Source organism: Ursus americanus, chromosome 17 (assembly GCF_024610735.1).
Source record: "Ursus americanus isolate L20-20 chromosome 17, mUrsAme1.1.p, whole genome shotgun sequence".
In the NCBI taxonomy this organism is placed as follows: Eukaryota; Metazoa; Chordata; class Mammalia; order Carnivora; family Ursidae; genus Ursus; species Ursus americanus.
The window spans coordinates 24,177,043-24,428,822 of record NC_142143.1 but is presented as its reverse complement, the minus strand read 5'-3'; the positions used below and the strand labels follow the sequence as shown (position 1 = coordinate 24,428,822).

The window sequence follows — 251,780 nt, the reverse complement described above, 5'->3', positions numbered from 1 at the left end:
TTTTCTACATTTAGTGATTTCTTAAAATATTATTTGGTAACATGATTTTAAAGCTTAATCAAATGAACATACCACAGTTTAATAAAATTACTACTGTTGGACATTTAGATTGGCCTCAATTTTTCCTTTTTATAGTAAGATCTAGCAGAATACCATTGAACATAAATTTTTAGATGTATCTTATTTCCTAGGCTAAATTCCTAAATCTAAGATTAATGAGTTCAAAGTTATAGTCACCTCAATTTTAATGGGTGAAATAATGAAAAAGTTGTTATTTTCAAGTCAGTAGTTTTTTTCAGGTTCTCTGTGTGAGAAATGAATTCTCTAATAGAACAGTTTTGTTTTTTTAAGATGGGAAAGATACTTGTGGCTTGTCCAACAAGTGAAACTTTATCAGTTTCATGTAATTGTGATTTTGTAAGCATTGTGAATATATTTGGGGAACAAATTGGCATGGAGTCCTCTCCTGCTGCCATGAACGCACCATTGCTCCATTCACAGCTATCCACTTGCAGCTATAGACCTGATATTATCACTCATGTCATTTGTGTAGGGCTTTAGAGTGTGGAGAAAGAGACAAAGACTAGTGACCAAAGATAGATTAGGAATTAATACCAAGTCAGGCAAGAAAGATGTAAGTAAAGGGTGATAATTGAGGTTGGTCTAGAGGGGGTCTGAGAAACAAAGTAGATACTTTAATCTATTTTAATGAATGTTAATCAGCTGGTTTAGTGAAAATCTCCTCTCGATATGCCAAAACACAGTGGCTTATGCAAACATTTGATAAACCATTCTCAAGTGTGGATAGAGTTTAGTGGACCCTGGAAAGAGATTGCATGGTTGTATTTTTCCTCAATCATTTATAATGTGCATGCACACACACACACACACACACACACACACACATGCATGCACACATATCCAAAAATGTAGCTCTGCGAATCAAATTAATTATTATTAGTTTGTTTGTTTGCTTTGTTTTTTGTTTTAAAGATTTTATTTATTTGTTTGACAGAGAGAGAGCACAAGAAGGGGGAAGAGGAGTGGGAGAAGCAGGCTCCCTGCTCAAGGGAGCCCCACATGGGGCTTGATCCCAGGATGCTGGGATCATTACCTGAACCAAAGGCAGACGCTTAACTGACTGAGCCATCCAGGTGCCCCAATCAAATTAATTATTAAAAACATTTATTTTAGGGGCGCCCGGGTGTCTCAGTTGGTTAAACGTCTGCCTTTGGCTCAGGTCATGATCCCAGGGTTCTGGGATCGAGCCCCACATGGGGCTCCCTGCTCAGTGGGGAGCCTGCTGCTGCTTTTCCCTCTGCCCCTCCCCCCACTCATACTCTCTCTTTCTTTTTCCTCTCTCTCTCTCTCTCTCTCTCTCACAACTAAATAAATAAAGTCTTAAAAGAAACCATTTGTTTTAGAACATTTTATTCTAATATTTTGAGCACAAATTTAACCCAAAGGTAGTGGACAAGAAATAATTAAAGGCATTCTGCATTGAGCCTAGCCAGATGGTCTAAAAGCTATTTTGTGCTTGCATTGCTACTTTGGGAAGAATGGAGAGCTTTCTTTTCTTTTCTTTTCTTTTTTTTTTTAAGATTTTATTTATTTGACAGAGAGAGACACGGTGAGAGAGGGAACACAAGCGGGGGGGGGGGGGAGGGAGAAGCAGGTTTCCCCACTGAGCAGGGAGCCCGATGTGGGGCTTGATCCCAGGACTCTGGAATCATGACCTGAGCCGAAGGTAGATGCCTAACGACTGAGCCACCCAGGCGCCCCAATGGAGAGCTTTCTTTTAAGGGATAGAGGACCAGCCCACCCAGGCAAGTTGTCTGTTGTTACCTAGGACAGTCTCCTTAGTGGGAAAAATCCCTTGGAAACCATTCTTTTCCATCTAAAAACCAAAGAGTAGGCATAAGTAATTTCTCCTCTCTAATTAAAACAGAGATCAGAAGGATAATTGAAATCTTATGAGTCAGAGTTTATCAGAGAGAGGAGATGATCAGGGAGGGAGAGGTTATAATATTAGGACCAGACAGATGTAATCACTGTTGTCACTGACCCTTGGTCCTCTGGCTGGGGCTTAGGTCTCTTAGTGCAGTGGCTTCCACATCTAAGCATCAGTCACAGCTGGGGTGTTCACATGTTCTATGTTGGAATTTAGGGGAATGGGGCTTGAGATTCTATCTTTTAAAAAATTTTTCAACTCAGGCAGGTTAGGAGCTGCTGTCTTGGAGCTTTATAACTTTTAAACTGTGAGATTGCTGGCTCTGGTCATCAGACTTAGTGATCACTGAGTTTCTCACAGTGATAGTCTCCAAAGTGGGGTGTCAGAAGAAAATATTAGAAATATTTATATCTTTATATTTTAAAAATCTCATTTAAAAATGTTCTACTTGTAGGCCACTTGGGTGGCTCAGTTGGTTAGCGTCTGACTCTTGATCTCAGCTCGGGTCTTGATCTTAGGGTTGTGAGGCCCAGTGTGGAGCCTACTTAGAAAAAAAAGTTTCATGTTTTATGAAATACATAGTATATGAGTATAGATGAGTACATATTATATAATTTATAATTAAATACTTGTATGGTGGGACTTCTCAAAATGTTTTACTGATAAGGTTGAGCAGTCAAAATAAAATTTAGAAACCACTGCCTTAGAAGGCTGGGAAAATTAAAACTCAGCCTTAAGAGGCAGGCTATCCAAAAACAATGTTTGGTCTTCAGAAGCAGATATAACAGATAATACACTTCTAGAGTCACTGGTATTTTAGAAAATAACCAATCTAGACAGGACGAGGTTAAAATCCCAGGAAAAGGAGAAAATGGATAGGAATTGGGGTTCTGGCCACTGGTAGCTTGTGAGGCAGTATGATGTAGCCAAAAGAGAATAGGCTTAGGAGTCAGCAGATCTGACCCAAACTTTGAGTTCTGCCATGTTACAGCTGTGTGACCCCATCTCTCAGTCCATTCGTTTCCCCATCTATAAAACAGGGATAGAAATACTTAAGTGGCAGGAATGCCTTGAGGATTAAATGAGATTATGTATTTAACAGAGTTTAGCACATAGTAGGTGCACTATAAAATGATAGCTATTGTTATTAACAGTTATAATTGAGATTATACCATTTATTGAGGCAGTATAAGACAGCAGTTGATGGTTCGGGCTCTGAAGTTAATTTGCATAAGTTGGAATCCTGGCGTTGCCACCCATTAACTGTGTTATATTGGGCCAGCTGATGGCAATAATAATAATAATAATAGTAATACCTGTTTTCTGGGGTTATTGTGAGGTTTTAAAGAGATTATATACGTAGAGCACATAGCTTGATGTCTGGCTAATAATATATGCTAAATCAATATTAGCTATCATTGTCATGGTCATCACCATCATCATCATCATCATCATCATCATCACCACCACCATGGTTGCACCAGGTTTTTTTTTAAGTGAGAAGGTACATGATAATTAAACAATTGTAACCATGTAGTTACAATTCTGTAATTAATAACTAAGTAAAATGACCAGTAAATCTGCTGGTATGGTTCATATAACAGTGATTCTTAGATGTTTGTATACACTAAAATGATCAGTGGGGCTTATGAAGAATATAGTTGAGACCCACTTTATTTTATTTTATTTTTTTAAAGATTTTATTTATTTATTTTACAGAGAGAGAGGCAGAGTGGCAGGCAGAAGGAGAGGGAGAAACAGACTCCCCGCTGAGCAGGGAGCCTGATGCAGGCCTCAATACCAGGACCCTGAGATCATAACCTGAGCCGAAGGCAGATGCTTAACCAACTGAGCCACCCAGGAGCCCCTGAGTCCCATTTTAGAATTCCTGAATCAGAATTTTTACGATGGAGCCGAGGCAGCTGTAATAATCCACAGGATACATGAGGCATCCTGATACATATGAAAGTTTGAGAACCACTGATTATAGTGTTCTCCTCTCAACAGTTCTCCTCAATTACTTCAGTTTTCCTCAAATCCCAAGGAAATCATTCAGGTAGTATTAAATTAGAAATGCCTCTATGATCCAATTGACCATCTGATTATTACTTGTTGCCTAGCAAATTGTACTCTGGATTTAGACGATTAGGCCACTGGTTGGGAGTTTTAAAATGCTTGCCTTTCATTTGGAGGTTACGTTTTGCTTTTTGTTTTGGTAAACCACCATCTTACTTTACTGTTCAAGATAAATGAAAATATTCTTAATCAGGACTGAAAGAGAATTTAGGGACTAACTAATCTGATCTCCAAACTTTATTAAGAGGTTATACTTTACCCTATGTCTAATTAGTAGCAAAATCAGCCTTAAAATTCAGTTTCTTGATTTCTGGCTTTGTGATCATTTTGTTACAACATGCTGCTTCCAATATTTTGAGTTCCCAGGCATAGGAGTGGGGAAGCTGGCTGCAATCAGCGAGCCCAGGAGTGGGTCTTCTGCTTGGTGTTGCCATAAACCTGGAACCACTCCACGGTTGGGCGACCACTCTCTGAGCAGAGGCCCAGCAAGAGGTAAAACCTCGCAGAGACTCCCCTCCCTCCCCCGGGAACAGTGGTGTGGGTGTGAGCTGCAGGAGTCTATAAAGTTTGGAGACTCAGAAGGGGCTTGCATGCCTGAGATAAAAATGCTTAGTCACAGGCTGGGTGAACACGGAGTGTGGATGGAAACCTGGGAGACAAGAGTGATTGACTTCTTTTCTGTAAGGGCTCATTGAAGAGTGGGGTGCATGAACTTTCAGCTCCAGGGCTGGAGATCAGGGCGCTGCTATTTTCATTTTCATCCCCCAAAGTGGAGCTGAAAGCCTTCAGGGAACAAAAGCCACGTAGAGCAATCCGGAGCCACATACAGTGAGCCCAGCCCCCTGGAAAGGGGGAAGTGGAGTACCTCCTGGGCAAAGACACCTGAGAATCAGTACTACAGGCCCCTCCCCTCAAAGATCAGCAGGGACATCTGGCTAATACCAAGTTTACTAATCGATCATACAGAACTGCAAAACTCCAGCGCCAGAGGAAACTAGAATACAGGATTTATGTTTTTTTCTCATGATTCTATAGTCTCTCAGTTAAATTTTTTTTCCTTTTCAACTAATTTCTCATTTTATCAACTCTTTTTTAAGTCTTTTTTAATTTTCATTTTTACATTTGCATTATATATATATATTTCATTTTTGGCTTCATTGTATTCAATTTTATTTTTGTATATGTGTAAGTTTTTCTTCACAATTTTGGGATCTAGTTTCTTCTAAAAAACAGACCAAAATACACGCAGGATCTAGTTTATTGTTCCGTTCTGCTCACCTGTTTGATTTTGTTCTCTTTTTTTCTTTTTCTTTTTTTTTTTTTCCTTTTTGGTTTCTGATCTCTTCTGATTTGTTTAGTATATATTTTCCTGGGGTCATTGTTGCAATTTTTATATTTTGTTGTCTCTTTCATCTCTTCTCCTCTGGGCATAATGACAAGATGAAAGAACTCACCCCAAAAAAGAAAAAAAGCAGCAGTACTCATTGCCAGGGACTTAACCAATATGAATACAAGTAAGATGTCAGAACTAGAATTCAGAATAATGATTATAAAGATACTAGCTGGGCTTGAAAAAAACACAGAAGACACTAGAGAATCCCTTTCTGGAGAAATAAAAGAACTAAAATCTAATCTGGTTGAAATAAAAAAAAAGGCTATTAATGAGATGCAATAAAAAATGGAGGCTGTAACTGCTAGGGTAAATGAGGCAGAAGAGAGAGTCAGTGATGTAGAAGACAAAATGATGAAGAATAAAGAAAATGAGAAAAAGAGAGATAACTACTGGATCATGAGGGGAGAATCTGAGAGATAAGTGATATCATAAAGCAAAACAATATTAGAATAATTGGGGTCCCAGAGGAAGAAGCAAGAGAGAGAAAGGGGCAGAAGGTTTATTTGAACAAATTATAGCTGAGAACTTCCCTAATCTGGGGAAGGAAACAGGCATTCACATCCAGGAGGCACAGAGACCCCCCCCCCCCAATCAAAATCAATAAAAATAGGTCGACAAGAGGTCCTTAACCTACAAGGGTAGAAACATAAGGCTGGCAGCAGACCTGTCCACAGAGACCTGGCAGGCAAGAAAGGACTGGCATGATATATTCAGGGTGCTAAATGAGAAAAATACAGTCACCAAAAATACTTTATTCAACAAGAATGAAATTCAGAATAGAAGGAGAGGTAAAGAGCTTCCAGGACAAACAGAAACTAAAAGAATTTGTGTTCACTAAACCAGCCCTACAAGAAATATTAAAGGGGATCCTTTAAGTGAAGAGAGAGCCCAAAAGTAACATAGACCAGAAAGGAACAGAGACAATATACAGAAACAGTGACTTCACAGGTAATACAATGGCCCTAAAGTCATATCTTTCAATAGTTACCCTAAATATAAATGGATTAAATGCTCCAATCAAAAGACACAGGGTATCAGATTGTATAAAAAAGTAAGACTCATCAATATGCTGTCTGCAAGACACTCATTTTAGACCTACAGACACCTCCAGATTGAAAGTGAGGGGGTGGAAAACCATTTATCATGCTAATGGACCTCAAAAGAAAACTGAAGTGGCAATCCTTATATCAGACAAATTAGATTTTAAACCAAAGGCTGTAATAAGAGATGAGGAAGGACACTATATCATAATTAAAGGGTCTATCCAACAAGAAGATCTAATGATTGTAAATATTTATGCCCCTAACATGAGAGCAGCCAATTATATAAACTAACAATTAATAACAAAATTAAAGAAACACTTCAATAATAATACAGTAATAGTAGGGGACTTTAACACCCCCCCTCACTGCAATGGACAGATTATCTAAGCAGATGATCAACAAGAAAATAAGGACTTTGAATGACACACTGGACCAGATGGACTTCACAGATATATTCAGAACATTCCATCCTAAAGCAACAGAATACACATTCTTCTCAAGTGCACATGGAACATTTTCCAGAATAGATCACATACTGGGTCACAAATCAGGTCTCAACTGATACCCAAAGATTGGGATCATTCCCTGCATAGTTTCAGACCACAGTACTTTGAAACTGGAATTCAGTCACAAGAGGACATTTGCAAAGAACTCAAATATATGGAGGTTAAAGAGCATCCTACTAAAGAATGAATGGGTCAACCAGGAAATTAAAGAAGAGTTTTAAAAATTCATAGAAACAAATGAAAATGAAAACACAACTGTTCAAAACCTTTGGGATGCAGCAAAGGCAGTCCTAAGAGGGAAGTACATAGCAATACAAGCCTTTCTCAAGAAACTAGAAAAGTCTCAAATACACAAGCTATCCTTACATTAAAGGAGCTGGAGGAAGAATAGCAAATAGAGCCTAAACCAAGCAGGAGAAGAGAAATAATAAAGATTAGAGCAGAAATCAATGAAACAGAACCAAAAGAAAAGTAGAACAGACCAATGAAACTAGAAGCTGGTTCTTTTAAAGAATTAGTAAGATTGATAAACCCCTGGCCAGACTTAGCAAAAAGAAAAGAGAAAGGATCCAAATAAATAAAATCATAAATGAAAGAGGAGAGATCACGACCAACACCAAAGAAATACGAACAATTTTAAGATCATACTATGAGTATCTATATGCCAACAAAGTAGACAGTCTGGAAGAAATATATGCTTTCCTAGAAACATATAAACATCTGCAAATCAATCAATGTGATACACTACATTAATAAAAGAAAGGACAAGAACCATATGATCTTCTCAATAAATGCAGAAAAAACATTTAACGAAATACAGCATCCATTCTTGATTAAAACTCTTCACAGTGAAGGGATAGAGGGAACATACCTCAATATCATAAAAGCCATATATGAAAAGCCCACAGCAAATATCATTCTCAATGGCGAAAAACTGAGAGCTTTTCCCCTAAGGTCAGGAACACAGCAGGGATGTCCACTGTCACCACTGTTGTTCAACATAGTACTAGAAATCCTAGCCTCAGCAATCAGACAAAAAAAAAAAAAAAGGCATCCTAATTGACAAAGAAGAAGTCAAACTCTCACTCTTTGCAGATGACTTGATACTCTTGTGTGAAAAACCCAGAAGACTCCACCCCAAAGTTGCTAGACCTCGTATAGGAATTCAGCAAAGTGGCAGGACAGAAAATCAGTGCACAGAGGGGTGCCTGGGTGGCTCAGTCATTAAGTGTCTGCCTTCGGCTCAGGGCGTGATCCCAGAATCCTGGGATCGAGCCCCGCATCGGGCTCCTCTGCTAGGAGCCTGCTTCTTCCTCTCCCACTCCCCCTGCTTGTGTTCCCTCTTTTGCTGGCCGTCTCTCTCTCTGTCAAATAAATAAATAAAATCTTAAAAAAAAAAAAAAGAAAATCAATGCACAGAAGAGAGAGAAATTAAGGAATTGACCCCATTTATAATTACACCAAAAACCGTAAGATACCTAGGAATAAACCTAACCAAAGAAGCAAAAGCGAACTGACAGAATACTTAGGTAGAGTGGTAAAGTTTTGTTTTTCATATTTTGATCTTTATACTTCCTAGAGCTGATGTGTGTGTGTGTGTGTGTGTGTGTACGCATGTGCCCACCTGTATGCATGGTGTATTTTTTCTAAATGTAAACTACTTATACATGTTCCCTGTGTTAAGAAATAGATCCTTTATAATGCATGTAGAGTTGTATCTTTGCACTGCCCTACCTTTTACATTTTAATGATTCTGAAATTGCCAACTGTCCTTCAGAGCTGTGCATCAAAACCATTTTTTACATAGTTACTTAATGGAAGCTCAAGCCATGCGTAGAAATTTTTATAATCTGATTGTCACTTTGGTTGAGTTCTTTGCATAATACTGTAAATATTTAAATTTAAATTTGGATCTCTTATCGTCACTTAAAATAATTTCAAAAAGATTACATTTTGGGGCACCTGGGTGGTTCAGTCAGTTAAGCATCTGCTTTAGGCTCAGGTCATGATCCCAGGGTCCTGGGATTGAGCCCTGTGTCAGGCTCCCTGCTCAGTGGGGAGCCTTCTTCTCCCTCTGCCCCCTGATGTGCTCTGTCTCTTTCTCTGTCAAGTAAATACATAAAATCTTAAAAAAAAAAAAAAAGATTACACTTTCACATAGCAATGTAAAGTTACCGTGTATTTGAAGGGCATGAAAATAGATCTATAGGATATACATTTTTCTTCAGGGAACAAAAGTTTGTCATTCTAAGATTGATTTGCTGTCCATTTTTTCTTGGTTAGCAAAAACCACAGGGAGCCACCCACAAATACTTTGTTTCATTTTGTTAGTGATGTGGGCAAAAGAATTATGTCTCATGGGCCTGGCAATGCAATTAAAGGCAATGAAAATTGCTAAATATAGGAAAAATTGGTATGACTGATTCAGACATCATGGAAGACTCAGGCAGTAAATATGTCACAATTTTCTGGATAATATTCAAGGAAAGCTGTCTGACTTTCAGTCATATGCAATTCAACTAAGAAAATAAAAACAAATGTAGAGTGCAGAATACATCCTGGTATTCTTTATTTAATCTGCTTTGAAATTTTTCTGTTAATCCTAAAGGTGGTAAAGAGGATCGGCAAGTATGCCAAATCAAGGTTGCTGATGCCACATATCATGCTGTCTGTAAAAAGTGATTTGGAGGTTTATGAATGAGAAAAGTCTTTAACTTTGATTGTAATACTGCATAATACAGTGTAATGTTATTTTATGGTAGGTATATGCTGTTTAGTAAAACATTTTTGTATACATTTAATATATATATTTTTAAACTGCATTGTATTAATGGTCTCTCTGACAATTGATGCCATTTTAGAATCAAAGAATTTGAAATCTTCTTTTCCAGGTATAGATCAAGATCCCTCTGTCTGCTACCTCGTGCTTTTTTCTTTGCGGAGAGCTGTTATATTCTACTTAAGCAAGATTCACTATATAGTCTGAGTTAGGACCAAGAGAACTACAGGAAAGAGGATATAGGCCTTATCTTTATCTTAGAACAGAGGAGAGACTATAAAAAGAACTGGACTGGACTTGGTGAAGCTGAGTTTGGACTGTTAATGCTTGAGCTGTGAGGTTATTTGGGAAAGGAATGGCCCACACTTTTGAAAATATATTGAAGTGATTATCCTTGAGACTCTCAGAGCAAGATTATACCTTTGTGAGTGGGGGGTAGTGGTTTCCATGATGACAATGGGAATTCCGTTGTCACTCATCTCAGAAGAGGCAGTTCCTGGGACTGGAAATAAGGCAGGACTTGGGTGAGACTTAGACTGAAGGCAAGGGAGAGAACTCTTCTCTTACTGGACTTTTTGGCATTTTGCTTGGGCTATGCTGCATGGATCTGCCAGTACACTACCCATGGCGGGGGTGAGTCAGGCTTGCCACATGAAGGCAGGTTGAAATCTAAGCATGGAGGTACCTTGAGGTTTCCTGAATGTTGACTTCTTGTCCTGTAGGCTCTGGGAGAAGCCATATCTTATAGTAGTTGTAAATTACTTCCCATGCCAGTGATTCAAATATTGGTGTGCATATATCTCTTAGGGAGCTTTTATTGATGCAGATATCTGTGAAGTGGGGCCCTTAACTTTGTTTATAGCAAACACTGCAGACAATTCTAATGCATTTAGTTCACATTTTAGGAGATAAGCTTAGGCTCTCTTCCAGTGGACTACTTTTGAACCTTGGTTGAAGTCTCATTAGAGGTGGTAGTCTGCTGCGATGAAATACTGCAAGGCCCTGTTACATGCTTAAAAAGATGTGGCAAAGGGGAGGGTGATGCCTTATCCCCAAGTCCAGAGCAGTAGGAGTAGTGGTGGTGTTCAAGATAATGAAAGCCATGCTTAGTAGAATGGCTGTCTCATAAGGGACATCATGAGAGGCAGTGGACTTAGGCTCCTGAAGAGGTGGCAAGGTTGAGGTCTGCAAAGATTTATCAGGGGAAAAAAATAACAGGAAATAATTTTGGAGTCAAGGATCCACCTGGTTTAGGATAAAATGGCTTGAAAGTATAGAGTGTTTCCCAAAAGAAGAAAAGACCGTCTTTTCCCTCCCTACTCCACACCCAGATGTTAAATAGCCAGTAAAGCCTGACTTCAATTTCTCTTCGAGACATTGTGACGCTGCTGCTCTTGGGAATCATTCCTATGAGCCAGGACTTCCCTGGCAGCTCCTAGTGGTGCTGCTGGTCTTGGGGACTTTCTCAGGTTTTAATGTTTGGTAACCAGCCCTGAGCCCCCTTCCCAAACCTCCTCAAGCAACACAGTGACTAGAAATGTCAGTCACCTCCGGAGAGTACTTGGGTCTCTACCAAAGCCCTGAATGGCCTCACCAGTTTGGGACTCCACTTGGCTTCCAAGAGATTCCTTTTTTAAGATTACACAAGAGGAGCAGGACTGTGGAGTCCTAATCAGTGTCCTGTGTTCTCTGTCTTCTTCGATACCAGGCTCAAGGCCAGCTTCCATTTCTCTCCCTTGGCTTAGGAAACATTCTTGAATTTTCCATGGGTACCCCCTTCCCAGTGTTCCTCCTGCACTGTAGGGTGTTGATAGTAGAACCTGTCTCTTTCCCCCTATTCTCAGGGGTCTAATGGTCTTGGCAACGGCTCCAGTTAGCTCTTTCTGTGTTGCCCGAAGTACAGGACCATAGAGTCAGACTGGGCGCAGGTACTACTGTAGGGATGGATCTCAGAGAACCTGAAGGTAGATTTACAAACTAACCCTTGAAAATCATCCCCAGGAAGCACCAATAATATCAATTTCTAGGAAAGAATAAGTGGAAAGAAGTTTTTCTATGTTAATGTCAAAGAAAGGCGGTTTTGACCTTTTGTTCTCAATAGATTGTTTGCTTGAGTTAAGAAATGTTCACATGGAATAGTTGTCATTAATATGGGTGACCTAAAAGTTAATATAGCTTAGGAAATGCTTTTCATTGTTCTGTATTGTTTGTTTCCCTTTTGTGAAATTCTGTGGCCAGGGAACTGCATAGTTCCAGTATGCGGTCCAGTAGCACATTACTAATTGCATTCTTTAAGATACAGATTTATGTTGGTTTGTTTGGCCATACCAGGAGGGAAACCAGTGTAGGGGGTTATAAAACGTCAAGGTTATAAACTTCATGGGGGTTTCAGGCAAACGAGGAATTTTTATTAATTCTTTAAATGCAAATGTCCAGTAATATCTCCACTTGTCACACCCCCTGCAGCGCTCCAGGTAGGAAAGGATTTCAGCCTGCTCAGTTGGGGGCCAAGTAGAGAAGAAAAAAAAAAAAACTCTGATTATTCACAGGCTCTTTGTTGTCAAATAGTATAGCTAAATATAAAAGATCCCCCTCTTCCCTTGACTATATGAAAGATCCCCCTCTTCCTCCTACTCCATCCTTAAAAGAAAGTGTATCAAATACAGATGCAAAACAGAGGAATCGCTGTCATTTTGTACCCCCTGGAAGGACACATTTTAGAATGAAATCAGCAAGTACCTTGGCAGGTACCCAAGATGTCAGGTAAATTGTTAACTATCTGACTATTCTTTTACGAGAGCAAAATTGAGTGTGATATTAAAACAAAACCTCTTTATTTTAAACTAGTGGTTCATAGTCCCATTTTAGATGCTCCTAAATACTCCTTCCGAAGAACTTTTAAAAGTGTGCTTTTCTTTTTTTCCTTTTTTTGTACAATAGGAGCAAAAGTCCAAACCTAGAATGACAAATCAACACGTATCAATCACCTTCCTATTCTGGTCAAGGGCATATTGGGTTACGTGAAAAAGGTCCTAAGTCTGTCTTCTTGTGATCAAGTCAGCATGGGATGAACTTTTCATACTTTATCATATTATCTGTAGCCAAATATTATTCCTGACCTGGGTTTTTGTTTATAATCACACAGTTGAGGTTAAAGGTTAAAGAAGGAGGAGATTGCTTTATACCAGTAGTTTTCAACCTGTTGGCTCAGGACTCCTGAGAAACTGGAGAATTAGAGACAGGGTTCTCTCTAATTGGCATGTGAAACAACATTGTGTGTAGATCAATAAATATCAAGTCTTACATATATATATGCTTTATGAGGTTGGATACCACAATGGTTTTTATTATTTTTGTATCATCAGTGCCTTCCTCAGTGCCTAGGACACATTAGGCATTCTGTAAATAAATAAAGGAATAAAGGAAATAATTAATATTATTTTTCTAGGATATGTGAATGCTGTTATAATAAAAAAAATGAAAATTTATTTAAAAAGCACTACTAAATTAATATTTTGTCATCATAGTTTCTTGTTTTTCTATTATGGTAAGCTTTAAACACAAATTTTAGTATTTTAATGATTTTTAAATGGACAGGTCTGTAGCATTAGTCATCATGGTTTCTTAACAGATACTAAGGGCACAAATACTAACCTGGGGTTCCTAACTAAACATCATAGTGGTCTTCATAGGCCTACAAAGGTTGGAAACCACTCAAGTTCAGTTTTCCTGACAGGAAGTTATCTCTTCTTGACAATTTTCAGTGTCATATATCTTACCTCTTCAAAGAGTGTCATGATTAGTTTGATAAAACCATTAAAAAGGGGCACCTGGGTGGCTTAGTCCATTAAGTGTCTGCCTTCAGCTCGGGTCAAGAACCCAGGTTCCTGGGATCGAGCCCCACATTGGGCTCCCTGCTCAGGGGGGAGCCTGCTTCTCCCTCTGTTGCTCCTCCTGCTTGTGCTCTCTCTCTCTCTCTCTCATTTAAATAAATAAATTCTTTAAAAAACACATTAAAAAAAGTGTTCTTGCAAGCAAGTCCTGAGATGAAATCCGTCTTTCTGTATTTTTCCATTGGTCTTAGTGATTCTAGTTTGAAGAAACAGAATCAATACATTATGCCTTCTTCCAAGGAACAACCCTTATCAGTTGCCAGGTTTTCAGGTTTGTTTTTTTTTTCAAAGCAACTTATTATAGAATCTTGGTCACATCTAACCAAAATTCCTCCTATTGAGATTTGAAATTGAAGGATTAAAAATTGCACTGCTTTCTATCAATTCTAGGCCTTAACAAACATGAATAGCTATAAAAGGCATTTGTAGGTTGAATGGATAGGGCTTGTCTTGTCCACACCCCAAAGACCAAGCCCAGTGGAACAGGTCAGCCTTGTGCTTATGTGGGAAAGGCCTGATCCAAAACAGAGCCTCTTTCACTCCTCCTGTAAGTACTGATGAAGTACATTCTGGGCTACCCTCTGCCTCTCCCCACTTTCCTATAATCAGCCCAGCATGTAGGAAACTTGAAATTCCGCCCCCCGGCCCCACAGTCTTACATGTGCCAACTTTTAAAAGAGAGAGAGAGCATGAGTGCATGCGCTAGTGGGGGGGAGGAGCAGAGAGAGAAAATCCTTAAGCAGATTCTCCACTGAGCATGGAGGCCGATGTGGGACTCCATCCCATGACCTATGAGATCATGACCTGAGCCAAAACCAAGAGCTGGACGCTCAACTGACTGAGCCACCCAGGTGCCCCTCATGTGCCAACTTTTATTTTTATTTATTTAAAGATTTATTTATTTTGAAGAAAGAGAGAGTGTGTGAGAAGCAGGGGGGGCGGGGCAGAGGGAGAGAGGGAATCTCTAGCAGACTTCCAGCTGATGCAGAGCCCAAAGCAGGGCTCTATTTGGGCTCGACCCCACTACCCTGAGATCATGACCTGAGCCGAAATCAAGAGTTGGATGCTCAACCAACTGAGTCACCCAGGTGCCCCATCATGTGCCAACTTTTAAAGACATCTTTGAACCTACAGCGATCACTATAATTTCTTCCCTTTCTTCTATTTTCACTTTTCATCAGATATTTGGTATACTTAAAAACAAAGCAAAACAAAAATGTTCCTTCTTTCTCCTGTGTATTTTCTTCTCCTGTGTCTCTTTTCTCTCCACCATCCTGCCTTGTGTCCCATAGACCGCCGATTTCCTTTTGTGGTTTGTTTGGCAACAATAACATCTTTCTGAATTATCCATCTTAATTAAAAATAAATGTCACTGTTAAAGTAGACTCCTGGCCTCACATTTTGATGAAGAATTATTATACTAAGAACACAGTGGACCGAGTGCTAGGTCACACTCTAATGAATGCCCAAGGAAGGTTGATTATTGAGTGAAAGACAAAATGACAAAACAAGCTAGTTGGGGTTGCCAGTCCATACTTGGCTGTCTCTTGTGTTTCCCTGATTACCAGAGCCAGAATTAGCTATGAGTGGGAGACCATGGTTTCTTTTTCCAGCTCCCACCCCATGTTGACTCACATGGACATTTCAAAAGAATCCCCAAGTCCAAAATAATTTGTAATGAATACAAACACTTCATTTATAATTTTGGCCTTTTATTAAGGTCTATAAAGGAATGTTGTATTTGATGGTTAAATAATGTGTATGGGAACCAATATCTAAATTTAAGTTTTGACTTGCTTTCAGAAGTCAATTCTTGGTCAAGATCTTGAATGTTTCTTTCCTTGGTAGTTACTTTTGCAAGTGATCATTTGACAAAACCTATTCAGACCATGATATAGAATCAACAGTGGCTGCATTTATCTTGTTTTTTCCCTCTTAGTTCAAAAAATCTCTGCTCATTCAGAATTTATCAATATCCCTTTAATTCTTTTGGGTATTTTTCTATTGAATTGCCTGAAAGAATTGATGAGAGCCAACTCGCTCTAGTTAGGACTCCAGCCTTGAATTTATCTCAACTAGTGCAATTGGGCCATCAGTTTTAAGGGCAGTATAGGATTTCATAGTAATAACTGACCTGTCCCCTTTCAGTAGGACAAAAAATATTCTTGTAATTTCTTATCAACAAAAAAGAATTTCTGATTACTTTTTACCAGAAAACAGGAAATTCTGTTGGTCATTATCCCAAGGTGATCATCTAAATACACATCTGATGATAGAATTCTAGGACTGGAAGAAAGCCATTAGATCTTATGGTCTATTTCACGACAGTCCTTTATGTCCATCTTAAAGAGTCTAAGGCCAGCTCCTTATCATATTAAGTGGTACTTTCTCTACAAGAGTTGATAGTGTTAACTTCCTCTCTTGGAAGCAGAAAACGTTCCCCTTACTCCTCTCTGAAAGCACTTGGAGTGTGTCTGTAGTGTAATATATAGGTTTAATGTCCTTTGCCTGTGGAGGGAACATTACTGATCTGTCATTAGTAGGGCATATCCTTCAAACGACAATTTCTTTCAAAACAGAAGTCATGGGAGAAAAAAAAAGAAGGAGGAACTGTCACAGATGAAAGGGGACTTGATAGCCATATCAGCCATGTGCAATCTATGGGCTTGGTTTCCATCCTGATTTGAGCGAAACAACCGTAAAAGGGTATTTTTGAGACAGCTGAAAAATTTGACAATAGACTGCATACTAGATGATATTAAGAAATGATTGTTAGTTTTGTTAGATATGTTCATTGTATTGGGTTATGTTAAAAACATTCTTTTCTGTTAAGGATACAAACTGAAGTATTTATAGTTGAAATGATAATATATTTGGGATTTGCTTGAACATATTCCAGAAAAGATAAGATGAAATAAGATTGGATAAATGCTCATTATTGAAACTGCGTACATGGGTCTCGTTTGAGTACTTGCTTTAATTTTGTATATCTTTGAAAATTTCCAAAAATACAAAGTTTTTTTTTAAAGCGAAAGAGTACTTCCTTTATTTTCCCCACGATTAATTTGTTATTGTTATTATTCTAGAAGAAGAGAAGAAATATTATCCAGTCCAGGTCTTGCCTTTATTATTTTTAATAATGATAAAATAGTTCAATAATTAATCACTAAATTAAATAAAATGGTTGGTTATTTTTATTTTTTAGTGCTAATAAAATACAGTAATATTTCAGGTGCTTCATACATATGTCATTTAATTAATAACTGTAGAGCAGGTTATATTATTCCCCTTTTGCTGTTGAGGAAACTGAGTTTCAAAAGAGGTTGTATAACTAGTACAAAGTTAGTAGAACAAGCTCGTGATGGAGCCTGAGGTCTGGACACAGATCTAATTCCAAAGCCCATGTTCTTTGCACTGTTGTCCTACCACTCATTCTGTTTGTAGTTTGGGGCCTTGATGCCTAGAGGCATCCAAGTCAGCTGGCTAATTATCAGTAGAACTCTTAAAACATAAACCATAAACATAAACCAGTATGTCACTGTGCTGAAAACCTCCTAAGGACTTCCCATCTCACATAGAGTAAAACCCAACATGTTTATAGGAATCAAAGGACCTTTCATGGTTGTCTCCCTTCTTGCCATCCATTCCACCTCATCTCTTTTAACTGCCCTTTGTTTACTCTGCTGCAGCCATGTTGGCATCTTCAGTGCTTTTCCCTAAATGAACAGAGCTTAGGTCCTTCACTTGGGGACCTTCACTCTGCCTGAAATGCTCTTTCCCCAGATAGGGCATGGTTCACTTTCTTCTTCCTCCCTCATTTGCTCAAATGTCTTCTTACCAGAGAGCGCTTCCCTGATCATCTAAGTAGATGAGAACTGTCAGTGAAGTTTTCTCTTTTCTTCTTCTTCTTCTTTTTCTTCACAGTGCTTATCACTACCTGACGTTGTACTTATTTGTTTCCCCCCAGTAGAATGTAAACTCAGTGAAGGAAAGGGATTTTGTCTGTTTATTTACTGCTATATCTCTAGCACCTAGAACATTGCCTGACACATAGTAGTTGCTCAATAATATTTGCTGAATCATTAAATGACTCTCAGCCTTATCAGACCAGTGGTCTGAGTCACCTGGTCACATACATCACTCCCAGGCTGGGCGACCAGCTGAGATGGAACCACTGACAAAACCAGCGTTCTTCTGATGTCCTGCATTGATGTGGACATTGTAGAAGGATTAGCACATGCAGATCCATCATTTCCTAGCTGCCTGACTATGAACAAGTTTTTTAACTCTTTTTAGTTTTAGTTTCCTTACATGTAAAATGAGATAATTATTAGACAATTACATGATTATTTGATATGTATGTAGACTACTAAACAATGTGTCCAGTTCAAATCTTTTTATGATAAATCAGAAGTTCCTCCTTAAGCTCTAAAAACTTTCTTTGCTTTCATAATTCCAGACATCTGATCAGGCAGCCAAGAACTCTGAAAGGCCTTTGGCTGGAAACTGAGGATTTATTAAAGCCAATGTGCTCTCCCTCTTGTTTGAGCATGTAGATGACATGGAATAACCCTTCTGATTTATTGAATTCATTTTTCCAGCATTATTTAGGCTGCCACATGATCACTTCCCAGTTTGATAAGAATCACTTCATAATGGGGATTAGATGGTGCAGAAATGACAGTGGTCTCTGGTAGATCTATCACATTCTTTTTTTTTTTTTTTTAACCAAGAATCTCCAGCATGCCAACTTTGCACAAAGACTTATTGTTGTTATAATTTTCCAGGACTTAATAAATTAGCCATTGTTATGAGATAACTTCAAAACATTGAGAGATCCTGGCTGGTAAAAAAAAATTTTTTTAAATGAATCAAAAGTATGGATACATTGGTAAAAAAAATTTTTAATACCATGTAGTATTTTTTTAACGTTTGAGTGGAAAGTGGTAGAACCACAGGAATGTACATTAACAAAAGCAATAAGCTAATTAAATAACACACAAATGTTGTATTGTCTGGGTACTAATGATTGAAGGTCATGTCTTAGTTTATAATAGTGAAGGGAATCTATTAAGGGAGGATTATTTGACAGGAATCTCTCTGTTCTACAAGTTATGTATAGGTTAAGATAATCAACAATTCTAGGGGCGCCTGGGTGGCACAGCGGTTAAGCGTCTGCCTTCGGCTCAGGGCGTGATCCCAGCGTTCTGGGATCAAGCCCCACGTCAGGCTCTTCCACTGTGAGCCTGCTTCTTCCTCTCCCGCTCCCCCTGTTTGTGTTCCCTCTCTCTCTGGCTGTCTCTATCGCTGTCGAATAAATAAATAAAATCTTTAAAAAAAAAAAAGATAATCAACAATTCTTTTTTTTTTTCCATATGAGTAGAACTATGAAGGAGAGAAATCTCAGCATTATACATTTCTTGCTTATTATATGATGGCATTTAGCTCACAGGATCTTGGGAAGAAAAGAGAAGAAGAAGAGAGGAAGAGAGCACTGTGCTCATGGGGCATTAAGCTGGGGGTTAGTGTTCTAGTTAGTTAGCTATAGTGAGGGAGACTGAGCCTTGGGCAGGTTGCTGGAGTTTAATACCTAACAGAGCAGGAAGCAAAGGAGCACTGAGCCATGTGGCACTTTTCCCCTGCCATCTCTACACAAACAGCAACAGTCCAAAAGCACAAAGGTAGGTCTGGCACCTGGAGCTGGGTTTCCTGGTGACTTTATCTGTGTCTTGGCATTCGGTCTGTGTTTACAGTCTAAGCAACAGATAGGAGGTAATGAAGCAAAGGAGGGAAGCACAAAATAATGACCATAGCATAAGGTACTGTTTACTCTGAGCTTTTTGGAGGATTCAGGAGGGATGGTGGAGTTAGCCTTACTGCATCTGCTTTTGGTTCATCTGTGGCTCAGGCTTGCTCCATTCAACAGTCCACAGTTACCCAGTGTTGCTCCTTAATTACTAGAGGGCAGTAAGGGTTGTGAAAAGCATGTGATATGATCATGCTTTCAGGGAAAACTGTTGGGACTAGTGATAATAGCTGGGTGCCAAGATCTCCTTGATATGGGCGTAAAGAAGGTGCTCAATAAATATTTCAAGCAATTTGACTCTGACACAGGCTCTGGTCATGGACTCTATTCCTTTACCAATGTAACCCCCAGGGTGTTATAGGTCTATGTTGGAGAAACTAAGAGATACTCAGGGCTGGTTTTCTCACGTGTTCCTGTTTCATCGGGGGTAGTAATATGGACAGGTGGAAGTCATGGAGGAAAGGCCAAAAACACATTTTAAGACATAAGGCTAAAAAAGGGTCAGTGAGCCCATGTCCTGGCTCAGAGACCCAAATGACAGAGTCAAGTGTCAGCTTTGAGTGTGACTGTGGTGTGTTCCTTTAAGCTAGCTTCCCTACTATGGTATTTTAGGGCCTTATGCAAGTTAAATTCAAAAAGGTTGTTTGGAAAAGCTATGAGATACGATCTATGCAAGCAATATGGATCCTTAGTGGAGTAAGTGCAATGGGCCACTTTTGACAAAGGTAGTGCAGAGCCATTCTAAGAAGTATAACTAACTCCTGAGGCAACTAAGGACATAGAATTTACGAGACTTTTGCCACTAGATGGATGTGTGGATGAAAGGAATAGCGTGGAGCATCAGACAAGAGTGATTCAGTCTAGGTATCACAAACTCTGGAGTCAATCACATAATGAAACAGTCTGAGAGCAGAGCCCAGAGTTAAAGGTGCTTCTGAAGATGCCTAATGTAATGTGGGAACAAGGCAGCTCTGGGTTGCTCTGTCATCAGGTGGGCATCACAGTTATTCTTTGCCATATTTCCAGAGCAAAGACTGAAGGAAGAGGCAGAGACCACAGATTCTGTGACCAGGAAATGCAGCTAGAACCCAGGAGTGGTACAATCTGAGAGAGCTCATGTATCACTGCCAATTTCCCGGTGAGCGCTATAGCCAAATGAAGTACCTATGAGGTTGGGGAAACAAATTTTTACTAAATGGTAGTGACTGAGAAGAGTTAGCAATTTCTAATTTTACCGACTCCAGTTTTTTGTTAACAGTGTAAATCAGGGTTAAAGCAGGATATTGTTTCCACCTTGTCTTTTGTGATTTGAATACTGTTGTCATTACTTCCTAATTTCCAGTTTTATGATTTTCTCCACTTCCTGCTAGCACCAGTCAGCTAAAGAATATTTGGCTAGTAGACAACAGGAAAATACCATGCATAGCAATTGAAGATGTATGTGTTAGAGAAAAACATCATGGCCCTATAAAATTAGCAAGAGGAATCCTGGCACATATTCAATAATGACTTCTCATTTTAAACCATAGCTCATTTCAAGTGATCCTTATGTTCTAGAAACAGCACCTGTTCATCTTTCTGTAGATTTGTTGGAAGTCCAGGCATGAGAATGTACGAAAAATTTTCCAAGCCAAATTACTCTGTAATACCAATGGTAATATTTCACTATGTGAGACATTTGTTGATGTATTTGCCTTTAAGGCTTCTTGGAAAATGATGCAGATTGAGCCACATAGTAGACAAAGTGGTTGCTTTTTAGGATCATTGCTTGTTCATACCCTATCCCTGATAAGAGTCACTTAGGGGCCAAATGGGACTTCAAGTAGAAAGAACATTTGCACAGGGTAGATATCCCTCAAAGCTCAAGCTTGAGATGAGGAGGACTAGAGAAGGAATAGAGCCTGTGGTAGTAAGTTAGAGGCTGCCACCATGTTCTGAACTCTGTGAACTTTCAGTGTGCTCTGGGAGAATGGACAGGGATAGGCTGGGGGAAGGACAGCAGCAGGGACTGGGGGGGGGGGACAGGTCTGAATAGCAGCAGCCTGGAATTGTGAACAAGCCAGGCTGTGGTTTCATGCTGCCATCTGAAGCCCACCGGCAGAGGAGTTTCCTACATGGACACAAAAGGAAAGGTGATACGTCCAAATGAGTGAGTGCTGAGATGGAAGGTGGAGACAGAGGGTCAGGACCCAGATTTTGATTAGAAAGTTATCATAAGTCAACTAAGGTCAGCCAGGCAAGGAAGAAGCAGGCAAGAAGGATTTTTAATAGTAACAAGCATCAGGAACTTGATCTAGGGAATCTAGGTCTAAGAGGTCAGGATCTGGGCAAGAGGTCTGAGTAAAAGAACTAGGATAACTCGCTTCTTTGCCACAAGTCTCCCCTCTCTCAAATCCATCTTACACAGCATTTAGATCCCGAACTTGACATTTATCACTCCTCTGCTCAAAAAGCTTTGAATGACTCCCTGTTGTTTAAAGGACCAAGTTCTAACTCCCTAGTGGGGTATTGAAGAACTTCAACAATCTGGTCTTAACCTAATAAGCACTCACCTTCCTAATTCCACCATTCCTGGCAGAGTGGTGTGTTTTTGTTTTGTTTTGTTTATTGTCCAGACATAATTTGCTTTCCTGCTGTCTGAGCACCCAGGATGAGACAGCAGGGTCTTACCCCTTCACCTGTCCTGGTGTCCTGCTATAGAATACTTGATTGGTGGACCATGTTGCCAGTTACCACAGTCCTCTCTCTGTTCATATCTTATTTGACGTCACAGCAACATCTGACAATCTCCTAAATTCTTGTTGGTTTTTCCTCTTCTAGTTGACTGGTAAATGCTGAAGTACCTTGGGAATTTGTCCAAGCCTGGCTCTTTTGACTCTTTAAAAGAAATTTTTTTTTTAAGATTTTATTTATTTATTCGACAGAGATAGAGACAGCCAGTGAGAGAGGGAACACAAGCAGGGGGAGTGGGAGAGGAAGAAGCAGGCTCATAGCAGAGGAGCCTGATGTGGGGCTTGATCCCACAATGCCGGGATCACGCCCTGAGCCGAAGGCAGATGCTTAACCGCTGTGCCACCCAGGCGCCCCTCTTTTTAAAATTTTTTTAAAAAGATTTTATTTATTTGACACAGAGAGAGAGACAGAGAGGGAACACAAGCAGGGGGAGTGGGAGAAGGAGAAGCAAGCTTCCTCCTGAGCAGGGAGCCTGACGTGGGGCTCAATCCCAGGACCCTGGGATCATGACCTGAGCCGAAGGCAGACGCTCAACAGCTGAGCCACCCAGGCACCCCTCTTTTTAGTCTTTTCATTCTTACCCTGGCTGCTCTCATCTGTGGTGGACTAAATTATGGACCCCAATTTCACTCCCCCGCCCACCAGTTCCTGCATCCAGGGTGTCATCATAGGCTGAGTCCGGGACACGTAACTTGCTTTGGGTAAGGATATACTGGTGAAAGTAAAGGTGTATCATGAGCCCAGCACTTTTTAAAAAATTGAGATATAATTGACATGTAACATTATATAAGTTTATGGTATATGATGTATTGATTTGATACATTTATATATTGCAATATGGTTACTACTGTGGATCTAGCTAACAGCTCTCTCACTTCATGTGATTATCTTTTTCGTGTGTTAAGAACATTTAATATCTCGTCTCTTAGCAACTTTGAAGTATATAATACAGTATTTTGGACAATAATCAGTATTCTGTGCATTAGATCTCTAGAATTTGTTCATCTTTTAGGTGCAAGTTTCTACCCTTTAACAACATCTCTCTGACTCCCCCACACCCTGGCCCCTGGTAACCACCATTCTATTCTGTTTTTATGAGTTTGAATTTGGCTTTTGTATGTATGTATGTATGTATGTATGTATGTATGTATGTATGTATGTATTTATTTATTTATTTAAGATTTTTATTTATTTACTTGACAGAGAGAGAGAGACAGCCAGCAAGAGAGGGAACACAAGCAGGGGGAGTGGGAGAGGAAGAAGCAGGCTCCCAGCGGAGGAGCCTGATGTGGGGCTCGATCCCAGAATGCTGGGATCACGCCCTGAGCCGAAGGCAGATGCTTAACGACTGAGCCACCCAGGCATCCCTGAATTTGGCTTTTTTAGATTCTACAAATAAGTGAGATCATACAGTGTTTGTGTTTCTCTGTCTGACTTACTAAGCATAATGCCCTCAAGTTCCATCCATGTTGTCACATATGGCAGGATGTTCTTCTTTCTCGTGGCTGAATAATGTTCCCGTGTGTATATATATTCACCACATCTTCTTTTATCTATTGATGGATACTTAGGTTGTTTCCCTATCTTGGCTATTGTGAATAATGCTGCAGTGAACCTGAGAGCACAGATATCTCTTTGATACCTGTTTTCATTTTCTAAGACTTTCTCAAAACCTTGCATGTTTCCTCTCCCTCACTTGAGCCTCTGCCATTGCCTATCTGGCCTGCTGGTCCCAGGAGGATGAGGCATACAGAGTACAGCCCCTCACCTCGCCCTACAGATAGAAGCAGAGATGCCTCGATTGAACCCCAGTCAATCTGCAGGTGTGAACAAAAATAAATTATTGTTGGGGCACCTGGGTGGCCCAATTGGTTAAACATCTGACTCTTGATCTCAGCTCAGGTTTGATCTTAGGGTTATGAGTTCAAGACCCATGTTGTGCTCCATGCTGGGCATGGAGTCTACTTAAAAAAAATTATTGTTGCTTTATGCCACTGAATGGTAGTAATGGTTATGTAGCAGTAGCAAACCAACATATCATCTATTTGTCTGTTGTTTCCAAATACAAATTTTAGCCTTTCACCTCTCTTCTGTGCTCCAGACTTCTGTATCCAGCTGACTACTTGGCATCTCTACTTGATGTTTAATAGGTATCTCAAATGAAAAAAATCTAAGATGGGATTCTGTATTCATCCCTAAATTTGCCTTTTCCTCTCTCAGTCTATACCATCATCCTTCTATGACTAGGAGTCATTTTTGATCCTCCCTTCTCTCACTTTCCACATTTAATCCATTAGCAAGCCCTGTATGAGTTTTTTCCTACAGAGTTCTGCATGTAAATACATCCACTTTTCTAATCTTCATCAATATACCATCTCTTGTCTAGAAAAGTTCAGTGAACTTTTAGTTGGTCTTTCTGCCTTCACTTTTCTCCTTCCTTCCACCCATTCCTCACATAACATCCAGAGTGATGTTTTAAAAGAGTAAATCAGGGGCGCCTGGGTGACGCAGTCGTTAAGCGTCTGCCTTCGGCTCAGGGAGTGATCCCAGCGTTCTGGGATCCAGTCTCACATCAGGCTCCTCCGCTAGGAGCCTGCTTCTTCCTCTCCCACTCCCCCTGCTTGTGTTCCCTCTCTCGTTGGCTGTCTCTCTCTGTCAAATAAATAAATAAAATCTTTAAAAAAAAAATAAAAGAGTAAATCAGATCCTTCCACTTCCCTCTAATTGCTGCTCATCAATACTGAGAATAAAATCCAAACTCCTGAACGTTCTCATGTTTTGGCCCCTACCTGCCTCTTCAGACCTCACTCTATACCACTCTGTGGCCTTCTCACTGCTCTTTCTTTTTGCACATCAGACTGTTAGTGTATTCTGACCTAGGGGACATGGTACTGGCTATTTCCTTTAATAAGAATGCTCTTGCCCCTCTATTTATATGGCTGTTGCCTCCTTGCAATATAGTTCTATCAGCTTAAATATTACCTCCTCAGAGAGGCCTTCCCTGACGTTTTTATTTTAGATGGCCACTCATGCTTACCGTCGTGTCTGCTGGGTGGAATGCCTACTGTTGGCTGCCCTAGCCTCCGCAGTGGAGGCTCTGCTGCCCCAACTGCTGTGAGCGCTGTTGGCAGACAGTCTTCAGCTGTCAGCCCTTTTAGGGATTGCTTCAGCTGCAGAGAGCAAGGCCACGCCCACACCCAGTGAGGGTATAATAGTCAGGACAACTGTGAAGGGTCATTCCACTTTACCGTTCCCTAAGGGGTGGGCTGAGGCTGTGGTTGGGCCTGCCTTGCCACCAGCTTCTCTCTCTGCCCACTTCTAGTTCCTTCTCCTCTCTCCCACAGGTACTGATTTTAAGGACCCTCCTTAGTAAACAGTTTGCATTCTAAACTCCACCTCAGTGTCTGTTTCTCAACACCAGGGAAGCCTTATTTTCTTCATAGCGTTTAAAATGATTTGTAATTATCTTCCCAAATCGTTGGTAGGTTGTTTTTCCTACTAGAATGTAAGTTACAACCACGCAGAGACCTAACTTCTTCACTGTTGTATCCCCAGTGTCCTGAAGCCTGGAACATTATCATCACCATAAAAGCAAACATCTAGTATTTAGTATATGCCAGGTGCTGTTCTAAATACTTTACCTATATTAATTTACTTCATCCTTACAACAACCCTGCGAGTTAGGTGCTGTTATTTCCTGGGTTGGCTAGCCCAGGGTCACACGGATAGTGACAGAACCAGTATTTGAATCCAGGCAATCAGAATCTGGATTCGATGTACTTAACCAATCTATTATGCTATTTTTTTTTTTTGCAGCATCTGTTCAATAAATGTGAATGATTGAATAAATAAAGAAAAGGGGGTGGGGTGCCTGGATGGCTCAGTCAGTTAAGCATGGACTCTTGATCTCAGTTCAGGTCTTGATCTTAGGGATCGTGAGGTCAAGCCCCACGTTGGGCTCCATGTTGCATGTGGAGCTTACTTTAAAAAAAAAGGAAAGGAAAAAAGAGAACGAAGTAGGTGGATATGCTTTTCTAATTTGGGGATATCACCTATTTATTCATTTGACAAATATTTTTCTGAGCACTGACTTTATGCCAGGAATTATGGTGTGCACAGGGGATACAATGTGAATAAAACAGATGGGATCCTGGACCTCAGAAAGTTTGTACAATCTAATGAAAGAGAATAGATTAACAAAATGTGAAAATGAGCAAATATATTATTGTGAACTCTTACTTCCCCCTTTTTTTTTAAAAGATTTTAGATTTTTTAAGATTTTTAAGATTTTTTATTTAGAGAGACTGCGCATGCGTATGAGTGGGAGAGGGGCAGAGGGAGAGACAGAATCTCCAGCAGACTTCCCTGAGCGAGGAGTGCAGGCAAGGCTCAATCTCACAACCCCAAGATCATGACCTCAGCCTGGATCAAGAGTCGGATGCTCAACCGACTGACCCAGCCAGATGCCCCTCCTTCTAAAGTGGTGGTCTAGAAGTATAACCAGTATCATGGCTACCCAAAATGTTTGGTTTCCTTTTCAATTGGATGTATCCTTTCAGGCCATCGGAGTACCACCTATACCTGTTCTATAGGGTATACTATTAGGTAATGGAGCTGTGATAACATTTCCTACACAGTGACTTTTTATTTTTATTTTTCAAATTTAAATTCAATTAATTAACGTATAGTGTATTATTAGTTTCAGAGGTAGAGTTCAGTGATTCATCAGTTGCATATAACACCCAGTGCTCATTACATCACATGCCCTCCTTAATGCCCATCACCTAGTTACCCCGTCCCCCCACCCACCGCCCCTCCAGCAACCCTCAGTTTGTTTCCTATAGTTAAGAGTCTCTTATCATTTGTTTCCCTTCTGATTTCATCTTGTTTTATTTTTCCCTCCTTTCCTCTATGATCTTCTGTTTTCTTATATTCCACATGAGTGAAATCATATGATAACTGTCTTTCTCTGGTTGACTTATTTCGCTCAGCATAATACCCTCTAGTTCCATCCATGTTGTTACAAATGGTAAGATTTCATTTTTTTGATGGCCAAGTAATATTCCATAGCCTCTGTGACTTTTTCATAGGGAGAAGAGATTGGAGATGCTGAACCTCCTCTTGAAGGTGGAGCCTCAAGGAAGAGTTACCCAGTCATTGTCTCAGTACTCAATTCCTGAGTCTTTTCAACAACTAATCAGAGAACCAGAAGGAAGAGAGAGATGCAGGGAGAGCCAGAGCGGTTGGCCACCTCTGCAGACTGAAAAGGCACCCATGAAGGAAGAAGCGCTGTAGTATGATGACTAGGAGCACAGAGTCTGGGACTCAGACCCGGGCTTCTACTCCCACTCGCTCACTTACTGCCTGGATTACAGTGACCTAGTTGTCTACTTGAGCTTCCTTTTCCTTACAGGTTTAAATGGCAGTAATAATCGCACCTGCCTCAGAGCTTAGCATCAGGTTGTTGTGAAGATAATGCATATAAAGCAGATCTCAGTGACAGCAGTATTTGGATTTCAGGGTCTGAGTCATCACAGTTGTTCTAAAACCACAATGTAGAGTCTGTCCCCTCTGCCTAGTTGAAATTCAAAAGCTGAGAGATTGCTGATAGATCCATTGAAAGCCGTCTTCTCTGTTATGTGTTCAACAATCTCTCATCCAGGGCCTCCTCAGCTCTGCTGCTTTGTAGTTCATTAATAGCACTCCTCCCAGGCTGACACACGATTGCTTCTCTCTATTATTTCCCCAACTGACCTCTATTTGTTAGTGTTTGAATTGTACTAGTCTTTTCCCTCTTCTACCCCTCAATTATTGGAATGAGGGCATGTGCATTCTCTATTGAAGGAAATACATACTGAGTCTGTAGCAGGGTGAAGAAAGGATTTCTCTTGCAGAGTATAATAATTATTTCTACCATGTTATCAGGGTCAGTGTTTTGGACTCCTGGTAACACTAGCCAAATTTGTATCAGTTTAAGTTCCAAAGGGACACTTCCTAATGATGGGAGAATTTTTTTTTCTTTGCCTTAATAATAATTGGAGCAACTTCTTTTGTTTTTCTGCTTATTTTTCTTCCTTACTTTGTAGAGGAGGAAAAAGGCAAAGAAGAGTTAGAAGGTAAGCAAGAAGTAAGATGTCTTCTAAACAGAATCACAAATGAGAATGAAATTTGCAAGGGATATTCAAACAGGAGTGATCCAGGGGAATCAGTTGGGCCTAGAAAAAAACACAAGAGCATTTGGGTTTTTGGACCTTGAAAGGAGTGAACAGTTGTAAGTCATCATGGATGTGGATTTCCAAAGCTTAAGGAATAAAATATTTTGCAAAATTTCCAGGTCACAAACAATTGGCTCAGTACTCTGAAATAGCAATGCTTTATGTTGAGAATCTTCAAACTTCTGAAATCTGTCATTGCCTAAGGATTATCAAAGCTTGAGGATAATTTACCAAATCCCAGGTTGACCTCCTATAGAATTAGCTTGTGGTTCATGATTTAAAAAAAGGCAAGGAGAGAATTTGTAGTTAATTACTAGGCCCTGGTCTAGTAAATGTACAAAGCACACAAGGATGGTGCTGGAGTTTTGACATGAGTGGAGGGACTTGAATTCTTTTACAACTGGAATGTGCTGGAACTTCGCAACGGCTTGAAAGAATGCCTAGAATTTCTTTTTCTATTATGGTCACTGTTATTTCTCACAGAAGCAAGTGAATCTTCTCGAGCCACCCTGGTTCCAGGAGATGAGTGCCCAGCAGGCTTTTGGGGAGAAAAGCTGGCCATGCACTATGGTTTGGGCACTTGGGGATCCCTGTGTTTCTCAAGCATAGGTGTTAGAACTGTTGTAAATCTTTAAAGCCAACAGGAAAATTAAGGAGCATGGCACAGAGCAGGACCTTGTCAGCTCTATAATGGGCGGAAGAATTCTGCTACTTTCCTCCAGGCGCTTAGTGTAACTCAAAAAAAACGCCTGCTTTCTGGTCATTATCCAATTATAACAGCTTTTCACTTGGAAGAATTTAGTCCTTTATAGCTTTCAGTTCATCTGGGGGTAAACAGCGTTCAGTACAATCAGGATGAGGGGATCTATGGCACTGAATTTTCCCTCAGTGATGGAAGAAGAGTATTTCTCTTAAATCAGGGCAGTGCGTACTTGATAAATAAGCCCTAGAATGTGGATAGAGAGTAGGAATTATTATAGCTATCTTCTGGAGGTCATCCCCCACTAGAATGTGAGCTCTAAGAGAGTAAGGATTTTGTTTTGTTCACTGCTATATTCCCAGGGCCCAGAACAGTGCACACTGCATAGGAAGGTCATAAGAAATATCTAAATTTAATTATTAAATTAATAAATGAAGATCTACAGTCGAACAAATGCTGGGAAAGAAAATGAGAACTTTAAAGCAGTATTGTGTGGTTGAAGGGGACATAGCATTTGGAATAAGATATCTGTTTTGACTACTTGGCTCTGCTAGTTACTGGCTAGTTACTGGCCCTGGGCAAGTTACTTTACTCTTCTTTTTTTTTTTTTTTTAAGATTTTATTTATTTATTCATTCAGCAGAGATAGAGACAGCCAGCGAGAGAGGGAACACAAGCAGGGGGAGTGGGAGAGGAAGAAGCAGGCTCATAGCAGAGGAGCCTGATGTGGGGCTTGATCCCATAATGCCTGGATCACGCCCTGAGCTGAAAGCAGATGCTTAACCGCTGTGCCACCCAGGCGCCCCCTACTTTACTCTTCTTAACCTCATGTTCCTTACCTGTAAAATAAGATAACAACACCTACTTCAAAAGGTTCTGAGGATTAATTGAGATGAAGATTGTGATGCTTCTACCCCTATCCTTCCATAAATCATGTTGCTCCAATAAGGCATTCACATAAGGGACTGCCTACTCAATGGGAGAATAACATAGGCATGCTTCTACTTATTGCCATAAAAATAGATTATAAGGAACTCTTCATGTTGTAGGGCATTTATCGTTGTTGTTGTTTTTTACACATGTGTTATTTTATTTTCTGTTTAAAAAGGGAAAACACATTTCATAAAGATATTGAATTGGAACCGTGAAAAATCAGCTATGGCCAATATGAGGCTTTAAACATCACTTCTCAAATAGCTTTTACCTAATCCTACTAGATAACATTTGGGGGCAAGTGAAAACTTGGAGCAGTGTTTTCTAAACTTAGTCTTCTTTCCTGAGATATTCAATGAAACCTGTACAATTTTGGAGGTTGCTAATTAAGTGTTCTTATAGATACTGCATTAAAAAATGTATTCATTGTGTTTTTGCTTCAAACTGCTTAGTATAACATTTATCAAAGGCAGAGCACATGCTGATAAAAATATCCAGTTGTGTATTCTCAAATGTTATAAAAAGCTCTCTAGGTTGCTGAAGGTCACTGCTGGGCAAGTCTCCATGCGTAAGAGGGCAGAGTGCATATGTAACGTGAGTGTTTCTGAGGTTAAGGAATTTTATTTGTTGTGATACAAGTTGTGTATATTTCTTTGATTTTCTCTCCATACCTATCAAGGAAAGAATAATCCTAGCTTTTATTTCTTGTTTACAGGAATGGGAAAGAAAAATGTTAAGTCTTTGTGGTTTATTATTTTATTTGTGGGTTGAATCCTCATTTCTGAGAGAGGGTAAGTTAGGCAGTCCCCCATGTTTTCCTTTCCCAATGTCACTGCTTTTTCACCTTTCTCCTTACTTCTTAAGTCTTTGACTGGGGTACAATTGAGTGTGTCAGCAGGACTGCCACTGCCTAAGTGGAAATTAGGAAGCTGCCTAAGCAGTCTGATTTATGAGGCATTGAAAGGCACATCTGACCAAAAATAACTTTTCCACCCTCCTGCCATCGGTGCCTGAAATTCCCATGATAAGAATCAACCATTAAAAATTTTCTGCAGACACGCATGGTTTATTTGGGTCAATAATGCATTGCATTAGGGAAAAAGAGGAAAGTGGGAAAATGGGAAAGTATCTCATTCGAAAGATTTTATCTTCTGCATCTCTCAGTCTCTTGGTCAGGGGTAGCATCTTGACAAATCAATATACTATTTAAGGCTGGAGGGAAATTGGGAATTAGAGTCTTGTATTGGATCTTCTTGTAGACTGAGAGCAGTATGAAGCCAATGAGCCCTGGGGAGGAGATTGCCCAAAGTAGACTGAGAAGCTAAGATATCAAAGACACATTTATATGTTTCACAATTCTGTTTAAGGCCAGGTTAGGAGGTAGGGTACACAATAGCTGGAGGGATCTCCTTTCAATTCTCCTTTTCTACCATCTTAGTTCTTGGGTAACCATAACAAGACTAATGATTTCCTTATTCATAAAATAACATTGTGATGAAGGCCAAGTAGATTTATGACCAGAGGGAGATACATTTGTAGAAACAGAACTAATGATTATGACTTTGTTGAGACTATTCTGAAAAGTGTAGAGAGCAGTGTTTCTGGTACTTATTAAATTGTCCATCCCTGGTCCCCAACCAGACCTTCTTAAACAGATATTCTGAGGTAGGGACCTGGGACTCTACTTTCTAACAAACATGTCTGCTGATTTTTATGAACATTATTTGAGAATCACCCGTTGAGAAGCATTAATAGATCGTAGAAGAGGATAATTAAGGTGCAAATGCTAGCTTTGCTGCTTACCTATTTCGTGATGTTGGGCAAGCTATTCGACCCTCTGGTTCTCAGTTTCCCCATAATGATAGTAGTGACTCTGCAAGGTTATTGAGTGAGGTCTGAGGAGATAAGTCATGTGAAGTTTAGCACAGCACCTGGCATCTAATAAGGGCAAAAGTGATAACCATTATTATGATGAGTATGTATGTTGAAAAAGACCCCTAGGCAATGCTTACTGACATTAAATACTTTGTTTACTATTTACTTTGTTAAGGATACATTTGAAATTCTGTTTCAATATGTGGTAAATTTCCTAATTACAATTACCTAATGTTTCTGTGTTGCTTTATCATCTTTTGCTTTTCTGTCTCCTCAAACATAACTAACAGCAAGAGACTTGGATGGAAAAATTTTGTAATAAATATTCAGAACTATCTCACATAAATCATGGTATCTAGCAATAGAAGAATTGGTTAACTGAGTATGTTCTACTTTGAAATATTTTGCATATCTTTACTAGAACAGACCCCCTGGTTCCTATCCCAGCTGTTGCTTTTCTTTATTCATATATATATATATATATATATATATATATGTATATATATTTTAAGATTTTATTTATTTATTTGACAGAGATAGAGACAGCCAGTGAGAGAGGGAACACAAGCAGGGGGAATGGGAGAGGAAGAAGCAGGCTCATAGCAGAGGAGCCTGATGTGGGGCTTGATCCCAGAATGCCGGGATCACGCCCTGAGCCGAAGGCAGACGCTTAACCGCTGTGCCACCCAGGCGCCCCTCATATATATATTTTTAATACATTTTAAAAATATCTTATTTTTAAGTAATCTCTACACCCAACATGGGATTTGAACCCACAACCCCAAGATCAAGTGTCACACGCTCCACCAACTAATCCAGTCACATGCCCCTATTCTCTTATATCTTTATCCCTTGTGTCCTGCCCCTTGATCTCGCTCCTTGGTTGACCAAGTGCCTAATTCTCTATTTTTTCTGTTTTCTTGTCTCTTTCTGGTGTAATTTCTTCTCATTCATCTTGTAAGCAGAATTACTCCATACAGCAAAAGTCAGAGCTGAGAAAATTGACTTGGAATGCTGTCGAATTTCACAGCAGCTTATTCAGGGTTGGTGTTGATAAATACACATGCAGACTTTATGCCTAAATAGATCTCAGAATGCCAGACCAAGAGGAGAACAGCAAAGGTAAAAAATGGACTCTTACTAGTTCATATTGGTATAAATGATGGTAAACAGTATTATCCTAATGGCAATGTAAAAATGAAAGTCAGTAGAAAATTATGTAATTGCAGGGTGGAATAATGGGATACATTATAATCTGGAGTATGGAGGAGAACTGGGAGAAATGCTGACTTTCAGTGTTCTTCCTTCAACTGCGATCTAAAAGAAACAGCTGATGAGGAAAATGGTGCAGTTGGTATCACTTCCCATGAATTCCTTTCTAAGGGCCAGAATCCCTTTTTAGTGGTGGAAATATGAACTCTGGGAAGTAGAATTTTTGGGTTCAAATCCAGGCTCCACAATTGTAAGCTGAGTGTCCTTGGACAATTTAGTTAGTCTCCCTGTGCCTCAGTTTCCTTATTTGGGAAATAGAGATAATAATAGCACACACTTCAGGGGTGCTTAGGAAGATCAAATGGCAATAACACACAGAAAGCACTTAGAAATGTACATACCTTGAAGTAAACTTTCAATTATCAATTGCTATCGACGTTTTAATCTATGGTATTTTTTATTTGCTAAGCTTGAAATCCTTGGTGGTATCCTAACGGGGAAGAAGGTATCCAGGGAATTTCTGGCCAGACCAATTTGCTCATACTGTGAGAATTTGTACGGTAGTTATTTTTCTTTCTGGGAAGCAAGGTTCCCTGCCTGGCTTCTGTTCACCCCTTTATTCAGTTAAGTGCACTATGATTTGATCATTTCTAGTAAATCTTGGGATATTTTTGGATTTATAAATCAATTCATTGCTAATCCACCTGTGAGTACATATTAAGAAACCAGAGATGTAGTCAGCATGTTCTAAAACCCTCCCTTAACAGGACGTGCGGCTCAATTCTGGAAATATCTATTTGGTCCAGTGCATCTTTCTTTCTCATGACTAACATTCTGCTTTTTGTTGTTGTTGTTGTTGTTGTTATTCAGCATATGTGAATTGACTAATAGTAAATCTGGGAATTTGTCATTTAAAATATTATGGGTCTCAAACACAGCCAGTAATGCTCAAAAAAGTAGAGAAATGTTTAAATCCCTTTGGCAAAAGTGTAGGAAAGCAAGGTAAAGGGCATCATTCTTCAAAAAAGTGTTCTCAGACAAATCATTCTCCGAGAGACTTAAAATAACATCAGTCATGCAAGGCACACCCCTTTACTTCTATTCCATTTTTATCATATCAATCTCCCTTGCAAAATTGAGGTTGTTCATAAATATTTTCCTTCCAAACTGTGGGAAATAAGTCATGAGTAACTTTGGCTCTTTGATAAAGTTAGGTTAGGGGACTGCTTATCATTGAAACAATGAACACAAAAGCAATTCAGTCCTGGGGCCTCTGACAAAACTCCTCAATACCCAGGCGGTGCTCACGCTCCTTGTTCTCAGGCATTCCAGGGGAGTGGCCACAGGACAGCCCACACAAGGAATTTTCAAGGTCCCTTTTCCCACCCTTCAGAATTGATAAGTCTCTGATCCTTTAGAAAAGGATTTGTTCTGCAAGAAACCAAAGTATCCCAAAGAACTATGTTTACCCGTAATGAGCCTTGCTCTCTGTTTAATATAGCCAGAAGGACACTGCTTTTTGGACTCGTGGTCACATCCCCACAGATTTGACCTCATTTGGTGGACACTATTAAAAGATTATCCTATTATTGAGAATTTCCATTGCATCACATACTAAATATTAGTAACATTCCTCTATGGGGAAAGTGATGTAATAAGAGGACATAGACTGAGTTGACCTCAGGCAAATTATACAGATAGGTATGTGGACATTATGCAACTGATCTGCTGAATAATAAAGCCCAATGGTACTGGGAGTAATGCTCTGGGGGCAGAGACTTTCCTAGTATCTCTTGAAGGAGGTGAAGCCATAGATGGAAGTTTTATTTGACTCTGTTGCCTCGGTACTGTGATGGTTATTTTGAAAGACGCCAAGGAGGAGAAAGTGTAGATAGAAAGTGTGACAGAACGATGAAATAACAGAATGGGGATGGAGCCTTGAGGTGGCTTGCTCACACTTTGAAGGGTAGGGAACATGGGGGTTCTTTTTTTTTCTACTTTGGAAGCCAAATGATGCTTATAAGGAATTAAAACTGCAGTTGAAGGGCTGCAGGTGATTTAAGAATGAAGATGTTAAACAGTTATAACAATGAGTTTTTTTTTTAATGTTGCCAGAGAAGGTGTTGAAAGAGCACCTAAGGAAGAAGATTCCAGTTAAAAAGGGATGGGAAGACATACAGGAGCCCCAGAATTTAGCAAACTCATAAAAATTAAACTTTTAGTTATAACTTCACTTGAACAGACTTTACACACAATTGATTAAATTTTAATTGTTAAAAAAATAAATTACAAAAGTAGTACATGATCAATAAAAGACTGTCAAGCAAAATAAAAAGTGAACATTTCCCCCCCATCTTTCCCTTACAGGGGTAAATACTGCTGTGATCTAACTTTCAGGCCTTGTAGATCACTGTTTATATTATAAATGTGTTCTGGGGTAGGTGTTATTACTATATGTATTGTTCTGTAATTTTTTTTGACAATATGTACCTTTTTCTACTCTTAAAAAACTGACATTTGTATTCTTTTTAATGGGCAACAGTTATTTTAAATAAAGTGAAATGGAAAACAAGGCTCCTTGGCAATTCTGAAACTTAAGAAAATCCTATATTTGATATGTTTAAAATATTTTTCTTGATGTGATATACTTACCAACATGTTTGATAAGTTGCTTGTAAATGATACCCTACTAGATGGCATTCCACCTACCAGAGTAAGATAGGAAAAGATAAGACATGCTACAGGTTATAAAAGCAGATTTCATGAGTATGTATAGAATAATTCCAATTCTATAAAAGGTATGTACATGCATAGAAAGCAATCTAGCAGCCTAGGCACTAAAATGCTAACAGCTGTCATCACAGGATAGTTTAAATATGGGTTTTTTTTTTCCTGATTTTTCTGTATTTTCTTTTCTTTTCCTTTTTAAGACTTATTTACTTATTTATTTTAGATAGAGCAAACAGGAGCGGGAGGGGGAGAGAGAATCTCAAGCAGACTCCCCACTAAACGTGGAGTCTGACATGGGGCTCAATCTTACGACCCCAGATCATGACCTAGCCGAAACCAGGAGTCAGATGCCTAACCAACTCTGCCACCCAGGCGCCCCAGTTTTCTGTATTTTCAACAGTGAACTTGCTTTTAAAAAAGTAAATATAGTATAAAAATACACTGCATCTGATTAAAGTTCATGTCCAAAGGCTACAGAAACTAATCCTATCTGAATTAGCTTCCACTCTATCCCCACACCCCAGAGTAAAAGAGTAGAAATACCAAGCCCTTCTTTGATTTTCTTAATTTAAGGAATTAGGTTTGAGTTCCCTCATTAAGACAAAGTAATCTTTAGCAGAGTTGATCAGGAAATGAGACAAAAATCAGGAAATCATATTCCTTTATTACATATATGAAATATAAAAAAATTAACAGCAATATATATATATATATTTTTTGCAAGTCCACAGGACCTCAGGAAAAAAAAATATGTTCTGTATGTGAAGTTTATCTTATGGCACTGTGGTTTATGTTTTGTATATTCAAGTACAGGAGAAACTATTGTGTTGTGCATGGGTACAGAAGATAAGTAATAAGGAAAACTGTAGTTTGGTGAACTATCACATACATTGTGTCAAAAAAAAATGAGTAGATATAATGGCCATATACTGTTAATAAAGATAAGGAGGAAACTGTTTCAACATTCAGGTTTAAATACTAAACACAAAAATAAAACAAATTCTGTGTCTACAATAATTTTTGCCGTGTATACAAGTGCATTGCAAATAAATGAGCTTTTAAAAATTTAAAGTCCATTTCCTCTTCATCCAAGCATATTTCTACATTTAAGATTTCTTCTTCCTCTTATTTTAAAGTCTCATCTTGTTTAGTTTTTTAAGAAACTTTCCATCATGGCTGGTATCTGCGTAATCTAACCTCTAGCCTGAAGCTGAGACTTCATATGCAAATGTGTTCTCCTTTTAGGTTTTTTCCAAGTGTTCAGAGCTAAAATGTACAACTTCCTTTTGTCCACACATAGTGGCAGTGCTTCTGTTTCAGTAGGTTTTCTTACACGCGCTTTATTTTTCTGTCAACCATGGTCTTCAAACTTTCCCAACACAAGTGGTAGGTAGTAAAGTGCTTTATCCAAGGAAATACTATATACACGTGGAGAGGTTGCATTTAACACTCCACAGACCAAAGTTCACACACATCACACAAAGGAAGGCTCTTTTTTAAGAAAAACCTTTTTTTTGATAGTAGGGCTGGGGAGTCCTTAAAATCTCCTTAATTACTTTAAGTAGCACAAATATAAGTAACATATCTGAAGCTGGAAGGAGTCCTTGTTAGATGTACTGCTCTTAATGGATTACTGCTAAATATCATATGGCTATTAAAAATACTCTTAATAGTTACGAATTACAGGATCAGCGCCATAGAAGGCAGGTACCAGTGTAGGATTTTTCATTTGTCTTTACGAAACAAACCGTATTTAAACATGGCCCCCAAAGAGACAGGTTAGACTAGGCCCATGCATTGGAATATTTCTATATAGTTTGGCACTTAAAAAATTCCAGTTTTGTTTTTGAGGTCTCCTTTCCATTAAGTTTGTGTTTCGTACATAGAGAAGTGCCATTATGTGCTATATACCTTTGTTGCTACTTGCACTCTCTTTTTAAAATATCCATGACTTTTCTTCCAAGGGATGGCTTCCAGGGCTGGACAAAACTTTTCATATTCACGACGAGTTTGCCTGTTCTGACATCTTCATGTCCTGCCACAAGGTACTCCAAACCTAAAAGAGAACAAAGTTAGGGGCTATATAGTATCATAATTTTTTGAAGTGGGGGAGGAGATGTGACTTTGGTGATTTTATATGCATAGTTCACAGTTTTATATATTCATAGTTGAAATTGGGAGTCCCAGGCAGTGACAGCTGGCACTTAATAAGCATTTACTATGTGTTAAGTGGCTTACGTGTATTATTTCATTTAATCTTGAAAATAACCCTGTGAAATAGGTATTATTTTTTGTTTGTTTGTTTTACAAATAAGGCTCAGCAAGATTACAAAACTTGTTCCGTGTCTCCCAGTGAATAGCAGCACTCTGACTTAAGCTCAGGTCTGTCTGGCTGTAGAACTTTTACTTTGTACTATACCACCCTCTATGGTAAAGAAGTGAGGATTCTGTGGGTACTTAGCATTCGGCTATAAATTAGTATTTCTTAAAGACTCACCATGTATGGTAGTGCATATTAAGGAGGATTTTATAAAAGTGAAACAAACATGTGGAAAACATACTGTAAGAGAGTTATGAATTATACAAAGTGACATATATTTCCTATAGAAAGTCAATGTGTTTTTAGAATATAGGATGTTTGTTTGTGATATTAAAAGAAAAAAAAAAAGATGAGACTTCACCAGACCTTTGTAATTCAAAATTCTTTTCAGGCTTCAAATAAAAATTTTTGGCTAACGTACAGAAAAATGACAGGACAGTCTCATTACCTATACATCGAAAAAAGGAAATATGTTAATCTCCTTCAGTAGGTGTTTGTAATAATATCAATACTGGTATTTTGAAACAATTTTCTTTAATATTATAGGACAGAGCAAATAAGTAATTATGTTTATAAAAGAAAACTTTCCAAGATAAAGAGACATATACTTTAAAACTTAAGAGAAAATAGTAGTTGTTAAAATTAAACTGAGAATATCAAGTTAAACCCATGTTTTATATGTATATATGTAAATTAATATATATTAATAAAAACTATAAAAATAAAACATATTAATATCATATATATATATATTTTGTTCATTCACTGAAATGACCTAAAAAAAAGATACCCCAGTAGCAGTAAACACCTGTAATAGACATACTGTGGTCTCTAATTAAACAGATCTCACTAAAAAACAAAACAAAACAAAGCTTCTTGCAGAAATGCTATTGCAGGTCCAGGACAGGAAGATGCAAGGTAGTATGGGACATCGTATTGTGCTAAAAATCGAGGAAGCTCTCAAAAATTAATAGGGATCATTGTAAAAGGACATGGGAGCTAGTAAGAAAGGGTTACAACTTGTTAGAGTTGTGATGATTTGAGCACCAAGGAACATAATGATTGTATCTATTGAAACATACTGAATCAGCAAAAAACTGTAATTCCAAAATGATACTCAAAAAAGAAAAATCCAGAGAAAAACTAGTTTGTCATCTTTTGAAGCAGCTATTAAAACCATTACTTATTTTGAAAGGCAAGCAGCCTGGGAATTATAAGGAAAGAATTTAGCATTTATCCTGCCTTTACAATGAGAACTATATTGAATGGTAACCTATAGCCCAGCTTGAAAGAGAAAGTCCCCTTACAGAAGAATGTCAACTGGTAAATGAGGGGAATCAGAAAAACATCATTTCTCAAGCTCTAATGAAATTATTGATTCAGGAAGGATTACCAGTTGGTGGTAACATCATTAAATCAATGGTCAATGGGAAACTGGGTATTTGTGTCATGACTAAGTAACAGCACACTAATTACTTTCTAGTCTCAAAAGCGAAAACAAAACTGCCCAATGGAGTGATCAGACTGTCATCACTCTAACCTAAGGGTCAAGTTTAGCAACCTTGATAGTGGGTTATCCAGGTGCTGTGTGTCTTCTGATATGATTTAACATGAAGTACATACCCAGCAATATCTCTAGTGGATTCTAGTCAAAATGTTTATCTTGAATCTATCAAGATTTTCTTTAGAGATTACAAGAAACATAGGAGGTAGCGAGATAAGCTAAAGCACACCACAAGGAACCAACCAGACAAAAATAGAGGGTAACATAATTACAAGACTACTTGGCCTGGAGGTTTCAACACTATTTCTTCAACAACAATTAAAAAAGGAACTGTGCTTGAATAAAAGAGATTTGAAAGACTTAAAAACCAGATACAATGTATGATCCTGGACTGAACACTGACAAGGACAAACCAGTTCTAAAGGACATTTTGGGACCAGTCAGGAAATTAGAATATGGTCTGAGTATTAGAGAATATGAAAATAAACTATAATTGAAGGCAATGATCACTAACTAAACAAAGTAGGTTGCAGAACGGAGCATACTATGATTTTATTTTGGTTAAAAAATATAATACATACATGCATAGAGAAAGACCTTGAAGGATTTGCACTAAGCTGTTAATAAAGAGACTCTCTGGAGGTAAGAAATGTAAAATTTTAAATTTTCCTCTAGATTTTTGTTTTTTTTGTTTTTTTTTTTGTTTTTTAAAGATTTTATTTACATATTCGACAGAGATAGAGACAGCCAGTGAGAGAGGGAACACAAGCAGGGGGAGTGGGAGAGGAAGAAGCAGGCTCATAGCGGAAGATCCTGATGTGGGGCTCGATCCCATAACGCCGGGATCATGCCCTGAGCCGAAGGCAGATGCCCAACCGCTGTGCCACCCAGGCGGCCCTCCTCTAGATTTTTGTAATGTACACATGTATAGTTTCTATAATAAGCAGGTTATTTAAAATATTATTAAAAGAAATAAGCCCTAAACTTAAACATAGCTATGATGGTGTTTTCAGGAAAAAAAAAAATGGGAAAATAATGGTGGAGATTTTAACACTGGAGAGCACAAATGTAAGATGGATTATAAGGTATTTAAATTATTTAAAGAGTAACCACCTTAGCCTCTGCATGAAAAAGAATCCCAATATTTAATTACTAGACTAATTAAAATATAATGGTCTTGATATTGTTTGTATCATACCTGAAGTAATAAAATTCTCATATAAAATACAATAAATAATTTTTAGGACACTTCATTGCTAAGTTTAGTATTTGAAATGAATTTACTTTGAAACTATAAAGAGAACAAATACTATAGGAGTTTGCCATTAATTTAGAGTATGAATATACATTAAACTGAATAAATCCATTAATTATTGAGCAGCATTATGCCAAAAATGAGCATGGAAAACAATATTATCTGTTGTATCACTTACTGGCATTTACTTTTTACTTTTCTATTTTTTTGCTTTCGATGTCTACTTTACTACGTGTTTGAGGGCACAAAGTTTATTTTGTTTCCATAGACAGAGTATACTACTTTAGTGCTAGTCTTGATATCCTAAATTGACTGATGAATGAGTAAATGCATGTATGAAGGTAGGAATGAATGAATTTGCAGGGTTGCCAATTAGATTGTTCCTTTCAAAAAGTAGCAGAGGAAGCTAGTTGGCGTGTAAGGTTTCCGAATTTCTTATCAGCTTTCTTTGGCCTTAGCTATTGAACTTGTAAAAATGGAAAAACAAAGTGAAATGAAAGAGTGTCTGGTTTTGCTTTGGCAGGTTCCAGTCTTTTCTTCAAAGCGAGTAAACATGTTTTTAAGAATTCTTTGAATAATTGCACTTATGTTTTCAATTGTGATGAACTCAGTTGATTCTTTGACTCTGGCAGAAACCTGATGAGGAAGTATATTTCACTTCCTGGAGGGTGGCTCAGATGCTCAAAGCATTTTTTTTTTTTAATGTCTTACTAAAAAACTGGGCAGATTATTTTTTCTTTTGCCAAGATAGTAGAAAGTGCTTATAGGAAGAGTCTCTACACACAGATTATTGGGAAATAGAACTTAAATTAAGGACTCTTCATTTCCTGTGTTCAGAATCTAAGATTCTGATTACTTCATTTGTTCTTCGGAAACATATTTATTTATTATTTAAAATGTCTTCTTTTCCTTTTCCTTATGAAAATTTAAATGAATTTAAATAAAATATTAAAGGGTATAAAAGGATGTAAGATTAGTCAACCGTCAAAAAGTCAAGAGTTTTATATTTTAGATTGGTTAGACTGGGGGGAATATTTCATTGGTAGTTTCTCTTTTTCTTTGTCACTCAGTTATCTGTTTCTCTCAGTTATTAATCAAAGACTACAGGGACTTCTTATGAACATAACTGGGGTTTCCTGGACTTTAATGTGAAAGGAATTCGATCCAGAACATAAAATTATGCACCTGTTTTAGCAGTGCTATTAAGACACAGATGGCAACTACATAAAGTGGGAAGCACAGAGGATTTAAAAAAATAGATTTTTTTAAGGATCTTTTTAGATTTATTTATCAGAGAGAGAGAGAGAGAACACAAGCAGGGGAAGTGGCAGGCAGAAGGAGAAGCAGGCTTTCACTGAGCAGGGAGCCTGATGCAGGGCTCAATCCCGGGACCCTGGGAACATGACCCCAGCCAAACGCATATGCTTAACCAACTGAGCCACCTAGGCATCCCCCAAATATGTTTGTTTTAAGAGAACTTACTATCTGGGTACTCTGTTATTATTTAGGTACGAATGGTAGGACTAGAGATGCTATGATCAAAAATCTAAATCCCATCCTCAAATTCAACGGAGACAGAGAAATAAGCAACTTATGACACAGTATGAAAGTGAACTTGTAGAGTGTAAAGGTAAGAATCCCATGCTTACTCCCTTGGCTCTCCCACTGTAATTACATTTGAAGATGCAAATTTCCCTTAATTTCAAGTTTCTCTAAGATTCTACAGTGGTTTGTTGTTGTTTTTGTTGTTGTTTTTGTTGTTTTAATTTCTGCTGTTTCTAATTTGAAACCAGAATAATCATTTAATGAAAAACAAGATGATGAGAGTTTGAGAGTTGTTTTCCATCCACAGATACTTCTCATGCAATTGTAAATATGAATTCAATATTATTTGCACAGATGGAATTTTGCATTTGAATTTCCTTTGGGAGCAAGTTCTACCCAGGGCACCGTAATAGGACCTAGCTTTCAGATGCAGGGTTAGTGGCATCTAAATTTATGAAAGTGTTTTCTATGCTACTCGCACTTAGAACCAAGCTGAGACTTCTCTTTTAGGACAGAAAATATTATGTTGCTGGATTTAAAAATATTTTACTTTTATAGAACATGAGGAAGAGAAATAATTTTTTGATGTCAGTTCAAAGAATTCCATTTGGATTTTCCCCAGAATTCAGATGGTGAAAAGGAGAGATACTCTTGGTGAGTTCAGTTGTGATTTGGAGAATGTTAAGACAAGGTGCAAATCAGCAGAGACAAAGTAGTTATTAAGCTAGAAAAGTCTAATGCTTACCAGGATTGAGGATTGGACAAGTGCAACCTCTGTTCGTCCACGATTCTGGATATAATGTTCGTTTTCCTCGTAAAATTTTCAATTTGGTAGATTTTAAGACCTTTTTTATCTTCACATTGACCTCAGCATGAGATCCTTTGTCATGAGCTGATAAAATCTTTATTTTTAGCACTGAAACAACACAATTCCAAAAGTCAAAATGCATAGAATTTCATACTGCCTTTTGAACTTGAAATAACTTAAATATGCATTTCAGAGTATAATGGAAAAGTTAACTAATGATGATGCAAATGTGGAAATTTGCTTGAAAAATCATTAGGCTTATCTTCATGAGCACTGAGTAATATGCAGAATTGTTGAATCACTGTATTATACACCTGAAACTAATATAATAACTATACTGGAGTTAAAAAAAAAAACCTCAAATAAAAAAATCATTAGGCTCACTGACTTTTATGTTGGTTTCACCTTATTCATCTATATTAACTATAGACATTTTCAACTGCTGTTTCCCATATCATTATGCTAAGAGACTATCAGCCATTTGCCTACCACAAACAGAGTTTTAAACACATTTAGCTATCAAATCCAAATTGAAAGAAGGTGTATAGGAAGTAGAATGTTTTATATCTAGATTCTGACTATATTTTACTCTGTGGTTCACTGTGTATTAAAGTTACAACAAAGAACAAACAAAATGTTACTGCCAGAATGTATTTTACATATTCTAAAGAGATTGAATAATTAAATATTGATTATTTAATCTTCCCTGGATGTAAAATGCAAGCTGAGTGGGGTTAGGCTGGCTGTCTTTCCACATGATGGCAGCGCTTCAGTATTCTCTGGAACTCACGATTCTATTGTGCTGTGCTCTTCTATCTATGAATTGGATGTGGTTGGGATTAAGCTGTGGAATAATTTGGGGTGGGGAAGAAAGTATACCTAAGGAACACTGGATGTAGTGTTCTATGTTGTTAGAAGAGTTCTTATGTGCTTGTTTGTATCTTGATGGAAAATTCTGTGTAATGAGGGAACCCTATACTGGCTGGTCCCAATTCCTGAGAATATCGTTGTCAGCAGTTTTTATAGAATCACCAAATTTTAGACTTTTAAAGGTCTTAAGAGTTCATCTTGCTTTGTTTTATGTTTGAGGGACCAAGTTTTAAGAAATTAAGTGAACTTCCCAAATTTGCACGACCAGTAAGTTAGAGGTTTGGGCTGAAATCCCAATAAAGTAAATGCATGAAGGGTATGCAGCACAGTGCCCCTGCTCATGGCTACTGCTCAACAAATGTCCACTATTATTTTTCTACTAGATTGTATGTTCGAAGAGAACAGGGACCTCATCTCTTCACTATTATAGCTTAATAAATATTTGCCAAAGGAACGAACAAGTGAATCAAGTTTTTTTCCCCCATTAATAGAATGGGGAGGGGGAAACCACTTTTTCTGAGTCTGTAAGTGTATTGCACCTAATAAGAACAAGGTATTTAATTACATCATTAAGAGTGAACAAGTTTTCTTAAGAGAAAATAATACAGTTGTATGAAAAGATGCCAGAGTAGTTGTTTGAAAATTTAGAGAGCTACTAAATATATGTAATATTGAAAACCAGTTGATATTTCCATGAAACTGACTACCTTTGGACTAAATTGTCATGTTTTTTGCTTTTGATAGTAAATACCATTTTCTCTAAACTTTTCTTTATTGAACACTAAACATTTCAAAAGTTTTCTTCTGTTATTTAGCCAAGTTGTCAGGTGAAAGGAGGGAAATATGTATGTAATTTTAGATAAGATTTATGTGAGGTTTTCAACATTTACTTTTTTATCTTTTATGAGATTAAATATAGTGTTATCAAGAACCTAAACACTTGGTTTCAGAAATCGTGACTTAAAATTTTCTCTTCACTGTAATGTGTATTTTGGGCAGTATGAATTATGGAACAATGAAAAACCTTGGATACTAGTCAAGAATATGTTATCAAGATAAGGCATCTAATTTGCTTTAATAGTAAACATGAAGCCAATTAGAATTTGAAGATAGTAACAGCCTTTACTTAGGGCAGTGACGTTTTCCTTTATCTATATTTTCCTGGTACTTGAAAGATACAGGAGTCTAGAATATACAGAGAGGGCAGGGAAGAGGCCTGGATGGACAGCTAATCTCAGTGCTTCCCAAATATATATCCTCTTCCTCCTCCCTGCCAGTTACTGAGCATATAGTGTGTGCTAGATATTGTACTGTGTGCTTTTCAAAAGTCCCATTTTGTGGGATAGGTGGCATCATCCTTGTTTTACAGATGATGAAGTCTGGAGAGGTCAATAGAGCAGAAGTCAAACCCATGTATGTCTGAATTCAAAGCTCGAGCTCTTAATCACTGTGAAATAGTGTTTGAACTGATTTCTGCTTAGTATTACTACATGATAACTGGCACCAATTATTACTCAAAACTGGTATTACTATATGAAACTGGCACAGGAATCATTTTAGTGGCTAGAGGCTTCCCTTTTAGATTATGAAGACAAGAAGCATCCATAAGAAAAGATTATGTGTCATGTTTTTTTTCTTTTTGTTATTGGCCTCTTTTCCTCATAGTAGGATGGCCTTGCCTTTACTCTACCAGCCTCCTGCCCTCACCAGAACATTCAACACCATCTTTATTAGGAATTATTATATAAGACTAGTGCTTTGATATATTGAGAATGTCATAGACTAAGCTTCCCAATTCCTTAAAAAACTCTTTGTATTTGGTCTGAATAGTTTCTTGGAAGCATTCAAGGACTTTGAACTTACCATACGAATATTTCATTCTACAGAATGCCTTGGAGTTTCCTAACACCTGTTCTTTACATTCACATTTACCTATACAGAGTAAATGAAAAATAGTGTTAGTTATTTAGAAACAAAGAAGAGGGGAAAAAAAAAAAACCGAGCAAGTAAATCCAGGTAGCATAGCTCATTTTTAAAAATTGAAGTGTAATTAACAGTGTTATATTAGTTTCAGGTATCAGGTGGTAGAACTCTTTAAGGCTTGAGTGATTCATACAACGTAATCCATAAATACTAAGAAACCATAAAAAGTCATTCAAACAAAGTAGAGTCACTTTCTGAATTGAATTAGTTATCATTCAATAAAGTATTGACTTAGGAGAAATAGAGGTAGAAACAATGATGTATTTTAATGCTTATAATTGATGTTACAATAGATATAGTCCAGTATTAAGATTCCATGCTAATGGAAAGGAACAACTGAATGGATAAACTATAGGAAGGACAACAGTCTTTTTACAATTAATGTTCACCACAGCAAAAGTCAAATATAGTAAAACAGTTGAGCAGTCCTTTGTAGGTAGTGCCATCCAATTTAAAAGTTTTTATTGAGTACCTATTATGTGCAGGACATGATGCTATATGCTTCAGAGTGTATAAAGATGAGAAATACATAATTCTTGCCTGAAGGCTTATAATTCAGTAAGGTGAATAAAACAAGTGTACACACAGTGATAAGTGTTCTAAGACAGATACAATATGCTTGGGTGGGAGCGCTACATGTTTGGGAAGATGGAAAAAGGCTACATGGCTGAAGAAGGATTTGAAACGGACTCTGATGAATAAGTAGGATGTTTTTTCCCGACAGTTTAAATGATATATGACAGTTATTGTGTGTCAGACATTTGCCAGGCCCTGTGGAAGACTTTCAAAATGTCTTTGATATAGTCTATACATAGCATTCTCATTGACTTATCTGCTTCCTCTCTAAACTGTGATCCTTGAGGACAACAGTTAATTCTTACTTATCTTCATGTTCCTAGAACCCAGAAGGGGTAGGATTCCCATTCTTACTTACTTGACAGTTAGATATAATTTTATTATCCCTCCCCTTCTCATGCATTGCATTTCGTAGGCATTGAGTGTCGTGAAAGTAGGTAACATTTACTGAGGAGCAGTTACTGTGCGCCAGAAACTATTTTAAGTGTTTTGTATTTGTTTACTCATCTAAGATTCTAGCAGGTAGAAATTTGACAAGAATATAGAGATAAAAGAGTGAGGAAAGCAATGTAAGAGAGAAGGGCAGAGAGTGTTCACAGAAGAGTCAGTGGTTCTGTTTTTCCTGGGTACAGAGTGAGTTGTGAATAGTAGAAGATATCATGACAGACCTTGACTGATAGGCAGTTAGGGCCTGAGTTTAATTTGTTAGACAAAGGGGATTTTTTTTTTAAATTTGAGTATAGTTCATACACAATGTTACATTAGTTTCAGGCGATTCAACAAGTTATATGTTATGCTATGTCACCACAAGTGTAGCTATCAACTGTCACCGTGCAATGCTATTATAATACCATTGACTATATTCCCTATGCTGTGCCTTTATTTCCATGACTTATTAATTTCATAAATGGAAGCTTGTATCTCTCATTCCCCTTCACCCATTTTGACAATTGATAAAGGGGAATTTTCAAAGCCTATCAGATTAAAGAAATTACATGAATTAATATATATATTATATATTAATATATAATATATATATTAACCTGGCATTACTGTATCAAAAGTATTGGGATGGAGAGAAAATGGAAGTAGGAACCAGTTAGAAGCTGATGAAACTGATGACAGCAACAGTAACTGAATTGAGTGCCAACCACAAGCCAAAACTATATAAGGAACTTTATCCATATAATCTTGTTTAATATTTATAATAACATTTTGAGATAGGAATTATTAACAAATGAAAAAATAAAAGCTCAGAGAAGTTAATTAGCTTGTCCAAGGCAGCATAACTAACAAGTAGAACAGCCAGATTTTTAGCCTGGGTCTGGGAAAACCTGAAGCCCCTGATCTTCCCAATGTACTAAGTCAGATGAAATGTGGGTCTGAACTAAAGAGGTGGCTGTAGGTCTAGAAAGGAAGAAATATTAAGGGAGGCTGCAGAGTTAGGGTCTACAAATCTTGTCAATGGATTGGAAGAGGAAGCCTAAGAATTAACTTGGAGTTTTCAGCCAAGGTGACAGGAGGAGAGCACTTCAGGGGTGTATAATTTAAGGGTTTTTGTAGCAGTCAGTGGTTTAACTTATATTGTTGAAAGGATATGGAATAACTCACAGACAGGAGAAAAAGCTGAAGCACCAGAACTCAGAAAAGACAAGAATCAGGAGAGCAGCAGAGACCTAGGTAGCAGAAACTGTTGTGCAGTCCCTTTTATAGATTTGCTGTCAGAATCATGAACTGGGATCACTTTCAGACCTTGTCACTTTCAGCTCAAGATTTAAATTCCGGGGAGAGCACATCTGATTGGCCTGGACAAGACTGTACTAAATGGGGTGGGGGGAAGGGTGGCTCCCCAGAGAAAAACTGGGTTGAGCTACCACAGAAATAGCAGGAATAAAGGGGAAATGGATCTGGTTAGGCAAAAACAACAGAGGTCTAGTATGAGGAGAACATAATGAATTAGAGTTGCTGACAAAACATCCACGTGAAAATGAGAGTATGATTCTGGTGAGACGAGGTTGGGTAGACATGGTGATGTGGCAAATAGTGACATATTGGCTCTAACTAAAGCTACTCTAGAAACCAGAGAATGAGATGTGCAAGTGGAAAATCACAGTGGAATTAAATAGTGGGAATGAGAAATCTAAGGTGTTTAAAATGAGCTGTTGTGATTTGTCAAACAATATTGCATATAATCTAAACATAGCAGAGATGGTTACTCATTCAGAAATTGGAGTAACCTAAGTAGATAGCCTGCGGCCCTTGCTAATTCCACCAAAGCTGGAGAGTGTGGTAACTACTGTGCTAAAAAACCTAATGGAACTCCAAATGGCATATATTATTACTCAACTGATGTTCTTCTTTGTAGTCCTTCAGCCAACGGGAACATACAAAGTTCTGTTATTTGAAGATCTTTCTGTGGTTGCTTTCCAATACTCCCTTTTCATATGTTAAGAAATCAAACATTAAAATTTTTTTTCGTAAAGATTACCATTGTAATCATTTTTTAAAAAAGATTTTATTTATTTATCTGAGACGGAGGGGCAGGGAGGGGCAGAAGAGGAGGGAGAAGGAAAAGCAGGACTCTCCTAAGCACAGACCCCTTTGCGGGGCTCAATTTCATGATCCTGAGATCATGACCTGAGCTGAAACCAAAAGTCTAACGCTTAACCAACTGAGCCACACAGGCACCCCTAAAATTTGCTTTTGAATGAATCTTTGTCGATCAGGCTTTAACCCAGATGTGTTGTCTTTTTTTTTTTAATTTTATTTATTTATTTGACAGAGAGACAGCCAGCGAGAGAGGGAATACAAGCAGGGGGAGTGGGAAAGGAAGAAGCAGGCTCCTAGCGGAGAAGCCTGATGTGGGGCTCGATCCCAGGACTCTGGGATCATGCCCTGAGCCAAAGGCAGACGCTTAATGACTGAGCCACCCAGGCGCACCCCCAGATGTGTTGTCTTAAAGGAAATCTGGAAGGGGAGAAAAACCTAGTTAGTTAATATTAGGCTATTAGAACACTATTTACAGTTCTGTGGTACTGGTTAAAACTAGTTTTCTTGTACAAATTCTGTAGTACTACTTAAAGCCAGTTTTGTTGTACAAGTTCTATGGTACTAATTAAAGCCATATATGTTGTACAGGAGGTAAAATTTTATATCTAATGTTCTCTATCTCCTAAGAAGTGGTAGAAATTAAGAGTATCTTTGTATAGTGCATTATATTTCTAGTTTGGGAAACTTATGGTAGGTAAATTGGTAGGTAGGCACATATATTTGAGAATGAACTATGGTGCTTAGAAAACTGATTACCGTTTGTTTGTTTGTTTGTTTGTTTGTTTGTTTGTTTGTTTAAAAAAGGTGCCACGAGCACAGCACTATTCTATACCCAATGGGAATACGGCTATTTAGCAGGAAACCGAACAATGGCTTCCTCAATCTGGAGCTCCTCCAGATGAATTTCAGAGACTCTCTAGGGGTATCACAGACCTAACAGCTGTTGTGGATGTGAGTCTGGAGTGATTCTGATGCCAGCACGTTATGTGCTGAATTGGTGTGTCGCCAGCTCCCTAGTAACATGATTGATTGGCTTAATGAATGTCTTATGGTCCTAAAGAATTGATTTTTACAGATTTGGCTTAGCAGGCAAAGTTGAATAATTACGAAAATCATTGTGTTAGAAAAACAGAACAAAAGTTTCAAAAGTGTTTAAAGTTAAAATTATAGAATTCAGACTATTTAGCATTGAGGCAAAAAATTAATGGGAAAGATTTTCTCTTTTTCAAATGCTAAAAAAGATAAATATGACTACTTTGTATTCCTTTATCTTTCCCACCTTCTTTCTTGTTGTGAACTAAAATGAAACCATTAGGAAAATGATCACAAGATTATGTTAAGTGAAAAAAACCATGATATAGAATTGCAAATACCAGTGTTTCTCAAATTTGGGTTCTTAATTCTTGAAGAGTCCATAAGTTCTCTATGAAAATGTATTAAAATTGTGGTTTCTTACTTTGCTCCAGTCACCGTGGTCTCCTTGCTGACCTCAGGCTTTTGCACCTGCTGTTTCTTCTGCCTAAATTCTCCTCTCTCTTTTATCTGTATAGCTCATTCTCTTACCTTTTTCAGTTTTTTTTTCCTTCAAATGTCACCTTTCACGGACTTTCCTTGATCTTCCTATTTAAAAGTATGCCCCTCCCGACCACTTATTATCTCCCTCCCTGCTTTATTTCTCTATTATATTAAACAACATGACACTAAATATTTTACTTATTTATTAGCTGTCTTCCTCTACAAGAATGTAAGCTCCTTGGAGGCTGGACTTTTTATCTGTTCTATTACTATATTTACAGTACTGGCATATATTATAGGTATTCAATAAATATTTGCTGGGTAGATGAATGAATTTATAAGGAATTACTAATTAGTGAGAAAACAACAAATTGGGAATACACAGAAAAAGAGACCTGAATGTCCAAGAAAGCATGAAAAGTTACTAAAACTGTTAGTGATCAGGAAAATACAATTTAAAATGGCGGGGTCCCAGACCATACTCATCAAATTGGCGAAAGTTGAGAGATTTGATAATGTTAACTTTAGAAGTCCAAAAATATTAAATGAGTTGAACTGTGTCTGACTTAGTGAGGTAGAAGAGTGCTTGGCCTCTTGTATGTGTTTTATAAAAATCTGTTAAATAAATATGAAGTATCAGTGAGGATGTGAAGCAACAGGATGTCATACTTTGCTGGTGAAATGCAAATCTATATAACCACTTGGAGAGCTATTTGGCAATATGTGGTAAATTTGATAAAAAAGCATACTTGTGACCCAAGAGTGGCTAGGTTGTACCCTAAGAGAAGGATCAGCAAACATTTTCTATAAAGGGATAGATAATAAATGTGTTAAGATTTATAGGCTAAGAGACAAAATTAAAGATAATATGCAGGTACTTATATAACTTTTTAAATTATAACTATAAACCTTAGAGCAGCTAGCTTGTGGGCTGTAGAAAAACAGTTGGCAGGCCAGATTTGGTCTGAGGGCCAGTTTGCCAGCCCCTGCTCCAGTGAAACTCCTTCTTAAGTGCACAAAGTCACATTTAAGAGAACATTCGTTGTAGCATTACATATAACAGTGGAAAATTGGAAATTGGAAATACCCTAAATGGCAAATAATGAGAACACAGAAACCATATATTCATATCAATATCACAGCATGCTTATCAAACAAAGGAACAGATAAGCATCATAAGAAAACCGAGTCAGGGGAGATAGTAGTATAGACCTGGTAGACTCAGAGAACCATATTTATGTAAGAAAGAGTATGTGGGCTTCAGTAAAAATCATCTTTTCATATTCAATTAATGGTGTTCATTAGAATTTTATGAGTTTTGTTATTTGGCTTATAATTAGTTTGTAAAATTAGTTTTGTTTTCTAGTTGTAAAAAAGATATAAGGAGTTCACACTTAGCTTTGTGTATATTAAGTTACACTAGGTCTGTAAGAATATTTTTCCTTTAAATGGATCTCTGCATTTCCAAACCTGATATATTCAATTAACTCTCACCCATGTTAAACAGTATGTTTTAGAGAGAGAGAAACACACCAAAACACTAATAGTTTGGGTAATGAGATTTGTGTATTTTTTTACTGTGATGTTTTACATTTTCCAAATTTTCTATATTAATTAGGTATGTTACTCTAATAATCAGAAAATAACAAATAAAATAAACAAAAGCTTGTTAAAATACTCTTTGGCTATCTTTAATAGTTTTACACTTATGGGCAGGGGTGTCACTACTTTATTAACCTCCGAGCTGAAGAGTTCCCCTCCTAGGATCTAAGAGTTGTTTTCTGGGTTGTCATGAATCACTGTTAATTGAGACCAGACCTGGAAATATGATAACTGGTTATATCCATTGTCTCACCTGAGTGTCGAAGCGCAGAAAATCCTTGCTCATCCTCCCACTCCCAGGTTGGTTCGCTTTTATTGTGCATGGAATGGAAGTCAGGAATTCCATGATACCAGTCTATGTCTGTGCTGCTAATAAAATAGAAAATGATGAATTTAAGGACCTTCTTAGAACTTGAATGAAATGAACATATGTATGGAGACTTAAACCTAATCTGGTACCTTCCCATCCTTTTAGTTTTCAGAAATAGTGTTTTAAGGCCCTATTGTTAAGAATAACTTATTCTGCAAAATGAACCAGACCATCTCTAGAATCTTGCAAGAACAAATGATTCTGTAATTTGACAAAGATTCTTTAAAGAGCTGTGCAAATACATCTTTGCTCCACTGCTGGCATGCAAGATTTTCCAAATCACTACCAGATCTTCAAAAGAATCTGAAGGACACACGGACAGAGCAAGAGCCATGAGCATTCACCTGCTGATGCAGTCTCCTGTGAGCGGGTCACAGCTGCCTGCGCAGTCACAGGGCCTGCAGCCGTAGTCTCCAAAGCCCCAATACCCCACCATACACCTGTCACAATGTGGCCCTGCCACCCCAGGCTTGCAAGGGCAGTCACCATTGCTGGGGTCACAGAAGGTCACTGAGCTGAAAGGAAGGACAGCTGATCCAACTGGATGACAGGAACACACTACAACAGAGAGGACACACAAGGATCAATGAGTAACTTGGTTATCTGTGATTTGGTTTCCCTTCACCACCCAGCGTACCTCTAAGGCTCTTCCTCTAGCCAGTTGGTATATGCTCAGAGAATGAAAACTAATTAAATTACAGATGAGAAGATAAAATCAGGGAAACACATTTGCTGCAAAACAAACTACATTATTTATTCTAAGTTAGAGGGCATTAAATATGAATGGATTTTGCTTGGGGTGTTGAGAATGAATCAGCAAAGAAGACAAAGAAGGAGCAGTTAGCCAGAAAGGAAATCAAATCATGAGAGTGTGGTGTTCTGGAAGCTAAACAAAGTTTCAGCATCAGGTAGACAACATCAACTGTGTTAAATGCTGATAGTCCCGAGAAGATGGGGATTGGGAATATATTTTGGCATCTGACAAAATGAAGACCATTGTGTCCTTGATAGGAACAGTTTCACTCTAATGATGAGTGGTGAACCTATTTGAAGAAGACTCAGGAGATGGGAGTAGAGGAATTTGAGCATGAGAACAGACAGCTCTTTTGAGGAACTTTTCTGTATGGGCACAGAAATACAGTGGTAGCTAATACTGGAGGGGGATATGAATGTAAGTTAAAGTTTGAGTTTTTGTTTTGTTTATTTTAAGATGAGAGAAATTGAGGCAGATTTGATGTTGATGGTAATGATCCAATAGAAAGGGAAAAATTGATGACCAAAAGAAAGCTGGGAGCATTGTTGGAGGGATATTTAAGCATACTGGAGTAAGGAAGACAGACAAGATCTGGTGCAGAAGAGAAGGTGTTGGCCTTGCGTAGGAACGTGATCAGTTCATAGTAACAGGATGCAGAGCAGAGCATATGGACTCAGATACAGGAAGGTGGATAAATGCAGTAGTGGGAGCTGGTAGAACTTTTCTTCTGATTGCTTGTATTTTTCTGGATAAAATAGGCAGCAAAGTCATCAGGTGAGAGAGATGAAGAGTGGCACTAGGAGAGTGAATGAGAGACATAGAAAGTGAAGTATAATTTCCAGGCACATAAAGGCCATACTTGAGGATAGTAGTCATGAATTTATAGTGATACAGCCGAGAGGGTTCAGGTTTGAGACGGGAAGAAAGCTGCATTTAATTTGCATGGTGTTATGGACTGACTGTATACCCCCCAGATTCATATGTTGAAGCCTAAGCTCCAGTGTGATGGTATCTGGAGGTGGGATCTTTGGGAGGTTTGGACGCGGTCTTGAGGGTGATGAGATTGGTGCCCTTATAAGAGGATGAAAAGCTCAGCGCCCTCTTCTTTAGGAAGTATGTGAGGCTGCAATGAGAAGTTGGCAGTCTACAACCCAGAAGAGAGCTCTCACCAGCACCCAGCTGTTCTTGGTTTCTTTGGTGGGTATCTAGGTCTCATAGAGATTTCATGAGGATGAAATGATTTTAAATGAAATTACTTCGGCAAGATACATAGCACAGTCTGACACCTACTAGGCCAATTCTTCCTGCTAAGTCTTCTCAACTGATAAAACTCTAGATCCCACCCCATCCTTTATTCCCTCGGAAACATCTTCTATTGATTCATTTCTTTGTCATTAAAATCACAGTTTGGCTTCGGTCTGGCTTCAAATCTCAACTACTGACTGTGTGACTTTTGGCAAGGTACTTAGCTTCTCATTATCCCAGTTTTCTTGTCTTTAAAATGGAAATGAGAATCATATCTCTCCTTATACGGTGGTTGTGTGGATAAAAGGAGATCATGCATGTAGTATATGGCTACAATTGTGTGGTGTCTGGCACGTGGTTAATTAATAGTGAACTAACAATTTAATTCAGTAAATAATTCTTGTAGAGCTGTGGGATCTATGCTTGTGTAAGTAATGGTGCCAGCCCTCAAGGAACTCATGGTTTTGTTGGGGAAACAGAGGAGTAAATAAAAATTTTCCATACACTGTGATAGGTACTCTAATAGAGGCCTGTGCGTGCTATGGGAGCACAGAAAAGGGAACACAGGCTGAGGGAATCACATGGGGATACTTTTAAAAAAAAATTTAATTTAATTTAATTTAAATTCAATTAATTAACATATAGTGTATTATTAGTTTCAGAGGTAGAGTTCAGTGATTTCATCAGTTGTATATAACACCCATTACTTATTACATCACATGCCCTCCTTAATGCCCATCACCCAGTTACACCATCCCCACCCCCCCAACAACCCTCAGTTTTTTTCCTATGGTTAAGAGTCTCTCATGCTTTGTCTCCCTCTATGATTTCATCTTGTTTTATTTTTCCCTCCCTTCCCCTATGCTCCTCTGTTTTGTTTCTTAAATTCAACATATGAGTGAAATCATATGATAATTGTCTTTCTCTAACTGACTTATTTCACTTAGCATAATACCCTCTAGTTCCATCTATGTTGCTGCAAATGGCAAGATTTCAATTTTTTGATGGCTGAATAATATTCTATTATATATATATATATATATGTACTTCCTCTTTATCCATTCATCTGTTGATGGGCATCTGAGCTCTTTCCATAGTTTAGCTATTGTGGACATTGCTGCTATAAACATTGGGATGCATGTGTCCCTTCAAATCACTGTGTTTATATCCTTTGGATAAATACCTAGTAGTGTAATTGCTGGGTCATAGGGTAGCTCTATTTTTAACTTTTGGAGGAACCTCCATACTGTTTTTCAGAATGGCTGCACCAGCTTCATTCCCACCAAGAGTGTAAGAGTGTTCCCCTTTCTCTGCATCCTTGAAACATTTGTTGTTTCCTGACTTGTTAATTTTAGCCATTCTGACTGGTGTGAGGTGGTATCTCATTTTTTGATTTGTATTTCTCTGATGCCGAGTGATGTTGAGCACTTTTTTCATGTGTCTGTTGGCCATTTATATGTCTTCTTTGGAGAAATGTCTGTTCGTGTCTTCAGCCCGTTTCATGACTGGATTATTTGTTCTTTGGGTGTTGAGTTTGATAAGTTCTTTATAGATTTTGGATACTAGCCCTTAATCTGATAAAGCATTTGCAAATATCTTCTCCCATTCTGTAGGTTGTCTTTTGGTTTTGTCGACTGTTTCCTCTGCTGTGCAAAAGCTTTTTATCTTGATGAAGTCCCAATAGTTCATTTTTGCCTTTGTTTCCCTTGACTTTGGAGACGTGTCTAGCAAGATGTTGCTGCGGCCAAGATCAAAGAAGTTGCTGCCTCTGTTCTCCTCTAGGATTTTGATAGATTAATGTCTCATATTTAGCTCTTTCATCCATTTTGAGTTTATTTTTCACATGGGGATTCTAAAGGAGGGGTCATTTAGATACCTGAACTGATCCTAAAAGGTGAATAGGAGTTTGCAAACTGAAAAGGAGGGAGAAGATAGGCAGTTCTGTATCCCAGTCTTTAGATACTCTCCCCATTGCATCTATTTTAAACAATTAAAACAAAATTTAATTGTGGTTAAAAAAAAAAACACATAACACAAAATGTAGCATCTTCACCATTTTTAACTGAATAGTTGATCGCCACTGAATTTTATGTGTCTGCATTATATGTGGAAGCTCTTACTGCTCTCTGAAAATGTGAAGCTCTTTCCTGCCCTGGTACCCCTTGTCACTCCTGTGTTGCCTTTCCCAGCTTATCCATCTGTACCCTGACATGCTTCTTTGTCCCACTCCCTCTGGACAGTTTAGCACTCTCTCCTCTGTGCTGCCTCTGCTTTTAGTGTATATCTCTATTTTGTGTGCATCATAGTACATCATTATTATTTGTTTGTATGCCTGTTGCCCTTACTACTAGGCTCCGGACTCATTGACAGAAGGATCTTTATCTTCTGGTTTTTATTTTTCAGTCCCCAGAACAGTGTCTGGTATATTGTAGATGCCCTCATCATCATTTGTGAAATTGACCCGAAGGACATTCTAGGCTTGGGGATCATATGTGAAAGGGCATGGCCTCTTTGGGGAGTGTAGAATTTTAGAATGTACATTGAGTGGAAAGCAGTTGAAGTTGATGAGGCAGAAGAAAAAAGCCACAGAGTTAGGGTCGGAGCCAGATTGTAGAAGGGCCGAACCCAAGAAGTTGAATTTTGTCCTGTGGGTATAAAAGAACCATGGGAAATAACACTTTGAAAAAGCAGAATTATGACATGGCTATAATTTAATTTTGAAGATACTTCGGTGGCATTGAATGAAACAGACTAGAGTAGGGAGAGACTGATGTCAGGGAAACGAAAGGAATGAGAGAGAACAAGGAACTGGACTAAGAGAATAGACGCCAGGACAGGAGGAAAGGTTGGATGTGAAACGCTGTTTATGTGTAGATTGAAATGACAGGATTTTGGAGGTCATCTGGATGAGGAGGAAGAAGGCACTGTTGAGAGACAAACAGAAATTGAGGAAGATTTTCACATTTCTAGCTTATAAAACTGAATGACTAATATTTCTCTAAGTCAGCAAGGCATTATTGATTTGTTATTTGTTTTTATTTAATTAACTAGGAAATAATTTGGAGGGTTATTTAATTTATAACACAAAATGTATCAAAGTGCTATGTGAAGACATGAAATGAAATCACATAATCCAATATAAACATTTCATTGTTTTGAGATGACTAAACCCATAGTTACTGCAATATTCAGTTTTGAGTCAGCTTGGTTCTGGACAGCAGATAGGGGAGCCAGACAAAAGATGTCTTGGACTTCCATCTATTGTAATATATCATCTCCCATTGCCACCATTATCTTTTACTCTAATAGAAAATTCAAGCCTTTCTAGGATTTGACCTCTCTGTACTACCATATACTTTAAAACCTACACATATTTCAGGAATGGCCAGAGAAGAATGTGATTCTATCACATGTGCTAGCGGACTTCTGTCAATGTGACTTTTTACATAATTACAAGATAAAAATACCATTTGGAAACTATGCAGAACTAGCTCCAGGCAGACAGCACTGACACTTTTCATGACATACTTTTCAAAATGCACACCAAGGCTTGCCTTGCATACCTCTCTCCTGAAGTTTGTGGAACAATCAATATTTGACACACACAATCTACATTTCTTATTTTCTTCCAAAATGCAAATATATTTTCTTCTTGCTTGGGGAAAAAAGAAAAGGTCTGCCTAGATTCTGGTTCAGGTTCTGGTTCTCCAACATGTTTCTTACTGATTGTTGATTCTAAAGTGCAACCCAAGCACTTCGCTTTTTACATATTTATTACAATGAATGCTGAAGTTGCAACCCAGTGGCATGACATAAATCCTTGACATAAGTTTTATCTTTTCATTGGAAGATAATAGTAAAGATTGAACTATTATATACTATCATTCTGAACTTAATTATTTTTTTCATTATAATTTTTGGTAAAGCTATGGTGAGTTATCTTTAAAAGCCAAAATGCTGCTTTGAGTGACAGCCAGATATATTTAAAAGCTATATGGCATGTCTAGGTATTAAATGATTCATTACTAGAATAATTATCACCCCTCCCAAGCCTCTCCCCCAAACCATTTGCCCATTGCTGCTCTCTCAACCAAATTAGCAGAATAAAATTGTTGAAAATGTCATTTTAAATTCCTAAATATTGTCACAAGATTTCTTTAATAATGCAAAAGACTAATTTTAAATAGTACATTCTGTACTGATGTGTCCTGTTATAAGAAACCCTGAAATAATAATACAAAATATTCAAAACAGGTGAGATAGAGGAAAGGAAATGGGTACTTCTACAAATGATTTCACAACAGGTTCCCTTCAAATAATGAATATGTAATTGCTAAATATTATTCAAATTTTATTTATAGATATATGTTTGCAGCAATACATCTACTGTGTGAAACACTGTCCCTCTATGAGCATTTACAGAAAAGAGTTAAGACATGGGGATGTTCTGGAGTGTCTTCTACCAGGAACCATACTGTTCGTGAAACAGTGGTTGAACACATTTTTAAATAACCTGTTTATCTACATGGCACTGAAATTAATAATTATTTCAGTCACAATACAGCTTGTTTGGAAATTGCCTGTAAGATCTTTTAGGAAGACAGAAAATAAAACAAAGGCAACATAAGAGAATTCATAAGGGCACCAATTTAAAAGTCAGACTAGATGAGTTCAAATTCTAGTTATGAGGCTTATTCTCATTTAAATTTTCTTATTGATGGAATAAGAGTAATAATACCTATGTCATAGGGTTCCTGTGGAGGAATAAGATACTGTATATAATTAGCAATGTATCAGGAATTAGTAGCATCAGATGCTCAGAGAGTAACTGTTGTTATTATCTGGCCAAACCATATTAATTAAAACAATTTTTTCAATTAAGTAATCTCTGTGCCCAACATGGGGGCTTGAACTCATGACCCCGAGATCAAGAGTTGCATACTCTACTGACTGAGCCAGCCAAACACCCCAACATATTAGTTTTTAAAAGTCCACCATTCATTCATTCATTCACTCACACCTTCGCCAAAGAGTTCTTGAACTTTAGTGTTAACATGAACTATGCCATAGGCTAAAGATATAAAGAGGAATACAGAGTCATAACTAACTCTTCAGTGAATCAAGAGAGAGATGCAAATACATAATTACAGGCAGTATATGTTATAACAGAGGTAGCCCAGGGTGCATGGGAACACAGAGGAAAGAGCAATAATTGCCTTATTGCAGATATGAGTGGGTTTTTTTTTTAAATCAATTTTGACAATTTGATTTCCAAAGTAGGCTGAAATTCTTCACTTTGCCCCTGGGAGGATTCTAGTGGCAAAACAGCTTTCTTGACTACTTTGTTTTATAGACTTAGGTTACTCTCCTACTACATGTTCTTTTCTTTGGATAAAATACATTCGTCTGCTCTTACTCTCCCTTTGTGGATGAGAGTATATTGGAAAAAAGTAGGGTGTGATCTATGATCCTGTTGCTTATAGGGAGATATCCCACCATGTAATCTAGGACAAGAGTCACAGCTGTCAACCTATGTGAACATAATAAGTATGTAAACAAGAATACAAAATGGCCAGGGACATAATGGGAGAATTGTGGCTTCCTTTATTCTGATGGAATTGCTAAAGCTTTTGGTGGTGTAGTCAAAGGAAACCATTGCTGCCTTTTCTCTTTATTCCCACCTTCACAGGAACTCTAGGAGTCGTTTGCACACCTTTCATTCAGAGTGATCCGTGATACCGAGTTTACTGTTCAGACAACCATTTGGGTTCAGCATCTTATCCCTTTTTAAAAATCACTAGGACTCCTTAGTATTACCTGATGGCTGTAGCTTTTGCTATTCTGTTAGTAAAAGCAACACTGGGAGCAAAACACCCTGAAAGTATGTGCTCCTGATTTAGCGTTTCTAAAAACAGAACTCAAAGTTCAAGGCCCTCAGCTGGGAAAGAAGCAGCTTGTCAAGGGCTTTCACGCTGCCCGGTGGCCACTCCCTCACCAGAGCCTCCCAGCCTCCCAACAACTATCTTCCCCTGAAAAGGCCAAGGCCCTACATAATTTCTGATGGTGAATTTTAAATATCAAAACCATTTCAAGAGCTGCCTCCCTGCCCCCTGAGGTTCTTAGAATTGGAGTTAAGGGCAATGACTGAGATGCAGCTCTAAACAGAAAAGAGACAGTATGATCTGTTATTAATGTATCAAGCATGAAGTTAAATGTTAGATAAAATGAAGTCTTCCACCTTTTTTGGTACTACTTTCTCCTTTCCTTCTACTATCAATTATTTTTGCTAGTGGATGAACAACTACGGAAAAATAAAGTAAAAGTTGTAAACAAAGGCAATTGTCAAAGGCAATATGCTTTACCCCTTTGCTCTCCTAGGGAACATTTTTTTATTCATCCTTTAAATATAATACACATTGTGTTCAAAGATAGGTAGTGCCACAGTATTGAAGATGAATGTTAATGTCAAATAAAATTATGCGAGAATAAATCTAATAAGAAAATAAGCTAAATTAAGACTTGCCTTTCACTTATTGAAATGCAATGTCTCCTGAGTTACTGTATATCCCACACCGAAGGAGATCCATGTATGCATAAATTAGTCATTTGTGCCCCTACTAAATGCTTTAAAAAATAAATGTAAGGTATTTAAGTATATTTCCTGTGTTTTCTATAAACTGTAAATGAGTAATGCAAATAAATACAAAAGTCATACCCTTTATTTTGAATGCTTTACTATGTGACCACTGCTGGGCCCTCAATTTGATTTCTGTATCTTTCCTTTCCTGTTTACTAGTTGTAACTGAGCCAGTTACTATTTATTCCAGGGTATATCTAAAAGATCTTAGACAGCTAAATAGCCAATTTTATATTCCTGGGTTGCTACTTCAGTTAAAATTGAGGAAGAATTTGTCTGTACTTTTGAACGTACAGACAAATTTCATCACAGGAAAACTTTTAAGTATAATTTTAGACACTGTATTTGGGATTTGGTTATACCAAACACCATTATCTTTTTGTTGAAGAAAGCCTCCTGTATTCCCATCTCAAGGCACCATCTACACAGGTGCCTAGTCAGGAACCTGCGTCATCCCTAACTCCTTTTTCCTTTTGATAAAGAATCCCCATTGACCCCATCTATCTTCTCCTTTGAATTGATGTGGTTCATCCTTGCTATACTCCATCATGGTACCCTTTTTTCCGTAATGTATTGCAGTTTTGTTTTTAAAGATTTTATTTTCAGGTTATCTCTACACCCAATGTGGGGCTCAAACTCACAACCCTGAGATCAAGAGTCACATGCTCCACGGGCTGAGCCAGGAGCCCCTGAAATTTTTAATTACATATTTACGTGGATATATTCATTTATAGTCTGTTTCCATGGAATTAAGAACTCTGTTTTGTTGTATATACACTGAATAGGATAGGCCTGCCACAAGGTAAGCAGTGAGTAAATCTGTGTTGAGTTTTAAAAAATTGGTGAATTATAGTCACTTAATAAATATTTCTTAATGATAGATGTTCTTCTGGCCTCCAGTGTAATCTCTTTATGATTTTTCACTTCCCTGCTGTCTCTATAGTACACTTTGAAGGCCTAGAAGGTAGAAACCAACATCTTTCATCTCTGTATCCCCAAAACCTAGGGCCATGCTGACCCATTTTAGGGACTCACTCAATCTTTGTTGAACGAATGTTCCTCTGAATGAGTGACAACCATGAAATACGTGTTGATGAAACTCCTGAAAGGCTCATATTATTTCTTTTATAGGTTTTTACCATTTTAGCACCACAGCATTGTGGTGCATTGCAATCCCAAGTCACTAGAAACAGAGCAAAGAAACAAACACACAGAACCACAGAAACAGCACAGAAACAAGAGCAGAAAACTGAAGTGGTTAAACAGAACAGATTATCCAGAGCCTTCCCAGTGCAAGACTATTCCCTACATTTAATGCTTCACTCAGTCGAGTTTTATTATTTATTATTTTTTGATAAAAGTTCTTTATTCTAACTCTGTAGGAGACATTCCCCACCCACAAATGCCTTTCACTGGTGGCGAAATTTTTTTTCATGTTAATCAATCTTTTTTCCTCACTTTCATCCAATTACATCTAATTACGACTCTTTGTTCTAGGGAAGTAAATTATGTTTTGCCACTCCCTATGTCCCCTTACACCTTTTGAGTGTGTGAAGAAAGTTGTATTTTCTTCCTGAGCAGTTTCCTAGTTAAGTTGAGAATATTCAGCCTCTTTCTTATTTATTCATTAGTATCTCTCTTTTCTTGATTGTTTTGTTGGCCTATGAGGAACATTCCTCAGTTGTCTCCATCTTTCTTATATCAAGATTCCTTAAGATAAATGCAGCTCTTTAGGTTCAAGCTTCACATGGCTATTCATCAGGAAGCAGGGTCTCATTCAAAACCCAGTACCACACGTTTCTTCAAAAGTCTAGGCTCCTTTAAAAATTATTTTTGGTTCTAATATATATGTCTGATTATTTCTGCATTTTAAAACTCATTTTGTTTTTATCAACCAGGACACAGTGTAGAATCAAAAACATCACTTAACTCCTAAAAATTGCTAAATGAGATAGTTTATGTAAATTGCCCAGCATGGTGTCTGGCCCATAGTATACATTCAACAAGTGCTACTTCTCTTCTTTATAGCCCATCTAATTTTGTCCAGGCTTTCTGAGAGTTTTGATATATCATAATTATTTGTTTGATTATTTATTGCTTGTTCTCATCAAATGCAGAATGGCATATTATTTATGTATTCAGTGAATTATACTTTCTGTTTTGGAGACATGTTAAGTAATTTTGTGACCCCTCCCACTTCTCTTCCCAAATGTGACTGACTTTTATTATTCATCAGTTCATTAAATTTCTCCTTTTGGGGGGGTAGTTTTAATTTATGTCATTTGACCTTTTTAAAGGATAGTTCTAGTATGATTACTACGTTATGATATATGAATTTTTTCTATCTCTTTCACTTCTTAACCCTCTGGTTTTACATCTTGTATTTTTTAAAAGCTGAGATTAAAGGTTCCCAACTATTATTGCCAAGTGACTGGTTCTATTTAAAGTTTGCTTTTCAAAAAGTTACTTCATATTGATTCTATGCTGAAATCATTGCTTTCAGCATACAACAAGGATGTCTATGTTGTTTATTTGACATAAAATGGATTCGTGTGGCTTTGTTGAAACTATAATTTGAACGAAAAAGCCCACTAAGCTGCTGTAAGGAAGATACTTTAATGACCTTTGGGAAACAATCCTTTTCTGATACGGACTGGAACATAGGTACAACAGTGAAAAGTGGGAAGCGTCACTGTGGTAAGGTAATTTGGATTTAATTAATTTCAGAATTTTACTTCTGGGACAATTTAAAGGTAAAGAATAACCACCCTAAAGGTAGAATGAAATAATTATTAAGTAGAGGTACAAACAAGCAGAGAAACACAGAGATTCTCCTTGGGAGCGTGATGAGAAGATGATATTTGAGTAGACTGTGAAGGATGGAAAGACAGTCTGCAGCAAGATAGTCACCTACTCTAGGCACTGTGTTTCCATCAGTTGAGCTGAGGGCTTCACCTAAGGTAGAAAGAAGAAAAGAAGAAGAAAAAAAGCAAGAAGGAAAAAAAAGAGATAGATTTGGATGGATGAGAGAGCTCTTTACAAAGATAGCCGCCTGGCAGGGTAACGGTAACCAAGTAACAAAACGATATCTTGGTAAACACTTGGTTTGGGTTTTAGGGCAGAAGGACCAAGTTTATTTTTATTCACTCTCTGCTGAAAGGCAATCGACTACATTTATTTTGGCCCACCAGGGAGGAAGGAAGGGCATGTCAGTTTTTCAAGAAGTTGTTTACTTTGACAAGGAATAAATCCTGCTTTCTTTTCCATTTGCTGATTTTTCTTTAAATATGGAGAGAGACTATGCAATACTTAAAAATACGTTACAACATAAAAGTCAATAAATTTATTGTAAAGGAACTAACTGGCTGTTTCCTAAAAAAAAAAAAAAAAAGAGCTAATTCTATCCTATAAAGCGTTTCTTCAAACATCTATTTCAAACCATGTGTTCTATTAAAGCATGAGAAATTTTCTGTAGATAAATGTCATAGAATAGCTGTCAATGTTCCACACCCAATTTCCCATGCATCTAACATTTAAGATATTCTTTGGTGTCAAAATGGGGTGGGGGGGGAGAATGGAGCTTCATGAAGAACTACAGTCAATGATTATTTAGTCCAACACAATAACATACCTATAGTAGTTTAGTGCTATGTTCTGAAGTATGTGAATGCAGAAGTAAAAATAAATTGTCAGTGTAATGGTAGGCTAATTTTATTATAAATTCCAGTCTCATTACACAACAATGCACTTTAAAATATGAGGTATTTATGGTATATCAATTTATATACCATGAATAAGAGGGAGTTCTCTGAATGGAATTGCTAGGTATTTATTTTGAAACTGTTACATGAAAAACAGACATCTTAGAATCCTGCCAGATTTTTTTTTTTTTGAGAAAAGCAGAGGTTCTAAGTTGGACATTCTTCAGTGCGAAAGATAAGTGATATGAATGCTTATGAGCATTTATATCTATCATTGAGTCAGGAAAAGTGTCTAGCCAGAGTTTTAAGTAATCCTTCAGGATTTTCTGTTGTAGATATGGCTAATTCAGTGAGTAGATTAAGTTATAGATGATTATTAGCTTAAAATCTTTCGTCCAAGGATGGGAATGAATAAAGCTCACATTAGAAACAATGGTGTACATAATGGTTCTCAAATTCTGGTCAGTGGACTGAAGGGCTGAGTCAGAATCACCAATGATGCTTTTTAGAAAAGAAAAATACAGATTTCTGCCCTTGGTTCCTGTTTGGAGATTCTGATTCAGAAGATCTAGGGAAGGGCTCTGAGAGTTCATATTTTCAATAAGTGCTCCAAGTGATTTTGATCCATTGACAGGTTTGGGAACCAATGACTAGATTGGAGCAGTGCTTGAAATCAAAGAAAGAAGCTAAGGCAAGGCTTCATTCAAAGAAGAGAAATCATTCCACTTGTGGTGGAGAGTCTGAGTCTGAGTTCCTGATTTGAAAAATGATCTGATAAGCTTGAAATTGGGTGGAATAACTTAAACCATAGAAATTGGCCAATGCTACAAGTCAGGGCATTTCCCATCCCTAGAAAACTAGCACACTACTGTTCAGCGGGGTTATTCTCACATTTTAAATATGTCTGCCAAAGGAAAATCTACTTGGGTGATAGGAAACAACAGGTACATAAGTGACATTCAAGATTTCAAATGAGTTACTCTAAAAGAGACTGCTCTTTTAAAACAGAAAGACAATATTTCTCAAAGTATCTTAGTACACAGTGATAATTATACTTTCCCTTTTACTTCTGTACCTTAGCAACCAACCAGTTTGAGCCTCCATTCTGCTCTCAGCCCTAGATCAGCTGGAAAGATTCACATTTTCCCTTGTGTTTACAGACCTTAAATGCACTGTCCTTTACATTTTTTTTTCTGAGTTGTAGAAATAAATTTAGTTTCAATGATCTCTACTAGCCTTAAAAAAACAAACATCTCTGGAATCCTCAGAAGTGCTTTCTTGGCTATGGAAATGTGTAGTTGATTGTTTGGGTCCCACAGTTGGTTCTGCTTAAGGCTGGAATCAAGAGGAAGTGAGAACAGAGTTGAATTAATTATTCACAGGAATAAATCTATTGCCTAGTAGATTTGGTTTAGGGCTCTTTATATTCAGTTTTGATGAAATTTATGACCATCAACTAGAAGTGTATACATAAGGACAATAGCATTTAGCATAGTGCTTGTCAAGAGAGTGGGAAGGGAAAAAATAGCCTAGAGCATCAATGGTGCTAATAAATCCTTAGCTTATTTGGCAAAGAGCTAACTGTGAACACAGTCCCAAGATTAATGTCACCGATATTTGTTGAACGGAATAATGTATTAAATGTATTCTATGAGGAAGAATAACATCAGTTCATTTCACTTTCTAGTTCCACTCATTAAAGTCAGCAAAGGCAATCATTGATTAGAAAATAGGACAAACACTGTGTTTGTACTTTTAGAGGAAAAAAATAAAAACAGCCCCCAAAGACGTATCAGAGGCATCTCTTTAAGGGAAGTCTTTACTTAATTGCTTTCACTCTACCGCACACTTTTCTCTGAGATACTCAATGTATCTCTTTCGTTGCATTTTGCTCATACAGTGGGAATAATAATAGTACAAACATCAAAGAGCTTTTGTGAAAATTAAGTGAGTTAATACATATACAGCCTTTTGAAGAGTAAACAGAGACTAGTAGCACTCAACAAATGTCAGCTATTATTTATTATATCATCACCATCACCACAGTGTATTGAAATAATCTGTTACTTACATTTCTCCCCATTTAGAATTAAAGATCTTGTAGGGAAGACCTTTTCATCTTTACAGACCTAGTGCTTTACCACAGTGCCTGGCATAGAGGAGGTACTCAGTAAATATTTCCTGATCTAAACTGGGGCATAATTTATACTTCTAGTAAATTTTGTCTGGGCTGCTGGTTCAGGCTTTCAATGGTGCCAAACGCCTGAAGATATCAAGTAGGAAATAAGAGATGTTTTCGTAAATCCTCCCGGGCAGTCCAATAGACTAGACTGCCGAGCCTTAGTTAATATTATGTTTGTGATTATTTCACTGATAGAAATGTTAGGTTTACTATTTCCTTGATATACAGTTGTAGGCTCTAGCACTTAGAAATGAGGAACAAATATACAGAAGGAATCTTCTAGGATATGTCTTCCCAAATGAGGTCTTCATATAGATATGTCACTATACAATAGCAGCATTTTCCAGTGTGTTCTGTAGAACACAGGTCCCATAAGATACTCTGTAAGAAAAGCATTCTCTGGTTAAATTTGAGAGACACCTCAAAGCTTTATGGGAGGTTTAGAATGAACGTTAGCATATTAAATGCTCTGAGAAATCCTGAAGACAGAAATCTTTGATTAATTCACCATTTCTTAAATTTGAAGGTCATAGAAAAAAATTTCCTTATCTGATTCCTATTGACATCTCATGGAGTTAGTGTTCCATGAATCAGACTTTGGAAAATGCTGTACTATGGAAACATATTTATTCATATATCCATTTTTTTCTCAGTAAATCTCTATGTAATTCATTTTTATAAATTCTAAATCCATATGCACACAAATAGAAATGCAAATCTTGGTTAATTTGGATGCTTAGGGAATAGTAGGATGTTCCAGCCAACTTAGCTGTGGACTAAGTGCTAAGATGCATTTACCCTTTGTTGAAAAACATTCTGGGGACGCTTGGCTGGCTCAGTTGGTAGAGCATGTGACTCTTGCTCTAGAGGTTGTGAGTTTTAGCCCCACTTTGGGTGTTGAGATCCTTAAAAATAAAATCTTTTTTTAAAAAAGGAAAAGCAGGGTGCCTGGGTGGCACAGTGGTTGGGCATCTGCCTTCGGCTCAGGGCATGATCCCGGCGTTGTGGGATCGAGCCCCACATCAGGCTCCTCTGCTATGAGCCTGCTTCTTCTTCTCCCACTCCCCCTGCTTGTGTTCCCTCTCTCGCTGGCTGTCTCTATCTCTGTCAAGTAAATAAATAAAATCTTTAAAATAAAATAAAATAAAAAAGGAAAAGCATTCTGAAGCAGTCATAACTTTAGTATGATACAGTCACCTGGGAATTCTGTGAAAGTGCATATTTGATTCAGTAGGTCTGGGATGGGATAAGAAGTTCTGCATTTTCTAATCAGCAACTGGATGATGCCAATGGGGCTGGTCTATGGACCACACACTGAGTAGCAGGTTACTTGGTAAGCACAGTAGAATAAATATAATAAATTGTTATTTTGAATAACGTTGTACATGTTGATATAAACACACACTGAGATAGTTTAAATTTTTTTAATAGCATATCATAATATTGACTTGTTTTCCTGATACTACCTTCTTCAGAAAAGAAAAGTGGGAACTAATGGGAAGAAAAGTTCTAGTTACAGCAATATTTCTATCAGTATCTATCATGAAATCTGGTACACTGAAACATTAATGTTATGTACAGGGGCCCCTGGGTGACTCAGTCAGTTAAGCATCCGACTCTTGATTTTGGCTTAGGTCATGGTCTCAGAGTCCTGGGATCAAGCCCCACACTGGGCTCCGTACTCAGCAGGGAGTCTCCTCGAGATTCTCTCCCTCTCCCTCTGCCCCGTGCTCTACTTGTGCACATTCTTTTTCTCTCTCTCTCTCATAAATAATCTTTAAAAACGTAAAATGTTATGTACATTAACTTATTTATCATAAACTTTATTATCAGAGTTAATAACACTGAAGGTGGTACATAGACACATCCATTAAGAAGGTGGTTAATGATATGAAAATATTACTAAATAAAAAGGAAAACTCTGCCAAACATATTGTCAACCAAACAATATATTACGTAGAGTATGAAGGTAGGGGAGAGGATTGAATGTACTACTAAGTGTTGGGAGCTACCCCTGGCTCAGAAAAGGGAAGAGAACAGAAGAGTAATATTCTGAAAGGTGCCAATAAGGTGCTAGGGAATTTTACACAGACAACTTGTCCCAAACATATGCTGGAATAGTCATAAAATGAATGGAGATGGGCCTTCTTCAGCTGTCTACAATCAGTGGATCAGGGTGCTGTCCAGAGAAGGAAAGAAGGAAATACAGATCTTCCCCACTAATCCATCTACCTCCTACAAATTATGCTAAAAGGACTAAATTGGTATCAGTTATTTTCATAATTTCCTTACTTGGTGCATTAAATACCATGAAGGTATTTGTTTAGGAGTGTTTAGCAATTTGACTCAGTAGTAGTAGTTTCTATCTTCAAGTCTTTCAGAATCTCATGACAACTTAAAGTGTTGAGGAAATAATTCAGAAAAATTTGTTATAATTACCTTACCGTGTTTCAGTTTTTAAAAAATATATTAATATGGTTTTGATGGGAGTTTTCACTGAAATGACTTTGGTGCTTTCGGTCTTCTAATACTTACATACTGTCTATAAATATCAACTTGATAGGCCCCAGGAAAATTATGCTGAATGATATTTATTGGCTGATTATCAACTAATAATCAGCCAATAATGGATAGTTCAATCAGCTCCAACTCACTGAGATGTCCAAGATGAGGACATCTCTAGCCTACCACCCATCTTTTCTACTGCTCTCATTTCCTTACCTTTTGTTGCCTTCGCCCCCTTTCTTGCCTCTATGGTCATTCTGCACTTTTTTTCAGTTCTCAGAATATGTCGTGTTCTTTCTTCCTCCTGTTTCTTTTTGGCTTTGGTTGTTTTCTCCAGTAGGAATACCCTTACCCATGTTATGTTGATTCTTACTAAACTTCAGGTCTCAGGTCTTACATCAAAATTCAAAACACTCAACTCATTAATTGCTCCGCCTGTGAGCTCTCCTCCACACTCTCTAACACAATACTGATCATACTTGTGTGATCTAACACACATGCACACAAATATACACCACTATTTGCCTACATAAATACATATGTACATACATATATACATTTACACACACACATACAAAAACATTGTGAAAAGACTGTGTCTCTCTTATGTGTTACTTTTAGCTACATTCTCACTTTTGGCTTATGTTTTTTATAGAACTGGTAGTTTGGGGACCAAAATTTATAAATTCTTTTTTTGTCAAGTCTCTAGAAGAGTTATAGAAGTAGTGACCATTAACAAGGAGTCACCTTTTAACTAATCTCCTTTTTCATATTCTTTTTATAAAATTCTGAAGTGGTGAGCTCTCTAGGATTTCAAAAGCTAGAGCTGGCAACTTTTTTATATTTTGTAAGAATATGAGCCATAGCTTGAACATAGCACCGTAACAAAAAGAAAACAAAACAAAAATTTAAAAGATATTTATTTTGACTTCAAGTCTGCCATTAAACCTTTTCTATTTCTGTTTTTAATGGTTAGAGAACTTTGTTTTGTTCCCTGATGTATCCCAAACATTCAGCACATCACAAGCACTCAATATATATCAGTTGAATGACTGAATGAACAAAGATATAAGTTAGATACATTGTACAACATACTGTTTCAAGTCAATGCTATTTAACAGTATCTTTGAAAATGTATTTTGAAAATGTTGCCTGTTGTCCTACAAGATCCTACCTTATCTAAGTCACTTAATGATAAATTAACTTCCTTTCTTATTTTATCTGCTTGGTAGTTAGTACATTCTCATTTTAGACATTTCCACTAGTGGTCTGAAGATATGCAATACACATATGTACATATCTATCTACCTGTTTATCTATCTCTCTATATCTTTTATTTTTTAAGAGCTCATTTTTAAGTGATCTCTACACCCAACGTGGGACTTGAACTCACAATCCTGAGATCAGGAGTCATATGTTCCACTGACTGAGCCAGCCAGGTGCCCTCTTTTTTTTTAAATCTTATTTTATTTTATTATTATTATTTTACTAGGCTCCATGCCCAACGTGGGGCTTGAACTGACAACCCTGAGATTAAGAGTCACATGCTTTACTGACTGAGCCAGCCAGGCACCCCTCTATCTATTTAAATATATCCTGTAGAAAATGGTATTAGGACTGAATATATCATGAATCTAAGCACTTTTATAAGTAGACCCTTCATTCAGCACTTGGGGTTAAGGAGCCTTTATTTTATTCCCTAAGGTTCTGTGGATTTTAAAGAAGTAGTTATCTTTGACATTATGTGTTTTTGATCAATAAAGAGTAGAGACTCTGTACTATTATTTCCTACCTTCTATCATATAGGACAATAATAGTTATTATAATAGTTTTCATTTCTTGAGGGCTTACTATAATAGGCAATGTGCTAAACAGTTTACATACTTTATCTTTTTTTAAAAAGATTTTATTTATGTATTTATTTATTTATTTATTTATTTATTTATTTGAGAGAGAGATAGCAAGAGAGTGCATGGGGGTGGGGGAAGGTGGTGGGGCGGGGGCACTGGGAGAGGGAGAGGGAGAAGCATACTCCCCGCTGAGCAGGGAGCCTGACCACTGGGGGCAGGGCTCGATCCCAGGACCCCCGGATCATGATCTGAGCCGAAGGCAGATGCTTAACTGACTGAGCCACCCAGGGGCCCCTCACATACTTGATCTTATATAGTTCTCATTACAAACCTATGGGGAGAAAAAATTTATCAAAGTCCAAACAGGTTTAATATCTGGCATAGGATCACACAGCCATAAGGAGCAGGGAAAGCTTCTATTCTAGATCTGTTCAAAACCTACTATGAAGTCTGAGTATAGACAAAGAACAAAAATAAAACAGAATTCTCAGAGAAGTATTAAGATGTAAATAAAAATTTTGAGCTCAATGTCGAAAGTGAGCTGGGCCACCTTCTGTCTTCTACAATTTGAGAGAAAGCTTGTAAAGCAAGCCCACTCAAATTTCATGTAGATATCACCTGTCTGATGTTAAAAATATGTATTTTTCAAGAGCAATAGAATTTTTTCCTTTAAATAAAAAAACCCCCCAAGATTGTAAATGATTACTTCCCATTGTATTGCTCCTTTCCTGTCACTGTTTCTGAGCTAGAACACAGATTCCTTGGTGGGGAAAGGAAGTGCATGGTCATCAATCGCCATTAACAGTCTTGAGTGGTTTTTGTCATCTAATAATTTCTGAGTTGACAGATGTATAACTACTCATGTAGTTAGATGAACTATTCATCCACGTTGGACATCTACTGAAGCTCTGACTGCACTCTTCATGGTCACATGTTTCAGATAATGTCTCCTTAATTGAGCAAATCTTAAAATTCTATTCTTTTTTCATATAAACCTCTTCTTGGAATTATGCTAACAAAAAAGCAAAATCTATTCTGTAAGAATTTAGTATTTTAGGGGAAGAGTAGGGGATGATTGTTGTTCTAAATCAGTTTATGGTACAGGGGTACATTAGGGCAGTGTCAGCCAAAGTGTATTCATAATGACACAAAAACTTGTGGTTTTTCAGGTGTTCAAAGTCACTTTAGAGATGAAAGCTAGAATGACCCAAGTGCAGATAACCACTCTTTATTTCATCAATTTGAGTCTGATTATTGCCTATGTCCTACTCATATATTTAGTCCTAAGATAATTTTACATACCTGTTTTTAAAGTAATCTCTACACCAAACGTGGGGCTTGAACTCATGACGCCAATATCAAGAGTCACATGCTTTACCAACCAAGCCAGGCACCTGCCCCTTAACATAATTTTAAATATATCTCCCTCTCCATCATCCTTTTTTTCCTCTTTTGTCATCTTGTTTTCCAAAATGTGGTGCCACAGGAAACAGTTTTACTACATGCAGAGTGATAAAAGAGATTACGTTTATGAATATTGTATTCTTTTCACCTAACAAGTTAAAATATCATGGCTCTTACCAAAGAAGAAATGAACAAATAGTGTGTGTGAGTGTACTGTCTGAGAATTTCATGACCTCTCTCCCATGGACCAGCATGTGAAGGATGGAAAGATTCATCTCCTTTGTACAAATCAGGCTTTTCCCCAGTAACCACTAGTTCACTTACTTCTGCAAGCATCTGGAGCAGAGAAAGGTCTCCGGAGGTCCCGGTAGAAGCCTGGCTTACATCGCTGGCAATGCTGACCTTCTGTGTTGTGCTGACAGTCATTGCAGACGCCACCGCTACGATTACCTGATGCCTCCCACACATTAATGTCAAAGTGACAGGCATCAGCATGTCCATTGCACTTGCAGGCTGAGGGGAAAAAGGCATGAGAGGAAAACAAATAATTTAAAACAACAGGTTCTCTAATATTCAGGCAGTTAAAAATGGGGTAAGCTGATTGCTAATTTTTTTTATTCATGTATAATTAACATACAGTGGTTTTAATTTTATTTTTAGTTTTTTAAATAGTACACATTTTCACAGTACAAGAATCAAAACAGCATATAAAAAGGCAGAGCCTTTGTTCAAAAAATTTTTTAAAATTTAAATTTAAAAAAATTTTTAGGATATCCTGAAAGTCAGCAAAGCAAAATGTGTCTTCTTAGGCAGAGATATTGTTTCCTTAGCAACTGGGGTTGACATTTATTTTGGAAAGACTATTTGAGTGGCTACCCATTTTTTCCTTCTTTAACAGTAATACTTCATCATTTCCATTCCTGCTGCTTCCCAAGGACCAATGTCATCACTGTGAGTCCCCTGACCGTGTTTAGAAAACTCTACGTTGTCAGACATTATTTGAAAATGAAAATTCATATTGCAGATACAGGCCTAAATTCATGCTCAGTAATGAGCCTGGAAGGAACCTTGTAGTGGACAGGGGTTAGTAACTTGGCAGGTAGATTGATTTGTCTTTCCACTATCCCTAAGCTATTGATGTATTGGTGAGTACAAGATAGTCTCCTATAGAAGCCTGGGTTTTTTGTGGTTTTGTTTTTTGTTTGTTTGTTTGTTTGTTTGTTGTTTTGTAGAAGAGGTCTGCATTGTTTCTGCATTTCTCAAAGGCATTTATAAGATCATCAGTAGCACCAAGTGACAAGTCTCTGTGTTCTATATGTATTTAGATACACAGTTGGTGTCTGTGGAAAGACCAGAATGGCACTCTAGGAATTTAGGAGAAATTCTTTAGATTCTCTTGATGAGTGATTTAGAATAAGAATCCAGACTTTTTCCTGGAGGTTGACTGTGTTTGTGCTATTGTTTTTTCATTGTTTCCTTGACATGTTATGATATTTTGACGAGATTCATAATTTTTAAAAAGCATAATATAAGATAATTTAAAATTTATGCTTAGAGGAAATCCTTTACATTTCCTAGAAACTAAAATAAATCAGTTAGGATTCCAAATTATGTATGGGAGGAGACTTCCCACAACGTTACTGACAGAACTTGCCTTTAAATCCTTGTAAAACTGTAGTTTGTGGGTATAAACACTGTTATGGGCATGTGTATTTCTCTGAACATTTTGAATTGCAAAGAAAAAAATGGTTTGTATTCCCATATTTTTTACCCTCTTATCTAATCTCCAATCTCAAACCTGAAAGTTAGTCCTAGTAATGCAGTCTCATTCTTGACTAATGGCTTAATTTCAAATCTGATTTGTCATTTCAAGTATCATAAGTGAAAAGAAAGGCATCATGGTATTATGGAAAAAACATTTAATTTGGAGTTTGAAGAACTGGGATCAAGTCCTGACTATCATTTACTAACTTTGGCAAGTTACTTAATCTTACTGAGCCTCAATTTCCTGATTTCTAAAGTGGGATTAACACCACCTGCTTGCTTGATAGGGTTGTTTTGAGAACTGAATTTGAGATAGCTATTTTCATTTTTATAATTCAATATCTCATCTATGAGAGTAATTGTATGCCATAATCCTCAGTTGCTCTTGTGTCTAGCCATGTTTTTATTATGTCAACTTCTCAAGAAGGGTGCTTGGGTCCTGCAAAGTGTCCAAGAAAATGGGCAACACATTATTGGCAAAATAGTCATATTGGCAACTTTGCAAGCAGTGATTGCTTCCAATGGTTGAGGTCATAGTGAGCAGTGATATGGGCTATATTTGTGTAGGTTACAGTGCCTGTCACCCACCACTTTATATTGTGTTTCTAGAGACGACAAGGAGTCCACAGATAAGTTTACTTTACAAAGAAGGCTTTTAGTCTTGTTGGCTGGCTACTCACTTCTGCACTCTTTAGGAGATCCTGTTTTGCCATCAGCTGCCTCCCAGGGGCGGTCGTTGTATAATGGTGCACAGTGTTGGCAGTGGGTACCTGCTGTGTTGTGCTTACACATACATTTTCCATGGACCTACAAACAAAAATAAATAAGAGCTGTGAGGCACAAACAATGCTGGGAAGGAATATTCTTCCTACAATCTTATCTCATTGGTTGGCTTTAGCCATATGATATTCATTCACTTTCCTAAAGAAGTCGTCAAGATGTGAGATTCTTTCTTTAGTTTGTCCTGTGATTAATTCAGAGGATTACATAAAAGGGGCACCTGGATAGCTCAGTCAGTTAAGCGTCTGACTCTTCAACTCAGCTTGGGTCTTAATCTCAGGATTGTGAATTCAAGCCCTGAGTTGGACTCCACGCTGGGCATGGAGCCTACTTTAAAAAAAAAAAAAAAAAGGATACATAAAATATTTTTCTTGGCTGTAGGTTATGTGACCCTAATGAGTAATTCTGAGGGACTGGCTAGATATTTACTTAAATTTTTAATACCTTAAAATTTTTTTAAATTCTTTACACAAAAGTACTACATCTTCACTATAGAAAATTTGGAAATCTGTAAATATGATCATTTCATATCATAATCAACATTTGAAGTTTACATTTCTAGTACTTTAAAAATATAATTATGTATAAATGTATTTTTTAAAGATTTTATTTATTTATTTGACAGAGAGAGAGAGCAAGAGAGTACAAGCAGGATGAGCAGCAGAGGGAGAGGGAGAAGCAGGTTCCCTGCTGAGCAGGGAGCCCCACACAGGGCTTGGTCCCAGGACCTTGGGATCATGACCTGGGCTGAAGGCAGATGCTTAACTGACTGAGCCACCCAGGTGCCCCAAAATACAATTATATTTAAAACTTTTTTTTCATATAACAATATATTGAGATCATCTTTCTATTTCGTTAAATATTCTTGTACAGCATACATTTTAATGGCTCCCTTGTATGGTGTACAGTTTATTTGACCAATCACTTATTTTTGGTTATTTAGGCTTTTAAATATTTCTACATATTATATTTTAGTTCTATAACAAATATCCTTGTAGCTATTCGTGTACATCTTTATTTATTTAGAATGTATTGCCAGAAGTAAAACTGAATAATCAAAAACACATGTATTTTTAAGGCTTTGAATATATTTTGTCATAATGACCATAATGATTTTCTTTTAATCCCACAGTTCAGAGAGGTTGAGTTTATTAAAACAGTGTTTCTCAAAGGGAGGAATACTTCAGTAGAATTCTCTAGGATCTGAGGGTTTTATGAGGATTTTAATATTTTTTGTAGAATGTTACCAAAATTAATGTTTCTAAAAATTAAGATCTTGGATCATCTCGAATACTCCCTAATAACTAAGTATTGCCATGAATTCCAGTACCAACACACACTTATTAACACGTGATCTCATGACTGTACAAATGAAAGTTTTGTAAAGTAGCTCAGAATGGTGTTTCCAAATTTGGATCTATGAGGTTTTTGTTTTTGTTTTTTGTTTTCCTTGAGAAACAGCATAATGGGTAAATAAGCATGAAAGTAATAGATAATATCAGAGTGTCAACAAATATTTAATGTATATCTACCAGGATAGGCAGTATATTAGGCAATGTTTGGTACACAAAGCATTATAAAACATAGTTTCTGTGTTTAAGAATAGTATGATGTAGCTGGATAAAAAAGACTTACATAGAAAAAAATTACAGATAAACAAGACAATAAATACCTAAGAAAACAAAAGGATGTTGGAATTTAAAAGGTTCAGGAATCACCAGAGATTGGCAGTTGTGGAGGGCTTTAGAAAGGGGGTTAGGTTTTAAGCTAGTCCTTAAAGATGGGCTTCCCTTCTGACAGGCAGAAGGGAAGACACTTCCCAGGAAGAGGAAACAAAATGAACCAAGGTATGGTGCTAGGAGGCTAGGGAGAGTCTGTGAACAAAGTTTATTTCAATACAGTCAGAATATTTTGACTGCAGTGATAAAGGAACTGCTAGAAATTACATGTACTTGGAGTGGCCATTATCAAAAGGAATCAATCCCTAGAGCTCAACAAATCTGGAAATAGCTACACCAGTACATTGATGTATTACTGCTTGACCTAATTTAACACCAGAGTAAATTGTGTTTTCTTACACCCAGGAGTCCCTTTCTCTTTTAATTCTCTTAGCATATATGTCTTTTGTTCCACTGGTAGAGGCACTCTGGATTATGCATTATCCAAGTCTGTGATATGACTACTAAGGACCTTATGCTCACAAAATGTTCAAGTGCAGGAATTATATAGGGCTTGGAGGACTGCAGGCTACTCGTGAATGCTCCACATGAGGCCTAAGTGTGGTAATCTGGAAAATTTCATAAATAATGGTTTTGGTGACCATCATGCTAAATTTCATTTCTGTGTATTATAATGCAAGGTTTTTGTGCTTAATGAAAATTAATCATAGCTGTGCTTTTAGTTCTTAAGGATTAATTAAAGTATAACTTTTTTTTTTTGAGAGGATAGGATTGGCTCCTTAGAGTACAATGATGTTGCAAGAATTTTTGTTATTTTTCCTTGTAGAAACTGAACTAGTGTTACAGATTCAACTTACTGATTTTGGTCTTGGAATACCCAAGTGTGAGTTGAGTTACAGTTACCTGTTTTCTTGGGCTTCTCTTTGTGACTCTCTCTCCTAGGAGCTGTTTATATGTAAAGCCCCATGGAGTTGTAAGGTAACATCTCCATTTACACATGCAGGTGAGTTCTAAATACAAATTTGCACTTCAATTTGGAGATCTGAAGGAATTTAATTTAATTTTTACTGCTCTATTAGAGTGTGGTCTTTTGGGGCACCTGGGTGGCTCAGTTGGTTGAGTGTCTACCTTACACTCAGGTCATGATCCCAGTGTCCTCGGCTCCCTGCTTCTCCCTCTCCACCCTGCTTGTGCTCTCTCTTGCTATCTCTGCCTCTCTCTCTCAAATAAATAAATAAATAAATAAATAAATAAATAAATAAAATCTTAAAAAAAAAAAAGAGTGTGGTCTTTTTATCCCAGCTCTCGGAAATCTGATTTTTCATATATTCTGGTAGAAATGCTCCAGCCCTACTGCTTTAATTAAATCTTTTAAATTCAACATTCCTTATCATGATGAAAAAATAAAAACTCTTTATCAAATATCTTTGACAAGGGAAGATTCTCTAAAGGCTCTCAGTAAAGGCTGGATACTTATTTTGAGGAAAATTGAGTCTTTGGAAAAGACTGAGTAAGAACAATCTTCCAAAGTTGAAGAGTTTAGTCAAGTGAAGATACATTTATATAGCTGGCAGAAGTTGATAGCATAATGAGAATTAGTGGGAAGAGTAGTTTTGCAATTGTCTAAATTTTATGATCTGTAAAAACAACAACAACAACAACAACAACAAACCCACATACAGAACACCTAGGATGCAAATATTTGATGGAATTAGAGTCAGAATTCCTAGAATAAGCCATCCCTAATTCACCACTGCTGTTATATGGAGTACTATCTGAGGGGGGCATTTTAGAAAATGTTAAGTCTAAAGTAAATATGATAAAGACCAAGGTCAATAAATGCTATTTGTATAAAACTTCTTAGTCCTCAAGGCTGTGTCTTAAAGAACACATAAGATTTTCCTTAGGGACAAAGACAAAAGAAGCTAAGAACCCCAAAGGAATATTCTGGGAAAAACCCATAAATTAAGAGGGGATGTGTTGGGGAGGTAGGCTCTATATAGATCATGGGACACATTAAATATCAGCTTAGGATGCTAGAATTTACCCTATAGATACCGAAGATCCATTGAAGATCTTTGAGTAAGGAAATGATTAAAACGTATATTAAAGGGGCATCTGGGTGACTCAGTCGGTTAAGCGTCTGCCTTCAGCTCAGGACATGATCCTGGGGTCCTGGGATTGAGTCCCAGCGTCGGGCTCGACCCTGCTCAGTGGGGAGCCTGCTTCTCCCTCTGACTATGCTCTCTCTCTCTCTGATAAATAAATAAAATCTTTTTAAAAAGGTATGTTAAATACACATTCTTTTCTTCTTTCTAAAAAAACCTTCTTTCTACCTCATTCCTATCCTGTCTCTTGTGTTCTTTCTTCCACTTCCTCTTTTACTATTCCTATACCATATATACAGATATATGGTAAGTAAATATACCAGCTTATAGGTTGTTTTTTTTTTTTACCCTAGCTTATGGTTTCCAACAGCCAGTGGCACTCACGTGTATTTTCTGATAATGCTCAAAATTTTAAAATGTTGTTCATCTTATTTTATTGCCTTTTAGCATCCTTTCTACTTTTAAACAACCATTTATTGAGTACTGTATAAAGACAGATGCTGTGGAGTATTGTTCATTTTCTTTAGAGGAACTAAACTATCATTATAGGTCAATTTATCAGGTTTGGTCTTGGAATGCTTAAGGCCTATAAGTAATTTCACCCAGCTCCTAGGTTAGCCCTGGCCCACAAATTCCAGGCCTTAGGAGGCCACAGACATCTAGGGAAACCTCATCAAACATTCACATGTATCACAAGATAATGGGGACAGGTCAGTTCCCTCTGGAGTAAAGATTTCAGAGCATTCCCTTGCTCCCACATGCTGAGAATTGGGATGAACCTCCCAGGGTCTGAAAAATGCCAGCCCAGCAAATTTTTCTGCACACAGAAAAATTCAAGGAGCTGTCATTTTGAGAATTACCAAAAATAGCTGTAAATCATTATCTAGACCATCTGAAACAAGAAGTCCTTCCTCAGCGATACAACTGTTACTGTTCAAGCTTGAAAGATCACCCACTATTTGATGCTCGTGAAAAATGTGCAAGTAAAACTAGGTCTTTATTGAAAAAAAAAAAAAACAACAACAGAAAAGAAACTTTAGTAACAAGTTAAACATAGCTCTTGTTTGGTACACAAACATGAATTAGATAAAGGGCAGGAAAATGGGATTATGTACTTAAGGTATAGTTGAAAAAGAGAGGTGTCTGGTTGTCTAATTGGAAAAGGAGAAATTAACTTTAACAACAAGTTTGTAACTCCTAATTATCTAAGAGGTACACCTTGGCATTTTGGTTATTCTATGCATTTCATAACCTCCTTTTTTATAGTAAGTACTTTATTCTGTCAATGTCAAAAATTTTCCTATTGTATCTAATATTATTTATTTGTTGTTAATATTAACCTATTTGCAAGTCATTTTTAGCATACTTATAGGGAAGGAATCATGCAAACTTTGAACCACTAGTTTAAGCAATTATTGCAACAGCATGGTCATTAGTAGCTATGCACTTTAATGACAAATATATATTAGAACCAAATAGATAAGGAGAGAAAATGCAATTTCTTCATATTTGAGGCTACAAACATAGGAATCTAGGGTGGGGGCAAAATGAGGAAATTATTATCTTTCAAATCCATCACTGGAAGATAGGTCTTGTTTCAAAAAGCTGCTTCATTTCATTGTTGTTCTTTTTTGGGGCAGAAGACCTTCTAGTAGTCTGCAACCATGGAGTTGAGGAGATTGGCCATGGCAAGAGGTTGTGAGAATTGGATAACTGGCAGTGTCAGGTATATGGGTTGGACAATCACTTATTGAGATGTTATAGAATACTTAAACATTAGATGGGAGATTGGCTTAGACAACATTTAGGGTCCTACCAGTCTTAGGGTTTTATGATTTTAAGGCCTGCTTCTCTGAGTTGGGGATACTCATTGGTTGTAGGCAACTACCCATAATCTTTTCTAAACTACCACAGGAGACTTATGTGGCTGGGTTCTGCTGCCAACTCACCAATGCAGAACATTTCCAGATCATCTGAAAATCAAAGGGATTTTGGGAGAGCTAGGACAGTATCTCTTCTTTCCTGCAGCGCACTTCTTGTGACACAAATGAAGGAGTAAATAAATGTTAATAGATAGTCTCTGAAGACAGACTTTCATTTGTTGATACTGACTATACCTAAACAAATTCTATTCTTTTTATTTTTCTCCTATTGTTTTCCTCCCCTGCTGCATTTTCCCCACTACTTGTGACTAAAGAAATTATAGACTAAATATCATTCTAGTTTCTGCCTTCCAAATAAAGGTATACTTCATCATCTGGTGATGCTTTCTACAGACATTCGCCATAATGGAAATTACCGAAGCAAAAAATCAATCTGGTTAATGCTTTGGAGGACTCATATTAATTGAATTCTTTTAGGAATGCCTGATAAAATTTGCTTCCCAACTGCTTTCCAGGAAAGAAAGGAACAGCTGTTGTTCGTGTCCCACTAAAAATTATAATGAAAATTAGTGGGGGGAGGGGGGGACTTTACAGCTAAGTATTCAGAAATTCTTGAATTTCATAAAGTTAGTGATTTTCTTGTGCTGTGGTGCCATTATTGTTTACATATACATGATTTTATTTTCATTTTTCCCATTCAACTTTGAATTCCAATGGCAAATGAGTCTTCTTTCATACTGTCATTGGACCTTTAAAAAATGTTTGTGAAAAGAGAATGCAAACAGTGCCTATTCTATGAACCAAAGAAAAATGCCCACTTACAGGCAGCTGCAGCAATTCACAGAACTCCATTTAGCTATGACAAATGATTTAGAAGTGGAACAATGCTACGCAGCAATTTAAGACAAAATGTGAAGGCAAAACTGATCAATTTCTAAAGAGATAGTATGTCCCTTTTAGAAGAAAAGGATTAACTTCTAAAAGAATGAACTTCTTATGCATGCAAAGAGATAAATTCTAATAACGGGCTAGCCTGTTAGAGCCCGCTCCTCTTATGTAGGACAAAAACACAGACAACAATGCTACAGGACAAACCTTTGAATAGAAAGCATTGTGAGGAAAACATGTCTTTTCACTAACAAATAAAATATTCCTTCTCCCCATTAAAGGTTAGCATGTTTTAACAGGAGATGTGGGAGTTCTGTGGTGAATATGAAGCATAATAATTGAGTTTGGTGGAAAAGGGGGCTTGAAACATACCGTCAGAATGGGGCAAAAAAGGTTGAAGGCTGAGTATTCCAAACCCTTGCCCAATAATATATATAGCAACAATGCAACCAATTGAAAAGTTTTGCAATCCATTCATTGGTCTGAACTTGGACACTAGAGAAAACAGCACTTGTAAGAAAATACGGGCTATAAAATAAAGATAGGTATAGAGCAGAAATAATTATGATTAAAGAATTTTCATTCTTGTCCAGTACTTTGAGACTTCTCTGTTCTCAGTTAGCCAGTTGCCTGAAATTCTTCCTGTAGAAATTTATTCCTTTAGCTTTTAAATGGGGTTGTAGGTCCAGGAGCTCCCTACAAGAATGCACTTATGCTCAAAAGGGGCAAATCCTTAATTATTAGCAACAAACATATCAGCTGGGATTATAATCATCTGTTCTCAATCCTAGAACTGGACTCAGAGTTGCCTAGAGGAGGAAGTGGCTTCCTGATTGAGGGGAAGGGAATGTCTTACAGGGAAAGGGTAGGAGCCAAAGACAAACTATGCCTATGTTTGCTATCTTGCCAAGAACATTGCTCTGGCTGATAGAGCTGGAAAAAGCACGAATGGAACAAATGCAAATTTCATAAGAAAACTGCATTTAATACACTGTATGGTAATCATGGGCTTATCTGCCTCTCTCCACTAGATTGTAAGCCTTATGAGGGAAGAAACAGTGGGTTAAATTTCTTTGCATCTCCAGTAACTGACATATAATAGGTTTTCAATAAATATGTGTTAATTTTTTTCATTCGGCAAATATATTTTAATGGAGCATTGATAACCTTAGTTATTTAATTTAGTTCCATTTTATAAACTTGCCAGAAGGCAGGGTACCAATTATGCTTTTGGAGTGGGAATAGGATACTTTCAATTATTTGTCACAAAGCAGGATTTTGAGTAGAATAGTATTGAAAGACATTCAGGTTTGTCCAGAGTGCTTCCTAAAAGGTGTATACTAGTTCACATCGGGGCAAGGCATGTTGGTAAATATGTTCTTATCTGTGGTAGTCACCTGTAGTTGTTCTGGCAGATCTGTAAGCTTAAGGAACATGGGTCAGTCTTGGAGGGAAATGAGAATAATAATAATAATAACGATGATGATGAATAATAACAATAGTAGAGTAGATAATATTGAGTAGCACTATGTACTGAGCACTCTTCTGGTTCATTGTATAAGTATTAACTCACTGGATTTACACAAGAACCCTATAAGGTAGGTACAATGATCACTGCCATTTCACAAAGGAGGAAACTGAAGTTCAAAGAGTTTAGATAATTTGCCTAAGGTTACACAAGCCAGTAAGTGCTGGAGTGACAATATTTGAATTCCAGCAGTCTGACTCCAGTCATCATCTTAATCCCTACCTATGCTACGATAAAACCCTAGGGAGTAGGATTTTGAGGGATCCACTTTGGCCAAGTCCCTTGAAGGTGTTACCTTAATAAAACAGATGTGTTCTGAAACAATTTGTCCTTGAAGAGCTCTTCAGGACAGAGGCTGGTTTGGACTCAAAGTGAGCCATTTCATGGAGGCTCTGGTCTTGAGGGGATTATTAGTCCTATTCCCCTGGGAGAAGCCTAGAAGTTCTGGAGATAGGAGAGTACTGGAAGTTTGGCCCCCATCTCCCACACCTGGCCTGAATAAGTTGAGGGCACGTAAAGGATCTCTCTGGTTCAACGTGAAACCAGAGTACTGAAAATTCTGATGCCTCCTAGGGGTTTTCTGGGTTACTGCAAGTTTTGCTTCTCAGAAACTCCAGTGAATAAATTTACAAATAAAGATGATAACAGAAATGTAAATGAACTCTAATTAAAGATTTGCTCTTTGTGGATAGCACTTCTTTTATGTTATTTACTCTCCCTATTAGATGTGATCTGGTAGGGATAGTAATATCATATAGTGTGGTAATTTTTATAGTCAGTATTATTTTAGGTTATTGAGAGTAGTAATAGTCAGTAGTAATTAAGGTTATGGAGAATGGTTAAGTGAGAACACTGTGCATAACCTAATGATTCAGATACATTTTAAGATTCAGGTTGCTGGGTTATTTCCATTTTTTCATGTACAAAATTTTGTATGCCCCCAAACTGTGATTTGTATATCTAAATGGCAGTTTATTTGTGCCACTGTGCATGCTCTTTATCACAAAAAAATCAGGAGTTGAAGGAGTATTCAGAAGCATGTATACACAAACACACAAAATTTTCAAATGCTACCAAATTTGTGCACTCCAAATTGTGGGCATTTATTCCAAGACTGTTTAAAGATGTGGTTCAGCAGATATTTTTTTAAAATAGTATTACAGCTAAACTGAGAACTAAAATCAAGTTTTGTGGGTTATCTTTCAACATACATCATGACCCCTTCTGAAAAAATTAGATGATTGGTCAAAACCAAAACAAAAGAAAGCAAAAACAAACTCCTCAAACCTACCTTTCTGCTTCAGGGCAGAGAAAAGCACCTTCAGATAAATTGCAAAACACTTTTGGATTTAAAAATATTGTTAATAAAGTAACCTCATTTAAAAAGCCAAGTGAAAGAAGGTCTTAAAATATTCCCATTGTTTTAAAATGTATTTTTAAATTTAATTTAATAATTGTTATTTAATTTGAGCCAATTTAATAATTGGCTCAACAGTGTATTTTTTTTTGTAAGCGAGCACTTTAGTTTAAATATGGGGTCCTTGAGTAATTTTTAGGTAGGATTCTCTCTCACCCTTCAGAGTAGTGACTTCCTAGAACAAAGAAAATCTCTTCTTTTTTGTGAGTCCAGGGGTAGGGACTACTTTTATTTATTACTAGGGGCTTAAGAGGTTTAAATGTACTGTCTTTTGAGAAAGATGCTTTGCATTCTATCTGTGGTTCTTTGAATTTTCCTTTGAATAAGTTGTAATGTCTTGCTGGTCCTTCATTAATTAATTAGTTAAATAAATTTTTTGACCTGCATGTATTTTATATCTGAACGAGAGTCATGACTTCACTCAAAATTATCCGTGGGACGCCTGGTGGCTCCGTCAGTGAAGCCTCTGCTTTCCACTCAGGTCATGATCCCAAGGTCCTGGGATAGAGCCCTGTGTTGGGCTCTCTGCTCAGTGGAGAGCCTGCTTCTCCCTCTCCCTCGGCCCCTCCCACCTACTCCTGCTCTTTCTCTCCTCTCTCTCAAATAAATAAATAAAATCTTCTTAAAAAAATGTATCCTTTAACACTGCCACTTTTTATCCTGCACATGTGCTTCCATATATCAAGGCTGCTTGAGCACGTACTTCTAAAAGTGGAATTTCAACTTACTTTATATAGTTAAATGGGTTTTGATGTCTTATATTTTCACAAGATTAATTCCACTGGCTTCCTCTTTTCAGTATCATCAGGTACTTTATCTTTCCTCTGGGGACTGTAATAAATATTTCTGCCATAAAAATACAAATAGCTTGGAACTAAAGATTATGATGTTCAGGAGGCTTATGAAGATTACATTTAGATAAGATCATTCTATTACCAATTTACGATTCCCCCCCCCCACCATTACTTCATTGCATGGAACTGTTTTCTATTTGTTGTTTCCAGTGGGTTTTAAGAATTATTTCTGACAACTGGGCTTTTAAAAATGATGTCTAGGGGCGCCTGGGTGGCACAGCGGTTAAGCGTCTGCCTTCGGCTCAGGGCGTGATCCCGGCGTTCTGGGATCGAGCCCCACAACAGGCTCCTCCGCTATGAGCCTGCTTCTTCCTCTCCCACTCCCCCTGCTTGTGTTCCCTCTCTCGCTGGCTGTCTCTATCTCTGTCGAATAAATAAATAAAAATCTTAAAAAAATAAAAAATAAAAATGATGTCTGTCCAACAGACATATTTATTTGGATAAATGCTACAAGTGAATCGAGCTAGATTATATGCATAATTTGGTTTCAGATTTGCATGTGTACAATGACAATATAGTAAGGCACTATGATTTTAAGATGTTTATTTCAGTGTATCTAAGGCTTTCTTGCCTTATAATATCAAATTAGCTTCTCTCTCCATAATAGCCACAATTTCTTCAGCTGTAAGATACAGAACGAGAGAAGATTGGCAAATATCATTAGATTCTTGCTGTAGTTCTTGTCCTTAGGCAAAATTTGAGTTTTCTATAAAATTGTATAAGAAACTATGTTGATATATAACTAAGTAATTTGAAATTTCTGGTCACTGTGTCCAGTTACTAGGACAGTTGTTATATAGCTATTCCACCTGCTCCCATCTCTGTTCTTCATTTGATCTCAGTTAAGTCTTGTTTTCATAATTTCACTTTGTACTTGTCTTTATACACTGAAACTTTTCCAAGGTCATAAGGCAAATCAGTGACAGAACTGGGAACAGAACTCCCAAGAGAGTCCCAAAATATTAGAGGCCCCATCTTAGAACAGTGATGTAATCAGGAGGATTTTTTCCCTTCCCACCAACACCTAAAATAACTTCTCACGATAAAGTCTCTTTGAGGAGAAAAGAGATCATATCACTTTCAATTTCTTAGTACCTATTTAATTTTAATAATTTTAGGGGAAAAAAAGCAAAAGTGGAATTAACAATATATAACTGCTAATACGCTGTTAAAACTATTAACACGATAACTGTGAGACAAGAACATGGGAAATTGAGTGAAGGCAAAAACTAGAACTCACTTTGTACGCAACTTATCTGTCAAGCAGCATTTGACACGAGAATGGAGGAAGGATTTGTGGGGTTTTATTCAATGTCTTTTGGATTTAGATGGTTTTTATAATGAGTTGGGGGCCAGGTAAATTCTATTAGAAGTGCTGTGGGGGATGAATAAGTACTTTTCATCCTACTGACATTCACTTGCTCAATGTGTTCACATAGCTTCTGGTTATTTTAAAGGAAAATTCAGAGACTATTTTGCATTCTCTTACAAAGTTTTTTTTTTAATTTAATTCATTCCAGTTCACATTTCCCACTGTTTTCCTTTTTTCTTGACAGCTCTGTTTGATTGTCACTCAGTATTCTATACAGTACAGAGGGTATTACAAAAGTTGACTTGTTTAAGATAAATGAGCCCCTGATTGTGGTACAAGAAGCCAGTTGCTAGAGCATGTTTTCTTCCATAGTCTTTTGTTGTTGAATTAATTAATTCATTCAGATGCTTCTTTTCATATCGGAAAATTGCTTGTTTTAGGTGAATCTTATAAAACGTAGTCTTCATGATTGAGTATGCTCATATTTAAAAAAAAACATATGCTTGTTTGGCAACTCTATCAGAATGCAGAGTCATAAAGAAATCTGTGATCATCTGTATATGGCGAGAAACAACAGCCACAGCTTTTAGAAGAATTAGTTTTCTTCAATACCCATCCATTCAAAGCTATTGCTTTTAAAAACAGCTTAATGACCAGGACTTAAAAAGAAATATATTCATTCTACAAAATTCCTCTATAACCAGCTATGGGTTTTTTGTTCATTTATTTATTGATTTTTCTTATTGCAATTATATTAATGTAACATAAAATTTATCATTTTAACCATGTTTAAAGTGTACAATTCAGCAGTCTTTAGTCTACCAAAATGTTGTGCAATAATTACCGCCATCTAATTCCAGAGCATTTTCATCACCCCCAAAAGAAACTTCATGCTCATTAAGCAGTCATTCTCCATTTCTCCGCAACTCCTGGCAACCACTACTGTCTTTATGGATTTGCCTATTCTGGACATTTGATGTAAAAGGCATAATACAATATGTGGTCTTTTGTGTCTGGCTTCTTTCACTTAGCATAATGTTTTCAAGGTTCATTCATGTTGTGGCCTGCATCAGTACTTTATTCTTCTTTATGGCTGGATAATATTCCTCCTTAAAAAAAATACATAGCTTTCTTTTGTGTCCTTTATTTTTCCTTTTTTTTAATGTTTCAAGTTTTTATTTAAATTCTAGTTAGTTAACGTATAGTTGCAATATTAGTTTCAGGAGTAGAATTTAGTGATTCATCACTTACATATAACACCCAGTGCTCATCACATCAAGAGTCCTCCGTAATGCCCATCACCCATTTAGCCCAATCCCCATTCCCACCAGCAACCCTCAGTTTGTTCTCTATAGTTAAAGAGTCTCTTTTATGGTTTGTCTCTCTCCCCCCTCCTCATGTTCATCAGTTTTGTTTCTTAAATTCCACCTATGTAGACATTGCTGCTATAAACATTGGGGTGCAGGTTCCCCTGCAGATCGCTACATTTGTATCTTTGGGGTAAATATCTATTAGTGCAATGCTGGGTTATTAGGTAGCTCTATTTTTAACTTCTTGAGGAACCTCCATACTGCACCAGCTTGCATTCCCACCAAGTGTAAGAGGGTTCTCCTTTCTCTGCATCCTTGCCAACATTTGTTGTTTCCTGACTTGTTAATTTTAACCATTCTGACTGGTGTGAAGTGGTATCTCATTGTGCTTTTGATTTATATTTCCCTGATGCTGAGTGATGTTGAGCATTTTTTCATATGTCTGTTGGCCATTTGTATGTCTTCTTGGGGGAAATGTCTGTTCATGTCTTCTGCCCATTTCTTGACTGTGTTATTTGTTTTTTGGGTGTTGAGTTGGATAAGTTCTTTATAGATCTTGGATACTAGCTTTTTATCTGCTTTGTCATTTGCGAACATCTTCTCCCATTCTGTAGGTTGTCTTTTAGTTTTGTTGACTGTTATCTTTGCTGTGCGGAAGCTTTTTATCTTGATGAATGCCAATAGTTCATTTTTGCCTTTGTTTCCCTTGCCTTTGAAGACATGCCTAGCAAGAAATTGCTTAGGCTGAGGTTGAAGAGCTTGCTGCCTCTGTTCTCCTCTAGGATTTTGATGGATTCCCACCTCACATATTGATCTTTCATCCATTTTGAGTTTGTTCTTGTGTATGGTGTAAGAAAATGGTCCAGTTTCATTCTTCTACATGTGACTGTCCAATTTTCCCAACACCATTTGTTGAAGGGACTGTCTTTTTCCCATTAGATATTCTTTCCTGCTTTGTCAAAGATTAGTTGACCATAGAGTTGAGGGTCCATTTCTGGGTTCTCTATTCAGTTCCTTTTGTGCCAGTGCCACAGTGTCTTGATGACCACAGCTTTGTAATATAGCTTGAAGTCCAGCATTGTGATGCCTTCAGCTTTGGTTTTCTTTTTCAACATTCCTGAGGCTATTCAGGCTCTTTTCTGGTACCATACAAATTTTAGGATTATTTGTTCCAGCTCTGTGAAAAATGTCGATGGTTTTTTGATAGGGATTGCATTGAATGTGTAGAATGCTGTGGGTAGCATAGACATTTTAACATTATTTGTTCTTCTAATCCATGAGCATGAAATGTTTTTCCATTACTTTGTGTCTTCTTCAATTTCCCTCATAAGTGTTCTATAGTTTCTAGAGTACAGATCCTTTACCTTCAGTTAGGTTTATTCCTAAGTATCTTATGGTTTTTGGTGCAGTTGTAAATGGGCTTGTTTTCTTAATTTCTCTTTCTGCAGCTTCATTATTGGTTATAGAAATGCAACAGATTTCTGTACATTGATTTTGTATCCTGCAACTTTACTGAATTCGTTTATTAGTTCTAGCAGTTTTTTGGTGGAATCCTTTGGATTTTCTATATAGAGTATCATGTCATCTGAAAATATGAAAGTTTTACTTTTTATTTGCTGATTTGGATGCCTTTTATTTCTTTTTGTTGTCTGATTGCTATGGCTAGGACTTCCAGTACTTTGTTGAATAAAAGTGGTAAGAGTGGACATCCTTGTCTTATTCTTGACCTTAGGGGAAAAGCTCACAGTTTTTCCCCATTAAGGATGATGTTAGCTATTGGTTTTTCATATATGGCCTAAATTATGTTGAGGTGTGTCTCTCTAAACCTACTTTGTTGATGGTTTTTTATTATGAATGGATGCTGTACTTTGTCAAATGCTTTTTCTGCATCTATTGAAATGATCTTATGGTTCTTTTTTTTATAATAATTTTTTATTATGTTATGTTAGTCACCCTACAGTATATCCTTAGTTTTTGATGTAATGTTCCATGAGATCTTATGGTTCTTATCCTTTCTTTTATTGATGTGATGTATCTCATTGATTGATTTGTGGATATTGAACACTTGCTACCCAGGAAAAAATCCCATTTGATTGTGGTAAATTATTTTTTTAATGTATTGTTGGATTCAGTTTGCTAGTATTTTGTTGAAGATTTTTGCATCTATGTTTATCAGGGATATTGGCCTGTGGTTCTCTTTTTTGTGGTATCTTTATCTGGTTTTGGTATCAGGATAATGCTGGCTTCATAGAATGAATTTGAAAGTTTTCCTTCTTTTTCTATTTTTTGGAATAGTTTGAAAAGAATAGGTATTAACTCTTCTTTAAATGTTTGGTAGAATTTGCCCATGAAGCCATCTGGTCCTGGATTTTTGTTTGTTGAGAGCTTTTCAATTACTGATTCAATTTCTTTGCTGGTAATTAGTCTGTTCAAATTTTCTATTTCTTCCTGTTTCAGCTTTGGTAGGTTATATGTTTCTAGGAATTTATCCATTTCTTCTAGATTGTCTAATTTTTTGGCATATAGTTTTTCATAATATTCTCTTATAATTATTAGTATTTCTGTGGTTTTGGTTGTTATCCCTCCTCTCTCATTTGTAATTTTATTTATTCAAGTCTTTTCTCTTTTCTCGATATATCTGGCTATAGGTTTATCAATTTTCTTGATTTTTTTCAAAGAACCATCTCCTGATCTGTTCTATTGTTTTTCTAGTTTCTATATCATTTATTTCTGCTCTAACGGGAATTTTTTCCTTCCGTATGCTAGTTTTAGGTTTTGTTTGTTGTTCTTTTTCTAGCTCCTTTGGGTTTAAAAGTTAGGTTGCTTATTTGAAATTTTTCTTATTTCTTGAGGTAGGCCTGTATTGCTATAAACTTCCCTATTAGAACCACTTTTAATGCAACCTAAAAGTTTTAAACCATTGTGTCTTCATTTTCATTTGGTTCCATGTACTTTTTTATTTCTTCTTTTGTTTCCTGATTGACCCTTTCATTATTTAGTAGCATGTTATTTAACCCCCATTTATTTGTGGGCTTTCCAGCTTTTTTCTTGTGGTTGACTTCTAATTTTATAACATTGTGGTCAGAAAAGTTGCATTTTATGACTTTGATTTTCTTGAATTTGTTGATTTTTTTTTGTGACCTAATATGCTATTTATTCTGGAGGATTTTCCATGTGCACTTGAAAATAATGTGTATTCTGCTGTTTTAGAATGGAATGTTCTGAATATATCTGTTAAATCCATCTGGTCCCATGTGTCATTCAAAGCCATTGTTTCCTTGTTGATTTTCTGTTTAGATGGTTTGTCCATTGACTAAGTGGGGTGTTAAAGTTCCCTACTACTATTGTATTATTATCTGTTAGTTCTTTTATATTTGTTATTGTCTGTTTTGTGTATTTGGGTGCTCTCATGTTGCGTGCATAAATACTTACAAGTGTTATATCTTCTTGTTGTATTGTCCCTTTATGATTATATAATGTTCTTCTCTATTACAGTCTTTGTTTTAAAGTCTATTTTGTCTGGGGCGCCTGGGTGGCACAGTCGTTAAGCGTCTGCCTTTGGCTCAGGGCACGATCCCAGTGTTCTGGGATCTAGCCCCACATCAGGCTCCTCTGCTAGGAGCCTGCTTCTTCCTCTCCCACTCCCCTTGCTTGTGTTCCCTCTCTCGTTGGCTGTCTATCAAATAAATAAATAAAATCTTTAAAAAAATAATAAAGTCTATTTTGTCTGATATAAGTACTGCTACTCCTACTTTCTTTTGACATTCATTTGCATGATAAATGTTTTTCCATCCCCTCGCTTTCAATCTGCAGCTGTCTTTTGGTCTAAAATGAGTCTCTGGTAGGCAGTGTATAGATAGGCCTTGTTTTTTTAATCCATTCTGTCACCCTGTCTTTTGATTGGAGTATTTAGTCATTTATATTCAAAGTAATTATTGATAGATATGTATTTATTTATATATTTATTGCTATTTTATTACTTGTTTTGTGGTCATTTCTGAAGATTTTTTCTGATCCTTTCTTGTCTTTCTTTCATAGTTTGTTGGTTTTCTTTACTGACATATTTGGATTTCTTTCTTTTTATTCTTCACATATTTATTAGTGTTTTTTGATTTGTGGTTATCAATAGGTTTGTATATAACATTTTCTGCATACAGCAGTCTATATTAAGTTGATGGTCATTTAATTTTGAACCCATTTTTTACTCCTCTACTCCCCATTTTTAAGGTATATGTTGTTATATTTTACATCCTTTTATTCTGTGAGTTCTTTGACTGACTTTTTATAGAAATATTCATATTTACTTCTTTTGTGTTTCCTAGCTTCATACTGTCACTTTTGGTCTTTCCTTTCCACTCAGAGTCCCTTTTAATATTTCTTGCAGGGTTGGCTTAGTGGTCATGCACTCCTTCAGTTTTTGTTTATTTGAGAAACTTGTTATCTCTCCTTCTATTCTGAATGATAGCCTTGCTGGATAGAGTATTCTTGGCTGCAGATTTTTCCCATTCAGCACTTTGAATATATCATGCCAGTCCCTTCTGGCTTGGAAAGTTTCTGCCAGAAAATCCACTGATAGCCTTATAAGGTTTCCCTTGTATGTAACTGTCTTTTGTCTTGCTGTTTTAGGATTTTTTTCTTTATCACTATACTTTGCCATTTTAATTACAGTATGTCTTGGTGTGGAACTGCTTTTGTTGATTTTGCTGGGGGTTCTCTGTGCCTCCTGGATCTGGATATCTGTGTCCTTCCCCAGATTAGGGAAGTTTTCAGCTATTATTTCTTCAAAAAATTTTTCTCCCACCCTTTCACTCTCTTCTTTTTCTGGGACTCCTATAATATGAATGTTACTACATTTGATAGAGTCACTGAGTTCTCTAAGTCTATTCTCATTTTGCATAATTCTTTTTGCTCTCTTTTGTTCAGCCTGATTACTTTCCATTACTCTGTCTTCTCACTCATTAATTCATTCCTCTGCTTCTTCCAGCCTGCTGGTCATTCCATCAAGTGTGTTTCTGATGTTGTTTATTGAGCCCTTTATCTCTGCTATGTTATTCCTTATCTCTGTGCTAAGGGTCTCACTGATGCCTTCCACTCTTTTCTCAAGTCCAGCAAGTATCTTTATGATCATTACTGTAAATTCTGGGGGTGTCTGGGTGGCTCAGTCAGTTAAGCATCTGCCTTCAGCTCAAGTCATAATCCTACGGTCCTGGGATCGAGCCCCATGTAGGGCTCCTTGCTCAGTCTGCTTCTCCCTCTCCCTCTGTGGAAACTGAGGCACTGCAAAATTCCCACATCTTGAGACACAGTGTGAGCAGGAGTTTGGAGTGGTCTTCTCAGGGAGAGGATCTGCCATGCTGGTCCTGAGGCAAGTATGACTGGGAAGAGTAGTTCCACCAGAGAATGGGGGGGGGGGGCAGGGCTGGGTGTAAGCAAGTTAGGTAGTGAGTGTTGGTACTGCACTGATTCCCAAAGATGGCCCTGTGCTTATGCTGAGGGGTTGGGGGGTGGGGGTGGGAAATGGCACCTGCTAGTTCCTTTGTTCCCAGAGTCTCTTTGTCAACACTACCTCTCTGGGACATGCTCAGAGATGAGTAAATAATCTCCCCACTGTGTGCCCAGGAGCTCTTTAGATCACTGCTTCCACACTGTTTGCCCTGCCTTCTCTCTGAGAGCAGCCTCAGTGCCCTAGGGCTCTCCCTGAGACAAGCCAGCTGATTTTTAAAACTCCAGACTTTAAAACTCTGGGCTTTGAGCCCCACCGGTTGCAAGAACTCATGAAATTCATCCCCTCTCCTTTCCAAGCCAATTGCTATGGGGCTTCCTCTTCCCTGTGCACTCCCTTGTGTGCTAGTCTCTTGTCCTTCTTAACCAAGGCTCCCTCCCCACCGCAGTGGCTATCATCTGTTTCTCGCTCAAACCGAGTATCCACACTTCCTACCTTCTTCTGTGTGGCTTCTTCTCTACTTTTAGTTGTGGAGTTTGTTCTGCCAGTCTTCAGGTTGATTTCTGGAGTACTTAGGATGATTTGAAAGTTATCTAGTTAAGTTCCTTTTTCTTTACACATGAGAATTGGATTAAATTGCAAATAAGAATTACAAGATAAATGTGTTACAACTACAATTTTTTGGCCTCTTTTCAGCATACTATGCCATGGAAATACCATGATTCCACCTTCTCTTTAATTTTAATGCCTACCAGGGCCTTATCTGGGAAACAAAGAAACCTCTACCCTTCAGGAATTCTGAGAGCTGACTGAGCCAGCTAAATTGCATGCCTGGTAGGGGTGCCCTTAGAGATGCAAAACTAAAAGGCAAAGGACTCCTGATCAGTGTTTACTCTTATAAACTTTGTAATTGTTCATATTATATATAAAACATTTAATAGTGGAACAAATGTAATCATTTTTCCATTTCTAATACGTGAGCCCTTTTAAAGCTAAAACTGTATTTTCATATTTTTGAAATGATAATTTTCTCTTCTTTATATCTATCTAAAGAGCTAAAAAGATATCAGAATTCCATATGTCTAAAAAAATCTTATTATGAATTAATAAATACTATAGTCCTTCCATCTCCCCACACATGTATTATTTTATTCCACTAAGATATTTATATTGCTAAGATATAACAGTAGTTTCAATTATAGTTTCAAGGTTTTGAATGCCAAAATTAACAGAACTTGTTTTCCTCACTATTTGAAATACATGTGAATTTTCTCTCTCTTGTGGAATGATTATGACATTGTGTGTGTGTGTGTGTGTGTGTGTGTGTGTTTACCCTTATGTGTCTGGTGACTAAAAATTCTTGTAAGAAGGAGTAAGGACTTAAAATTACAGTTTATCTTCTACTGAATGTAATTGTTTTAGGACAAATTGAAGTACATTTCCAGCTCTTATAAAATTGGCAAGACACAAATGAAATACCACAGAGATATGAGTCCTGGGGTTGTGACCCAGAAGTGAGATATCTATCTGTAACCTCAGCTTTTCTCTTTCCATGTAGCTCCCCCCCACCTCCCCACCATTATATTAGCCGTGAAACTGCAAGACTAGGCCTTGCAGACCCAGAGATCTCCCAGCTATCTGTGGGATGGATCCAAAAATGCTACACTGAAAAGGAAATATTCATAAGAAAAATTTTCAAAGTGGGTTATGCCTTGGATATTTGAAGAGTACTTCATAGCAAAAAAAAAAAAAAAAAAAGTCAAATTTGTTTCTTCCCAGATTTATACTAGCAGCTCAAACTTGTTAAAGAAACTCATTTTGGTATCTTTTCAATGCTCTAATTTTGACCTAAATATAGAATATATTTCACTTTCTGCAAAGCATGTTCATGAAAAGTTGAATGAACAATTATGATATTTTTGAGAACCAACTTTACTTTTCTACTGGCTTTATGTTTCACTTTCAGAAATGTCAGCTCTGACACCCAACAATTTAGCTTTCAGTTGTTTCATTTAACTTTTCTGTGAAATAGTCAAAGTCCTACAAATGATATGTAAATGTTCTGGGGGAATCTTTGAAAGGAACCCCATACATAATTCTTTTATGAGTGCAAAAATTGTTTTGTAATATCTCTTGTTCTGAAGTCTTCTGGTTTCCTGATCATCAAATAAAAAGAATAATCTCAGGCAACTTTTGCCACTAAGAGTATATCTTACTGTCTCAATAGAAAAATACGGCTAGATTCATTGGGAAGTTTTACAGTCAAAACACTGACAATTTCAGCCATGAACGTATTTTACTGGCTTGCCATTCTACTAGAAAACACAAGGTAGTAAATGAAGTATAATCAACATTCTGTACACCTTCTATGGCATCTGTAGTTACTCATTGCCAAGGGACTAATGGCAAAGCTATAGCATAGTAGGACACAGGAACATTGAAATAAGAAAGTCAAGACCTTGAAATGCATTGAGGATAATCTCGCACTAACTGTAACAAATGGACAGGCTTAATAGTTTGTTAATATTTGGAATAAAACACTGTGCACCATTTTGGTGATGGGATTACCCTTTCTTCCAGATCTTTATATGACAAATGAAATAATTGGGAGTGCTGCTGTCTTTATTGTTTTTAAGCCCTTGTTCTTTTCCTTAATACCCTGAAGAGTTAAGAGCTTTCTAATTATTACTTTTGGCTTATTTCACAGCACATTAAAATTTTTTTTTAAAGAAGATGAAAAATGTGGTGTTAAGTCTGTTCTGACTATATAAAACTTGATATATGAGATGTGCAAACATAAGTATATGATTAAATGTATTTGGATGAGAAAAACTTTTGTAATGAAACATATGAATCATTCTAAAACCTGCCGTTCTCAGCTAGGTAGCTAAGTAGGATTTTCCTTAAACCCCACTGTCTGGTTCTACATATGGTTTCAATGTTTACTCTTAGATTTAGACGATGCCAGTTAAAATACTGATACTCTTTTATAATGAGTTTCTGATTAGAAAAGAAAAATCCACCTTAACAAGTACAGCACCAGCATCTAAACAATTCTTCACGGTATTCTAAGGCTTCCATGTTATCCAATGCATGATTTGTTAGTAAAACAATGAAGCATTCCGTGTTCCTTCTTATTACCATCCATCAATCCAACAGCTGTAAAATCACCAGCTGCTAGGAAAAAGTGAACTACATCAGTCCTCTCCAGCTGCAAAGAGAAAAAGCTTAAGATCTCCTTTTCACATAATGTCTGGGATCCCAGCAGGCTGGAGCCAAAGTACTGTTTTCCTTGTCACAAAACCCTTACCTTTGTAAACATGTCAAACAGCATATAAGCTACAATTTATTTTTGTTGTTATTGGGGAAGAAGTGTATGTAGGAGAAGTTGTAGATGTGGCTGAGGTAATATAATAGAGTAACAGCAACGTCAGTAGTGGCTACTATATACCAGGCACTGGCTATCATAATTCTAATCCTCACAATAACTATAGAAGGTAGATCTTATTTTCTTGGGAAACCGAGGTTCAGTGAGACTGAGTAACTTAGCAAATGTTGTGGTGAATCAAATCCAGATCAGATTCCAAAGCTAGGCTTTTAATCACTGCACTGGTCTGCCTTCCAGTAAAATGAACAGATGAGGAAAAACTGAACTGGTAAAGAATAAATAGAATGTACTGGGAAGAAGGGGAAGCATGAAGAAGACACAGGAGGAGTGTTTCAAGATAAATGAGGATGCCAGCTTGCATCCCACTTTGTGCCTTTTTCTGCTCCCCTCTCCCACAGAAAGAAAATGATCCTAAAATCTTAAAGAGCTTGAGAACAGACTAAGCATCATTTCCATTAACTTAATTGTCTATCATCAGCCATTAAAAATTCTAGCCCATAAAGTCAGACTTTGTTAATTAATTACTCATCCTGACAACAATATTAGCTGTAGATGAATTGGCAGAGTCTATAAAGCAGCAGAGCTCAAACTTTAGCAAGCACTGAAATCATGTGGGCCCCATCTCTAGAGTTTCTGATTTAGTAAGTCTGGGGTAGGACCTGAGAATTGGTAATTCTAACAAGTTCCCAGGTAATGGTGGCCCTGCTGGTTCAAGATCACACTGAGAATGACTACTGTAAAAAAAAAGCTGTGCTGGGGCGCCTGGGTGGCACAGCGGTTAAGCGTCTGCCTTCGGCTCAGGGCGTGATCCCGGCGTTATGGGATCGAGTCCCACATCAGGCTCCTCCGCTATGAGCCTGCTTCTTCCTCTCCCACTCCCCCTGCTTGTGTTCCCTCTCTGGCTGGCTGTCTCTATCTCTGTCGAATAAATAAATAAAATTAAAAAAAAAAAAAAAAAAGCTGTGCTAAAGACAGATTTATACACACATACCTATGACAAGCTGACTAATAAAAGAATTGCATTTCTCAAGAGGCTTCCTTCCATCATGCAGGCACAATTTACGAATCTGGTTACTTATAGCATCATATGTAAAATAGTGTTTCTACAAATGTAGGAGGACAATTGACCTTTTGTTATTAATTAGGCAAAAGACTATGCTTTTGATGTGCAATTTGCTCACCTAAGCAGTTATAGGAATACGAATATCACATTTAGAAGAGACAACCATACCCGAATTTAATACCAGCCCTTTATAATCCAGAAAAAAAAATACATAAAAATAAAATGCACTTAGGGATGGAAAAGTCTGAAATCAGAACTATTCCCATTTCTGCCCATAAACTCTGCTGGTCCAATTGCTTATGGCTTAAAAAACAAACAAATAAACAAACAAACATTTTAAGAGAGTAGAGACAATAATATTCATAGAACTGGATTCCTGGAAGCCATCATACCCTTGGCCACTTAGCTTGTTTCTTATCCCTTACCCTGCCCTGGCTCTAAGTTTGACTTCGTCTTGCCTGGTTTTGGCACATGCCATAGTTATAATACTAGGGGGCTACCACCACTGCTGCTGGAATCAATATGAAAATTGGGGATCAGGATGTCACAAAACTAGTATTATTTTAAAAGGCAGTTCCTTCCAGTTTCACAGCGACCTGACATTAGTAAGGAAGTGTGGCTTCTATCCCATAGGCTCTTCTAGGATAGAGACTTCTCATTCCCACATCCTTTTAAAATAAAAAACACTAAATAATCCCCTTTACTTGGTTATCCAGATCCTTTCTATAGCCTAACAGTTTTCTTTTAGTGGGCAGGGGGTGGGGCCCTACAGTAACTTTTTTATAACAGAGAGCCCAGGCTGCAATATGTCTACATGATTAGAGCAGATGGTTGTTATCTTTCCAAAGGGTAAAGCCTGAGCCCAGCTGGCAGCACACTAAGGTTAAAGCCAAGGTCCAGAATATCCTGTTTCCTGGTATTACCCTGTATTGCCCCACTCATGATGCGAGATGAGAGACTGCACAACCACACTGAACGGAAGGATGAGGTCCCACTGGGCAGAGACAACAACCCAACAGGGGAAAATTAAACAATCACTGAAAAGGATGCTGAAATAAGGTGCAGTTGCCTACCCTCGCTATTCTTTGCTAAGAAAGATGAGGTTATGGGATGGATAGCAAATTATGTCCTTCATTCTTCAAATAAATAAGTTCCAAGAAGATGGGGTTGATGGTCAATCAACCAGTAGAACAGGATGAAAATCTAGGCTAGTTATAGATCTTTGTGTCTCAGGAAAAGGACAGCAGGGATAAGGGATAAGCATTAAAATGCCCGGAAGCATTAAAAAGGAGAAACTTCTTTCTTTTTTTCTTAAACAAGACAGGAACAGTATCTTTTATTTTCCTTGCTTCAGTGGCAACAGACCCTGGTTTTCATAAAACATGATTTCAGTTAATATGGTCTGTTGATAAGATTGTTCAATCACGGGAAGACAAGCAGGCTGACCACTAATGTTTGGACTGGGTCTTCTCACAAAGCCTCTAAGAAGGGCTATGTCTCATGCTGGGTCCACTGAGGACCTCTCAACACCATAAGGTGCTTTAGTTAAAGCTTCTGCAATATTGCAATGGCATGATTATGGGTTTTTTAAGGATAGGACTTTCTTGTACATGTTAACTATTTCAGAAAAGTTGTGGATAAAAAGATGGGGGAGAGTTTGGTTTCAAGCCCCACAGTTCCAGACACCAGCTATGGATGCCTCTGTCCCGTTTAACTACATGTATTTTTCTGAGAAACACATTCAATCACTGTGGTTGAAAGAAACGATCCACTCATCACCTCCACCCTTCCTTAATCCTGTGAATCTCACATGTGCAGAGGCTGAAGGTAGTTGTCTCTGTTCCCTCTCATCAGGGAAATCACTTGGTGACCTGGTAAATGTCATGAGCAAGGTAGCCCAGTTGTCCAGTGACCCTTGCCACAGAGATGTGGCTGACCTCTCTCATGTACATGGAGAACTCCTCGATCAGCTGCTCCATCTGTTCAGGCTTTAGCCCTGTGAAACAGAACATGCCAGCCTGGTCGGGGATATGCTGCCCATTGTTGGGAGAAGCCCTCCTTCTTGAGGTTGGAGACCAGCTGAATCCGGATACTAATGATGCAGTTGGCCATGACTTGCTCTTCCTGCAGCTATTGTTTTTGAAAATCAGGGCTGGTCAGAATGGTCAAGGCAACCTGAGCTCCATTGAGAGGAGGGCTGGAATACATGAGATGGATCAAGGCCTTCAATTGTGACTCTACCCCTCTGACTTCATCAGCATCTTTGCAGAGCACAGTGAAGTCTCCCACACGCTTACCATAGAAGCCCGTGTTCTTGGTATAGGATTGGCAGAGACAAATGTTAATGCCTTCTTTGATGAAGTGGTGCACAGCCCAGGCATCCTTGTTACCATCACTATTGGCAAAGCCTTGGTAGGCCATGTCAAAGAACGTAGAGAGATTCTCTTTTTCACTGCTATTGATGTTGCCTTCTATTGCTCAGGATGAGGGTCCACTCCCATGGGATTGTGGGCAGGAGTGTGCAGTTTGCTCTGACATTTTTGAAATGTCCTCCCTAGTGCCTGTGAAGTCAAAGCCACAAGTCTTGGGGTCATAGTATTGATAACTTTGTAGGTGCATGCCCGTATGTCTGATGGTTTGGGCAGAAAGACATCTTGGCTGAACTTAAAAATATCTTTGCAGAAAATTAATCCCTAAGGCCTGATCCCTAAGGCCTCAGTTCCAGAAATGGTTTGCACAGTGACACACTGGCCAGTTTTCAACATTTTGCTGTTCTCACCCAAGGTTAGTTCTATAGATGCCTTGCAAAATTCAGCCAGTCTTGCAATGGCAGATTTTCTTTATTCAAATTTTTTGCAGCAATCTGGGCCTCTGTCTTCCAGACACTAGGAGGACATAAGGCTTTCCATGATACTGGTAGGCACCACCTACCAGATTCTTCTTTTTACTGTCAGTGTCTCTCTTATAGGCTTTTGTGACTCCCAGGATTGGATCTGGGGGCCCCATCTCCACATGGGCTCACCAGGAGCTGACTCTTGCAGAGGCCAGCTGGTGAGGTTGGGGCGGAAAGTGGCAGTGATTTGGTTTGGATAGGACACTGCTGGAATGCAGCAATGCCATGGTGGAAGCAAGAGGTTCGGTGGGTAGTGGCCGAATGCAGTGTAGGGCCAGCAGTGCACACATGGAGGCTCAGGCTCATAGGCCGACAGCTTTCTTGCTGGCAGAAGACTGTATAGAATAGTTATGTTTTAAGACTTTTGCAAAAGTTTCCATAACTCTGTGTATTTATCTCTTTTTGAATTTAGCAGAATTAATAGAATTCTTTTTTTAAAAAAAGTCAGAAAACCATTTTTAAAAAAATTTCTAAAACTCTGGCTTATATTTCTAGGAGGTATTGATGGTCACCTGTCATACCTGTAACGAGGTTGTCTGTGTAGCCAGCAGAGTCTGGCCATCAGCAGACCAGGCCAGGAAGGTACAATGGGACGGCTCTGACTTGCTGCTGGTACTGATAACTTCTTATTTCCATTCATCTGCAATGATCTTGCCCTTCAAGTCCCAGATCTTGATGCTGTGGCCTGTGGCAGCCCAGAGCCAGTAGTGGTAGGGGCTGGATCACAGGGCATTGACGATGTGTCTGCCATCTAGTGTATGAAAGTACTTGCCTTTGTGGAAGTCCCACAGCATGGCCTGGCCACCCTTGACTCTGGAAGCACAGAGAAATCCATCCGGAGAGACAGTTACAGTGTTCAGGTAGCCCATGTGGCCAGTGTGGTTGGTCTTCAGCTTGCAGTTTTCCAGGCTTTATACCTTGACTGGCTTGTGGCTTATGAACAAAAGAAATTTATTTCTCACAGTTCTAGAGACTGGAAGTCTAAGATCGGGGTGCTAGCAGGGTCGGGTTCTCGTAAAGACCTTCTTCTGGGTGACAGACTGCTACCTGCTCATTGTATCCTCACATAGCAGAAAGAGAGCTAGCTAGCTCTCTGGTCTCTTAAGGCCACTAATCCCATTCATGAGGTCTCTACTCTCATGACCTAATTACCTTCCAAAGGCCCCACCTCCTCATCCCATCACATTGTGATTAGGTTTTCAACATGTGAATTTTGGAGGGACACAAACACTCAGCCCATTGCAGCCTGCATGCTCTCCTTTCACTCATTCACTGAAATATAATGGCAGAAATTTATTGGCATTCTACTTCGCACCAACTTTCTAGTTTATAGTCTAGTAGATTGATGTGTCTCTAGCATATCTGGGCTATTTTCTATTTGAATCATACCTGAACCCCATTAACTTAGGTATTACAAATTATTCCATGCTTTATTTGAAGCAATGTTAGTTCAAAGATCCATTAGTGTCTGCAAACTAGTAGGTGTTTGGGTGAGTGCTGCATTTTCTCCAACTTGGGAGCCCCAGCTTCATTTCTAGAGTAATAGCATTTTTTCTGTTTTTGCAACTCTGGTTGGTGCCCTAGTCATTTTCATTACCCCAATGCTGTCTTGCACTCCAGGGACTTAGCCCAAGAAACAAACTGTCCGGCTGGCTAACTGGGTCATGGTCCCTAATGGCCCTGTCATCTATCAGGGCTGGGGAAAAGAAGACAAATATGGAAGTCTCCTCTCTAGGAAATGAAGGAAGGATACTTTGAGGTCTTTACATTTTTATTTGTTTTTTGCTTTGGTCAGAAGTATCAGAGCACGGGGCACCTGGGTGGCACAGCGGTTAAGCGTCTGCCTTCGGCTCAGGGCGTGATCCCGGTGTTGTGGGATCGAGCCCCACATCAGGCTCCTCTGCTATGAGCCTGCTTCTTCCTCTCCCACTCCCCCTGTTTGTGTTCCCTCTCTCTCTCGCTGGCTGTCTCTATCTCTGTCGAATGAATAAATAAAATCTTTAAAAAAAAAAAGAAGTATCAGAGCACAATATAAAACTTCAAAAATTGGAGCGCTCTCCTATTTGCCTTCTCTTTGTCTAATCCCCAACCATAGCTCTGGGTGCATCCCAACAAGGGGCTTGCTGTCTGAACCACTTTGTGTCTTTTTTTTTTTTTTGGAAGAAGGTGATGTGAGGACAATGACAGTAATTTCTCATCATTTTTCTATTCCTATGTTATTATCATTCAGTCAAACACCTACCAAACACCTAATTCTGGCTCAGGTAACTCACTGTCCAGAGGATACAAAGATCACGCAGGCCCTGTCCTCAGGAGTTTGTGATCTCCCAGGAGATGCAGACAAGTAAAAGTGCAGAGGAAAACACAAGGGGATGTGTGACCATAGAGGAAAGAGGGTTTAACTCTGGCTTAGGGTGACAGAGGGTCAGGCCAATCTTCACAGAGGAGAATTATTATTCATCCTATTGGCTGGACAGCAAAAGATACCAGACATTAAACTGAGGTTCTTGTTTTTTCCACTTTAAAATCGACTCAACAATGGTCCCCATTTACTGTCAAAGCTGGCTCCTGTGTGATAATACCACTAATATGATTATGCCAACCTCTCCTGCTGCTCACCTTACACTTTGTATCTGAAGGTCATGGTACTAAAAACTGGCATGGATGTGTTCCAAGGAATCTGGTTATCATGCCTGACTATTTATAATTCTAAAATTGAAGAGTAAAAAACAAGTTAATAGGCACTTTATAGGATGGGTATGCAGTCGGAGGAGTCAATCAGCAGAGGGAGAAACAGGAAGCACTGTGTGAGCACAGACCAACTCTGAGGGAACTTAGATTACCAATGCCCAAACTGAAGGTAACTCACAGTTTGTTTTTCGTAGGGGAGGAATTGTTTTACATACCACGTGGAAAGTTCCTGGGGCCTTGACCGGTCTGAAGCCATCAACAGGTATGCATTGATCAGCATGGCCATTACAGAAGCAGCTGCCCTTGACAATGAAATCATAGATTGCATAATGTGTAAAATGTTGAGGCTTTGCGGTCAGGTCATTTCTCTGACAGGGACAAGACTGCCGTTTTAGCAGCTGCACGCGGAGGTTGGTGATCTTCAGCTGCTCCTGCACTTTGGCACTGTAAGGGTTCTCTGCATCGTATGGTGGTGACAAAGCTCGGAAAATAACCTGTAAAGAAAAAAAAATTACCATGAATATATAGGACTGTGTGCAAACCCCAGATCATTTGCCTCATACAGTTTTATGTGATTTATACCTTTTGTCATCTGCAAGTGATAAGAGGCTTCTAGACCTTGATCACACAGGTGTGCTGCCTATTCGGATGCAGAATAAGTCTAACCTGAGTAGCCAGCCAGGGACCTGACTCTCGAGATGAAGGCAGCCGTGCAGAGACTGGGAAGAGCATTTTGGGCAGAAGGAACAGCAAGTTTGAAGGCCTGGAAGCTGAAGCAAGCCTGGCTTATTAAAGGAAGAACAACAAGTCCAGGGTGACTGAGGTCCAGGAAACAAGGGGACAGTTTTCAGAGAAGAGGATGGAGCCAGTACATGACAGATCATGAATAGAGAGTCTTTTAAAGGCCATGGTAGTTATTCTGACTGTAGTGGGAAGCCACTGGAAGGTCATACGCAGAGAAGTGATATGATCTGATTTACGTTTTTGAAAAAGATAACTCTTGCTGCTGTGAGGAGAATGGATTATAAAGGGTGAAGAATAGAAGCAGGAGGACCAGTTAAGGAGTGATTGCGAAATCAAGATCCAGACACTCCTATTTCCAAATAAGGTGTGACCCTTTCAGAGACTAATCAGTTATTAATTGGGGCCACGGTTTCTACAAATACTTTTGGTTCTCCTTTTCTGGATCTGCCTTCCAAGCTTATGGCACATTCTTGGAATATTCTTACTAGTAGTAAATATACAGTCCTTTCAGGTGGATTTGATTTCTGAAATCAGTTAAAAGTCCCTTAAATCCAAATATAGAGAGGAAAATGGCTGATCAAGTTAGTTAACAGTACTTTGGCTAAATGCAAGGTAGAAGTAATAAAACTGTTTTTATTGTGTATGTTATAGATAGACTCGAAAGGCAATTTAAAACTTTAGTTCTGAGGAGGAAACCAGAGGGAGGAAGATTCAGAAGGGATGGACTTTGGGCATGTGTGTGTGTCTATACATTATATGGGGGTAATAAAAGTGGACCTGGGGTGGAGTGGTACAAACTTCTCTAATGGGTCTATTAACTTTGGGGGAGTAGAGGCTGGTGGAAGAGGAAATTATTGCCAGTGGAAACCACTGAATATAAAAAAGGAATTCCAAGCTATCTCATAACATAAGCCAGTATTATAAGGAGGCCAACACTAAATTATACCTTATTGTGGAGGTTAAAAAAAAAAAACAGGGGGCACCTGGGTGGCGCAGTCGTTAAAGCGTCTGCCTTCCGCTCAGGGCGTGATCCTGGCGATCTGGGATCGAGTCCCACATCAGGCTCTTCCGCTATGAGCCTGCTTCTTCCTCTCCCACTCCCCCTGCTGTGTTCCCTCTCTCGCTGGCTGTCTCTCTGGCACATAAATAAATAAAATCTTTAAAAAAAAAAAAAACAGAACGAAACCTCAAACAATCTTGTTAATTTATATAGTAACAGACAAAGCTCCCCCCCAAAATTCTTAGGTATCTCTTGATTTTTTAAAAATATGTTAGGGTGCCTGGGTGGCTCAGTCAGTTAAGCATCTGCCTTCAGCTCAGGTCATGGTCCCAGGGTCCTGGGATCAAGCCCCCAGTCGGGTTCCCTACTCAGCGAGGAGCCTGCTTCTCCCCCTGCGACTTCCCCTGCTTGTGCTCTCTCTCTCTCTCTCTCAAATAAATAAATAAATAAATGTTAAAAAAGGTATGTTAAAACTCTATTCAGAAATATTTTGATAACCAAGTAGTTTGAAAGTAAAGTAATTATTAAAAAGTAGGCTTTGGATAAACTCTCATTTAGAGAGAATGTATCTAAAAGTAGTTTTCCAGGAAAAAATTTCTTTAAGGAATTCTTTGGGTATAAAAATTCCATTTTAGAAATGGATTTTGCACTGAAAGTATGAAAAGGCAAGAATCAATTGTGCAGGACCATATCTCCAGGCCCACTGGTGCAGAACTGTTTTAAATGAAATATAACTTTGGGGGAGGGGGTGATAATTTAATGGATATTCTCTGTCCAGCAGCCAGAGTGATTTTCTATAAACAGAAGTTGGATCATGTCACTCTGCTTAAATCTACCCCCACCCAAAGACCTCCCATTTCTCTCAGAATAAAATACAAAGTCCTTATAGCAGCCTTGCCTCATTTTTGTTCTTAGTGCTTATTACCAACGGACACACTGTAGTGGTAGTTGTGTAATGATTTACCGTCTTCCTAGTCTAGAAAGTAAACTTCTTGAGGGTAATCGCTGATCCCAGGACAGTGCCTGGTACAGAGTCAATATTCAATAAATTTTTGGTAAATGAATTGGTTGATTATAACATTGTTCTTGGCTTTCAAGTAATAGGGGAGGATTTTAAATAACTTCCTCTTATAAGGTCTTAAATGGATTCACACACTGAATTCATGTTACAGCACTAGAAGGGAAGAGGTAGGAACTTGTATTATAAAAACAGTTATAAATAACAGAATCATTAACCAGTTTCTGCATTTCTAGCTATTTTTGAACTTGCAAAACTTGAAAAAAGTTGTATCCTAAACTTTAACGATATTCCACCCCATTTATTCACATGTAAAGTGGTGGAAAACAACATATGGAAGAAAATTTTCTAACAAATAATATATCACCTACTTGGAAGTCAGTATAGAACGAATGTCTCTTTTTAATTTTTAAAAATTTTATTTTATTTAAATTCAGTTAATTAACATATAGTATTTTATTAGTGTCAGAGGTAGAGTTCAGTGATTCATCAGTTGCATAGAACACCCAGTGCTCTAGAAGTAATGTCTCTTTTAATGATAGCCTATATCATAGCATAATTTTACATTTGAATTATTAAAAAAATTTTAAAAAAACACTGAATCCACGCTCAGTTTTATGTGGGGCTTATTTTTTGTGTAATATCCCAAATACTGGCATTCTGTTAGACATGTGTGAGGAACTCTAAATAAAACCAATAATGTGGCTACCTCCTGGTTTTTCAACCACAGTAATGCAAGGACATGGAAAAGGTCACAGTGCCAACCAAGTTAAGTATTCCACTGAAAAGTCTATAAGCATGCTTCTCTAAATTGTGGCCCACCCTTCCTTTTCCTCAACATTGGTGGCACCTGTTTGTTCTCTCGGTTCCTATCTCATATTTACCCTTGACATTTACCTTTGTTCCCTCTCCCTCGTCCGTATAACCCCTTCTCCCCTGAGAATTGCTTTGCACATGCAAGGCTAGAGGAAGATCTGTCAAGGTTTATAGGAACTTAGAAGCTCTTTGGCTTCCTGAACCCAGACTGTGGAAGCTGAATGGCGGCTCTGTGCTCAGTGTGCATGACACCACAGTTGGCACACTGATATCAGTGGGGAAGGGACATCATGACCCCTGAGGCTGCATGCTGGAACGGAGACAGCAAAGTGCCACAGACACAAAAGTCAACGGGAATTTAAACCATGAAATCTTTTTTCCAGAAAGGAGACGCCTTAATCTGATACTCTGGGAAATGTATCTATCCTGCGTCAGGAAACAAAGAGTTTGCCAATCCAGATGCTTCAAGCTTCTGGCAGGTCGCCCTTTGGGTCCCACCCAGTTTTTCTTCAAACATCTCCAGAAGAAGCCTGCGTGGCACTACTAAAATGAAGTAAGAAGAAGGGTAGAAACCCTCCTATAACATCAGCCTCTTCTGGTTTTGTCCCCATCAGGAACAGGATGTATCTCTGAGCCCATCACTACTCCTCTATGACTGCTTCTGAAGATATGCTCCTGACAAGACATAGTTAGAAAGCCAGAGGGGAACTAACACCAAGCCTGTTTTGATGTTTCCAGCTTATAAGTGCTATTGGCCAGGACTTCCAGATCTAGTTTTTCATATTAAGAAAGTTGATTATGTTTTAGTGGCTAATACTCTCATTACAGAGAAATCTGTCACTCAGAATGTAGGAGACATTAAGAAGCTACAAAGAGATCCCAAAGACAACCAGGAATAACACCAACTCCACAATATTTTCCCATCTACACTTCTGTATATATATACATATAGAATATAATGTAAACAGCTTTGTTTCAACTTAACAATACCTTGTGAATTTTTTCCGACTCAATGAAAATAACTCTCCATCAGTTCTCAAAATGTGGCCCCCAGACCAACAACATTGGTATCAAACCTGGGAACTAGTTAGAAATGCAAATACTATCTATCTATCTATCTATCTATCTATCTATCTATCTATCTACCTACCTGCCTATCTATCTACCTACCTACCTATTATTCTATCTATCTATCCATCAACTTGAGAGAAAGAGTGAGCAAGAGCAGGAGGGAGAGGACGGGGGAGAGAGAATCTGGAGCAGATTCTGTGCTGAGCACAGAGCCTGATGCAGGGCTCGATCACAACCACAAGATCATGACCTGGAGTCAAAACCACAAGTCAGACACTCAACTGACTGAGCCACCTGGGTGCCCTGGACATGCAAATTCTTGATCCCTATACCAGGCTGACTGATCAGAAACACTGGAGGTGGGGCCCAGAAATCTGGGTTTCAACAAGCCTTCCAGATGACTCTGATTCACAATAAAATTTGAGAAACACCGCTACATAATTTAAACAACTGGTTGGAAATACATTGTGTGGATATGACATAATTTATTCAACCAGGCTGCTATTATTAGGCATCTAGATTGTTTCCAACTTTTCAGTATAACCAAATATGTTGAACAATCATATAGCTAAAATGCAGAAGTTTATAATAATATCCTGAAGATACATTTCCAAATGTGAAATCAATGGTTTAAGTGAAATGCATAATTTAGAAACATCTCTGAGCTTCCGAATGAATCACAGACCCTTTCCTACCTAATCTTTGGAATCTTCACATTTCTCTGGTCTTGCCTCACTTTCTAAGCCTGGAATCCCTCAAACTTTGCTTAAGGATCTGGATTTTTGGCTTAGGTTCTCCCATTTCTTATGCCCAAGTATAACAAAGAGATCCTTAAAAAGTTCTGAAAAGGTTAGAATTACCTATATGTTTTCTAACTCTCAATAATACTGAGAATTAGTTAAAATACATTTCATATGTCTTACTTTTACTCTGATATGAAACTTTCAACAGAGTATTAACACAATATGAACAGAATAAGTAGAGTAAATATTAGGTACATAGTAGTCACGGGATTCTTTTAGTATCAAACTCATACCTTACATATTGCTCCTAAAATGTTATCGCCTATGTTATTAGATCATAATAACTCAAGAAACTTCGTTATCACATTTTAAAAAATTCTTTTTAGCTACTAGCTTGAGGAATATTTCAGGTCCAAGTTGATTACCCATCTTGTGGACTCTGTCGGTTGGCACTTGTCTTTCCGTGATAGCACTTTCACACTAGTGCATGTTACTGCCTATTTACTTGTCTGCATCACATAATAGACTGCTCAGTGGGCAGGGATCTTGTTTGTCTGGTTAACAGCTGTGTCCCCCAGCATGTCCCACAGTCTCTGGCATATTATAGCATTTCATAATTACATTGAATGAATTAATGAACTATTTTTCCAAACAGTATTTAAAAAAAGAAGCCAAATAGGGAATAGAATTTAGAAGAGTAAAAAAAGCAAAATGTTCTTACCATAAGTTCTGCACTCTTGATGAAAATTGTATGAACACACACATATATGTATATATACCTATGTAAAAATATGTAATACATTTTAAATGGTTTTATGGATTCCTTCTCTTCATTAGCACACAAGATCTTTCATAGTCTTAAGAAAATAGATCAGGCAGGCATGATCAAGCCCCCAAACACATAGAAATATTAGATCTTTTCCATGGTTTCTGGTCTAGTTTTCTTATTTACTAAAAATGGAAGTTTTAGGATCATAATTGCAATGATTCTTTAATGGGTTTTTAAATTCTTGAATCTTCATCTTCTCAAAAAAAGCAGCTACACTTTCAATGATTTTTCTCTTGTGCTTTTCTGTTTCACTTTTGCTTTTATCTTTATTATTTTCTTTTACTTACTTTGGGTTTAATTTTCTCTTTTTTTAGTTTCTTTTTTTATTTTAATTTTTTTATTATATTATGTTAGTCACCATACAGTACATCCCTGGTTTCTGATGTAAAGTTCGATGATTCATTAGTTGCATATAACACCCAGTGCACCATGCAATACGTGCCCTCCTTACTACCCATCACCAGTCTATCCCATTCCCCCACCCCCCTCCCCTCTGAAGCCCTCAGTTTGTTTCTCAGAATCCCTAGTCTCTCATGCTTCATTCCCCCTTCTGATTACCCCCTTTTCTTTATCCCTTTCTTCCCCTACCGATCTTCCTAGTTCTTATGTTCCATAGATGAGAGAAATCATATAATTGTCTTTCTCTGCTTGACTTATTTCACTTAGCATTATCTCCTCCAGTGCCATCCACGTTGCAGCAAATGTTGAGAACTCGTTCTTTCTGATAGCTGAGTAATATTCCATTGTATATATGGACCACAACTTCTCAATCCAATCATCTGTTGAAGGGCATCTCGGTTCCTTCCACGATTTAGCTATTGTGGACAATGCTGCTGTGAACATTGGGGTGCATATGGCCTTTCTCTTCACTACGTCTGTATCTTTGGGGTAAACACCCAGTAGTGCAATGGCTGGGTCATAGGGTAGGTCAATTTTTAACTTTTTAAGGGACCTCCACACTGTTTTCCAGAGTGGCTGTACCAACTTGCATTCCCACCAACAATGTAGGATGGATCCCCTTTCTCCACATCCTCTCCAGCAATTGCTGTTTCTTGCCTTGTCAATTTTTGCCATTCTAACTGCGTAAGGTGGTATCTTAGTGTGGTTTTTTTTTTTTTAATGATTTTTTATTATATTATGTTAGTCACCATACAGTACATCCCCGGTTTCCGATGTAAGGCTCAATGATTCATTAGTTCTGTATAACACCCAGTGCACCATGCAATACGTGCCCTCTTTACTACCCATCACCGGTCTATCCCATTCCCCCACCCCCCTCCCCTCTGAAGTCCTCAGTTTGTTTCTCATAGTCCATAGTCTCTCATGTTTCATTCCCCCTTCTGATTACCCCCCCTTTCTTTATCCCTTTCTTCCCCTACTGATCATCCTAGTTCTTATGTTCCATAGATGAGAGAAATCATATGATAGTTGTCTTTCTCTGCTTGACTTATTTCACTTAGCATTATCTCCTCCAGTGCTGTCCATGTTGTAGCAAATGTTGAGAACTCGTTCTTTCTGATAGCTGAGTAATATTCCATCGTATATATGGACCACAACTTCTTAATCCAGTCATCTGTTGAAGGGCATCTCGGCTCCTTCCACGATTTAGCTATTGTGGACATTGCTGCTATGAACATTGGGGCGCATATGGCCCTTCTCTTCACTACGTCTGTATCTTTGGGGTAAATACCCAGTAGTGCAATTCCTGGATCATAGGGTAGCTCAATTTTTAACTTTTTAAGGGACCTCCACACTGTTTTCCAGAGTGGCTGTACCAACTTGCATTCCCACCAACAATGTAGGAGGGATCCCCTTTCTCCACATCCTCTCCAACAATTGTTGTTTCTTGCCTTGTCTATTTTTGCCATTCTAACTGGCGTAAGGTGGTATCTCAGTGTGGTTTTGATTTGAATTTCCTTGATGGCTAATGATTTTGAACATTTTTTCATGTGTCTGTTAGCCAATTGTATGTCATCATTGGAAAAGTGTCTGTTCATATCTTCTGCCCATTTTTTGATTTATTTGTTTCTCACGTATTGAGTTTGAGAAGTTCTTTGTAGATCTTGGATACCAGTCCTTTATCTGTAGTGTCATTTGCAAATATATTCTCCCATTCCGTGGGCTGCCTCTTAGTTTTTTTGACTGTTTCCTTGGCTGTGCAGAAGCTTTTTATCTTGATGAAGTCCCACAAGTTCATTTGATCTTTTGTTTCTCTTGCCTTTGGAGATGTGTCATGAAAAAGGTTGCTTTGGCCAATGTCGTAGAGGTTGCTGCCTATGTTCTCCTCTGGGATTTTGATGGATTCCTGTCTCACATCGAGGTCTTTCATCCATTTGGAGTTTATCTTTGTGTATGGTGTGAGAGAGTGGTCAAGTTTCATTCTTTTGCATGTAGCTGTCCAATTTTCCCAGCACCATTTATTGAAGAGACTGTCTTTTTTCCACCGGATGTTTTTTCCTTCTTTTTTTTTTTTTAATTAATAATGATTTTTTATTATATTATGTTAGTCACCATACAGTACATCCCCGGTTTTCGATGTAAGGCTCGATGATTCATTAGTTGTGTATAACACCCAGTGCACCATGCAATATGTGCCCTCCTTACTACCCATCACCGGTCTATCCCATTCCCCCACCCCCCTCCCCTCTGTAGCCCTCAGTTTGTTTCTCATAGTCCATAGTCTCTCATGTTTCATTCCCCCTTCTGATTACCCCCCCTTTCTTTATCCCTTTCTTCCCCTACTGATCATTCTAGTTCTTATGTTCCATAGATGAGAGAAATCATATGATAGTTGTCTTTCTCTGCTTGACTTATTTCACTAAGCATTATCTCCTCCAGTGCCGTCCATGTTGTAGCAAATGTTGAGAACTCATTCTTTCTGATTGCTGAGTAATATTCCATTGTATATATGGACCACAACTTCTTAATCCAGTCATCTGTTGCAGGGCATCTCGGCTCCTTCCACGATTTAGCTATTGTGGACATTGCTGCTATGAACATTGGGGTGCATATGGCCCTTCTCTTCACTACGTCTGTATCTTTGGGGTAAACACCCAGTAGTGCAATGGCTGGATCATAGGGTAGCTCAATTTTTAACTTTTTAAGGGACCTCCACACAGTTTTCCAGAGTGGCTGTACCAACTTGCATTCCCACCAACAATGTAGGAGGGATCCCCTTTCTCCACATCCTCTCCAACAATTGTTGTTTCTTGCCTTGTCTATTTTTGCCATTCTAACTGGCGTAAGGTGGTATCTCAGTGTGGTTTTGATTTGAATTTCCTTGATGGCTAATGATTTTGAACATTTTTTCATGTGTCTGTTAGCCAATTGTATGTCTTCATTGGAAAAGTGTCTGTTCATATCTTCTGCCCATTTTTTGATTTGTTTATTTGTTTCTCACGTATTGAGTTTGAGAAGTTCTTTGTAGATCTTGGATACCAGTCCTTTATCTGTAGTGTCATTTGCAAATATATTCTCCCATTCCGTGGGCTGCCTCTTAGTTTTTTTGACTGTTTCCTTGGCTGTGCAGAAGCTTTTTATCTTGATGAAGTCCCACAAGTTCATTTGATCTTTTGTTTCTCTTGCCTTTGGAGATGTGTCATGAAAAAGGTTGCTTTGGCCAATGTCGTAGAGGTTGCTGCCTATGTTCTCCTCTGGGATTTTGATGGATTCCTGTCTCACATCGAGGTCTTTCATCCATTTGGAGTTTATCTTTGTGTATGGTGTGAGAGAGTGGTCAAGTTTCATTCTTTTGCATGTAGCTGTCCAATTTTCCCAGCACCATTTATTGAAGAGACTGTCTTTTTTCCACCGGATGTTTTTTCCTTCTTTATCAAAGATTAGTTGCCCAAAGAGCCTTCTTTTAGTTTCTTAAAATAGAACTGTAGATCATTGATTTGAGGCCTTCCCTTCCCCACCAAATACTTCTTTAGTTGCATCCCATAAATTTTGATATGCTGTGTTTTCAGTTCAAAATCTTTTCTAATTTCCCTTTTTATTTCTTCTTTGACCCATAAGTTATTCAAAAGTACGTTACTTAATTTCCAAATATTTGTGGATTTCCCTGATACCTCCTGTTATTGATTTCTAATTTAATTCCTTTGTGGTCAAAGAACATACTTTGTATGATTTGGCTCTTTTACATTTATCTGTATTTGTTTTATGGTCTATCTTGATAAATGGTCCTTATGCCCTTGAAAAGATTGTGTATACTACTGTTTTTGGTGAAGTGTTATATAAAAGTTAATTAATTAGGTCAAGGTGGTTGACAGTGTTAATCAAGTCTTCTGTATCTGTACTGATTTTCTCTACTTGTTTTATCAATTTTTCCAGAAAAAAAGATCTGGAAAACTCCAACTATATTTATCAACTCATCTGTTCCTTTTTTGCAGTTTTTGCTTCATGTATTTTGAAGCCTCGTTATTAGGTGCATAAACATTTAGGACTGTTAGATCCTCTTGATGAATTAGCTCTTTAATCAATATGAAATCTCCCTCTTTATCTCTGGTAATATTCTTTGATCTGAAATCTGCTTTGTCTAACAATAATATAGCCACTACCAAAAGCTTTCCTTCGGTTAGTGTTAGCATAGTATGTCTTTTTCCATTCTTTTACTTTTAATGTAGTTATGTCTTTGTATTTAAAGATTTTATTTATTTATTTAGTTAGTTAGTTATAGTGGTGGGAGGGGGCAGAGGGAGGAGGAGAGAATCTCAAGCAGACTTCTCGCTGAGTGCGGAGCCTGACACAGGGCTTGATCTCACAACCCTGAGATCAAGACCTGAGCTGAAATCCAGATTTGTCTTTATATTTAAAGTGAATTTCTTGGGGCACCTAGATGGCTCAGTCGGTTAAACATCTAACTCTTGATTTCAACTCAGGTCTTGATCTCAGGGTCCTAGGTTCAAGCCCCACAATGGGCTCCATGCTGGGTGTGGAGCTTACTTTAAAAAAACAAAGTGAATTTCTTACAGTTACACGTTTTAAAAAATTTTATCCAATCTGATAACCTATGCCTTTAATTGGAGTGCTTAGATTTTTTACATTTAATGTGATTGTTGATACGGTTGTGTTTAAATCTGCCATCTTGGTTTTTGTTATATATTCTACTCCTCTTTTTTTTTTCTACTTCTGTTGGATTGACTATTTTAGGGTCCTTTTTATTTCCTTTTTTGTTTATTAGTTGTAACTTTTTTAAAAAACAGTGGTAGCTTTAGAGTTTATAGTATACATCTTTAACTTAACACAGTCTATCCTTAGGTAATATTTATTACTTCACATATAGCATAAGAAACAGAACAGTAGACTCCCTTTTCCTCCTCTCAGCCACTGCTCCATTGTTGTCATGCATTTGACTTCTTTATATAATTTAAACTTCATAACACATTGTTAATATTTTTGCTTTAAAAAGTCAATTATCTTTTATTTTTATCTTATTTTTTTTTAAGTAAACTCTGTCCCCAGTGTGGGGCTCAAACTCATGACCCCAAGATCAAGAGTCACATGCGCTACTGATTGAACCAGGCAGGTGCCCCTCAATTATCTTTTAAAGAGATTTTAAAAATAAGAAAAAAAGTATCTCACATGTATCCTCCTATTTTCCCTTTTTGATGATCTTCACTCCTTTGTGTAGATCCAGATATCCATCTGGCATCATTTTTCTTCAGTCTGAAGGATTTCCTTCAATATTTCCTGCAATTCAAGTCTGCTGCTAATGAACTTTTTTTTTTTTTTTGGCTTTTCTATGTCTGAAAAAGTCTTTATTTCATCTTAATTTTTGAAAGACATTTTTACCGGGTATAGAATTATAGGTTGACAATTTTTTTTTCTATCAGTACTTTTAGGATCCTGACCCACTGTCTTTTGCCCTGCATTGGTTTTTTTTTTTTTTAAGATTTTATTTATTAATTTTACAGAGAGAGAGAGAGAGGCAGCGAGAGAGGGAACACAAGCAGGGGGAGTGGGAGAGGGAGAAGCAGGCTTCTTGCTGAGCAGGGAGCCCAATGTGGAGCTCGATCCCAGCATTCTGGGATCGTGACCCGAGCTGAAGGCAGACGCTTAATGACTGAGTCATCCAGGCACCTCATTTGCCTTGCATTGTTTTGGTCAAAGAGGTTTCATCCTTACATTTGTTCTTCTGTTCATCATGAGTTATTTTTTTCTCAGGCTGCTCTAAGATTTTTCTCTTTATTATTCTTTGTTAAACAAATTGATTGTGATGTGCCTTGGGGGTAGTTTTCTTCTTGTTTCTCTGTTTAAGTTTTGTTGTATTTCTTGAATCTGTGGATTTATAGTTACAGTCAAATTTAGAAACATTACAGCCATTCTTTCTTTTTCTTTCTTTCTTTTTTTTTTTCCTGTTCCCTTCCTTTCTCCTCTCTCCTTTGCGGACTCCAACTACACATATATTAGACTGCCTGAAATTGTTCTTCAGCTCACTGATTTGTTTATTTATTTTTCTGTCTTTTTCTCCCCATGTTCCATCTTGAATCATTTCTATTTCTGTGTATTGAACTTCACAATCTTCTCTTCTACTAATCCCATTCAATAGATTTTTCATCTCAGACATTTTATTTTTCAACAGTGGAAGTTCAGTTTAGATTTTTGCTTTATTTTTCATGCTCTGCTTAACATGGTCAATATTTCTTCTACACTCTTGAACATAAGGAACAGAGTTATAATAACTGCTGTAATATTCTTGACTACTAATTCCATCATTTACACAATTTTTGGATCTGTTTCTATTAACGTTTGTATTTATTATGTGTTGTAGTGTCCTGCTTTTTTGCATGGCGTGGTTGGCTGTAAGACACTGAATTTTATCTTGTTGAGTGCTGAATATCTTTGTATTCTTGAACTTCTTTCTGAGATGCAGTTAGATTACATGAAAATAGCTCAATCCTTTTGAGGCTTGCTTTTAAGTTTTGTTAGGTGGGACCAAAATATCCTTTAGTATAGGGCTAATTTTGCCCTTTTATTGAAGCAACACCCTTCTAATTACTGATGCATTACAAGGTTGAATTACAAGATTTTCCACTCTGGCTGACTACTCCTGGTCCTACATGACCTCTGAGGATTTGCTCCTTCTGTCTTTTAGCGGAGTTCTTTCTCTGGCCTCAGGTAGTTTTCTTACACAAATGTGTTGATCAGTACTCATCTCAAGCCTTGAGAGGGAACATCTGTAGATCTCTGGAAGTCTCTTCCCGTGCACTGCTCTCCTCTCTGGTACTCTGCCCTGCAAACTCTAGCTATCATCTCTTTCCAGACTCTCAGCTCTTTAATTAAAAAAATCCATTAGGCTCCCCTTAGGTTCCTGCTCTCTGTACCCAGCCTGGAAGCTCTCTCTAGATAATAAACTGGGACAATCATAGGGCTCACCTCATTTGCTTCTGCTTTTTCAGGGATCACTGTTCTCTGCTGCCTGATGTCCAAAACCTGAAAACAGTTTTTTCGTATACTTTGTCCATTTTTTTAGTTGTTTCAGGCAGAGGAGTTAGTCTGGTTCTTATTACTGCATGTTGGCTAAGAGCTAAAGTCTAAAACACCAAGGCAGCTTAACTTTTCTGAAGTATAATTTATAAAACTGTAACTGGATTAAGCCCTTATTTTTTTTTTAAAGATCTGTTTATTTATTTGAGAGAGAGAGAGACAGCATGAGCGGGAGGGGCAGAGAGAGAGAGAGAGAGAATCTGAAGCAAACTCTGTGCTGAGCGTGGAGTCTGATGTGAGGCCTGATCCCAGGACCCTGAGATCCAGACTTGAGCAGAAACCAAGAGTCGGTCATTTAACCAACTGCACCACCTAGGCATCCCAAGCCCTTATTTATTTCTTTTTAAGATTTTATTTATTTATTTGACAGAAAGAGCGAGAGAGCACAAGCAGGGGGAAAGGAGAGGGAGAGGGAGAAGCAGGATCCCCGCTGAGCAGGGAGCCCCATGCAGGGCTCAATCCCACGACCCTGGGATCGTGACCTGAGCCGATGGCAGCCGCTTAACTGACTGAGCCACCCAGGCATCCCTCAAGCCCTTATTTTTATATAAAAATTTCATAGAAATCACATATTAGAAGGTTTTTTTTAGAAGATTTTGTTATTTGAGAGAGAGAGAGAGACAGAGAGAGAGAGCATGTGGGGGGGAGGGGCAGATGGAGAGCGAGAAGCAGGCTCCCTGCTGAGCAGGAAACCCAAGGGGGACAGAGGACTCTGGGACCATGATCTGAGCTGAAGGCAGACACTTAACCGACTGAGTGACCCAGGTGCCCCTGGAAGTTTGTTAATAAAGCTTAGAAGTATGGTTAGATTTAGTAGATTAAAAATCCTGGAAAAACAAATTAGTTTTCTTATTGGCAACTCGAACTAAGGCATGTGAAAAATAATTTAAAATATAAGCATCTAAACTTTGTAACTTTATTCAAAGCTCTATTTTAGTAATTTGTACCTTTTAGTAAATGGGTAAATCCTCACTATAACTTTCTTTATAATTTATGATACCTATATATGTATTTGTCTATCTTATATTTTTTATGTTTATGCTGTGCTTTGATTCATCTTTGTATTCTCATGTCTTATAGATGGTCAATAATATGTATAGGGGCACCTGGGTGGCACAGTTGATTAAGCATCCAACTCCTGGTTTCCGCTCAGGTTGTGATCTCAGGGGTGTGAGATTGAGCCCTGCCTTGGGCTCTGTGCTTGGCGTGGAGTCTGCTTGAGATTCTCTCTCCCTTTCCCTCTGCCCCTCCTGCTTGTGCTCTTTCTCTCACTCTCAAATAAATAAATAAATCTTTAAAAAAATGTATTGAAGGAATGAGTCATTATAGAATTATGTTAAGATAGGTTAATTTTAATTTTGTGATAGAAGAATAATAATATAAATATAATAACATTTATTCATGTAATGTGCATTTTATTTATAAGAGAATATACTAGATACATAGTACTTCACAAAAAACTTATTATCTTACAAAATATCTTACTGTGTACTACTCTTATACCATGTCCAACATGACTAGTAAAATTTTACTTTATAGAAAAAATGAATTTAATATTAATAAATATTAAAATGCTTTTTGAGTGACAGATTTGAATAATGTATTTTCAGGAATAAACTTACACCAACTCCAAGAATGACAGCAACACATTTAAAGAGGAATCCTGGAATTCTGGCCTAATATGATCTAATAAAAAGACAAATCATCTCAACAGAAAAATGATTTCTATACAAGAAAAATAATCACAGTTCTTCCTAACTCTATTTAAGCCCAGTAGAATAACATGTATATTGAGAAACATTTCCAATTGTATTCATTTATCTTATGTGGTTGTTTACTAGTTGTTTACAAATAACATCTGGTTAATTCAGGTGAATCTTGTTACACATTGACAACTGTTTTGTTTATTGTTAGGTGGATGGTATACCTAAGACCTAAGCATGGAAACTGATATATTTGTCTCCATTTCCACTGTTTATCAAGCTCTGTTATTTAGTGTTTAGTATCAGACTTGATATTAAATATCAAGTTCCTGAAATTTATTAGGATTCACTCATTCCAGTTTTGTATTGTCACCCCACTAACAAGGACGGTTTTATATTAGTTGACTTCTGAAGCCAGTTGTTGGCACCATCTAAGTTGAAGTTGTAGGTATTTAATAAGATGAAAGAGCATAGACTTTTGAGTTAGTACACATACCCTAATATGTTCTTGAAACAGTCTTCCTGCTTTTGTGGATAGGCACCTTTGGGAAAGTATGTGACATTTTAGCTTTTAAAGGGTTGCAGTGAGTGGGAGTTTGAGTTTCATGGAGAGAGAAGGCTGGACAAGGAGAAGATAGCATAATTGACAGGTGGGCGTCTGCATCTGAGCAGCTGGTTGGTTTAATTTTAGAACATTCGTCCTTGACTGTGCCACTTTAAGTGGAGCACCTACTTGTCTTAAGAAGTGTGTCTGTTTTTTGGGCAGGACCAAAATCCTTTTTGCTTACACTCTGGAGCATTAGGCACCCTGTTTCATCAGATAGCCCACCTTTTAAAGTGGGAGAGTCTTATCTACTCAACTAGTCCTTCTAAGATAGGACAATATAATCTAATAATGCTTTCAATGGAGCAAGCTAAGGAATGCAGTGCACTCAAGTGACTTACTTGTACGATAATAACCTCAATTTGGAAGTACACAAAAGCCTCTTTGCATGTTTCAAGGGCATATTTACAGTTCTAAAGTGATGAAAGGCAGCTTCTTAAATATCTTCAGGGGCAAGGGAAGTGACAGGACTGCAAGGAGGGACAAGAAACTAGACAGAAGACCAAAATAAAAATAAAGATTGGGGCTAAAAATAAAATATAAAAATTCTCCAATACATTTGGAATTTTAGCCTTTCCTTTTCTCTTAGTACTTGGAGTTATAGGATTTGAGTGTCAGAAAAGTCCTTGTCAATCAATGATCTAGTCCAACTAGAGGAAACCGAGGCACAGGGTATTTTAAGTGACTTGCCAAAGGTCAGCTGACAGGTTTGTGACAGAGCTATGACTAGAACCCAGTTGCCTGACTTCCAATCTAATGATTTTTCTGCTATATCCCACTCTATGGTTGTTTGGTAACTAGCCATTCCTGGATTAAAGTTAAATTAAAAATGTAGGATTAAAGAAAATATAACATATGATTTATCACACCTCCACTCAACCTAATAATGGATAGGACTAAAGGGCCTTCTTTTATTCTAGTAATGGATGTGACTAACTATGTCCTTGATAAAAGTAATGATACCTGCTTCCAAGTAATGATACCTTGGCTCACAGGGATGCAATGAAGATTTTTTAAAAGGCATCAGATGTAGAAATGCCTTGAAAAATCACCACTCTCTATAAATACAATGGATTAATAGCTTTTTACCGGGGACCTGCCTTGATTTTGCGAATCTGCCTTCTTTGAACCCTATCAGTGAATGCAGCCAGTGGCTAGGATTCACTGATGGACCTCTCAGATGCTGATTGTCTGTCTACCTGGGTAACACCCAATATTGATCACCTGTGTTTCTTATCAACAGGCTTGCTTGGCCCACAGTTCAGAACACCCTCTACTTCATCCTGGATCACCAATACCTTCTGTTTGCCTGACCTATGCTGGAAATTGCATGCATAATCTCTCTGCTTTCACTGCCCATCACTTCCAGCTCTTGCTCCCTCTCTTTGTACTCAACTTTATACTCCAATCATACTGAGCTCCTTTCTGTTCCTAGAAAGCTCCTTGGTCTCTCTCCCTTCCTGGCCTTTGCCCATGCTATTCTCCCTGTCAGGAATACTTTTCACACCTCTTTGTCATTGACACGCACTCCTCCCCTCCCTTACTTGGCCCACTCTTACGTATCTTTTAGGTGTCATCTTAAATGTCACTTTATTGAGGAAGCTTTCTTCACCATTCTTCTCCACTGCAAGCCTAGATGAGATGTTCTTCCCATGGGCTACTTCAAGCACCTGTTATTTCTTTCAGACTTAGAACTTACCATGTCTATTTTAATTGCTTGTATTCCTTTCTAGACTGTCAGCTCCGTGTGCAGAGGGCCTTGTCTGCTTGCCCACTGCTGTGTAGCCAATGCTGGGCACATATGAGGTTAACATGTTCGTCAAAAGCTCATACTCATGCTTAATAATGACTTACATATGAACCACCTGTATTTTTATTTATCTTATTTCATCCTTACAGTAAAACTATAGCATAGTGTTATTCATTCCTATTTTTCAGATACAGAAACTCTGAGACATTCATTGACTTGTCCAGTCACCTAGTTAGTAAGCGGCAGAGCTAGTATTTGAACACAGATTCTTGGAATCCAAGTTCAGGATTATTACCATTATATCACAGCTAACTTGGTTTGGTTATAGAATGATTGAAGGTCTTAATCAGGTGATCAGAGCTTCGCTTCAGGAGAAAAAAAATCTCACAAAGAGAAGAGCCTGAACCATGGTGGAAGAGTGAGGGCAGGGTGGGCAGAACAGTCACATGTGAGAGGCAAATAAATGAGTATCAGAACAAACACTAAGAACTAAAGGCTAAGCCTTAGGGGCCACTCATAGTTAGAGGTCAGAAGGGAAGAGACAAGCCAGAAATAATACCTAAAAAATGATCAGTGCGAAATGTAGGAAAATAATGAAAATTCATTGTTATAGGAGCCAAAGGAAGTGAGAATGCAAAGAAAGAAAATGTAATTAATAATGGCAAATGCCATTGAGGAGGCAAGAAAGAAGACAAAAAATTTGGGGGTTTGGCTGGCTCACAGAAGACTTTTGAGAGCCTAGTTGGAATAAAGGACAGTTTGTAGAGTTTTCAAGAAAGAATAGGGGACAAGGAAATGGAAGCAAGAAAGAAGTGATTGAAGAATTTTGGCAGTTTGTTTATTCATTCATCAGTTGCTTGACATTTGGGTTATTTGCAGATTTGGGCTATTACGAATGAAAGTGCTATGGACATTCACACAGAAGTCATTGTGAGAACATGAGTTATTTCTCATGGGTACTTAGGAGAGGAATTGCCAGGTGGTATGGTAAGAGCATGTTTAACTTTATAAGCAACTGCAAGACTGTTTTCTAAAGTAATTGCACTATATTGCATCTCTACTAGCCATGTATGATGAAAGTGTTAGTTGTTGTACATCCTCATCAACACTTGGTTTTGTCAGTCTTCTTAATTTTAGGCTTCATAGTGAACGTAAGCAGTATCTCATTGTGGTTTTAATGTGCACTTCCCTGTTGATTACTGGTGTTGAACATCTTTTATCTGCTTATTTGACATACATCTTTGGTGAGGTGTCTGTTTAAATCTTTTGCCCATATTATTTTCTTGCTGTTTTTCTTCTTGTTCAGTTATGAGTTCTTTATAAATTCTGATAAGTAAATATATATTTAGAGATATGATTTGCAAATATTTTTTCCCCAGTCTGTGGCTTGTCTTTTCATTTTCTTAATAGTGTCTTAAAAGCAAGAGTTTTAAATTTTATGAAATTCGGTTTATCAATATTTTCCTTTTACGGTATGTGCTTTTTGTGTGCCATCTAAGAAATGTTTGCTTTGCTCAAGGTCAAAAATATTTTCTTCTATGTTTTCCTCTAGAAATTTTATAGTTTCAACTCTTACATTTAGGTCTATAGTCCACTTCAAGTTAATTTTTCTGTATGATGTGAACTGAGTGTTGAGGTCCCTTTTGTTTTTCTTTTTTGCAAATGTGTGTCCAACTATTCCAGTATCATTTGTTGAAAAGACTATCTTTTCTTCATTGAATCACCTTGACAACTCCGTTTGATATGGTTTTCTTTATGATTCTTTGGGATTTATGGAGCTTCTTAGATCTGTAGATTTATCATTTCTATCAAGTTTGGAAAAATTTTGCCTACTATCTTTTAAAATATTTTTTGGTCTTTTGTTTCTCCTTTTAGACTCTAGTTACATGAATGTTAGACCACTCAATATGGTCCCACAGTTTACCAATGCTCTTTTATTTCAATTCTCTTTTCTCTGTGTGCTTCATTAATTTATAGTTTCTATTACTCTGCCCTCAGATTCACCATTCTTTTCTTCTGTACTATCTCATCTTCTATTAATCCCATGTAGTACATTTTCATTTCAGATATTGCATTTTTCATTTGGGTCTTTTCATATATCCTTTATTTCTGTCTTCAACATGTTTGTAGAACATGTGAAATATATTTATAATAGCTGCTTTAAAGCCTTTATCTGCTTATTCTACCAGTTATGTTATTTCTGGGTGTGTTTCTATTAATTGATTTTTCTTCTAGTCAGGAGAGATATTTTCAGGCCTGTTAATTTTTTATTGAACATCAGACATTTTGAATTTTATGTTGTTGCTTGGTGGATTTTGATGCATTTCTCTGAAAAGGATTAGACTTTGTTATGACATGCAGTTAATTTACTTGGGGTCAGTTTAATATTTTTGAGGTTGATTGAAATTTTTGTTAGGGTGAATCCAGTCTAGCTTTTATTCTAGGGCTAATTTAATCCCACTACTAAGGCCCTCCGAGGACTTTGCACAGCGCCTGTGAATTATGAGGACTTCTCACTTCGGATGGTAGGAACATGAGCTATTATTCCCTGCCCTGTGGGAATACTAGGAATTGTTCACCTAGCTATTACTTTCTGGAGGTTCTTTCCCCACTCTCAGAGTTTTAGCTCACGCATATGCACCTCAGTATTCTGCCAACGATTTGAGGAGATCTTTGTACAGATCTCCGGATTTCTCTCTTTTTATGCTGCACCCTCTACTCCAGTATTCTGCCCCACAAATCCTAGCTGCTTTGGCCTCTTTCAGCACTCATCTCTTATCTCCTTGACTCCATGAGACCACTGGACTCTGGTTCCCCTTCCTGTGCTGTGGCTTGGAGATGCCCCGTTAGTAAGCTGGGCAATCACAGGGCTTACCATGTTTGTTTTTCGTCTCTCAGAAATCAGTCTTACGCTGCCTGTTGTCCAATGTCTGAAACAATTGTATCAGATGTTTTTTTCTGGTTTTCTAGGTTTTTTTTTAATGTCGGAAGGCAATTGTCATAGCAATTTATCCTTCATGAGCAGAAGCAGAAATCTCATTTCAAACTGATAACTTCTAAGATGTTGCAACCTCTGAAGTGTCAGAATGAGAGAAAAGGAAAAACTTTTCTGATTTTAAGGAGATCAGTCTGAATACTTAAATATAATTACACTTTCTTTCTTATTCCTTCTCTACTTATGTCCCCTTCCTTCCTAAAGGGTAGAGGATCCTACTTGAGATTTTTCGCTTGAGCAAGTGAAACTTGAAAATGAAATTGCTTCTGATATAATTTGTTGCATTTGGAGGTGTACTTAGTATTTAAGTAGCAAAAACTATAGTGTTGCACATATCCTTTTTTGTCCAAAATAGATGAAATTACAACAGCTCTGGGTGGCTGTTTCACTTACTGAATTAAAAGGTCCTAGAATTTCACTTTGTCCCTGCTATCATTCAACATGATCAGAACAAAGCTACTACACTCTTCTATGCTTCAGTCACTTAACTGTAATATCAAGGTAATTTAATGCATAATGTGAAATTATGCATGTAGTAAAAGTGAATTTTCCTACAGCAGGACAATAGAGATATTCCTTTAAATGAAGTGTACTAACAAGTCATCCTTGGATCTCCAGTTTACCTATAAAAATCTAGTCAAATTAGAAAAAAAGATAAATTGTTAATATCCAATTGTTGTTAATATCCAGAAATTCTCTGGGTCTGCCTAACTATATCTACATTTCTATAAACACGTAGTTCTTTTCTTTTATCCCCTCCTTCAAGAGTAAGACAACTCTTAAACCCTAACAAGACCAAATGCGAATGAAATTACCCATTGGGGCAAAAGTTTCAGCCATTTTCTTTTCACATTGAAGGCCTTAAAATGTTTTTATCCTCTTCTGTTTATTCCCTCAATTAATTTTCCTTATTAAAATGCATGTATATATGTATTAAAAATAAACACTTTGTTAAAAATATTATAATAATGTTTAAAAAAACCACTTTTCCTAGGTGAATGCCACAGAAAACCACAGTTGGCAATTAGTTTGACTTTAAAACTAGCTTTCTTGTTGAACATGTGTGTGCCTATTGGGGGATTTCCATAATGCAAACCTACACTAGAATGTGCTTTCAACTTTTTATTCAAGACAACCAAAATGTCCTGATTAAGGCTTAAAAAAAAGTATCAAACTTTAAACACTGTTACCCTGGTGGGGAGATCCTGGCTACCAAACAAATAGACTTCAAAGGGACCTCCCAACTTTCTATAAACCACAGACAAATGTTTGCTATTACTGTAGTACTTGGGTAGCCTAGTGCCACTTTGTCCTTCACTTGTCTGGAGACCTTGAAGATAGGATTAATCACTACCATGAAAGGTTTTTTTCCAGTTGAGATGAATTTCATATACCTTTTCCCATTAAGTTCTAGTTTGACACATAAAGATTAGTTTTAAGAGTTAAATTAAGGAAGAGAACTGAAAGCTGGATGAGAAAGAGAAGCTTGCAGAAATAAAGACCAGTAACTGGCTTAAAAAGCAAAACACCCCATATATTATTTTCTCTACATTGACCTATATGAAGTGAATTACAATCAGTTCAACTAAAAGACTGGTGGCCTAATTTATATAATTCATTAAATAGAAAACAATAAATTCTTTAAAATTAGTCTATGTTTCCTTCTGCTCCAGAGTAGAGGTTATTTAGAGAAAAGCTAGAAATACAGAATTTTTCAGAATGTTTAAATCACTGGGCTTTCAGAGCAAAAAGCTCACTATAGAAATTCCGACATCTAAGGAAAAACAGGCCAACGAATTCAATCTCATTTCAGTTACTGAGAATTTCTTTCTTATTTGTTAGAGAAGAAAAAGGCATTTTCAACCTGATAATTGCAAGCTTGCTAATATAAATTCTGATTGTGTCTCTTATCATCAGTGTCATTTTTGTTTCTAAAATCCCGGGTCTCTGTTACATTAAGCCTTTTAATAAATGAATCATTTATTAATTCAACCATTACTTATCCGAGGAAACACTGTGTCAGGCATTGTGCTAGGTACTCTGGACACAAAACTGAATAAGAAAATCAAAAATGCATAGGATGTCAATTGTCCCCTAATTCTTGAAAACTGAGCTCTGTCAGAAGTGATGCTAAAAGACACCTCAAAATATTTTTAGAAATCAGAAGAGAACATAAGGCCATTTAACCCAAATTTCTCCTTGCAGGACATTTCCTCTGGAAGAGCTGATAACCCATCCATTCTCTGCTAGTTCCCACACCCTCATGGGGCAGCATGTTTCATTTTTTTAAATGGTTCTAATTATTAAAAAGTTCCTCTGTGTTAAGCTAGGATCTGTCCTCTGTAATTTCTAATATTGGTCTTGGACCTATACAAAAATAATCCTATTTTATCTTCAATAAGGAAGTCCTTCAAATATTTAAGGCCAGCCACCAACTTAACTTTCATTCTCCAGGTAAGATATTTACAGTGTCTCATATCACATAGTTTCTAAATTATGGCTGAGTAGCAAATGACCTCAGTTTTATATATATGTGTAAGCTACTGATGACAATATTTTCCAGACATTTTCCTTCCACATGATGTCAAACAAACTCTTAATTTCTGAGCATTCCTTTTTCTAATTTTATTTTATTTAATCCAAACGTATTTCAAAGTCTTTTCTGTAACCTAAGCATATTCAGATTTTTAAAAATTTATAATACGTAAGTATTATATGGAAGTATATTGTAAAATACAGCAGTCTGGGAAGAAATGGGGTTGACAAGTGGAGACAATGGTATGAGAGGCAATAAATGAATTCTGTGTAAGAATATCATTCATGTAACTTCTTGAGCACCCATCTCCAATCATGGTTAAACAGGGAGGCAAGATTGCAGTTCCAATGTCACTGTTTTTGGAGGTGGTCCGGAAGGGGAAGAAAGAATCACTTTTACATCTGAACAGAATGTCATGATATCTGCATTTTCCATAGCATCTGTCATTGTATTATTTAGTTCATGAAAAAAAATAATATTTCCAGTTACACACCAACTAAACTAACAGGCAAACTAACAGGTAAGGCTAAGGTTACAAAGGGGCCTGGGAGAGGCTGCAGCAGTCTAAAGATTCAGTAGTTCCTAACAAAGGAGAATCCATTCTCCTCATCATCAGAGAGAGAGGAAGAGGGAGAAGCAATTGAAATGATGCAGGTGACTGGCTGGAAACTGACCAGGGGATTAAAATGGCCTTTAAGAACAGTACCAGGGGCCAGCTCCATAGGTAATATATCCTCTCAATTACACTCACATTACCTCTAGACCATCTAGAAGTAGCTAAATGCTTTATCAAGTGGACTTTTTAAAAAGGAGAATTAAAAAGGAGCAGAAATAATTTATCACTGAACTCTTGACCGTGAATTTCCATGTGCACCTGGGGCATGTTTTATAAAGTTCTAGGAAAACAGGTGTGTGAGTTCTGCTTACAGCATTGCAAATTGATAATCTTTTAAATATAACTCCTTAACTTGCGCAGGACCTCAAGAGAGATTTTTTTACAAGCATATTATTTTAAGGTCATTAACAACAAATCTGCCACACAAAATCACAGAGAGTATATGTTCTTAACAAAAGAATGAAGGCAAGTCCAAATAGGGAATCCAGACAAGAGCCAGGAACCTAACTGCTTGCTTACTCTGAGTTTGCTACTGAGCAACCTCTTACTAGGATCACTTGGAAATTCCTCCGTGAGTCTGAAATACCAACAAGGTGTAGGTGGATACATATTTTTTCAGTTTGGTAAGAAATTTTACTTTAAACTCATACTTGTGTCTTACTGTAATATTGCCATCTAAAAATATCTTTAAAAACTTAGTTCCTTATCTTGTACTTGACATAATATAGTTTAAAAAGAATCTGTAGAGTCACGGTAGATAGGTAGGACTAAATATGGAATGGAGAGACATGAAGTGCCCTTCCTACATCTGATTTGTTCATTTTTCTCTAATTCCTTCCAGTCTCTTTTTGCCTATGAAGATGACTCGGCTACTGCTTTAATAACAAGTATATAATTCTTTATATTCATTTTATCTACTATTAAATGACCAAGGTTGATGTTCTCTATCTGTCCAAAAGCACTAAACAAAAATACAGACCTTCAGTGCTCTTGGAAACACTGACAGTTGGCCAGGGTTAATATGCGAAGTTCCTAACTCACAAATGCTCTGTGCTCTACATGTTTTGGTAAGTCATTCCCTCTGCTTTAGAATGCATTTTGTCTATTTTTGCTTACTACTCTATCCCCAGAGCTTGGTATAGTGCTAGACACATAGTAGGAACCCGCTTATTTGGCTGAATGACTAGATAAACTGGCCCCAAAGCCCACTTCGCTAATAATGTAATTGAATTATAGTATTACTAATAATTAGTATTAATATAGTACTTAGCCACTTATAAAACACATCTTACTCTTTCTCACATTGATTCAATTTACAAATGAAGAATCTGAGACCCCTAACTAAAAGAGAGAGGCTATTGTGAGGTTCAAGTGCGAGATAAGGGATCTTGAGCTGAAGTGGTGACAGTGCAGGTGAGAGCTAACTTAGAGACAGAACCATCAGAGCCTGGTGAGGGGCCAGACGTGGAACTCCAACTCCTGTACTTGTGCTGCCCCATTTCATCTGGTGATATTATAAACTACACATAAAATGTCATCTCTGAGTACAAAATAAAGACTCAGGGAATAGGGACTCATTTCTTTTCCCCACTGCCTCCCTTTTCTTTAACAGTTAAGTGACTTCCTTTTGCTCAGTGATTAAGAAGAAGGACCACTCACTTTGCCAAAAATGAGATCTCCCCCAAAAAGATTACACAAAAACTGGGGGCTCCTGCCCAGCTAGTTGGAAGACTGATGTGACTAGCTAAGCAGTGCTCATTCCAGGATCTGTGCTATTGGAGTAGTTTGGAGGGAAAGGACTTTCTTAGTCATTGACTCACTCGATGGCATAATCTGTGTGTTCAGAGGTGGGTGAGACACTAGAGTCATGAAACAAACCTTTAAATCTGTACACGATCACTCAGACTTTGCTGACCCATTTCATGGGATGAGAAACTCAAGGGAACTCTCTTTGTCTCTTGGATACATCCAGTTTTTAAGAAAGTCTTTCTTTGGTCATGTTCTTGCCTTCTGAAAGCATCAGAGTCCATTTAATCCCTCTTCAAACATCTGAAGAATGCTAGCAATTCCTGAACATCCATAAATCCTCTCTCATAAGCAAAATATCCTAAGTTAATTGTACATTATATAATGGGATTTCTAATTGCTCTCACCAGTTCTGCTTGGCTTTCTCTAAACAGGAATATCTTGACCTGAACATAATATTCTAGCTATGCTTTGATGACAGAACACAGTAGAAGGACTAGTCTCTCCTTTGTTTGAAACATTATTCTATAAATGTAGCCTAAGGTTGCATTAGCTTTTATGGCAGTCATGATATATTGTTGACTCACACTGAGATTACAGTCAACTGAAACCCTGAGGTCTTTTTCACATGAACGGTTGATAAGTTACACCTCTCTGGTGGTAGTACAGTTGATTTTTTGAAAACAGAAATTTACATTTATCACTATTAAGTTTAATCATAAATTTTGCCCAAGAATTTTTCACACTGCTCCCTGACTTTTCTTTCATAAACAGTTCTGATTAGGCTATCCCTACCCAGAAGAGCTATTGATTGGTTTCCACTTACCTACAGGGTCAAGTCCAAAATATACTCTAGATCATGTATAGTCTGACCTGATCCTCCAGAGCCAGCCTCATCTTTCCCCCATCCCTCACCCTTCCTCACTCCCCACCATACCATAGACTCTAATGATTCTGAGGGTTGACTTTCCTTATACATGTGCACTTTTCCATGGAATTCCCGTCTCCATCTTTCTATTATTATTCATCCTTTAAAAGAAAGCAATTCAGAAGTCTCAGTTGGGGGCACCTGGATGGGTCAATGGGTTAAGTATCAGCCTTCCGCTCAGGTCATGATCCTAGCGTCCTGGGATTGAGTCCTGCATTGGGCTCCCTGCTCCTCAGGGAGCCTGTTTCTCCCTCTACCCCTCCCCGCTGCTCATGCTCTCTCTCTCTTCTGCTCCTTCTCAAATAAATAAATAAGATCTTTTAAAAAAAAAAGATGATTTATTTATTTGAAAGAGAAATAGTGAGAGAGTATGAGTGGGACGGGGGGTGGGGGGGTGTCTGCAGGGGGAGAAGCAGGCTCCCTGCTGAGCAAGAAGCCTATGCTATGTGAGACCCAATCCCAGGACCCCGGGATCATGATCTGAGCCAAAGGCAGACACCCAACCAACTGAGCCACCCAGGCATCCCAAATAAATAAAATCTTAAAAAAAAAGAAGAAGAAGTCTTAATTGGACTGTAAACTCCTTAAGGCAGGAATATACTACAATGAATTTCAGGCAACTGGAAAGAGACGTAGCTTCCAAATTTTATTTTTAAAAGTATTTTTGTCTGTTTTGTCAAAGGAAATAATACTTAAACTTCTGTCTTCAAAGCTAGTTTCTCCTCCCAACTCTAGAAATGCAGGTTACTTGAAAGCAATTCTTAGGGAGAGGGAGTAACAAGCTTTTCAGTTTTTCTAAGTGAACCAAGTAGCTACATAAGTTTGTCCAGAGGCAGTGCCGTGATGTGACTGTTTCCTTGAATCATGAAACAACCACCCCTGTCCCCAACATAGCATTGTGAGAAGAAGCCCAGCTGGAAGCACTGCAGATGCATAATCAGGAGGCCCTCTGGGCAATCATTTCCAATGATACTGATGAAAAATTAAACAAAATCCCCCAGTTAACCTTCCATGCACCCTTCACTGTCTTTTGAGAGGTGGTGATAGATTCGTACCTTTCCATTTATGCCAGGCCTTCACAGATTAGGAACAGAGCCTGTGTTTTGGGTTTGCAAAGACACGGAACCTATGACATTGTCCTTGCTGAGAAACTGTACTGATCAACTGCCTTAGGATCTGTCATCCTAAATGGTAACTTAGGGCACATGGAGCAAGTCATCTCCCAGACTGTTTAGTGTATCTGCATACCAGAGAATCTGCATACAAACACTGCAAGCCACAAAAAACAATAAGTAGTTATTATCGATAATATTAACAACAATAATGGCTCGGGGTTCATTTATTTAAAAATATCTATTTAATATGTCAGGCAACATTTTAGATGCTAAGACAGTATGTCTCAAAGGGCGGTCTGAACTACTTTAAGGGGCTCACAGAACAATGTGATAAGTGCTACGACAGAGGTGAGCATGTGCTATGGGTGCACCTAACCCAGAATCTTAGGAAGAGGTGAAGTTTAAGCAGCCCTTAAGGATGAATAATCTATCCATCAATCCACCCATCCAAAAAATATTTGACTGACAACTCAGCTAAGTAAATGAAGTAGGACTGGGGGAAGGGAACAGAAGAGAAGAGCACCCAGCATTCTGGGTTAGCCTGTGATGCCATCCACACAAGTTTTTATTTTCTCAGTGAGGTAGGACGCAAGCTCTTTAGCTGAAAGCAAGAGGAAGTGGGGTGGTGGTGAGGAGGGGTCTCAGGGAGAGGAGAGACGTTCTGAAAGTCTCACTACAGGAATGAAAGAGGGCTGAAGAACAAAGGATTTCCAGGGAAGTTTGAAGGCCAGATTAGACTGGAAAACATAAATTCGTAGTGGCGTCTCTCAGCAAAATTGTGTTTTTAATTTTTCCCAGCAGAGTTCAGCTGTCTAGCTGAAGGAGCAAGAAGGTGGACAGTAGAAATAGAATGTGATGGGAACACAAGGGGGCAATGGAGTTGAGAAAAGCGATAGAAGATTCCAGAGAGGAAAATAATGGGGGCAGGCTCGGTGTCATGTTCATTTTCACAGACAGGTTCGTACTTTGAGCCAGAGAAGAGATAAAACAAGTGGTCTGATGTGACAGAATTAGATGCTTTGGGGAAAGAAATGAAAATTTGAAAGAAAAATGGCCATAAATAACATACAGGAATTAATAGCGCACGTGGGGAGAAAAGGAGTTGGAGAGAGGAAGTTGACAGTCACCTTGCGATTTTTTGGTTTTTTGTTTTTGCAAACTATACCTCCTCACTACACTCCACACAAAGGAACTCCAGTGGGCTTACATTCTCCTGAACTTTGATAATCATCATGGAGGAAGCTACTGTTACAAAGGGGTGAGTTGCACCCCTTTGGTGGGAAACAACAAAGATGAGCGTTCTTGGGGAGTGAGGTGCCTGATTCTTCTAATAGATCATTGGTTTGAAATGTCCTCCACTGACCTTTGCTTTCATATGGAGATAGGGCCAGAAATCATATGAGAGAAATATAGCATTGATTACAAGAGGGTTTGATGGAAAACCTCAAAGACCTTCAAAGAGTCAGATTGGCTGGAATAAAAGGAAACAATCATCCTTAACGGAGATTAAACAGTGTAAGAGAGTGACTACATTTTCTCCAATCTAATTTTAAATGTAGAAGCCCTTTTCAGTGGCAGCCAAAAGATACAGTGTTAGCACAAATGAACATGATGTCACGTAGAAAGCATGTGAATATTTTTCACAATTATTTTATTGTTTTAGGAACTGTAATTATAAAGTGTAAAGTAACATCAGCAAACACAGCTGATGCCTGAAAGGGCTTCTGTTTCTCTATCATTTGCAGGAAGGTTAAGAAGAGAAGAGAAATATGATGTAGAAAGAGGGTCAGTGTTTTGTTTTTGTTTGTTCCTTAACAAGGCAAACCATCCAGGAAAAGAGCTTGTTCCTTAGAGATATAGAAAGATGTATCCAAAAAGCCTGGCATAGAAACTGGCACATTCTGCCATAATCTCCAAATGTTGGCTTTCTCTTTTCCTCCTTGGCAAAATAATTAAGCATTAATACAGTGATCATTAATTAAAATATTAATAACACATTTTAAAAATTGTGACAGTGTAAACACATGTACTTAAATGGGATTTACTGTATAGCTCTTGTGCCTTAGGTAGTTGCCCTCCATCACATTCTTTTTTTTTTTTTCAAGATTTTATTTATTCATTCAACAGAGAGAAAGACAGCCAACGAGAGAGGGAACACAAGCAGGGGGAGTGGAAGAGGAAGAAGCAGGCTCCCAGCGGAGGAGCCTGATGTGGGGCTCGATCCCAGAACGCCGGGATCACACCCTGAGCCGAAGGCAGACACTTAACGACTGAGCCACCCAGGCACCCCCCTCCATCACATTCTGCAAATCAAATTTCACAACACACAAAGCAGGAAAAAATGTGTACAATGCTACATTTTAATTTCCAATATTGTGAAGGTCCAGGGGCATTCAAAAAATAATTTTTTATAATCATTCCCCAAAATTTCTCCTCCAGCTGCAATTTTGAGTCAGAAGAGGGTGAAGAGTAGGATAGGTCAAGATGAAATGGAACACAAAGCCCTTAAAATCTGAAGGTCACTAAAATCAACTTTTCCCTTCATTACTCTTCCCTCTCCCTTTTCCATCCTCATTCAGTATCCAGTCAGCACTTTCCCTTCTCCCTATGCATTCTAGTCTTTTGATAATCTAGAGTTGCAGCTCCTGTGCCTTCCCTCACACTTGTCATCTTATTATTTTTTTAAATTATTATCTAATTTATTAATTTGCCTTTTTGTTATTTGAATTATAAATTCATTGACTCTGAAACAGTATGAAGTTCTTCCTAAAGTTGTCTAGCAAAGACACATTTCTCCTAATATTTTTATTGTTGTCTTATTAACAAATTTTAAACTATTGATACCTACAACTTAAATGCACTGTTTATGTGACATTTGTCATTTTAAAGATTTTATTTATTTGTCAGAGAGAGCATGAGCGCACAAGCAGGGGGAGCAGCAGGCAGAGGGAGAGGGAGAAGCAGGCTCCCTGCCAAGCAGCGAGCCCAACGCAGGGCTCAATCCCAGGACCCTGGGATCATGACCTGAGTTTAGGGCAGCCGCTTAACCGACTGAGCCATCCAGGCGTCCCACACTTGTCGTTTTAGAATTTGCACTGGCCATCTGACTGTGGAAAGTCAATGTTATTTGATGCATGCTGTTTCTTAATTAAACAAACATTGGACCCCCAGACTGGCAAGACTGGTTTTCATATAAGCCTTGGGATTTGCAAGAGTGTTTTTTTAGTAATGGCAGCATGACTGGACTGAGTTTGATCCTCCCTGGACTCAGTTCTTGGACTTTCCTCTTTTCCATCCACATCCACTCCCTGATAATCTCATCCAGTTTCATGGTTTTCAGTATCACCTCTACACTGATGACTCCCAAATTTATATCTGCAGTCCACACCTCTCCTCTGAACTCTAAACTCACAGATCCAGCTGCCTACTCAGTATCTCCACTTGGATGTCTCATAGGTAACTCATACTTAACATGTCCAGAAATGAGCTCCTGGCATTCCTCTCCGAATCTGCATCCTAGAGTCTTCTCCACCTCAGTAAATGGCCGTTTTATTTTTCAGGTGATCAGACTAAAAGCATCCTTACTTCTCTCTTTCTCTCACACACTACATCCCACCTGTCAGCAGATGCTGATGGCTCTATCCACAGAATTGATCTAGAACTTAAATACCTCTCACATTTCCATTGCCCCCCTTGGTCCATGCACTGCCAGATCTAGCTGGAATTATCACAGTAGCATTCTAGCCAGTCTCCCAGCTTCCCTCTTTGGTCTTTTCTTAACACAAAAGTGATCTTATGAAAAAGAAATTGATCATTTCTTCCCTCTGCTTAAAACCTCCAATGGCTTCCAATCTCATCCAGAGTAAAAACCTATGATCTTATCATAACAACTTATAATACTTTATAGTCCAAATTGGGACTACTTGGAGAATGAAAGGGATGCTAAAAATAATTAACAGGCTTTCACTGATCTAGGTGTAAATTTGGGCCATCCCGACACCTACTCTGAGGCCCCACACTCTAAATATGTCTCTGACCTCTGACCTCATGTACTATGCTGTACCTCCACCCCTCTGCTTCATCGCTGGCCTCCTCACTGTCCTGGCGGCGTCAGGCACACTTCCTTGGGGCCCTTGCTCTTTCCCTATATGTCCACTGCTCACTTCTGCTTTCCTTCAAGTCCTTATTCAAAAGCCTCAGTGAGGCTTTCCCTGGGAGTTCCTTCTAAACCTTAAAAACCTCCTCCCCACTTTCTAGCCCCTTCCCCTGCTTTATTTTCTTCCTTTACACTTATCACTGTCTAGCATTCTATATATTTTACCTTGTTTAGCACCTTACATTTAGAATGTAAGCTCAAGGGCAGGATTTTTGACTTTTTGCTTTGTATCTCCAACTCCTAAAATAGTGGCTGGCATATAGGAGACACTTTATAAATATTTATAGAACTAATGAATGAATCATGACTACTTTGAAAAGATCAGCACTTAGTAGTTGATGTGAACATCCAACACAAGTAATAAACAGTATTATTATTTTATATGTAGTTATTTTCATATGATTCAATTCAATAAATGAATTTTGGACAGTTATGCTTTACAGAGACCTGTGCCTAGTACAGAGGTTGGGGGGCTGGGGGCCACAGGGCATATACTAGGATAGATGGGACGAAGTTCGTCAAGAAGTGAACACTATAAGAGTAGAAGAGATAGGGGACATGATATGGTTATGTGTGAATGACACAGAACACATGGGGGTGCAGAGGAGGGAGAGGTTATATTTACTGAGTTTTCAGACACTTCTGATTACTAATCGAAAGCAATAACTTCTGTATTCTCTGTCATGATGCATTTTCCTTATCTTCCAGAGCCCCCACTACCACCACCATTCTGGTTTCTAGGGTTCTCCATGCCTTGGTGGGAAGCGCCTCTTGTATGCCCAGATATACCTGACCTCCAGGTGCCTGCTCCTCGTCTTCTCTTCATTGTCTGGCCTTAGTTTTTCAATGTGAATCATTCATTGCTACCTCAGCATTTTATAATCTGATTTCTCAAAATTTCCAGAATATTTTAACTAAATATTGGCAAAGTTAAACCATCTAATTGAACAAATGCAAAGCAAGCAGATGCTAACAGACTTTTTTTTTTTTTAATAGCTAGAAAGGAGGTATTTTTGGAGGAAGAGTCTACTCTTTGAAATCAATAAATAAAAGTTTATTGATTTAATCTCTGGGTTGGTTCTAATTTTTATGTAGCTTCTTTAAATAATTTTAATTAACAACTACCCTGTGGATTTTCTTTAAACTGAAGGCATTTTTTTTTTAAACACTGTTATAAATCTCTAGCCCCGCCCCTACAGGAAGGGAGTATTCCCAGGGTGTGGATAATCGAAACACTCTTAACAAATATATACAACATTTTATTGTCAAGGAAGTTCAATAAAATTATAGCTAAGAATATGCTTCAAAGCAAAACATTAATACACTAGATCAATAACTTTGTTAGTAAAGTTAGTTAGTAAAGCAGTTACTAGCTAATTTACTTTTTAAAAAATTTTTTTAGTTATAATAAAACCTAATCATATAAATAATTTTAAGGCAAGCCAATAATCCCAGCTCTGGCACGGGTTGGCTCATTGCTTATTTGAGCCTGACCAAGTTACTCTGACTCACTAAGTCTCAATTTCTTTTTCTGTAAGAATGGGGTTAATACTGGACCCAACTACCAGGGTTCTTGTGAGATTAAGGGGTATGGTGCACTCTCCAGAATGCCTGGCACATGGATATTAGCTGCTCCCATGACTCATGGCTGGTGCTACTGCAAAAACAGGCACAAGGAGATTTCAGTGATTGAAGAACACAAGGAGCTAACCAAAGAGTAGTGTTTAGAAAGCATTCCAACTCATGTATTACTTTTTCTTTTCAGCTAAAAGTCTAAATATTGCTTAGCATGTTGTGAATATAAATACCTGCAAAAACCTGATTAAGTAATTTATTATTTTCTGCACACTTGTGCCAGTGACTTTACCACGAGGTATTGAAATGTAATCTTTTCTATGGCCAAAGAGACATCCTTCAAAGAGACAAATGAATACTCAGATTTTGAAAGCCATATTATTTGCACAACGTATCTGGGAATTAATCATGCCCTACCTCATATTATTTAATGAATCAGCCCCCCAGTGATCATGTTTAAGCTCTTACCCAGTGAATTGTAAGGACAGCGAAAGAAAGAAATATATATTGTTTTTGTGTCTTTCACACCACCTGACTTGGGACAAAGTAATTTCAAACAAGTATAGTGGAAATAGCACTGGGCTAAAAGTCAGGAAACACGGATTTCAGCTGAGTAATTATAGACAAGTCATTTAGCTCCCTTAGGCTTCAGATTACTCATCAGTCATGTGTTTTTCCATCGATGACATTTAGGTTCCTTTTCAAATGCTCTCATTCTAAGAAACCCTAGCAAGAAGGATTTTTAACAATGTTTGTCATTATAATACACAACTTCATTTTTCCATAACTACAGATTAAAAGACATGGGACCCTTACATATAGATTTTGCTCACTCAGGAAAACTTGCCAGGAACTCAGAGTTCTTGACTATTCCATCAAACACGAATCCTTCAATCTATTTCAGAAACAGCAAGCCCTCCCTGCCAGCACTCCCCATCCTCTACCTTTTTTTATTTTTTCCTTGGTACTTAACCATACTCTGACATACTGTATATTTTACTTAAGTATTTGATCTCTGTCCTCCCTCCATCCCCCTTCCTCAGTACCTAAGCTTCACGGGGACAGGAACGTATATCTTTTTGGTTCACCACCATATCCCCAGCACCTGGAATGGCATCAGACACCTAACATCCCCCAAATTATTTGATGAACAAATGAATGAATAAACATAATTTAAGGTCCTTCATTAATTGCCTTTCCCCACCACAACTTGTCTCATATTTTTACCAGTTCAACTTCTCCATGTTAACCAGGGTTTCTGAATCTTATGCCCTCTACCCAAGGCTTATATTCATTCCACCTCTGTGTCATGGAAGGATATTCTCCTACTTGTCATCTCTCTCATCTGTCCATGCTCATTTATTCAGTTACAGATTTGCTGCATGCCAACTGTGATCCCAGCAATGTGCTTACATGCTGGGGATACAGAGGCAAATAAGGCCGACACAACCATTCCCTAGTGCTTCATTTGAGACCAGACTTCTTCTGTTCTTGGCTTCTCTGTGCCACTGCCTCCCTTTGAATGTTTTATATTCATAATGCCCTGGAGGAAAAAAAAAATCTGTGTGGTTTGGTTGGTTGCTATCCAGTTTTGAATAGAGCTCTTCTAGCAGTGAGTTAATAAAGCAAGGGGCAGCAGTGCTCGCTTCTAAGGAGATGGTGACTCCATCACCCTAGAGGTACTGTGGGGTCACTGGAACATTGCTGTCTCCTGAACAGTGACAACTGAAACTCCTGTGGCATGAGGCCTCACAGTGCAGAGCCTAAAATGACTCTCTGAATCTCCTCATTTCCCTCTGTACCTAGAGGGGATCCAAAGGTGCTTCTCTGAATTCCCAAAAAAGCTGAATTAACCTCTCATCTTTAGCTTCCAAGTTATTATTACCTACTGCTCCAACTAAGTAGGAGATTAAGCCCCCAATAGGCATAGAGCCTTGTGTCAAACCACGTCAAGCACCAGGCCTCTCTGTGCCTTTTTAAAAATTATTGAGGTATATGTGGAAATTGAGAAGTATATATACTTAAGGAGGATGATCTGATGATTTGATGTACACATGCATTGTGAAATAATCACCATGTCAAACTAATCAATATACCCATCACCTCAGAGTTACCACTTTTTTGCCTATGTATGGTGAGAATACTTGATATGCCCTCTTAGCAAATTACAAACGCACAACAAAGTATTGTTAACTAGAATCACATTGCTGTACACTAGACCTCCAGAATGTATTCATTTTGCATAACTGAAACTTTGTACCCCTTGAACAACATCTCCCCCATCTGTCCTTTTACCAGGATTTTGGGAGCCTTAGTACCTCCATCCCAGCATTTCCCAACTTGCACTCTGTGGATCTCTGTGGTTCTGAAAGCTAGTAATTGGAGTTCTGCAAAAATAGGGTCCTTTGGGCAAATAAGTTTGGGAATGTCACATCCTGTATTTCCCACTTGGGGACACAGGACGCATAATGAGAACATTTATGTATTTATAGATGTTAATTTTGTTAAACCCAGTCAGCCTCAGAGAACATTCCTGCTTAGGAGAAAGCTGTTTGGCACTACCTTTTTCACCTTCATGCCACATCCGAATGAATAACAAATGGTTGTGAGAGAGTAAGAAGAGAGATACGCAGACATCTCTCTGCGAGCAGTTCTTGGGGGTCAATAATGAAGAGAAAACATAGTTTTGTGGAACAAACACTAGACTTACAGTCAGAAGACATGATTTGGTCCTGCCTCTGCCGTATAATTAACTAATGCAATATTCTTGGGTAAATTGCTTCACCTCCGAGCCTTAGTTTCCTCTCCTGCAAAGGAGACACATTGTAGGAGAACCATTCCTTGTAACTGCTGACCAGTTTAAGAACTTGTGTAGCAGATTTAACTTGATTTAAAAAGTATTCTTCTGAGTGGCTTTGGGGGCCCATATTTTTTTAAAGATCTTATTTATTTATTTATTTATTTATTTGAGAGAGGGCATGTGCATCAGTGGGGAAGAGAGGGAGAAGCAGACTCCCCATGAGCAGGGAGACTGAGGAGGGCCTCGATCCCAGGACCCTGGGATCATGACTTGAGCCAAAGGCAGACACTTAACCGACTGAGCCACCCAGGCATCCCTTTGGGGCCCATATTTTTAAAAGTCCTCTTTCAGATGACTGGTGCCTTCAACTCCAAAGATGAACGTATCTGATTTCTTAGACATGAAGCTGCAAGTCTCTCTAAGGCCCTAAAATCCCAAAGAAGTATTTTGGAATGAATAATGGAAACAAATTAAGTCTGGGGTATATTTATGTTAGCCTAAGTAGTATGATAATACCTAGAGAAGTCCTAAGAAGTCTCACATTGAATGGAGGGAGATACAGGTCTATAATACTTATAAATAAGCAAGAAATGAAATTTGAGACCACTTATTAGACCCTAGGGTAATTGGCTTATTTTTCTGATCAATTTCCAAAGATGGAGATTGGGGATAGAGAGTTGTACTACAAAATTAATTTGTAGCTCAGCACTAACTTATATTCCAAAGTAACACAGAAGATATAGGTAGTAATCACCTCCAGAGAGGTGTCCTCTGGTTCTTATCGTTGAGGAAGACTCTTCTACTCTCCAACTCAGGCGGGAAAGATTCATTTCCAAACCTGTGCTCTGAAGGGAAGAAATTCTATGACGGTTTGCTATATTCTTGCAAAAATACTCTAGAGGGAACCAGATGTCTCTTGATTTTTTTTCTTACCATTGAATTATAAGTCTACAAAAATAACAGTTACAATGAAAAAATTTTTTAATTGGATATAGAAGTGACTAAAACTGGATATAAAAGGCAAAATATCTAACATAAATTTTAGTCTCTCTTTGCTTGAAATTTGATGTAATAAGCATTGATGACAATAAGTAGTTTGGCTTGAAAGAAGATAAGATTTTGCTTCCACTCTAAGTTAAATAAATGTTACTTTAGTTATCTCTAAGTGATTGCTGGGCCATTGTAACACATTCAATGTGATATTTGCTAAGCAAGCATGCCCGCCATCTGGTTACTGAAAGACTGTATTTTTGCTACTTCATAGATACACATGGCCCAATAGCACTGCGATGTAGGGAACCGATATGAGCATGTGGATCAATTCCAAAGCAATTTGAGAGTTCAAGCCATTCATTTGTTTGCAACACCAAGTGTTCTCCACATACAAAACAATGAGTCTAACTTCTCCGTCTCTTTCCTGTCCTGGTATCTTTAAAAATGTCCATCATGACAGGGTGCACACGGGTTTACAATATGAAGCCAACTTTATTTTTTTTTAATTTTTTAAAAGATTTATTTATTTGAGAGAGAGCGAGAGAGCATGAGCAGGAGGGGCAGAGGGGGAGAGAGAGAGAATCTCAAGCAGACTCAGCACTGAGCCCAGTGCCTGACACAGGGCTCCGTCACATGACCCTGAGATCATGACCTGAGCCAAAACCAAGAATCAGATGCTTCACTGACTGAGCCACCAGGCACCTAGGAAGCCAACTTTAGAGACCAAGAAGAAGAATGAAAAATCATCTGGGTGCTCTTTGTGTCACATCCCACTTGGTTCCCACGCCAGCAGCACTGTGCCTGGTCCGCAGAGAGCACACAGAAGTAGTAGCTGGATAATATGGCTAAAGTCTATATGTGTCTTTGGTAGGAGGGGGGAGAAGTTCCCAAACCAGCTTTTTCATTAGACTGCTCGCAAGCACTCCTCTCCCCAAACCAAAGACAGAATTAGTGGCACGGACTACAGTGCCTAACACACAGTAGGGGCTCAATAAATGTTTACTAAGTACAATCATCTGGGAAGCTGGTGAATAACAATACAAAGGACTACTAGAAGACAGCTCATCTTAGTGTTTGTAGCTATTGTACTACATGCATTGGACATAAGCCTCACACATAGTCTGGGCTTTCTCAGTCTCAGTACTATTAACATGTGGGGCTAAGAATTCTTTGTTGGGAGTGGGAGTGGTGCTGTCTTGTGCACTGTGGAGGTTTAGCTGCATCCCCGGTGTCCACCTACCAGATGCCAGGAGTGTCCCTTCCCCCAGCAAAAATGTCTTCACGCATTGCTAAATGTCCCCTGGGAGGGTCCAGAGGGGTGGCAAAACCATCCCTACTTGAGAACCACTTATTTAGTCTGTGTGTTCTTGATATGTACCAGAATTAGAAAGACTATATTCTCTCTTCTCTTTTTTTTCTGAATCAATAGTTTTTAAACATGATTTTATTTTATTTTATTTCATTTATTTTTTAAGTAAGCTTAGTGCCCAACATGGGGCTTGAACTCATGACTTTGAGTGAGTTCTGCTGACTGAGCCAGCCAGGCCCCTGTCTGAATCCATATTTCTTGATCTACATGATGGTATTTTATTCTCTTAATCTGATTTCACTTAACATAGTTTTCTCTAAATGTCTTCATAATAGTGGGGGTGAGGGGGAACTTTCCAGGTATATCCATATAAGTTAAAAAGGGAAGGGGAAATATGAAACTAGGGGAAAACATTCCATACAGGAATTGGACTAGTAGCTAAGGAGGCTGTTTTGCAAAATGAGGTTGGGATGGTTTTGGGCCCAGGGAAGACAGAAGTACCTAAGCCGCAAATATGAGTCCAAAAAGAACTTTTGTATCTTAAAAGACACTACCCTCATTTGTTTGCTATGCATTCTTGTAATCTTAACAATAAAACTCCACTCTTATACAGAAGTATCCTTCTGACAAACAGATTTTTTTTCTCCCTTGGCTTTAGTTTTATTTACTTCCTATTTATGTTACCAGTTTCAGGAAGATACCAGCATGCATGAACTCCAGGAACAGGCTGTCTCAGTAACTCCTGTTCCTTGGGAATTACAGTAAGTAGTCCCGCTAACTGAAGAAATCATTTGCTTTTTAAACCTCGAAAATAGAGCGATGATGCCATGCGTCTACCCTTCCTTAAAATTATTAAAATTAAAACCTTAGAATTCCAACTCAAACCCAGCCAGTGGACAACCTGCTTGAAAATGACTACACGTCCATATCTAAGGGTGAGAAATAATTTATGACAAATAAAGCTCATGAAAAATTCTAATTTCATTCATGTTGCTACAAGTACACCTTCATGCTTTAAAAAAATGTGGGCAGGTAACATTTTTCTACCTTACTTCCAGTGTAGAGTTAACCGTGTGCTCTTACCTCTCCTCCAGTGCATGGAAAAGGATTGGAGTATCTCGAAGTGCAAATAGCTCCCTTCTTGACGACATCATCTTCCAGGCCAAATGTAGCTGAGCAGTTCGTTGCAAAGTACTTGTAAGGCTTCCATGTCTTCCCAAAATCCTGGGACCGGTCCAGCACCATGGCTGCTGGCCTCGGGGACTTGAACACCATAATTAGATGAGTGAAGTAGAATTCAGCTTCCAGGTCTAACTGGATCTTTTCTCTGTGTACATCCTCAGCAGACTGCCACCACGTGCGAGGAAACCTGAAGGATGAGTCTGCCATGGCAGCTGGCAGGTGAGCCAGGTGAGGCTGCGCGGCATTGCATTTGTCACATTTGGGCTGCCGACAAGTCAGATCAGCGTTCTCACTATAGGAGCAGTACAGTTCAGTGGCGTTCTGACCACAGGTGGTGTCTGCCCACAGTTTTCTCCCTAAAGCCAAGTTTCCCATCCGAGGGTTGCAGGCTTTTTCACAGCGGGAACTCACTCCAGCTACTCCACTCAGTCCTAGGAAAGGGAAAGCATATGTTATTCAAGACAAACCCATCTGGAAAGCTCTTCTGTCTTCAACAGTCAAGTTATCCCCAAAGAGCTTAAGGCTTTCACTAAAGAGGAAATTCTATCAAATTTGAGCATGAATACTGTTCTACATTTATAGTGCATTTGTCTATACCAGTGTGTGAGCGTGCATGTGTGTGCGTACATTTCGTGTTCAGATATACAATTCACATAAAGGGGAAAAAAATCACTTCAGATAAAGGGTGAGAGGAAGGAAAATGGAAACATTGGGGGAAAGATAATGGGCCTAAACCTTTAAAGTCCTTTCCTTTCTAAACGTTCCCTATATTTGAAAAATACATATTTGTTTTGATGTCATGACTTAAATAATCCCCAAAAACAATAATGTTTTTAAGATCACCCAATTTAGTCTTTCAAATATACTATGAGTCCTTAGCATTATCTAACATGCTTATTAGAATGCATTAAGGAGGAAATGTTGAATTCTATTATATTTTTAATCCAAAAATGTGAAGGGACAAATTCCCTAGGAAAAGCAATATGAAATATTTAATCAATATACAGTGAGATCTCACTTTGGGAGGCAAAACTAGAGACCACTGGAGCTCAGATGCATAATATCTATTTTTAATATTGAGTAAATATAACTAAGAAAAAAACTCTCTAAACTGCCAAATGGCAGAAAAGCTTATTTGACATGCTCTCTGCCTCTTGAGTGCTCCTACCTATGACAGATTATATAGTAGTTGCCTGTTTGGTTAACAGGAGAATGTTTACAGTCTGGCAGCCACTAACAGCACCTTTAAACATTATCTGTGAACTAAAACACCTTCTTAAAGAAACATGTGCTTCCACCCAAACAAAGGTCCAACAGACTTTAATGTTTCAAAATTACTTAAAATGATAAACATTATCCACTTATTAACATCCTGACTACATATTTTAATCCTTTAATTTGGATTTGTCATTTTAATTATGAATACCTTAAGCAAAACCATCTATTTTAAAAGTTAAAACAGAGAAGGAAAGAAGGAAAAGGAAGTCAAACCCCAAATTCTGGCTAATTGAATGTTTCTGCTTCTTAAGAGAGAGCACCTCTGGACTGTTATCACCATGCTATTGGAGAAGCCAAATGACAGCTTAGACTAAAACAGAGACATTTCACACACCGACTGACAATCATCAGCCCCACATAGCCTCTGCAACCAAAAGGCATATTATTTTTAAATGTCAAATTCAAATGTGCATTATGCCTGGACTCTGTTCGCCACTGTTCTGATTAGCTGGAGCAACAGTTGCTCGTGGCCAGGATCACCCAAACACACAGTGTGCTATGACTCACCTGCAAAGCATTTCGGGGAAAATCATATACTGCCCGTACAAGTATTTTTGACTTGAAACACTTGCCTTGTGATATTTATTTACAACCTCTTGATTGCTTACATGTTTTTTGCCATAACATGGTTTGAAAAGGGAAAGGTTTAATAAAGTTCACTTTGAGGTTGGGGGAGCATGCATAAATGCAGGCAGGGGTACATCCCTAAGAAGAATTAAAGTAAAATCTTAGACCTCTAATGGCTCCTTGGGGGAAAGTAAGGAATCATTTTAAATGCCTCCAAAGTAGTAAGTACAGAAGAGATTGGAGCCAGATAAATAATTGGTGGACAAAATACTTGGACATCCCTAAAGAAGTGACTATCCAAGTGTAGCAAGGATGCTCCTGAGTCTGACTGATTTGGGTTGAAGATTCTAAAACTTTGCTTTACTGTGTGCCAGCGTCTCTGGGGGCAGAGTGGAAGAAGCCGAAGGGAAGGTACAGTGCGCCAGCGCTTTCTGTCCACCAGTCCGTCCCTCCAGCCCACACTCCCCTTTCTAGAGCAAACGAGAAACGTTTGCGAGATCGGATGGCTGAAGAGTCCCTCACTTTCTTTCCCCCTCACACACTGAGCTGCTCTTACCCCTAACTGGAAACCAGGTGACCCTCAAGGGGGAGGGAGAGGAACAGAAAGGGGGCTCCCGAATTTAGAAACGGCGCGCTAGGAACGGGTGGCCAAGAGCAGCCCAGGAAAGCTGGGAAAGGAGTAGGAGGAAGAGAGCCTCTGACGAAGCCTCTGCTGGTAGTCCAGTTACCGAGACAGGGAGCAGACCCGCCTCCGACCTCCCACGGAGCCTCAGCCAGGGTACCAATTCCCTAGGGGCGGCCAGCCAGCTCGTGCAACCCAGGGTGATCACCACCTATCGCCCCAGCCCCGGGTCTCACTGCATTCCAGCCACTGCCGCGATGAAGGGGCACACACCCCGCCCAGGTGTCCCTACCTGGTTCCCTAGTGCCCAGCATGAGGTCGGGGACTAGGGCGGTCGCTCTCCACGAGAGAGCAGCCGCGGCCCACGCGCGGCCAGGGTCGCTGGGCCATCCCTCCCCATCATTCCTCAGGCCATGAAGTGCCGGGGGATGGCGAGCTCGGTCCTTTGTTCCCTCACAAAGTGGAAAGGCAGTTTTTTACAAGCCCAAACAGAGAAAGAAACCAAGGTCGTGGTATCTCCGGCAGGGCGCACCCAGGATATCGGATTATCCAAGGGAAGTGTATCGCAGTTGCAAAAAAAATCAATAGTATTTTAAACTGTAGAGACCCGGGGAGAAGAGGCGGAACATGGCCACTCATTTCATCCTCGGGAGCTGAGCTTGGCGCTCCCAGCCCGCACTCCCCTGCACCCCCGAGTCCCGAGGTGGGGAACAGAAAGGGCGAGGGAAAGGGGGTGGGGGCCCAGCAGCGTCACCACCCACCTGCGGCCACCGCGGAGCAGCCCCAGAGCAGCAGCAGCCGCGCGCAGCTCCCCATGGCCGGGAGGAGCCGGGAGGACCCGGGCCGGGCGGGTGCGGGAGGGAGCCGAGACCTCTCGGTTGTGGGATGAAGCGCCAACAGTCCTCAGGAAGAACTGGGGCTCTTTATTTCTTCCCCCTCCTGGGGCGCCAGGCTCGGTCAGTGGGCGCCGGCTGCTGGGAGCCGCGGGCCGGAGCCGCGCCGGGCGGTGGGGTGACCCTCGCGCACCGGCCTGGAGGGGTCCGGGCACCTCGGGGACGACGGGAGCCCCCGGACCATAGCCGGCCTGGCCGCGCAGCCCCTGGGGAGCGGTCCCGCGGGCTCCTCCGCCGCTAGCCCGGGGCTCAGCGCCCGCAGCAGCCGCTGAACTTTGCGAGACCTTTCACTTCCCGGCCGCCGCCGCCGCCGCTGCCTCCTGGGCGTCCTCCTCCGCTTTTACCACCTCCTCTCGCTGCCACGGCTCGGTCCCGTCTTTCTCCATGGGCAGTTCCATGGGATGCATTTTTATTGCACCGACTCCGCGGCGCTCCGGTGCCAGCCCTCCTCCCCTTGCACCTCCACCCCTTCCTCCTGCCCGCCCCCCGCGCTCGCTTGACAGCCGGGGCGGTGCAGCCTGCGCTGCCTGGTCGCCGCCGCCGCCGCCGCCGCCGCCGCGCCCGGGGAGGGGTCTCCTGGCCCGACAGGCCGCCCCCGAAGCCTTGTTACCAGCTCGTTCCGCGCTCCTTAGCCCCCGCGTGCACGGGTCATCTCGGCCCCCAGCTTCCCTCGTGTCCCTCCTGGTGTTTGCCCTGCATCTCCCTGCGTGACCACCCTGGTGCCCTCCAGCACCCACAGGCCTCTTCTGGGAAGCAGTCTCCCACCTTCTCCCGGAACATTCCAGAGAGCAGTTGACTCCCTCTTGATCAGGTCAGGGCATGCCAAGGGGCTTAAAAAACCGCGAAACAGGCTAGCTCCTACTTCCCACATCCCCCAGCAAAACAAACCCTCCCTTCCACTCCCCATCTCTCCACCCTTTCTCCCGGAGTCTCACGGTCCAGAAAAGGAACCCCCCAACCCAGCCAGCTCCGGGTCTTGGGCTTTGGACTAACTGCTAAGTGGCCTTCGCTGCTTCTCCGCTGCTGGGGGGAGGAGGGGCGGGAGAGGGCATCTGGGCTAAACAATCAATGCTTAGTTTATCCGAGGTGTATCCATTTTGATGTAAAAGGTGTTCCCTAATTCAAACTCAAGGTGCTAAAAGAAAAGGGTCACAGGATTGGCTAATGGGCAGTGTAAAACATCCTTGTCTAGAGGCAGGGTCTTGGCAAAGAAAAATTGGTCTTTCCAAGCACTCTCACGCCACATAGAATGTGTTGTGCTGTGAAAGAGTAATGTTGTGAAATAAGTTAAGGGGGGCAATTTAGTAGCAACCAGAAGCAGCTAATTGAGGATAGGATTGTTCAGGACTGCTGCTATGGAAGGGGATTAAATAGCACTTGAGTCTGGGACATTTGCAAGTTCTATGAAAATATAATTCTATGCACACATCCAGGAGGATAGGCAAAAGTTAAGTAGGAAGCCGTGTTTTAGCGCCACGTTCATTTTGTGCCTTTGAATAATTCCCAGAAAATTAACTATGTTAAAGATACTATTCGGTTGTGTGTTACTGATGATGACAATTCAGAGTTTTGGGTCTTAAGTACATATTTTTCATGACTCACCTGGAGATATATAAGAAGTTTGTATCTCCCAGGAAGAACTGGGATGAGGTCAGCTTTATCCATTTGGGAGACATTAAAATTATTCCTCTGGCCAATACTGGGGAGTGGCAAAAGTTATGGGACAGCAATTTGTATAACACTTTAGAAAATAATCCCTCTGAGTTTTCAAATATTGGCAGTGTTGGGGCTTTTTTCATATCTTATGGATATGCTCCCATTTGAGTCACTGAAACACCTCTCCAAATTATTCTTTTTACCAAATAAATGATAGGAAATATAATAGCCAAAGGCTTGTGGCTACCAATGTTAACCTAAAGGCCAAAGCAAATTAAAGAAAGAGCACATTTATTATTAACCTCTGAGTCTGCTCTGTTGAAGCAGAACTACTCCATTTCTCATTACAGATTTCAGAAACATTTACTATCTGCACCAATCCCACCTGGATAAGATACTTCCTTGATTGCTCTATAACTGGTTCTTGTTTCTTTAAGAAGGCATTAAGTTCCTTAACGGCAAAGCAGTCTTTCATACTTAGTTTATATAAAACATTATTATGCTCTTTTTTTTTTTTAAGATTTTATTTATTTGACAGAGAGATAGAACAAGCAGGCAGACTGACAGGCAGAGGGAGAGGCAGAAGCAGGCTCTCTGCTGAGCAGGGAGCCTGACAACAACAAGGGGCTCTGGGCTCTATCCCAGGCTCCTGGGATCATGACCTGAGCCGAAGGCAGCCCCTTTAACCGACTGAACCACCCAGGGGCCCCTATTATGTTTTGTTGTTTTTTTAAATATAGTCTTCATTATTCTTAACTGAGAGCACCTGCTAGGTATATAATAAGTTTTCATTAAATATTTTTGAGTTATGTGTAAACTATTGCTATATATATAAGTACAGGATTAAAAAGAAAACCAATAAAATCAGAATGTATCCCCATATTCTAAAGGAATCGACACCTTTCCATATGAAGCAGCTCAGGAGAGAAAAGTAATTAGTATCCTAATCAATTTCATTTGGTTATATAGTTTGGTTATAAATTCTATTTCCATTCTGAAGAAGCTGTCCGGGGGAAGTTTATCTACATAAGGAAAATCTTGCTCAGTGATGAGTATATCACTGCTTATGACTATTTTGGAAAAATCCAGTAATGGATTCAGAATTTTCTTTTTTAATTTTATGAATTAGTAGGAAGCTTAACAAACTTATGGAATTTCAATAACAAGTTTCCAGAAGCCACATACTTGACAAATTAAATCTAGCATACCCCCAAGAACTTGGAAGAAAGCTAAAAGGGCCTTTAAGAACTAAAATAGATGGCAAAAAATCCATGCACCAAAGACCTTATTCATGGGAGAGCTCTTCAGACGTTCATTTAAATTATTCATGCAATGTTAATACGTTTGGTTATGGTGTTTTCCTAGACCACAACATATTAGAAGTAACAAATTAGAATGAAACGGGATGACATTAAAACAAGGAATGAATTGAGGCCACCTGGTAGTAAGGAGGATGACAGAAATATAAAAAGTAGCCGTTAAGGACAAAAAAAAAAAACACATAGCAGTCTGAGTGAGGCCTTTCAGTGCAGAGACAAAGCACCAAAAGGCTGAAAAGGTGTCACTCTGTTATAACTTATCACAGTGAGTGAGGTTCCTTATAATACAGGATATTCAACATCAAGAGGGAACCTTAGGGATCCCTCAGCCCAACTTCTCACCCCATAAGAAACTTCTCCACAAAATCTCTGTCCAATAGTCACCCAGTTTCTGTTCTAGAAATCTCAGTAAACAAAAGCCTCAGAAGCAGTCCTTTTCATTTTTGGTGGTGTTTTGTTTAACTGTGACATCTCTCTTCCTTAAAATTCTACCTATGTTTATAGTTTATTTTTCTGTGACTACGCAGAATAGGTCCAATTTATTTTCTGGTAGGTATTCAGAGATTTGAAGTCATGTTTTATTGCTCCACTTAACTATTCTCTTCTCCAAATGTTTGTTTAATTGTCCATATGGCATGATTTCCGAAACTTTCATCTTCTTAGTCACCCTCTTTCAGATACACTGTGATTTATCAATGTTTTCTTATACTGTGCATCTAGGACTCAAGTCCTGGTTTATCTGGATTGGTGTAGAATAAAACAGAAACAGTAGTACCCCTAACTTAGGTCTAGGGCTTATATTTCTGCAGCTTAAAAATGCATTAGCAGCTTTGTGGTGTTGGCTGGTATTATCCTTGAAGCAAATTAAAATCCCCTTGTCATATATTAATGAAGGGTCATTGATAAAAGATAAAATATTTTGTTTAATCAGAAGGGAAGAGTTCTATTAAAGTACATTGTAGGTAATAAGCATTCAATAAATATTAATTTAAAGAAAAAAATCAACAAGTTCAAATTGGAAAATTGGAAAAATGATTAAAAATTTAAAAAGAAACTGTTAGTGCTGAATGGGATAAATACGTATTTTCTGAAAAAAATAATCACTTCTATGGAAAAATCTGACTCTTCAACAACACTGTATACATGTGGTATTACTATACATTTCCAAGGAAAGGAAGAACTTTGCAATAGTGATATTTTTAGTATACCTAATATCTTTCCTCATTGAACTATAGACAAGATCTCATTTATCCTTGAAGCATCAATGTGTGGGAGGGAACAGGAATAGCTGCATGCATTTACAGAGAGAGAAAGTGATGTGAAAGATGTAAGTGCCAAATTTAGATCATCCAAGAAATATACACTGGAGATCGGACATGGGTTTCAGATTTTTTTTTTTAAAGAAATCATTGTTTATCCATCAACTTTCCATGAATACGATCTTATCTCTCTTGGACCTAGAAGACTATTGGGAGAAAATTAAATAGAGAATGATTTCCATTGAAATAATCCTATATTTTGTTTCCTACCTAGGTCTATGCCCTTTAAAAACATCATCTTGGGAATTTCCTTAAGCTTTAATCTAAGCCTCCTGCCACTGGCACTGTTTCTCATTTCGTGTGCTTCCTGGCTACAGCTGCTCATTCCTAGGATGGGAGTGAGAGCCTTTGAAACTACACGTGCTCTTCCAGGAAGGTAAGCAGTAGTTTTCTTTAAAAAAAGAAAAAAATGCACGCATGCTCTCTCATGTTTAAATTAATTATATGGAGCCTAAAAAGTTCAAACAAACAAGAACAGTGTTGTTACAGAGATAGCTAATCTGGACAGTACTGTATTGACACAAATTTTAAACACTTTTTCCTCTAAATAGCTCTTAACTAAAACTTTCCATACATATTGCTATTCCTGACAGTGATGAAAAGATGCTTAGAGACAAACTACTACTCTTTTAAAGGTAAGAAAATAGACAAAGTGACAATGACTAAAGGCTGCATGAGTAAACAATATGGGTGATTCCTTTTATTTATTCATGTCTTTTATGTAATAGTGTAGTGGTTAGGAGCATGGACTGGCCTGGCTCCCCAGGTGTGAGCCTGGCTCCACCACCGACTAGCTGTGTGACTATGGGCAATGATAAATAAATAACCTGTCTGTACAACCAGTTCCTCATCTGCCATATGGGAATAATAATAGCACCTAATTAATAAGGTTGTTATTAATATTAAATGAATTAATATTTATGAAGTAGTAGACAAGAGCAAGACCCAGGAGGCACTTTAAGCTTCGTTAAATACATACAATGGTAAAATACAAATCCATCATGTACATACGATCTCTTTTGACCTGCCCTGGAATTTCATCTTCAAGTTATGTAGAGATGTTTAATAGGCAGAAGCTAAGTCGTTGCCCTGGCTTAATTTTAAATGTTGCATCACGTCTATGAAAGCATCACACAGGAAATGAAAGTATGAGGCAACAGATCTTCCCCAGCTAGAGGCAGAGGGACATGAGCACTGACGGAGCAGCTACAACCTCCAGGCAGTGTTGAGTATGTTACAATTCTCACAAGGACTCACTAAGGTTAAGTTGTTAAGTCTTTGATGGGGAAACTGAAGGTCAGAGAAGTTAGATGCCTGAGCCAGGTCACAGAGCTAAGTCAGCAGACCACTAGGATTTGAAGTCCGGTGTGTCTAATTTTAAGTGGAGTCTTCTTCATTTCCTTCTTTGAGAGAGGTGGCATAGCTAGGCAGTTAAAGGAAAGGATCAAAACTAGACCGTCAATTTCTTCATCAGTTAAAAACGCTCCTAGAATGATTTCTACTTTGACAATCACAGTTTATTAACCACCATCTACCTGCTGATTTCCAAATCTCACTTATGAGATTCGGGGCTGTATATCCAACTGTCAGTGGACAGCTCTACTGAGACACCTCAAATTCAACACGTTCAAAACTAAGTTTATCGTCTTTCTCCCCTATGTTATTCCTCCCATATTCCCTATCCCGTAGAACGTCACGACTATCCATCTACTAGATCAACACAAAAAGGGGAGCATTTTTCAGGCTTCCGCACTCATGTACGGTGAGATGTACTAAGTATTATGAGGAAAAAGAGTGCTGTAGTCAAATAATCTTAACAGTAAGTTAAGTTAAATAGGACTTCTCAGAATCTTTAAGAGGCTAAGTTCATTTCAAATCTCCAAGAAATGGAGCCTGGGTGGCTCAGTCATTTAAGCAGCTGCCTTTGGCTCAGGTCATGATCCTGGGGTCCTGGAATTGCCCCACATTAGGCTCCCTGCTCAGCGGGAAGCCTACTTCTCCCTCTCCCTCTGTCCCTCCCCTCCCCCACTCGTGCTCTTTCTTTCTCTCTCTCTCTCAAATAAATAAATAAAATCTTCTAAAAAATTTCCAAGAAATAGATATGATATTATATTAGATAGGATTACATTCAGTTGCATGAACCCAACTTGTAGCTTAACCAGACTAAGATTGATTTTCCGCTCATGATGGAAGGTATGCAGGAGGCATACAGCCCAGTATAAGCGCAGCTGCTCAGGAAAGTCATCAGAACTTGGACAGTTTTCTTCTTCATTGTTGAAAGATGGCTGCTGTACTTCTAGGACTTGTGTCTGCATTCTAGGCAAGAGAGATGGAGAAAAAGAGAAGGAAAAAAGATATATTCTAGCTAAGTCTTAAAGAGCTTTCCCAGCAACCTTGCATACGTGCTTATATCAAATTGTGCAGAACTGAGTTATGTGGCTTCTCCAGACCATAAGGAAGTCTGGGGAGGCGAGTATTTTAATTTGGCTTATTGCCACCCTTAAGAAAATCAGGCTCCTATTAGAAAAGGAGGTTGACTGTTGAGGAGACAATCAGCTGTGTGTGTCATCAAAAGTTAGCAATTTCACCAATATATTTGGCCCAAGCACTTACTAACATATCCGTGGCTACCCATCATTGACAGATGGAATTCATGCTGCTTGCTTGGCGCCCAAACCTTCTGTGATGTATCAGCTTCCTGCCACAGGCTCTCTACCGCCACTCACAGTGAGCTACCTGCAATCTCTGAGATGAACAACAGTGCTCCAGGCCTCTACTGCACACTCTCTGCCTTTGCCTCTTCTTCTCACCTCCTTCTGGCTAACTCTGGTGGGACCTCAGAAATTCAGTTAAGCTGCTGTCACACCTCCTTTTTTACTCTTTCCCCTTCCAACTGGGTTAGTTGTCCCCTATCCTCCCCTGCATTACTATATTATCCTCAACTATAGTTTTTCCCCTTACAGATTGAGTGAAAAAAAAATAAAACCAGGAGGCACAATTGTATTTATGCTTTAATTATAACTATAGGAAATATACACATGAAAAGGGCATAGACTAGATCAAAATGTTAGAGATGATTGATTCTCTGCCTTCTAAACTTTCAGCAAAATCTTATAATAGTTGTGATTACATTTTTATTTCAAAAATAGAACAACTTAAGACAGAATATGATAAGGCAGAACATGAAAAGTGGCTTATAAAGTAGGCAATTAGCAGCAGGTGGAACACTGTGGGCTCAGGAGGTGAGAAGAGCTACATGGAGGATGCGGACTAAGCTGGGTCCAACAACTGGATAGGCTTAGATGGATGTGGTAGCAGGTGTGGGCAAGCCTTGTTGGTAATCGTCACGTAAATGCTCAGGCCACACCTGTATATTCACAATATACGAAGTGCCTCCTGGACAGTGAGTAGCATCCATTAAGAGAAGGGATTCATGGGGATCAGTGGAAGATGGGGAGGAAAGAGTAGATTAAGACCAAACAGGTAAAGGCTTTGGTGAGTTAGGCTGTTTTGTGTTGGGAAATTACATGATAGTCGTCATTATCTGGAAATGGCATATAATAGATTAGAAAAGAGAGGGCCTGGAAGAGGAGTGAAGAGCTACTGTATGACAAGAGCTGGGTTGAAACCAAGGTGGTGATAGGGAAAATGGAAAGAGAGAGAGATTGAAGAAAAAACAAAATATGAAGAATTGATGGGACTTTGTAACCGTTTGATGGTGGAATTGGCAGAAGTCAAGAATGCCTTGGTGGCTGTGAATCTGGTTAGTTGAAAAAAAAATGGTAGTTTCTTTTTCAGAAATAGGACAATCAGAAAATGTAGCTAGTCTGGGAGTTGGTACGATAGGAGATGGCCGGCTGCATTGTGAAAAGGTTGATGTAGAGAGAATGGCAGGCCAGTTACTTCCAGCAGACAGTTAACCTGGCATTGGAGCTTAGCTTGAACAAGTCAAGTCTCCAGATACAGGTGTCGGAATCATTTACATAAAGATACAGTTGAAATAATAAGCAGAAAATAAATCCCCAAGAGAAGCAGACTATTTTAAGAATGTTTACCATCCGTATTATAACTTTAGATAATTTGTAATTATCATGATAAAACATTAGTGTAGGAAAGACCTTGGAAGTTATTGAGGCCAATCTCCTTTTTCAACATGAAAACACTGAGGACCATTGAGATTATACATTTAAAACCTAAAGCCTATTTACTGTAGACTCCAGGGTATTCAAAGTTATACAGCTAGTTAGGATTAGTGACTGAATTGGGATTGAGCTTTCTCTTTGCCCGGTGACTCTTATACCAGCAGTCAAGAACACAAAGTTTCTGCTAAATTTTTCTGGCTCAAAGAAATTATTGTCCAAAAATTAGAAAACAATTTTTTAAAAGCCCACGATTTCCTGCATATGAGACTCCTGACTTTGGGAAACAAACTGAGGGTTGCTGGAGGGGAAGTGGGTGGGAGAATGGGGTAACTGGGTGATGGGTATTTTTTTTTAAAAGATTTTATTTATCTATTCGACAGAGATAGAGACAGCCAGCGAGAGAGGGAACACAAGCAGGGGGAGGGGAGAGGAAGAAGCAGGCTCATAGCAGAGGAGCCTGATGTGGGGCTCGATCCCACAATGCCGGGATCACGCCCTGAGCTGAAGGCAGATGCTTAACCGCTGTGCCACCCAGGCGCCCCTGGGTGATGGGTATTAAGGAGGGCACATGATGTGATGAGCACTGGGTGTTATACTGAACCTATGAATCGCTGAACATTATATCAAAAACCAACGATGTACTGTACCTTGGCTAATTGAATTTCAATTAAAAAAAAAGCCCACAATTTCCTAAAACAGCAATTTGATTAAAAAAACCCAAAACCTTTGTCTATAGGTGGGATTTCAAAATAAATAATATAGGACAATGTATTCAAGCTGCTATTTAAGCTAGCTATGCTCTGGTTTGACTTTAACTATAGGTCTTAATTTCCCCGGATATTTATTTCCCTTAATTTCCCTGAATTACACCGCAATTTCAAACATAAGCATGTTTCTGAAAATTTTGATTTCAAATCTCACAAGATTACAATGCAATTTAGAGGGCAAATCTATGACACTATCTGCTTAAACCCTAAATTCAGTATAACGTAGCTTACCTTAGAAGAGAGATTCAGTTACAAGGAAAATAAAAAGAACTTCGTTATGCAATGTCTAATCATAACAGCATCTTCAGAGCTCAAGGTAATAGTTTCTGGGTATTAATGCCTTTTTTTTAAAAAAAAGATTTTATATATTTATTTATTTGAGAAAAAGCACAGAGTAAGAGAGAGAGAGCATGATCGGGGAGAGGGACAGAGGGAAAGAGGCAGGGGGCAGAGGGAGAGGGAGAAGCAGACTCCCTACTGAGCAGGGATCCTGACTTGGGGCTCAGTCCCAGGACCCTGAGATCATGACCTGAGCCGAAGGCAGATGCTTAACCAACTGAGCCACCCAGGGACTCCGGTATTAATGCCTTTTAAAAACCTGCAAATAAAAAAAATTTTTTTAATTAAAAAAAATAAAAACCTGCAAATAAGTGGTAAAAGACATTGCAAGCCAATAGACACCCAAAGTTAAAATAAAAAGTTCACTTATGTTCCTACAAAATCCAAAATAACATTTCCAATGTTCTACCTTAAACCTTCCCTACTTATAAATGCTATTTTACTCACAGAAATATTCCCTATTAAATTTGAGAAATTAGAACCTTAAAGTCAAAGTTAATACAAAAGTAATACAAAAATATTCATTACTCTGGTGAAGTCCAAGCACTTTTTCATGCATGCAGTTAATCTCTATAACATAACTATAGAAGATTTCTTCATCATGAAGGGACAGTACATCATTTTTCCACTTTCTTCCCTCCTTTATGAATGTTTGAGTTAATGCAAGTTTTATTGCAAGTAGAGGAGAGGGAATCTTCTTTTAAAATTATTAGTTATTGTTAGGATATATGATATTCTTGTTAAGGACAGAATTCTGTTTTTGGTAATAAAAACATAGAGAAGGGCCCCCTAGGTGGCTCAGTGGGTTGAGTGGCTGACTCTTGATTTCGGCTCAGTCATGATCTCAGGATCCTGGGATTGAGCCCCACATCCGTCTCTACACTCATTGGGGGATGGGGATCTGCTTGAGGATTCTCTCTCTCTCCCTCTCTCTGTGCGCCCCTACTCTCTCTCTCTCAAATAAATAAATAAATCTTTAAAAAAAAACACACACACACAGAACTGTATTTTTAAAAATTTTTTATTATGTTATGTTAGTCACCATACAGTACATCATTAGTTTTTGATGTAGTGTTCCATGATTCATTGTTTGCGTATAACACCCAGTACTCCATGCAATACATACCCTCCTTAATACCCATCACCGGCGTATCCCAATACCCCAACCCCCATCCCCTCTGAAGCCCTCAGTTTGTTTCCCAGAGTCCATAGTCTCTTGTGGTTCATTTCCCCTTCTGTTTAACCCCCCTTCATTCTTCCCTTCCTTCTCCTACCGATCTCCCTGCTATTTCTTATGTTCCATAGATGAGTGAAACCATATGATAATTGTCTTTCTCTGCTTGACTTATTTCACTTAGCATAATCTCCTCCAGTCCCATCCATGTTGCTGCATATGTTGGGTAATCGTTCTTTCTGATGGCTCAGTAATATTCCATTGTATATATGGACCACATCTTCTTTATCGATTCGTCTGTTGAAGGGCATCTCGGCTCCTTCCAGTTTGTGGACAATGCTGCTGTGAACATTGGGGTGCATATGGCCCTTCTCTTCACTACATCTGTATCTTTGGGGTAAATACCCAGTAGTGCAATTGCTGGGTCATAGGGTAGCTCTATTTTTAACTTTTTGGGGGACCTCCACACTGTTTTCCAAAGTGGCTGTACCATCTTGTATTCCCACCAGCTGTGTAAAAGGGTTCAATTTTCTCCATATTCTCTCCAACATTTGTTGTTTCTTGCCTTGTCAATTTTTGCCATTCTAACTGGCGTAAGGTGGTATCTCAATGTGGTTTTGATTTGAATTTCCCTGATGGCAAATGATGTTGAACATTTTTTCATGTGTCTGTTAGCCATTTGTATGTCTTCATTGGAAAAGTGTCTGTTCATATCTTCTGCCCATTTTTTGATTTGATTATTTGTTTCTCGTGTATTGAGTTTGAGAAGTTCTTTATAGATCTTGGATACCAGCCTTTTATCTGTAGTTTCATTTGAAAATATCTTCTCTCATCACACAGAACTGTATTAACCCCATTTAAACAACACTGAAATTTATATTAACAAGAATCCTGAAGCATCGGGGGATTTCTGGGTTAGTTGACCCTACAGGAAATTTGTTCTGTGGAACTATTATATTCTCTAGCCTCCCATCCAGCCAGCAGGGGAAAAGGAGGAAGTACTGATTTCTATCTCCTACTCTGAAAAACAAAACAAAACAAAACAAAACCTGCAGACGTAAGGTAATAAGTAGCTAAAGCCAGTAGCTTCAAATTCTTTTCTCAATCTCACTGGTGTGGTCCTGGGTATACCACTTTTAAATATACAGAGTCAAATATACTTAAGGTTTCCTAGTGTATATTTTCTTTCTTTTGTTTTCCTTTTTTTTTTTTTTTTTTGGTACACAAAAGGATATTCAGTTGCCCCTTTATGGACTCAAAATATCCTGCAATCAGTAAATAAATGTCTTGAATATGTATATTATCCAAAGGGATGAGTAAATAGAGTTGTATATAGAAGTAAACCACCCCCCCACACACACACACAGGTGTGGATGAACTTGAAATCTTGATAGGACTTTTCCTCCCTTTTCTAACCAATAGCGATAGCTAGCATTTACTGGGGACTTAATGTATGGCAGGCATTGTGCTAAACACTCTACATACATTCTCTTCAATCCTCACAGTCACCCAGGAAGAGACCTTGAATCATCATCCTCACTTTACAAATGAGAATTGAGACTCAGGGCAGAGCCAAGACCATAACCCAAGTCACAGATCTCCAAAACTCATGAGCAAACCACCATATCCTTCAGGGGTCTTTGGGAAATATAGAAAAGAAGTAAGAAGGGCAAACTCATCATCCCATGAAACTAGTTTCATTTTGGCACATTTCATTCTGATCTTATTTCTATCCATACAATTTTTGTTCCATATTCTTTTTCGCTTACTGTTGTTAAGTTATTAGAAATTCTCCCAAAACATCAATTTTCATGACCACATATTGTTCCCATGAGTGCATATACCTTGTTCTACTTAATGCTGCATTTATTTGGACACTTGGGTTATTTTCAAATTTTTGCTATTTTAAATAATACTTTTATAAATATCTTTGTGAATTAAATATTTTCTTAATCTGGGATTATTTCTTTATAATCACTAAAATGGAAATACCAGGGCAAGGAAGAGGTATGTTGAAAGCCACATTGCCAAATTTCTTTTTCAAAAGGGTTGCACTAGGGGCACCTGGGAGGCTCAGTCCGTTAAGTGTCCAACTCTTAGTTATGACTCAAGTCATGATTTCAGAGTCCTGAGATTGACCTCCGAGTTGGGCTCCGCTCTCAGCTCAGAGTCTGCTTGTCCCTTTCCTCTGCTCCTCCCCCTGCTCTCTCTCTCATATAAATAAAAATTTTTTAAAAAGCTTGCACTAATATATGCTGCTTGTTTCACCTCGCCCATATCAGACCTGAATATTATATTTTAGAAATACAAATTTCCTAATTCAGTATCTGAAAAGGGATATTTTAAAGTTTGCATTCCTTTGATTTTTGGATTGTATGTAAAATTGAAAATGTTTTCTGTGCTTGCTAATCAGTTTTATTTCACTAGTTTCCTAAGGTAGAAGCTTAGGTTTTGATTTTAGATCTTTCTTCTTGTCTAATATATGCTTTTAATGCTGTAAACTTCCCTCTAAGGAGATTGATGTTGCTCCGTCCCACAAATTTTGATAAACTGTACTTTTATTTTTCCTTAATTCAAAATATTTTAAATTTCTCTTGAGATTTCTTCATTGGCTCATGGGTTATTCAGAGGTATGTTATTTAATTTCCAGGTATTTAGGGATTTTCTAAATATCCTTCTGTTACTTATTTCTAGCTTAATTCCATTGTGGTACAAGAATGCACTTTGTATGATTTCTGTTCTTTTAAATTTGTTAAGATATATTTTATGACCCAGATGTGGTCTATCTTGGTGAGTTTGAGTACATGTGTATCCTGCTATGGTTGGATGGAGTAGTCTATAGATGTCAACTCAATTAAACTGATCTGTTCAAGTCATCTATATTCTTACTGTTTTCACCCTTTTCAAATTATACTCATTTTTAGTGACCAGTGAACAAGACAACAGAAGAGAAAAATAAATAAAAAGTTAAATTATACTTAAAGCTTATATTGTAGGAAACAGCTTTCCATATATGCTTTCCATGAAGTTTTTAGTTTTTGTCTATTACCTCTTTCTAACAATGAAAAGGATGTATGAGAGGAAAAGCTGGTTGAGAGAGTGAGCCAGAAACACAGAAGAAAATGTTGAAAGGAAACACCAGTCACGTCACTAGTCTGAGATTTTTCCATATTCTGAATGTTCTCATGCCTATTGAAAAAAAAAAAGCTTATTGCCAAGGATTTTACCTTTTTTTTTAAAAAAAAGGTTTTATTTATTCATTTGAGAGAGAGTGTGTGTGCACATGCATGGGGAAGGGAGGTGGGAAGCCGAGAGGGAAGGAGAGGGGAAGGGAGAGGGACAAGCAGACTCCACACCAAACACAGGGCCCCATGTGGGACTTGATCCCAGGGCCCTGAGATCACAACCTGAGCTGAAACCAAGAATCAGACTCCCAACTAACTGAGCCACCACCAAATCCAGGTGCCCCACCAAGGATTTTATCTTTATCAGTCTTCTTGAGAATTCATAGTTTTTAATGAAAAAAGTAACAATGTAAAACTTAAAAAAGACCATCTGTAATCTTGTGTTTTAAATTGAACCTGTTTTCACTGTAAAATATCACCAACTCATGGCTATAGAGTTGGAAAGGTTCTGTAGTACAGAAAATTCAGCTGATTACATAGTATTATAGCTTTAAGAGCTGCTTCAAAAGCAATTGGACTATTTGGAAAATCTTTTTCATAACAAATGTGTTCTTCCTTTAAAATGTAAACACTGAGCCAATCTTAGAAGCAAACATTGACTGCATACTTATGTCAAGTCAGTTGTTGTAAGTATTTTAGTTACAACAATGCAAAAACGTGAAGCATAGGTTTACTTTTTAACTCCAGCCCTGTTCAAAGATCACTTATTGGCCTCTGAAGGAACAGGTGGCATGTCTGTTATAGTTTAACAAGTGGCCCTTCAGTGAGGTATAGTCATTCAGATACCTCTGGATGCTTTGGATGCTCTCATGTGTGGCAGGGTGCACTTGCTAAAAAGATTCTCCTCTCTAGATCTGGACACCTAAATTCTATATCTTAGGCATGGGGCATGTATTCCAGACTTCCCTTTTGAGTCATAAATGAAAAATGCCATCTTGCAACTAAGATAATAATTGCTTTGCCAAGAGATCACATTCTTAATTTCTTAATATTGACATAAATATTCCAGTTCTTGGTGAATCAGATAGCTTTCTGTTTGCAGTATATATCTGAGCATTTTATCCTTTTGATAACAGAGTTTACATGGATTTTTTTTTCTATCAGAGGTACTGTCAATGATACTAAGCTTCCCAAAGAATTTCAGATTCACCTCAAATAACAGCAACTCAATTCTGTTCTATGACTCAAATTTGTTACATTGGATTGAATTGGAATTATCTTATGTTTATAGCTAATTTTAGGAATGTTTACGTCTTTAGGAAATTGAATTCACATTTTTATGAACATGGTATAATTTTCCATGTATTTAGGTCCTCTTTTAGAATTTCAATAGAGTTTTATAATTTTCTTCATAAAAATCTTGCCGATTTTTTATTCAACTCACTCCTAGACACTATTTTTGGTTGTTTTTATAACTGATATGTTTTTTAAATGATATTTTTTAAGTCTCTGTTGTTGGTATACTGGAATGTAATTTTTTTTGTATATTGATCTTACATCTAGCAACCTTATTAGATTCTTGGGTCTAATAATTTGTAGGTTTTGGAGTCTTCTGTATAAACAACCATATCATATGTGTGTTCATTCAGTTTGTTTCTTCTTTTCCAATCCTTTTAACTTTTTGTTTGTTTGTTTGTGGGTTTTTTTTGCTAATTATATCGGCTAGAACATTTAGTGCATTTTGAATAGTCACAATATTGGAAGGCTGGTGATCTTCCTTATTATGTGAGGTAAACAGTGTGTTTAAAAGATGTTTTTCTTCTTTTTCACCCTGCACTTGGTGTTTTGTACCTAGAGAATTAAAGTTTTCTAATGTTCATTATTGCCAGACTCATATCTTATCTTTAATCATTTCCCATATCTTTATCTCTTCTACCAGTTGAATTGCTCTTTATACACTTTCTAAGTCCATGTTCTAAATTAAATTTTCTCATTTCCAATGGTGTATTTTTGTGAAACTGAATATTGATTGTGAAATCAATTCCCTACTGAGAAATTGTCTTTCTCTTTTTATTCAAATTACTTCTTAACACTCATCGCTTCCAGGAAAAACTTAATTTATAAAGAAAATTTCTTTCAAAGACAATGAGATGACTATAGGCCTACATAACACTTTTAGTGAAGTGTTCTTTATTTCTTCCTATAATGTTTCCAGTACTTCCAAACATGCAGATTGCTTGGTTGTACAACATCAGAGGCACCACTCATATCCTTGTCTATGTGAATGGCATGCCCTGGAATTATGCGGTGCACAATCTGCAAGACTGATGTGGTAACTTTGCCCAAGTATTTTACTTTTCTGTCTAATTAGGACTGTGAGGTCTGTCCCAAGCAAGTAGTGATAATCTACAGATATCTGACTCAAAAAATAACCCTAAATGTGTTTCAAAAAGATTGTTTGGCTGTAAGCAGAAAAATATTATGTTTGGGAGACATGTTTCCATAATAGAGCTTTAGCATGGCAATCTCCTTCTTCTACCCCAAATCAGTAATGATTCAGTGTTCTTTACTTTAGTATTATATAAGTAAGTAAATCATCACTCTGTTTGTATAAATACAATTAGGTTGAGAAAAAAATGGGAAGAGTGGGGAGGAACTCCTTGGGGGAAAGAATCAACATAAAACTAACACAATTATAAATCTCATTGGTAGTAATAATATTTGTGATGAGATAATGATAATGGTAAGATGGTGATAATAATGAATTCTAGTTGTTTGGCTTAGTTCCAGATTTAAGCTACACTGGGGCTTAGATTCTGACATTAAAAACATTGTAAAAAGAGAAAGGATTACATAGCATAGCTTCTAGTTTCTCACTGAGAACTGTATGCCAAACATACAGTGACACCAGATTTTCAATTGTAACCTTTTGAACTCTTACCTCACGCCCAAGCAAGGTCAAAATTAATTTTATCTGATTGAAACTATAGTTCTCTTTAAAAAGGCAGGTCTTTAGTTATAGACTAAAAAGGGCAAGGACTATAGCCAATTCATCTTTGTAACTGCCCATCTAGAGTTTTTTTTTTTTTTCCACTCACTCATTCATTCAGTATTGGATAGCACAGGCCTAGACCTCTCAGAAGGGTAATGTCACAAAGGAAATAACACGTGCTAGGTACTTTGGTAAGCACATGCACTAACTTTCACTATCAAAAAAAAGCACCTGTCAGATGGAGCCAAAGTGTGAATCAATCATGACCTTGCTAGAAAAGGATAAATTTGGATGCTCTGACCAATTTGCAAATAATGATGCTAGCATAGGAGCTAAACAGAAGGCAAAAATCTAGATTACAGGTCATAAGGAAAAAGTTATGAATAGTCAAGAGTTGGAAAAGGAACTTACGTTTAAAAATAAAAAAGTCTGCCCTGGCCATGTACAAGGCATATTAGGCTTGTTGCTCCTAGGAGGTGACCAGGGAGCAGCAGCTGTGATTAATTCATCTGTGCCAGTGCGGGTGACAAATGAGTTTTCAATAAATATCTGTTGAAAATGGAGGGAAAATGATCAATTAGATAGCTATGTGACCTAGTTAGAAATATTCCAATTTGCCAATGTCATGTGGTTAAAGCAAATCTGTTTCTGAGTTGTTTCTGTGGGTGTGGTTCTCAGCCCAGGATTGGTGACACATCAGGAAAGATGGCAAACAGACTGAGAACAAGTGCCGCAAAAAGTGATCTCACTGTAACAGCATGGGTGGGCCTGGTAGGTCAGTTCTCATAAAAGCACATTCGCTCTAGAAAGTTCTCAGATGACTAAGAAGAAGCTGACAGCAATTGAACAGATTTCATCATTAAACAAGTAGAAAACATCAAATAGGTAATGGGAAATGTTGAATGATGGTAGGAGGAAACATTTTTAGGTACTTTCATAACCTCCTGCCTCTTTCATTCCCTTTCACAACTCAGTTTTCTCCTCCCATCCCCCACATCCCTCCCAACCCTCTCCTACAAGGCTGAGATGCTTTAATCAATTCAAGAGCACTGTCTTTGGAGGTTAAGTAACTTGCCCAAAATCACCTGAGAAGAGACAGAGCCAGGGTTTTGAAAAGTTGGCCAGGGCTCCTGGCCATTACCATCCTACAACACTAGATCATGCAGTAGTTACACAGCAGGCAGAAAACAAAATACCTTAAAGGCTGGGTTGTGTTTTTTTTTTTTTCTATTCTGTCATTAAGCAGCAATTATCCTTCCACCCAAAGATTCCAATCTTCCTCACCAGAAAAAGCCATCTAAAAGTTTCTAAATCACCCGCCAGTATAAAACAAGAAAACACCAAAGATCCAGAAATCTCCAGTAATAAAGAATAGAGGTGGGAGAGGACAGGGTGAGCATGGGAATAATAATAATATGTATCTTATAGGTTTTGATAGGATTAAATAAGTTAATAAAAGAACTTAGAAAAATGCTTGACACATAGTAAGCATTTAATAAAAGTTAACTATTATTGGGGTCCCTGGGTGGCTCAGTTGGTTAAGCGTCCAACTCTTGATTTTGGCTCAGGTCATGATCTCAGGGTCCTGCGATGGAGCCCCACCTTCGCTCAGAGGAGAGTCCACTTCAGGATTCTCTTTCCCTTTGCCCCTCCTACTGCTCTCTCTCTAACACTCTCAAATAAACAAATAAATCTTTTTTAAAAAGTTAACTATTATTTATCTGTTTCCTATCAGGTACCACAGATTTTTTTTTCCTAATTAGTGTAAAGAAAATTTCAATATCCCTCTGTGTCTTCAGTTTCCGTCACCTAAGAATGTGGTTTCTAGCACCTACCCATGTGTTTAAAAACTCTTTGTAACGTATTTGGATATTCCGTGTTGCAATGGAATACAACATACCCTAACTTACTGTTTGAACCAGATACTCACTGCTGTAACACAGGTGAATTAACAGATTATTGATCATGCTGCAAAAGCAGAACAGTAAAATGGCGAAGAGCCCCGGCCCCGGCATTCTCATTGTAGTTTAGAACCCCAGATCTTCCTCTCACTAGCAGATGTACTTTGAGTGAATTATCCCTCCTCTGTATGCCTCAGTTTCCTCATCTGTAAATTGGGATAGTAATAGTATCTACTTCATAGATTTGTTATGGGATTAAATGAATCATTACATGTAAAGTTCTAGGAATAGTGCCTTGCACATACTATGCACTCTTTTGAGTTATTATTTCTTTTATACCTTTCCCATTTACTTGAAAAATTATATTTTCCCAATGGATTTTTAAAAAAATTTGTCAGTAAAATGTTCATAGAGAAACATTCAATTTTCCCCACTCTAAATGCCTAAACATATTTAATATGTGGTTGAAATTCAAGCCTTTCTACCTCTCTGCCTAATTTTAGTATATTGAAATCATTGCTTTAATCTTATTTTAATCCTCAAGTAGTTAGCTGGAAGTTGTTGTCTTTTATTATCTCAGCCTGTGACTTTCCCCAAAATCCAATCATACATTTAAACTACAATATTTATATAATTTCCTAACGATTCCCTAACAAAGCAAACTGTTAGAATATAGTAAATACAACAAATACTTAGAATATTTTATATATATATTTTTAAAGATTTTATTTATTTATTTGACAGAGATAGAGACAGCCAGCGAGAGAGGGAACACAAGCAGGGGGAGTGGGAGAGGAAGAAGCAGGCTCATAGAGGAGGAGCCTAACGTGGGGCTCGATCCTGGAACGCCGGGATCACGCCCTGAGCTGAAGGCAGAGGCTTTAACCGCTGTGCCACCCAGGCGCCCCAGAATATTTTATATTTTTATATAGACACTGCTGAACATCGTAAGTCTGAGGGCTCAAAGATAAAACAAAATACATGTACATATTTTTAGTCTTTATGCTTAACTACTGTTCATGAAGTATTGAAATGAACAACAGGCTCACATCAAGCAGGGAAATATGCTAGTGACTCATCACATTTTAATGCTGCTTAATTTTCAGGCTTCCTGTGTGAATTAGCTAAGAGTTACAGCAATTTAAAGAATAATGACTAAAACCTTTTCTATTTCCTGCTTAATTTCCTTCTCAAGGAAAAGTGTTCGTTTTTAAATATTATTCGGACATTCTCTATTTAAAGAAAACCAGGGAATTAAAATTCTCTTAATAAGCATATCTTTTAGAACTAAAGATTCAGGTGAAGGAACAAGTGAATAGAATAAAAGTATTTTTATGAGTTCAGAAAGAATGGGTCTGTGTAGATCTAGATAAAAAATTCAATCAAATATCGTCTGTGTCTCATTTAAATTATTTGTATCATTGCTAGTCTGTGAATCTTCCGGTCTTGTCCCAATGTCGCATCATTCACATACCTGCACACCAGATATTAAGTGGCATTAGGGCAGCCCAACAGAGATAACCTCCTCTAGGAAAAAAGAATGAATAAAGAAGTTTTGCCATTTGGATCACGCCTTGGAAAATGTCAGAGGTATAGCAGAAAAAATAACTGAAATTAAAAAGACATTAAAAAATTAACTTATAAGAAAATCAAAGTGATCAGCTTTCTTATATGTAGTTATGAAAAAACAATACACTCACATTACTAAGGGTGTAGATAGGATTTTAACTAGAGCAAAGTCCTCTCGGTGGACTGGATATTTTTAAATATTATATACAGAATTTTTAAACTCTATTTGAAATCAGTGGCTACCCCAAAATTTTGTGTCTTCCTCTGCTTCCATTTCATGATTTATAAGGAATTAGCTTAGCACTCTTTTTAGAGCATAGGTTGAAAAGGCATTTTAATTTCCACCTCAGAGTAATTTTAAAACCACATCAATTATTTTTCATGTGCAGCTGTTTTTTATCCACAAATTATTGCTCTAGGCATTTTTACTTTACCACACATTTCAGAAGAGAAGGAATGAAGGGGAACCAGCTAATCTACAAATGTTTTACCAACAGTAGATCAGATCCAAAAAAAAGTGTGGGGGGGCATTATGAACCAAAACTTTAGAAATAAGAACTGCTCATTAATAGTCTAAGCATTGTATATATGATCCACTTAACTTTCATTCAGTGACCACCAAAATGTCGATTCCAAATTTACTGTTCCCCCTACCACTTATTCATCAAAAAATATTTACTTTTGTGCTGGGAAACGTAAGTGAGGCATAAGGCTATTCTCAAGAGACCTTACAATCTGATTGGGAAGACAATAATTGCATATTAAACAATGAGAGAATAATATAAAGCAATAAAACACACTAAGAGACTGGGATGCCCAGAAGAAGAGCAGTGAGATGGAGAGGGTGATAGGATTTGGATAAACTAAAGCAGAGCAGGGAGGTCATTCTCCAAAGGCTCGAGTGAAGGTTTAAAGTGAATAGAGAATGTTTGGGATACACTGGATAGACATGTCTTAGAGAAGCGTGGTACACAGAGGTGAGTAGAATAACAGAATTTAGCACTGGAAGGGAGTTTAGAGGTCATCTTTCCGAACATGCAAAAATCTCTTTTATAAATCTCTGGATGAAAGCCATTTAACATCTACTATTATGCATTTCTTCTTTGTATGTTTGTTTAGCAGAACACCTAGGTTCCAGTTACTCTTCTAAAGATTTCACAAACATGAATTCAGGTGGTCTCATAACAACCCTATGAGAGAGCTATGATTGCCATCCCCACTTTACAGATGAGGAAAAGAGGCAAGGAGAGGATAGGTCATTTGCCTCGGGTCATAAAACTGGTGAGAGACTGGTCCAAGATCCTCTCACAGATGGTCTGGCTGCAGAGTTCATGCTCTGACCAGGTATTCACCCTTTCCCAGGGTAGATGGCCCTTCCACTGTTGGCCAGCTCAAATGATGAGACATGAGGATGGAAAGCTGCTAAAAATTTCCAGCATTATCTGTGATGTAGATTTGCCTCATAAAAATCCAGATATCAAGCAAAGAACACTTTGGAACTCTAAGGATTTGAGTATAAGTGGGCTAAAACAGTCACAAAGTATAGTTACCTTGTACTTGTTTAATACTAAAACCAGCAAAGTCTATGATTTTTTAAAAATTCTCTTAGAATATATAAAGTGAATCTAATTTGACAAATTTCATGATTTTGTATGTAAAAATACGTGTAGCTGATGTATTCACTTGTGAAAGTCTTTAAACAACTTAGTGGCTCAGGATAGTATAAAATATATAAAGACTATGGTATCACTTCAGAGGTAGAATTTTCTCTGTGAATTCGAAGAATGTTTATAATTAAGAACCTCGATGCTACTTGGGGACTTAGGTTCCTATTCTAAAGCCAGATTCACATAATCCTAAATATTGGATTCACTCACTCATTCATTCAATCAATTCTGACTGAGTTACCTCTCTGTGCCAGGCATTGGTTCAGGCACTGAGGATTCTATAGGAAATAAAACAGACCAGGTTCCTGGTCTTATGACACTTAACACTCTTTTGGTGTGAGGGGTACAGATGTGATTTAATCAGGAGTGTAACATATTTTCTGTTTTGCCAAAATTATTGGTATTGGATTCCCATCTACCCCCAATTACTCCTATTGTGTTATCTAAGAAGGAGAAAAGACTGTAAGACCTTGAGATACATAACTCAATAAAAGGAAGACATAACTTGAGCCGGAAAGCAAGTCTGTTTTTTCCAAGGAGCAGCATTAAGGAAGTGGAGCCTAAGGTCTAAGGCTCTCTCCAGCAGTCCTCACTGAACTTCTCTCCAAGCTGAGAAATTCTGTACTTTAAAAAAAGCTAATAACTTTTAAATTGTCAAGAATGATGATAAACACTTAAATTCAGCAAATGGTATTAGCACAAAATATTTTATTGTAGAACCAGAAATTGACTGAGTGATCACATGTTATTATTGGATTGAAACTTGGATCTTGGCTGTAGACCTGGAAATATGAGTCTATTGATTAAACCTCCTGTGATTCATGGACGATAATTTCCTCCACGGAAAAGGTTGATCATTCAGTTGAGCACTTATGACAATAGTTTTCATAAAGAGAAGTCAGATGTTTCTAAGTTCTAAGGCCAGCGAGAGAGAGTTAAATCAATAACTGAAAATCTACAGATTTTATTGGATAAATGGTTAAATATTTAGTTGTGAAAATATAAGTTTTTCTCCATGGAGTTAAAATGTTTATACTGACCACTTTCTTTAAGAAAACATCCTAGGGGCGTTATCAATTATAAACAAAGAAGGATCAGCACTCAAGCTCTTTGTTTTAAGGAAGCAGAACTCTGAATTTTTGTTTAACTGCCTAAATTAAACTGCTGCTCAGAGCCCTTTCTACCTCAGATAAAAGCCACATGTTCTTCTCTATCTGTTAGAAAGGGTTGTGGAAGTTTTTGGTGGTCAAGTGGCTAGAACCCAAGGTAGATTCTGTTTTTATAGAGCAGCTTCCCTTTTCCACATGTAATTTCACAATGGGTGCTGTAACCGGTTGTTAGGTCACTGCACCAAATCAGGTGTCCAAAGTACTCTTGTCTGACTCTACCAAGGCCTAAAACATAAAGTAGAATTTCACAGTAGGAGAAAAAGAAACTCTTGGTACCATTTAATACTCTTTTTATGGCATTAACATAATCTCTATAGGGTAAAACCACAATTTTTAAAAAGTGGTCCATTTCACCTATTGTAACTGTGACCTAAGTAGTTCAGATAAAAGGGTTGTCGTGATAAAGAAGAATCCTGTTTGTTATTGAACACCTGATAATGGTAGATTGATAATGTGACTTAACAGAGGAGGCCTTTGGAATAAGGAAAAGGTCTGGAACTAAGAAGATAAAAAGGTTTCAAGCTTACTTGATTTTGAGTGTCTTTACACTGTGTAGTGAAATGTCATTAACTTGTATTCATAAGATCAATTACTAGCACCTAGTTTTGGCTAAAGATTACTTTAGAAATATTTATGATGCAAGAAAATCAATAATAAAATTTTTAAAAATAATTCTTTCCAGTTAGGATGTATACAATGAAAACAGTTGGACAAACAGGCACAAGGAAATATTTTTTAATTCGTGGAGCAATTCTGGGAACTTAGTTTGGTCCCCAGGGATTATCGAGCTTCCAAATAAATACTATAGCAAATAAATGTTATATTTTGTTCTTTTCTTAAATATCCTTATAGAAAAGAATATATATAAGTAGTTTGGAGTCTATAAGACAGATATTTCCAAAGTAGATATTGCCCATGTTTGGTTAATACCTGAATTTACAGGGTTAGTGACCATACATTTATTCACACAATTAAATTGTGTAGCCACATCATGTGTACAGGCCTCAACCACACATTCTCAGTTGTGATTTCCAGTCTCAGTTATTGCCAGAGTGAACACAGAGTTTAAGAAACTTGAGGGAAGGGGCGCCTGGGTGGCACAGCGGTTAAGCGTCTGCCTTCGGCTCAGGGCGTGATCCCGGTGATCTTGGATCTAGCCCCACATCAGGCTCTTCTGCTGTGAGCCTGCTTCTTCCTCTCCCACTCCCCCTGCTTGTGTTCCCTCTCTCGTTGGCTGTCTCTATCTCTGTCGAATAAATAAATAAAAAATCTTTAAAAAAAAAAAAAAAAGAAACTTGAGGGAAGTACCTGGGCAAGTGCTTTTTTGCCTGTCTCTGGGGTTCCAATCTGGGGTCCATGCATGAGCCTTAAGCACCTCTGCAAATCCGCAGAAATGGCGTGAAACAATTTTTATGTGTTTATATAGAAATGTTCAGAAAGCCCATGTTTTTCATGATTATCAAAGTCTTTATCCCCCTAAAAGGGTAAAAATTAGTGATTTAAGGAGTCCTTGTTTGTGGAAAATGCAGCGCTCCAATGAACTGCAATATAACTTTGAATTAAAAGATCTGAAATGATGTCCAAACCTCCCCCCATTGACCACAAATTGTCTTTGAGATTAGAGCCCCCACATTTCCCTGGCAAGTCTCTCATACCTACCTGCCATTTGAAAGAAAAACTGTTCCAAATGTAACTTTCGTAATTTTGTAAATTTGGTGATAGGAAAAATTTCTTCTGTTAAAGTTTCTTGTACCTTTCGTCTGTTGAGCTAACAAACAGTATTTCTATAATCCTATTATGTGCAGTAGATGTTGAGAATAAAACTGAACTAAACAGACGTGTCTCTTGCCTTCCCAAATGGTTATATAGCGAAAGCACTCTTAGTTTTCCTCATTCTCTATATCAACTGGAGGAAAACAATTACAAACTGTATTCAAGTTCATCTAATTTCACTAGAAAGCACGCATATTAAATTAAATGCATGAAGTAAAGTGACATCTAGTGTTGGTTAAGTAGCAGTGAACTATGTGTCAGGACACCGGGTAGTTTTAACTTATTCTTTGGAAATCATGTTAAACTTGGCTTGATTAATTTTTTTTAGAAGATTTTACTTATTTATTTGACAGAGAGAGAGAGAGCCAGTGAGAGAGGGAACACAGCAGGGGGAGTGGGAGAGGGAGAAGCAGACTTCCCGCTGAGCAGGGAGCCTGATGCGGGGCTCCATCCCAGGACCCTGGGATCACGCCCTGAGCCAAAGGCAGACGCTTAACAATGACTGAGACACCAAGGCGCCCCAGGCTTGATCAATTCTTAAAAAGAGTTTTGTTTCTTTTTTTATATTTAGAGTAATATGGAAATAATCTGAACTTAAATGTTAATAATATTGTCTTTTCTTTCTTAAAAAAATAGAATACTCAAAGTGTAGAGAAAAGTATAGAGAACCAAATAATGCTCATGTTCCTATCACCCAATTTTGGCCAATCTTAACATTTTGCTATAGTTGCTTTAGATGGTTTAAAAGTAAGACATAGAAGACATATTTGATGCCCTATGAACTCCTTCCTGATTTTATTTCTGTCCTTTTCTCCTCAGAGGTAACCACTCTCTGGTTTATTATCTCTGACTGTTTTCCTACTTTCATTATGTATTTGTATACCTATAAAGTTTATAATACTGCATTTTTTTTACATTTGATGTAAACAATAACATACTGTATAAATCCTGTTGCAACTTGTTTTTTCTAGTTCTGTAGAATGCTTTTCAGATTTGTTCCTATTGGTAATTAGCTCTACTCATTTATTTTAATAAATTGGCTGGATTATACCACAGTTTATTTTATCATTGATGGACATTTGAGTTGTTTCCAGTCTCTTGCACTTATAAACCATGTTGCAATGAATAGCCTTGTATGCGATCACTGGTGTGCACGTTTGAGAGTTTCTTTAGTCTGTATGCCTAAAATGTGGTGCTCGGGTATATACTTTTAAAACATCTGTAGATAGTGAGAGTTTGCTCTCCTAAAGAGTTATATCAGTTTACACCCTCACAAGCAACGTAAGAGAATTTCTCTTGCTTCTCACCAACACTTAGTATTCTCAGGCCTTTTAATTTCTGACAATCTGCTTGGTGCAAAATGTTATTTCATTGTTATTCTATTTGTGTTTTTCTGATTCACAGTAAAACTGAACTCCCTAAAAAATATGTTTTTTTCCCACATAGGTTTCTTCTATAAATTGTTTATTCCTCTCATGTGTCTGTTGTATTGCTGATATTTTCCTTACTGAATTGTTAGGGTCGTTAACATACTCTTGATATAAGTACTTTGTAGGTTTGATGTGTTGAAAATGTTGTTCCCCAGTTTATGGCTTGTCTTTCACTCTGTTCATGGGATCTTTTCACTTTAACGTAAACAACTTTATCAATCTTTCCCTTTTAATATCTTATTTAAAGAGCCCTTCATTAAGCTTTTCTCCTTTATTTCCTTCTAAAATGTTTAAAGTTGTGATTTCCATATTTCGACTTCTGTGTTGTTAATTTTTGTGTATTGTATGAGGTAAGGAATTGTTCCATCCCTTGTGGATAATAATTTTGCCAGCATTACTCCTAAAGAGACTATTCTTTCCTTATCGTTCACTTTTTTTTTTTTGAGAAAGAGAGGGGGGAGGGGCAGAGAGAAAGGGAGAGAGAATCCCAAGCAGTCTCCACGTCCAGCATGGAGCCTGACGTGGGGCTTGATCTCAGACCTTATGATCATGACCTGAGATGAAATCAAGAGTCGGACGCTTAACAACTGAGCCACCCAGGCGCCCCCATATTGTTCACTTTTGTCTCACCACCACAGTCACTCAACAAATTAGTTGTGTACTATTTCTCTTGTATAGTGCTACTTGTACAGCATCGTGAGTTTCCCTCAATTGGGTCAAGTCTTTCTATTGACCGTGAGTTTCCCTCAATTGGGTCAAGTCTTTCTATTGACCTCCACCTGTGGCTTTATCCCTACTCACACTCCAAGCCTGGTTTGCCTGAGAAATATGGTCAATCTCAGGAGCATTCTTCCTAATGTTCCCAGACTCTGTGTCTCTGTTCTGACCACTAGTTTTTTTCCTAGTTGTTTGCACTTCTATTCTGGGTTATTCTATTCTATTTTGAGTTAGCATGATCAACCACCCCACTTTTCCCAGAACTGAGGAGTTTCCCTAATGCAGGACTGTAAGTGGTAAAACAGGGATGGTTGCTGGCAAAGTGGGATGGGATTGGTCACTTTAATTCTTACGTCCAGTTTCGGCTTCCTTCTGTGTTGACCCCTTGGCTCTTTAGTCAAGGTGTTATCTCTGTGCTCACCAAGCATCTTCACATTGAACTTATATTTGTTGCCGTCCTACTATATATCTGACGCTATGTGTGATGTGTTTCACATCATATAATATCTCACCGAACAGTTACAACAGCTCTATATGTCTTCCTTTTACACCTGAGGAGAATTGCATTTAATTGGCAAGGATCACAAAATTAGTGACATAAAAGAATGAACCCAAGCCTTTTGACCAAAAACATTCTATTTCTATAAAACTTGCTGTCTTCCTAAGCTGAGGAAGACACAGCTGTAATTGCGTGAATGGATCTACACCGATACTAACCGAACTTCTGGGTGGAACCCTGTCATGCCTAGTCTCACTGCCTCTATATTTGTGGTCTAATAGGATTCCTGCCACATTTGACAGTACATGAAATCAACTTCGTATGTTATAAAGCACAAGTCGTAATTTCATTTGTTATGCAACAGTACAAACATCTCAAATGCTGCATTAAGATAAAAAACTAAGAAGGAAGATAACATGAATAGTATCCCATAGCAGCTCACATTGCCACATCAGAGTGTATCCCTCCAGTCAAAATGTCACTGCATGGAGATGGGATCTTTTTATTCTAATGCATCTACTTTACCAATCTTTTCCTTTTTATAGCTTATTGAAGAAATTGTACAGTATGTTTTTCTCCTTTAATTACTCCAAACCCCAGATGTTTTTGTAGATTAATACAAAATCATATACAAAATACAAAATACTGTTATTTGTATAATATTAGTTCCCCAAATATAAGCAGGAGTTAGGGAGGGGAGAAAATGGTCCAGTTAGTTTGGGAAACAAATTTATTATAGAACTTCTCAAATTTTTTTTGTTAATTTGCAATGTGATTTCCTTATACAAAGGTAGTGTAGCATTTTCCAAATAATTTGACCATGAAACCTTTTTGTTTTGTTCCATGAGTTCTCACTAGCTTTGAAATACACATAGGGAGATGGTGTTTTCATCTGTAACAGCACAATACCCTGCAGAGGGCAGCATATTCCCTTGGCATATGGCCATCACCTGTTCGTTGAACAGACTGACAAAGGTTTTGGAACATGGTCTATTGTATTTCTGGTAATGGATGTAAAATTTCTAGCTCCTGTAGTAGAAATAGGCATTGAAATTTAACTAAAGGCTGATAATAAAATAAATGAATGGCACTGAGATATAATACTAAAAAATAAACCGATTGGGTCTCTGATTGGTCACAATTACATCACTGGACTGTAAAGTTCAGATCACAAGTCCAATCTTTCCCTTCTTATCTTTCTTCTTATCTTCAGACAACGAATGTTAATTGAATGTTTCATAAGCAATAAAATGAAGTATTAAAATCAGTTCCTTTCCCAAGTAACTTACTGAGAGATCAGGGAGATATTAAGATAGCACATTAACCCATTCACTTTCTCACCCAGCTTCAAATTAGAATCACCTGGGGGACTTTTAATCAATAACAATGCCCAGGTCTCACCTCAGAACAATTAAATTGGCATCTCTGTGTTTGGTTTTAGGCATGGCATAAAAAAAAAAGTTCTCTGATGATTTAATGAGTAGTCAGGATTGAGAACCACTGTATTAAGATGATAAAACAGTGTTTTAAGTAAGAGGTTTCTGACATTTTCAAAGAGGAGGAGAAATTTAGGCTCCCCCCCCAGGGCAGAATGTTTTAAATGTGGAAGAGTACAAAAAGAAAATGGTCTTTCTTACATCCTCTGCCCAGTTAACCTTTGTCAACATCTTTATTCTTTCTTAGCCATCTGGATTGCATACAACAAAACCAAACAAAAATCCCACATTTTATAGTTCCTAAACTTAACTTTAGAAAACATTTCCTAGGGGTGCCTGGGTGGCACAGCGGTTAAAGCGTCTGCCTTCGGCTCAGGGCATGATCGAGCCCCACATCAGGCTCCTCCGCTATGAGCCTGCTTCTTCCTCTCCCACTCCCCCTGCTTGTGTTCCCTCTCTCGCTGGCTGTCTCTATCTCTGTCGAATAAATAAATAAAATCTTAAAAAAAAATAAGAAAACATTTCCTAGTCTTAGAGCAAGACATCATCTTTTTTTTTTTTTGCCTTCAAAAATTCATTATATTCACCTTAGTTAACAAATAGCCTAGTGCAGACCAAATAGATCCATTGGACCCATGGACCTCATCGGCCAATAATAAATTCTGTTCACTTGCTCCTTGAATTGAGCTAAGAAGCTTATTTTTGCAAAGACTAACTGGGGAGGCAGAGGAGGAGAATGTGAGAATCAAGAAAATATTAATGAATATATACCTTCCAACTGCAAAAAGATATGGAAGAAACACCTGCTTAGGTGGTTAGAATGAGTATAGGCTCTGGTTATGGATTAGAGGTTTTCTTTATGCAACATTAACTGGCTTATAGTGGGAAGTGAATTCAGCAAGATGAAGATACTAATGGCATCTCATGGAGTTATCATGAGGATTAAATGTAATAATTCATTTAAGAGATAGCACAATGTTTGGCACATTGATAAATGTCTTCTACTATTAGATGACACCCTTTCCCACACAGGTTTTTTTTCTTTTTGATAGTCTTCCTTTGGGGTACCTGGCTGGCTCAGTTGGTAGAGCATGCAAGTCTATTGCATGTGGTCTAGTAAAAGATTCAAAGTAGGTAATCCAGAAATATTTGTTGAATCAAATTGGACTGCATATCTCTTCTTTCAAATTTGCTGAGTTGGAAAACTGCAAAGAGCCTTCTCCCAGTTTTTTTTTATCAAAAAAAATTTTTTTTAAGATTTTTTCTTTTAGCAATCTCTACACCCAACGTGGGGCTCACACTTACAACCCTGAGATCAAGCGTTGCATGCTCTACTGATTGACCCAGCCAGGCACCTTACCCAGACAGTTTTTTAAAAAATAGTCTTCCTTTGGGGCACCTGGCTGGCTCAGTTAGAACATGTGATTCTTGTTCTAGGGGTTGCGAGTTTGAGCCCCACATTGGGCATAGACATTACTTAAAAAAGTAGTTTTCCTCCAATAAAAATAAAAATATTTCTCAAAAAATAGTTTTCCTTTAAAAAATCTTATTATAGAATCACAGGATATTTAAAAATATCAAAAATATATCTTCCACCTTCCGTTTACACAAATATTTCACTCATTGCCATATGTATTATCCTCACACATTAAGTTGTTCTTTATCACTATAGTAATTACTTTTATCATCAACTATAATGCTGAATTGCCAAAAAATTCAGTTTATGACATAAAGTGAGTTAGGCCTCCAAAATAAATTCTTAGTGATCTTTTACCCAACTCTAACAATTGTCACCTTTATGTAAGATGAAAACAAGAGAGGAAGTGAAATGGTGTAGTGGCTCAGTTTCTTCCTTCCTCCCTCTCCTCTTTCTTTCTTTCTTTCTTTCTTTCTTTCTTTCTTTCTTTCTTTCTTTCTTTCTTTCCAGATTTTATTTATTTGAGAGAGAGAGAGGGAGAAGCAGACTCGCAGCTGAGCAGAGAGCCCAACATGGAGCTCAATCCCAGGACCCTGAGATCATGATCTGAGCCGAAGGCAGATACTTAAGCAACTGAGCCACCCAGGCATCCCTACATTTCTTTATATCAGAACTAGAGAAAGCCCGGTGCTTTTGTGGCTCTTACCTCACAGCAAAAAGTGGCTGGTCCAGTACGGATTTCCCGGTTCTAGTCTAAGGTCATGATCTGTCTATGTAATGTTCCTAGCCTCAGTTTCCTTGTTTGGAAATAAAGGAACTGAAAGAGATTTTTTTCTTTAAGTATTTTTTTGTGACTATGTAAGAATATATGCACTGATTTCTGAACTTTTGGGAAAAAAAACCCAGAAAAATATAAAAATAACCCATAATCTTATCACACTGAGAGAGCCACTATTAACATTTTGATCTATTTCTTTCGATAAAGAGGAAAAGAGAAAAGACAGGAGAGCACACATATATACAAGTTAGGAATAGGACATAACCAGATGTATAGATAAAATCAATCAATAGGAGAATACTTACTAGTGCTTTATGAAAATAAAACAAGATATGAATGGTTCTTAAGAAAATATAACTTACATTAATTGACTAAAGAATAGGTAGCAGAAAACCTGAATAGATCTATAACTATGAAGAAAACTGGAAACATTTGCAGAAACTTACTTCCACAAGATAAGTATCATTACAATCCCCATTTTACAGAATGGGAAACTTGAAAGGCTACACATCAAGAAATTAGCAGAATTGGGACTTGTCAATAGTTTCCATTATTGCAACCACTGTACTCTGAGAAGGTCTGGACCCCAACAAGGAAAAATTCATACTATGGTAGTGAAGTCATTTAATAATCTGGAACCCAGACCCTGTTCTGTGCTAGTCACTGATCTGGGTGCAGGCGATGCAAAGATGAATAAGCTTGCTATGGTCCCTGTGTTCGAAGTTTCTAGTTGAATCCAGACAGACAAATAATTACACAGAATACACTGCAACATGCTAATTATTATAATAGAGATAGAAAAAAAGTGTTGTCAGAGCTCAGAAGGAGTGAGGCCGTGGGAGACAGGGAAGAGCTCATACGGAAAGTTCCACTTGGGCTGGCTCTGGAAAGGTGGGGAGAGGAAGGAGAGAGAGAAGGCATTCCATACAGAGGGAATAGTATGTGCAGAGGTAAAATGCTTTTGATAGTCTATACGTTGACTTCTTCATAAAATAATTTAAAAAAAAAACAATGCAAAGAGACAGTATGTGTTTTTGACAGAAGGCAATAGTGCTCTGCAGCATCTTTTCCTTATTCCATCTTGACAAAAACCTGCTGTTACTCATGTTAAAATGGTCGTGATACTTGGCAAAACTCTACTGTATTCTTCCTTAATGAGTTGTCAGAGATTCTGCCATGCCATTTGTCCTCTAAGCAAGTCATTATGAAGGCTGTCAGTAAAGAGTGAAGATGAGGATAAACAATACATTCAGCTGTCAGCAGGGGGCTGAGAATCTGTTCATTCAGAATCAGCAGGGGGCCATGGGAAAATGTCTATTCTTTAAGCAAGCCTATGAAGGACTACCATTCAAAAGAGAGGGTAGGCTTGTGAGAAGTTAAGAAAGTCTTCCTCTAATTTAATCTTCTAGGAGCTTTCTGTGGACCTTCTGCTTACAGACAGAGAATGAATAAAGCATAGCAGACATTTCGATGTAAGAGTGATCTTAATTTTGACGAGTCACCAAAACCTAATTCAGAGACCGACAGATAGAATCTGATACTATAACAGAAGGTCACGTGTATGGGTAATTAAGTTGACAGTCACAAATGTCAAAATAATTCACGCTCAGTCTGCAGTACAGGAATTTCACTGTCTTAGTGAGGCTATTATTAAGTATGTGGGTAATTAAGAATTAAAATTGCTTGTTTGTCTTCCCCAAAGTTCTTACAGTTTGGATTAGAAGAGCAAAGGAACAAAGTTTAGAGAAAGACAGAACTGGGTTGTGAGGCTTATTCCTTGAGGGACTTTGAACAGGTTACTCAGCAACTCTAGCTAATAATGTCTACTTCACAGACTTGCCGTAATGATTAAATGAGATAATATATGTAAAGTGTTGGCACATGAATATTTAAAAATTGGCAATCATAACGATGCTGCTGCTGGCTTAAATAATATTATTATATAGATTCAAGGACAATCTAGACTTTTCTCTGAACATAATGTGTTCTTATAGGACGAAGAAAACGTTTATTAAACCTAAGTATCTGTGGATAAATTAATTATATTATGAATAAAAGTATATTCTGCTGATAAATTTTATGTCTTGTATTGTCACTATCACAGTCTAACTTGTTATCTATAATCAGGCAGAAACAGAACCAGTTTTAGTTCCCCTTCTTAATTTATCACTGGTCTAATTGTTCTACTATGAGAATCTGGGTATAAGTATTCATAGCATCATTGAAAGATCTCATCTTTCAGTGTATGGTTTTAAAATAATTATATTTTATTGCTGAATGCCCTCAACATTGATGGTAAACTGAAAAGTCTGAAAAGTTAAAGTGGTACTCAAAATACCTCATTTTAGGTGTTGGAAAGATAGCGATGGATGCAGAATATTTGCTTTGGGAACTTTTACACATTTCCTGGCATACAATTAATATCTTTCTCAAATAATTGTCTATATTGTCTTGTTCACTGTAACTACATTATATATTGGCCAACAAGATCAAATAAAATTTTTTTTGACACATACACTCTTTTGGTCTAAGAATAACACAGAATAGGTTTTTCCTGCAAGCCAGTTGATGTCACGCTATAAAATTTGGAGTAATTATGGTAAAAAAACTAAAATAGAGTTTTTAACCCTATACATCAACAGTTTTCCACCCGTACACATTCAGTCATGCATGTAAAGCTGTCGTTTCCAATCTAGACTTTTTCTGGTTAGTCTTAGCTATTCTGAAGCAATGCCAATCAGAGTGATTATGTTATCACTGTTGTGGCAATTAAATGCTCTATTTGTTTACTACTGAAAGCACAGCTGATCTGACACACAGTCAAGTTACAAATAGTTCTGTGTCTGATATTAATGAATGCCCATAATGCATTTTTCCAAAGTGGAGGCCAGGGATGCTGCTAAACATCCTACAACATACAGGTCAGGACACCCCCGACCCCCCAAAACCACCCCAATGAAAAATTATCTGATCCAAAATATCAATAGTTTAAAAGTTGTAGGGAGAATCAACATTGCCAGTTTGTAGGTGGTGCCAGGATGATGGTGATGGTTGTGCAAAAATGTGACTGTACTTCATGCCGATTAACTGTACACTTCAAAATAGTTAACATGGTAAATTTTATATTATGTATATTTTGCCACAGTAAAAAAGAAAATCAGTAGTGCTGAAACTGAGAGCAAACAGGAGGAGGGATTTCTAGATGGAGAGAATATCATGTGTAAGTACCTGGAGTTGTAAAGGAGCACGACCCATGATTCAAAGGCAGGCATTGTGGTTTGTGGGACAGAATGGAGAGAGATAAAGTTGGAGAGAAACTTCGCAAGGAGTTTGTTTCAGGCTGCTAGTGTTTGGGAACCGTCCAAGGTTAGCGAGCAACAGAATCCAGATTTTCGTTTTGTTTTGGACGAGGGGAGTTCAGGGACACCGCTGGTAAGAGGTGGGTAACAGCTGAAGAAGTAGGATACCAAGGTTTATTTTTTTAAAACTTCAATTCAGTGTAAACATTTGACAGATGAGGAAAGGGGGGGGGAGATTGTATAAAACAGGCAACTGTGGGAGAAATTCCAAGAGCTTTTGTTTTTTTTTTTCTACTGTGTTGTGCGAACAGTGAAGTCCCCATTTGTACAGATTAACTTGTAAATGCCTATGTGTCAATTAGAAATTTTACTCAGAACTCACCAATGCCACCCCATGGAAGTAGGGCAAAGAACTGCAATATGTTTAAAGTCAATATTTAATGTTGATTCTCTATTTGAGGGATTCCTAGCTTTTTTACCCCCAAAGGCTTCTTCTATTATCTACCCTCTACCCCAAGTTGAATCGATGATTTATGAAACTAAAAAATATCATTTATTGACAATTTGCTTTCCTATTTTTATAAATCAGATACATATGTAAATGTCAATCAGAGCTCCTGATGCATCATAGTCAACTAGTATTTATATTTTGAGTTGATTTCATTCTAATAAAAGCAAAGAAGCATGTTTTATACAGTACATTAGATAAATGTACAATTGTTCAACTATACTTTGTTTTTTTAGTTGTTTTGTTTTTTAAATAAAAATAGCTTGCAAAACCCCAGTACTACCTACAAAATGATCCAAGTCTTTAAAAAGAGAGCAAAAACAAAAACAAAGTGATCCAAGTCTGGGGGGCATGTGTTTATAAACCATCGATCTAATCCACTGATCTTCGACAGGGGGCAATTATGCCCCCCTGGAGGACATTGGGCAATGTCTTGAGACATTTTTGGTTGTCACAGCTTGAGGGGGGTTTGCAACTGGCATCTAGCTGGTAGAGGCCAGGGATGCTGCTACAATACATACATCCTACAATACAGGGACAGGCCTCACAACAAGAAGAGTCTGGCCCAAAATGTCAATAGTACCAAAGGTTGAAAACCCGGGTCTAGTCTAATCCCTTCATTATACAATGAGGAAAATGAGACCCAGAATTGTTAAATGACTCTTCCTTTTATTTCTAAAATTTTAGTTTAATTTTTAATTAGGCAATACATTCAAGGATTCCAAAAATAGAACATACATAAAGGTATCCAGGACTCAAACAGACATTTCTCCAAAGATATATAAGTGGCCAGTAATGACATGAAAAGATGCTCAACATCATTAGTCATTAGGGAAATCCAAATCAAAACTACAATGAGAAGGTTTTTTTAAATTATTATTAGGTTTACTAGAACAGCTACAGTAATAATTTTTTTAAAGATTTTTATTTATTTCTTTGACAGAGAGAGAGACAGCCAGAGAGAGAGGGAACACAAACAGGGGGAGTGGGAGAGGAAGAAGCAGGCTCCCGGCAGAGCAGGGAGCCCAATGCAGGGCTCGATGTGGGGCTCGATCCCAGGACCCTGGGATCATGCCCTAGCGGAAGGCAGACGCTTAAAGACTGAGCCACCCAGGCGCCCCTACTAATAATTTTTTTAAATGGAAAATAACAAATGTTTGTGAGAATGTAGAGAAATTTGGACTGTTTTACATTGCTAGTGGTAATGTAAAATGGTGCAAGCATTGAAAAACAGTTGAGTAGCTCTTAAAAAGTTACCATATGACCCAACAATTCTACTTGTATGCATATATCCAAAAGAACTTGAAAATAAGTACTCAAATTAACACTTGCACATGGATGTTCATGCAGCATTTTCCACAAGAGCCAAAAAGTGGAAATAATTCAAATGTCCATCAGCAGATGCACGGATAAATAAAACGAGTTATGTATAGACACACACACACATACACACACAATATTACTCAGCTGTTAAAAGGAATCAACTACTGCTACACGCTACAGTGTGCATGAACCTTGAAAGTATTACATGAAGTGAAATAAGCCAGAGACAAAAAATTGCATGCTGTATTATTCCATTTATATGAAACATCCAAACTAGGTAAATGCATAGAGACAGAAAGCAGATTGGTGGTTGTCAGCGCCTGGGGGGAGGGGGAAATTGGAGGTGACTGCTTAAAAGGTACAGGATTTTCTTTTGAGATAATAAAAATGTTTTGGAATGAGACAGAGATGTGGTTGCAACAATATTGTGAATATACTAAATTCCATTGAACTGTATACTTTAATAATTTCATACTACGTGAATTTCATAATAAAAGGAAGTTTTAAAAAATGCATATAGTGAAAAGCTTATCTTTGGTCTACTTTCAGCCCAGTTCCTACCACACCCACACATAGGTAACCAGTGTTCCTAGTATCTGAGGAATCCACCAATATATTGATGCATAAAGAAACAAATGGGTAGATTGCTAGCTCCCTCTCTTTTTTCACACAGGGGTAGCATGTTATATAAGTTATTCTGTGCCAGGCTTTTCTCAGTAATTTACCTCAGAGATCTGTGACATGGACACTCTTGAACATCACAGGCCAGTTAATTAGTGACATGTTCCTCAATCTGGTTCATCTGATATTTCCTGATTATTAGATTCTGATTATGTGTCTTTGGTAAGAATACCACAGAAGTATGTCTTCTCAATTGCATCTTAGCAAGTGGCACACTATTTTGATTTGTCCCATTGCTAACAATGGTCATTCAGTCATTGGATTAATGTGGTACCTGCCAGGCTTTTTCACTATAAAGTTATTTTTCCCACTGTGTAATTAGTTAGCAAATTAGTTAGCAAATAATCACATAACATGTGCTATTAAATCTACTATAACAATGTTTTCAATGACAACTTCTGCTATCTTATATACTGCCCTTTTAAATATAACCTCATGTATATGAATAAATTTTATGTGTCAACTCAGATTTCCTCAGTCTCATCTGTCTCAGGGGTCCTGCCTCTACAATGACTCCTTCATGAGGCCCTAGGTTCCTCCACCTGAGGCTGACACCCGAGGTTCCTCCCACCACACTGAGCTGTAAAGACTGGGAGCTGACATCCTCAGCTATGCTCAGCTGGGAGACTGGATGGAACCCATAGGTAAATTCCCTCTCAGTGCCTAAGCAACCTTTGCTGGACTTCAATGCATAATATTTCAATAAATCTGTCCAGAGACATCCCATGGATGACCAACTGACCGTTTCTGTGAAGGAGCTGTGACCAGCTCAATAATATAAAACCTAGTATTTGCTTCTCATTCTTCCCTGTTTTACCTTTTTGCTTCACGCTTACTGCCCTGGGATTGTGCCTGCCATTAAAACATTCACACTTAAATTTTGCCTTGGTGTCCATTTACAGGGATCATGGGCTTGACACTATGGGAGAAATTTCTCTTCTATCAGAGTAAAAGAAACAACTGTGTTTTTCCTGCGTGACTTAAAAAAAAAATCTTATGGAAATTGGATCATGTAACCAATCATTTCTTTTTGCCAGGACTCCAAAAGTTTAGAGACAAATGTGAAGCCCATCTCTAACCAGTGCATAAGGCAGTATGGTGTAGATATCTGTATTCTAATCTTATATCTGCTTATACTTTTCTTCATCCTTCATTACTTCATTATATCTTTTTTGTGTTTTTTTTTAAATAAGAAACTTAAAATCATTTGTTGATTATCCAGAAGATAAAGAATGTAGCTTAGAATAATGACAAAAGCACAAAATGAGAGAGTCTATTCCGGGGCTCTCTCTAAATCATGGTATGACCATGTTTTCATCATCTACAAAATGACAGGTTTAGCTAGGTATCTCTAGGGTTCTGTCCTAAGTTCAAAATAAAATGATTCGGGACACCTGGGTGGCTCGCGTCTGCCTCTGGCTCAGGTCATGATCCCAGGGTCCTGGAATGGGGCCCCACTACTCAGTGGGGAGCCTGCTTCTACCATGCCTCTGCTCCTGCCCCTGCTTGTGCTCTCTCTCTCTTTCTCTCTCAAATAAATAAATAAAATCTTTTAAAAAATAAACTTAAAATTCAATGACTCATCAATGCCAACTTAAGAATTGGAACACACTTGACCCCTAACCACAATACCAGGTTTCCCTTGAAGTATGATTCTCTCTCTATGATAGTAGAAAGAATATGGGCTTTGCACCACCAAAAAGGCTTGGATTCTAATCTAGGTTTATTAGTTATGTGATCGAGGAAGTAAATATATTTTGAGTTTTAATTTCTTTTCTAGACAAAACACATCTTTCAAATTTGACATAGTATGTGTGAAGCTTCTACCAGACAGAGGCACTCAGATCTTGCCTCCCTCCCCTCACTCCCACCCTTTTCCCCCTTGCCCCTTTAAATCTACTTTGGCCATAACTGATTCTGACCATAATCATGGGAAAATGAAATGTTGAGATTATGGGAATAAAGAAAATAAAAGGAAGAGCTCATCGATTTCAAAAGTAACTTTCTAAACTATCCCACTTTGCCTTGCGTTTATGTTTATATTTTTATGTTTTCTACATATTTTATATGTATATTTCTACGTATTTTATATAAATTGTATATATCTATGTATTTATTTGTACTCTACTCAAACACATTTTAGCGACGGGCAGCATTGTGTGAAGGAAAAATCTTAGGCTTTGTAGACATTTCACCTTCTACATGGCCTTTAGCAAAATACATAACCTTCCTGAATCTGTCTCCTCATCTCTAAAATGGGGCTAATGATACCTACCTGGAAGTGTTGTATTAAATAAATTATATGAAATATCCTAGCATAACATAGCAGGCACTAAATATGTATTGGTTCCCTTCTCAAAGAGGTTTTCTTTCTTTTTTTTTTTTTTAAGATTTTTTTTTTTTTTATTCATTTGACAGAGAGACAGCAAGCGAAAGAGGGAACACAAGCAGGGGGAGTGGGAGAGGAAGAAGCAGGCTCCCAGCGGAGGAGCCTGATGTGGGCCTCGATCCCAGAACGCCGGGATCACGCCCTGAGCCGAAGGCAGATGCTTAACGACTGCGCTACCCAGGCACCCCTCAAAGAGGTTTTCAAGTTCCATGAGGGCAGAGATCACATGTTCATTTTATTCACCTTAATAAATATTTCTTGGTCATTTAACAAATTACTTTTTAGATGTTTGTTCACACTGGAATTTCTGGGTTATATGCTGAGCAGTAGAACCCAGACCTTACTAAACTATTCACCCTAATTAATAATTAGGGACTGTTTGCTCAGAATGTGCTCAAATGTATTCTATCTCATCTTCAAAAAATATAAACCCCATGTTTCCACCATATTAGAGCCAATTATTCTGATGGGTATTCTGTTGAGCCTTATGCTAACCTGGCAATATATACTTTTAAAATAATTATGCCTTTTAGCCCAGAAATTTTACTTCTAAGGATTTACTGTAAAGAATCAGAGATATACTCAAAGACTCATGTTCAAAAGTATGTTCAAAACACATTGTTTATAATGGGGGAAATGGGAACAATAGAATGATGAATAAATGAGCACATATACATAATACCAATTATGCATAATAGACGTTACACTACATTTTAGAATATTTAATTATATGAGAATTTGCTCAATATAAAGTGAAGAAAACAAGAACTATATGTAGATATCTTTTTTTTTTAAGTGCATATGTTACAATAAATAGTACACCAAAAAAGTAAAGCTGTTTTCTTTGGTGATACTAGTAATTTTTGTTTGTTTTAGCACTTCCTGTATTTCCAGATTCTCAGAGTGTACATATGGTTTTTAAAATTCAAAAAATACCAATGACCTTATGACCACTTTATTTTCAAAAAGGTAAGATTAATATTTAACACAAGGATAAAAACCAACTTTAGGGACGCCTAGGTGGCTCGGGCAGTTAAGCATCCAATGCTTGATCTTGGCTCAGGTCATGATCTCAGGGTTGTGAGTTCAAGCCCTTAACTGTGGTGGAGACTACTTAAAACCACCGCCACAACAACAACATACTTCAAACACAGCTATATTTACGAAGATTATGGTAATACTGTGTTTCACTTCACTGAGAAAAGTTTTTTAAAAAATCAGACTTTTAAAGAATATATTGACCTTTTGAAAGTTAGCTTTATGAAGTAGAAAAAGCAAAGAGTTTTCAGAGTGAAAGCCAGCTGTGTAGCCCTGGTCAAGTTACCTGCAGAGCCATTTTCCTCATCTCTAAAATGGGAGCATACCAACCAAATCACAGGCTGTATAGTAAGATTTCCATTATAGCAGTTGTGAAGGAGCCTGGCACAAAGTAGGAACTCAGAGGCTAAATGTTCATTAAACGATGGTCAAACTAAGGGAAAATTCATTGAACGTTGGGGATAAATAATTCCAACTGTTCCGCATAAACTACACTAAAAATTACTGTAATTTGACAGTATTCTCCACCATTTTCATGGGCATTAAGATAACAGTAAACATTCGCCGAGCCCTTAAGTTCCATCCTCTTTCACATTATTTAATCCTCGCAAACCCCAACGATAGTACTGTTTTTAATGCCATCTATAGCTGAGTAAACAAAGGTCTTAAGTAGGAGACAAACGCCTTAGGGGGTTAAGAAACTACCCAGCACCATCCCTAAGTGATGGACAGAGGTTCTGAACTCAAGCTGCCTCCAAAGTCTTACCCACTACCCCGTAATGCCTCCATATGCAACATTCAAACTTGAATTCCAAATCCATTTTCTTAGGGCAGCAAAAACAAAACGGAAACAAAAACAGAACCCAGCACTTCTCAAAGTGCTTATTTTCCAAGAACTGCATTTAGCATTTCAGATCAGAGAGAGCTGAAAGTCTGCCCCTCCCCCCCCAGCCCCCCGCGGGGAGACGCGGAAATAAGTGACATTCTGATCAATACCGTTACATCAGAAGGGTTAAAGACTGCGCCGGGTCTCTGGTGGCAATGCAAAAGAAACAGATCTACAGGGAGACCACCACACTGTATTCGAGAATCAATTTGATCTCATCTGAACTATATTCTGTACTTGACTTTCTTTGGTGGGTTTCACCTCTCTTAGTCTAGTCCTGCTTCTCCCACTTCCTTTAAAGTGGGTTGAAATAAGCGATACAGAATAGAGAAAGCGACTGTGGTATAGGAGCCTCCAAATCACAGAATCTGTGGGAAAGTGAGCAAGAAACTTAAGAGCCAAGAATCGGTCCTCACAGGTGTAAGAGGACAAGAAACCCCCATTAGCCATGCTGGAGAGAAATCCTGTCCGCTCTATAGGGTACACAGCCGAACCGTGGAGGCAGGTGAGTAGACGAGAAACCCGGACCCACCTCCCCGCCTTTCCAACCTCTCCGGGACCCTCTCTCGCGAGCTGTGCTACTGAAGTTTCCCACAGGGCTGTGCGCCGCGCGGAAGGCTCGTTAGCTCGCGCTATCACTGGTTGCCAGGAGACACTGGCAAGCCACCTCCTCCAATCAGGACGCGTCTTTCTCTGCCCAATCACAGAAGCTGAGAGAGCTGTAGTCGAAGGTGAAAGGTCACGCTGCTGTTTGGCGGCCATTTCTCTGGAAGCTCCGCGTTTCCCGCCGGCCCGGAGTACTCCAGTCACGAGGGACAGACTACACCTGGGTCGGCGGCGAGTTGCCTGCAGCATTTGCTTGTAGTCGCGATGGTAAGGAGGAAGAAGGGAGAGCAAGGGAGAGCGGTGACCAGCCTCGCTGGGCCTGGTGGTTGATTCGCGCGTTTCCCATTCATCCGCGTGAGGAGCCGCGCACCCGGTCGCCAGCTCCTTTCTCCCTACTCTGGGGATCTTGGGAGCGCGCTCTCCTTCCGATGCCCTTCCTTCCCCAGAAGTGTCCCGATCCCTTCCCCTCTTCGTTTGAATGTGAGCCTGAGGTATCCTTGCTGGCTGGGACCACATGGTCGGGGTGAAGATGAAGTGGTTTTATGTCTCAGTTACCACGCCCAGAATCGGCTTTCTTTCATTTCATCACGTTGGGATTCTTAGCCCCTCAGCCCTCTGGAATACAGAACCCAGGCTTTGGAGCATTCATTGGTTCGTTGGCCAAATATTTTTTGAGCTCATGCTGCCTACCAGATGCTGTGCTAGGCGCCAGAATAGAAGGTGAAAAGTACTGACGCGAACCCTACTCGAGATTTACTCAGTCGGGTATGAGAGGCAGATTATATCAAATAATAACATCAACATGTAATTGCAAATAACGTGAAGTGGTAAGAAGAGAGCAAACAGGATGCTGTGAGGATGCGCGATGGTACATTAGAAGAATGGTCAGGGATGGCATCCCTGGTAGGAGGATTTAACCAGAAACCTAAATGATATGAAATATGAAAGCCAGCCCCTTAAAGAGCAAGAGGAAGAGTGTACAAAGCACAGGGAACATGAGTATAGGCCCCACTGCCGGAAAGAAAGCTTGACCAGTTGGAGGAATTGACAGAAAGCCACACAGCTTGCAAGAACAGTGGTTATGAGGTAGGGTCGGGAAGATCTCTTAGGTCATGTTAGGGGGTCTGGATTTTACTTAAAGCGCAGTTGAAAGCCATCGAGGCATTTTAAGCAGAGATATCCCATGATAAAAATACTTGCTGGTGTGCATAAGTTGGAGGAAGACAAGAGTAAAAACTGGAGACCCATTAGGAGGTTATTGCAGTAGCCCCCAAGTTCTTTGACATCACTCTGAATATGCTTATCTTAGAGAGCTTTAGTAGTCAAGTTTCTTGGTTCTTTTCTTTCTTTGGGCTGATGGATGAGCAGGTGAGGGAAGGAAAAGTCTGAATTCACTGGAGGAAACTACTGAATAAGCAAACATTAAGTGATTCCCCATATGTATTGGCAGGTTTGCTAAGTCAAATAAGATCCACCAGACCTAGCTCCTGGAATTCAAGTGAAAGACTGTCAAAAGCCATCTGCCCCCTCGTTCCCTCTGTAGCCCCATATTTGGGACTCTGACATCCATGAATTGTTTGTGTGTCCCTGAGATCTCCTTGTTGCTTTACTCTTCCCTCCTTTTACATAGATAGTCTCTTCTACCTAGAACAGCCCCCTTTCCCTCTGGAAATACCTCTCCTCCTTTAAAATGGAGGCATTACTTATTTTGGGCAACCTTTCCTTTTGACTCTGGATTGATCTGGTACCCTTATACATAGTATATCTCCTCTTACTATGTCAAAGTGTAATGTCTATTTTTATGTGTTTTGCCTCTCTTCCTCCTACTGTGAACATGAGGACAAGGAGTGTAATCTGCATTTTTTTTTCACTGCTTTTACCTTTGTTTCTTTATAGCCTGGAACAATGAGTAATGTATAGTAGGTATTCATTGTTTAAGTGAATACTGAATGAAATTGCCTAACTGGTATTTAAATTTCTCTTATGCTTTTCAACAAATAGAAGTGAGAATTATGTAGTAAAGTAAGAGTGAGTCAAGAGCATGCTTTATTTGGATACCATAAAATATTGGTGATTTGGTAGAGGGGAGTAGGTAATAGAAACTGAGCTAAGGAAAAATAATTGATTGAGTTCTGTTTTTGTTCTTTGTGTAGAGTTTGCCTCTCAATCCCAAACCTTTCCTGAATGGATTAACAGGAAAGCCAGTAATGGTGAAACTTAAGTGGGGAATGGAGTACAAAGGCTACCTGGTATCTGTAGATGGCTATATGAACATGCAGGTAAGCTAAAGGGATAAGAATCATTAAATTGAATTTACTTTGCTTTACCTTAACTCCTCAAAGGTTTACTGTGATTTATAAGAATGCAATCAACGAAACTGACAAACCTAAAACAAAATTCAGAAATAAAGTCAAGGTCTGGGAGGATGTTATAACTGTGATAAACTGTGTACAAGACCTATAAAACCAAAATTCAGCCACAGAATTGACTTCTAGTGGTTAAAATAAAAAGAACTCTGATATTTGAGTCATGCTGGCATAGGGGAAACAAATGAGGTTTTTGTTTTTTGTTTTTTGTTTTGTTTTTTTTTTTTTTGCAGAAAAGCAAAACTCTCCCAATATTTAGCTCTGAAAGAAATTTTTCTTTTTTTCCTGAAATAAATTTTTCAAGTGAATTTCTTAAGTTTTTTAATGAATGCTAAATAAATAAAATAAAAAGAATAAAATAAAATAAAAATGGAAGCATTTCTTGAGAGACAAGACAGGCCAAACCAAAGGAATTGATGAACTGTGACTGAATGTCTGTTAAGCTAGCTTCTGTAAATGTTTAGGCCTGGGTGTTTTGTTTTGTCTTTAAAGATTTAGTTATTTTAGAGAGAGAATGCAGGGGAAGGTTGGGGGGTTTGTGGATGGGAGAGAGAATCTCAAGCAGACTCCCTCTGAGCTTGGAGCCCAATGCACAGCTCCATCTCATGACCCTGAGATCATGACCTGAGCTGAAATCAAGAGTCAGATGTTTAATTGACTGAGCCACCCAGGCACCCCTTGTTTTGTTTTTGTAATTGTGGTAAAAATATATCTAACATAAAATTTACCACTTTTACCATTTTCAAGTGTAGAACTCAGTGGTATTAAGTGGCATTCACGTTAATGTGCATCTATCACCATTACGCATTTCTGAAACTCTTCACTTGTCCCCAACTGAAACTATACCCGTTAAAAAATAAAACTCCCCTTTCCCGTCCCCTGGTAAATGTTATTCTTTCTGTCTCTGTTCTAGCTCATATAAGTGGAATCCTACAGTATTTGTCCTTTTGTGTCTGGCTCATTTCATTTAGCATAATGTTTTTAAGGTTCATCCATGTTGTAGCATGTGTTAGAATTTCATTCCTTTTAATGACTGAAATAATATTCCATTGTATGTATATACCACATTTTAATCCATTCTCCTGTTGGTGGGCATTTGAATTGTTTTCTACCTTCCAGCTGTTGTAAATTATATAATGAACATGGGTGTACAAATATCTGTTAGAGGTTCTGCTTTTACTTCTTTTGGATATATATCCAGAAGTGGAATTGCTGGATCATACATTAATTCTTTAATTTTTTGAGGAGCTGCCATACTGTGTTCTATAGCAGCTGTATCATTTTACATTCCAGCAGCAAAGCATAAAGGTTCCAGTTTCTTCACATCCTCACCAATACTTGTTATTTTCGGTTTTCTTTGATGATAGCCATCCTCATGAGTGTAAAATATCTCATGGTTTTTATTTGCATTTCCACAATGATTAGTGATATTGCGATCTTTATGTGCTTTTTGGCTGTTTATGTATCTTTTTTGGAGAAATGACTGTTCATGTCTTTTGCTCATTTAAAAACTGGGATGTTTTATTTCTTTGTTGCTTAATTGTAGTAGTTGCCAGCCAGGTTTTTGACGAGTTTGAAGTTAAATTTTCCTGAAGCATAGGTATTTATGTGACTGATAAATGGCAGACTCCCAAGTATTCCATACTGGTAGTACTTGTAGGAAGAGTACTAACAGGGGCACTTGTAGGCAAAAAGCTGAGACTTTCCTTAATTTAAGAGGTTACCACTTGAACAGATGATGCTTAGATCCCCAAAGTTCTTATAGAGCATGGTTTTGGCCTAGAAAATTCCTCAAGCAGGAATCATTTACCAAGGCCATAGAAAAATCTTAAGAGTATACCATTCTGCTGAAAATGTTCCAGACTTAGATAGTGGTGGTGATTACACAACTTTATGAATATATATTAAGAACCATTGACTTGTGTGGTGCCTGGGTGGCTCAGTCGTTAAGCGTCTGCCTTCGGCTCAGGGCGTGGTCCTGGCATTCTGGGATCGAGCCCCGCATCAGGCTCCTCGCTGGGAGCCTGCTTCTTCCTTTCCCACTCCCCCTGCTTGTGTTCCCTCTCTCGCTGGCTGTCTCTCTGTGAAATAAATAAATAAAATCTTAAAAAAAAAAAAAGAACCATTGACTTGTACACTGTAAAAGTGAATTTTATGCTATGGGAATTATATATCAATAAAAGAAAGAAATAAAGAATACCCACTGAATATTTGGTTTTAGAAGTAATGTAGTTCCTGGTGAGCCTGCCAGATTTGTGAAATGTATCTGAATAGCCACATTAATGATGTTTTTTAATTTATTTTTCAACAAGTATGTATTAAGATCCATTATATGCCTGGCTCTGTGTATATACACCAATGAACAAAACTAAGTCACTACTTTCAAGGAGTTTGTGTTGTAGTGGTAGGAGATGGTAATATAATGTGATGTCAGGTAATGATAGACACTATGGAGAAAAAGAAAGCAGAAACGGGGTAGTGACAAGAGTACAGTGTTAGACATGATAGCCAGGGAAAGGTTCTCTGAGGAAGTAAATTTAAGCAGAGAAAGGATTGAGTGAGCAACTGAAGAAAGTATCAAAGAAGGAAGAGCATCTCTGAGGCAACAGCAAGTACATAAGCCTTGTGGCGGGAACTAGCTTGGTGTGTTCAAGGCATGGCACAAAGGCCAAAGCAGAGGTGCCTGGGTGGCACAGTTGTTTAAGTGTGTGCCTTCAGCTCAGGTCCTGATCCCAGGGCCCTGGGATTGAGCCCTGTGCGTGGAGAGAGCCTGCTTCTCCCTCACCTGCCCACTTGTGCTCTCCGTCCCTATCTCTGTCTCTCTTAAATAAGTAAAGTTAAAAGAAAAAAAAGGCCAGAGCAGAATGATGTAGGGGAAGAATGATAAAAAGGTTGGAATGGGGGCGCCTGGGTGGCACAGCGGTTAAGCGTCTGCCTTCGGCTCAGGGCGTGATCCCGGCGTTGCGGGATCGAGCCCCGTGTCAGGCTCCTACACTATGAGCCTGCTTCTTCCTCTCCCACTCCCCCTGCTTGTGTTCCCTCTCTCACTGGCTGTCTCTATCTCTGTCAAATAAATAAATAAAATCTTTAAAAAAAAAAAAAAGGTTGGAATGGTAGTCATAGAGAGCCTTTTAAGTGATTGTGATTTTTAAAAGTAACAAGGTTTATTACATATATGTGGGAGGAAACCTAAACATTTTGATGTAAAATTAGATAGAATTTCCTGAAATAACTATAAAGGTCACTCTGAATTGTTTAATTTTCTCTTAACTTTTTTGCTCTGTTTGTTAGCACATAATTAGAAAAAACTATTCAGTTCTTTGGTTTGGGTGTTAACTAATATAAAAGTATTTGATAATTTAGCCATAGATTTTGTACTCTGAATTTTGTAACTTTTTTCTAACTGAATTTTTGGATAACTTTAAAGTCACAACTTACTCATATATTGGAGACTGTCTTCCTCAACATATTGTTTTAATGTCTAATAGAAAGAAATGTTACATAACTGAGAGATTTAAAAAATTATGTTGAAACAAGCTTTATTATATATCCTATATCCATCAATGTTAACTTTACAGAATGTTTATATGAAACCCAAAAGTACTACAGTAGTAAAAGAAAGCTAATCTATTAATTATAGATAACTGTTGGTATAGAAAGGTCTCAGTTAATAAGTTCTCTCACCAATATTACCTAATATTTTAGGTAGTGTTACACTATTTTCCTCCTGTGTTATTATACTAATATATTTTCTTTTGATTTAAAGCTTGCAAACACAGAAGAATACATAGATGGAGCATTGTCTGGACATTTGGGTGAAGTTTTAATAAGGTAATAAAACAGCAGTACTATATATAAGGAGTGACTGGAGAGCATTAGAAATACTGTTCAAATAGACTAGTGCCTCAGTTTCAGAATTACTTTCTTTAAATCACTATTAATGTAGCATATTCTACGATTAGACTTAAAGAAGTTTGAAACCTTTAAACTTGTCCAAGAAGATGGAAATTTTTTGGTTATTCATCCTTAAGACTTTTCTAGTGATGATAGTAAACTCTCTAGCTCCTAGCTGTAACCTTTTTCAGTGGTTTTAGTAAAGTTGCAAAAGCTTGGTTTGGAATTTTAGTTGGCTCTGGCTGCTATTAGGGATTTTTTGTTATATTCATTTTCTTGAACTAGAGTCACACTTTCAAATTTCAATCATTCCTTTTGGAAGATCATAAAGATACTATTTTATAACATCCACTGGGTAAATAAGCACTATGTGCTTTTTAACAAATCAATGGTAAAAACGTTTCTTAGAAAAAGAAAGAAATGATACATTGTAAATTTAGCATTCAGTATTTTTGTAATCAAAAATTTTCTAGCAATAGTAAATCAGATTTTAATGTGGTTTCCGGTTTGGAACAACAAAATGGATTGTTTTTCTATTTACAGGTGTAATAATGTCCTTTATATCAGGGGTGTTGAAGAAGAAGAAGAAGATGGGGAAATGAGAGAATAGCATCTTTTGTGGGGAATTTTTTTTATATATATTTCTAGACAATAAACATTTTTTTTTCAACTTGACTCATGAACTATTCATATTCAGGTATTTAAATGTAGAGCTCAAATGTTGGAAGATTATTCAGAATTAATACTTTAAGAGCCACTCAGCTTCATTCAGTTTGGTTTTCTTTTGTAAGCTCAATACTCTTTTTCTACGGGGGAAAATTATATGCTTCATAAACATTTGTGAAGGTGAATTTCAGCCCTTTTCTTATAATTATATATTAACTGAGACCTTTTAAAAACAACTGTTTCTTTTAAAGTTATTTTTGAACTTTTGACATGTATAAAGTTAAATATTTTCTTAGAATTAATGTATACTGTTTTACTTAGTAGTCAACAAATTACATGTTAATTCTATGTCATTGTAAGCTGAGTAATGTACATGTTATAGCTAAAATTGAAACATCACCTGAAAATTAAAATGATCGTGGATATAGAGCACAATAGAAGTTGTGAACTGATATTTAGGCTAAAAGCGTATGGTTTGTTCACTTAAGAGAATTTAGTGTTCTGAACAGAACTCCTTAATGTGAATTAAAAACCAGTCTCACAGTTAAATTCTGAGGATATACTAGTAGTTTTCATTTATGTTTTAAACTCCTCAAAACCATTTAGACTTACACATTGTTAGAATGTATACTCCACAGTGATAAAATGTATACTGTGAACTGTGGACTGGTTGAAAACAAATTAGAACATTTAAAGTCCCATGTTGTCAGAGAATGCCATTATTGCACTTCAATGGTCATTCACCACATAGTTAAACCAATAAAGTAAACTTTGGATGTGTATCCCCAACTGGGACAACTCAAAGATGAAAATGTTTAGCTGTATGGAATTTTACTTAGTATATGATAATAAAAGACTTCAACAAAAGAAAATAACTCCCATTCCCAATCCTATAACCACTAGAATAAGTGTTGTCTTCCTCAAATTGGCTAGGTCAGCATATGGGACAGAATATTGCCATTAATGGAAACTAGAATCTACAAAATGTGCCTGAAACATTCTGGTAGTAAATGTCTTACTGCTCCTATTCAAGTTAAAAAATATTCATCCTCTAGTGATTTTGTTCTTGTATCCTTGACTAAAAGTAGTTCATGTCTGTTACCAGATGGAGGTTTTGAGCGATAGACAAGTCGTCTTCCCAGCTGAAACAAAAGAAAAATACTTAGTATTTTTAGCATAACTATTTTCTGTTGAATCATAAGTAAAATAATAACATTAACTTGATTTTTCCAAGGAATAACATGACTCAAAATAATAAATAATCACGGTTACAAAGGGATTTATAACCTAATGGGTGTCCAACATGCCAGGCAGAATTACGTAACAAATAGAGCACCATAGCATGCAGGAGACAGAATAGTTAGGTTTTATGGGAAAGTGGGGAGATTTAGGTAGTCATCAGAAAGCCTACGTTTCAGATATGGTCGGCCTAGAAAAGCAGCATGTTTGAAGCCAACATTTCATTTCTCAGTGCCATAGCAAGTTTCTCCTCCATTGGTTAGAAGAGATCACTTTCTTCTGCTGAACACCAGTTGACTGGCATTGAAAAACTCTGTTAGATAAAAACTTGAGAAAACCATGTACATCTTGTAATGTACTAGTGTAAAACACTAGTAATCTTGTTGGCTGTTAGATGTGTTCCCACCGGGAGAGGCTTAGGAAAAGCCCTTATTTGTACCTATTCATTCTCTGGGGCATATACTCAAGTATGTTATACTACTCATTATTTTTCTCTTTTCATCTTTTTTCCCCTCCTTTATGTATTTATTTGGTTTTGCTTCTGTATCTGAATTTGTGTAAATGAAATGGATGAGAAAGTTATTCTGTTGAAAATGAGATTTGATGGAATATCTCCACTGCGTGTGTCTCAAAAGGGGCACTATCACTATGTGAGACTGTCCCCTGCATTGCAGAATTTGACATTCCTGGCCCATGGGAACTAACAATGGCAGTCCTCCCCATCATTTTATCAACAAAAATGTTCTTAGGGACTGGAATCCCTGAATTCCTTTCTTAATGTCAGATTTTTTTTTCTCTGTCCGTGATCTTTTGGTAACCTTTGTTTTTAATACTGAGAAAGTTGCCAGTGATGAAGTGCCTTGACTGAATAAGAACTTCTGTCAGAGGTCTTCGTACATTGTCAGCTGATCAAATGGGCATTATTTTTTTCATTTTTCTTCCCATTTTAGTTTTCACTGTCATTTTTAGTCTGCTAATTCAAATGCTAAAGCATTTATTGAGTATCCACTGTGTTCCAGGCGCTGGGGACACAAAAGTCATAAAAACTCACTCATGGTCTAGAAGGAAAGATGGCTCTATTAAATATAATCATTTCAGTTTGGTGAGCTTAGTGAATAGTAGTATGTATACATGGAAGGGTGATGAATGGTTAATTCACCTTTGGGAGAAAGAAGACAAGTCAGGTCTTCATAGGAAGAGCTGAACTAGAGAAGTCAGACCCTTTTTAAGGTGAAATGCTTATGTAAATGAAATTAAGATAATCAGTACTTTTTGACGTACATATTAACAGTTACTATATTTCAGAAACCTTTTCAAGTACTTACCTCAAAATGCTGGTTGTGAGGCACACAATAAGCATTCACTGTAGGTTAGCTATTACTATGGTAAGAATCAATGTCCGTAGTAGCTTTGCAGATAACCATGAAATTTGCTTCCCCAAGTATATTTCAGACCCTAACCCAGAGGAAGGAGAGTGGCATATGGAGAAACACAAGGCCCTCCATACCCAGTGGGAAGTCATGGACCACATGTACTCACTGACTGCCCAATCCCATACTTCTTATTGGATAGGTACTCTTGCAACATATAGAACATTGACTTCTGGTCCTGAACCTGCTGCTAAATCTGAAGCTACTCTGGGTAAAGCATTTTAACATCAACTATTAATCTCATTATTTTTTTACAAGGTGAGGATTTGAAGACCTTTCCAGTTAGATGCAGTTCTCTGGATTTGCTGTCTCCATTGTTGACTGAAAGTAGCAAGGCTCATGGCTATTATTTGTAAGAAAAAGAAGATATACATAAATACATAGAATATTTCCAGAAGGATGCAGATGAAACTTTAAGAGGTTGCATCCAGGGAGGGAAGCTAAGGATTACTTACTCTTCACTAAATACTCTTGCATCTTTTGAACTTTGAGCCGTACGTTTGTTATTACCTATTCAAAATTAAAGAAAAAATTATCTGGTTTCATGAACCTGGAGCTAAAGAAAAAAGAGGAGAGGGGAAAGGTTTCTTTTACTAAAAATGGGTCTGATGGAGAACTATAGACCCAGAAATTTGAATTATCCTCAAACTAACAAGGAATCAGAGACCAAAGCTGGATAAATTATATGAATTAGGTATTTTGTTTTTACACCGCAGAAGCACTCACATATTGATGTAGCTGGACCTATTGGTAACAAAACACAAACCTTTCTCTTTGGTTGTGCTACTGCTCTTTCCAGAGCAGCTTTTAGCCTTTCCTCCTGATGTTTTTGTTTTTCTTTCATTTTCTCTTCACGTAACCTGTCAAAAAGGGAAAACATTCTTGTAACTATATATCACAGAAAGTAAAAAAAGACCTACATTATTTTTGGGTAATAAACTACCTAAATATTATATGATCTCCCTAAAAGTTAAATTAAAACAGTAATTCACGTTCACCCATCCTATGGCTTTTGAATATTCAGGTGAAATCTCAACAATAGATCCCATTTGTGTTAAAATGGGAGAAAACTGCTTATCACTATTTTGGAAGAATTAAAATCTACCCAGATCTTGGTCTAAAACAAGCACCTCAGCAAAGCCTTCTTGTCACTCCACTTACATTTTAGCACTTTGCAGTTAAGGTATACAAGGCCTCTTGAATTAACACCCAGGCCCCCCCTCCGCCGTTTGCCTTTTTACTAAAGTATAACATGCAGAAAAGTGCACAAACCACAGTGTGTATAGTTCAATGAGTTACCACAAAAGTGTATTTTTCCAGTTAACCTTTCTGAATGGTATCCTGAAATTAAGACCAAGAAATGCTATTTGTCGTGTTCTCTTTAGGGTTCTTGTGAGGATAAAATTAAATGAAATGACCTATGTAAACTGTCTAGGCCAATGCGTGGTGCAGAATTAACCCTCAATAAGTGATAGCTATTTTATGGACTTACACAGTTATAAGCGTAACACTTACTGAACATTTTTATGCAAAATTAGGTGTTATGTACCTGGGAAAAAACAAAATTCTCTTTTTGATAAGAAGGAGATAAGCAGTTGGAACTAGGTTTATACATCACTACTGAAAATAAGTTGTAATTACAATTCAGTAAAACTATATTTCTGACCGTAGAAAAGATGCAAGTGCTGTTAATGTAATCGGTCATAGGTCATCTTACGGAGGGAGTAATTTTTTTATAATTTAAAAAAACTTTTGTTTTATATTTAATGAAATCCCATCAGGATCACCTTAATGTATTCTGGATTTTGTTTTGATATGGGGGAAACAATATCCCCCATATACTAGTAAGCAATAACAAAATATCTGACATTAATGTCTAATATTACACTTACTATGTGCCAAGCACAAACCCTATGAGATAAATACCATTATTACTGCCATTTTACAGATAAACTGAGACTTATGAGAGGTTATGTGCCCTACCTAAGGTCACAGAGGTTACAAATGGCGGAACCTGTATTGAAGTCAAGCAGGTCAGCCATAGTGCTAGTCTGCCTCTTAACGTTTTTGTTATTGTTGTTATGACATGAAGAATATTCCACCTATAATCATTCTCTACATGTCACATTATACTGGGAATCGTGTATTTATAATCATTGCCTCAAAGGTAGTTATCCTTGTTTAACTCGGTAGGGAAGTTTGTAAATCAGTGCATTCTCCTGGAAAGGCAGGTAGGCAAGGATGTGGGTATGTCGGAGTGGGGAGGGAGTGCTGTTCAGGGATGATAATCCTCATGAAGTTGTCTTGAGAAATGAATGAGTTAATGTGTAGATGCTGTGTGTGTAAGTGTTGCCAGTTACGCACTAGGAAAAACCCTCATTGCAAGGCTCTGACTTTCAAACAGTTTCTTCATATATAGTCTTGCAGTGAAGGGCTCCTAATTCCATGCCTTGGGCCCTCCACTACAAGTGCAATTCCCCTTCCACAATATTCATTCTGAAAATCCATTTTTTTCAGGCTAAAGTGACCCTTTACCCATCTCAAACTAGATCAGTTGCCCCAGTGAACTCTTCCCTTCACAATGCTTATTACTTGGTAATGACACATTATTTCATAAGAATATTTGATGACTGTGTCTTCCACATTAAATCATAGCTCAGAGAAGGGCAGGTCTGGGTTTGGGTCTACTGCATCTTTATCACGATCCTTGCCATGTAATAGGGGCTTGCTCAGTGTTTGTGGAATCCCAGCAAAAACAGTTTCTCATCTCATTAAGTCATTCACTACACTTCTATAGTTAAGACATTGACTGTACTTTTGCCGCCGTTCTTTCTGTTTTATCCTCTCAATTGCCTCCACGTTTTCTTTGGGAATGGATTCAATGAGATCACTCAATTCTACCAGGCGAGACTCTACTTTTACCAGCTTTTGAACTGGGTTGAGGCTGCCAACATCAGCATCTCCAATGCAGACTTTGTATACTTGATTAATTTTTTTACTAAGAGAGTCTATCAGTTTTTCCTGAGATTGAAGAGAAAAGGGGAGCAGAAAACATAACATCTCATCACTATTTTCTTGTTCATTCAATAAATGTAAAATTCCATTTTACTATATTATAATGAAAAGGCTCTTATATGCTACTATATATTTCTTTTTAAAAGAAAAACTTTAGGGGTGCCTGCGTGACTCAGTCGCTTAAGTGCCTGACTTCAGCTCAGGTAATGATCTCAGAGTCCTGGGATTGAGCCTGCATGCTGCCGGTCGAGCTCCCTGCTCAGCAGAGTCTCGTCCCTCTCCTTCTCCCTTTGCCCCTTCCCCTGCTCATGCTCCCTCTCTCTCTCTCTCTCTAATAAATAATCTTTAAAATAAAAGAAAAACTTTAATATAACAGAACGGTAAGAAAATACAGTAGTGATATATCATAATTTATAGGCAGATTATTACTATAGTAACACCTTGGACTGTTTTCTTTTAAAAATATTGCAGTCTAGGTATAAAAAGCAATTTTAATATGACAATATCTTTTTGCTTGAGTGTTTTTGTGTATCTGATTCCCCGAGCATTCAAGTAGAGGCAATGTATGCATACATTTCAAATCCTTTTTTTTTTTTTTTTTTTGCCATTCCAAAGCATTTCCTTGCAACACATCATGTGAGCTCCATTTTTTTAAGTGGGGGTGTTCTTTTTTGCACTTACTATTCATTGCTGAAACTACAGTCATCCTGTATAAAAGCTATTTGCATACATGTCTTATTTCCCCTTCTAGATTGTAAGCACCTGGAGGGCAGGAGTTATTTCTTAAGTTTACACTTACATCTAAAGCAGCATCTTGCACATAACTATGCACTTAATAAATGTTTGCTGAATAAATGACTGAATGTATTTTCTCAGAGAAAAAAAAAAGTTACAAGCAAACAGATTGCCAGGCTGACCTACAAAGTCTTTTAGGGAGTTTAATTTTCACTCTTGCTATTGGAAGCCGTTGCAGTATTCTGGTCTAAGCAGAGGCTTAGGCCAAACCTTGCTGATCCCTGTACCTGGCCACTGCGCCGTCTTAACTGTTGGTAGATATGCTCGAGCTGGTAGGTAACGTGTTTCGGGACCAAATAACTCTCAGCCTCTTTCTCCACCATGAACCCGGCATTCGCAGTTAAGAGGATCTCAATAAACTGCTGGGCAAAGTAAATCGTTCTCCAGGTAGCATCCTGCCCCAATTCCTGCTTCTGCTCAGGAAGATGAGAACCATCATGAAGCCAAAGACAAATAACACTCAAGACAGATGTGGCTCCAGGAGCAACGGGAAACCCCTCCTGGAATCACAGACTCCTTACAGAGCCACCAACATTTAATTACAAGTCAAGATCTGTTACTAGTAGTTTACTTCCAACAGCTTGTCTCTCCCACCTCCTGGTTTAACCGCCTTTCCGATGATCCTGTTTACCACTAAGCACCCCTTTTTTTCTCTGACTTAACTGTATTTCCTGTTTATGTTAACAACATGCTCCTTTTTACACCTGAAACTGATACAACTTTGTTTATTGGAATTAAAATCCAAAACTTAAAAAACAAATGCTCCTTTTAGAAAACTGGGAAAAGTACAAAGTAATATTAAAGGAAGAAGTAAAAGAAAAAAGCGAAAGGCCTATTTGCCATAAAGTTCTTTTTTGCTCTCCCTTTCTACATAACATTTATATTTCCTATTTATATCAGTGTATTCCTTTTAGAAAACTTTAGAAATACAGAGGACTACGAAAGGGAAAATAAAAGTAACCCACCCATCAAGAAGAAGTATATATTGGGTATGTAGAAACAATTTTGCTGCAGTGGGAGTCCTATTTTTAAAAATATTTTGTACCCTGGTTCTGAGAAAAAAGCAACTTTAATATGAGAACAGTTAGTAGTTGATGAAAATTTCTGAAGGAGAGCTCTTGAACTCTTAAGAATTTTAGAGGTGGATGGGCATTGGCCTTTCAGGATGTCTCTTTTCCAGAATGCCTTTTTTTTTTTTTTTTTTTGAAGGTCTCCTTGTGAAACAGGAAAGGAAAAGACAAGGAGAGATGTTTTCTTAAGATAATAAGGTAAGAACAGCATAAGAAATAGGATCAGGGAATGAGGTTAAGGAATAATAAATACTCATGTTTGAGAAAGAGATTGAGGGCCTGGCCCAACACAGCAGAAGAGCAGAGGAAAAAGGGAGCTCATGGTGCAGGCCTACTGATGACAGAGAAGTGAAGTGTCTGATCTCTGGAGCTGCCACCAGATGGCAGACCCAGCCCAGAGTCCCTCGGAGGAGGGGCTGCCTGGGAGGCTGCAAGGGATGGTAGAGTGGGCCAGAATTGTCAAAGACCAAAACTCGGATAAGTAAGGACTGGATGCCTTCCAGCAGTGAGTGGGAAGTGTTCTGACCAGAGGGATGTTTAGGAGTAATTATATCAAAATTAGATATGGGAGCAGGAAATGTCTCAATGTTATTTAAAGTTTTTGTATTTCAAGGATTCTGTAATTCTAATCCATGTCACATTCTGCTGTGTGCTGACTGCAGATAACTCCCAATTGAATTAGATCAGCCCCCTGTTTGAAAGAATAAAACAAGAGATGAAGGCATCCTGCAGATTGCACTGTAGCTTACATTCCATTTCATGTTCAACGAAAACATAACTGCCACACAGAATAATGTGGATAAATCTCACAAACATAGTTTTGAGGAAAAGAAGGCACATAAGCCAGACATATTACATGATTCCATTTATATAAAGTTCAAAACATGAAAGCTAACTGATGGTAAGAGAAGTCAGGATTGTGGTCACCTTTGAGGGATGGTAGAGACTGGAAAGGGGGCGTGAGGGAGGCTTCTAAGGGGATTATAATGGTTTATCCCCTAATCTGGGGTGGGGGCGGTTACATGGGTATATTCACTTTGAGGAAATTTCTTAAGAGATAATTTATAATTACCTTATAATTTGTGTGCTTTTCAATATTACATTGTACTTGAATTTTAAGTTTTATTTTAAAAGTAAAATATTGAGGGTGCCTGTGTGGCTCAATTAAGTGTCTGCTTTCAGCTGAGGTCATGATCCCAGAGTCCCAGGATCAGAGTCCCATATCTGGATCCTGGCTCAGCAGGGAGTCCACTTCTCCCTCTGACCCTTCGCCATCTCATGCTTTCTCTCTCTCTCTCTCTCAGATAAATAAAATCTTAAAAAAATAAAAGTAAAATATTGAATCAATAAAAAATGTTTTTAGGGATTAAGTAGTTAGGAGTGTGGAAGTTTAGAAATAATAAAATACTGATTTGATAGTTACAAATCCAAAGTAACTATGATGATTTGAAAATACCAAAATTAGATAAAACTGCTTACTCATAAAGGATTATGTTTTGTTCATTTTGGGATCTGAAAGAATGGGAGTGATTCTAAGAATACTTTTCCCCTGTCAATTTTCATGCTCTGTCCCCCCTTTTCCACACTAGCATTTCACATCTCTAGGAGACACTATGAATTATTAGGCCCATTTTCCCAGAGTGTGCAATACTTGAATGCCAAAATTATACTTGTGACCAAAATTATCTTTTAAAAAGTAATTTTCAGATCAATTCTACCTATTCTGTTTAGGGATCTGGTTGCCTCAAAATGTAAGAGTATTGAAAATGTTACTGTTTTTTATAGCTGTCCTAAACTTGGATGAAAGGTGTTTGGTTGGAGGAGGGTGAAATATCGCTGATATTCATCTGACATTTTTTATGTCAGTCAGCTTCAGAATTATTTAAAACAATTGAAGGGTGGAAGCACCCCAGATGTTCATCAACAGACAAATGGATAAACAGAATGTGGAATATAAAGGTACCTAAAAATAGGCGAATTCGTAGAGACAGAAGGTAAGATAAAAGTTATCAGAGGCCATGAAGAATGGAGAATTGTGTAATGGGTACAGAGTTTCTATTTGGGATGATGAAAAATTCTGTAAATACATGGTGGTGATGGTTACACAATACTGCAAATATACTTTATGTCCCTTACTTGTACTTAGAATAGTTAAATGGTAAATTTTGTTACATATATTTTACCACACACACACACACACACACACACAAAGGTTTAAAAAAAGCCAACATTAAAGAACTGAGGTGGTTGTCATCACACTTCCTGCTCTAGCAGTGCATGACCCCATTCCCTCCTAACTCAGGATACTTACTATACCACCCTAGGAGATGTGTGTGTGTAAAGGAGTCATAAATAAATTTGCTTTTGTAACCTTACACATCCTATGGTTAGAGAGGACACTCTTCTGAATGAGTTCCCCCAAATCTACCTCTGTTTGAAAATCACGTTCATAACCATAAATGTGTTATTAGCCCCACATATGAGATTTGAATTTTTATTTCATTTGAGATTTTTCACAAGGAAATCAATGCTAGCTGGAGTTTGTTGTGGGTCTAGAAACTAATCATTCATTCAACAAACATTTATTGAGCACCTACTTTATAGGGACACTTAACATATCTAACTAGGAAGGGTCATACGATCCCTGCCCTGGAGGGGTTTGCACCCAGCTGGGAGAGATGCGCAGGTAAACAGCACAGGGGCTCCAATAATAGATCTATAGATGCAAGAGAGGCCAAAAGCTATTAGAGGCTCAGTGCTGGGCAGATACTCCATTTGGTTTTGATTCAGTGCTTCCCCTGTTAATTATTTGGTCTTCAGATTGCTACCAAAATGATCATAGACAATGACCTACTTCATGTATATATACTCTGACTAAAAGAAATATATCTGTAGGGGGAAAAAATCTCAGTATCAGACCTTGTAATAATTAGAGCAACATTTTAAGAGAACCCCAATGCCAATTTGAATGCCTTCTACTATGTATATTGACTATTGCATACTGACACGAGAATTCCAAGCTGGTTTTCTGCCTCTATAATCAACCCAGGATTTGTGGTGTGCTTTAATTCCCCATTCCAATACTTAGTGGACAGGGAATTCATATTATTATTAACATGAGCCAAAATAAAATTACCATAGGCAAAGAAGGATTACCTGCGTGTCTGATTTAAATTCTCCAAAACTAAATAGTCTGGACCTTAATTCCAGTTCTGCTGCTTTTTCCTCTTCTCTCACACAGTTAGCCTTAAGCATTTCCTTGTGCTCCAGAAGAAACTCTATGTTGCTGTTTCTATTGCAAAAGAAAAAAGAGACCCTTGTTTGTAATTTGTGGTTTAGAAATAAATCATCAGTCAGGAGTTTCAACACTTTCCATATCATGTGTCAACATCCTATGTCTAGCAAGCCAAATACAAGTTTATAGTTTAAGACATTGTCAAAGTACATGCAACTTTTCAGGTAAAATGAGAAGAGTAAATGCATAGATGCTGCTTTTAACTTCCACCAGGAAGCATTTTCTTCCTGTGGTTCCCCTGAAACCCCCAAATAACAGCAGAGGTGATGTGTCAGGAAGCCAAGTTGTGGTGCGATCTAGAGATAGATTATGTTCTGACATAGATCCCCTTGTCCTGCCCAACCATACTCACCTCGTCCCCAAAACTCATATTGTTGGGGTGGGGCACCATATGCTGTAAGGACTGGGAGAGCGGAGACAGGGATGAAAAGGATACATTAGTGGTAATGAGTGGCTGTGAGATCATGCTTTGTAGGGTCTTATTTGAGTAAGTTAATTTGTTCCAAAGTGTAGTTTGATCTACTGTTCGAAAAGATTGCCATCTTTTGGCCCAGAAAACTCCTCCTAAAAAGACTTTACACACTTTTATAATGGGTAGATAAACAGATCTATTCTCTGCAATTTGAAGCTATTTGCCTATAGCTTCCAAAATTACTTCCAATTACATAAAATTTTACAGAAGGAATTTCATGAGTCATCAAATACAGTCTCCTTCCCCTGACAGAAATCCCTTTTATGAGAGCCCCCCAAATCTACAGATGTATGTTATAAAATGCTATAATATTTAAGTCGCATAACTTTGCTGAGAGTGATGGCCAAGGAAAATGCATTGATTAGCATTATCATCCAAAGCCTGATTTGATTGGCCAGATGGTAGAGTGAAAACTGCACCAAACAAAACTTAATGAGTTGTGGGATCACTATGCTGTATACTGAAACTACTGTAACACAGTGTCAACTATACTTCAATTGAAAAAAAAATTAAGGCAGTACCTTTTAATTCTTTATAATCTTTCAAACTGACTTTTATTATTGCTAGCTAGGAAAATATTTTGACAAGTGAAAGGAAGTAGAGGCTAAAACTAAAGTCAGTCTACTCTGTGTAAATAGAACTTGTACATTTTACACCCTACAATGTAAATTATTATTAATAGAAATCCGACTCTAAATCCAGAGAGACCCTGAGGAAGGTTCACACAGGAATAAGTTGGATTCTGTCTCTGATTAGAGACTGCTTAATAGAAAAATCTGCTTGTTCTTAATAACTTACATTTTATCCTGTATAAGTTTTTCTCTCTTATTTACATCTTCAAGATTTTCATCTACGTCTTGGGAATATTGTACCAAAGTTAGGTTCTGCTCTTCCAGCTCTGTGAGGACTCGAAGTAACTCTTCTGGTTCTTTGAAATAAAGCTCTGGCTCCTAACCAATCAATAATAAATATAATTCACTTAAAAATATGCTACTTATGCACATATGACTTATCTAGAAAAATACAATGGGGAAAGGAATGCCATTCTGATTATGAGGGAGAGCTGGCCATTCTGATTATTTCCATGAGAACTGGCCTTCAGGAAGAGGACTTTCAGGGTGCTGGGGGAGATGAAAGTTATTATAGAAAGGAAAAAGGAAGGTAAGGAAAACAGAAAGAAGAAGGGATGGAGCTGAAGAGGAGACCAAGGCAGGAAAAAGGGAAAGATGAGTCTAGGGAAAGGTAGGAAAGGGAATAGAAGAAAGAAAAAGGAGGCTAAGTGAAGGTTATTTTCTCCCCCCGTTTTATTTTATATTTTCCAAAAACTTAATAAATAAACATATTACTTTAAGTAATTTTAATTTTTAAAAAGATGACTTGGGTATTTGCACACCATGTTCATCATATTTACTTCATTGATGGATGAATGGATAAAGGAAATGTGGTATATCCATGCAATGGGATATTATTCAGCCTTAAAAAAGGAGACCCTGGCACATGCTGCCACATGGGTGAACCTGGAGGACATTAGGTTCTGTGAAATAAGCCAAGTTACAGAGAGAAATAACTGCATGATTCCACTTTTATGAGGTATCTAAAGTAATCAAACTCTTAGAAAGTAGAACCATGGTTGCTAGGGCTACAGGGAGGGAGAATAGGGGAATTCAGTGGGTACAGGTTTCTGTTTTGCAAGATGAAAAAGTTCTAGAGATCTGTTGCACAACAATGTGCATATAGTTAATACTATACTGTACATTTAAATTTAAAAATGGTTAGGACAATAAATTCTATGTTACGTTTTTACCACAATTTTAAAAAAAAGATCACTTGTATAAGATGTGTTATATGTAATAATGGATGGTGTTTTGAAGTGTTTTTTGTTCCTCGTGAATTTCTGTGATCGTAGTTAGGATGGGGTTAGCTCAAAGTCCGTCTTGTAAAATAAAGGGCTGTTTTGTTGAAGGTTGATTTATCTTACAGCACAGCTACACAGCATATCTCAAACTCCAGTAAAATGATAAGCAATCAGAAAATGGCTATTTTATTCTCTATAGGATGGCTGTAGAAAATATATATATATATCCTAAATTATTACCTTCTTATAAACATTTTTCATAAGATGATGACAAAGATGAACTATAGATGCAACTGGGAAACAGCGTCAAAATCATAGTTTCTTCTGGAAAGTTGTGGAATATTTGGAATAGGAAATTTTAATTTTAAAAGAAAAAAATGAGCACTTACACTTTTCACCAAACACAACATATAAATCAAAAAAGATAATCTGGTTACCAGATCATAGTCTGTATCATCATCTAAAAAGAATTCTAAGCTGTCTTCTGAACTGATACTCTCCGTGTGGCTGTAAAAGAAAGAAAATGTCTGATTTCTGAGCCATTTTCAGTCAAAAGATTTGCTTCATTTCAAAATTGTCTTTGGAAGTACAACATAGTCCTTTTCAATAGCCTTTTTAGCCTTTTAGGGAACTGCTGTTTTCAGGAATCAATGGATTCCACACATAGGCAAAAGAAAATCTGGTTCTGGACAGGGGTGACATATGCAAACAAGTGAGGCCACAAAGAAAGGCCAGACCATATGGTACCAATTATTTGAGGTGCATTTATACGAGATCTTTTTAAAGAAACACATGACAACCTACATTGCTGCATCTGTTTTGTTCCTTTTAATGCAGTCTTCTTGACAAACTAAACATGTGCTCTGGTGCTCAAAACAAAGCTTGTTCCCAGAGTAATACAGTATTTGTCTTCTGAACAGCAAATTTTACTGTTTAAAATATCTTCTGATCAGGCTGAGGAAGTGTTGGTTGGGGGAATGGGGGATGAGGTACACTCTTAAATAATAATTATGTGGTTTGCATAGCAGCTCTGGAAAAATCCTTTAAGAAAGATAAATCGAAAATGATTGGAAAATTTAAAAGGCAGAAACTAGGGAGAGTAAGGTGCTGCTGGTGTGATCTAGGTAATTAACACGTTCAAGTAGAGGGTAGTGATGAAGGGAAGAGTGAGTAAATGGGTTGGGGAAGAGAGGAGAATCTAGAGATACATGAAAGAATGAAACCATGGGAACAAAGAGTGGAAAGAGCTAGTGGAGCCAAAAGAGAAGAGACAAAGATGACAAAGTAGTCCTAACAAGATGGAGAACGGTTTAAGGATGAGCTAAGAAAAAAAATTAATATTTGCTTTGTTTAAGTTTGAGGGAACAAAATACCTGTATGAGCTGCCCTTTAAGCCATGGGAAATAAGGTGTGGGAACATGGAGAAAGAGCCATAGATGTAAATGAATATTTAGGAAACATTCCCTGAGAAAGCATTTGATAACTACTGTTCACCCAGCTCTTCTCTTGATCCAGCGGTATCATTTTCTAATCAGTCTTCTACCTCTCTGAAATTCCTGTTAACCTTTTTGGTTTCCTTTTTGACGTAAGTGTCTGTGGTTCCTCAGCCTTCTTCCCCTCTCATTGTACCCACTGTTTTGGGGTTATTTCATCCTCTTTTATGGATTCTATCACTGCTAGTATACTAATGGATCCCACATATCTGTCTCTTTCTCTTGAGCTCTAGACTTCAGTGTCCAACTTCCAACTGGACATCAATGTCTACTTGGTTGTCCTACAAGGAGCTAAAACTAAAACAATCCAAAATCACACTCCTTATCTTCCTCTTCAGGTCTGCTCCCCTTACAGTGTTCCCAGTATTATTGGATGCCAACACCATACACTCAGTTGCCACATAAATTTGGGAGTTATCTTTGACGAAATGTGTGAGTTATTTTTGACCACTCTCTTTTCCTTACACTTGCCCCAGTCTTTATGCAAGCCTTTCAGAGCCTATCAGTGCCACTTCCCTGAGGTGTCTCACAGCCTTTCCTCCTTTGTTCCCACTGTCACTCTGTGGTTGAGGCAGATAATGAACTGACTCCCCCATAACACAGTCTCTCCCCTGACTGTGACAACAGACTCCTAACTGGCCCCTCTTAACTCTAGATTTGTCTCCCTCCATTTCATTCTCTAAAATGGTCCCACATCCAGTTTTCTAAAATGTAAATCTGATTGAGTCTCTGTTACACTCTTACTTAAAACCCTCAGTGGCTCCCCAGGACCCTTGGGACAAAGCACAGACTCCTTAGGATGGCACCACTGCTTACTTGCTCATGATAAAATAACTATTCACCCCTTGAGCCTCTCACTTTCACCCTGTGGCCCAGCTATTTTGAGGAGGGGGTGGGGGATGGGCACAATGTGAAGAGGAGCCGGAGATAACAGGCTTCCAGCTATGGAATGCATAAGTCACAAGAATAAAAGGAAGATACTCAATGATATGATAGTGTTGCATGGTGACATATGGTAGCTACACTTGTGATGAGCACAGCATTGTATCACGATGTTGTACACCCAAAACTAATGTAACATCATATGTCCACTATACTCAAAAAAATAAAAAATAAAGTAACCAGAATAAACTTTAAAAACACACACACAAAAAGATATATACATCTATCAAAATAGCTGAAATTAAAAAAAATAATGAAAACTAAATGCTGATGAGAATGTAGAGAAACTGGATCCCTTGTTCATTGCTGGAGGGAATGTAAAATGGTGTAGCCACTCTGGGAAACAAATTGGCAATTTCTTTAAAAACTAAGCATGTACTTACCATCCAACTCAGCAACTGCACTCTAGGCATTTATTCCAGAGAAATGGAAATGAGGTGCTCACAAAAAGTTGCACAAATGTATTTATAGCAGTTTTATTCTTTATAGTCCCAAATTGGAAACAGTCTGGATGTTGTTCAATAGTGAATAGTTAATTTGTAGTGTGTCCATACCATATATAGTTGACTGTAAGAACGTGGGGGTTAGGGGTGCCAACCCCCCATGCTGTCAAAAATCTTCATGTAACTTTTGACTCCCCCATAACTTATCCACTAATAGCCTACTGTTGACCTGAATCCTAACCAATAACTTAGTCAGTTAACATATTTTATATGTTATATATATTATATACTATATTCATATAATAAAGTATGCTAGATAAAAGAAAATGCCAAGAAAATCCTAAGGAAGAGAAAATATATTTACAGTACTATGCTATGTTTATCAAAAAGAATTCCACATATAAGGGAAACTGCACAGTTCAAACACATGTGGTTAAATGGTTAACTGTAATACTACTCAACAAGAAAAAGGAGCCAACTATTGATAGACCCAACAGCTTAAATGAACCTTCAGAGAATTATGTTCCGTAAAACATCCAATCGCAAAAGGTTGTGTACTGTATGATTCCATTTATGTAACATTCTCGAAATGACAAAAATCAAAGTGATAGAGAACAGATTAGTGGTTTCCAGGAATTAGGGGGAGGAGGAGAGAGGAAAGTGGATGAACTTGCAAAGGGGCAACATGAAGAATCCTCATGATGGTGTTCTGTATTTGATTGTATCTCGACTGTACCAATGCCGGTTTCTTGGTTGTGATATTGTACTACAGTTTGCAAGATGTTACCACTGGGGTAAACTGGCTAAAGGGTACATGGATCTCTCCGTATTATTTCTTGCAAATATATGTGAATCTACAACTATCTCAAAATTTAAAAAAATTAATTAAAAGCAAAATAAAACATTGACACTTAAATGCCACAGAAGCAGAGTGACCTCAGGGTCCCTGGAATTTAGAGTTCAGTGTCTGTGTTGACTTTTGTCATGTGTGATTGTCATGGATATTGTGGTGCTGGCCCAGATCCTCTCCTGGGGGCCAGTGTACCCATCCTGGACATCAATATATTTTCTTAAATAGCCAGGGTTGAGAACTAGCAATTTATGAAATAATGAGTATTAATCAATCAACAATCAAGTAAGGGACAAAACAAAAAAGCTTTATGGTCCTATTGCAGCAATTTTGAATGACATGGTAAAACTGCAAACACGGGGGTCAGCAGAGTAGCTTAATAAACGATTGGGCAGTGGCTCTGAGAGAGCCAGACCCAAGATGCAGAGGGCAGGCAGTTTCTGCAAGTAGCAGTGACAGGCACTCATCAAAGAATGCGCGGAGGCCTGTGGGAGCCCAGCCACCTCAGGAGCACCCGGAAGTGGCAACCACTACCTCCAGGATCTGTCAGGACAGTATGCATTTGTGGTATCAGGACAGTATGCATTTGTGGTATCTATGTTGAAGAAAGTCTAAAAGGGATATTTTCTGAAAAGCATTCACAGTTTCCAAGAGAGTTAGTCAAGTAGGTTCCGTACCTTGATAAGGATGATTTCTTATTCTCTAGGGTGAGAGTGGACCTGTGTGGTTTTCCTGTTCAAAATGTCCAGGTGAAGTCCATGTCGTTGGTGATGGTGGAGGTGAAAAGACATAACATGGAATTAGAAATGAGTCCTTGTTATTTGGTGCAAGATATTCATTTTTTTCTGCATAGATATGCCCATTCTTTTTATTGTTATTAGAATGATAATCATAGAAAATGGAGTGAGCTCATTTATTCTACTGAAATTGGGTTCCAAGCCTAAGAATAAAATCAAAGGCGCTGGTTGGTGGGGGAGGGGGACGCAGAGCACGGTACATATTGTCAAAAACATGATATAACTATTGATAGTCCCAAATCAGGGGCATAAATTGTGAAATATAAATCATGGTGCTTTTTTTACCTAACCATATATATTTCATATATAATCACAGATTTTTAAAAATCAAGGCAAAAAATAAAAATGATGGACACTTCAATTGTTACGTCTTGTGGAGGGGATGACCTGTGCCAGGTTCTCTGCCCCTGACTTCTGTGCCCCGCCCTGTCCATTCATCCACCTCTCCAAGTCTTGTAATCAGGTCAGAGAGAAAGAAATGGAACTCCTAGCTCCCGAGGATTATGGGTGATGAGGACACCACCTTTTGTTTGCCGGGTTAGCTCATAGGTCCTGGATTTCCAATCTGAGACAGGCACCTTCTCTGGTTTTACTTTTGTGAATGAAGTCCCAAATCTCTGGTGTTACCTTGGTGATCTCTTTCCATGTAATAGTCATCTGAAAATGATATCTTCCTGGCATCCTCAGTATTGCCCTCTGTTTTGGTTGTATTTAATTTTAGAAATGAAAAACAAAAAGGGAGAGAAAGAGGGGGGAAAACACTTCTGAGAATGAGAGGTATATCTCATGGTGAAGGAAGAGTTACTGTGAAAACTTACAAGGACAGAAATGGAGGATGGGGACATTTTAACAAGCAAATGTATGATGCAGACGACAAGGGCTGGTCTCTGGAACAGGCAGAATGGAGGGGAACTGACCTACATGGCATGAGGATATCCCTATTTCCTGCATCAGTCGACAGCCTGATAACTTCTATAATCCCAGTGTCAGCCATTCATTCTTCTGGACTGAGGGACTCATTGCTTTCTGAGCATCCTCTAGTTAAAGGACAAGTCTAGGAGCACTGAATTTTCAGCTGCTAAATGCAGTTACTTTCTGGTTTCCTTTCTATATGTTTTCTCTCTTGTCGAACAGTGTATTGAGTTTAACCAAGTGCCATCACTGTGCTCAGTACTCTGTGTACATGATCTAATTTAATCACAGCACGGTGAGAGACACTGAGCAGGACAGCCATCACTGCTGTGCTGGTAAATGTTTAACCATCAGCTTTCTGGAAGAGTTCTCCCTGATTTGTAGTTTACTGGTTTCTATGGGGTAAATGCTTTTACCCCAGAGTCTCAGGATCAGCTCTCAGCTGAAGACTCTGCAGAGAACTGTCTGTGTAGCTCTCGCCTCTTCAGTACTCTGCTCTGGGAACTCCAGTCTCCCTCCACCCTTAGCTCTGTCTTCGCAATTCATGGGGCTTGCTGGCTCCTCCCTCTGCCGCGTCCTGGAAACGCTCCCCAGGCTCTATGCTGAGGCCATCATTTGGCTCGTCTCGTTTGGCTCTCCTCTCTCACGGATCACTCTGCTTCTCTCCTTGATGCCTGATGCCTGAAACTATTGCTGCTTATATTTTTCAGATTGTTTTAGGCAGGAGGGTAAGTCTGGTCCATGTTACCCCAATATTGCTGGAAGTGGTAGTTTTCCTCTTGGATTTATAATCCCATTTTGATCACTTATTCAATTCTTATATATAATAGATCTATTTTTGGTCCATTGAGCTGACTTCCTAATACCAATACCATGCAGTGTTAATTTCTGAGACTCTGTGATAGTATATAGTACTTTAAAAGATTAGTAATACCGGGGCGCCTGGGTGGCTCAGTGTCTTAGGCAACTGACTCTTGATTTTGGCTCATGTCATGATCTCAGGGTCCTGAGACGGAGCCCCACGTTGGGCTCCATGCTCAGCAAGGAGCCTACTTGGGATTCTTTCCCTATGCTCCTCCCCCCTGTTTCTCCCCTGGCTTGTACACACTCGCTCCCTCACTCTCTAAATAAACAAATAAATAAATAAATAAATAAATAAATAAATAAATAAATAAATAAAATCTTTAAAAAAATAATATCAGAGATAGTGGAAATCCTTGTTCAGGTTCTGCTTAAAATAGAAATTCTGACTGTTTAATAACAAACATAAATATTGAAACAATATTTGAGAATTAAAGATATTTACTTAGTTGAAATTAAGAACATGTGACTCACTTGTTAGTATTGGGAGACTAACATTCATACTGTCTCTACTCTTTGTCATCTGTGCCCTTTTCAGCGCTTGTTGGATTTGCCAGTGTTTTGGAGACAATTTCAGCAGAAAAAATCCATATTTCATGTACTCTCGAAGGAGGAATTCTGTTTTTGCTATCTCACTACTCAAAAGAAATGAAGATATCATTAGAAATATCCATGTGAAAGCATGTTCATTTTTTTTAAAAAAAAGTTCACAAAATTTGTTTCCTTGATTATGAATTTGAATAATAGTTTATATAACAAAAATTGTAAGTAGGGTCATAAAACTATGGGCATCAATAAGATAAAAGGAGAAGAAAAAACCCATAGGAGTGCTATTTGAATAAAACGTGCCAAGGATATACACACATGGAATAGACTGATGACAATTTTACTCCTTTATTTCTGAGGGAAATGTTGTATTAAATTTTAGACACAGGGAGAAATTAGAAGGGAGCAGAAGCTGATACTTGTGCTACAAGAACAGGGTTAAAATAGCTAGCATCACAACTTGCAAGCAAAAGCGTCAGAACAAGCTCCCTTCCCCTTTGTAAACAGATTTCCAGCCCTACCTGCAATGGAGAACCTTCCTGGGCCATCTCAAGCCCAGAGAGAGAAAAAGGAAATAAGTAGCAGGTGTCTGCATCCTTTGTGCTGTTCCCAGCTTGTTTTTCATGACCTTTCACACCTTTCTAGGATGACACATAGACACAAAGCATGGTTTGCTGGGTGGCCATTGTGCATAAATACAGTACTCTCTGCAAGCCTAGAGGCTGCTACTCTGGTTCTACAAATAGAACAGAATCTCCTAATTACATGATGGAGTGAAGGAAGGAAGGGAGTTCTCCACCTTGGAATGCCTTCAACTTTAGGCTCCTGAAATAGAAAAGGCTCTGTAGCCAGAATGTGTTTGAAAACACACATTCCATTAGTAACAATGGGTTTCAGAGAAACTACCATCCAGTTCATTTGCTATATTTTTAGACGAGTTGTTGTCCTCTTCTCTGAAAACTCTAGGACTTGGTTTTAGAGGAAAAGTAAGTATCAAATCCTCAAAAAGAAAAAAAAAAGTGTAGGTATGACTTGACACCAAGACTAGTGTCTCCTGGGTCATGAAATTACTGTCCAAGAATGATGATAGAAAGAAGCTTCTTTAGATATTTAAAATTAGACCAAGTGAGATACACTGACCACAGAAGAAAACATCTGGGCTTGAAAAAAAAAAAAAAGTGGTGGGTGGTATAATAATTTTATCCCAACTCTCCCTGTAATTTTTGTCATTATAGATCCCGGCTTTTAATATCAATTCTAGTTTCAACTAAGTATAAGTATAAATATAAAAAAAAATACTGCCCATTTTAGGTGAGAGATGGTTGTAAAAATCAATCCCACTTTCAGAGATGTTAAAATGTGGAAAGAAATATGCCTTCAAATGAATGAAAGAAGGCACTTAGAAAATCATTCATGGTTTATCCTTAACATTGGCTTGCTTCTTTTCAGCCAATTTCTAGGCTTCTACACTGATAAGTTACAGAAACTTTTCAGCCAGAGGTCCCTGTACTCTGATACCCAGGCAGAGACAGACGGTCCTTGATCGACAGATTACTTATTTAAAAATGAGGTCATACTTAGGAAATCATCAACTGATAAGGAATATTCCCACGTAGGTCTTGGTAGGCACAGGTAGGTTTCAAGGGGCCGGGACGTTTGAGAAGGAAAAGGTGGTGCCCCGGGCTCACCTTTTCACTGCCTGCACCTCCATACTGGCTTTCTTTAACTCTGCTGTCATTTGGAGTTTGTTTATAGTTTCCTGTGCTGCACTGAAAAGTGATGGGGATTTGTTAGTTTGTTTTGTGTTGTGCTGTATCCTGAGAAACTAAAAAGAAAGGGGGAGGGGAAAAAGGCAATTCGGCCAGAGTGAAAAAAAAAACGAACATTTTAAGAGCATCTACAGATCTGTGGTCATTTTCTCGAAGGAACTCTTCAAAGGCCATTGCGTCTTCTTGGAGCTTTCTTTCGGCTCTTGTGAGTTGCCGTTCCTTCGCCACCATGTGTTTTTCAAACTTTTTAATTGTATTTCTTTTGGTTGACAGGGCATACTAGGAATATCGAAAAGAGAAGTGCAACATTATGCCACATTTCCAACTCATTGCTAGTACATTTCAACAGTCTCCTAATAAAGGGGAAAATAACTTGCATAGTAAGTGATCACTTGTATTAGAAATATAGCATGCCAGGTCTTGAGACAACACTCTTTATTTTATGAAGGAATTTATTTTGGGAGCGTTAGAACGGAGACTAATTCCTCTCTTTCACTTTTTTTATGAAGAGGCTCAATATGGTTCCAACATGGCTTTGTCCCACAAATCAAAAGTAGCTACATATCCCCTCAGGCTCTATCCTAAAAAATTAAAATTAAAATTAAAAAAAAACCCTACATATCCCTCCAAAGAGGAGGTCTACCTGGAATTATCCACAGTATCCCTCCAAGATTTCTGGGCATTGGGAAATGGGGCGGTCTGCAGTCACGAAGCCTCCTTCATTAGGAAGTAGCTCAGGAGAATGAGGTTTTCACCCTGCTGTGCCTCTGACACATTCCTCCAAGCTGCCCAAGGGTAGGGGTAGATCCCCAGATACAACTTTGATATCTAGCTTTTATTTTTTCAGTACAGAATATAAGAATTCACTATGGTTTTTAATGCCATGCATGAAAAAGGAATTATAAATAAAGTCACTTAAATTATAAAAGAATTTAAAATATGTTATTGAGCTCATTCTAAAGAAATAACACCCGGGGAGCCAGGGACCAGACAAAGTCACCAGAGGTCTTCAGTAGAGGAGGGGCACGTGTGGAGAGCAGACTGAGTGTAGGGAGCAAAAGTGGAGGCAGACCAGTGTTCAGAAGTCATAACAATAATTCATACAAGTGATATTGGTGACGTGCATTACAGTGGCAGCAGGGGAGGTCGTGAAAAGTAGTGTGAGTATGGATTTATTGGGAAAAAAATACATTTGAAAGTATATTTGGATGTGGGTTGTAGGTAGGAGAGTTGAGTTGGCCTAAGCAACTGGAAAAATGAAATGGCTACTGACTGCGATGGGGGCAGTCTGTGAGTTGCAGATTTGCGGGGGTAGGGAAGAGTATAGGAGGGGCAAATTTTGGAAATGGGAAGTCTGAGGTGCCTACTGGGCATCTAAGTGGAGATGTTAAGAACTACAGTTGCCTTTGTGAGTCTGGAGGTCAGGGAAGAAGATCGGGGTAGAAAAATGAGTTTGGACGTTGTTAATGGGGAAGTGGAATTTAAAGCCATGGGCCCGGAGGAGGGTAGACAGAGCACAGGGCGAGGAGTGAGCCCTAGCGTGTTCCAATATTTAGAGATCCAGGTTCTCCAAAACAAGGAGCAAGAAAAGAAAACTGAAGAAGCGAGCAGTGAGTGACGAGGAAGAACCAAGAGAGAGTGGGTCCTGGAAACCAGCCGAAGAAGACATTTCAAGAAGAGGAAGTGACCGGAATGATCTAACTGCTGCTGAAGGGAAGGAAAAGGAAGCCTGTGAGGTGACAGTTTGAACTTGGCGACGGGAAGGTCACTGAGAACCTTGGCAAAAGCAGTTTTGGTGGAATGATGAGGACAGAAGCCCAACTGAGGTTGTTTAGGAAAGGGTCGGAGGGGCAACAGATCTGGAGCGTGTAATGAAAAAATAAACTACCAAGGTGAAATTTTGGCAATGCTCTGCCAGAAGTCTTCTGTTTGACTAATGGGAGAAAAATTATTTTTACTACCTCCAGCAGAAACCTGTCTCTCTGGTCATTAATAAATTCATGAATAGTCCTTTTTGTGTCCGCACCTTCAAAGAAAATTGAAATAGATTTAGTTCATTATCCCTCTCTCGAGCTTCTATAAAATAAAAGCTATGTAATTAAATTACTGTATATGGTATGTATCTGACTTAAAAAGCCACTACCCCTTCAAATAAACTTTTTTCCTAATCACTAAACTAATTTCATAATAGTAACTACCATTTATTTTGTGTCCATCATATTCCAAGAACTTTATTAGACAGTTTAAATAAATCATTTTATTTGATCCTAACAATAACCCCAATGACGTACATATTTCTGTACCCATCCTGTATGTGAGCTCAGAGATGTCCAGATGCTTGCCCAAGATAACGGGCTAACATGTGGCAGAAGGGGCGTATGACTCCTAAGTCTGTGCTGAAGGAGACCAAGCTGTTTTAAATCTTAGTGTTTTGGCCAGTCTGGATATAAAACCGTAGTCCTTTGGAAAAATGTGTTTGGGGATCACAAACCAAATTTACGTTAGGTAAGAAAAAGATGACGACTAGCTTTGCCATCTAGCAATAAAAAAGACCAAAGCTTCCTTTCAAGGTGTCTTCGTTCTGGAAAAATTACACATAGGCTGCATTTCAATAATGTTCGCTTCATGAAAAATCAACAGAATGTGGTATAGAACAAAGTCTATTAAAACAAATCCTAATCTGTCCATTTACTAAATATTATAGTCATGCTTACTATTTCAGGCTACTTTAACATGATACTCTCCGGCTGAGTTGATGTGATTCTATTCCTCAAGTCTAAATAAACTGGTTATGGTGGGTTTCCCATTTTGGCCCTTCTAGCTATCCAGAAGGTTTTTTAACAAAGAGACCATGTATGATAAAACCGTCTTCCAAGCACTAGTATTCCCGAACACCGGAGTACCTGACCACTCACTGGGGATGTGATCCAGAGATGTTACTATCTGAGAGTAAAACCACAGTCAAGCTGCCAGCTGCCTGGAGGGAGAAGCGGCACTTCTGTTATGCAGCCTAACCCATCTGTCTGTGACAGTTGCCTGTGTCATTTCTTTGAGGTGATCTAGCAGTTGGCTACTGTTGCATACACAAAAATAACTGGGCTCCCAAAGTGGGGGTCACTTGCTCATTTTACATCACATAGGCTTGTCTTTAATCAGAATTCAGGCAGGAAATGTGAGATTGGGAAATGGGGGTTTCAACCAAATCAACTTATGATTGGTAAGTCTGAGGGGGATTTCTTTATTTTCAATGAAAATGTCCAAATTGCTTATCTGTGAATCAGCAGAAACTGACGACCCGATTTCCATTGCTGACAGAGCCCAGAGTGCCCTGGATAAATACCAAATGATTTTACCATTTCCTTTTTAAGAGTCTACTGTATGTCATTTACTGTTAAGAGATGGTAACCCCTCTGTTGACCAGCATGATGTTAAATAGGGTTATCTGCAAAGTCGTATTTGCTAGTTCTCTCAGCAGTGGTAGTGTGGCAAGGGTTTCTGAAGGTAGCCACTTCGTGCAGAACTCTAAAACATGTCACGTATAATTTTAAGTGCTCTTGATGACTTACGGTTCACCATTGTACAGAGGTGATCTATGAGACACAGGACTGAACCTGGCTCTACCCATCAGTGCTTATAGTCACTGATACCGCCGTGTTGCCTGACATTTGCACTTCGTACAACAACAAATGTGCGCCTCCAAGATCTAAAAAAGTTAACATGGCTTCCCTCTTCTACACTAATAATTGATTCCAAAGTTCCTTCCCAGGTGTTTCTTTTTTGTTGTTTTCTCTGAAGATTTTTTTTTATCATAGTTTGACAAAGTTACCAAATTTTTAAGTTACCACAGCAAATCCTGGGCACTCAATGTATCTTTCTTCCTCCCTTCCTTTCTTCCTTACTTTTTAATTTTAATTCAAAAATTTAGACAAGACTCATCTTGGGGGAAGATTTTATGACCCCATCATCCTAGCATTAATCACTTCAACCTCACTTCAAACTGCTTTCTGTCTCATTTGTAAGCACTTCTTGATCTGATAAGAAAAGTCCATGACATTTTAATTACCATATTGTTCTTTTTAATGGAGCAATAATTAATATCCTGTAATATTTTTAACATGTTGCCCTCAAGTGCCATTATAACAGGTTGTGTTTTTGCAACAAAAGGAAAACTTATTTAATTCTATTAGCTTCCTGATTCTGGATATATGAGCTGTATGGCCCGGAAAAGTATGTTTTCTTTTTTAAAATAGATTTTGTCCCGACTCACAGCTTCCATTTACAAAGTACGCCCCCATCCATAGAATGAGACAACATACTTTTTTTTTTACCCCCAGAAAAGCCCCCAAACCTGACATTAACAGTAAAAATTCAAAATAATATTCTTAAACAATAATATAGACTTACCTTCTGTTAATCTTAGAATAAGAGTGGGATCTAGCCCAAATTTTTCGAATGAGCCACCAGCTGTGTCAGAGTAGAATGCTACTTGGCCCAGGTGTGAACGACTTTTCATTCGAGATGAAAAAGTAGACTTCTGGTAGACTTTCATGCTGCGGTTTATAAATTTTTCCTGCCCAAGTGCAAAAATTTAAAAGAATTTCTAATATACCAAAATAATATTGTCTTTAAAAATAGTGATCAGATATAAAAATATCATTTACAATAAGTCTTTTTCTCATTACTGGTACATTTCTTATTACTGATACATTAAACAAGCAACTGAGTTCGTATCTCTGAAGGATTGGGTGTAGTTTGCAATTCCTTCTCTTATGAAGCTGAGCAAAGACATTTAACCTTTACTAAACATGTACATCATAAATATGAGCCTGGAAAGTTTTCTGGCTTTATCTTCATTTTCATTTTTATTTTTTAATCTTTGTCTTGCCCAACGGCAGGGAACTTGGAAATTCCACTGATTTGAAAGGACTGGTTCTGTGGAATTGAAAACTTGGGAGGAAATGGATCTCCCCAGTAGACATAAATGAATCAGTCTTTCCAATTCATGAATCTTGGCTCAATTTAATTTTGGACACTTTCAATAAAATTATAGAACACAAGCATAAAATCTTCACCTTACAGATGAATTTGTGATTGAGCATTTCTAGATAATCTCTTCATTCTAAACAGGATTTTTTTAAAAAATCCTATAATCAATCTTTACCTCTAGGAATAAGGAAAGCAAACCTCTTGAAATCCAAATCACGTAATAAACAGTATAAAGATGTAAGTAGTGAGATTAACTGCAAAAGCACAGCTTTGTTATCCTCATCTCTGGTTTAGCTTCATACCAGATCATTCTAAAATGACCCCATCCTCCACTTTTGTTCCTTCTTCCTTCTCTGCCCCTCTTCCCTAATACACATACATACATTCTCTTATCTGTATCTGGCTGGCAAATTTTAACTTATTCTTAACAATTCAGCTCTTGCTGTCTCCTCAGTGAAGTCTTTGTGCGTGTGTGTGCCCAGAGACAAACATGCACGCACACACACACACCACCACCATCATCCTTCCCTCCAGCGAAGATGGTCACTCCTTTCTCTACATGTCTTTTGCTCTATTACTGTATTTTATCAACTCTAAGATGTCATTTATTGTAGATGCAGTATTATTTTATGCACTGCCAATTATGCATGGCATCCCATCTCTATAAGCTGGATCCCAATTTCAGGAATGAGAAAATGTGAAAAAAATATGGGCATTAGAATCAATGAAGTGGGATACATCATACTTGTCATATGTGATGGTCATAGTGTGTCTGTCTTCCCCCAGTGGGCAGTGAACATTAGGACCTTACCATGGGCTGGATGTTGTTCCTGTTGTGTTTACACCCCAGCATAGTGTGCAATGCATATACCCACACCTGACCCCTTGTCTTAATCCAGCACAGTTCATAAAAGTGATGGATAAGAGGATAAATTTCTAACATTAATTTGTATTGGGCTTTTAATAAAACTTTACCTTTTTCTTTGCTGCCATTTCATTTTCTTTGAAAAGAAAGAGATCTTTGAAAAAGATCTTATATGGCTTGTCCTTTTTGACTGAGTCATCTTTTCCTTTATCTGTTAAAAAAAAAAATCTGTCATCCTTGCTCTGCTGACCAGAAGGGCAAGGCTCTACCAGCCAGGATGGAGCAGGTGGGTAGGTGGGTCTCTAAGGAGGAGGACACAGGCAGCCCTCCTCTCCAACTGAGACAGGGATGCAGGGCCTGGATCTCAAGGGCAGAAGACACAGCTCATCTGTCTGTTTCTCATGGCACTGAGCACAGTGCTTCCTACTTCAGGGGGAATGAGTCTATATTTGCTGTGTGAATAGATAAGGGGCCTATTACAGGATAGTGGGATCATATTTTGAGGCATTAAGATACTGCTTCTTCCCATCACTACAAATATATGCACTATTACCCTTACACCGCCATTTCGGCCCCAATAGACGCAGCCACTATTAGGGACATCCTCCGTCCAGACTAGAGAGTCTTAAAAAAAAAAAAAAATCAAAGGTAATGACAAGTATTGGCAAGGGTGTAGAGGAATTGGAATCTTAACATTCTGCTAATGGGAATGGAAAATAGTGCAGCCACTTTGGAAAACAGCCTCAAAAAGTTCAACATATAGTTGCCATGTGACCCAGCCATTCCACTCCTAGAAATGAAAACATATGTTCTCATGAAAATTTGTACATGAATATTTATAGCAGTATTATACATAACAGTCAACAGATAGAAACAACCCAAATATCCATCACCTGATGAATGCATAAACAAAATGTGGTATCTCCATACAATGGAATATTAATCAGCCATACCAAGGATACATACTCTAAGACTGATGAAACTTGGAAATATTATATTAAGTGAAAGAAGCCACATTAAGTCTCTACATTATAAGATTCCATTATATTCCATGAAATGTCTAGAATAGGCACATCCACGGAGCCAAAAGATAGATTAGTGGTTGCTTGGGGCTGGAGGGGACCTAGGGGTTATGGCTAAGGGGTGCAGGGTTTCTTTCTGAGATGATAAAAATGTTCTACAATGGACTGAGTTGATGGCAACACATATCTGTGAGTACAAGCCCTGGACTCATACACTTAATAAAAAAGGAAGCCTGGCCATAAAGGGGCGGGCAATGGAAAGGGAGAGAAAGGGAGGGAGAGAGAAGTCAACTGAATTTCTGAACGGACTTTCTGTTTTTATTCATAAAATCTGAAATGTTAAAAGGTCTTTTTCTTTCTTTCTGGCTTTTTAATGCTTGGGGTAGAAATTTTGGCTTCAGAGACCAATAGCCAAAAGCAGGAATCCTGGAGCTTGGAAGTGACACATTCAATTAGAGAAAGGGAAAGGATAACTGAAAACACATCCCCCCTCCTACCCTAACCCCTGCACTTACTTTCACCTCCCAAAATACCAGAGTATTTTGAAAGTGCCCCTCATCTCTAAGTGGCTGAAAGGAACAGCTGGGAATTGGGAGGGCTGGGAGTTACTGGTCTGGAGTTTAAAGGCTGCCTGAGAATTGAATGTTTGCCCAGGGATTCAGTTGGGAAAGTGGGAATGCTTGGGCTAGAAACCTCAGGCACGTTTTTCTGTAGGTAATGGGTTAGGAAGAAAGTAAATTGTGGAGTGGAAGCTTTGGGCTCAACATGGAGTGTGTGGTGTTCTGATCACCTCCTATTCACTTTGTGGGTAAAGGAAGGATCCTCTGCCCCAAATAGTATGAGATGACTGAACATATGACCCTCCACACTGGACTGATAAGATAGATAACGATTTATTAGTCACTTATCTCACAGCCCAGGGGAGGAGGACACTACCTGCCAGGCAGTGCCACATAATGACTGCACTCAGGAACAGAGTGAAACAGGATGGCAGGAGGCAGACTTTGTACTAACAAGAGGGTGAGGTGCCCCTGCTTCCCACAAGAGGACATAATTGACTTGTGAAACTCATTAGGTTGAAGACCAGTAGAGTGTAACTGGTCCAGCTGATGGGGAAATAGCTGGGTGGGGAACCTTTCTCGCTGGGTGAAGGTCAAATCTGGCACACTTACAGGGAGACTTACAGTTACGTCTTTGGGGCTCTGTGAAGCTCAAAGATGTCAAGGCGATACATGAAATCTTAGGCCTTATAATATATGAATAAAGACAAGCAAGGGTGGGTCTAGGCAGCTGGGCTTGGAGACAGCAGATGTATAGAAAGGCATAGCCAACAGGCTGAGGCCCAGGAGGAGGCAACAGAAGTCAAGTACCCAAAGGGCATTGCCAGGGTTTATGACCTGTACCCTATACCGCCACTCTCAGGCCAGAGCTAGACCTGACATCCCAGGAAGGGATCGCTGATGTCCTCCAAAGGATGAGTCATTGATAGGCTGGACATCTCTCCCTCAACCAACCCTCTCTCCTCTCAAGAAAAACCTCACAAACTTACTGTCAATCCCACCCTAGCTAGCTTAAAGTCTTGAATGCCCGCGTTTAAATCCTCTCTGACCAAGTTTCAGTTTTCTGGATTGACAAGATATTTTATTCCCCTCCAACTCCAAAGCCAAGTTCCTTTTGGTTATAAAGAAATAGAACACACTAAAACTCTAAACACCAAGTATATTAGTTTCCCATGGCTGCTATAATAAGTTACCACAAACTTGGCGGCTTAAGACAACAGAACTTTATTCTCTCACAGTCCTGGAGTTCAGGAGTTCAACATCAAGGTGCCAGCCGGACTATGCTCCCTCCAAAGGCTCTGTGGAAGAATCCTTCCTTATCTCTTCCAGCTTCTGGTGGCTTCGGGCATTCACGGTTGTGTGACTCCTTCGTCTCTGTGTTCACAGGGACTTCTTTTTCTCACAAAGACACTTGTCATTTAAAATTTAGGACCTACCTTAAGTCCAAGATGATCTCATCTTGAGATCCTTACCTCAATTACATTTGAAAGACCCTTTTGCCATATAAGGTCACATTGCAGGGGTTAGGACATGGAGAGCTACCATTTTGGAGGGACCACTTTCAACACACTCTAACAAGTTTCCTGAATTATAAACTCATTCTAAGCACTGGCCCTTAGCCAGCCCTTCTCCTCACCTGAATTACTTCCTAGACGTATAGAACTAGGGCTGCCGTAACAAAGCACCACAAACAGAGGGGCTTAAAGCAGCAGGCATGGGTTCTCTCACAGTCCTGGAGGCCGGAAGTCGAATATGAAGATGTTGGCTTGGTTCCTTCCAGAGTTTCTGAGGGAGAATCCATGGCATGACTTTGCCCAAGCCCATGGTAAGTACCTATAGAGTGCCTGTTACCTGTAACACACTCTTGGTGTTATCCAATGTTCAAATTTTTGTCAAATTTGTAAGTGACAAAGAAGTTATTCTTCTATACTGATAAATATGAATTCCTTGTATACTTGTAAAGAAGCAGGAGGAGGAGAGGAAAGCTGGAAAAGGAAAGGAGAGGACAGGTTTTGATAAAATGCAGTTATTCATGTCCTTTATTATGACAAATAATTGAGTTAATTGTTTTATGTTATGAAATTCCCTAGCAATCTAGTTAACTACAACAATTTAATGCCTCTCTGATGTGAAGATTTTTCTTTTCAGAATTAAAAAGTGGAAGAGAACCTTCTCAGCAGGCCATTTATAAACTCTTCACATAGAAAGGCCATGTCTAATGCTTGTCCTGTGGCATTCTCCTTTGGCTACGTTCCCAATCTACCGTGGAGACTGACTGTACCAGGCACAAAGCAAGAACTCATTGACACATTTCTTCTTTACCTTCAGGAGCCAGTGATAGCGGCAAATATTGTGATGACATTTTGTCTCCTGGCCCTGTCCAAAGAAAAGGAAATACATTAAAAATAAATACTGTAAACCAGAGCATTGGGTGATGTATGGAAGTGTTGAATCACTAACTTGTACACCTGAAACTAATAGAACACTGCATGTTAACTAACTGGAATTGAAATAAGGACTTAAAAAAAAATTTCTGTAAACCTTGCATAAAGGGGCTAAATTCAACAGCCAGTGATTCCAAATAGCCTTCACTGCTTTTAAAAGCACAAACTCTTTGGCCCAGCAATTCTAAATCTGGGAACCTATCCCAAGAAAATAATCGGGTTAAGTGAGCAAAAAAAGTATGTACAGTAATGTTGGTTGACGTGTTACTTAATAAACAGGGAGTTGATTAAATAACTCTGGTATACCCATAACAGAGATTGCCCCGTGGCCCATCAAAACAAGGCTCTAGTCACTATTCCCTCCGTTAACTATATATTAAAAGTAAAAAACAAAATACTTCCAAAGGGTGAGAGTAACGTGGATAAAAACAAAAACAAAAACACTCGCCAGTGTCAGGCGTTTGAAAAGTTGTTCACCAAACATTAATAGTGGTGGTCTTCAATTTCGAGCAACCTCTCCTTGCATTTCTATCAGGTTTGGGATTAGGGTTAGTTGCAAAATTTAAGGAAGTGGCCCCCAAAACTCAGTTATCAAAATAAATAACATGTTAATGCAACTTTTTAAAAATGCCAAGTCAATGCAGGAAAAAAATCCATGGTGAACAAAATATGAAGACTTCAAATACAGACAGGATCTGACCGTGCGTCTCCATGACCCTGAGAGCGAGCGCCTCCTTTGCCACACCTCTGTCCTGGCCCATAGATCTCGTCTTTATGTACGCTTTTGATATTTTGTTTATCATGGAATTTTTTGCATTAATTTTTATTTTTAGGGGCGCCTGGTGGCTCTGGGGTGCCTGGGTGGCTCAGTCGTTAAGTGTCTGCCTTCGGCTCAGGGCGTGATCCCAGAGTCCTGGGATTGAGCCCTGCATTGGGCTCCCTGCTCTGCTGGGAGCCTGCTTCTTCCTCTCCCACTCCCCCTGCTTGTGTTCCCTCTCTCACTGGCTGTCTCTCTGTCAAATAAATAAATAAAAATCTTTTAAAAAATTATTTATTTTTAAAAATAGTGAATTAAAGTGTTTGCGTTTGCGCTCCCCTTTAGGTTTTGCACCAAAGGTAAACGTTTCCCTTGCTTCACCCTAATCCTTGTCTTGAATTTTTGCACTTTTTAAATATTATTTCTCAATGAGCTTGTGTAATTTTTACAATGAAAAAAGTAACAGTGATATTTTTCATTGGGGGAGGAAAAAGGATATTCAAGAGTTCATATAAAGAGGTGTGCCCACAACAGAAACAATGGGACAAACATCCTGTTTCAGGTTGCCCGTTTAAATTTATGCCTCCGTTCTCTCAAAGAGCCACGTTGAAGAGACTTCCAGAGGCATTTGTAGCAGATGATTAAAGATCCAGACTTTGGAATGGAAAAGCCGATTGGTTTGGTATTTACAGATGTGTGAGCAAGATCATTTAACACTCAAAAAATCTGTATCGAGTACCTACTATGTGCCAGGCACTGTTCTGGGTGCCAGAAACAGGACAATTTAAAAATGACGACAGCAATAACAAAAGACAGAAAAACATACTTTCTTCGTGGGGCCTACATTTTAATTATTTAGCAGGTCTGAGTCTCAGGTTCCTATTCCATAAAATGGGAATATAATTTCACCTCTTAAAGCTTTCGTGAGGTTGCCATGACCTAATGTATATAAACAACCAAGCAGGGCGCCTAGCACACAAAGCAAACTCAGTAAGTGGGAGCAATTTTGTTCTCATCTTTACCAAGAGAATGTGATTTTACTTCCAGTGATTATAAAAGCAAAAATGAAAAAAGAAATCATGTAAAAGCTTACAGAAGAGAAAAGATTAACAAAAACCTACATCATTGATATTATACTTTTTCAGATTACTGAAGATTTTTTTCCACAGGCATTGGGGCTCATTCTGACAGTGGAGAAGAAGGGTCAGTGAAAAACTGATGACAATCTGTTGGGTTGATGTATTTGGAATTTGTATGGCCAATAGTAAAAATTTGTAGGTTTTCGTGTGTTTGCACGCTCTGCACTCATCCAAATCCCTAAGATTCTGCTCAGTTCTTTCTTGACATACTGTCAATCTTTCAATTCTCCTATCTAAATTCACTTCCCTATCCATCCCCATTTTCATTTACTTTATCCTAAGTCTACCTGGAACAAAAATCTTTATCCATGGGTTCCGGCACTTTTTCCGTCCTAGAGAAACCAAGTTCTCGTTCCTGTAAGCCAAGTGCTCGGGTTCCATCTCTCCAGTAATTCATAGAACATGTGAAAGAAACAGCAGTCTCTAGAAGTTGTTATGCTTCTGTACTTTCGTACATATTAATCTCCCTATTGATTAATGAAGGGTTGGTGAAGAACGTAAGAGAGAAGAAGAGAGCCAGCTATTTCTAGAAGAGATTAGATAGGTCTCTGAACTAAACTGATATGATGTGCCAACCAGGAAAAGAAAGTCAAAGCCAGTGAATGTCTTTGTTGTGCAAAATAAAAATAGCATGACTAAACAATCTCTCTACTGAAATAAAGGGAAAATATCATTGGATTGCACTGCAAATGCCTGCAAATTCACATCTAAAACATATGTTAAAAAATAAAATATATGTTCAAATCCAACTTCTGACCGATGAAAAAGATGAAAAGCTCAGAAAAATGAGGGCTTTAAAACGGTGGCATGTGACTCTGTAGAGATGGCAGAGGTGGGTGGTGAAGGGCACGGACTCTCATTATGCTCCTTCATCTCCACACTTCAATGTCCCATCCTTCAAAAGGGCGGATAAGAGTAGCGCTACCTCATGAGATGGTTAGGTGGGTTAACATGTGTCCCCCACTCGGGACAGCAGCAGGTCTCAGTGAGCACCAGAGCAGTGAAAGCCCATGGGGAAAGCATCCTAAAAAAAGAAGGATGCCTGGTGTGTTTGAGGAACAGCAAGGAGATTCGTGGAACTTAGTGTAGTGAATAAAGTGCAGAGTGATAGATGAGATCGGAGAGATCGCGAGGGCCCTGTGGGTCATTTCCTCAGTGAAATGAGAAATCTGGAATGAACCACTCTGCCTGCCGAGCTGGGATGAGACTGTACGAGGGGGTGAGGTGGAATAAGGCCACCTTGGGAAGCTATCGTCATTGGAGGCAAGAGATAATGGAAGTGGTGAGAGGTGGTCAGATTCTAGATACATTTGGAAAGTGGAGCCTACAGGACTGGCTGATGGTTTGGGTGTGGGGTATGAGATAAAGAGCCCAAGAAAGCAAGGATGGAGTTGCCATCAACGGAGACAGAGTGGCTGTGGGGTAAGGGGCAATTGGGAAGATCAAAGGTTCAGTTGGGATGTGTCAGACATCTAAGGGGACGTGGGTATAAAATAAACTGTTCTTCCAAGTGAACACCATACCGGTTGATTTAATTAATGCTAGCATTCCTCTAACATGATGCAATTATATGTGGCCGCTGAGTTAGGTTTTTGATGTGTATCATCACAGGGTAGCATAGAAGACCCTATGGAAAGACCCTGGCCTTGATGACACGGAGGTTTGAATCCTGCCTCTGGCTCTTATCAGCTCTTTCTCTTAGGCCCATCCGATGAAACTCAGTACACCTTAGGTTCTTCTATGGGGTGTGGATACTAATACCTTCCTTAACAGGCTTGTTGCAATTTTCAAACACAGGTAACGCATGCAATGTGCCTACTCACGGTAGGCTGATAGGGAAATACTTGTCTATAATTTCTTCAAGGTAGATATCCAGATCCGTCCACTTTCTAGTCCTGTCTTGTGAACAACCACCAGCATTTGAAAAGGAGGGATAACTGACAACCAACTTTTGTAAGAAACCCTGAACTCAAATTCTTTTTTTTAAAAAATATTTTATGTATTCATTTGACAGACAGAGAGAGAGCACAAGCAGGGGGAGCGGCAGGCAGAGGGAGAAGCAGGCTCCCCGCTGAGCAAGGATGTGGATGATCCCAGGAGCCTGGGATCATGACCCGAGCCGAAGGCAGGCGCTTAACTGACTGAGCCACCCAGGTGCCCCCTGAACTCAAATTCCTGAAACTGGTTCATTTGAGAGGAATCTGCCAGCAATATTGGTGCAAACGTGGGGAACCTGACCCACCTTCGTGCACATTCTTAACATTCCAAGCTTCATGGAAGTGAAAAAAGAGGAATGGGGTTTTATAATGCCCAACCCCAAAGTCCAAGACCAACTCCAAATACAATGAACAATAACAGTATCTACCAGATATTCGAAGCAGTTTATGTTTGGTTTTCTCAACAATTCTCTCTACAACACAGTGAAAATGGATTTCCAGTCTCTCAGTAGGAGATAAAAAGCTTTGTTTATCTCCCGAATGCAAACAAAGATTTAGACAGATTCAGACCTAAAGCCTTTCCATTTTTGCCCACCTCCTTCCCACCCATTTGGACAAATAACTAGGAGAAAGGGCTGTAAGCTGTGTCCTTGGATGGTGTGGGGAGACCAGAGCTAGCAATTTTTTGTTTACCTGAGAGCCAAGAACCACTAGGTCCTTGACCTGCCTCTTTTGATTAGGTCAGAAGCAGAGCACAGTGATGAGGAAATTGCCTTCAGCTTGACCTTTAAGGCCCTGCTGGTGTATTTTGTGTGGACTTTCCTATTGACATTTCTGACTGCCCCTTTTGCAAACTGAAGAAAACAAAACAAAACAAAAAACCTGGGGGTCAAAAGGAAGGAGGAGAACAGGAGGAGTCAGCCAATATAAAATGATGTAAAAAGTACGGTGTGAACTAAAAAGTGCTATAGGGAGGTTGGTTATCACTGAGGAAATGGTCTATAATTACACATTTAAAAATGACCAAGGGGGAGAGAAGCCCACTCTTGTCCTCCTTGCTTCTGCAAACCTCTTGTTTGCAGGGGCCTTTCAGGCCATGTTGTATGTCTGGACTGTAATCGACGCACTTCATTCACTCACAAACCTGTTGATTTGTTTCCCCATGAATAGAATGACCATTTCTTTTTGACTTCCCCAAAACTTGTAAGCTTTCAGTTCAAGGTCATTCTGTGATCTCAGGAGGGACCTCATGGCTGAAATCTTATCTTGAATTTAATTGACCAGGAAGAGAAAAAACAGGATTAAAATAAACTAGCAGCAGCAGCGGCGGTAGTAATAGTATAATAAGGAGAAGAATTACGCCTATTATTTAAAGCTAGGCACTGGGCACAGTGTTCTCCATTTCATCTTCTCTAAACCTCAAACGAGTCCATAAAACAGAAAGAAACAATTACCCCATGAGAGGATGGGTGAGAAAACTGAGGTTTGGGGAAATTAAGGACATTTCCCAAGGTGAGATAGCTCATGAGTAACAAGAGTGGGGTTAAGCCCAGTTGATGGAAGCCCAAAGCCTCCTATATTTCTACTGTGTCACCCTCTCCTTTACACCTGCAACTTCATAAATCTGCAAATATCCTGTAATTGCAAAATGGAACAGATTCAAGCCTTTAGCAGAAATATTAGAATAGAAAATTTTAATATTTCTCTATGAATTACTGACTTTGCTTGCTTTTCACTATTTCCATTTCTCTTGTATTATTTCTCTCTATATACCTTTCTCTTTAAAACTGTATAGACACACACACATCTGTTTGTGATTTTGTGTCTGAGCCGTGAGTAATATATGGATTTTTTCCCCCGTCGGGTCTCTTTTACTCACATTCTCTACTGAATTCTTTTCCATTTTTTTTTCCTTTCCTCTCTCTTTCCGACCAATTGATTTCTCTCTTGTAAGACCAAAATACGAAACTAAAGTATATTCTTATTTATTGTGTTCATCTAAAGGATTTTTTGCTTTCTCTTGTTTTTAAGTGGCTTTTAAAATAACCCTAAATTGACTTACTTTTATATTTTACAGGCCTCAGGCTGCTTTTATGGTCTGTTAATCCTGTTTATAAAGTGTCATCCTTTAGATTGTAGGTTTTTTTTTTTAAGATTTTATTTATTTGTTTGACAGAGATAGAGACAGCCAGCGAGAGAGGGAACACAAGCAGGGGGAGTGGGAGAGGAAGAAGCAGGCTCATAGCGGAGGAGCCTGATGTGGGGCTTGATCCCACAACGCAGGGATCATGCCCTGAGCCAAAGGCAGACGCTTAACCGCTGTGCCACCCAGGCGCCCCTAGATTGTAGTCTTTGCTAGGCAGGGAAAGCATCTTTGCTGTCTCTATGTTCCACAGCCTAACACAGGGCTTTCAATGAAAGTGTATAAACAAAATAAAATAATTAAGACTTAAAACCCAGTGCCTGCCAGTGTTTTCACAGCAGTTGACAGGTGAGAAGAGATGCGGGTGAGAATTATGGGCCATTTTTCTTAAACTTGATTCTGTCACCAAACTTGGTCACAATTTGAGAGTAGACTCCCCCCACCCCCGCCCCCAGCCTTACAGTTGCGGTGAGGATGGGGCCGGACATGGAGCTGAAACCACTTTCACCTGCAACAGCTGGATCCAGGAGCTGGTCCAAACCTATCCTTCAGAAAGGCGTTAGGGACGCTGGGCAGAGGCGCCAATGGATTCCCTAGTCTCGGCTCTATCCTCCCCCGCCAGGATCCCCCTTCATCTCGGGGGCCTTCTGGTAGGGGATCCCAGAGCGGAGCTGGCCAACCGACAATTGTGCGTGTCACCCGCCACCCTGCTCCACGGCCGCGCGGACCCGGGAGCAACTCCCCCAGCGCACCCCCTCCTCCCCCGTCGCGGCCCGGCCCTCTGGGTAGAGGTTCCCCCGCGCCGCCCCGCTCGGGCCTCTGTGCCCGGTGCCCGGCCCGGCCCCTGGGGAGAGGTTTGCCCCCACTCAGCCCCATTTGGGCTCCCTGGCCCCTCGGGGACCCCCTTCCGCCTGGCCCTGTGTTAACGGAGCCCACCTTTCCCTCTCCCGGTAACCCAGCTTCAGTTTCCGAATCTAGAAATTAGGGACGATAGTCTCCACCACATTTGCCCAGAACATTGACTGGGCGACCAAAAAAGAGGAGACTGCACGATAACGTTTATTACTAACCCTCCCTCGGGTGGTAAGCACCCACGCTGCCGCTGCGCCGGCCGGGGGGAAGCGCGCGCTCCCCGGCGGATGGGCAGGGCGGTGGCGAGCGGAGGCCCCGGCTCCGCCCTCCCGGCTCCGCCCTCCCTGCGCCGCGGCACCGCCCGCCGCCCCGCACCTCCCTCCGCCCGCCGGTCTGCCCCGCGCTCCGGACCGGCAGCCTCCTGCAGACCCGCGGCGCGCGGCGACATGGCTGGCGGTCACCGCCTCCTGCTGGAGAACGCGCAGCAAGTGGTGATGGTGTGCGCCCGCCGCGAGCGCTTCCTGGCGCGCGACGCGCTGCGCAGCCTGGCGGTGCTGGAGGGCGCCAGCGTCGTGGTGGGCACGTAAGTGGCCGCGCGCTCGGGGCACCGCGCAGCCGACGCCGGCCTGGCCCCCTTTCCCTAACTTGGGCGCTGTGGAGGGAACGGGGTAAAAGCTTCCCCGCATTCAGGCAGCCGCCTCGGGCCTTTTAGGCACCTGTTGCTACCTACCTTGTGTGACAGCTTGGGGGGGTGGTTGTCATTCGGTGAAAAAACGCTCTCAAGCTGACCCCCCCCCCACGTCTCCTTTACCCCCTATTCCCAGATCTTTAAAATCAGCATCTCTGTGGTGGAATTCTGGGACTTTAATTTTTTACAAAACACCCTCCAGCCCAACCCCCTTTGTATACTAAATTTGAGAAGCACGGAAAACGTTCAGATGGTGATGGTTTGGGGTGATAGGAAATTCAGAAAAAGGACATTTTCAGTTTTTTCACGGAACCGTCTGTGCTTTCTGCTAGACGTGAATAAAAGAACAGCCAAAGCTTGGAAGGGCGAACCTGCGGTGGGAGTGGTGTGCTGATGCCGATTTGGAGAGCTCCACCGCACCGCGGTTGGGCAAGATGGTCTCAGCCCTTATCTGAGGCTGCTCAGGATTGTGCAAGGGCCCAGCTTTTAGGGACTTGTGTGTTTTTAATTAACAAAGGGATAAAAACATTCCCAGTGTTACTGTTAAAAATTTGCCAAAAACCAGTTCGCAGTACTGCACAGAGGTAGGAATCCAGGGCTAATTGAGGCCGTACTCTGTGGAGTTCTGAGGCCCTATTATCTTGCTCGGCTGTGCACAATCCTTTCTCACTCCATCATCCAAGATGGCGGCTCCCCCTCGCCTTATGTAGTCTACCTTCCAGACGGGAAAATAGGAAGAGAAAACAATCCTGTTGGTTGGAATTTAGTCACATGGCTGCACCTGGTTGATGGGAAACCCAGAAATGTAGACTTAGTTCTAGATGTTCATGTGTTCAGCTAAAATTTAGGAATCTAGCACTGTGGGGAAAAGGGAACATTGATGTTGGGGAACAACTAGCCATCTCTGTACCTATGATTTGACTTTCTGGCTTCCGTGTGGCTGGAGTCTTTTTTTTTTTTTTTTTTTCAAAGACACAGTTGCAGGAAGGAAATACAGTAAATGTTGACTGATACCAAAAGACATGGACAACATATTTTAAATCATCAGTCAGCTTTTCCACAGTATTTCTCCGAACTTTAGTAATTATTTCTTGATTTTTCTTCAGGGATGGATTTATAGAAGCCATCGGTCCTGCTGATGCGATCCGAAAATTATTTTCCGAAGAAACGTTCAGAGAAAGAATCGACTGTTCTGGGAAATGCATCTTGCCGGGTATTAGCCTCTTTTTTCAGTAAAGCCCTGCAACCAGTATAAAGAGGAAGAGTGGCAGCTTCTTTTAAATAGGGTCTCGAAATAATATTAAAATATAATAATAGCTACTGTGCATTGAATTTCTACTATTGAATGTCTAGCTGCTTTACAAACATGTTTTCATCTTGAACCCTTCTAACTGCCCTGTAAAGTAAGTATCATTATCTACATGTTACAGATTAGAAAACTCCAGTTTAGGGATGAAATATCTTACCCAAGTTTGCTGGATGGGTAAAGAGTAAGCTGGAAATCAAACCCACTCATTATACCGCTTCTTCGCCCTCACATGCTGAAGAGAAACCGGTTGTGTTATGTTTAGGTTCAAAAGCTGTTGGAAGAACTTTACTAATCTATTTCCTATGGGAGGCAGATAGGGCAATACCAGAATAGATTCTAAATTTACGTGGAGTGTGAAACGAAGAACACATCTCTAGGCTGAAAAGTGAGGGAAAGGGAGAATCCCTAGAGATCTCACTGAAGTTTATTAATCTTAGTATTTGACAACAAAATCAATTTGTTAACTATCATCTCCCACATTATGTTTTATGGCTTCATGAAATCCTCTGAAAAGAGTTTCACAAATTTTGAGTCCTCTACAAAACACAGAGACTAAGATTTATATGTTTAAAATGTGTCCTATGTGTATCTGATAGAGCTTCTATGTTCTGGCTCTTGGGAGTCAGGAAATAAAGTCAGAGTGAAACCTTACGAAAGTACTAGAAAGCAATCTAAATAGAGATTCCTGATTTTAGCCCAATCAGAACCACTGAGACATTTAATCCACAAGGTATTTAAATATTCTGGAAAGACACACTTTACTTGAGTTATACACAGATAAGCAAACGGTTCACGCGATTGCTTTATAGTTTCTCTTCAATTAAACTACATTTCTTTTTTGAAGAAAGATTCATATTTCTGATTTCATATTCTTCCTTCTCAAAGTTGGGAGAGATTACGTTCTGTTTTCACACCCAGATTATTGCTTGGTGATATAGTCCTTGGTTTTGCTCAACTAATAGATATGACATCCTGTTTCAAAAGCTTGCTTGGTGAGCATGGACTTAGTGGGCAAAAGGAGCTGTATTTCTTTAATGGATATTTTCATCATTGCCAAATCACCCTCTTCCACTAAAGCCTTCTAGACCAGCCATGCAGACTCTTCTTGTTTCCTATCTGTGGGGGGAACCTACAGACAAATTCTTCCTCCTCCACCCTCCTCCAAGATGGCTGACTGTCATCTTGCTTTTCCAAGAGTGGTACGGGATAGTCTGCCTGCTATCTAAGGGCCTTCTATTTCCCAGCTTTAACGATGATTTGATTTATTGATTACAGGTTTGGTGGATGCACACACACATCCAGTATGGGCTGGTGAAAGAGTTCACGAGTTCGCAATGAAGGTAACTGCAGTAAATGTTGACAAATCAAAATATGGCACAAATACAGACAAGTTTTTTTCTAAAGAATTGGTAGGCTCTCAAGGTTTGCAGCATTTTATCTACATTTCTTTTTCATGGATATTTTTACTGCCCTGGACTATGGAAAATAAATTGCAAAAACACTAACTTATAACTGTCCAAATCTTTATACTATGCACATGCCCAGCAATCATTTTAGGTACAACACTTTTCAAAAATTTTGGCTGTAGAATCCTTATGTATATGTATGTATGTAGGTAGGTAGGCATGTATATTTAGAATTCTCCCTTTTAAAAAAAACCTGAGCTGCCTTGGGGCGCCTGGGTGGCTCAGTTGGTTAAACATCTGACTTCGGTTCAGGTCATGATGTCAGGGTCCTGGGGTCCAGCCCCAGGTTGGCTTCAGCACTTGGCGGGGAGTCTGCTTGTCCCTGTCCCTCTCCCTCTGCTCCTCCCCCTACTCATGCTCACGTGCACTCTCTCTCTCTCTCAAATAAATAAAATCTTACCCCCAAAACCCCCAAAAACAAAAACAGAGCTGAGCTGCCTTGCTCACTAGTTTCTCCTCTCTTTCCCTTCCCCTATCTCACCCCTCCACCCCTGGGAGCCTTTGAAGGGGTTCCAGGATACAGTTTGAAATTCACCATTCATTGGTTCAAACTTGGAAAAATATATTGCTAATCATAAAAATAAATTAAGTCTTGTATTTTTTTCCCAAAAAAATGAGACTTATTAAGAAACATAAAGTGTAGTTTATGTCACAAGTTATTAGTTAGCCAGGGTCAACCCTCAAATCCATGGTTGGAGCCATTTTCACATTGTTTCTTTCTAATAGATTTTATTTTTTAGAGCGGTTTTAGGTTCATGGCCAAATTGAGTGGGAGGTACAAAGACTTAGCTGGTACGCACTGGGGCCAACTGGGTTGTTAAAATACGGAGATGCTTCTGGGCTGGTTGGTAAATTGCTGCTGCTGCTGAGACTCTTAAGTGCTCCCCACCACCTCTCCCATTTCTGCCATCCCAGTCCTTCCTGGCAGAGTAGGGACTTCATGGCCATGGACCCCAGCATCCTTTCTGAGCTACTGGTGTCCCTGACACGTCAATTTTTAGTCATTTTGAATATCACTCTGGATGGAGGTTCTGTGGGCCTGCCGGCAACCTCCCCCAGTGCCCAGCCTAAGGGTGAGCCCTGTGTTCAGTTGGCAGGAGCCACGTACATGGATATTCACCAGGCCGGAGGAGGGATCAACTTCACTGTGGAGCACACGCGCCAAGCCTCAGAGGAGGAGCTGTTCTGCTCCTTGCAGGAGCGGCTGCAGTGCATGATGAGGGCGGGGACCACGCTGGTGGAGTGCAAGAGCGGATATGGCCTCAACCTGGAGACCGAGCTCAAGATGCTGCGCGTGATTGAGCGCGCTAGGCAGCAGCTGCCCATAGGCATCTCGGCCACCTACTGCGGGGCTCACTCCGTGCCAAAGTAACCTCAGTTTGTGGGTTTGACTTGGGGCATTGATGGAGCATTGAAAACAAAGAAGGAAGGGGTCAGGTGGTACCTAAGCGGGAGGCATGCGTTCTCCTGCGGGGTGGGGAGGGTGGAGGGGGTGGAGCTGCTTCCGTGCTTTAGTTCTTGCAGAGAGTTCAGTAGAAGCTGTTAGAAAGGTGTTCTGATTCTAATAGTCATCTCGCAAGGGTGGGGTTTTTTTTTTAAAGATTTTATTTATTTATTTGAGAGAGAGAGAGAGAGCATGAGGGGGGAGGGGCAGAGGGAGAGGGAGAAGCAGGCTCCCCGCTGAGCAGGGAGCTGGATGTGGGGCTTGATCCCAGAATCCTGGTATCATGACCTGAGCGGAAGGCAGGTGCTTATCCGACTGCGCCACCCAGGTGTCCCTCGCAAGGGTGGTTTTAGGAAGGTGATCCCCACCGGACCCATCAGTTTGCTAGTCCCTTAATGATGAAGGGGGAAGAGAAGATGTTCAAAATTCTTTCGGTTAACTGAAAACAATGCTCCCTACTAGATCCTTTAAAATGACAGATATTACTTTACATAGTTGCCCATGACCACATAACCTCACTTTAGAGATTAAAAGTAACACACTGTCGGAGATAGATCAAATCAATAAGATGACTGAGAATAGCTTTTATTTTCATTCATCTGTTTGTTTAGCAGCAAACACGTTTGTTTTCTTGTTTAAATTTTTTTTAGCTTTCCTTTTATCTAAAAAGTTTCTCCTATATGGCTTTCTTATAGAGAATTCTGTCCCTTTCTGCATCTGCATCTTATCTGTCCTGGAACTTCTAGAGCCAAATGCCCACAGTTTCAGAACTAAAAGGTCCAAAAGAAATCCAGGACTTCGGGGCGCGTAGGTGGCTCAGTAGGCTATGCGGCTGCTGCCTTCAGCTCAGGTCATGATCCAGCATCCTGGGATCGAGCCCCTAATCCTTCTCCCTGCTCAGCGGGGAATCTGTTTCTCCCTCCCCCTGCTCTTGTTATCTCTCTCTCTCAAATAAATAAAATCTTAAAAAAAAAAATCCAGGACTTGAAAATTAACAGGGAGAAGTCTTAGTGCAGTTTTGAGTTTTGATAACTTAGATACGTAAGTGCTGCAGGCTTACAGAAATTATTTGAAAGTTTCATAACATATACTTTTTACATTTATTTAGTGTTGTGCAATTTGAAAAATAAGTTTAATGTTAATTTTTTATTTATCATTTTCAATCAGAGAAAATAAAAAATTAATTTAAATTTATTTTTAAAAATTCACACAATTAAGTAGAAAAGAAACATAAATACCTAATATTTCCAATGATGCTTTTGTACATTTTTAGCATTTTTACTTCTGAATTTATTAAAGCTTAAAACTGCACTAAGACTTTTGGGACATTGGTCTATAGAAAACATTTCTTTTTTCTTTCACATGGAACGTAAGGTGGGTGATAGGCAGTGTAAGGTGATAGAGAGTCTTAGGCTTTGGAGCCACACCAGACCTGGGTTTGAGTCCAGCTTTGCTACTTTCCCACCGCGTGATTTTAAGGGCATCACTTAACTTCTTTGTACATCTGTAAAACAGCTAAATAACACACAATTCAGATGATTGTCTTGAGAATTAAGAACAATATATGTGAGTGCCTGTTTCCTCATGGTTCACCTCTGTCTTCCCACGAAAATGGTTTTTGCTGAGCGAGAGACTTCCATGTGCCAAATACAGGACTGAAGTTTTACAGAAATTTTCTCCATCTGCCAATGAGTCTCCGAGGTCTGTGTCGTGATCCCCAACGACACAGTCTGCAGCTCAGAGTATGCCAAATGATGGCTACGTGACATGTCCAAAGTTACATAGCCAGCAAGTAGTAGAGCTCTGTGTCTATCTGACTTCAAAAGCCCAGCCCTTTCTGACATATAACTACCCCAGAATCTTAGAGAGAATTTCAGGGCCTCCCACAATCGTATTTCCTCATGGTTCCAAATGGTGAGACAAGATGCCTTAGGCAGATGCTTCCAGAAACAGTGTGGAAGAAGAAAAAGGCAGAGCGATCACCAGGGCCCAGCTAACGGGCATACAGTTGGGTTGTTAGGGAAGCATTCAGGATGCCCTCCAAGTGTCCTTTGCAAGTAGATTCAATTTTTCACCCTGGTTGCCCTGCTGGCATTCTCAAGGGCAACATGGCTGAGCCAGAAATGGATGAGCCCTTTGAGTCTCTGTGTTCAGGGTCAGTGCAGACAGAAGTCTCGTTAACATCTCTGCTGTGTCCTCATGTTAAGACTCTTGAGTTATCGCTTTGATTATTTCTCTACCTTTTTGAGGCTTGAGGTCATTTGCCCATAGTTAGATTCTTTGAGTGCCAGAAAACCCTTTCTTTAAAAAAAAAAAAAAAAAAAATTCCCCATGTAATCTCATTTTCTTCTGCCAGAGGAAAGACTGCTCCAGAGGCTGCTGATGAAATCATCAATAGCCACCTCCCGAAGCTGAAGGAGCTTGGCCAAAGTGGGGTAATCCACGTGGACAATATAGATGTGTTCTGTGAGAAGGGCGTCTTTGATCTCGACTCCACCAGAAGGATTCTGCAAAGCGGCAAAGAGATGAGCTTGCAGATTAACTTCCATGGGGATGAGCTGCACCCGATGAAGGCTGCCGAGGTGTGGTTGACCTTTTGCTTTTCCTTCGTCAGCATTCGTGCTACAGAAAACTAAATTAGTTTGTTCAGAGGCGGGAGTAGCCTTCTGAAAAGGCAGAGAATGGGGGAAATTGGTTTGAACAATGTGTGGATTGGTCTGGTTGAGCCTTGGAATCCCTGACCTCTGTTAGAAATTTACTTTTTTGCTGGCCATTTACTTTTACGATCACTGGCTGGAGGTATTAGTAGAAAAAGCAGTACTTTTGTGGCCTTGTGTAGCAAACCCATACCATACTCTGGTTGGCGCACAGGCCACGCTGGCAGAGTCGAGTCATTTCACATGTAGCTGCCGGGGCCTTCCTGCGGCAGCACGCAGGTGAACGTTGCTAGAGCAGCTGATCCTGATCTGTATGTCTTGCTCAGATTCATTTATTCACGCTTTCAACGAATATCTGAGTGTCTGTGATGTGCCAGGCTCTGAGAATTCAGCAGTGAATAAGACAGACACAGTCCCCGCAGTCGTGAGTCTAGATGTCTCTCTAAGCCCTGGAGCGGAATAAACAACTGCCCTGGGGCATAAACACAGATGTGGACACTCCATACATGTCTCCACCCCAGCACGTCCAATGTGATCTCAAGATCACTTCCAAATCTGCTCCTGTGTCCTGCCCAGTGAATAACCCCATATCTATGTGTTGCCTAAGCAAAACACGTGGACGTCACTGTGTCTCCTCTCCCTTTCCCCTGTCACATTTCGGCCAACCAGCAAGGCCTCCAGGTTTGCCTCCTGAATATGTCTAGGTCCACTTCTGTTCCCCGCACCGCCTAGTTCAGACCACCATCAGCTGTTCTCATCTGGACTCTTGCCACAGCTCTTCTCCTCGTGCCCAGGCTTGCCCGCGCTTTAATCCATTCCTTTAATCCCTGCCCTCAGTGCATCTTCTCTTCTCTCTGTTGCTGGAAAGCACCGAAAGGCTCACCCATGCTGGCAGGACAAAAGCAAAACTGCGCAGCCGGAGGCTTACCTGGATCCAGCTCCCGCTTGCCTCCCATCTTCCTCTTTCTCTCCTTCCCCTTTCACTTCCCCTGCCCTCTTTACCATGAGCCAGCCACCATAGGGTGAGGACACCGAATACCCCACGCCTCTGGACATGCTTTCTCCCACCTGAACACCCCTGGCTAGCTCTAACTCCCCTCCGTGTTTCCCCTCAGCTACCACTTCTCTGGCAGCCTTCCCAAACCTCTCCGAGAATGAGTTACAGTCCCTCCCTGTGCCTGTCCCACCGTGTTCACATTGCCTCCGTGATCCCTCCTGGACAGTAAACGGGCTGGGGACTGTCCCCGTGCCTTCACAGCCCTCTCCCTGGAGGTTCGCACAATGCCTGGCAGACAGGTGGCCTTTAGTGAGTAAATATTTGTGGAATGTTTGTTGAATGAATGTGAACTAGGTGTTCAACAAGATATGTTTGGTTGTAGAGAGTGAACTGGTGAATTAAACAGACGTCAATACCCGGGATGAGCAAATCGAGTTTGGGAAAGTGAAGGTGATTTCAAGGTTAGAAGGAAGCTCCTCTTGGGGAGCGGAGTCTGTCTCTGGGACATCCGACTCCCCAGAGCACCAAACCAGAATGCTCTCAGACCCGAGCTTGCTGCTGACGAGGGGCCAGCTCCCTCCTGCCCTGCTGTGGGTATTGCTGCCTCCCTGGGTCGCAGTGTAATGTCAAAAATGAGTCTACTTTCCCTTTCCTTGGAATGCTTAACATATCACCTTTCAGCCTGGGGCACTGTGTGCGTGTGTGTGTGTGTGTGTGTGTGTGTGTTTGTATGTGTAAATGTGTCAAGCTGAGAAGAAACCCACTTTAATGCCATGTTCTCATTATCATCATAGCATTACCTCCTCCTGGTTTTCTTCTAACAGTCAAGGCAGACTTTTCATCTGGAGAGAAATCAAGCTCAAGTAGATATTCTCAAATTATAGGTATAATGTCACATTTTTTCAAGTTTGTTTTCTTAACTGATCTGTTTCACCGAGGGCAGTGGCACTGCAACATACCTTATTGTGTTTTTAATGATGCGATAAGAATCAGACTCTATGGCCAATATCACTCTGCCTGAAAGCTATCAGTAAGCACTTGGACTTAAGGGTAGTGTTTGAAGTAGCACACTAGCTAATTCTCAAATGAATGTCCGTCACAAACCTTTACCCATCTGGGGGCTTGTGCTTGTCAGAGGCAGCTGCCAAGACATTTTAGTAACAGAGTGCTGTTTATTTTTGCAGGGAAAACAATGTTCTGGCCCCTTATTGATTGTTGTTGCTGTTGGTGAAATCTTTCTCTCTCTGCCCATTCTGCTTAGCTCGGGGCTGAGCTGGGAGCCCAGGCGATCAGTCACCTGGAAGAAGCGAGCGATGAGGGCATCGCTGCCATGGCAACGGCCAGGTGTGCGGCCATCCTTCTGCCCACCACGGCCTACATGCTGAGGTGAGCTGCCAGGGCGCCTAAATCTTATTTCATGGCTCTTCCACATTCCTTAAAAATGAAGATCAGGAAAACTGAGCTCCTGGAAGATGCCAGTTCTGAAGTGAGGTACGGAAATGGGGTATTCTGAGGAAAGTGCTTAGACCCAAATGACCGATAAGTGGAGGAATTATTGGGAAGAGTGGAGCTTTCTCTTTCCTTTTTTCCCCTCATTTTTGGAATTTTCCAATTAAAAAATCAATAATCATTACTTTTAAAACTACGGAATAATGAAATAGGCTTTCTACTTTAAAAAACATGCATCAGATGTTAGAGATATCGGATAGTGTTCAGAATCCGAGGGAGCTGTTTTCTAGGAGGATGCATGTGTATACCGCAGTCCTCATAAATCCCCAGGGCTGGGAGGAAAGAGGAGACGTCTAAGTATATTTTGTGAAATCTCCCCAGGAAATTTGCTGTTTGCCCTCTGTGGATTGAATACACCCAGTCCATAGCCCATCTTTATGACTGCGGTTTCAGACATCGAACAGTGTCTGGAGGCAGTTTTGGTTGTCACCACTAGGGGGTGCTACTGGCATCTAGTAGGTAAAGGCTAGAGCTGCTAAACATCCCACAGCCCACAGAACCAGCTCCCACCACAAACTGTTATCCTGCCTAAGAATTACCCAGCTATAGGGGCGCCTGGGTGGCACAGTGGTTAAGCGTCTGCCTTCGGCTCAGGGCGTGATCCTGGTGTTATGGGGTCGAGCCCCACATCAGGCTCCTCCACTATGAGCCTGCTTCTTCCTCTCCCACTCCCCCTGCTCTGTTCCCTCTCTCGCTGGCTGTCTCTATCTCTGTTAAATAAATAAATAAAATCTTAAAAAAAAAAAAAAAAAAAGAATTACCCAGCTACAATTATGAGCTGTGCCAAGGTTGAGACATGCTGCCTTAGGAATTGAAAAGCCAGCCTTCGAGTAACTATTATATTTATTTTTTTTATTTTTTTAGAGAGAGAGGGAGTGAGGGTGCTCCCACCTGCATGTGAGCTAGGGGCAGAGGTAGAGGGAGAAGGAGAGAGAGAATCTAAAGATTCTTCACGCCCAGTGCGGAGCCTGACAGGGCGCTCGATCTCACCACTATGAGATCATGACCTGAGCCCAAATCAAGAGTGGATGCCTAACTGACAGCCACCTAGGCGCCCTTCGAGTAAATTTTATAAGAGAGAAGAGAGGAATATTGCAGTACTTTTCTCAAATATATTATGATATTATACACATATGGGTAATATCATACATTTCTCTTATTACTACTGTTCTCGTAAAGAGTAGACATAATGTAGATTGCAACCAGGAAATAGCAATCAATAACCATTCTTGGTATCTTGGCATTTCCAGCAAGTCTCAGTCATCATCAGTCAAAGTCATCAATCAATACTTAATCTGGTTAATTTCCCACCACCCAAGGAATAATGTTTGACCAAAAAAGGGTTCCTTTACCTCCCCTTGAATCTCTTAAAGATGGAGCAAAAGTCTGGGACTTGCACTGTGAGGGGCAGCTCAGCAATAAAGGTCTGAACTTTGCCCCTACACCAGAGGCAGTTGCCATCTCTGTTCCCCACAGGATGGCTTGACCATACAGTTTGGACGACAGGAAACATCACAGAGAAGGCCGCACTTTTCTCTCTAGCTTCTCTGTTCTGGTATTTTTCCGATCTCTCCAATAGGAGCAACCTGCAGGATTCCCTCCCGGGCCTGAATTCTCTTGACTCTCATTTCCAGAGTAACAGTGGCCTTATGCCACTTCCTTTAATCATTATTGTATGCATCTTTGTGTATAGTCTAAATTTCTTCAGGATACGTTCACCTCAGTTTTTCTGGAACTCCCTTGATATTTCTACAGCCTCATTCTTTTTTTTTTTTTCACCTTAAATATTTCTGGAAGGGGCGATGAGGCCATCAGAATGAACTGTGGATGGGGGGCACCTGGGTGGCTTAGTTGGTTAAGTGTCCCTTCAACTCAGGTCATGATCTCAGGGTCCTGGGATTGAGCCCCAAGATGGGCTCCTTGCTCAGCGGGGAGCCTGCTTCTCCCTCTCTTCCCCTCTTGTGCTCTTTCTCAAATAAATAAAGAAAATCTTAAAAAAAAAAAAAAAAAAGAATGACCTGTGGGGAGATTTTAAGTTCTACCTTTCCTCATTCTTATCGCTGCTTCACCCACCTCGTCTCATACATTATCCTGGTTGAGGAACGTTATCTTAGGTAGTCCTGCAAATTGTCAGTCATAGACTGTGAATGTTTCAAGGGCCTCAATCTTGAACTATAAGCCTGTAGACTTCCAGACAGCAGTTCCAGACAACTGCTTTCATCTATCCCCCTCCCCCCAACACAGTGAGCCTTGAATAAACACTAGCATAGTTTCTGACAGCTCAAGGCTGTCTGCCTAGGATGACCCAGGCCCTCTTAAAATGCCTGCCTGAGAAAGCTCAGCCTGCCAATGGAATTTACTGTCTGTTCCAGCAAAATCAGCTCATTGGCAGATAGGCCCCTGGACTTCCTCTTAGAGCAGTTACTTTACAAAGCTTGCAATTATAAATCCTTTCTCTGCTCCTTTGAGATATAAATCTCCTACCACCCAGGATTGTCTTCTTAAGGACCCACCCCTTTTTCCTCCCAACTTCCTCTTTCTTTCTTTAAAACGCCCAGTTACCACTGCACAAATGAAAATTGAGTCCAGGCCACACTGGAGCCTTTTCCCTTTTGCAGTAGTTATTACTGAATACAGTCTGCCTTCACCCCTTTAGCTAGTGTTTGGCTCTGTTGATCCCTGACATGACTTTTGAATCACGTCCTAAAGAATAATATTTCGCCAAGGAGATCAAGGAGACACACAACCCAGGAAGAAGCACAGACATTTTACATGTTAGATTCTTGGGGCTTCAAGATTTTAAAGGGCCTACCAAAAATGTTTGAGGCCCCTCCCCACCCCCAAGGAGGGGGAGAGATATGAGTAAAAAAAATTGCAAAATGGAAGTGAATAAAAATAACATTATTTTAACCTCATTGTTTATATTTAGGAGTGAAAAAAAGTGTGTTACATTTGAAAAAAAATTTAAGTTATATTTTTCTTCCTTAGCAAGAATCTCTGAAAATATATAAAGATTGACAAAAAAAAACCACTCCCAAATTAAAGAAATTAGTCATTTCAAAAGCAGAGATAAAAATTGGGCGTCCTGGGGTTCCACCTGACTTCACCACTCGTCACTTAACCTTGAGTGTCTGTGTTTTCTTCCAGAACACAGAGGGGTTGGATATCTTGGGTCGGCTTCCATCCCAACCATCTAGTCTGCAGAAGCTCTACCTCCAGAGACTGACATCTTCCTTTCTTTCTCCACCTCCTCTTAGACTGAGGCAGCCCCGTGCCAGGAAGATGGTGGACGAAGGGGTAATTGTTGCTCTGGGCAGCGATTTCAACCCAAACGCATATTGCTTTTCAATGGTAATTATTTTTAATGTGCCTTTCCGAGCCGAGAATCAGTCTTCCACCACGTGTACAAATAATTTAAAAATAGTTCACTAATTGTTAAAATGTACCAAAGATCTAAGGAACAGTCTTCCCATGAAACAGGGAAAAAAGTGTAGACAGCAGGGTCTTTGGATATTTCTGTGCCACATGAATGCCTCTAGGCATAGAGAGAGGACAGAAAGTTCTATCTGCATAATTTTTTTAAAAAGATTTTATTTATTTATTTATTTGACAGAGAGGCAACGAGAGAGGGAACACAAGCAGGGGGAGTGGGAGAGAGAGAAGCAGGCTTCCCGCTGAGCAGGGAGCCCGATGCGGGGCTCAAACCCAGAACCCTGGAATCATGACCTGAGCCAAAGGCAGACACTTAACAACTGAGCCACCCAGGCGCCCCTGCATAATTTTTTGATTCAGCCTTGGGCGTTGTGGTTTGACAATACCTTCCTCCCGTCTCGGAGGATAGCACAGGCTCAAAGAAGCTTTAGTAAGTAAGTGTGGAGGTGGGCTTTCATCTTACATAGTCAGTGGTCTTGAGAAGTTGTAAATAAATACTCAATACCTGGGGCGGGGGGAGGTAATCTCTCTAATAAAGGAATCTTTCCCAAAGTATAAGAATCCTTACATGTAAAATAAAGTGTTCTCATACCAGTTTAGCCAGTTCCTCCCAGACATTTACTTTCCATTATTGGTTGTGCCGTGTTGACCAATGTCCTAGGTAGCAGTTACCATTTCGTTCCTTTCCTCTAATATGGTTCTTTCCTGCCTTAGCCCATGGTCATGCACCTGGCCTGTGTGAACATGAGAATGTCCATGCCCGAAGCCTTGGCAGCTGCCACCATCAACGCAGCTTATGCCCTGGGAAAATCTCACACACATGGATCTCTGGAAGTTGGCAAACAGGGAGATCTCATTATCATCAATTCGTCCAGGCGAGTGTTCTCCCAACAGAGCTATTTTATCTTGTGCCCCTTGTAGTATGTAGACTGGGTTTAAATGGCTTTTCTGCTCAATATTAGCATCTGGCTCTGTGTAGACTCAGGAGCTTCCCAATCTCCTTAATCATCACCCCTTGATGACCAGCAAGTCTCCCTACAGGTCCTAAACTATACAGGGTAGACCAGCTTGTCCAGTCTCTTCATCTGTCTTCCATCTGTCATAGTTCTCCAGGTTTTTGTTCTGTTTACCCGGACCTTGGACTTGTGCCCCCTGGCTTGTGTTCTTGTTTTTCTACTGGAGTTCTGACCTACAGCTTGTGCTGGGCCACGCATGTCCCAACTCTGGCTCGTCACCCTGCGTCTGATTCATTACCTCTCTGACTTCTCCCTCCTACCAGATCCCAAAAGTCTTGCTTCCGTTTTCCTGCTCCTGGGTTCACCCACAGTCTACTGCCAACTGGGCCCCTGATGTAACAATTTGAGTCTTATTTTTCTAAATCTGAAAGTCGTAAATCCTTGACCCTAGCAAGATGTTGCATTCCTTGGTCCTCAAGTTCTGCTGAAGAAAGCGACTCTGTAATTCTACTCTTCACTCTCTCTATTGAAAATAATGCTGATGTCACCGTTTCTATATCACTTAATCAGATCAAATATTTTAAGGTCAAATACTTCAGTAATGCCATTAAACAATATTTAAGTCATAGGCTAGTTATCATAGTAATCTACTATTTTTTTAAAAGCCTGAATATCAATGACAAGGTATAAAGAAATTTTTATTTATTTTTTTTAAAGAACTTTTTAGAGACTATATTTCTAAATTAGCTTTTATTGACAAAGTAATCGCTTTGACTTGTATGCATTAAAGTATGTTTGATTTCTTTCTAGATGGGAGCATTTGATTTACCAGTTTGGAGGCCATCATGAATTAATTGAATATGTTGTAGCTAAAGGAAAAGTCATCTATAAAAAATGAAAGATCTGAAAGGAAAGAGAAGACCATTCGTCTGTATAAGTCAATGCAGTGCAGTCACAGTTAAAATACCATGGTAATTTACCAGAGGGATGTCACTTAAATAGACCTCAGTGCTTTGTTAATCCACTTGGACAAAACCAAGTCATTAATTTCTTTCAATTTAACATGTGCACCTGGACATATAAACAGGTAAATCAATTGGATCATAATCTCAGAACATTAAATCATTTCACAGAGATTTGTTACAAATATTTCGAAGATGAAAATGGTAGAGTATCATCAGAATGCCTTCATGGGGAAAAGCAGATTGGCAGTTAGGTAGACATGGCTTGAAATTCTGATTTTGTTTCTGCTTTTTTTAAGTGTCGGTTTTTAAACTTTACTTAGTGAAAATTAGGGGATGGTGAGAAATCCAAGTGATGTGCCCCCAAATAAGCAAATATAGCCTTCTATTATAAGCAGCTCGTTTGTCCTTTCCCCACACAGTTTGTCTTTCTAGAAGCTCTTTGAATGCATGAGTGTCCCTGATGGGGGGTGTCCTTTTATTTCTAATTTCTTCTTGACGCTAACAGTAGCACTTCATAGCAGAGTTCAAGACTCGTCATTTTATATGTGGGATAGGGGCCTTCCTAGAATGGATGCATTTGGACCAAATCCGATAATGTAATTTTTAAAAATCATTTTTAAGAGTTTGGTTATTCACATTACAAATGTATATCAAAATTTTTGTAGCTTTCAGTAAATATGTGTTGTCACTATTATTGTTGTTTCCAGCCCCAGAAGTAGATCGGTGGTATTACCTATTAACAGCTTTTTAGGAAATGAACAAATTACATAATTACACATAAAGAAATCGTGGATGACGATATAAATAGGTGTTTCTAAAGCCACATGAGTTTACTTGAAATCTTTTTAAATGTTTAATCATCCTTATAATCACAATGGCATTATTAAACTTTGTCCTATTTATGAATAAATCATTTGAGAAGTAGAGATTAACCAAATTATCACCCATTTCATGTTAAAAATGGCTGAATCAATGAGGCTTTACTGTATTCCATTTAAATCAAATCAAAATACTCCTCGTTGGGAGGTTATGGGTAACAGTGCACATCACTGTCACTGTCTAGTAACACGGGGTCATCGGAGCTTTGTCCCTCGTACGCTTGGTCAAGGAGTCTTGAGGGGCTGTGGGAGGTGCATGGTTGCTGTGGGTGATGCCTCCCCTATGACCGAGCACCTATTCAGCAGTAGGCGTTTGGGATGCAGGCGATGAATAAAAAGGCCAAAACTAAATACGAGGTCGGTCCAAACACAGAAGTCTGTCTTTATACCTATGGAATAAGGTGAAGTGCATCCTATTCTCCCTCTAGGAGACGTTCACTTTAAACAAGTAGCATTAATGTCTTCGTCAAATGAAAGCAGAAGAGGATACCCACCCAGAACTGCCTGAGTCCTCCCAGGCCAGTGCCCTGTAGGCCCTTGCAACTTGGGAACTTGCTAGAAACGAGAACGTCGGCCCCACCCCAGACGTGCTGAAGCAGAATCTGTGTCTTCACCAGACGCCAGATTGTTAGTACACTTGTTAAAGTCTGAGACGTGCTGCAGTCTAGACCCTAGCCACGCCAGCTTTCACACCGTGCCTCAAAACAGTTTGCTTTTGCTGTTCCAGGCTTTGCAGCCCTGTTCCCTCTGCCTGGACTGCTGTCCCACTCTTCTCTATGTAGGAAATCAGAGCTGGTCCCTCCCCAACACTACCATGTGCCCATCGTCCATGCTAGCCTTCATGACGCTGTGGTTTAACTGTCTTTCCCTTTAGAATGTAAGTTTGTAGAGGGCAGGGCCCTCCTCATGCCCCGGGGAGCTAGTGTGGTGATCAGTAAATTAATTAATGAACGGCTGCACAAACATACTGATCGTCACAGTGAAAATTAATTAAAACACACTAAGTAGGCCAACCCAGGAAGGTAGTGTTAAGGAAAATACTTGTCT

General features: G+C 38.7%; 4 protein-coding genes and 1 pseudogene across 6 annotated transcripts; 2 read left to right on the top strand and 3 right to left on the bottom strand.

The window, feature by feature from the left end:
• Positions 1-36,488: 36,488 nt before the first annotated feature.
• Positions 36,489-147,882, bottom strand: NTN4 (netrin 4). 3 transcript variants are annotated; one of them, XM_087868846.1, is made up of 10 exons: positions 147,864-147,882; positions 143,640-144,169; positions 104,237-104,515; positions 75,465-75,591; positions 73,345-73,533; positions 53,087-53,300; positions 52,626-52,741; positions 46,010-46,078; positions 43,214-43,384; positions 36,489-37,900 (listed from the first exon to the last, which is right to left on the bottom strand). In XM_087868846.1, the coding sequence occupies exons 2-10, from the start codon at positions 144,111-144,113 to the stop codon at positions 37,764-37,766; spliced, it is 1,776 nt and encodes a 591-aa protein (XP_087724972.1). In that variant the 5' UTR covers positions 144,114-144,169; positions 147,864-147,882; the 3' UTR covers positions 36,489-37,763. The 3 variants fall into 3 exon arrangements, with proteins under 3 accessions (XP_087724972.1, XP_087724973.1, XP_045635417.2); XM_087868847.1 differs by having other exon boundaries at positions 52,626-52,738; XM_045779461.2 differs by lacking the exon at positions 147,864-147,882 and adding an exon at positions 146,967-147,516.
• Positions 92,256-101,557, bottom strand: LOC148108648 (aspartate aminotransferase, mitochondrial pseudogene; annotated as a pseudogene).
• A 41,266-nt stretch (positions 147,883-189,148) lies between the features above and the next one.
• SNRPF (small nuclear ribonucleoprotein polypeptide F) lies at positions 189,149-195,952 on the top strand. Its single transcript, XM_045779747.2, has 4 exons — positions 189,149-189,284; positions 191,171-191,296; positions 195,150-195,214; positions 195,821-195,952. Exons 1-4 carry the CDS (start codon positions 189,282-189,284, stop codon positions 195,885-195,887), a joined length of 261 nt encoding a protein of 86 aa, XP_045635703.1. The 5' UTR covers positions 189,149-189,281; the 3' UTR covers positions 195,888-195,952.
• A 1,019-nt stretch (positions 195,953-196,971) lies between these two features.
• CCDC38 (coiled-coil domain containing 38) lies at positions 196,972-227,533 on the bottom strand. The gene is made up of 16 exons (XM_087868845.1): positions 227,483-227,533; positions 223,689-223,789; positions 222,132-222,297; positions 219,689-219,753; positions 217,843-218,006; positions 217,647-217,727; positions 215,890-216,047; positions 214,267-214,362; positions 213,520-213,574; positions 209,552-209,621; positions 208,058-208,209; positions 206,649-206,784; positions 202,650-202,835; positions 201,428-201,633; positions 199,379-199,472; positions 196,972-197,085 (listed from the first exon to the last, which is right to left on the bottom strand). The coding sequence occupies exons 1-16, from the start codon at positions 227,520-227,522 to the stop codon at positions 196,972-196,974; spliced, it is 1,884 nt and encodes a 627-aa protein (XP_087724971.1). The 5' UTR covers positions 227,523-227,533.
• A 7,287-nt stretch (positions 227,534-234,820) lies between these two features.
• Positions 234,821-250,781, top strand: AMDHD1 (amidohydrolase domain containing 1). Its single transcript, XM_045779668.2, has 9 exons — positions 234,821-235,015; positions 236,227-236,333; positions 237,705-237,769; positions 238,986-239,263; positions 241,696-241,921; positions 244,255-244,379; positions 247,760-247,853; positions 248,649-248,809; positions 249,701-250,781. Exons 1-9 carry the CDS (start codon positions 234,879-234,881, stop codon positions 249,786-249,788), a joined length of 1,281 nt encoding a protein of 426 aa, XP_045635624.2. The 5' UTR covers positions 234,821-234,878; the 3' UTR covers positions 249,789-250,781.
• Positions 250,782-251,780: the final 999 nt, after the last annotated feature.

Excerpts from the sequence above, each read along its gene's own strand:
- CCDC38 (XM_087868845.1), bottom strand. The coding sequence starts at position 227,522 with ATGTCATCACAATATTTGCCGCTATCACTGGCTCCTGAAG. Across the intron at positions 209,622-213,519 it reads AAGAAATCATCCTTATCAAG|CCACACGGAGAGTATCAGTT; the intron begins GTACGGAACCTA and ends TTTCTTTTACAG. Across the intron at positions 201,634-202,649 it reads TAAGACGGCGCAGTGGCCAG|GAAAAACTGATAGACTCTCT; the intron begins GTACAGGGATCA and ends CTTCAATCTCAG.
- SNRPF (XM_045779747.2), top strand. Across the intron at positions 191,297-195,149 it reads ATGGCTATATGAACATGCAG|CTTGCAAACACAGAAGAATA; the intron begins GTAAGCTAAAGG and ends TTTGATTTAAAG. Across the intron at positions 195,215-195,820 it reads TTGGGTGAAGTTTTAATAAG|GTGTAATAATGTCCTTTATA; the intron begins GTAATAAAACAG and ends TTCTATTTACAG.
- AMDHD1 (XM_045779668.2), top strand. The coding sequence starts at position 234,879 with ATGGCTGGCGGTCACCGCCTCCTGCTGGAGAACGCGCAGCAAGTGGTG. Across the intron at positions 247,854-248,648 it reads ACGCATATTGCTTTTCAATG|CCCATGGTCATGCACCTGGC; the intron begins GTAATTATTTTT and ends TTCCTGCCTTAG. Across the intron at positions 248,810-249,700 it reads ATTATCATCAATTCGTCCAG|ATGGGAGCATTTGATTTACC; the intron begins GCGAGTGTTCTC and ends ATTTCTTTCTAG.
- NTN4 (XM_045779461.2), bottom strand. The coding sequence starts at position 147,021 with ATGGGGAGCTGCGCGCGGCTGCTGCTGCTCTGGGGCTGCTCCGCGGTG. Across the intron at positions 73,534-75,464 it reads ATCTCCTAAAGAGTGCAGAA|CCTGCAAGTGCAATGGACAT; the intron begins GTGAGTAGCCAG and ends TTTTCCCCTCAG. Across the intron at positions 43,385-46,009 it reads TAGAATGAAATATTCGTATG|TGCTAAAAATAAAGATTTTA; the intron begins GTAAGTTCAAAG and ends GTGTTGTTTCAG.